The following is a 288,358-nucleotide window of genomic DNA, read 5'->3' on the forward strand; positions in this document are numbered from 1 at the left end:
TTATATAAATTTCTATAAATGTTTTAATAGTAATTAATTGGTAATTAAATAATATTAATTAGTTAATTGGAAAATAAATCATATTAATTAGTTAATTAATTAATATAATTGGTAATACAATTTTATGTAGTAATTAATTGGTAATTAATTATTATTAATTAGTTAATTGGAAATTAAATAATATTATTTATTTAATTAATTAATATAATTGGTAATAAAATTTTATGTAGTAATTAATTGGTAATTATTTATTATTAATTAGTTAATTGGAAAATAAATAATATAAATTAGTTTATTAATTAATATAATTTGGTATAAATTTTGTATTAGTAATTAATTGGTAAATAATTAATATTAATTAGTTAATTACATTATTTAGAGTAATTGTTATATATATAATATTTTGTTATAGTTCATTAAATAATTGGGGAAAAATTTAAGAATAATTACATGAAAATAATTACAGCTAATGTGCTAAAATATTTTCATTTTTGTTATTGGTATAAATTGTAGTTAATGTTTAGGAGCGGGATGTTGGGTTAATAGGGGATAAGGGTGGGGAGTAATTAAAAAGAAATAATTAATTATGATATGTTTGTGAGAAAATTAAATTATCAATTAATTGGTAAATAATAAATAATAAATTGTTAATTAATTCATATAATTTGGTACATATTTATCATTAGTGAATAAATAGTAATTAATTAATATTAATTAGTTGATTTAATTATTAAAAAAATAATTTTATTTTTCATATATTGTTATTATTAAATATTTGTTTGGGAATAAATATTATAAATAATTATATTTAATTAATTACAGCTATTTTGCTAATATATTAACTTATTAATTATAGTTAATTAATCATTAATAGTTAATTAAATAATATTAATTAAATTTGGGTACAGAAGGAATTTTAGTGTTCAGGGTCAGTTTTCTCTCTTTAGGTAAAGGGGTATTTTTATGTTTCAAGGTCAGTTTTCAGTTTTAGGGTAAAGGGGTATTTTTAGAATTCAGGGTCAGTTTTCAGTTTGTGGGTAAAGGGGTATATTTAAGGTTCAGGGTCAGTTTTCAGTTTTTGGGTAAAGGGGTATATTTAGGGTTCAGGGTCAGTTTTTAGTTTGTGGGTAAAGGGGTATATTTAAGGTTCAGGGTCACTTTTCAGTTTTTGGGGAAAGGGGTATAATTAATGTTCAGGGTCAGTTTTCAGTTTTTGGGTAAAGGCGTATTTTTAGGGTTCAGGGTCAGTTTTCTGTTTGTGGGTAAAGGGGTATATTTAAGGTTCAGGGTCAGTTTTTAGTTTTTGGGTAAAGGGGTTTATTTAAGCTTCAGGGTCAGTTTTAAGTTTGTGGGTAAAGGGGTATATTTTTAGGTTCAGGGTCAGTTTTAAGTTTTTGGGTAAAGGGGTATATTTAATGGGTAAGGGTCAGTTTTCAGTTTTTGGGTAAAGGGGTATATTTAAGGTTCAGGGTCAGTTTTCAGTTTTTGGGGAAAGGGGTATAATTAATGTTCAGGGTCAGTTTTCAGTTTTTGGGTAAAGGCGTATTTTTAGGGTTCAGGGTCAGTTTTCTGTTTGTGGGTAAAGGGGTATATTTAAGGTTCAGGGTCAGTTTTTAGTTTTTGGGTAAAGGGGTTTATTTAAGCTTCAGGGTCAGTTTTAAGTTTGTGGGTAAAGGGGTATATTTTTAGGTTCAGGGTCAGTTTTAAGTTTTTGGGTAAAGGGGTATATTTAATGGGTAAGGGTCAGTTTTCAGTTTTTGGGTAAAGGGGTATATTTAAGGTTCAGGGTCACTTTTCAGTTTTTGGGGAAAGGGGTATAATTAATGTTCAGGGTCAGTTTTCAGTTTTTGGGTAAAGGCGTATTTTTAGGGTTCAGGGTCAGTTTTCTGTTTGTGGGTAAAGGGGTATATTTAAGGTTCAGGGTCAGTTTTTAGTTTTTGGGTAAAGGGGTTTATTTAAGCTTCAGGGTCAGTTTTAAGTTTGTGGGTAAAGGGGTATATTTAATGGGTAAGGGTCAGTTTTCAGTTCTTGGGTAAAGGTGTATTTTTTGGGTTCAGGGTCAGTTTTTAGTTTTTGGGTAAAGGGGAATTTTTAGGGTTCAGGGTCAGTTTTGGGTTTTTGGATAAAGGGGTATTTTTTAGGGTTCAGGGTCAGTTTTCAATTTTTGGGTAAAGGAGAATTTTTTGGGTTCAGGGTCTGTTTTCAGTTTTTGGGTAAAGGGGTATTTTTTAGGGCTCAGGGTCAGATTTCAGTTTTTGGGTAAAGGGGAATTTTTTGGGTTCAGGGTCAGTTTTCAGTTTTAGGGTAAAGGGGTATTTTTAGAATTCTGGGTCAGTTTTCAGTTTGTGGGTAAAGGGGTATATTTAAGGTTCAGGGTCAGTTTTCTGTTTTTGGGTAAAGGGGTATATTTAAGGTTCAGGGTCAGTTTTCAGTTTTTGGGTAAAGGGGTTTATTTAAGCTTCAGGGTCAGTTGTAATTTTGTGGGTAAAGGGGTATATTTTTAGGTTCAGGGTCAGTTTTAAGTTTTTGGGTAAAGGGGTATATTTAATGGGTAAGGGTCAGTTTTCAGTTTTTGGGTAAAGGGGTATATTTTTGGGTTCAGGGTCAGTTTTCAGTTCTTGGGTAAAGGTGTATTTTTTGGGTTCAGGGTCAGTTTTTAGTTTTTGGGTAAAGGGGAATTTTTAGGGTTCAGGGTCAGTTTTGGGTTTTTGGATAAAGGGGTATTTTTTAGGGTTCAGGGTCAGTTTTCAATTTTTGGGTAAAGGAGAATTTTTTGGGTTCAGGGTCTGTTTTCAGTTTTTGGGTAAAGGGGTATTTTTTAGGGCTCAGGGTCAGTTTTCTGTTTTTGGGTAAAGGGGAATTTTTTGGGTTCAGGGTCAGTTTTCAGTTTTAGGGTAAAGGGGTATTTTTAGAATTCTGGGTCAGTTTTCAGTTTGTGGGTAAAGGGGTATATTTAAGGTTCAGGGTCAGTTTTCTGTTTTTGGGTAAAGGGGTATATTTAAGGTTCAGGGTCAGTTTTCAGTTTTTGGGTAAAGGGGTTTATTTAAGCTTCAGGGTCAGTTGTAATTTTGTGGGTAAAGGGGTATATTTTTAGGTTCAGGGTCAGTTTTAAGTTTTTGGGTAAAGGGGTATATTTAATGGGTAAGGGTCAGTTTTCAGTTTTTGGGTAAAGGGGTATATTTTTGGGTTCAGGGTCAGTTTTCAGTTCTTGGGTAAAGGTGTATTTTTTGGGTTCAGGGTCAGTTTTTAGTTTTTGGGTAAAGGGGAATTTTTAGGGTTCAGGGTCAGTTTTGGGTTTTTGGATAAAGGGGTATTTTTTAGGGTTCAGGGTCAGTTTTCAATTTTTGGGTAAAGGAGAATTTTTTGGGTTCAGGGTCTGTTTTCAGTTTTTGGGTAAAGGGGTATTTTTTAGGGCTCAGGGTCAGTTTTCAGTTTTTGGGTAAAGGGGAATTTTTTGGGTTCAGGGTCAGTTTTCAGTTTTAGGGTAAAGGGGTATTTTTAGAATTCTGGGTCAGTTTTCAGTTTGTGGGTAAAGGGGTATATTTAAGGTTCAGGGTCAGTTTTCTGTTTTTGGGTAAAGGGGTATATTTAAGGTTCAGGGTCAGTTTTCAGTTTTTGGGTAAAGGGGTTTATTTAAGCTTCAGGGTCAGTTGTAATTTTGTGGGTAAAGGGGTATATTTTTAGGTTCAGGGTCAGTTTTAAGTTTTTGGGTAAAGGGGTATATTTAATGGGTAAGGGTCAGTTTTCAATTTTTGGATAAAGGGGAATTTTTAGGGTTCGGGGTCAGTTTTTAGTTTTTGGGTAAAGGGGAATTTTTAGGGTTCAGGGTCAGTTTTCAGTTTTTGGGTTAAGGAGAATTTTTTGGGTTCAGGGTCAGTTTTCAGTTTTTGGGTAAAGGGGTATTTTTAGGGTTCAGGGTCAGTTTCCAGTTCTTGGGTAAAGGAGTATATTTTTGAGTTCATGGACACTTTTCAGTTTTAGGGTAAAGGGGTATTTTTAGGGTTCAGGGTCTGTTTTGTGTATATAAAGTGTGAGAATTTTTTTATAAATATTACAAATAATTGAAAGATTTTTGTGAAAAAAAGTTGCTCATTTTTATGCTAATAATAATTTTTTGAACTACTCAGCAAAAAATATACTACTAATATATGTTAATAATATTTATAAAATATATATAAATATTTGACAAATTTTACACTATAACATTATACTAAAGTAGCTATTCTAATTTATACATGGTCAGTCTTCAGCACCTTTCCAGATATTACTTTCACTTGAGTAGGAATAGTAAATAATAATTGGTCAGCGTCCAGCAACTTCTCTGATAATACTTTGACTGGAGTAGGAATAGCAATTATTAATTGGTCAGTGTTCAGCACATTTGCATATAATTTTACATTAGTGTGTTATTATATTACAAGACAATGCAAAATGGATGTTTTCACAAAACTTTATTACAATTTTCCAATTTTTTCATGTGTAATACAATACAATCACTATCAAATATAACATAAACATTTTTGGAAATGTTGTATTTGCAGAATAACACATTATCATTTATGTACATGTTTTAATTTGTCACACAAAATTTTTTCACAACATTTTTTATGTCAAAACAAAATATTATTATCAATCACTTTCTGTAACAAGTATTTATATTGAATTAAATAAAATTCAAGTTATTTTTCTGTTTCTTCCATTTATATTTAATAATGTTAATATTATATATTAATATTATTAAATATTTAATTTTAATATATAAATTTTTATAAAGTAACATGACAATTATTATATTTGATCAAGATATGGAAATACTAATTAAGACATTTTTTTCACATATTTCTGACAATTTTGTTTTTAAATTATACATATAAATATATTATGTTGTTAACTTTATAACTGTAAAGGGGAATAATATGTTTTATAATAATATCTGGTATTGGTAAAAGATTATTTATGCAATTATATACTTTTATAATACTTAGACATTATTATAAAAAAAATTAAATTAATAAAAATAATAACAAATATATTTATTATTATTATTATTAATTAATAAACGTAAACATTTATCTTTTCTTTTCAGAAATACATACATTCAGAGAAATAAAAATACATTATTTAAGGGCATTATTTATATAGTAAATGGTTATAATTTTTATATTAATAATAATAAATAAGTTATATTATTTATTTACAAAACAATTAATAATGTTTAGTTATAAACAAACACAAACTTATTCCTATAAATGTACACAAAAATAAATTTTTTACATATATTATTTCAAGTGTTACATACTTATTTAATATTATTAATATATATTAATTACTATATATTAATTAATATTAAAGAAATTTTAATTTTTTTAACAGTTTAAATTATAATGAGTCTACTGTATTAATTTGTTACAATAACAATGTGTATGTATTATATTTTTATACTATAACATTGTATTTTCTATGATACCTTTTCAAAATTGGTTTAAGGGGACTACTTTTTTACCGCGTAAGGTTATTGCGCTTCATTCAAGACTGGAGAAGCTCGCGGTTGGGAGTTGCTTCGTGTGGAGAGAGGTAAGGTAAATTTTATATACAATTTATGACTGAGTGGTAATGTTTGAGGGTATAATCGAACTGTGTAGTGTTTTTGTGTGTATGTATGATTTGTTAATGTAGCGTTTAGGTGTAATGTCGTCGTTATAGATGCGTCGTGTATGTTTTAGTTCTAGTGTTATTTGAATTGTTAGGAAATGTCTTCTTACATGGTTAATGTTAATTGTGAGTGTATTTACAAATTTTATGGGCTATTTGTGGGTGGGTTTCGTTATGTATGTTTTTTTACAGGTTCCGGTTCCTCGCATGAAAACTACATGGAAGGAAGCGTGTTTTTTTTCGGAGATACTAATGTATGACTTATTTTTTATTTTATTTTTTTTTTTTTTTTTTAAAAACCTTTATTGAAAGACACGTAGAATACAAGCGCTGGCCTACAACCACAGGGGCCGGCCGCAAAGTCAGGAGAATCAAAATAACAAAGCAATGTATACGATAGGGTAAATACAGGATGGATGCAAATAAAGTCGTTACATCGCCAGCGCCAGGATAAAGGAGGTTTCATTTTACATTATATAAAGGAGGCAGCAACCATATCTACCCGCGCGTCATGCAACATATACAGAAAAGAAGGGGGGGGGGCGGGAGGGAAATAGCCCCCCACGCAAGCAGACGACCACAGTAGGGCAAAGCCCAAAGACCTCACACGCCCATACCAGGTGCAGAATAGAGGAAGAATACCAGCAAACAAATAAAGTGGACGCCACACGTACAGCCCACCCGCCCCGAAAAAGGAGAAAGTGCAGACGCTAGCGAAACAGAGGAGTAAACACCAAGGGACATAGCCCACCCCCTGGAAAAGGCAAAAAAGGGACCATAGAATAAAACAAACTAAAATAACAAACACCCCCCCCACCCTACATCACTGTAATGGCTACGGCCTACCCCACTAAACAGCGTGCCTGTCGCCCAGAGTCACCCGAAATATAGAAAAAGAGAAAGGGAATTATAACAAAGAAAGAGAGGGGAATAAGAAAAAGAAGGAGAGGAAAAGGGAAGAAAGCGAGAGGAGAGGAGCCAGCGATCGAGACATAAAACACTACCCCCCCGCAACAATAATTCACTAATCGAGGTCGAAAAGGAGAGTCAAGAAAAGCCTACACCAGGATGTAAACAGTAACCATCCAGAATAACGAGGCCCGGAGATGCCATGTAAAAAGGGTCCCACAGTCATCCGGGCACGATCACCCCTGTCCACTTTTATGAAGAGTCGAGCTTCCCAACCCCGCCACAGCCAAAAAACAGCAGAACACAGTGGGTCCATACCAGTCAGGAAAAGCCGGTGGGATCTCCGCAAAACAACGTCCCGGCAAACTAGAAGCAACCAGGAGAACTCGGCAACAGTCAGAATGCAAAAGTTCCTCAAAGATCCACGTGGTCAAGCACAGTATCTGGGCCGTCCAGCACGAAGCAAAGAAAACAGGATGTAGAAAGCACTGCAGCATCGGCACCGGGTCCGCTAGATCCCATAGAATCGAGCACCCAGCCGGAGATCCCAGCACAGCCGCCGGCGAAGTTTCAGGCAGTACAATTCGGGGAGACGACACTTCGTCACAAAATGGCGGAGCCACCATGGCAGCTATCCGCAACTCCAAGGCTCGACATTTCAAGGACAGGTCGATCCGCAGAGCAGACAGGGCAAACCAGATAGCACTCCGAGTAGGGGCCGCCCAAACCAAACGAGGGCTGGAGAAAGCAAATGCGGCAACCTCCCTGTCTCCAGGAGAAAGACACCCCGAGGGGCCATCCGCCATCTTAAGTACAGCACCCTCCGCCATCGCCGCAGGTTCTTCCAAGTCCATCAGGAGCACCGGCGGCCCCAGGGCTCACCGCCAAACCGCGGCGGATGGCGCTCGGCGGAGAAAGGAGAGTCACCAGAAGAACGGGCGTGCTCCCCACAGCACTCGGGGGGAGCCCAGCACCGGATCCCGGGCGGGACTAACAACAGGAGTGGGCTTCTCACTCGAGGGGTGCCGGACAGTGCGGCTTCTCTTCTTCGGGCCGGTAGGCGAACGGACATGCGGGGTGGCCCACCAGCGGGGGCGGGTCTGCCCCGGGGGTCCCGGCCCGCGGCTCTCAGGCTCCCACCATCGGGTCTCGCCACCGGTTCCGGACCGCCGGCACTCCGATCATCTCCGGGCAGGCACAGCACTCGAGGCCCCGGCGTCAGGGCCGGGAAGGCCAACAATGTGACCAGGGCAGAACGCCGGAATCACTGCACGCCAGAGCCCCGGAAAAGGATGGTAAGTGACGGCTCTTCCTCAGTGACCAAATTCGGAACACCCCGAGCAGGATAAAATACAGGATAGGTGGCGGGGAGGAAGAGATCACGGAGCGAGGCGGTTATGCGACCGTTCCGATCGCCATCTTGGCTCCTCCCCCATGTATGACTTATTATGGTTATATTTTTATGTGTATCTCCTATTTTTCGTGTTTGCCAGGAGCGGATTTTATTAATTTTAACCTTTTTTCGGGATTTTTGAGGGTTTCGTATTGGATTGATACATTGGTATGCGTCACCGTTTTTTTTAAAGTTGTGTGTATATCACTTTAAATACTAAAGTGTCCACACTACTGTTTTCGGGATTTCCTGGAGCGTTTATTTTATTTTTACATAATTTTCGGGTTTTTGATGGTTTCCCATATTGGATTTTTCGTACTTTGTAATGGATTGTATGGATTGTATTTTGCTTCATTACGTCTCTTTCATCTACAGAAATTGTAAGTATTTTTAGATTTCTATTTATTGGGTGGGAAATGTCGATCTTTATGTAATGTGTATGTGTGATGTAATTATAAATATTGCATATTTGTTCAGAAATAATGTGCAAAATTTTGATAAGTTTGTAAAACAAATATGTCTTATTTATAATTGTTTAGAAATGTTTATGATTGTTATATGTATCATTATTGTAAGAAGATATTAGTATATTTTGTCGACATTTTTATAGTAGGGTTTTAGCTATTATTGCCAGATATTCTAATCCTCTAGTTGTAGGGTATAGTGTGACTTGACTTTGCAGTAGTCGGAACATTTGTTTAGTTTGTTTACTTAGTTTTGGACCAATTTGGGTCACAGATTGTTCCATTCTTAGTTCTTGATAGCTTTGTTCTTTTATCAAAGCTTCTAGTAGGTTATGGAATGTGGGTCTTGTTCTGCTTGTGGTAGCTTGGAAAGCATTATGCCACCCTTCTACACTGTTGTTGGTTTTAGACTCTTGGTTTAAAGTACTAAGATAGACATTCCACCAAGGGATTTGGAATTTGGGTTGGCGTCGATGTCCAGATCTGTGCAACCTTCCCACCCAAGTATCTTCGAAATAATCCAGTAATGGGGTTAGTTTATCTTCATTCCTCTTGTAATATGTGCTGTCAATTAATAAATTATAGTGTTCCGCTACATCGGTAACAGGAACGTAGGCCAGTGCTATCAATTTTTTAATTTGATAGGCAAAGGTGCTATCTGTTGAGTACAAAATACTTAAAGTTGATTTTTGGAGATGTCTCCATATGCTCTGATTGAAATGATAGTAGCAACCCTGGATTGCTGTGTGGGGAAATATTTTCAAAATGCTATTAATCATAGCTAATTCGAAATCAATAATTATTTTTTCTGGAAAATAATTATTGATTTCATTTTTGAGAACATTTAATATTTCTGTGTAAGTGTTTTGCTGTTTGTTTGGTAGCAAACAGTAAATGAAAGGGATGTTATAGTTATGGTATAACCCGTGGATGGAATATAGTTGATAAAAAGGTTTTGGGCATGGTTTAAATGTTCCATCCATCATCCATTGGGGACACTGTTGGATTTTTCTTAAATTACTTGCAGTTAAAGTCCACATTTGAAAAGCGCACAATCACCCGTAAGGGTCTCTAGGCGCAGTTGCAAACATTATGATTCTGTTTGTACTGCTTTCATTGTCAAAAAGGATAAATTTGTCTTTATTGTGTGTGATGGACATTTCTGGTGAAATAATAATTTCCTCAAAAGTAGTAGGGTTGGGTGGGGTTGTGGAAGTGCGTCTTTTAGTGTATGCAATTGTGCGTTTTAGGGAGTCAATAGAGGGTAGTTGACCTGAAGCATGGGCTGGGACTTTTAACAGTTCCTCTTTAAGTATTTGTGTTGTTGGTCTATCACTTTGTGTGCTAGCAGTCTTTATACTTTCTAAAGCATCTCTTATTTCAATTTCTGTGACATTGGGGGGATGATTGTGTTCCCTGGTAAATAGAACATTAGTTTCCTCTGTAGTAGCCCTTCCATAACATTTGTTTGAGTAATATTTTGTACATTTCCAGAAAACGTTTCTACCACTTTGTCTTTCCTGGCTATAAACATAACCCATATAACATAACAGTAATTTATTTTTCTGTGACATAACAAATTCTGCACCTTCTGTCATTTTGTTTTACTTGTTCTAGGAAAGAGTAGAAAGAAACAAAATCAAATAACATATATTTCACTTAGTGGTGCTAACATAATTAATGTTGTATTTATACTTACGTTTACTAAAAGTAGTAATCACAAATGCAGAACTGTATTTTGAAGGACTTTCTTGTATGTCTTTCTTTATTTACTGTTGGTATGAAAATATAGAAATGCTAAGTTAATGTTTATACATAACAAACGTTTTTCCTAGGTAAAAGCAGTTTTTAAATTTGCTTAGTACTACATTTGATGTGAACATTACATATACTTACTTGTTTAAATAGTTGAGTTGTAGTATTTGGTGGAGTACATCAAGGTAGTAAAGTTTAGATATGTAGAGAAGATAGAATAAATACATGTCACATATGATAAAAATTATTTTGAAGCGTTGGGAAATTGGAAATATTTAAAAGTATACTAACTTCTAAATATGTACTTTTCTTTGCTGTAGGTAGAATAGATGTATGATGTATTCACAATATCTGTAGAGGAAATATAAAATACATAACATGGTGTTAAGAACATAGTTCTTGTTTTTATTGGAAGTTTTAGACAAATTGAAGTATACTTACATTTTTTACAAGGGTAGTCTTGTCTTTTGGTATAGTTGATGTAGGATGTTTTTATTGGATCTGTAGGGAAGATGTAATATGCAAGATATGTTGTTTAGAAAATAGCATTTTAAATATTGGTTGTTTACTAACAAAACATATATACTTACATGTTTAATTAGTGTAGTTCTATACATTTGTAGTGTTGAAATCGGAAAATCGCTGAATATCTGTGAATAAAATGTTTTAAATTAAGTATGAATCTTGTGAAATACTGTTTAAAAACAGCTGTTGTTGTATAACAGACCATTAATATATACTTACTATCTTATTTAGCAGGGGAAGAAATAGGAGCATGTATTAGGAATTTTTTTGTAGTAGTTTCTATCAGAAAAGTAGGAGGAGATAAAAATTAAATAAGTGGAAGAGTTAGGAGATATAAGTAAAATAATAGACTACTAATTTAGATTTTTAAATAATGGAATGTAACTTACTTGAATGATTAGCTAGTGAGCTGGATCTTTAAAGATGTTTGTTCAGGAACAAAATCTTCAGAGTGTTGGCATCTTCTTTCTATGGAGTTAGCAGCAGCAAATGGTAGAATGCATTTATCCCTTTTATAGTATGTGTATTTTGTGTGCTTAGATTTGATTGGTTGTAGGATGAAAGGAAGGATTGTATAGGCTAGTTTGAATTTGTTTATGTTAATTCGTGTGTTTGTTGATGTGAGAATGGGTGGTATGTGGTGCTTTCCGCATTAAAGCAGGTTAGTTGTTAAATAAAATAGATGTGTAAGTGTAAAAATATTATGAAAATTTTAGTTACATGTAAAGATTCTTTTTCAAATGATAGAACGCATTTAATATAATGTATAGCAAATGATGATAAATAGTAATGTTATAAAAGTAACAGGTATTATATGTAAAATGTTTTTTGTATAGAGCAATGACTTTTATAGACCATTAATATGGTATTTTAGACATGAAAGGGTACAAAAAATAACTCGATATTTGTTTAGAAACGATATTTTTGTACTCTATATTTTAGTAGTCGATATTTTTGTAGTGTTAGGTGTAATTTCATGAACAACGATATATTAGTAGTCGATATTTAATAAGACGATATTTATGTACTCGATATTCTAAATACTCGATATTTTTTAGTCGATATTTTTGTATTTTGTGTAATAAGTATACAAAGTCGATATTTTTGTAGTCGATAATTATTCAACGATATTATTGCTAGTCGATAATGTGACCGTCGATAATATTTCAGTGATCCGTTTCCGACACCACTCCAGACTTGTGTACCCGGCTCCTCTGGGATAGGTAACTTGGGTACTCTGATATCCACCGGTGGGGTGGCTCTCCAACCTCCTAAGTTCCAAAGGGTTTCCTCGAAGTCCACCGAGAAGGGTCCTTAAACTTTAAAATTGTAACCGCGACTTCCCCATAGAATTTTACGGCACCCACGGTCGTGTTAGCACACTGCACCCGTCCTCTGTGGGGTCTCTTTTTACTCACCTTGGGTTGTTCCTTGGGGTCCCAGCGATTCTACGTGTTCTAGATATTGTCTCGACTACAGTCATGGTTCTTATACCACTATTTTAGTATATAGTTTGGTCTTCCCCTGAAGCCCACTGTGTATTGTGCTACTTACATCTCTTTCTTTGCGAAAGTATTGTGTGCTTTGTATTGTACCCTCATGTAGAGGATACTAGAGAGTTATATAAATAAATACATATTTTTATAACTACTGTGTGGTTCTCCTTTTATTAGGTAATACTAAATGTGATATTCTGGTAAACCAAGCTGTTTACATTCCTTCAAGATTAAGCCTGAAGGCTTCTCTCGACAGCTACCACTAGGATAGCTTTCTAAAGGTTATCTTTGACCTCATATATCATAAGGGTCATTTGGACTGGTGTAAGGTGCCCACTTTAATTAGTGGACAGCATATACCAGGCCAACTTCTCACAAGGGTAATTCCTCAGATGATGAAGTCCTCCTAGACTTCAACTGAAAAATGGGCCCAAAAGGTGAGATGGAGATTCCAGAGGGGAGTAGGCATTTTCACCCCCTACTGGTGAATGGAATCTCAGCCACTGCCATAAGTGATACCTGTGCCAGTCTCACTGTGGTGCATGACAGGTTGGTACTCTCAACCCAGTATGTCCCAGGGGAGTCAAAAAGAGTAAGGGCTATCCAAGAGCAGGGCACTGTTAGGCTGTGGCTGTAGAGCCCCTGGAAGTTGCTTTGTCCCTTCGTTGGAGAAAGGTGGTAGTCAATAAAGACCCCCCCATGACTTTTTCCTTGAGAATGACCTCCCAGAGATTGGTCTGAGCCAAAATGAGGTACTGGTCCAGTGCCAATTCTCACCCAAGGGATATGGAGGGTGGATGAACCTGCAGCTAGTGCAGATCAGCCTCAAAAGAAAAAGGATAGGAAGTGTAGGAAACGTGGACAGCTGTTAGCCACAGTTACAGCGCACTAAGGAGATTCTACCCCAGTAGGGGAGAACTCTCAAGTTGGCACTGGCGAAATGGTACCTAACCCACAAAAAGACCTGACTACACAGGCAACTTTCCAGCCTGAGTTGGTGGCTCCTAAGTTGACAGAAGAAAGGGTGGAAGGAGAGTGTTTACTGCCAGTTGTAGTGACCCCCACTCTAATAAAACAGTAGACAGGTAACCAAAACCCAAAGAAGCCTGTAGGTTAGCTCCTTCACCTACCAGCGAAGGGCTAAAGGTATGGTTCTGGGCACTGACAGCGGTCAGAGGCCTCTGCTGGGTGTTAGCCTTTATGACTGCCCAGTCTTTGGCATGGTGGTCTAGCCTCATGTCAAATAGTAAGTTAGGCCCCCTGACCCTGTTGGTCATGGTGGGGCTACTCGAGCTGTGGGTAACGTCTGTGGGTAAGCTGGGTGTTGTCCTGGCTAAAATAGAATTTGCAGAGGTGGAAACTTCTGATCGCAGAGTAAAAAGATTGGGTAGAGATACTATAGAGTTAGAAAAGGGGCATTGGGAATTAGGTCCTGAAAATTTTGAGGTAGGCCAGCTCCCCAAACGGACTGACCTGGACAAAAGGATGTAAGTAGGCCTGCAACTTTCAAACCACTTCCTCTACTCTTCCTCACCTCAAAGACTAGGACGACTTCCCAGGTTTAGATAAGTCTCATGGCCTTTGGGCTGGAGGGTGTGGGTGGGGAGGGATTCCTATGTAGGAAAGTGGGTTTCGGTTGCAGTAACCGCCCCCACCCCCTTTGCCCCCTTGATGCACTTTGACTGCATGTGCCCTGTATCCCTGCCAATTGGGTTCCCAGGGCCTGTGTTCTTTCCCAGACCCGTACCATTGCTCCCACAATTGGCCCACTTCTGGCTCTCCTATAAGTCCCTTCTAAAAGGTACTAGTAGTACTACTGGCATTGTGACCAGAGAGGGTTCCTTTTGGGATGCAGCATGTATTGTGCAACCTTAAAGGCCCCCCTACCAAACATATACACACTGCCATTCCAGGCTATGTGTTCTGGTGTAGCTAAACTAGAAGAGTCAACATGGCACACATTCCTGGGTGCCATGCTTACACACCACTGCCTGTTGCATATGTTAGTCACCCCACTGACAGGCCTTACAGCCCTAAGGCAGGGTGCACTATTACACAGGTGAGGGCATAGCTGCACAAGCAATATGCCCCTACAGTGTCTGAGCCCATTCTTTTAGACTGTAAGTGCAGTGAAGCCATTTTGAGTACATAGACTGGGAGTTTGTCAACACGAACTTCACAGCTCCATGGTAGCTTTACTAAAGACTGAGAAGTTTGGTATTGAACTTTTCAGCATAATAAACTCACACTGATGCCAGTGTTGTATTTATTATAAAATGCACTCACAGGGCATCTTAGAGATGCCCCCCTGAAAAACAACCAGCTTCTAGTGTATTGGCTGACTGGACTCAGGCAGCCAGTCGGCTCCAGGCTGTTTTTTTTACCTCATAGGGTGAGAGCCTTTATACTCTCGGAGGTCAGACACAAAGCATGTTCTGGGTGGAGGTGCTTCACACCTCCTCATTGCAGGAACAGCAGCACTTGGCAGGGAGCTTCAACAGCACTTACCTGGTGTTATGCTGATTTAGGTAGCTCCAACTAGTGGAGATGCCCGCCCCCTCTGTCCTAGCCCCACTTTTTGGCGGCAGGACAGGTGGGGAAATTAGTGAGCAGAGTAGGAGTGTCCACCTTGGCTTGGCATACCCCTAGGATGGCCAGGAGCTGAGGTAAAGCCCTCTCTTCAGAATTCTCCATCTTGATTTGTAGGAATAGGACCAATAGGAATAGGGATGTGCCCCTCTACCTTAAAGGAGGGGGCACCATAGGGTGTAGTCACTCTAGGGGGCAGTAGCCATTGGTCCTGGGGGAACATCCTTTTCAACGCGGATGTTACCCCGCAGTGCTTTTACGACGCGTCCCTTACAACGCAAGTCGTAACCACGACTTGCGCTGGAGGGCGCTAAAGGATAAAGAATAGTATATTTACTATTCCAACACCTTCCCTACTATCCACGGGGACTGGTGTTAGAATAGTAAATTATACTATTCACTATCCGCGCCCAACAACGCAAGTCGTTGTAACGACTTGCGTTGTTAAAGACGCGTTGTAAAGGCACGCGTTGAAACGGTACGCGTTGTACCGTCATACATCCTTGGTCCTGCCCTCTAGCCGCATTACCTCCCTTAAATGTAATATTTAAGGGCTCCCCTGAACCATGTTCCTCAGATTCGGTGACCTACGAAGAAGAAGAATCGAATAGCTGTGCAGCAGTGGAGAAGATGACAACTGACTTGGCCCCGGGATGACCGGCTCGCAACTCTCAAGCAACTGCAGAGACCTGAGCTGCCTTCAATAAAGGCACTGTCTCCCGTGGACACTGGATTTGTCCAGCTAAAGCGACCTCCAACAAGGACAACAGTGCCTCTAGGAACAGCAAGTCCTCACCACTCTGCACCCGTCGCCCTCAGCCCAAGTCCAGGTGACCCAACGATCCAGTGACGTCTCCCCAGCAATCCTGACCTGGGATTTAATGTTGGATGACTTCTCTTGAGAAATTGCCATGTCTGGGCAGGAGTGGGTGTCTTTTTTGGTGGGGTCTACTCTGCATGTGCTAGGTAAGAAGAGGCGAGTAGATAAGAGTTCACTGCCAATGTAGACCTTACAGATAATGTCCAGCTCGAATATCTTCCAAGTTATTACAAAGTATTGCAGACAATTAGAACAAGCCCCAGGTGTAAGGCCCCTGGCCCTGATGGGGTCTCTTTGGACCAGTTCGTCATATGTTAGCAATCTATCTGGCAAAATGCCTTAGTGTGGCTACCTGGTGAGGCACTTAACTAATCGGTTATCAGATCTAACTGAAGGAGAGACTGGGACTGAAACATCAGTAACTGCTGTGCCTCTACACCGTTGATGCATATCTTGGACATTGGTGATGACACTTCCCGGTTTCCCACAACAATTAAAGCGCCAAAAAGATTAATGTAAGTGTTAGAGTGGAATGCAATGCAGGATGGTTTGGAATGGTGAGTTTGCAGTTACACGCAGACAAATTAAGACATGCAATAATAAGCTCCATGTATGGCGTAAAGAATTTTTGCTTTGTCTTATGGAACTCACACTTGTCTGCATTAAAAATCAAACCTGCTTCGGCAAATAAATGACATACTTGTATAAGAGCTTTATCCAGTTATTTTTGTGTAGCTCCGAAAATCAGTTTGTCATCGCTGTAATTGAATGCATTCATGACAATGTGTATGGTATGTCGAATGATATCTTGAAACAGTTCTGCAGCAGATGACACACCAAAAGTAATCTTTTGTGCCTTAACTGACTAACTCACACATGTAGAAAAGGTTGTAATGTACCTGCATTCTTCTTTGAGTTCCAACTGATGATAACCTATATTTAAATAAAGGCGAGAAAAGATCTTTGCACCATTCAGTTGCATTATCTAGTCAGCAATGTGTGAACCTGGATGTTGTTCTCCTTCAGTTGCCTTGTCTGCCTGACGCATGTGAATGCATATGGGTACAGCTTCTTCACTGTCATTGTTAGGCACTACTGCTATGGGAGAAACTTATGGCGTTGGACCAGTAGAATGCTCAATAATATCATGCTTAAGTAACGATTCAAGTTCTTTCACAAGAGCTTCTTGCAAATGAAAAGCAATTTGTCTATATCTTAGAACAAGCAACAGGGCAGACATCCTCATTAATTTGCGACTTTACTTTCATAGTCTCAAGCTTTCTCAAACCATGAAATAATGAAGGGAACTGACTCACTGTGTTGTGGTGAGCATTCATGTTATAATTCATGGAAATCAGCCTCATATCAGTGGCTGTGCTGAAACTGAGTTGACAGACACTCGACGCTGATGTTCTTCGCATCGTGATGCACTTACTTTTTCCTTCACTTTGCATACCATCGCAAAATGGTTCTCCTTCCCACTGCTTTTACGTATCTGTCCAAAAGGGGGACATTTACCTTCATGTGGAAACGAAAATCCACTTCTAAAACACAACTTATTTTTACTTGTAGACATGACATCCCTTTGTGTCTTTCAGTCTTGTTTTGGCTTGCTTTTCACACCCATTACGGATTCATTCTGGGCACCTCCGGTCTCCATGTCAGCAGCTTGTCTATCAGCACACTCTTCAGCTCTGACAGCCATTAACACTTGCTCCAGATTAAGAATTTCTCTCAGCATTCGTCTTCTAAAGGAATCTGAGAAGCATCTGTCAATAACTCTAAGACACATAGCTTTATTATTAAATTAATTGAATTTACAATATCTGATGACTGTGTTGAGTCTCTCCACAAATTCATCAATGTTTTCCCCAACTTTCTGGCATTCTTGGTTGAAGATGTATAGTTCGTAATCAACATTTGCCATTGGATTAAACTTGATATTCAACACTTTTTAAATCTGATGATATGTGACTTCGTCAGCCTGCAGCATTTTCTTTATGACTTCTTTTACAGCAGCCAGATTTTTTAGATACTTGATAATCGTGTTTTATATCAGTCTCTTCAAGTGCATCAATGAAATCATCAAATGTCTCTATCCAAGCAGTTTATCTGTCCCCAACATTCAGCTTTTTGGTGGGTTCGAATTGTGGGGTTGGTTTCAGGAAAGGAGCAGCATTGTAGTCATTTTTGGATGTGGCAGATGTTGAGAGTGGAGCTCTCTCCAGCAAGGTCTGCTGTCCACTAGGACCTACTTCACTCATACCAGCTCTAAGGCCCTGTGCTGTTCTGGCCTCTGGGTCATCTTTGATGACTTTGGGAAAACGGCCTCCATCGGAAATGCGACGTTTCACGATTCCAAAATATCTGTGACTGCCCTGATTGTCGCCCAATGCTATGTTTCTGTACTGACCACCTTTATGGCCCTTCAGTCGGCTTGACGTGACTCACCAACAATGTAAACACAACCCCTGTGCTCTGCCTGGGTTGTGGCATCTGGCGCTGAGGTCGTACCGGCTCACTTTACTCAGGTTCTAGTATGATAATAACTGTTTTATCCTTTGACATCTCTTTGCGCACTGTTTGTCTTTGCCATTTTATCATTGTAACCACTGCTTAACCATTGCAAGAGCAAGGAGGCCACTGCAGCTTGTACCACATATTCCCCCTGCCATGCTGACAGTGATAGTAACAAAACAAGTACTAACATTCACACTCCTACAAGTGTGACAGTACAGACTATTTCAAGCCCCCAAAGCTATACAATGGCTTGGACGGCCGGTATTAATAATTTTTAATGTATATTGAGTTAATAATTAATAATTGTGGTCTTCTCTAAATTAGCCAGACAGCTTGTATATAAATGAATTAAGTAATTCCTTGTGTAAATTAACAGGTGATATCCCCAATATTAATGGTAAATCACTTCCCGCACTCCTCTACGCGGACGATGCGGTTCTTATGGGCCGCACACCCAATGCACTGCGTATTTTAATAACAGGTCTTGTTTCATATATGGCTGACTTGGGGTTATGTACTAATTTTAATAAATCTTTTATAATGTCTTGTGGCCCCAAAAAGCATAACATTAGTCAAATTGTGTCAGGAAATAGTGTTTTAAAAAGCACCAGCACCTTTCCTTATTTAGGTTTGTTGTTCTCTGATTCCGGATCCTGGCAGCCCCATGTAGCCCAGGGAAGGAATAAAATGGGTAAAGCCATTAATTCTATAATTAGTCTTCGTCAACCCAAACGCGCCGAGGTAATAATGCCATTGCTACAAATATACAGAACTCAATGTTTGCCAACTGGAACCTATGGCGCAGAGGTTTGGGGATACTCAAATAGCACTAATATACAGATCGAAGAGAACAGATTTTGTAGGAAGGCTCTGGGGGCGGTTATCTCAGCCCCAACTTACATTTGCCATACGGAATTGAATCTTCAATATACAGAGGATTTCTTAAGATCCAGGCCCGCCCTATTTTGGCTGAAAATATGGCGGAACCTTGCGGCCTCTCTGACCCGAGACATCATCACGGACTGTTTAAAATGTGAGCGGGCTAACCATATACCCTGGCTTAGGGCAGTAGAGAGAAGTTTGGCAAGTGTGGAAAAGGGACATTTATTTTCTTTGCCCCTAACCATTGACTGTACCCACAAGAACTCAGTAAAAAGGGCTTTGTACGACCTATACCAAAAAGATAGAGAAAGGACTGAGCACCTTAAGCCATCTATTATAAAATATATGCCCCTACTGGAACCATGTGGCAGGCCGAATAACACGCTTCAGGGTTATCTCCGGAAAAAACTGGGCAGATGGAATAGGAGCCTGCTGTTTCGTTTTAGGGATGGAAGCATCAAACACCTACTTTGCTTTCCATTAGGCTTTAACAAAAACCTGGGGAATTTACACTGTCCTTGTAATTTAGGTTGTAAACAAAGCCTTTTACACTTTATGTTTTTTGTGGTTTTTATGTAAAATATACCAAACTTTATTTAATCCCGTATTTCAGAGAACACGCTCTGATGGACTTTAACTTAGCATTCAGAGATCTATTGATGCTAGGCTCTGATGATGTAATCCTTAGAGTAAGTTGTTTCCTTCAGTCTGCAATTCTCTCCCGTGTTTCAATGAACATGGTCTGATAAAGGGATTTACTGTTACATCTCTGCAGTTTGCACTATTGCTTAAAAGGTTACATATTGTACATTTGCACTTTCAATGAACATGGTCTGATAAAGGGATTTGCTGTTACATCTTTTGCAGTTTGCACTATTGCTTAAAAGTTTACATATTGTACATTTGCACTAGTAATCTTATTCCACTTTTTAAATAATTGTTTTACTGATGAATTGTTGTGATGTATATGTACTTTTATGGATGTTTTTTATATCCGAATAAAGATCCTTTGACTTGACTTGATTGGATTAAACTTGATATTGAACACTTTTTAAATCTGATGATATGTGACTTCGTCAGCCTGCAGCATTTTCTTTATGACTTCTTTTACAGCAGCCAGATTTTTTAGATACTTGAGAATCGTTTTTTTATCAGTCTCTTCAAGTGCATCAATGAAATGATCAAATGTCTCTATCCAAGCAGGTTATCTGTCCCCAACATTCAGTTTTTTGGTGGGATCGAATTGTGGGGGTGGTTTCAGGAAAGGAGCAGCATTGTAGTCATTTATGGATGTGGCAGATGTTGAGAGTGGAGCTCTCTCCAGCAAGGTCTGCTGTCCACTAGGACCTACTTCACTCATACCAGCTCTAAGGCCCTGTGCTGTTCTGGCCTCTGGGTCATCTTTGATGACTTTGGGAAAATGGCCTCCATCGGAAATGCGACGTTTCACGATTCCAAAATATCTGTGACTGTCCTGATTGTCGCCCAATGCTATGTTTCCGTACTGACCACCTTTATGGCCCTTCAGTCGGCTTGACACGACTCACCAACAATGTAAACACAACCCCTGTGCTCTGCCTGGGTTGTGGCATCTGGCGCTGAGGTCGTACCGGCTCACTTTACTCAGGTTCTGGTATGATAATAACTGTTTTATCCTTTGACATCTCTTTGCACGCTGTTTGTCTTTGCCATTTTATCATTGTAACCAGTGCTTAACCATTGCAAGAGCAAGGAGGCCACGGCAGCTTGTACCACATATTCCCCCTGCCATGCTGACAGTGATAGTAACAAAACAAGTACTAACATTCACACTCCTACAAGTGTGACAGTACAGACTATTTCAAGCCCCCAAAGCTATACAATGGCTTGGATGGCCGGTAATAATAATTTTTAATGTATATTGAGTTAATAATTAATAATTGTGGTCTTCTCTAAATTAGCCAGACAGCGACTGCCACAGGCCCCGGTGCTGCCAATTAAGTGCTGGTGCTGAGCACCGGAAACCACAGGATCAAATTAAGCACTGATTGTAATGTTATCTTGCAATTTGTGATTGCCATTAGCTGCTCTTTGAAAACCTGTTTGCATCTGCTGTTAGCGTTAACGTCCCAGATTATGTAGGACTGTGTCTTGCGTATCAGTGTAGTACCTTTAGTTACGGTCTGACCTGCATTTTCTCGGTCACCGATATGTAGATTTCTTTGCATTACTTCTGTTGTATTCAATTTCTTTACAGCAGCTGGAGTTTCGCTTTGACTCTACGTGCATTAAGTGTCGTTTCCACACTTCTAATGCAACACATGAGGCACGCACGAGCGGTTTGCTTGAACAACAGCAAACTCTCTGGGAGAACACTGTTGATCTTCGGGTTACTTATTGCCTAACTCGTTGCCAGTTTTAGCATTCTCCCAAGCCCGGGTACCCGCCAATGACTGCACCGCATACAGAGCTTACTAATACAAGTCTTTATTTGTCTGTGTCTAACTGGAAACTCATGAAATAGTGCACACATCAGAGGTGAGTGCATCCCTGCGTTGGGCACACCATTAGTTCTTCATAGAAGACTCCAAATAAGCATTTATAGTTGATGTTACTTTATTTTTCACTGATTTATAAACCTTGATTTCATTCGATGTTGTTTCTTCATATCAAAATTGTTTTTTTCAACAATTCATAACCCATAGATTTTATAGCCTCTCCAATGCATTTCGGGCTATTAAGCCCTTTGTCAAGGAGCTGTAGAAACGCAAATAGACCAAAATATGCATCATTACACGATTCACAAAACATGCACGATAAATTATGCATAACATTCACATGATCAACAAACTGAAATTCAACATTAAACGAAAGTGTAAGTGCCTAAGTGCTCTCAGGTGAATCATGCATCGCGCTAACTGTAAAAACTGCTTACGTGTGCCGATTTTGAGTTGGGTCACCGGCTGAAAGTTCAAATAAACGATAGCTTGAGGTTAACGACTGATGGCCTCTCGGGCTAGCGTTTTAGAAACATAATGTTGGTACCAAACAGAGTGTGCGGATTAACCGCCGACTTAGTTGCAGATAGTTATAGTTACGAAGTTAGTTCTGAACGGGGGTCAGAGGCTCGGCGTCCTTCATTGCGCGAGAGGTATATCGCACATTTCAACCGCGAGTGCTAAATAGTGGGCTAGTGAACCCGGAAGAGACATCGAGTGAAGGCTGGTAACACAAAAAACGGACTGTCAGCGCAGGTGTGCAATGTGGCGGCCATCTTAAGCAGTGTGTATAGCATGAAAGACACTTAAGTATACAGCGGTGCACTTAGCCTATTTCTTGATTAATTTTCTAACTGCAAACTCAACATTCTAAACCAGCCTTCATTGAATTTCGCTCTTTACATCACAGTTCTACAGAGTCCAATAGGTTCGATCCTTTCTGACTCAAAAGACACTACAACAGAGTTGAAGCTTCTGGTATTTGTTATATCGTTCTGTTGTGTGAGTTTACAGTTTTGGGCCATGATGTTGTAGCCTGCATATGATGCTGTTAATGTGGGCAATAATCCTGGTCAAGCTCTTTACTTTCACCTCGTGGAGTTAAAATCCATGATGAGCTGGCTTTATGGTGTTCCTCTAAGAACTATTTGGATATTTGTTAGTAGTAACTAGGTAGGCAGGAGAGCATAGCAGACCCTTGGTTAAGGTTTTGTCCTCTTTCCCTTCCTCTCAATTTGAATTTAAATATGCAACATTTTTATCTGGACGCCATGGAGTGGGGAATGGCAAGACACGATAGTGCTCTTTATTAATTGTTTTCAAATGCATTGTAATAATATTATTGGGAACATTTTTTATTTTAATGTATTGCTTTTTATTGTACTTTTATGGTCTATGTATTTAGATCAAATTAAGTTTATTCTGATTCTGACTACTTGTTTATTTTTTTATAACACCTCCCCGATATCAACCCTACCTACAAAACACCTAGAGCCATCGCTTTAAACCACTTGCTAACTAGTCATGCAATTCCATTTCATTTCAGGAGAATTTTATTGAGCAATTTTTCATAAACAAATGGGACAAAGGACAATCAGAGAACACAAGGGCCCAAATTAAGATATACAGTTCAGATGCGTAGAGTCCTGGAGGATTGATCTTGACCTGAGGGTCTAGATTACAGAGCAAAATCCAGGTCACAGTTGGCAGGTGAGAGCAAAATAACATATGGAGATTAGATAAACCACTAAGATTTATGATGTGGTGTAAAATTAAGTGACAGAAGTAAAGTAAAAGGAGTAAGATGAAGGGGAAAAGGAGGGGCACTAGTAGGTAAAGAGACAAGACACATGTGTCAGTGGGTAAAATCCAAGGAGATCTTAGAGCATGTAAGTGCAGGTGCATTCCAGATAGTATGCTCCACTCTATCCAAGAGTTCAGGCCAGGGTTTTGGAAGGTGGTGATATCAGTTCTAAATATTTCTCATATGTGTACCCATGTGAGAAGGGAAAGGTGTACATGTGTACAGGGGGTGAGAAATAGAGAATCATGGTGCTTTGGAGGTGGTGAAGTAGTTATCAAGGGAGTTCCAGATAGATGTTGTGAGAAGTTGGCCTGATATATGATGTTCACTAGTTCTAGTGATCACCTTGTATCAGTCCAAACAACCCTTATGGTGATTGGTTGTAAGTCAACCTTATAGACCAGCTATCCTAATGGTAGCATGGACAAAGCAGTCTTAGGCTAAACTCTTTTGGCATGTGAAGCCAGTTGTTTTACCACATACAACCCCTTGAATACCAGATGAAAGGACACCACACAGGTTGTTATGAAAATAAACAATATATTTATAAATAACAAACACCTCTGAACTCTTTATGAGATCAGAGGTCTAAGCACATGACAATCTCTTAGAAAAAATACGATACGTTGCACAAAATTACAATGGTGCCCTAGGGGCACGACAAACCATATACTAAGTAAATGGTTTAAGGAAATCGATAGAAGGAATGGAGCTGTCCGGAGGCTGTAGGATCGCTGGGACTACACTATTCTAACCTTAGGTAAGTAATAGGAGGCCCACGGGACGCGTGTGCAGAGTGTGAACTCACACGCGAGATGCGGAACAAAGTCAATGGATAGTACAATTTACGAAAAAGGTAAGTACGGACAGTCTACTATCTAGGACTAAAACGACTGGAAATCTGACACTAATCTACCCTTAAGCACCGAAATGCTCTTGTTACCTCACCCACGGGCTGCGGGTGCATAGGTGTCACAGGGTGTCGGGTTTCCGCATCGAAGTCAATGGAGCCTTGAAGAAAGATGCTGCAGGCGACCAGGAGGAAGATGTCCGGTTGGATCGAGGAAGAAGAGGACCTGAAAGCAGAGGGGACAGTGTTCAAAGTCACTAGCCAGTGACCGGAGTGGAACCAGGAGGGAACCAGATGCTGTCGTCGCGATCAGGTGAAGAGTGGACGCTTGTCTCTGCAGCCATGTGGACCAGGAGGTGTCTTCGACGACCAGGATGGAGGCACGAGCTGTCCACGCAGGCTCTCGCTGTCGGCGGTGTCGGATCCAGATTTGGAGTCAACAGGCCTTGGCAAAGGCAACCCACGCGGTGAGTGGAAACGGCGTCTGGAGTGGACCAGGAGGGCCCGGGGTGCTCCTCTTTTGGAAGGGAGCAAGGGCCAGTCTGGAGCAACCAGACCAGCAGTGTAGAATTCTTGGATCGTCGTCTAGGAGGCCACTAGCCAGCCGGCAAGTGACCAGACAACGCGTTGAGCAGCAACCAAGCAAAAGGGCCCCACGCAGATCTCGTGGATGCTGGAGGGCTGGTCTTCGGTGCCGGAGCTGCTCAGGGCTGGGGCTTCTCAATCCCCAAAGCACTTACTCGAGGATGCCTCAGAAGTCGTGCTGGAAGCGAAGTGCAGTCTCTTCAAGATGGCCGGTCCCACGTGTCTCGTCGCACCCACAGGTCTCAGCTGTGCTGCAGATGTGGGTAGAGGTCTGGGAGTCCGGGTCTCGTCGGGCTCTGAAGTCTGGATCCGGCAGGAAGGACGACAAAGTGGACCGCTAGGACGCTTGATGGTGCCTGCAGTTGCAGGGTGGACACTCCTTGCCCACAAGGGAGATTCTTCAGTCTTCTGTGGAGCAGAATGTCGAAGTCCAGAGTTTCTTCTTTATAGAGTTGTTCAGGATAATCTAATTTGGAATGGGACCAGCTCCTACCTTTATCCTGCTAAAGGGGGCTGTACTACGACTAGGTCCCTCCTATGGGTGGGACCAGGAAGGGGGGTGGTTACACCCCCTATCCTTTGTCCGGTTTCACGCCAGAGCTGGGGCTGGAGTGCCCCAGCAACTGGTTTGAACCGGTGTGTGCACAGGGACACCTTGTGTGCCCCAGGCATGTCTCATTCCTTTCAGGCCTCCCTACCTCAATACACATAATCCTGCCTGGGGTGGTGCTAGCACCTCCCAAGGCAGGAAACCCTTTGTCCAGGCCTCCCTCGCTGAAAGGACTCCCAGCAGCAGGAGGTCAGACTTGTGTCTGTGGTGGCAGCATCCATTTTGTGATGCTGAGGCTCGGGTTAACTTCAACCGGGGTTCACAGTTACATACATGTCGTGTCCCTCTAAAGGGTGGAATGCTACCCCCATCGCCAGAACTGGCGAGGGGGTAGTATTCCAATTCGTATGACACCTTACTCGACATGTTCTGATAATGCTATACCAAAGTTAGCAATAACCGCGAGGATTATAATGCACTTAAGAGTATATGGTATAGCGTTTTCATGGAACAGCTATAAGGACTTGGTTCCGCAAGCTGCAGTCAGGCTCAGCTCATGCTAGAGCACCATCTCACATAATTCCAAGCACTCTGCCTTCAGGATTGATAAGGCCTGCTATAGGAGTGACTGATAGGAGTATATGTGTCCATTTTGAGGTTAGATATAGGTATACTATATCTACAGCAAAGGGTGATTACACCACCTTGCCCCAGCTGTCTTACCAGCCAGTTGTGTCTGTTTAGATGGCCAGCCAGGGGTGGCATAATACATGCTTCAGCCCCTGGTAGGCCTTGGGTTCACCTATGCCCTGGGTACCTAAGGTACACTGTACAGGGGCTGATAAGGTGTCCCAATACCAATTGGTAAATGCACCTAAAGTACATGGATGTCAATTTAGAGAGAGAACAGCTAAGCTGTGGGTCTGATTAGCAGGCCCACAGCCAGGGAAAGTCGTAAACCAGTGAAGCAAAAAGCAAAAAATCTGGGGTGACCATAGGATTGCAGACCCTACTCTCCTACATAACCCCCCCAACTTAGGGACATTAAACTAACCTTGACCAGGTGAGTCTTCCTGTTCTAAGTGGAAATACCTGGAGAGACCATCTGCATTGCCATGGTCAGTCCCAGGTCTGTGCTCCACTGTAAAGTCCATCCCCTGTAGGGAAATGGACCACCTAAGAAGTTTGGGGTTTTCACCCTTCATTTGATTTAGCCACAAGAGGGGCTTATGGTCGGTCTGAATCTTGAAGTGATTTCCAAACAAGTATGGCCTCAACTTCTTCAGGGCCCAAACCACAGCAAAGGCCTCCCTCTCAATAGCTGACCAACGTTTCTCTCTAGGGGTCAGCCTTCTACTTATAAAAGCAATGGGCTGGTCATTACCATCAATATTCAGTTGAGATAGAACAGCTCCCACACCCAACTCAGATGCATCTGTTTGGACAATGAAGGTTTTGGAGTAGTCAGGACTCTTGAGAATAGGTGCAGTACACATGGCCTGCTTTAGGTCATCGAATGCCTTCTGACAGCTAACTGTCCACTGAACTTTCTTTGGCATTTTCTTGCTTGTCAAGTCATTAAGTGGTGTCACAATGGACCCATAATTTTTGACAAACTTCCTATAGTAACCGGACAGGCCCAAGAAAGCTCTGACCTGTGTCTGGGTGGTTGGAGGAGCCCAGTCCTTTATGGCCTGTATCTTGCTCTCCAAGGGTTGAACCTGGCCTCCACCTACAAGGTGGCCCAGGTACACAACCTGACTCTGCCCTATCTGGCACTTGATGGCCTTGATAGTGAGGCCTGCCTTCTGCAGGGCCTCCAAAACTTTCCTCAGGTGGATCAGGTGATCCTCCCAGGTGGAGCTGAAGACAGCAATGTCATCTAGATATGCTGCACAAAAGTCATCCAACCCAGTAAGGACTTGGTTCACCAACCTTTGAAAAGTGGCAGGTGCATTTTTCAAACCAAAGGGCATCACCACAAATTGGTAATGACCTCCTGGGGTAGAAAATGCTGTTTTGACCTTGGCATCCTCAGCTAACCTGATCTGCCAATAACCAGCTGTTAGGTCAAATGTACTCAAGAAGGTTGCAGAAGCCAACTTGTCTATGAGTTCATCTGCCCTAGGTATTGGATGGGCATCTGTTTTAGTGACAGCATTGAGACCCCTGTAGTCTACACAAAACCTCATCTCTCTCTTACCATCCTGGGTGTGAGGTTTTGGCACTAGAACTACAGGACTAGCACAAGGGTTTTCTGAGGGTTCAATGACTCCCAATTCCAACATCTTTTGTACTTCTTTCTTTATGCTGTCCCTGACGTGGTCAGGTTGCCTGTAGATTTTACTCTTGCAAGGTAGACTGTCACCAGTGTCCACCTCATGGGTGCACCAGTTTGTCTGACTGGGTGTCAGTGAGAACATTTGTCTAAGGGATTGAAGAACTTGTTTGCAATCCTCTTGTTGATGTTCAGAGAGACTGTCAGAAAAGACTACACCATCAACTGACCCATCATCAGGGTTCTGAGTGAGCAGGTCTGGGAGAGGGTCACTCTCTTCCTCCAGTCCCTCATCTGTTGCCATGAGCAAGCCCATGTTTTCCCTGTCGACAAATGCCTTGAGCCTGTTAACATGAAGCACCCTGTGGGGGCTCCTGGGAGTTCCAAGGTCCACCAGGTAGGTGACCTCTCCCTTTTGCTCAATAATGGTATGGGGGAGAGGAGCTTGGCGGGCATCCGAGATGGCCGCGTGAGCACAGCGCTCCCCGGGCACCCGCTGCTCCCGGCTTAATATCCTGATTTAATCCTGATTTTTGCGAGGATTCATATAGAGGACGTTGGGCTGATCTACCTGGACTTTTCATAAACGAATTTGGACATTGGGTGTCTGAATTATGTTCACTTGAACTTTTGGGCTCCACCCTCGAAGTGCGCCCGGGACTGGGTGAGGTTTGGTGGCCGTCTTGGAGTTGAACAACAACGGCAGGGGGATTGGACGTGTGAGACCCCCTCTTAAGTTTCGGTTTCGTTTCTGCCTCGGACTGGGACATTGGTGAGAGGGCTGGGCCAGAGCTGCGGCCGCTCTCCACGTAGGTTGTTTGGCCCTTGGCTGCACTGTTTCTGGAGTGGGCTGCATCTATCCTGGTGCTACATCTCTTGTAGTCCTTTGGTCCAGGGGCCTCCGTTTCTGGTGCTCGGCCTGTCGACCCTGGTGACATTGCTTGTGACGCATCTTCAAAATGGCGGGCAGAGGGGACCGAGAGACGCGCAAGACGAAGGCACCTCTGCGCGGGGGTCCGGTTCAATCTAATATCATGGATCGTTATACCCACTCGAAGGGGTCCCCCGGAGCTGCCCTGCCCGGTCCCACTGCGTCGGACCAAGTACTAGATGCGTCGCCGGAGCCCTCCTTGCAAGACATCATGGGCGCCATTTCTGGCATGAGGGAATCCATCGGCCACCAGTATGAAACTTTGGCCCACAAACTGGACACTGTGGCGATTGAGGTCAATTTGATTCGAGCCGATCTCTCCAAGACGAACGAAAAGGTGAAATCGTTGGATATCAAGTCTTCCAGCCTCACGACGGACGTCTCTGATATTCAGACGGAGATTGGCAACCTCCGCAGGGTGAACGATTTCGTGACCCGGCGCTTGGAGGATTTTGAGAACAGGGCGCGTCGCTGTAATGTTCGCGTGGTTGGTGTGCCGGAGAATCCAGAACCTCACTCGGTTGATCTCCTGGTTGAAGATCTTATCCAGAATCACCTTTCACCGTCTGGCCTTAGTAAATTTTTCGCAGTGGAGCGCGCACATCGTGTTCCGGGGGGCCAGGGCAAGCCTGGCGCCCCGCCGAGACCTATTGTTGCCAAGCTTTTCCACTACAGAGATCGGGACGCTATCCTGCAGGCCTCGCGGGTGAAGGGCCCAGTAGCCTTTGAAAATGCCACGGTGAACTTTTATCCGGACTTTTCCCAACAGGTCCAGAAGCAGCGGATGGGATTTCGTGGTGCCAAGAAACGTCTTAGGGACTTGGGGATGCGTTACGCAATGCTCTTTCCGACCAGGCTGCGGGTGGAACATAATGATCGAACTTTCTTTTTTGATCGGCCAGAGGCTGTGAATGACTGGCTGGACTCCCTGCCTAATCGACCTCCTGAGACTGAGTCCGAAGCCCACCCGGGCGGTGCTGAAGGTGGTGTTGAGAGCTAAACGTTTCGTTTTTGACTGATGCCTTGTTTTGTATGACTTTTCCAGGGATGTAAGCCTGTGTTCCTCTACCTCATAGGTGTTTTGATGTATGGTCTTATTCTCGTTATTTCTTGATCGGGGGGCGGGTGGGCCGGAGCCTTTCCTCCTCCGGGGTCTTCGTGTAGAATAGGGGTTCTTGGGCGACAGGCACACTGCAGGTTGGGGTGGCTTTTTAGCTTTTTGCAGGGGTGCAGGGTGGGGGGTGTTTTCCTGTTATTTGGGGGGTGGGTGGTTGGGAAGTTCATTGTTTGTATGTTCTGTGTTCAAGGCGACTTTATTCTGTATTTGAATTGCTTTTTGTGGTCATGCTCATTGATGGGGGGTTTGGGCTTTGTCGGGTGGGATGGGGGGTAGCGGGTTGAGATTTGTTTCGTGGAACGTTAATGGTCTGGGTGATCGTATCAAACGCAGTGTGGTGTTGAAATGTATACGACGTTTATCTCCTGACGTTGTTTTCCTGCAGGAGACTCATTTGATAGGCAATGTCTGTCATGCAATGAACAGGTGGGGCTATCGCCTCGTTGCACATTCGGGGTTCACCTCGGGTTCCAGGGGTGTGGGTATCCTCATTCGGGCTTCCCTCCCCCTGGCTATTGATGATGTTATACAGGATGACCGGGGGCGGTATGCTGTCCGTGTGGGTCGGTATGAAGGCCGTACCCTTTCCTTATTAACTGTTTATGTGCCCCCCGGCTTGCAGACTTCCACCTTTTCAGATTTGGGCCGTGTCTTGTTGGACCTTCCTGATAGTACTCTCTTTCTGGCTGGTGACTTCAATTCGGTAGTCTCTGGCATTCATGATCGCCACCCTCCTAGGGATACCCCGGTGGCTCAGCAGTGGTTGGGTGGCTTTTTGGATACCTTCGGCCTAGTGGACTGCTGGAGGCTTTTGCATCCTACGCAGCTGCAGTACACCTTTCACTCCGGGGCCCATGGGAGTTTGTCTCGGCTGGATTATTTCCTGATGCCTGCGGCTCAGTCCCCGGCTGTGCGTGAGATTGTGCACTTGCCCAGGGGTATCTCTGACCACTCTCCGCTCTGGCTTCGTTTTGAGGTTGGGGTGGAAGCAGCGGGCAGGGTGGCTCCCATTAATCCGTGGTATCTTACCTCCCCTGAGACCCGCACCCTTTTACTTAAGTCCCTTGACTCGTATTTTCTGGATAACGAGGGGTCGGTTTCATCTGCTGTGTCCCTGTGGGAGGCCTTTAAGACTGTGATTCGTGGGCAGGCCCTCTCCCTTATTGCTGAGGCTAAGAGAGCGAGGAATAGGGAAGTGGTTGATCTTGAGGGGGAAATTTCTGTACTGGAGGAGGGCTTGGAATCTGGTGTCACGCCTGAGAAGCTCCATGCCCTGGGTCTGAAACAATTTGATTATAAGTCCTTGGTCACGGATGCCGCCAAAGTGATGTTTCGGGAGCAACAGGGACGTTTGTATGATGTGGGTGATAAAGCGGGTAAATTGCTGGCGTGGCTGGATAAGAAGGAGAGAGCTAATCGTGTGGTACCCGTGATTCAGTCTGCCTGTGGTGTGAGTGTAACGGACCCGATTGGGGTAGTTGACCGGTTTGCCGAGTACTTCCGTGTGGTGTATACCCCTGTGTCTGTGAGAGATGTGGTTGACTCTCGCCTTCTGTTGCGTGATATAGCCCTGCCCATTGTTTCTGATTCGGACCGTGTGGCGTTGGACTCCCCCTTTACGGTTGATGAGATAGCTACTGCCATCCGTTCCCTCCGTTCTGGCAAAGCATTGGGCCCGAACGGGTTGCCAATCGAATTGTACAAATTGCGTCCGGATAGGCTTGCTCCGTATCTCCGCGCCATGTTTCTGGAGTCCCGGGAACGGGGTATTCTCCCTTATGATCAGAGACTAGCCACGATAGTTGTCATCCCCAAGGAGGGCAAACCACGTGATCTTTGTTCCTCCTATAGACCCATATCCCTACTAAATGTTGAACCCAAGGTGTTGGCGAAACTCCTGGCCACCCGTCTCTTGACGGTCATTAGTGACTTGGTCCATCCGGATCAATCTGGATTTATCCCACATCGCAACACGGCTCTGAACCTACGTCGTCTTCATGGCGCGATCGCGAGGGCGGGGCTTCTGACGGAGCCGGCCATTTTGGCATCGTTGGATGCATCCATGGCCTTCGACACGGTGGAGTGGCCCTATCTTTGGGCGGCTCTTGAGAAATTTGGTTTTGGGCCTGATTTTATTGGTTGGGTCAAGTTGCTGTACGCGGCACCTCTGGCGCAAGTGGTGGTGAATGGTAGGGTCTCGGCTCCTTTCACCCTCAGCAGGGGTACCCGTCAGGGATGCCCCTTGTCTCCATTACTGTTTGCTCTCGCCTTGGAACCGTTGGCTGCCTGGCTCCGGTGGGAACCGTCTCTCAAGGGGATTCGCTGGTCTCCGGACTTTGAGGACCGCGTTTCGCTTTACGCGGACGATATCCTTTTATACCTCACCTCCCCGCGTAAATCTCTGTCTGTTCTGTTTGATGTTCTTGCTTCTTTTGGGGCCAACTCGGGCCTCGTTATTAATTGGGCCAAGTCCTGTGTATATGTTCTTTCGGGGGTTTTGCCCCCCTTGCCGAGTAGACTTCCCATTCAAGTGGTCCATTCGGGCTTCAAGTACTTAGGGATTTTTATTACGTTGGACCCGGCGCTCCGCTTTGAGCATAATCTCCTCCCACCGTTGCTTAGACTGCGACTGGATGTGGCCCGTTGGCGCAAGCTTCCTTTATCACCGCTGGGCAGGGCGGCCCTGTTTAAAATGATGTCCTTGCCGCGATTCCTTTACGCGCTTCACAACTCTTATGACGCTATCCCTAAGACCTATTTCCAAGAGATTGAGAGTCTTCAACGGCAGTTGATATGGGATGGGCGACCCCGTATCGCACTCGCAAAGCTCACCATCCCCTGGTATGACGGGGGCATGGCGCTCCCCGATATCAAGCGATATTATTGGGCTTCCCAGTTGTCTACAAAACAGAAATTAGTAGTGGGAGAGGCACTCCAATATTATACACTAATATTTTCTTTTTAATACTACTTTTCTAAGCGTGCTGCAGGGGAGGACGCAATGCCCATGATGCGTCGTAAACAATAAACATGAAAGAATCAAGCTGATCAGCTTGCCCTCCGCGCACTGTAACTATGACCCAGGTGGGTTTCTAATCAAAACATACAGATCAATTTGAAAACAATGAACTCAACACAAGTTTTTGTTTCTGTTGACATAAATTATATTTTCAATGATTATTTTTAAATGAATTTATGACTTTCATTTCAGTTATGAATAAAAATTCATGGAAATCAGATGTTCAATCACATCTATATGTATTTTACATCTTACAATTTTATCGCAATAAGTTCTTGTGCCCAATGCATTTCGGGCCACACGGCCCTTCTTCGGGGGCAGTACCTGTGAAAAAAATATACATTTCGTTTGAAATATTGACAAAATACCGGTCTTACATCATACATTGGTACAGTTGGCCACACGAAAATGCAACCATATCAAGCTTGCAAGAAAGCTATGTAAGTGAATATCTGCGAAGCGTTTTATCTAAGTATACACAGAAAACCTAATCATGTTAGCACGTACTCATATTAACGAATGCAAACAACCCGTATGACCATTGCAAGCAAAAAATGTACAAAAACTAGTAAAACAAACTTATAAACACCGAGAAGTGTGAAAACTCACTTGTTTAGCACTAAAGTGTGAACTTCAAGGAATTCTACGATGTGGTGTGTTTAACACGTGGACCGTCAAAAACAGGGTGTTTCTCTCACAGCACTGAAAAAATATCAAGAAAGGCTGATTGAAAAACCATTCTTACACGGTGTTTTTTTCGCTAACTTAAACACCGAACTTAAAAGAACACTCACTGAGAACTAAATAAGAATATCCAAGACTCTACGAGGCTGTGTTCAGATGCTTGTTAACTTCGAAACCGGTTGCTGCACCCAAGCTGTAACGAACAAGAGTAAAACTCCTGAGAACATTTCCCCTTCAACTTCCGCATCATCAACTTAACTCCACATGTTTTTAAACGCATTCAAACGTATGCGCAATGTTTTACACGAAGAGATACCACAATATAACTGAGAAAGGTTAGAAAACTAACCTTTAAGAATAACACGAGATGACTGGGAGCTTGGACGGGACTTTATGCTTCTGCCAGTAATCTAAAACGTGGAGACCCACATGCTGTAAACATATGCTCAAAGCACTAACAAGTTACCGACTACATCAAACTACGCTCCTACGGGACACATACCTTGTCAATTCTGCGAAGAACTATTACCACGACAAACCGCTACCGCCATTGCGTTCATCTTACCAATACTGCTAGGCGCCATTAAATGACGCGATAGAAGTACTAAAAATAAACGACGGACCACGTTTTAAACCGAAAAAGCGCGATACCCAGTACATGGAGAAAAATAAAAATAGAAGAAACACCATATTGAAACAGGAAAATGTACATGTAGTGTGTCATGATAAATCAAGAACATTCATGATAATACAACATATAACAGAATGTTGCTAACCAAATACATAAATGATCATGTTCTGATTAGTTGATACGTTTATCTTGTTTTCTGTGTCCTTCAGCATGCAGTATTCGTGCAGTATCCTATAAAAAACAAGTTAGATCCACTCTATCATTAATCCCTTTAGGATCTTGCGTTTGTAATCTGCGAATCCAGTAGATTTCCCTCTGTAAGAGAGTCTTAGTGAGACTTTTACCCGGGATCGGGGTTGCCACTTCGAGGATCAGGAATTTGATTTGCGCTATTGAATGTCTGTGATTCTCCCAATGTACTGCCAGACTACTGTTGGGATTTTTGTTTCTAATGGTGCTTTTATGTTCCGAAATCCGGATTTTAATTTTTCTCTCTGTCTTGCCTATATACAAGAGTCCGCAGGGACACTTGATCGCATAAATGACATTCATTGAGTTGCAATCTGCATTGGTTCTAATCAAAATGGTTTCTCCTGTGTGTGGATGTTTAACACTGTCAGTCACCATGACATTATTGCAATGTACGCAATTTTGACATTTTTTCATCCCCTTATAAACTTGCTTCGGACTTGTAGGATGGCTCTTCAACATTTCTTTGAGATTTCGTGAACGTTTATAAGCAAAAATCGGCTTATCCAGAAACAAATCTTTGAAATCAGGCTCATTTCTAAGCAGTTCCCAATGTGTGTTTATACTCTTTTTGATCTCATAGGAGCTGGTGGAATATTTAGAAACAAATACCTGGCGGTGTTGCTGTTTTTTGATGTGAGGTTTGAGTAAAGATTCCCGAGGTAGTTTATTGGTTTTGTCCTTGGCTGTTTCTAACACATTTGGGGGATATCTCTTGGACACATACTTAGCTGTGATCATACTCAAATTGCTTTGAAGTGTTTCAGCCTGCGAACAAATTCTTTTTGCTCTTAGCATCATGGAGTACGGTAGATTGTTGATCAGATTCCTAGAATGGAAACTATTATACATCAAGGCAGTGTTTTTATCAGTCACTTTGTGGAATACTTCAGTATGTATGGTGCTATGCTCTATTTTCACCAAAACGTCCAGAAAAGCAATCTGTTCCCGCTGTATGTTGCTAGTGAATTGAATATTTTCATCATATGTATTCAATTGAGAAATCTTGTTTTGCAATTTGTCTTTGGTGCCTTTCCACATCACGAAGATGTCGTCGATATAACGACAATATAAAAGTATGTTCTCTGTCCATTCTGCATCATGCTTGAGAAAGCTGTCTTCATATCTTGCCATGTATGTATTGGCATATGCCGGTGCCCCGGAAAAACCCATAGAGGTACCCTTGTTCTGCAAGAAGAAATCACCATTCCACTTGAAATAACTGTGGTGTAAACAAAAATGCAAAAGTTCTAACAAAAAAATTTTTTCAGCCGGTATCTCCTCCTGTTTCAACAGGGCCCATTCTACTGCCTCTATGCCTTCAGAGTGCGGGATAGAGGTGTAGAGGGCCTTGACATCTAATGTGCAAATCCATACATCTGACGTTATCTGTATGTCCATGAGTTTTCTAAGGAAATGAGTAGTGTCCTTGATATAGGAGTACCAGCTTTGAACAAACGGTTGTAGGAACTGATCCAGATATTGTCCCAAAGGCTCGAAGATGGTGCCACACCCGGTAACTATAGGGCGAAACGGTGGATTTGAAAGATCTTTATGGACTTTAGGTAGCATGTAAATACCTGGTTGTTTTGGAGAAGTAACAGTCAAAAAGGAACGAGTTTTCTTGCTAATCCATTTCATTTCTTCTGCTGTTTCCAAGATACTCTGCAGCGTGATTTGTAATTCTTTAATAGGATCTTGATCCAGTCTTAAGTAAACATTAGTATCGGATACATGTTCTGTTACTTTTGCATCGTAAAATGTTTGATCCATTACGACGATAGCGCCGCCCTTATCTGCTTGTTGGATATGTATCCTGGAATCTTCCGTCAATTCTTTGAGAATCATTCTATCATGTTTAGAAAAATTGAACCGACAACTTCTCCTAGTATTGATGGTGTGTAAGTCTTTGATTACAAGGTTTTCAAATGCGTCTAGAATTTTGTGAGACGTTGGTGCTTGAAAAGTTGATTTTGCTTTGAATTCCATATATTCTGGTGGATCAATCTCTATGATCGGTTCTGGTAAGGTCAAGAAAAAATACTTAAGGCGCAATATCCTCATGAATTTAAAGAAATCCACTTCCATTTCTAACGAATTTGTTTGGTAGGTGGGTACAAAGTTGAAACCTTTATTGAGAACCCTAGTTTGTTGTGGAGTCAGTTCTTGTGAGGAAATATTGATCACTAAGTTTGTTTTGTGCTCCTCAAATTCGGTTTTACTACCTCCTTTGCCTCTCCTTGTTTTCCTTTTACCTTCCCTGGTGGTTGTGTGATATCCGCGTCCTGGGCGGAAAAAGACGTTTTTGATGAAGAAGCTGTTTCCATAGATGTTACATCCCTGCTGTCAGGGATCTTTTCAACTACCTTAGGTGGTGGTCTGTTGATATGCGTGTCTGCCTCTGAGGCCATGCTCTCTTGTGATGAGGAAGTAGTTGTGCGTTTGGTGAAGATTCGCCTTTGGGCGTACACCTCCGCCCAGGTGTATACTTCATTTAATTTATAATCCAGGGTATCTCGTTTGTACTTCCTGAGTTTCCCTTCCTGGATTTCTTTGGTATGTTTATCCATTCTTAAGTTCATTTCCTCCAAGAATTTTGACCAATCATCAGTGTCCATTCTGGTCTCAAGATCAGTTTCAATGAGTTTGATTTCTTCAGTAATTTCTTTAATAACTACAGATAATTGTTCCACCAACAATAAAATTAAATCCAATGAACACTTGTTCAGCACTGCGTACCAGCGGTCCATAAAGTCTTTATTCATGTGGAACCGAAATAACATGGGTTTTATGGGCATTCTCAGACCTCTTGGGATTCTTTTAGAACGGTGATACTGCACAAGCGTGGATGCATGGAGGCGTTGATTTAAGCGTCTTTTTGTCAGAAATTCAAGTTGTTTCAATTGCTGTGGCAAACTGCTCCCTTGCACAGTGAAAGACCGAATATCATCAATCAAAGAGTATATTTCAGAGGCCTGTTCATTGGTGAAGGCAAGAGTTTCAGCTCGGTTGTCAGTGAGACCTGTAATGTTGTCAACCTGCATATTTAAACGGGTGCACAATCCCTGTGGACAGGGAACAAAACAGAAATTAGTAGTGGGAGAGGCACTCCAATATTATACACTAATATTTTCTTTTTAATACTACTTTTCTAAGCGTGCTGCAGGGGAGGACGCAATGCCCATGATGCGTCGTAAACAATAAACATGAAAGAATCAAGCTGATCAGCTTGCCCTCCGCGCACTGTAACTATGACCCAGGTGGGTTTCTAATCAAAACATACAGATCAATTTGAAAACAATGAACTCAACACAAGTTTTTGTTTCTGTTGACATAAATTATATTTTCAATGATTATTTTTAAATGAATTTATGACTTTCATTTCAGTTATGAATAAAAATTCATGGAAATCAGATGTTCAATCACATCTATATGTATTTTACATCTTACAATTTTATCGCAATAAGTTCTTGTGCCCAATGCATTTCGGGCCACACGGCCCTTCTTCGGGGGCAGTACCTGTGAAAAAAATATACATTTCGTTTGAAATATTGACAAAATACCGGTCTTACATCATACATTGGTACAGTTGGCCACACGAAAATGCAACCATATCAAGCTTGCAAGAAAGCTATGTAAGTGAATATCTGCGAAGCGTTTTATCTAAGTATACACAGAAAACCTAATCATGTTAGCACGTACTCATATTAACGAATGCAAACAACCCATATGACCATTGCAAGCAAAAAATGTACAAAAACTAGTAAAACAAACTTATAAACACCGAGAAGTGTGAAAACTCACTTGTTTAGCACTAAAGTGTGAACTTCAAGGAATTCTACGATGTGGTGTGTTTAACACGTGGACCGTCAAAAACAGGGTGTTTCTCTCACAGCACTGAAAAAATATCAAGAAAGGCTGATTGAAAAACCATTCTTACACGGTGTTTTTTTCGCTAACTTAAACACCGAACTTAAAAGAACACTCACTGAGAACTAAATAAGAATATCCAAGACTCTACGAGGCTGTGTTCAGATGCTTGTTAACTTCGAAACCGGTTGCTGCACCCAAGCTGTAACGAACAAGAGTAAAACTCCTGAGAACATTTCCCCTTCAACTTCCGCATCATCAACTTAACTCCACATGTTTTTAAACGCATTCAAACGTATGCGCAATGTTTTACACGAAGTGATACCACGATATAACTGAGAAAGGTTAGAAAACTAACCTCTATGGGTTTTTCCGGGGCACCGGCATATGCCAATACATACATGGCAAGATATGAAGACAGCTTTCTCAAGCATGATGCAGAATGGACAGATAACATACTTTTATATTGTCGTTATATCGACGACATCTTCGTGATGTGGAAAGGCACCAAAGACAAATTGCAAAACAAGATTTCTCAATTGAATACATATGATGAAAATATTCAATTCACTAGCAACATACAGCGGGAACAGATTGCTTTTCTGGACGTTTTGGTGAAAATAGAGCATAGCACCATACATACTGAAGTATTCCACAAAGTGACTGATAAAAACACTGCCTTGATGTATAATAGTTTCCATTCTAGGAATCTGATCAACAATCTACCGTACTCCATGATGCTAAGAGCAAAAAGAATTTGTTCACAGGCTGAAACACTTCAAAGCAATTTGAGTATGATCACAGCTAAGTATGTGTCCAAGAGATATCCCCCAAATGTGTTAGAAACAGCCAAGGACAAAACCAATAAACTACCTAGGGAATCTTTACTCAAACCTCACATCAAAAAACAGCAACACCGCCAGGTATTTGTTTCTAAATATTCCACCAGCTCCTATGAGATCAAAAAGAGTATAAACACACATTGGGAACTGCTTAGAAATGAGCCTGATTTCAAAGATTTGTTTCTGGATAAGCCGATTTTTGCTTATAAACGTTCACGAAATCTCAAAGTAATGTTGAAGAGCCATCCTACAAGTCCGAAGCAAGTTTATAAGGGGATGAAAAAATGTCAAAATTGCGTACATTGCAATAATGTCATGGTGACTGACAGTGTTAAACATCCACACACAGGAGAAACCATTTTGATTAGAACCAATGCAGATTGCAACTCAATGAATGTCATTTATGCGATCAAGTGTCCCTGCGGACTCTTGTATATAGGCAAGACAGAGAGAAAAATTAAAATCCGGATTTCGGAACATAAAAGCACCATTAGAAACAAAAATCCCAACAGTAGTCTGGCAGTACATTGGGAGAATCACAGACATTCAATAGCGCAAATCAAATTCCTGATCCTCGAAGTGGCAACCCCGATCCCGGGTAAAAGTCTCACTAAGACTCTCTTACAGAGGGAAATCTACTGGATTCGCAGATTACAAACGCAAGATCCTAAAGGGATTAATGATAGAGTGGATCTAACTTGTTTTTTATAGGATACTGCACGAATACTGCATGCTGAAGGACACAGAAAACAAGATAAACGTATCAACTAATCAGAACATGATCATTTATGTATTTGGTTAGCAACATTCTGTTATATGTTGTATTATCATGAATGTTCTTGATTTATCATGACACACTACATGTACATTTTCCTGTTTCAATATGGTGTTTCTTCTATTTTTATTTTTCTCCATGTACTGGGTATCGCGCTTTTTCGGTTTAAAACGTGGTCCGTCGTTTATTTTTAGTACTTCTATCGCGTCATTTAATGGTGCCTAGCAGTATTGGTAAGATGAACGCAATGGCGGTAGCGGTTTGTCGTGGTAATAGTTCTTCGCAGAATTGACAAGGTATGTGTCCCGTAGGAGCGTAGTTTGATGTAGTCGGTAACTTGTTAGTGCTTTGAGCATATGTTTACAGCATGTGGGTCTCCACGTTTTAGATTACTGGCAGAAGCATAAAGTCCCGTCCAAGCTCCCAGTCATCTCGTGTTATTCTTAAAGGTTAGTTTTCTAACCTTTCTCAGTTATATCGTGGTATCACTTCGTGTAAAACATTGCGCATACGTTTGAATGCGTTTAAAAACATGTGGAGTTAAGTTGATGATGCGGAAGTTGAAGGGGAAATGTTCTCAGGAGTTTTACTCTTGTTCGTTACAGCTTGGGTGCAGCAACCGGTTTCGAAGTTAACAAGCATCTGAACACAGCCTCGTAGAGTCTTGGATATTCTTATTTAGTTCTCAGTGAGTGTTCTTTTAAGTTCGGTGTTTAAGTTAGCGAAAAAAACACCGTGTAAGAATGGTTTTTCAATCAGCCTTTCTTGATATTTTTTCAGTGCTGTGAGAGAAACACCCTGTTTTTGACGGTCCACGTGTTAAACACACCACATCGTAGAATTCCTTGAAGTTCACACTTTAGTGCTAAACAAGTGAGTTTTCACACTTCTCGGTGTTTATAAGTTTGTTTTACTAGTTTTTGTACATTTTTTGCTTGCAATGGTCATATGGGTTGTTTGCATTCGTTAATATGAGTACGTGCTAACATGATTAGGTTTTCTGTGTATACTTAGATAAAACGCTTCGCAGATATTCACTTACATAGCTTTCTTGCAAGCTTGATATGGTTGCATTTTCGTGTGGCCAACTGTACCAATGTATGATGTAAGACCGGTATTTTGTCAATATTTCAAACGAAATGTATATTTTTTTCACAGGTACTGCCCCCGAAGAAGGGCCGTGTGGCCCGAAATGCATTGGGCACAAGAACTTATTGCGATAAAATTGTAAGATGTAAAATACATATAGATGTGATTGAACATCTGATTTCCATGAATTTTTATTCATAACTGAAATGAAAGTCATAAATTCATTTAAAAATAATCATTGAAAATATAATTTATGTCAACAGAAACAAAAACTTGTGTTGAGTTCATTGTTTTCAAATTGATCTGTATGTTTTGATTAGAAACCCACCTGGGTCATAGTTACAGTGCGCGGAGGGCAAGCTGATCAGCTTGATTCTTTCATCTTCCCAGTTGTCTGCCATTAATCATGTGATGTTTTCCCCGGGTCGTAATCCTGCATTCGAGATGGACAGACTCCAGCTTCCAGGTGGGGACTTTACTAGAGCGCTTTATTCCCGATCGGCCGGGCGCCATCTTGTGGGCCCATCCAAGATTGCAGTAGCGGTGTGGCGGGCTGCGAGTGTGAGTTTGGGGTGGGAGGATCGATTGACGTTAGCGACACCGCTTTATGCATCCGAACGTTTGGGCGGACTCTGGTCTACCAAGGGTTTCGACCGCTGGGATGTGATTGGGATCTGTAGGGTGGGTGACGTGTACTCGAATGGTTGTGTGAAGTCGTTCCAGGCCCTCCAGGCGGAATATGGTTTGAGTGGTAGGGAATTTTTTCGCTACCTGCAGGTCCGACATGCCCTCGTCTCAGTCTTGGTTCCTGATGAGGCCTTGCCTGACTCTTCCCCCCTCGAGGACCGTATCCTTGATGGGCATCTTCCCGATAGCACTATTTCTTTGATTTACAAGAAGTTGATTAATAATCGGGTGGACTTACTGATCCGACTTCGGGAGGCTTGGGTTCGCGATGGGTTGGAACTGGACGACGAGGATTGGCAATCGGCGCTCTCTTCTCCCAAGGAGGTGGCCATTCCTGCCCGTCTCCGTTTGGTTCAGCTTAAGATTCTTCATCGAGTCTATGTCACTGGTCCGCGTCTGGTTACGATGGGCTTTTCTTCGGATGGGCTGTGCAAGCGTGGATGTGGCTTGAGTGCGACTTTTTTGCATATCCTTTGGGAGTGCCCGGTTATAGCTGCTTATTGGACTGCTGTGCTTGAGGTGATGACTGCTGTTACGGAGGTGGCCCTGCGACCGGAGCCTCGCAGATGTCTGTTGAATGTATGGGAACCCACTGACTACTCTGTGGCCCAGACCAGATGGGCTACCCTTGGTTACATGATTGCGAAGCGGGATGTCGCGCAACTCTGGGGCGCTTCCAGGCCCCCTGAGGTCTCGAGGTGGGAGGACAATATGGACTGGTCCATGTTTCGTGAAAAGACGGTTTATGTGGCCAGGGGCAGACCCAGGGCGTGGACGAAGGTTTGGGGCCAGTGGAATGATTATCGTGGGGATATTTGCACCCCTCCCCTTGACAACACTGCTGAGATTGTCCTTTCTCCCTAGACTAGAGTTCCCGGAACCTTTCCGTAAAGGTTTTTTATACTTCCGGTTCTCCCCGCTGCTCCCCTCCCCCCCCTCCCCGACTTGATTGGAGCCTCCGGGCTCTGGGTGTGTTCTCCTGATCGTGGAACCGTCCCCTCCGCTCTTTGGGCTGACCTTAATTATTGTCCATTCGCCTTTAGTGTTTATGTTGTCTTTTTGTAAAAATAAAAATACAAATTGTTCTGTGATATCTATAGAGTAACGCTCTGTACTTGAGCTGTACCTATCCACGGGTGTATATTTTCTTACATGCATTTTGTCTTGTTATTAGCGGCCAGCCCGTGTGGTTGTAGGCCCATTCTTGTACTTTTCTATGCTTACTCCAATAAAGGTTTTGAAAAAATAAATAAATAAATAAATAAATAAATAAATAATGGTATGGGGTCCTGACCATCTGTCTTGGAGAGCTGCTGGGGCCACTGGCTCCAACACCCCCATCTTCTGTCCTGCATGATAAACAGTTAGGACAGCCTTTTGGTCATGCCAAGCTTTTTGAAGTTCTTGGCTAGCCTCAAGGTTTTTGGATGCCTTCTCCATGTACTCTGCCATCCTGGAGCGGAGACCAAGTACATAGTCCACTATGTCAAGTTTAGGCTTTTTGAGAGGTAACTCCCATCCTTCCTTTACAAGACATAGGGGTCCTCTTACAGGATGCCCAAACAGAAGCTCAAAAGGGCTGTAGCCAACCCCCTTCTGTGGGACCTCTCTGTAAGCAAACAGGAGGCAGGGTAAAAGGATGTCCCATCTTCGCCTAAGCTTTTCAGGTAACCCTTTTATCATCCTTTTGAGGGTCTTGTTGAATCTCTCAACAAGCCCATTGCACTGTGGGTGATAGGGTGTGGTAAATTTGTAATTTACACCACACTCCTTCCACATTGCAGTCAAGTATCCTGACATGAAGTTTGCACCTCTGTCAGAGACAACCTCCTTAGGAAACCCCACTCTGGAGAAAACTCCAAGTAGGGCCCTGGCCACAACAGGAGCTGTAGTGGTCCTAAGGGGAATAGCTTCTGGATACCTGGTGGCATGATCCACTACCACCAGTATAAATCTGTGCCCAGATGCTGTTGGGGGGTCCATTGGTTCAACAATGTCTATCCCCACTCTCTCAAAGGGCACCCCCACCACAGGTAGTGGTATAAGGGTGGCCTTTGTTGTGCCACCTGATTTGCCACTGGCTTGACAGGTGACACATGAGCGACAAAACTCTTTGGTGTCTTCAGACATATGGGGCCAGTGAAAGTGAGGGGCAAGCCTGTCCCAAGTCTTATTCTGGCCTAAGTGACCTGCAAGGGGAATTTCATGGGCTAAGGTGAGAAGGAAACCTCTTAAGAGTCAAGGGGATGACCAGCCTCCTGGTAGCACCAGGCTTGGGGTCTCTTGCCTCAGAGTATAGGAGTCCTTCATCCCAGTATACCTTGTGGGCACCTGTAGCATTCCCTGCAGCCTCAGCAGCAGCCTGCTTTCTGAGGGGTTCAAGGGAGGAACAGTCTAACTGTGCCTGTCTCAAGTCTGCCCTGGAAGGTCCCCCTGTCCCAAGAAACTCAACCTGTTCAGGTTCAAGCTCTTCTAGGACAGTTGCTTCTGGGGTCTTTGGCACAGCCTCCTGAGAGGGCTGATCCTCAACCTGAGGCAGGGGGGAAGGCTCTGCCTTAACCCTACTGTTCTTCCTCTTGGGTAGTGTCTGGTCCATTTTTCCAGGATCCAGCACTTGTTCAGCTGGGCATTTCTTGGCCTGTGACCTGGTCACAGCAAGGACATGTGAGGAGAGACCTAACATTTCTACATGAGTCCTGTACTCCACATCTGACCACAGTGAGGATTCCAAATCATTGCCCAAGAGACAATCTACTGGGAGGTCTGAACTAACTATAACCCTTTTGAGGCCAGTTACCCCTCCCCAGGAGAAGTTAACAACTGCCATACTGTGATTGGTAGTGACGTTGCTAGCATTGGTCACTAGGTAGTCTGAACCTAGCATGATCTGATCAGGGTCCACAAATGTTGGTGTCACCATAGTGACACTGGCACATGTGTCCCTGTAGGCCTGAGCCATTTTTCTATTGATTAAAGGCGTTTGCCTGTATTTGCCCAGAGTACTAGGACTTACAGTAGCGGTCATATCCATGTCCCCAGTACAAACAAGAACAGCCTGAGTAGGTATTCTGACTAAGTCAGAACCCACCTCAGTTCCCAGGGTTAACCCTACTATAGCCTTGGGGGGTGCACTACCACTACTAACTGTACTAGGGGGTGCAGGTGTCTTAGGGGAATCTATGACAGAATTTCGACAGACAAAATATCGACCTACAGAAACATCGACGCTGGAATATCGAAGGCAAGTATATCGACATCCTATCTACAACATGGTAAGTACAAAAATATCGAAACCAAAATATCGATATTAAAAATATCGTAATTAAAAATATCGTTATATATCTGTTAAAATATAATGTGTAAAATAAAGTAAATAATACTTATAAATAAAATAAACATTGTTAAAAATATTTAGTAATGTTTAAAATTAATAAATAATAGATATATAATAATATAACACTAATTAAACACATATGTAAAATATATATTATATATTTACTTAATAATACATTTTAATAATTACTTTAATTACTTATAAATTGTTTAATAATAATATAAATTACAAATTGATCGCCACACATAAAATAATTACATAAAAAATTAATTAATTATTTTTTATAAATTAAAATAATTAAATAAACTTTCAATATTTTTTAAATTAATAACATAATACATTATCTAAAATCATTCTAAATAATAAATAAAACTACTATTTAAAGTCCAAAAAAACGACCGTATTAAAAAAATTGGATAGCGTAAAACGTAAAATTACTATTCCCAATCCAGAAAATACAAAATTAGGGAAAACATTGTATAGCATAAAAATAAAAATAACTATTACCACTCCAGAGAGTGAAACAGTAAAGAAAACATTGGATAGCGTAGGGGTAAAAATTACAATTCCAAATCCAAAGAGTGCAACAGTAGAGAAAGCGTTGGATAGCGTAGGGGTAAAAATTACTATTCCCACTCCAGAGAGTGCAACAGTAGGGAAACCGTTGGATAGCGTAGGGGTAAAAATTACTATTCCAACTCCAGAGAGTGAAACAGTAGGGAAAGCGCTGGATAGCGTAGGGGTAAAAATTACTATTCCCACTCCAGAGAGTGCAACAGTAGGGAAAGCGTTGGATAGCGTAGGGGTAAAAATTACTATTCCCACTCCAGAGAGTGCAACAGTAGGGAAAGCGTTGGATAGCGGGTGGGTAAAAATTACTATTCCCACTCCAGAGAGTGCAACAGTAGGGAAAGCGTTGGATAGCGTAAGGGTAAAAATTACTATTCCCACTCCAGAGAGTGCAACAGTAGGGAAAGCGTTGGATAGCGGGTGGGTAAAAATTACTATTCCAACTCCAGAGAGTGCAACAGTGGAGAAAGCGTTGGATAGCGTAGGGGTTAAAATTACTATTCCAACTCCAGAGAGTGAAACAGTAAGGAAAACGCTGGATAGCGTAGGGGTAAAAATTACTATTCCAACTCCAGAGAGTGAAACAGTAGGGAAAGCGCTGGATAGCATAAGGGGAAACATTACTATTCCCACTCCAGAGAGTGCAACAGTAGGGAAAGTGTTGGATAGCGGGTGGGTAAAAATTACTATTCCAACTCCGGAGAGTGCAACAGTAGGGAAAGCGTTGGATAGCGTAGGGGTTAAAATTACTATTCCAACTCCAGAGAGTGAAACAGTAAGGAAAGCGCTGGATAGCGTAGGGGTAAAAATTACTATTCCAACTCCAGAGAGTGCAACAGTAGGGAAAGCATTGGAGAGCGGGTGGGTAAAAATTACTAGTCCAACTCCAGTGAGTGCAACAGTAGAGAAAGCGTTGGATAGCGTAGGGATTAAAATTACTATTCCAACTCCAAAGAGTGAAACAGTAGGGAAAGCGCTGGATAGCGTAGGGGTAAAAATTACTATTCCAACTCCAGAGAGTGCAACAGTAGGGAAAGCATTGGATAGCGGATGGGTAAAAATTACTATTCCTACTCCACAGAGTGCAACAGTAGGGAAAACGTTGGATAGCGTAGGGGTAAAAATTACTATTCCAGCTCCAGAGAGTGCAACAGTAGGGAAAGCGTTGGAGAGCGGGTGGGTAAAAATTACTATTCCCACTCCAGAGAGTGCAACAGTAGGGAAAGCGTTGGATAGCGTAGGGGTAAAAATTACTATTCCAACTCCAGAGAGTGCAACAGTAGGGAATGCGTTGGATAGCGTAGAGGTAAAAAATACTATTCCCACTCCAGAGAGTACAACAGTAAGTAAAGAATTGGATACCATGTATATTAAATATAACATACTTAGAAATAATTTTTATATTTAAATGTATGAATATTTAAATTTTCAAATCACTAAACATCATTTCAAAATAACCATTAATATTACAAAAATATAGATTTGAATAAATAATTAACAATAAATTAACAACAAATATTAATTAAAACATAATAGTTACCAAATAAGAAATATTAAGCAATAAAATACTGTAAAAATCATAATTCTTTTTATTAATAATTGATTACCAATTAAAAAACATCAAACAATAAAATTATTTGTATACCAAAAATGACTTTTTCTAACACATTAATTACCAATTATTTACAAATAATTTCAATTAAAAAATGTTTTAATTACCAATTAAATAAATTAATTTCCAATTACAAAAATTAATTACAAATTAAATACATTAATTACTAATTAAACACATTAACTACCAATTACAAACATTAACTACCATTTACAAACATTAATTACCAATTAAATAAATTATTTGAAAAATTAATTACCAATGAAACAATTAACAATTAACATTATTAATTGCCAATTAATAATTAATTAAACATACATAATTTATCAATGCCAATAATTAAATATAATTCATTACTTAATTACAATTAAAATACTTCCCACCCTATTCCCCTATAAACCCACTACCCGCTACAGAACTTAAACACAAAAAATTATTAAAATTAATTTGTAATTCCTAAAAAATAATAATTAATGTAATATATTTAAATTACTTCCCACCCTATTCCCCTATAAACCCACAACCCGCTCCGGTACTAAAACATAACATTGACTTAAAAATAACATTATAAATATATAAAAATAGTTCACATATAACTTAAAACAAGTAAAATACTTAACAAAAAACATATAACACATACATATTAAATACATACTAAAATACATAACAATAGTACAAATATCGATATTAGTAACATCGAAATTACTAACATCGATATGTTTGATATCGATATTACTGACTTCGATATTACTTACATCGATATAAAAAAAATCGATATTACTTACCTTAGTGTCGATATTCTGTCCAACGATATTCTTGACATCGATATTCTTTACCTTCGATATTTCTAACTCGATATTTGTGTAGGTCGATATTTACAACTCGATATTTTGACTGTGTACCGTCTTAGGGACAGTAGTGGTAGGAGTTTGGCCTTTCTTGGTGCACTCACTAAACCATTGAGTTTTACTTTTACAGTATTGGCACCATGGTTTCTTTGGACCTTCAGTCTTCTTCTTTTGGGAATTCAGGGACCCACCCTCCTTGGATTGTTGGGGCCCTGTTGAAGACTTCTGGTCATTTTGTGGATTCTGATTACTACCCTTTTGGTCTGCTTTCTTTTGGCCACCACCCTGGTTCTGGTTCTGCTGCTTGACCCTGGTTCTGACCCATCTGTCTGCCTTCTTTCCCAATTCTTGGGGAGAGGTCAGATCTGAGTCAATCAGGTGCTGATGCAACAACTGGTTCTGACAATTATTTAAAATTTGTTCTCTCATAATAAGATTGTACAATCCTGTGTAATCAGTAACTTTACTACCCAGTAACCAGCCTTCCAAAGCCTTAGTGGCACAATCAACAAAGTCAGTCCAATCTTGAGCCTGAGTTTTCTGGGTGTCTCTGAACATCAACCTGTACTGTTCAGTTGTTAAGCCAAACCCATCAATCAGTGCAGTTTTCAAGACTTGGTAATCATTAGCATCCTCATCTCTAACAGTGAGGAGCTTATCTCTACCTTTACCTTCAAAGGAGAGCCACAATATTGCTGCCCACTGACTCTGGGGTACCTGCTGTACTTTGCAGGCTCTCTCCAGAGCAGTTATCCACTTGTGGATATCATCTCCTGTTTTATAGGAGGGCACTATTTTACTCAGGTGTCTATTATCAAAACTCCTGTCTTTATCCTTAGGGATATTGCTGCCACCAGTGGGTGCTACCCCACTCAACTGTTGCTCTCTAGCAAAGGCAAGTTTTTCCTTGGCAAGGGCAAGTTCTTCCCTTTGAATCCTCAGATTAACTTCCTTCATCTTTGCCTCATGCTCTCTCCTCTGAGGGGAAGTCATTCTCCTCTGAGCAGATGCATGAGAGGCATGGGAGTGAAGAGATCTATTCGAGTCCCTAGAATGAGACCTATCTCGTCTAGTCCCAAAGTTAGGCCTGCTAGTGGATGGCACTGGGGCTCCCCCAGTTCCTTCCCTATGTAGGTCTAAGTTGGCCCTTGTAAGTCTGCTGACTAAAGGTTGGCCATTGTCTGCCTCATCCTCAGAGAAGTCCCCTTCTTCCCTACCATCTACATTCTCTGTTTCAGGGAGGTTAGAGTCTGGATCACCTTTTTCACCTTCTAAGGGGGGCATGCTCCCATCTGGATTAGAGGGTCCTGTGTTAGAAGCCCTTCTAGCATCATATGTCTCTAAGAGACCTAACAGAAAAGGAGTGGTAGGGTTAGAACCCTGTTTCAGTTTCCTGGAGGTACACAATTGTCTCATCTCCTGGAAGCTGAGGGCTGCATATCTGGAAAGGACCTGTTGAGGGTCACTAACCACAAGGGGAGTCACTGAGGTCTCTCCTGTGGTAGACATGCTTTCTAGTGAGGTGTAAGTGGTGCACTTACCTACACTATAGGTTTTCCTACTGATCCCTTGCTAAGAGTTGTAGTCAGGGTGTGCTAGGCCCTTTCTACTACAACAGCTGGTTCAGTAGAACTCAGAGTATTTCTAAGCTTGTTATATGTACCTATGGTACCTTATGTGATCTTTCAAATGATATTTCAAGAATATATTTGGTAAAAACAACAGCAAGCTCAAATCCCAACCGCTGCACACCAATGTGAGAAGTTGGCCTGATATATGGCCTAACAGGCCTTGGCAAAGGCAACCCACGCGGTGAGTGGAAACGGCGTCTGGAGTGGACCAGGAGGGCCCGGGTGCTCCTCTTTTGGAAGGGAGCAAGGACCAGTCTGGAGCAACCAGACCAGCAGTGTAGATTTCTTGGATCGTCGTCTAGGAGGCCACTAGCCAGCCGGGAAACCCTTTGTCCAGGCCTCCCTCGCTGGAAGGACTCCCAGCAGCAGGAGGTCAGACTTGTGTCTGTGGTGGCAGCATCCATTTTGTGATGCTGAGGCTCGGGTTAACTTTAACCGGGGTTCACAGTTACATACATGTTGTGTCCCTCTAAAAGGGTGGAATGCTACCCCCGTCGCCAGAACTGGCGAGGGGGTAGTATTCCAATTCGTATGACACCTTACTCGACATGCTTTGATAATGCTATACCAAAGTTAGCAATAACCGCGAGGATTATAATGCACTTAAGAGTATATGGTATAGCGTTATCATGGAACAGCTATAAGGACTTGGTTCCGCAAGCTGCAGACAGGCTCAGCTCATGCTAGAGCACCATCTCACATAATTCCAAGCACTCTGCCTTCAGGATTGATAAGGCCTGCCATAGGAGTGACTGATAGGAGTATATGTGTCCGTTTTGGGGTTAGATATAGGTATACTATATCTACAGCAAAGGGTGATTACACCACCTTGCCCCAGCTGTCCCACCTAAGGTACACTGTACAGGGGCTGATGAGGTGTCCCAATACCAATTGGTAAATGCACCTAAAGTACATGGATGTCAATTTAGAGAGAGAACAGCTAGGCTGTGGGTCTGATTAGCAGGCCCATAGCCAGGGAAAGTCGTAAACCAGTGAAGCAAAAAGCAAAAAATCTGGGGTGACCATAGGATTGCAGACCCTACTCTCCTACAGATGTATTGCGCATACTCCAAGGGGAGTTTTGTAGTGAGCTGTTATCTGCCACTCTCAGAAAGGAGATCCAGTTTAGCCAGGGGCGGAAGTAGTTGGCTACTGTGTTCTTCCAGTTATTTAAAATAGATTTGCATGCAGCAATAAGAAGGCTATAAATTAATAGATTGGCGTTACGGGATCTGATGTTCAGATCTAAAAATTCCTTGAGTAGCATTAAAAAAGATCGTTCTAGAAGGACTCCATAGATAGAGGGAATAAAGCTATATACTGAATCCCAAAATGGACCGACCACTCTACAGTAAAAGAGAAGGTGGGAGAGATCTCCCATAAGGTCGTTACAGTTCCAGCAACCTGGAGTCTCTCTTAGGGATAGTTTTTGGAGGTATGCCAGAGTCCAGAAGGTCCTGTGTAATAACCAGACTTTTGTCTGTACAAGGGAGGGGGATAGTTTATGAGGCCACTGATCTCCATATCTATTGCCAAGATTGTGACATAATCGTTTCATTGGGATCCCATTTAGTTAGGAGTCTTGAGAATGTGGTGGAGGACTTTGGTTGTAAAAGATGGTAGAGCTTGGAGGCCTGGTGGCCGGATTTATTAAAGGATAAGATGATCCTGATGAGGGAAGGGTCATTGTTTGAAAGCTTTGGTTTAGATAGAGCAACCTTAAGTTTAAAAAAAATCATAATTACCATGTGTTGCAATTTGAAGCACCTTTTCAATTCTCTAAAGTATAGCGGGTTTTTGGAGAGTCCTAGGTCTTTCAAGAATTGAATGCCCTTAGAAGCCCAGTGAGACCAGCAGACTGGGGAGCCTTGGATTCTGATTTTAGAGTTGTTCCAAAGGGAGGTCATATTCGAGTTAGAGATCAGGATTTCTAGGTGTGAGAAAGTGCCATCTTTCTTGCATTGGTATGCCCCCACTTTTTGCTGAACTGCTGATGTGCTTTGACTGAGTGTGCCCTGGACTCCTGCCAACCAGGAGCCCAGGGCTTGTGTTCCTTCCCTAAAACTGTGTTAAAACCAAGACCCAATTGGCATCTCTGGCCACCTGTCAGCCCCTAGTAAATGGTACCCTAAGTATCCAGGGAATGGTGACCAGAGAAGACCCCTAAGGGCTGCAGCACTTATTGTGCCACCCTTAGGGGCCCTGTGCCCTGACACCCACACACTGTCTTTGCAGGCTGAGTTTCTAAGTGCAGAACTAAACAGAGAGTCGACATGGCACACATCCCTGTGTGCCATGCCCACAACACCCACTGCCCTCACATACCTCAGTCACCCCTCTAGCTGGGTGCCCTATGCCAGCAGTGTGGGCACAGGTGCATGAGCGGATCACTGACTAAATATCGAGGGACAAAATATCGACTACCTAAAATATAGATTCCAAAATATCGACAGACAAAATATCGAATTCCTATCTACAAACAGGTAAGTACCAAAATATCAACCCCAAAATATCGTTTATATATATATATATTATAAAAATATCGAATTTCTTAAAATTAATGTAAAATTAAAACAATATTAAAAATAAATAGCTAAAATATACTTAGAAATACTTAAATTACCTTAAAATTATTAAATAACTAATTTAACTTATATAAAAAAAATACAATCATATCTGTTAAAACATATATATATATATATATATATATATATATATATATATATATATATATTAACATAATATTAATAAAAAATACACAATATTATTACCGTAGGATAACGGAGGTGTAAAAATTACTATTCCCACTCCTGGAAGTGCAACAGTAGGGAAAGCGTTGGATAGCGTAGGGGTAAAAAGTACTATTCCCACTCCAAAGAGTGCAACAGTAGGGAAAGCGTTGGATAGCATAGGGGTAAAAATTACTATTCCCACTCCAGAGAGTGCAACAGTAGGGAAAGCGTTGGATAGCGTAGGGGTAAAAATTACTATTCCCACTCCAGAGAGTGCAACAGTAGGGAAAGCGTTGGATAGCGTAGGGGTAAAAATTACTCTTCCCACTCCAGAGAGTGCAACAGTAGGGAAAGGGTTGGATAGCGTAGGGGTAAAAATTACTATTCCCACTCCAGAGAGTGCAACAGTAGGGAAAGCGTTGGATAGCGTAGGGGTAAAAATTACTATTCCCACTCCAGAGAGTGCAACAGTAGGGAAAGCGTTGGATAGCGTAGGGGTAAAAATTACTATTCCCACTCCAGAGAGTGCAATAGTAGGGAAAACGTTGGATAGTGTAGGGGTAAAGTTTACTATTCCCACTCCAGAGAGTGCAACAGTAGGGAAAGCGTTGGATAGCGTACTGGTAAAAATTACTATTCCTACTCCAGAGAGTGCAACAGTAGGGAAAGCGTTGGATAGCATAGGGGTAAATTTTACTATTCCCACTCCAGTGAAAATAAATTAATATAATTCTTATGATTATCAATTAATCAATTAATGAAAATTAATTATCAATTAAGAATTAATTGATTATCAATTAAAAAATTATTTAACAATTTGTTCAAAATAAATACCAATAAATTATATAACATATTTCATTATTTATAATTAAATTCCTTCCCACCCTATTCCCCTATAAACCTACAACTCGCTACAGAAAATAAATTAATATTATTCACATAATTATCAATTAATCAATTAATAAACAATAATCATTTAACAATTTGTCATGTATTCCTATAGGTTCTGAATCGATCCCCCTATTCCTGACCCTATTCTGGTTAAACTAACTATCAAGTTAACTAACAGTCAGCCCATGAGGCAAGAACAGCCCCCATGATGCAGATACCGTTATCTGACGCAGTCACACTACGGCACAGGAACGTGTTATCTGATTAGGTCATAACGCTTGAGATCTAATTAGACAAGCGACATTCCTCCAGCCCCTGATAAGGCATACGACGTTCTCATAACAAATCAAACCTATGACAACCTGGAAAATCCGTGCGGCCATTGTTTTGATTTCACAGAGAACTTTAGTAAAGAATGTGCTAATGAGCAAGTCGTATGACATCTTTATTGACGTATCTATGTCCATCCTTACGTCAATCTCGGCACCTTTAAGGTATAAATATTGCCGATCTTGCCCTATGCAAACACACGCGTGGTGACAAGACGGAGCAGCCACACTTGCCGAAGCCGAGAGCAGAAGCAGACCCCGCTGGCAGCAGCCCCGCCTTCCTGACGCGCTGAGAGACGCGCTGCTATCTCACGCCGAGAGACCCAGCACCGGCGTTTCTGGGCAGCCCTCGCAGGCAGCCTGGAATATCGAGAGCAGAGAAAGAGATACCATTCCTCATTCATCCTAACTTCCAGGTACAGAACTGAATAACCCCTCACAGAGAATTCTTTAGTTATTCACTTGGCAAAAACAAACTTAACTTAAACTGTAACTTTCTATTCCCGCCCACGCATTAGACTTAGGTCAGGTACACGGGGTAGGCGTATTTAGAAACACCAGTTGAGTACGTTTAGTCAAATGTATATGTGTATGTAAATATATTTTAATCATTTTAAACATCATATGGCTCAGAAACCATATCAATGTTTTTACAGTATTATTTTATACTATTGCTTTTAATGTATGCACTTTACTTAACTATAAGTATTGCAATAATATCGATCCATTTCTCATGTATGAGAAAAGAGACTGATCAATAAATAACACCTTTTTATTGAAAACGCCCGTCTCTTCCTTTTCTCTACAATCTGATGAGACTAAGAATGCACGTACTGACTGAGTAAAATAATTGCCTTGTGCTCACACGACTCTCGAGATTGACTCTTGATTAGGGGAGAGCAAAGTTGTCATGTTCTATGGTTGTCAGAAACTAAATCCCTTCTTGTCTAATCAGGGAAGTTAATTCCTCCTTGAACATTCGAGAAAGTTTCTAGCGAACTCTGAGCTACGCTGGCAAACCCAAAAATTAAGTCTAGTATCGACAGTAGTAGACCTAGTTAACGTCTGGTCTAGGCCTTTACTGCTGTAGGTATTATTCCAATGCGCAGAGCCTATTGGGAAAATAGGAGCTACACTACATGGCGCCCAACGTGTTTGGAAAGGGCGATAAAACTAACGTAAGACATTTAGAGTAACTCAGTCGTGCTTTCTCACTCAGACCCCTTTTCCCATTATACTCCAAAGACGTCTGGAGTGGTTGAAAGGTAATATCCTCCAAAACCTCGCAGGAGGGAACTCCTATGTATGGTTCTTGGTATAGTCAACGTTGAAGGATAAAAACAGTCCCAAAATATTGTGCATCTAATCTCTGTTTCCATAAAGAAACCTGATCTGCAAACAAACATAATACCATCCTATCTGTAAAATGGCAGAGAGTGATGATGAAAGAGAGGCAGTTAGATTAGCAACTGAACTCGCAGATGCTGATGCTACCATGCAAGCAGCAGACCCGAATATAACACTCATTCCGGTCATTAAAAGGAGATCTATAACCTTAAAACTTATAGAAAATGGACTGACACCTAGAGGTGGCACAGTCATATTCGTAATCGAGGCACACGAATATCGGCAGACAGAGGTATACTATTCATGGATACATTTTCCAGCAGCAAATGCTGTAACAAAGTACTTCCACTATTACAAAGTAGAGGAACCTCCTGAAACGTACACTCCTTTCGAGGAGGTGGAAGTACCACTCAAATTCCAAGAGCATTTGCTCTTATTTGATGGCGCCCTAATACATAACAATCACATTACAAGGCTCGGTCCTTTAGGAAGACCAGGAGCAACGTGGCCGGTCTTAGCCGGATACACACCACATCCAGACATCGAAAGAATGCCTGCAGCAGAGCTGTTAATACAGCTAAAACAACTACTAAAAATTCATAGACAATTAGTTCAGTATGTAATGCGGACTTCAACAATTCAGCCAGCGATTAAACTTCCACAGCTGACCCCTCACCAGGGGAACACAAATAAAATTACACCACAGAACATCCAATCCTGCCTAGGTAAAGTTCCAGCTAAACGGGAACAGATACCATTCTGGTTAGCACAGAAAATCACCCAAATAGAGGCGGTGTTTCCTGACACCACCCCATTAGAAAAACACAGGATTCTGACTATATGTCTCCCAATGGGAATCGCACCACACATTGAGGACTGTGACACTTGGGGTACAGTCTTTGCTTCCATCTACACAAAAACGCACGGTGTTCCATCCATTTCGGTAATACCAGATGTGCTAAAACAAATTCAAGATGCATACGGTCCAGAACCTGCTTTAACCCTTGGTATGAAATTACTAAAAGACTTCAAGCAGGTCTCGGCTATATTATTAGCCAACATAAAAGGTGAGGCAGCAAACGTGGCGATCCGCCAGAGGTTAAAAGAGACAGATATAGCAGACCAACCAGCTGAAATTGCCAGAATCATAGAAAAATCCTATGAAGAACTAGGCAGAGATAGTCTAGGTGGAATACCAGTAAAACCGCAACTGACTACAAGTCCAGAAAAAATATTTTTTAATAATAATTCACCAAAAAAGAACTGGGATGGAAACAAACAATCCAATCCTAAAGAAAAGAAATTCCAGTCCCGAGGGAGGTCTCCCAGGCGAAGAGAGAAATCTCCAAACCAAAGACAGAGGTCACCGCAGAGTGACCCCTCTGGGAATAGATATAACCTTAGAAATAGGGATAATATTAAAAAACCTGATAGATATCAAGACATTGATACACGTCCCTCTCAATCTTTTCAGACTTCCTCGCAGAAATCGGAAAGAAGAGGACGATCAGAAGAGCACGCTAAGTCCAAAGACAAGGAACCTGCTCAGCTAAAAAAGAAATTACAATTTCCAAAAAAGAAGGTAGCCAGTATCAAGGTAGTTAAAAATGCCGAGAATACTGAGGACACAACTGAAAAACGGAGAATGGGCTCAGACAATGCTAGACAGCGCAGCAGAGGTGAGCATAGCTCGCAAAGTCCTTATGAATCATCTGGAGACAGTGGACACGAATGAATACCTTCAAGTGGAAACTGCAGACACCAGAGTTAGCAAGCCCCACAAGATATACGAGATAACATTACGTATAGAGGGAGATAAGACTAGGAAAATAAGGGGACTATTTTGGGATAACCTCTCAAAGGGTTATGACATCCTTCTAGCTGAAAAAGACTGGCCACCAGAGTTTGTCAGGGAGTGCCCTCATGGTGAAGAAGTAATTATGCCTGCCTTCTCGAATCAAATCCCGATTCATAAAAAATACACACTTGCTAGAAAGTGGGCAGTGGCCTTAGCACCTGCTTTATATAAAAATCATGTAGGATGGGATGAGGACTCCCCTCCTCACAAAATCCAGTTAAAATCACAACCTACTGCACAAAGGCAGTACCCAATTAAGCAAGAAGCTAAAAAACAGGTAAATGAAATACTAGATCAGCTAGAATACCAGGGGGTGATTGAAACTTGCACCTCACAAATGAACAATCCTTTGTTTCCGGTCTCCAAACCAGACAATTCATATCGTCTAGTTTTGGATTACCGACACCTTAACACATGTTGCAAAACCTTTGCAGTGCAAAACTCACACAGTGCTGCACTAATGAATAACATAGTGCGCAAAAAATACAAAACAACCTTGGACATCTCCAATGGATTCTTTTGTCAAAACATAGCACCAGAGAGCAGATATTTAACTGCATTCTCAGTAAATGGCACTCAAAAGCAATTCTGTCGGTTAGCCCAGGGGTACAAGAACAGCCCGGGGGTATTCTCAGCGAGAGTAACAGAATTACTACAACTATATGATGATGAAGCATTATCTTATGTCGATGACATTTACTTAACAGATGATGACTTGGAGACTCACTTGAAAAGGATGAACACCATAATACTTGGGTTCGCTGCAGAGGGTTACAAATTCAACTTTAAAAAGTCCAGAATTGCCCATCTGACGGTCCTGTTCTTAGGATATGAGTTATCAAGTGAAGGCAAAAGCTTGGCTGACAATTTCCTAGAGAAATCTGCCGTAATCCAAGCTCCTAAAACACTAAAAAACCTACAGTCAATTCTAGGTTTCCTAAATTTCGGAAGAACATACATTGCAAATTACGCAGAAAGGGTCAAACCCCTTTATGATCTAATTAAACCAGACTTTAAAAGATCCAATTGGACTCAAACACACACAGAAATTTTGAGATCCTTACAAACAGACATGCTAATTAAAACAAAATTAGAAACACGTGATAAAACACGCAATCTTGTGATTCGAGTCATCCCAGGGAGATGCGGATTCACATACCTGACTTCTAATGAAGGAGAAAAGGTACCAATTGCATTCAAATCACACTTGTACACAGAAGCTGAACAGAAATTCAGTAATACAGAAAAAATCATTCGTGCAGTTCAAACCGCAATAGCTAGAGAAAAATACATAGCTGACGGTAGACATATCACAGTCAGAACAGCAGAATCAGCCTTTGAAGCATTAACAACACCGTGTAATTTACCAACAACAACATTGAATCCGGAATGGATACAATGGGTGAATTCAATCACAACGGACAAAGTATACTACTACTTTGATCCAGAACTAGAGGAATTAAAAAATCTAAAATATGAAAAGACGTATCCTCTGCCAATCGACATTCTTCCTCTACGACATTACGCCTGTGTAATCTATACAGACGGACATGCTCAACCCTCCGTTTGGGGAGAACATGCATACAACCCCACATGTGAGATTACAAAAGAAGTGTGGCGCGGAGGTAAACTAAGACCTCTATTAACAAAATCACACTCAGTAGAAACTAATTCAGAACTACAAACTGAAATAATAGCTTTGAAAATGGCGCTAGATAATGCGGATCGCGAATTCCCGACGCTTATAGTGTCAGATTCATATTACTGCGTCAAAGCATATAACAAGGATTTGCAGACATGGATTCAGAACGGTTACAAAGATGACACAGATGCACCAATAAAGCAGAAACTGCTCTGGGAACAAGTAGCTCTTTTACAAAAAGAACTACCAAAGACTCACGTGACACACTCACTGAGTCATCAGCGTGATGGCGTTCACGTTGTGGGGAATTCATTGGCTGAAGCAGCCGCAGCGGCAGCCACTAAACCGGCTCCCGTAGATCGAAAAAAGCGTACATTAAAATACATTGACGGTGAAACAATGCTGGCGGTGAAAACGTCATCAAAAGGCGACTGCTCAGCGTTACCGATCAACTATCCACTCAATTATACATACATAATCGATGCGAACTCCGTCCCTTTTGCTCGAATCCCTGGAGTGGGGGATAGAGTGATTCCAAACATGGACAGGAGAAGCTTGTTAATCGCAGACGCACACATGGGCGAGGGTCTCAGACACCTCAAACTGAAAGATTCTCTGGAAGAATTACACTCACGGTACTGGTGGCCAGGCATGAGCCTGCACTACACCATGTTTGTAAAAAACTGCCCAAACTGCAACAGAGATCGCAGTGGGGAGAGAAACAGTTTAATACCTCGTCGTATCAAGGCAGATAATATTACCAGCAAAAAGAATGGCTTGCGATTAACATATACAGGCTAGTTTCCACTTATAATGTAGATCACCAGCACTCGGCTGACGTCCGGACTATTATACAAGATTTGCGAGTCTAAATGGCATATACGCTAAGAGCATGTTACGTTCGACCATTGTTTTCACTCTGGCACACCAGCCTGGGGGGAAACATGGCCAAATGAGCACAGCCCAGCGGGAATCTTCTCACTTCCTTCCTGAGGGTACTGGATGGTGTAAAGAAAAAACCAAGGCAGAAAGCAATCTATAATGGAAAGGATATTAGGTTCGGGAGCTGGGTGGGTCAAACATCTAATAAGTGTCCAACGTAGTCTAAATAACTTGCCAAGAAATTCTCTGAAGGGATTCAGTCCGTACGAATTATTATTTGGAACTAGGATGTTGATCTCTGACCTTGATAGTCAGACTTCAGTGGTTAAAGAAAAAAGCTTTGATGTCAAAGACCGTTTGGCTATTTTGCAGGACTTAAACAAAACAAGAAAAGACCTGAGCAACATACAGTTGAAACAACAGCCAACGACCACTGAAGAATCACCACCTGTCCCAGCAAGACCTGTCTGGATTCCAAAAGTCGGGGATCTAGTCAGGGAAAAGATCGCGGTAAAGAAGGAATTTGGGCCTTCCTACAGAAAAGCAGTTCCTGTCTTGTCTGTCAACGGGACAAGATCAGTTGTACTACCGCCACTTGCTGGTAAAAAGGAGAACCGAGTTGTATCCATCGACCTGGTAAAACCACAACATGTGGCCGATAACAAACAGTAGGCCAAGTGGACTCCCAATAAGTAGCAGAACACCAAGGTTTGCTACCAGCACAGAGGTCCTAACAAAAAGGCTCATCACATTCGAAACGCCTAAAGAAGAACAAGAAGGACTATGCAACAATGCAATAGAACTCAGACCTCTTAAAACCCAAATAAAGACATTTAGCAGAGACACACCAATCTATACTGAAGTACCAAGTGAAAATGCAAAAAACAGAAATCCTGAACCAATTGGAACAATTGACAGAACTGCATCCGGTTACTTCATCAACTTCGATGATTCCTCTGACGGCTTCAGTGAATCAAAGGCACAGCCATCATCAAAATCCTTTAAAGACAAAGCTAAGGAACTTTTGAAACATCTGAAAGAAACATATCTGGTTTCTCCATGGATTGAATTTTGGGTGGGTTTTGGTGCATTTATCCTCATACTTTGGCTCATCATGGTATTTACTTTGGGACGCTTCATTGAGGGAAAATATGCTAAAATGGACACAGCAAGTCAGAACATCAACTTGGTCCTCAAACCACACACATCTTCACACGTCGAGAAAAGAGAACTTTCTTCAGCCAACTTCACAGCCAATCCTATACCTGGTGGGGTAGCCTGGGACAACACTGACTATGAAATTTATGGTCCGGTCGAGATCCTGAAATATCCACACCAAATCAAGATCTCCTTGAGTGACTTTGCAAAACCAAACTCATTTGCTGATGATTGGGACTTCGAAAGTATTAACAACATGATGTCTGACTTAGTAATGTCTGCTAAATTTACAAGAAACCTAGAAATGTTTTGAATTACAATCAATGGGAACATTGTGCTACACCTCCAAAAGGGAGCTCAAGAACCGTTTACGACATATATTCATATTTTTCAGGTTTTAACATAAGTAATGCTGAAACATTTTATTTTAAATTGTCAAACAAGACAGGGATGAAAACCATGATAACCAACACAAAATTGATATATTCAGATTCATTCTTTGAAAAAATGAATACATTTGGATTTGATTATTGGGACAAAAATGTTGATTTGAAAAGTGTTTGGGGTACAAAAGAATGGCAAGTACAGGGTATAGAAGCTTTGTTTAGAGCCTGCATGATCCCAGAACAAATGATATTTTTAAATGACACTGTTCAACAAACCACCTGTCTTGGCTTAGCCAAAATCAAAGATTTAATTAAACCGTCTATTCCAAAGCCAACAATGTTTAGCAATAACTCTGATACAGATGAAGAGATAGACGTAAACCATATACTAAACCAAAACAGAACACATCCTGATTGGAAACAATGGTTGATCTGGCCCACAGATACAAATAACTGTCAAGATAGATTCCTGAATAAAACACAGGGTTTCAAAATGACCAGGCCAGACCCTAGGTATCCCCAAAGACATCACCCAGGGATAATAACAACCTACAGTGTGGGCAAATTATGCCTTCAATGGCTACAAACTTCCACACTGCCTGAAATTAAGCAACACCTAACTTTACTTACTGATGGTGCTGACTTGCGTGATTTCATAATGGGACCACGCAAACAGCGTCAAAAGCGTTTCATAGCAGCCTCTGTATATGCAGCATACAATGAGGCCTGGAAGGTTACTCAAATTGAGACAGCAGAAAGAATACGGGAAATTGACCGTATTAATTTGGAAAAATCACTATCTGTAGTGGACAATGGGTTAATGACTCTGTCCTCCAGAATTTTTTCATTGGACAGCATTGTGTCTTCAGCAATCGATATATTATCGCAAGACTTACTGTTATTACAACATGGTCAGTCACAATTGCGTTCCATTGTACAGCTTGGCTGGACGTTACAAAATCTGCGTTCAGGCTATGTGCCTTGGCGTTTAATCAACACAACGTCACTATTCCAAATCTTTAACCTTACTGATAGACAAATCGGTATGGCGCAAAAGGGTGCTGATTATACAATCTTGAGCATTGAAAAACTAGAAAGATTACCAATGACAATGTCAGAACGACCTGTCAGTGAATGGATAATCCACGGAATCATAAATATTCCAATCTCAGGTTTCAATACTGCCAAAAATATATACAGGCTGGCATGTACGAGAAATTGGGAAAGGGGTACCTTAAAACAACTTGGAACCTGCCCTATTCACATGCATGTGTCAGTAATAAAGGACAGAAAGTGTTTCTTAGTGGCAACAATTGTGCTATGTCACTAAGCGGCACGCTTCTGTGTAACGGTATTAGTTTGCACGGAGCCTGTGAAGGGAATTCATACAACCTTTCATGTCACCAGCAAGGCGCACCTGCAACTGAAATAGAACCATTCTTTCAAAGACTCTATAATGGGAGTTACATTCTTATTGTAGACCGCAGATGTTGTAGTCTTATGCCCGGGACTCCTTATCTAGTCACTACGACGGCGAAGGTCAAGTGCTGTGGACGTTCTTTATTCCCCAGCTCCTTTCCAGACAGGGAGGCAAGGGCATGGCCCAGTTTGAAAATTACTTCTATTCGAATAGATACTTTAAGCAGAATGAAAACAGTGCTTCTTCAGACGCCTACAAGGCTCACGTCATCAAAAGAAACGTATGATCTACAAGTCGCAAGGACGACTGCAGAGATACATACATTATTATCAACTAATTCCCCCGTACATTTCGCGGAAATCCTGAGCGAAATCTTAAATATTTCTGATACCAATGGGATCTCAGGGGTATTTAAGACAGTATTTTCGATGGCATTAACACCATTCAAAGCCATACTGGGTATTTTTCCAGATTTCGTCCATTCGATTTTTGGCGGACTTCCCCTGATCCTGGGACTAATTGCAGGAATCCTATTCTTAGTCCTTATTTTTCGTTATGGCAACCCATGTCACAGATCAAACTCTCGCGACAATGGAAGACACGATCCTAGCCATTGGATACCGGGACCGGATATCAAAAATCCTGGGACTCTCCCGGCTTAGAGACCTAAACATGACTTGGTTTCTATCATTTCGACCAATGTGGCAAAGGTGTGTTTTACCTGTACTAAGGTGTCTGCTATGCGGAGAAGAATGCGTGTTAGACACCTGTCTGACGCTACAATCGGATGCGCCAGTGGATGCAGATACACTGTTGGTTCCTACCAAGGTTCACGCTTTGTGCTGCCCTCAAAGGCTGCCAATCCTGATGACGGCATTCCTGGAATCTTCACCACTGCGATTGAAGAGTAGTGAAGTTCAAGATGAAAGCAGCATCGAACAGGTACGACCTTCTGTCAGCAATGCGAATCAGAATGTCAATGCAGACAATCATGCGCACGAATGCATGGTTACCCCTATTTCCGACTTAGTGGAACTTTCCCATGAAGCTGTTGACAGTTTTTTCGAAAGCCTTAATGATATGATGTTCTCTCCAGAACAGAAATAGAGACTTTTGAGCAAGCTCGCACACGGCGTTCCCTGAATTCGGCCTTCAACTTTAAAAATAAAGTCACATGAACAATTCTTCCCACCAGTTCACGGACAACAATTTTTAGCAGCCCCAATTATTTTTCACAAATTTTTCGGGACACTTATCTTCTGCTTAAAGTAAGAAACTATTCCTAGAGAACTAAGATTTCTATTTTTAGATACTTTATAAAACTTTAGTTGCCCGCTGGGATGTTCACAAATATTTTATTATGTGATGAGATGGTCTCGAACTTCCTTTCTGTATAGCCATATTAAGAGCCATTTCATGTGTATTTCTCATATACCAAATAAGCAATAATGCATACAAATGCGTGTTTACTTTTGCATTTAATTCATAGCTTAAGTGCATACAATATATATGACTGCAATTTTTCAGTATATTTGAAAATTTCGAAATGCATTTATGTATTTTGGGGTGGTAAGGTATACACTATACTCTATAGTATGTTGTACTATGTTATACTATGCATAGATTAGTAAATATGTCCATAGTTAGCGTGGAGTGGGTGTCATGTATTCCTATAGGTTCTGAATCGATCCCCCTATTCCTGACCCTATTCTGGTTAAACTAACTATCAAGTTAACTAACAGTCAGCCCATGAGGCAAGAACAGCCCCCATGATGCAGATACCGTTATCGGACGCAGTCACACTACGGCACAGGAACGTGTTATCTGATTAGGTCATAACGCTTGAGATCTAATTAGACAAGCGACATTCCTCCAGCCCCTGATAAGGCATACGACGTTCTCATAACAAATCAAACCTATGACAACCTGGAAAATCCGTGCGGCCATTGTTTTGATTTCACAGAGAACTTTAGTAAAGAATGTGCTAACGAGCAAGTCGTATGACATCTTTATTGACGTATCTATGTCCATCCTTACGTCAATCTCGGCACCTTTAAGGTATAAATATTGCCGATCTTGCCCTATGCAAACACACGCGTGGTGACAAGACGGAGCAGCCACACTTGCCGAAGCCGAGAGCAGAAGCAGACCCCGCTGGCAGCAGCCCCGCCTTCCTGACGCGCTGAGAGACGCGCTGCTATCTCAAGCCGAGAGACCCAGCACCGGCGTTTCTGGGCAGCCCTTGCAGGCAGCCTGGAATATCGAGAGCAGAGAAAGAGATACCATTCCTCATTCATCCTAACTTCCAGGTACAGAACTGAATAACCCCTCACAGAGAATTCTTTAGTTATTCACTTGGCAAAAACAAACTTAACTTAAACTGTAACTTTCTATTCCCGCCCACGCATTAGACTTAGGTCAGGTACACGGGGTAGGCGTATTTAGAAACACCAGTTGAGTACGTTTAGTCAAATGTATATGTGTATGTAAATATATTTTAATCATTTTAAACATCATATGGCTCAGAAACCATATCAATGTTTTTACAGTATTATTTTATACTATTGCTTTTAATGTATGCACTATACTTAACTATAAGTATTGCAATAATATCGATCCATTTCTCATGTATGAGAAAAGAGACTGATCAATAAATAACACCTTTTTATTGAACACGCCCGTCTCTTCCTTTTCTCTACAATCTGATGAGACTAAGAATGCACGTACTGACTGAGTAAAATAATTGCCTTGTGCTCACACGACTCTCGAGATTGACTCTTGATTAGGGGAGAGCAAAGTTGTCATGTTCTATGGTTGTCAGAAACTAAATCCCTTCTTGTCTAATCAGGGAAGTTAATTCCTCCTTGAACATTCGAGAAAGTTTCTAGCGAACTCTGAGCTACGCTGGCAAACCCAAAAATTAAGTCTAGTATCGACAGTAGTAGACCTAGTTAACGTCTGGTCTAGGCCTTTACTGCTGTAGGTATTATTCCAATGCGCAGAGCCTATTGGGAAAATAGGAGCTACACTACATATTAATTAATTACCAATTAAAAATTAATTAACAATTTAATCAAAATAAATACCAATTAATTAATTAACATATTTAATTAATTATAATTAAATTACTTCCCACCCTATTCCCCTATAAACCCACAACCCGCTACAGAAAATAAATTAATTTAATTCACATAATTATCAATTAATAAAAAATAATTATCAATTAAGAATTAATTAATTACCAATTAAAAATTATTTAACAATTTATTCTAAATAAATACCAATTAATTAATTAACATATTTAATTAATTATAATTAAATTACTTCCCACCCTATTCCCCTATAAACCCACATCCCGCTACAGAATTAAATTACACAATACTTAAATGACATAAAATTAATTACTTAAAATAAATTACAAAAATATATACACTTTACACACATATACTAACATAAAAAACACTTTTAAAAAATCGATATTAATAAAAATTCGATATTTTTAATAAACTATATTATATACTTCGATATTTTGACTGTCTATATTTTTAAAATCAATATTACATTACTTACCTTCAAAACGATATTTTTGATGTCTATATTCTGTCCATTCGATATTTTGTCCATTCTATATTTTGGACTCGATGTTTTGATTTGTCTATATTTTGGAATCGATATTGTGACCCTTTACCGCATGATCACTGTGCCCCTACAGTACCCAGGCCATTCCTGGGCACTGTAATTGCAGTGATGCCATTTAGAGTATATGGTGCAGGGAGGTTGTCATTACGAGCTCCACAGCACCATAATGGCTACACTGAAGACTGACAAGTTTGATATCAAACTTCGCAGCACATTAAACCAACACTGATGCCAGTGTGGGATTTTATGTAAAATGCACCAGAGGGCATCTTAGAGATGCCCCCATAAAACCTAACCTACTATCCACCTCTGGACTGAGAGGCTGCCTAGGCTGCCACACAGCAGACATTTTGCTGGACCCCTGGGTGGAGAGCCCCCCGCTCTCCTGGGCCTGCAACAATACACATCCTGGGTGAGGTGCTAGGTCTCCTCCCCCAGGATGGGCAGGGGGAAGCTTCAATGGTCTGCCGCCCTTGTGAGCTTCTCCAGACCATTTGCTGTACCCAGCAACTGGCCCCCACCAGTTCTGACCCCCACTCTGGCGGGAAACCCTACGTCAGGAAGGGGGCTGTGCCAGCCTGTGCCAACCCCACCCCTCAGGTGGAAGAGGCGAGGTGAAGCACCACGCCGCACTCCGGCCATCTTGGAGATGAGGAGCCCTGCCCAATCACAGCTAGGCTCCTGGCCCCCTCCCACAGGAGAGGAGCAGGCTAGGGGTGTACCCACCCCAGGACAGGGACCTATTGGTCCCTGCCCTTGCCCTACCTGTAACGCCCCTAAATTCAGTATTTAGCGGCACCCTGAACCTTCATTCCTCAGATCCTGATAAGAAAAGAAGAAAGAAGAACAAGAAAAGGAGACCCGTTGTGCAGCTGCTAACAACTAGAACACACCAACTGACTATGCCCAGAACCTTAACCTCACCAGTCGAGTACTCACCTGAAAGCCGATAACTCACTTTTCTTCCATAGGCTAGCATTGACTGAAATTTCTTCCAAGTGTCGAGTTTTGCAACTTTAAAATATTCCTCTAAAATCAGCCGAATAACGATTTCCGAAATACTCACCTGGCATCAGGAGAGAAGCCAGTGCTGTACTTTCTAGACCAGTGCTGAACTGCAAACGTAATCTTAACTGTACTTACCAGTTACCTGCATTTTCTTCCATAGGAAACCATTGACTGTTTTTCTCTGAAATTTCTTCTATGTGTCGATTTTTGCAAACTACAAATATTCCTTAAAAATCGTACCAACTGCTGAAACGTAAATACTTACTTGTCTTAGGTAGAGATCCCAGTGCTGGATCTAGGAGTCCAGTACTAGACTACAAAATACTTGAATTTCTTCCAAAGGATAACATTGCTAGTTTTTCACTGAACAGTTTCTAAGTGTCAACTTTCAAAATACCTTTATATTCTTTAAAAATCATTGCAATAACCAAAACGTTTTTACTAAACTGTTTTCAGCTTAGACCCCAGGACTGAATCTAGGATCCATTCCTGGAGTTACAAAAGTAATCTATAAAGTAATCAACTGTATTCATGTAGAAAAACCCATTGAGCTCAATGATGAACCGTCTTTAGAATTGTGTTGCCTACTGCAACCACTGTACCTATTGTGTTTACAAAGTTTATCACCTTACTGCAAAGTAATTATCTGAGATCACTCATATTGAGAAAAGTATATTTTGGTACCTGCTGGTTCTAAAAATAAAACAACTATTTATTTTGATATAAAAACAAGTGGCCTGGAGTTCAGTACTTGAGTGTGTGAAACCTTTTGCTGACTGAGTGGGTACAACAAATGCTTTGCACTGTCCTATGGTACTGCCTTACTGCTCGACCAAGCTACCACTTTTGAGTGTAAGGTCAGCCCTGACTTTAACCTCTGTTATACATCTGGGGGTTGTGGTCTCTATGCACACTGTACCTTACTTTGGTCCAGGAGATATAGAGCCACTTTCTCACACTAGGTGTCTATCAATTTTCAAGAGTGCCATTTTGGTGTTGTAGAAAATATATTTACCCAAGGATGGGGGTTTGGGATTGCTGGATAGAAGAGAGATCAGGTGGAACTCGCCTAGAAGCTTCTTTTATGCCACTAGCCATGTTGGAGTGTATAGTCATTAGATTGAGTGAAACAAAGTGAGCTCTGTCTGGCCAGGAAGGCGGTTTGATAGTTCTTGAAATTCGCTAGATTGACACCACCGAGGTGAACTGGGAGGCATAGTTTTTTAATCGAGATTCTTGGTCTTTTGCTTTGTCAAAGAAATTGTTTTAATAGTTTATCAATCTCTTGTAGAAATTCCTCTGATAGAGTTAACGGAAGCATATTTGCAAGGTAATTGACTATGGGGGTGATCACCCTTTTGATGGTCTCAACTCAGCCCCACCACATCAGGAATTTAGGGTTCCAGCCCTTGAGGAGGGAGTCTACCTTTCTTAATGTAAGTGCCTCATTATGTTTCAGGGATTCTGATAAATCAGAGTTGAACTCCAAACCCAAATATTTTGCAAATTTCGGTTGCCAGGTAAGACCTGTGATGGCGAACAGGGCCCTGGAACAGAGACTATTCAGTGCAAGGACTTCAGATTAGTCTTTCTTAAGTTTGTAGTTAGAGACTTGGGCGTATTCTTCTATGTTTTGGAATAGGGCAGAGATAGATTGGGTTGCCATTTCAGACATTATTAAGATATCGTCAGCATATGCAGCGACTTTCAATTTGAGATTATTGAAGGCGATACCATGAGTGAGGGGATTGGATCTGATCGTGTGTAGTAAGGGTTCAAGGCTTAGGATAAATAATGAGGGGGAGAGGGGACAGCCTTGCCTAGTGCCTCTTTGTAGATTAAATGTAGAGGAAAGTGACCTTAGCTGATAGACCACTATACAGGTCCATGATCATTTTGGTGAAGGTATCTCCTAAATTAAATTTCTTAAGAGCTTCACAGGAAAAAGTCCATGAGACCCTATTGAATGCTTTTTCAGCATCTAGGGTAACCGCTACCATTTCAGAGGGGGCCAATTTAGCCTTTTTAATGATATGGCAAAGGAGCTGGGTGTTATCATTGGATAGTCTATATTTCATGAAGCCCACTTGTGAATTCCCAATTAGTCAAGGAATAAGAGGCTCAAGTCTTTTACAGAGAATCTTAGTGTAAATCTTTGCATCCAGATTAATTAGGGAGATTGGTGTGTATTTTTGACTTGTGTCGGGTCTTTCCCATCTTTGGGAATTCCAACAGTAGTGGCTTCCCTGGTGGTGCCGGATATGGTGCCAGAGTCGGCAAAGTGTTGAAAAAAGGCCAAGAGAGTTGGTTTAAGTATATGAGCAAAGGTTTTTAAAAAATTGGCCGTATTGCCATTTGGGCGGGGGCTTTGTACATTTTTAACAAGCAAATTGCTAAGTCTATCTCTTCAGGAGAAAAAGGAGAGGTTAGGCTAGCTTTTTCTTGATCCGAGATGGGCGGAAGTGGTATGTCTCTAAGATATTCTGCACAGGCGGAAACGTTTATCTCAGATTCATCTGGGTATAAAGACTGGTATAAATCTTATAGTATTTCTAATATTTTCTGGGGTCTGGTGTGAGTGATGTTAGATTTATCCGTGAGGGAATCAATTCCACCTCACTAATTCTAACCTTCACATTCAGCGATTGATTCGTGATCGGGCTGAAAGAGAACTTAGACGCGGTAAGCAGAAGTACTGCTCAAGGACTGATTCACACTGTGAAGCACCCGGAGACGAATGCTGCTTAACTCAGCGGTGTCTTAGCGGTGATTAATCATCAAATCCCGGTTTTGGAATCCTGGAAGCCTGCCGGTAGTTGAGCGTGGAGGCGCGGGGAGCCGTGGCGTTCGAGGTGTTGGCAACCTTGCGGAGGAGAGCGGGGGGAACAGACTGCAGACCCCGGAGGTTAACAGGGCGTGGCACGTCAGTTGCTGAACGCCGGCCGGACTCACCTGCGGTCGTTTCGGGCTGCTTGGGCTCGATTTTGTGTTCGTGTGGAGCTGGCGCCGGCGGAGCGCTTCACTTGTATACAGTAAGGCCTGTGAAAAGCGCTTACTAATAAAATACAAGACGTGTGCTGCTTGACAATGCAATTTTAGCAGTCTGGGCAACGTGGATGTGGAACTGTTCGGTAAAAACTATTGCCAGATACCGATGCATATTAACTCTAGCGCTATTGTATTTCAGCATAATTATGGTTTAAAAGCGCCCTTTCCTTTTTTTGGACACACTTGTGGAAAGAAGGACCATACTTGGCAATATACTAATATTACTGGACTGGCGGTTTCCCTTTAGCTGCTGCCAGTGCCGGAAGTGAGAGGAGGAGTCACGTATTGTTGCCGCTGTTGCCGCGCTGTGAGTGCTGTGAGCACCTGTGAACACCTGCGAACGGCTGAGAACGGCAGAGCCCGCTGAAACCGCGGTGAGCCACAGCGAGCCGTAGAGGCACAAGAGCTGTGGGAGCCACTACTCATGCATGTTGCATGTTGACCGGGTGAAAGAAGCCGCTGAGACGTGGATAACTGCTGAAAAGCCAGAAGCCGCGGCGAGCCGTAAGACCAGCAAGGGCTGCTACCCGTGCAGGGTGTCGAGTGCAAGAAGCCTAGAGCAGCGTGCACAAGGGCGCTACGAGCAATTCAGTAGGCTGGCAGGCCGGCAGGCCGGTAGGCTGGTCTGTAATCGGGGGGCACGACCTCAGCAGCAGCAATTAGGGCTGTTGCCTCCTGCGAGTCTGCGGTGAGTTTCGAACTGGGGGACATAACTGGACATAACTGGATATAACTGAATATAACTGTGGGGGGGTTCCTGTTGGTGTTGGTGAGCCGTGGGGGAGCTGCATTATGGTACATTAAGGTGGCAGCTGCAGTTACTGTGTGCACACAGAGTCGTTAGGAGGGGAGTCTTGCACCCTCCGACTGGTGTAATAATTTATTACTGATCATCATTGGTGTCACTTGGGGGTCGATTCCGATTCGGGAAAAAAAACGTCCGTACGATTTGTATCCGGAGCCCTCTCCGAACGAATCGTACCCGTCCGTCCGAGTCGCGAAGTACGATCCGTATTCTGTGAATCCGTCCGAATCGTCGCGATCCGTACGTATTGCAAGGCTGAAACCGTGAACCGTACGACTCGTACACATACCGTACGACACGTACACATGCCGTACGACCCGACGAGTACGATCCGGACCGGGGTATGAGGACGCGATTCGTACGGTCCATGTCAGGTAAGGGCGAGTCGTACGGAAAAGCACACAAACACATACACACCGTACGGTCCGTACCCCCCATAATCGCAGGCGTATGCACCGTACCCCTGTGATCATGGGGTGTACGAGCCGTACCCCCATTGTACGATCGGTGTACGAGCCGTACCCCCATTGTACAATCGGTGTACGAGCCGTACCCCCATTGTACGATCGGTGTACGAGCCGTACCTCCATTGTACGATGGGTGTATGAGCCGTACCCCATGTACGATCGGTGTACGAGCCGTACCCCATGTACGATCGGTGTACGAGCCGTACCCCATGTACGATCGGTGTACGAGCCGTACCCCATGTACGATCGGTGTACGAGCTGTACACCCATCGTACAATGGGGGTACGGCTCGTACACCGATCGTACAGGGGGGTACGGCTCGTACACCGATCGTACAATGGGGGTACGGCTCGTACACCCCATGATCGCAGGGGTACGGTGCGTACCCCTGCGATCGTGGGGGGTACGCACCGTACCCGGGGGGGCCGTTCCGTACCTGTTTCGGCGCGAACTCTGCTTTTATGGCTGTTTTCAGCTCCCGTAGAAAAAGGGTCGTACGGTGCGTACCCGACACGTATCGTACTTGCTGGGTCGTAAAAACCAGCCACGAACCATACAGATGTCGCGTACAGCGGGTTCCGAGGGAGAATCGTACGGAGATTAGAGTCGTACGGTGTCTTGTACGACTCGTACGGAGTACGGCTCCTGGTACGAATCGTACTTCGTCGTACGTACGGGACGTTTACAGGTACGATTCGTACGGGGAAAAAACGCTCCGTACAACGATTTGGAGCGCTTTTTACCGGATCGGAATCGACCCCCTGGTGTCTAGAGAGTTGCCAGCTGTCTCCTGCAGGAAACGTCAGGATCACTAGAACGCCGATCCGGACGGGTGGCTACTGCAGTGGTTGCCCCAATAGTGAGCGGGAGTGAGCAGGAATAAGTAGGAACAAGCAAGAAACAGGAACCTGCTCCGGCGGCTGCTGCGGGTTGTGGCCTCAGTGAGGCTACACCGCCGTTCCCCCCCCCGCCACATCCCCGGCTGTGGCGGAATTAGGATTTGAAAAACAGGAACTTCTGGAGTAGTGTACCGTGTACGGCTTAGTCCCGGGGTGCCAGACGGGGGTCGGCATGCTGCCGAATCGCCCAGGTGCCGGGAGTAGCGGTGACGGTGTACGGGCTCCAAGAGGTACTCTGACCCCCGTCGCTTGATCAGTGAGGACTATTGAGGAAAATTTTTGTGGAGTGTGTAGTGGTAGTTGTGCACTCTGTGGGATTGTCTATTTGGAAGCTGTTTCGCCCTCCCTGTAATTGGTGGTGAATTTCCCAAAACCTGCACGAATTCAAGATCTTGTGCATACGAACTCAAGAGAGTGAAGGAGGAGGAGGTCTATTGTGCGAAGTGGACTTTGTGTGTCTAACAACGATGATGAGGTCCGGTCGCCAGCGTGGGGGTCCACAAAACTCTATACAAAACTCTAAGCAAACTCAAAAACCAGAGGAGATAAGAGAGTCAACAGAAGCTCCTACGGAAGTGTCAACCCGACTGAGCAGGGATAAGGATAACGGAGAACAGGAGGGAAACATGCTAATTAATAAAAGAAGTGCCTGTACAGAGGAGAATCTGTGCATCCCAGTCAAGGAAATAGCCTCTTCTGCCTTTCTTAGTAAAGACTCTTGTCATATGAGGTCCCCATGTGTGGCGCAGTCATCTATAAAGAGCTACTTCTTTAAGTACCATCAAACTCAGTTAGATAATCACAAGGACAATCACAAAAGGAAATCTTCTGAAAAGGAAGATCCCAGTGGGGGGGTTAGTGAATGCTCATTGTCCTCTCCTTTGCCTTCCCCGTTATGTAAAAAAGAGAAAATAAGTAGCTCAGTTAGTGACCTGGCCCAACCGATGTTGCCTGAAAACTTGGATGTTGCAGTGGTTAATCAGGTTAGGAGGACAATGAGCGAAGAAGCCGTAACAGGTAAAGTATTGGCACCTAGCCCCGCACCCCCAACCCAACCTTTAATTATAGCAGGACTATTACAGGCTCAAGCGCAAATTCATGTCTGTGACCCTGTATCTCAGGTGGCGATTCGGTTGGCCGATGAACTAGAAATTAGCAGTAAAGAGTCGGACTATAAGGGGGGGTCTAGGGTGTGTGATTTGTCTCCTTGTATGTCTAGGAACGAAAATAAGCATGATAATTTGTATGATCTAGGAGCTGAGGTTAGTACCGAAGTTGGAAAGTTAACTCTTAAGGCCGGACCCAGTGATCCAATTATTGTTACAAAGGACATTCTACCTAGCCCAATTAGTTGTTCAGTTAAAGGTGACAATGTTCGTTTTTTTAACCCGGATCAGTCAAGTATAATAATGGAAAATAGCCTTAATATCAATATATCATCATTCGATCAAGGTGATGGCAGTTTTGATAAGATTACTAATACATATAAACAACGTAGCTTAGACCATATTGGGCAGTCTAAATCAGTGAATATATTGTCATTATCTAAAACAGAGGCTGACCCCCAGATATCCCCGGGTCACTCAAAAAGGAGTGAGCTTAGCACGGAGCAGGGTTTATGGGATTGCCTTTTACACACCATGGGCTCAATTACTAATGCGCTTAATTTCCATTCAGACAAATTGGATGTTCAGGTGGATATTTTGAACACACTAGCATCCCATGTGGCGGGTATTGATACCAAACTCTTGTATCTGACTAACTTGATTATGAAGGTGCAAGCAGATAAGGATAGTCCACTTATAACCTGTACCTGTGCACAGTTGATTGATAAGATCTCTGATTTGCCCTCAATAGTAAGTTCCATGGTGCAAGAAGTTAAACTGCTGTCGGATAGAAATGCGCAAGCTAGTAATGAAATTGTTGAATCATCAAATAATTTAAGCAGATTTATTAACGTCGATAAATTGTCACATGTAAAAGATGATAGCAACACACAAGTAACTGAGATCACTCATCCGAAAACCGAATGTGACAAAATTAATGATAGCTTGATAATGGAAGGTGTGACTAGTGATTTTTCAAGGTCAATCGATGATTCAAGTAGTACGAAATCGCCATGCTTAAAACAACGCCAAGATTCAAGTGGTCCATTGAAACCAACAAACCTTTCAAAAAGGGCTAGGAAAAGGTTAAGGAAAGCTCACAATAAGAAAGCACATGAATTAAAATCAGTGTATGGGAAAGTGAGTGATGATCCTAAATTTTTGAAAGTAAGGGAATCTAAAATGAAACCATATTTCCCGATTTTTGGGCCCAATAAGAGCTCTGGATTTAAGGTAAAGGTAAAACAAATAATGGAGTGTGGCGTTGAAAAACTAGGGGGCGTAGATCCCAAATTCAGTTCCGGCCTCATAGCCAAAGTTCCAATAATAATAAAAGAAAAAGCATCTGACCAATCGCTAAGTGCGGAAGTTAATAGTGTGCAATATAGTCATATTGAGAAACCAGTGGACTCTAATGGTCAAGTGGGTAGTATGAGCAATGAATTGGGGTCTGAATTAAGCTGGAAACCAAGCAGGGAAGTATGGGTAGATCAAGGTGCACAAAATAATATTGTTAATCAGAATTTAGTGAATCACATTTATCAGCAAGATGTTAATAGAGTCGATCAAGTGGTCCTCTGTGAGACACAAGAGAGATCAATAAAGGAAGTTCAAGAGGTCAATCTGCTGACAGAAAGGGTTCCGGTGATTGTTAAGGATAATTCACGCCCGGCAGTTATAATTGTGAAAGATAATATTGAGCATTTAAATTTGTCGACCGATATGTTGAAAGTAGCCTTCTGTCCCCAATACACTTCTAGAGGCCCACATGATATTTTAAATCGCGGCAACATCCTGAAACTATTACATGCTATTATAGATCTTAAAGATGTGGTAACAAGTGACCTAGAAGTTGTGGAGTTTAAGAAAGAAAGTGAAAATTGCGACAGGGAAATAACAGTTACAACATGGTTAAATGGGGAAATTGTTGATAAAATAATGGCGAACAGTAGCGTATTTGAGAAATGGGGCATTAAAATTTGGCGAGCCCAAGCTTCCTGCTACCCGATGTTGCTAATTCCAAATGAACCAACAGGGGATGATAAAAAATCTGCTACGGCTACAAACAAATCTGATGATAAAAGAAGAACCATAGTAGAACAGGCTAGAGTTTTAAAAAATGCGTCAGGGGCATCTAAGGAATTGAACTTAGCGTATGGCATCAAGATAATGAGCAGCCAACCTGGTCTGCGAACTTGTGAGGAATTGAAGAAAGTCCCAGAGTTGGTAGATGATTGGAGTTGGCTCCCAGGAATTTTAACAAAACATAACTTTGAAACAAAGGATTGATGTATTCTAAATCCTTTGTCTCTTTGTTCCTGTAACACCAATGGCCTAAAATCATTAATTGGAGATCAATACGTAATTGATTTTTTGAAGGCTTTTAGTATATTAATGTTTCAGGAAACTTGGACTACGTCAAAAGAACCTTTTATAGGTTATGTTGAATATTGTAATGTTGCAATACGAGAAGCCAATTCAGGCAGTCCATGTGGTGGTCTTTCTATGTATATATCAACAAAACTAAAAGCCTCTCACTTTGAAATCGACCTTCATGTAAAATGGCTACAGTGTGTTAAACTAATAGTAAGTCACTCGATTATTCTAATTAATGTGTATTTAAGTTGCAAAAAGAAGGTTAGATCCACCCAAATTACACAGCTGTGGGGGATGGTAAAAACTTTATATTATGAGCACTTGGATTCAGTATTTATTATTTCAGGTGATTTTAATATGCACTTTGTTGCATCTAAAAAGCAGACTTTTGACTTAAAATGGTTAGCTCAATGGACAGATTATGAATTTAAAAAATATGATTTAAAGATCATGCATGACCTTGATAATATCCCGACTTTTACCAAAGCAGATAGCTCCTCTGTGATAGACTATACCATAATGTCTGAGAAATTATATAAGTTAGTTAAAAGCTATGAGATTGCCCCAAGGATCGAAAGTGATCACAATCCACAAGTGATCAATTTTGATATTGATTTAGACTATTTACCAGAAACTAAAATTATGGTAAAAGCTCCAACATCCTTTAATATTAAAAGGTTAATATGGAATGGAAAAAATGAGGATAAAATGTTGAGAATGCTTGACTGTTTAATCAAGGATGCCCACGATGCTTATGATAAAGGTAAATCTATGGTTGACCTATGGACACATTTGTGTGACGATCTGATATCTAAATCCGCTAGAAATGAGCCCACCAACGGCATATTGCTAAAACCAAAGAAACCTGGATGGTATTCTTCCCACCTATTATATCAAAAAAGAAAGCTTAATAAAGAAATAAGATCACTGCACCGGAATAAAAACAGGCTGCCGCTTCAAATTGTATCGCTTAAAATTAGAAAGTTAAAACAGAGATACAAAAGGGAAATTTGGAGAGCTAAGCAAGCATTTTTTGAAACAACATGGGCAAAAGTCCATCCTGCTTGTAAATCCAAGGATTTACGGTTATTCTGGAGCATTATTAATGACATTGATAACGGCAATAATAGAAGCAATAGTGCTAATGTTGATGAAGTGAGTTGGGTGAGCTTTTTCAATAAAAAAATAGATACCCATTGTCTAGATAATGATAAATGTTTTAATAAAAGTCTACTTGATATGTATAAAGTAATAGATAGAGAGACTGAGGGTTGTACCCCCCCTCCTCAATGTAGAGTGGATTTGGGGCCCTGGCCGCTCGATAAAGTAAAAAAAGCAATAAATAAGATTAGATCCAATGGAGCACCAGGTCCAAATGGTATCCCAAATGCAATATTTAAAGCTGATATAAGTAACTGGCCAGAGTTGCTAATGCTTCTGTTTAATGAAGTTCTTAAAACAGGTCTTATTCCGCTATCTTGGCATGGGAGTGTTATTCAACCTATATATAAGAGTGGCCCACAGGATAATCCGGCTAACTATCGTTTAATTACGCTTACTGATGTAGAGGCAAAATTGTTTGCTAGTTGCCTATTGGAAGAGTTAGAGGCTTGGGCCACAAAGGAAGATCTTATCCCTAATTTTCAAACTGGGTTTAGAAAGGGAGAATCTACCCATACCAATTTGATTTTATTAACATTATTAGGTGAGAGAGCTAAAACCAGGATGCAAAGATTATATGTATGTTTTATTGATCTAAAAGCCGCTTTTGACTCTGTGCCGCGAAATACTCTCTGGGGTAAGTTAAGGAATTGGGGTTTTTCGGAATCTTTATTAAAGATGATCATACTTTTATACACAAATACCTGGGTGCAGATCAAAATTGGCGATGGAAAGCATATGACCCGTCGATTGGATACGAATGTGGGATTGAAACAAGGCTGTGTGTTGGCTCCTTGCCTTTTTAATCCTTTTATGGCCGACTTGCCTGCCCATTTTAAAAATAGTAACTCACATTCGCCTTTTATTCAAGGTCAAGAAATCAAATACCTGCAATATGCAGATAATACCATTTTATTGAGCCAAACAGAAATAGGGTTAAAAAGGTTAATTGACTCATTTAATGGCTATGTCACTCAAAATGGACTAACAATTAATACAAAAAAGACAAAAATAATGACTATGGGAAAAGGGAAACAGAGGATGAAGCAGTGGAATATCAATGGCCTGGTAATTGAAAATGTGAAATCTTATAAATATCTAGGGATCACGTTTGATGACGGTTTGATATTTAGACAACATTTTAATAACCTTGAAGCCAGGGGCTGCTCTCTTGCATTTGCTTTCAGGAAATTAAGAGACAAATTATTATGCCCTAATTATGAACATCTGATGAAGGTGATGAGAGCAAAGTTAATTCCATCATTGGACTATTGCTCAGTCATCTTTCGGGGCAAAGACGCGAAAGTGCTCGATGACATAGAAATTCGAACTTATAAAGCTGTTTTTAAAATCCCTAAATATATAAGTCGAGCAAACATAAGATTGGAATTTGGATTGAAAAACCAAATTGTGGCGCGTCAATCAGCATTTCTGAAGTCCTTAATATCATTAGCCCGCTCGGAGGAAGGATCTTTAGCAAAGCTAAGTTGGCTTGAAATTTCAGGAGGGGAATACTCAAAAAACTGGCAGCTGTACTTAACTGAATGTTTAGGTAACTTTGATTGTCCTAACTTAGAAGATGAAATGAGGAGTAAAGTAGTTTTTAAAAAAGAAATGAATCAAATGGCCGCACTACTAACGATCATAGCTGACAAAGATGAATTAAGGAAAAGAAATCATTTCTGGACAATTGCTAATTCCTTTGGTAAGCTGACGCCCCAACCCTATTTAGCATATCATTTAAAACCAAGGTTTAAGAATACATTTATGCACTTGAGGTTGGGAAGATATCCGACTAAGGATGGCATACCGAAATGGGAGAACCAATGGTCATCGAGTATTTGCAGGCTTTGTGGGCAAAGTGATGAATTATTAATTCATATAGTAACTTTATGCCCAGCTTTGGCAGACGCTCGGAAGACCGTTCTAAAACCGATCTTTAATGAATTAGGAATTAGAACATGTAGACAAGCACTTACTACCTGTTTGAGTGGAGCGAATATTAAACTTACTTATCTTTTTGTTAAGTTTATCATCATTGCAGAGAATAAACTTAAAGGCTTAGAACGGGTAAACAATTATATTGCGATATAAAATACCTAAGGAACATAATTTAACGAACATTATATGAATGCAAAGTGTTAAGCTAGCTTAAGGTTCTGGGAGTATATTTTAATGTAATTAGGCACATTGCACTTTATTATCGCTTGCACATGGAACACAGCTAAAATTTGTTTTTTTAACTACAACTGCCAACTTAAGTCACTTTATGTAAACGCTGCTACAATAGTTCTTGGTGCAATTCTAAGGCATTTTAGTAAGTTTTATTTATTTATTTATTGCATAATATATTACTGTTGTACTTTACGCTCGCCTGTACATGAAATACTGCAAAAAAATTGTATTTGTAATTGCATCTGTTAACACAAGTCATTTTAAAGTAAATGCTGCTATAATAGTTTTTGGGGCAAATCATAAGGCATTATAGTTGGTTTTAAGGATTTTAATTATTGTGCATTGTATGAACGTTTTGATGGAATGGTCAACTATCTACGTATTATTGGAGTATCACTTTATGATGCTAATAGCACTGTGTATAGTATATGCTTGTTTAATCCGGTTGTTTTATCTTTCCTTGTTTGTAATGATTTTAATTAATCAACAAATAAATACTTTACTTACTTACTTACAATTCCCTTGCGGTTTTGCTTATGTTTTAGGTAGGAGGGGCAGCATTTTCCCTGCTGTATTTGCATTGCACAGACTTAAGCTTTTGTATTTGTTGACCCATATGCCCGCTCTATCACTTAGGGTGCTATTGAACTCATATTTCTTGTTGGTGAGTTTAGAGATGGTTTGAGGATCCATGTCAGACCTGTGGGTAGCCTCCAAAGATTAAATGTCTTGTTCTAGGGTTAGGAGATCTTTGTTATGTTCTTTGTTGATCTTTGTATATTAATAAGGGTGGCTCTTTCCGTGTCTTTTAGGGCATCCCAGTGGGTAGAGGGGAGGTATCAGAGCTGATATTGTGTTCCAGGTAGTTTAAAATGGTTTGCTTGATCCTCCCCGGGGGTTTGGATATCATTAGGTAGTCAATTCCGGAGTAGGATTTATGGGGGCTAGAAATAAGGTGTAATCTCTAGTGTCCGGGTGCGGGAGCCTCCAGGAGTTGTGTACACTAAATCTTGTGCAGAGTTTGTGTAGTGATCTGTGTTCCCTAGAGGGGTTAATAATAGATCTGGATAGTCTATCTAGTGTTACATCCATGGGGAGGTTAAAATCGCCTCCTAGGATAATGATGTAATTGCTGAGGATTTTACTCAGGGGTAAGGATAAAGAATCCCAGATATTAGGGTCGTCCGTATTTGGGATATATACATTAAGAATATGGAAGTGCCCTGTGGTTTTAGTGAGTTTAGATAGGACCCATCTTCCGCTCTTGTCAGCCAAATATGATTCGGCGGAGAAACCTGCACTCTTGGAGATTTAAGTGGCAACCCCGCCTTTCTTGACTTCATTGGGCAAACTAACAATGTCAGCGATCTAGCTCTTGCCAAAGTTCTCTAGCCCTCCTTGGGACATCTTTGTTTCCTGTAACAGGATTACATCTGGGTTCAATTTAAAAAGGTAGTTTTCGATTTTTTTCTGTTTGATCAGGTGGTTAAGGCCCTTCACGTTTAGAGATAGAATTTTTAAGTTACTAGTCAATAGGGAATTGTTCATGCAACAGTGGGCGAATATGGCTAAATGAGTGTGAGGCTAACCTGTGGGTTGAATTAAGAGAGAACCTCTGGGAAGCATTAGGGAAGAGATGTTAGAGTGGTATATAGGCCCTGAACCCAGTGTCAGTGAGAACAGTTGATACCGAGTGAGAGAAATTATACATTTCAGGGGTAACTTCGGATATAGAGTAACACATGCGGTGATGGTATACCTACCGTGGTTAGAGAATAGAATAAAAAAGGAAGGAAAGAAAAATGAGAAAAAACAAGAATAAAAGTAGACCCAAACTCCCAACCCCCCTCAACCCCAAAAAACCCCACCCACCCAAAACCTTGTGAGAGAGGGAGACAACAGCGGGCGAGTACCGCCATCACTGGCAACAACAAACAGCAAGCGATTAACAATAACATGTAAACTTGCAAACGGATAATGAAAACAAGCCATGTAGGCTTTTTGAGGATGATACGTAGGTGGGCCATGGGCCAAAAGACTTCTAAAAAAACATCAGTAATAGGCTTGGTGCACCTAAAAGTACAGCATCTACGTAAAGTATAGGGGAGCAGCCTAGTGGATTTCTGGGTTATGTGGTCTTGTTAAGTAGATTTGATGTGGTGTGGAAGTTATATGGTATCATGATGCAGTATGATATGATGTGGTGTGATATGATGTGATGTGATGTAGTGATATTCTGAACCAAGAAGGAGTGGTGAAACGATATGATGGGATGCGTTGTGGTGTGGTGTAATGTGACGTTATACGGTGAGATACGTGCTGGGTTATGCTGTGTGATAAGCGTTATGAGAAATGTTCTGATATGATATGGTGCATGGTAAGGTATGAAATGAAGTGAGGTAATATCAGAGTAAAGAGCTGTTCTGAGGTTCTCCTTGTAAGTCTGAGATTCTATAGATCAGGAAGGAATTGTTAGTGGTTCTTTGATGGGAAGAGGCTTCATAAATTGGGTCAGTTTATCATAAGGTACATCAATAATGGCACAAAAATACAATCATGCAATAGTACACATTCTCGGAAGTCAGTACGGAGTACATTAAATTGGGACCCATTAAATGTCGGATATGGAATTAGAAAAGGCTTTAGAATGAGGCACTCTGTAGTTGATGGTTTTGCGAAGGAAGCTCAAGCAGATGCAGGAGCAGGTCCTGTGTCCTTTGATGTAGAGCTTTTGTCATCTAGAAAAATCCGTAGGTCATTTGGATTGGTGAAGATATGGTTTTTGCCATCGTTAATAACTTTAAATTTCGCCAGACTGATAAACGAGGATTGTAGATTTAAATACTTGAGACTGGTTCTGTGAGCTAGGAAGCCCTTCCTAGTCTCTAAAGTAGGTCTAGAGTAGTCCTGGGAAACGTAGATTTTCTGACCTTGCCATAGGATGTGATTTTTTTTGCGTACATAATTGAGAATCATTTCTGCATGTTGGAATCTCAGAGGGCAGAATACGATTTGTCTGGTGATAGTCCTGTTTGTGGGTCTAAATATTGGTACTCGGTGTGCCCTTTCCAGTTCAAAGTCTTTTTTGAAGCAGAGACCTGTAATTTGGGGAAGCCATTTTTCTAGGAAGTCCAGGCACGAGGTGGATGTGTCCTCTGAACCTTCTGGCAGACCAAAGATGTATAGGTTCCCCCTTCCGGTTACGATCTTCCAGTTCGGGAGCGTCTTTTTTCAGAGTCTCTGTAGTGATTTGTCGTTTTTGGGTGTCTTTTGTTGAAGCATGGGATTTGTTCTCCAATGTGCTGATGAGGCCTTCCACCTCTGATAGAAAGTTATTGATGGAGCCGAGTTCGGCTTTGATAGAGCATGGTCCCTGCTACATGACATCAGTGTTAAACTTGGTAGATTTCGCTAGGTCGTGGACTGTTTCTAGTTTTTTGAGTATCATGTCCATTGGGCTGGTACCTTAGCCTTTGTTCTTAATTGGGATAGTGGGGATTCCGCTTTGGTACATTTGTTCCCTGTTTTAGTCTCTTTATCAGCCATGGTTTTCCCTGAAGCAAGCCGTGGATGGACGAGCGTCAGTGTGTATCATTTTTTTCTTTTTCTATTATGCAGATATGATGTCCAGAAAAAGTGCGTTGAGATCAGGTGTTGGTGAACACAGGGGCACATAGGTGTCTGATGTTTGTTGCTGTGTCTTAACAAAAAGGAAACCAAAGACCCAGTATTCAGATTACCACTGACAGAAATGACAGAGATAATGGCCGTTATTCCAGTTAGTCCAGGAGCCCTGAGGAATGCTGAAGGATTTTTGGTTATGGTCAGCTGTAAGGGATTTGTCAGTTAAGGTGAAATAAGAGAGGCCTTAAGCGTTAGGGCTCACTATCTGCAAACGGAGTGGTAATCTAGATCACAGATCTTCTATAGTGAGATTAATCCTCATGGGTGGCGGCCATCTTAGGGTCAGGCGTAATGGATCTTGGAATATCCGTTCTTTATGGTGGACTCCTGGTCAAAGCTAGAAGGACATCTTCCTGGGTAGAGGGACTATGAAATAGATGACTCATTTGTCTCCAGCAAGTGTTCGGCAAGGGGCCGGGCAGGTCAAGTCTGTGACGAGGTTCATGGCGGCAGCCATGACAGGGTCAAGCAACACGTAGTTCGAGCTATCAAACTGCCCCCTAAAGTAACCCCATAATCGTCCTGGAACCCGTGAATCACTAAGCGAGGGCCAGCATCTCGGGGACCTATGGAGCAGAGGCCTCACCTGATGTGGTGGAGAACCGGGATCGGTTAGAGCCGCGTTGCGCCAGCCGCCATCTTGTCAGCCTGGAGCAGCAATCCGATCGCACAGCTCACTCTTAGGAGATAACCAGTATTTCATTCTCCTTCGGGGAGATTACTCGCTCAAAGGATGCCCTCCAACATTCGCATTCCGGATCCGTGGAGCAGGATGTCATCCGTAATGTTGGGGTGATAATAAGCTGCTTATCGGTCAGCAACGGCGGGAGCAGCACAGTTAAGCCGCCATTCGCCACGCCGTCCAAGCCCCATGCAATTCCATTTCATCCTGCAGACCTTTTGCCACAACACATTTCTCTGCATCACTCCACTGAGACAGGATAGCCACTAATCCGGACGACTTTTGCTTCAAACACAGAGTTTTAATTATTTAAAAGAAATAGCGTCTAAGTCACAAAGAAGATAATGTACTGGAACCAAAGTGTCAACACAAAAAAGTATGATATATCCGACATAGGCAACTTCAGAGATTACAAATTGACTTGTCCAGTTGTCCCATGTGTAGAGTCCTAGCATGAACACGGTCTAGTGTTCAAGAGTGTTTGTATTACACTTTACACCCACCCACCACAGACGTCATGGTGTCACATGACGCTGGCAATAAAAGGGGCCGAGCGCACGTGCTCGCGGCCATTCCCACTACCCCTAACTGGTGTCTGTGTGCATGTCTTTGCTGCCGTCCACCATGCGGGCCTAGGGCCCTCCCCAACACTACACCATGTTTGGTGTGAATTATTGACACGGTCATTTATACTTCAATTGCATTATGTGACTCGTAGTTTTGATGTTTCCTTATGCTTATAAAACTTTTGCCCCCAACTGTAAAAAAAAAAAAATGCAGGACTAGAGATTTGAATATTGCAGCAATTTTTCTCTGTCTGAAAAAGTATCACACGTGAGAAATGCTAACGTCACACATAGGCATATGTCCAATTATAGAATCTTGCACATAAAGTAAAGTTGATAGGTGCACCAGATATGTCTTTTTCGACATCAAATGTTCCAGGGTGCGGGCAGTGTCTACTTCCTTTAGCCAGCAGAGAGCGCCCAACGCACACGATACGTCGATGCCATTAGTCTTGAAGGCGTGCTCTGCAGATGGCGCTGTAGATACAACAGTTCCTGGTCTAGTCTCTATGCCCATCGCTGACCCGGCCTGTTTGCGACCACGCCTCCGCGGGTGACGCTCTTGCTGTTCTGCCCGTCTCGCTGCTCCGTCTATAACCTCTGTGAGCTCCTTGGAAACTGCGTCTCTCTTCTCTCCGCTTAGCACCGACAACAGCAACATGGCAGCAGCACTGCGAGCGTGCAGCCGGGGGCTGGGGCACAGCCAGTTCTGCGTCGCCATGCGGGCAAGGTGAGTCCAGAGGCCCTAGAGAGTGCTCGAGGACAGTGGCACAGTAACTGTGCCTTCGGCTTATGCCGGTGGGCAGTTGGGTGAGTTCTGGTGATAGTGGGCGTGGGTAGAGAACTTGAACGAGGAGAATAATTAGGTGAGAGGGTTAGAGCTACATTAGCAAGCAGTCCATAGAGTTGCCCTTGGTGGCTGAGGGAGGTATGAGGCCTCAGCGGGGGAGGGCATTAAAGTGGCTGCAGGGAGTGAGTATACGGGTGAGTATACCTTGAGTGGGAGCAGTGCCAATGATTAAGGGATGTGGAAGGATTCTTTTTCTTTTATATCCCAACCAAATACACCTGCTTCTCGCCAGTTCCAAGTGCTTTAGTCTGCACATTCCTGCAACAAATAGGCGCTGCCATTGGACGTTTATAAGTGTCAGTGATCGCTCTAGAAAGGATGGTTAAGGCCCCCGGAGGGGTTGCTCAGAGCAAGCACTATTTTATGATCTTTACGTCAGTACATGTGTACTTCAAAGTTAGGGACGATCGTTTTACTGCACGAACCCTCGCAGCTGTCAGACAAGAGACGTCCTTGGTCTCTCCTCGACCTGTCACTTTCACACTGGCGTTGATGTGCGTGCATACGTTGCGTGTACAGACTTTTCAAGATGCATCCCTGCGCCGCCTACTAAAACCTGGCAGGGCTATAGCCAAGTTCTGTACCTGCCTGGGCTTGTAGTCTCACTGGAACAGCACATCTCGTGACATCCGGCTCCGAAATGACTCTTCTTTATTACCTTAGCTATCGGCACGCTGTGCGATCTTGCTGCTGAAACCATTGCCACTTCAAAGACTGGCCGTACGACCCAGAGTCAGGATCATCATGGTCGTGCCTCGGTAGTCGTCCTGGAACAAAAAGATTTAGGCGTCCAAGAAATGCAACACAGGAATCCCTTGGCTCGCCCTCCCCTTCAGCTTCTTACATTTTTATTTTTGTAAAAAAAAAAAATGTACACCTTGGTTCGCAGGTAATCAAACTTTGTGTTTTATTAAGCGTGATCTACTTTTTGAATTGTTCGCCCAATGTTCATTTTCATAATGTTATTAACCCCTTGTACTGGATAGAGCAAGGGTGTAGTCAAACAATTACACCCCCCCCCACTTGAAACATACCTCTAATAACACCGTGTTAAGCGAGCAAATGTAATCCCCTTTAGAATAGCTCCAATGACTCGCCTCACGCTCCTACCTTCCATCCATCTACCCTTTCATCCACTCCTCCATCTGTCCATTCTTAACATTTCTATCTATCCAACCATGGCCCCATTCTTCCGTCCATCCATCTATTCCCCCAACAATATGTTCAAGTGTCTATCTGTCTTTTGACCATCCGCTCTTCCCCCATCTATCCTTCCATCAATTCGCACTTTTACCAGCCAATCCTTTTACTCATCCATCTCACCTTTCACCATTCCAACTATTAACCCTTTCACACATCCATCCAGTCATTCTTTCACGCTTGCTTCTGTCCATCCTTCTACTTTACTACCTTCTACTTTCCTATCTACCTGTCACCTTTCCATTCTCCTCAATTCTTTTTACCCTTTTTATCTACCCACCTTTTTTAGGTCGAGCTCGACGTAAGCAATGCGAAGCATTGCTGACGTCAGCGAAGACATCTATTGTGATCCGTTTCTGGGAATGTGGACAGGAAAGGGTGCACGAGCGCAGATCTGCTCAGTTTTTACCTCGTGAGCGCGCACGGTGCCGTGCCCCTCTCCTGCCTCATTCCCTTGTTGTGTACGCGCTTTTGCTAGTGGCTGTTAAGTTTCGTTTTGACTAGTGTGAAATCAGTTTCGTTTACACCTGTTTTTTATGGAACACGCACGGCAATTTCCAATACAACAGGCACACACATATATACATAGAGAACGCCCCCCCCCACACATGCACGCACATCCCCTCCTTCTACACGCATGCATACATACATAGAGAACACCCCCCCGCCGCCCACACACATGCACACACATCCCCTCCTTCTACCCCCACTCACCGGGCTAATTTTCCATGTCCCTCTCCCTCCAGCGGGTCACTCTCGGCGACAGCAGGCTCTGATTCAGGGTCGGAGCTCGGCGTGTCTTCTCCGCGATCCACATCCACAGCTTGCGCCGAGAGCCCGAGACAGCCGATGTGCACGCTCACGGCGGGCGACGGCGTCTCGTGCGCTCCCACCGCGGTTTCGCGCCCAGAGATCGTCTTCCTGAAGGAGAGGTGGTGCACTAGCTTTGAAATAATTTTGGGCACTTTACTTATTAAATATTTTTCGCCCTTGTTTTTTATTGTTAGGTGCCCGCTGAGGTGCTCCGGGGCCCGGGCTGAGGCGGGACGCTGCGAACTAGTTGTACTCCCCTCGCTGGCTGCCGGGTGCCGCGTCACTCCTGACTGTGTCATGGCCGCTGCCAGCGCCCCGCAGGGTCAGGGGTAGGTGCGGGAGGAGGCGCAGGGTGTGTCCAGTCGCTGCTATTAGAGGCCCCTGGGTCGGGCTGCACTGTCCGCGCTGCCCCCGGAGGAGGAGCAGCGGCTGAGGAGGTAGCGCTGCGAGCGGCAGGGCCGGGAGCAGAAGAACGCGCAGTACCGGCAGGCACTCTCTCTCCGGGCCTCGGGTGAGTGCGGAGCGAGAGGGAGGCGGGCCGGGAGCCGGGGCAGGTAATGGCGGGGGCGGCCGTTGCTCCCGAAGAGAAGGGAGCCGAGGGCTGAGCACGTAATCCGTGTGGAGCGGGCGGAGGGTCGCCGGCCGTTTCCTGTGGGAGTGGGGTTATCGGCAGTCCCCGCTCTCCAGAGGCTGCGCCCTCCGATATCCTACGGTGTTTACAACCAGCCCCAACAAGTTAGGCTGCTTAAAGTCCTGAGCCTGGTACCCGGGGCCCCGTCGAGGTGACCCCAGTACCCTCAGCAAGCCCCCGGCCTCTCGCGCAGCTCTTCTGTGAGATGCCACACGCCCCGGGCAGCAAATGGGGGGGTCGGTTCGAGGCCACCTTTAGGCACCAGAACATTGGCGGTTGCTGCAGGGGGCTGTGGGGGTCACGCCGCTGTCACACAACCGCCTCTTTACCCGACACCTCACCGCCTATCAGGGACCAGGGTGAGGGTCCCCTTAGAGTCCATGTCACAGAACAACCCCGTCATCGTTACTGCCCCCCCACCCCACACTAGAGTGCCCCTCTGTGGCGTGCCTCCCGCCCCCACCATGACTCTTTTAGTGTGACCTAAATAAGCTCTGGTAGTTCCTCAGCAACGTAGAGCTAGGCATTATACCCCCCCCCGCCCCCTCCCTCCAATCACCATGCCTTGCCTTTGCTGACTTTGTAGACGAAGGTAGTACCCCCGCCCCCAATTTCAATCATGAGCATTACGTCCGTAGGTCCTGTCCGATCTTGGTCCCTGATAGTGCCCGCCTATGCCCATATATTATTCGAATGCACTTTATACTGGACACAAGCAATGCTTCACACGAGGGCTGACCCTGCAGTTGCCTTCTCCTCCGTAGAACCTAGCGCTGCCTTCTGACATAGCCTGGCAGTGGGCTCCTGTGCTACGTTCAACCAGTAAATATGCTTTCTCTTCTATAGGTCTTGTCCGATCTTGAACCCAGGCAGTGCCTGCCTATGCCCATATACCGCTTGAATAGACTTACTGCCAGACACTAGCAATGCTTTATGCTTCACACAAGAGCGCTCACCCTGCCGCTTCATACCCTTCTTAGACATTGGCACTGTCTTCTCGTGATATAGCCTGACTGTGGTCTCCTGTACTACATTCGTATAGTATTGGCAAAATAGGTAATGTTCTTTCTCCCGAGGCGTCAATGTCACCTTTCTTAAATATGTCTTATTCAGCAGTCATAACTTGTGTGTGTGACTTCAACTTCTTCACATTAATGCAATATTTGTGCTACCGCGAAACGTACCTGCGGAGTTTTCTAGTAACACCCGCCGGCAGCGCGGTCTCTCACCCTCCTGCACAGCTCGGGGACAAAGAGGCAGCCTCTCACCTGCTCCTAATCGTACTTCTCGTCATCGGTGTTCGTGTGCCTGAGTGTCTAGCACCTTTTGCAGTATTATACCTCAAATGATACTTTGTTTTCGTAACTTGTCACTTTTTCCTCCTGTGCACCTTTTACTACCTCATGTATTTTTGGTTGCTCACAATTTTTACTACCTCATGTATTCTGTTTGCTCACAATTGTCATTATTACCTTTACTACCTCATGTATTTTTGGTTGCTCACAATTTTTACTACCTCATGTATATTGTTTGATCACAAATATCGCTATTACTTTATGTAACGTAACTTATGCTTTTGTATTTTTTCTCATTATGTTCCATTTCTGTTCCTTTTGTGAAGCGCTCTGACACCTTCGGGTAAAGTCCGCGCTATATAAAAATGCATAAATAAATAAATAAATCGGCGCTGACAGACATGGCCATCGCCCGGCGGAGCCTCCTTCCCGGAGAGGCGGCAGGCCTCTCCCACCGAGGACTGCCTCATGAATAACATGCACCCGCGCGTACCAGGAAGAGGTTGAGCTCGGCTCTTAACCAATGGCAGCCGGCCCAGCTCACCGCGGCTCCACGCAAAGGCCTGCCGCCCACCGGCGCCCCGGCACAGGCAGCGATGACACGGGGCGCGTGCGGCGCTGTTTACACCGGGGGCTCCACCCGGCACGGAGCGGAAACGGAATGCTCAGCGCGCTCGTGCCAGCTGTCACACCCTCCCTTCATGCGGAAACCTTTTATACACACACATATCGAGTTCATTGTTATATGTGGTGCCGGTCCCACGCACCGTGTTGAGGGCGAATTTCTCTTTGCGAACTCCCCCCCCCCCCCCCCCCCCCCCCCCCCCCCTCCCCCTCCCCCTCTAGATATGATATTCCACCCCTGGGGGCGAGTAGGCTCATGTGTGGATTCATAAAGCATTTCCAAGGCGTTTAACCGGGGTAAGCACTCGTAGCTGCACCTTTGTACAACGCATTTCATGACTGGGACGGCGCGAGCGCTCTGTGGTGCATGTTCCTAGCAGGAAGCGCGAGCGCTGTGTGCAGGAGCCAAGTTGAGTTCACGTCGGGTGCATTTCATTCGAGTGCGCATGGAGGTTCCTGGCATGAATACTGATCCGAGCCCTGCCAACCGTTTCCTATTCTTTCCATTCCGTGGCTTTCTGCTTCCACTACACCTGACAAAAACGGCGCTTCCTTTTTTCTTTTTATTCAGGCATATATTTAATTATAGAGTCTCATAGAGCTTTCTACCACTCCAGGTTGTGTAATTATTGCCTTCTAGTCTCCATCGAGCGTAATCTTTTTCCGGCGCACTCCTCAAAAATCTTTATTTACGACACACTCTCGTGGTATGCCACTGTCGGTTTCTTTCCACAATTCTTTTCTCACTCTTATACTTTCAAGTCGAGTATACAGTCGTCGCACATGCGCTGCGAATCACACTGTATTCAGTATAATTTTGGCCACGCCCACCACTATTAATTGGTTCCTTCCTATGCCTTTCCAAATGCTTTTTTTGGTGTGGTGAAGGGTGCCATATGTCCCTCCTTTGGGCGTGTTTGTCACGCCCATAGCAACAGACCCTCTTACTTGGCTCATTTCACCTCTGGCTAGGTCAGAGTTTCCATAGTAAAGTCATTTATAGTTTTCTTAATAAGTTTGGCGCCATTCAACAAAACTCCACCAAAACGTTTTTTAAAAACTTTTTTAAGTTCCTCACTTTGGGTTATTCTTGGCAAGTTTCGTACTTAACTGTTAAGTAGTGGCAAAAAATACACTGAACATAATCTTCACAAAAGTTATTTACAAAAGTTTAAGCTATTGCCATTATAAATTACAATAACTTTTAATTAAGTATTAATTATTACAAAAAATGAAAAGCCATTGTTATTTGTAAGTCACGTAAATACTACACATATTGCATTATAAATGCTATAGGTGTCACATTTTCAAAAGTTGTAACTATTGGCATTGTAAATGACAAAGCTATTAATTTAGCTATTTTCAAAACCAACACATAAATACAAAATTTGTCATTTCCAATACCAATAGCTCAAACTTTCCTAATGCGAGACCTATTGCATTGCAAATGCTTGTTCTATAATGCATACTTTTCTTTCATATCTTTCTCACATGATCATTGTTTCCAAATGTCGTCCTCTTTTTGCATTCCTGTGCAAGCCCCCAACAGTCTCTCATAGTATCTCCTAGTAGTGTGATTTATAAAAAAAATTGTCTGCAGACATCAGAGGTACATAAACAGCTGATTAATGTTTATGTGAACCTGGTTCGCCAGCTTATCAGGCTTAGTTGCAGCCCCCCCTTAAGCTGCTAAAGCGGGAATTCCCTACACCACTGTATTAGAGGCTTTTTGTGCGCCTATTTTCAGGCAAGTAAAGATAATTTGAGCCTCTCCAACGAGGCAGGTTTCTTTAAAATTATAGAACGCTGTGGTGTTAATCCTGTAAAATCAGTTTATTGTACTATTTTTGGAGCCACACTGCCAAAAGACCATAGACCTACCAAAGCTTACACTTAAGGTGGATTAGACTCTGCTGCTCTCATGGGATTTATTCTTCAGTGTCAGGTTAGGGTTAGGATTTGAGGATTTCAGAAATACCAGTTAGTTCAGTGTTGATTTATCTTCAGGAGTAGTTATTTATAGAATTGGGATTTGAAGGCAGAATATTACACTGCAGCAGAGTGATGCAATTGGCTCAAATACATTGTTTAGCTTTTCTGTATTGTCTGTTAATCCATAACCAGACTGGACTATGATACCTCCATATTACAACAAGCATGACCTCTGCTAAGTCTATTTCTGCTGTGCAGAGTATTACATATTTTGTTATAAAAGGCTTTAAATCACCCCATGCATCTTGGCTTATAAAGGTACTCCCTGCCTCTGAGGTGCTTACTCTGTGCAAAGTTTCTCTCTTCCAGCTTACACAAGGACGGTTAACTTTTCTGGCATGATGGGGCTCAAACGTTAAAAGTAAACTTTTTATATAGGACACAAAGGGCCTCAGTACAGTGAATGGTGATGTTGAGCATGTTGGGAGTCTTTAGTCCACTGAGTTGAACACTGTGTACCTGGCTGCTACCTTAGTGGCCATCTGACAAGAAAAGAGTGTTATGGTATCTTTTCTCACCTCTATCTAGTTAAGTGCACTGGAAGCCATCTTAAGGCGATTACACAACCTACCGATAAACAGATAATCTTTGCTATCCTTAGCTGGAATGTTGGTGGAAACTTCTCTGCCCTCCAAATGATCTCATGCTTGCCGATGTTAACCAGGAATGCAGTAAGCACATTACAAATTGGTCTCAATGTGCCATCCGTTAACGAAAGTTTTTTTTTTCTTTGCACTACACGAAGCTTGAGTTTGTGATATTACAAAGATGTTTCATCCATTGGAAAAAAACAAATAATGGGGAAGCCTTTTGTTAAAGTTTAGGGGTAGTCCCTGAGCACTGTATGTATACTGGTGTATACCACTGGTGTTCAAAGACTACCTTTACATTTGGACTCCAGTAAGGGAAACAAACATATTATTCCTTTGGGTATCTGGCTTTCCAGGGGTATCAAAGTTCAGAAGTCAAGGCTTTAAGAAGGCGATAGTGGCTAGAATCTCTTTCTATGACAGTAAATATTGCAATAAACTGACTGTCCAGTCAGTGCTATATCTTTAAAGAAGAAAATTATTTTTACATGCTTGTAAAAAGAGAAGTTTAAAATGATTCACAAATAAAACTAGAAGGTGGTAGCACCCTCTGGACAGAGATAAGAAAATAAAAGTTGTTTCAATACAAAACCACATCCCATGGTGCCCTAAAGCCTGTCACAACAGATAGGCAAACAATCGAGCTGGTTCACTGCTTTGTTAGCCTCGAACTAGAGATTTTGGGATGAAGATAGCTCTGGTTCTAAGGATTTTATTACCGTGTTAGAAAATGTTTAATGAATGGACAGAGGTTCTAAAAAGAAACAAGTATTCCAGTTACACGTGGTATCCCAATAATGTGTGCTACAGAGCATCTGATCTTAGGTGTCAAAGAGAACAAAGTTCATTGTGAGATCAGTTACGTAGTCCATATCTTGCCGTGATTTTCAATTGAGAACCAGAGTTGTAGTGCATCGGTACCCAAAGAGGCACTCCACAGAGTGCCAGACTTTAGGCCACCATATCTCAATGGCAAGGTAAGGTTTGCAGTTGTTGGAGGCACCCACCGGATCTAGAGGCTCCACCAGCCCCACATGGAAACGGGGACTTCAGATTTGGGTCCAAAAGTTCATTTAAGTGTTAGCTAGACAAGTTCAATTAAGTAAAAGTTACTGTCTTAAGGAAGTGCAGTATTTGTTACTTTGCAGACCTTTCTGCAAGCGGTAGCCAACCAAAGGACCGATTTGTTTTGAGATTCAAAATCTTTATTCTATCAGGAGTAAGTTCAGCTTTTGCCTGTCGTGAGCTTGGTAGCCTTTTCCGGGCAGGTAATGAAGGTTATGCTGGCCAGGTCCAGTGGTGGCAGCTTGTGGATTAGAATCAGACCGGTGAAGCCATAGGTCTCAGGTTGCCAGGAAATGGCCTGGACAACACTGATAGAACTGATGGGGTCCTTTTCCAGAGAGAAAGACCAAAACTTGTCCTTCACAGAAGGGGTGAGGATTCCCCTCCAGCCTATCCAATTCCTCTCCCCAGTATCTGGAAAAGGAATCCTTAACCAAAGGGCTTGGAGGCTGCCTTGCCCCGTGGAGGAAGGCAACCAGCAGAGATCCCACTAACTTTGAAGAGCCATGAACACCGTGTCCCAAATGGATGCCCTACAATCTGTAGAACCTCTTGGTCAAATGCACATTGTTGTAAATGGCCCTTTCTGCAGAGTCATCCCCAAACATTTTGTGCGTTGGTCTCACTTTTTGCTCAATTAGTTTTTGTTGGATTTAGGACCTTGGGCATTTTACCAGTGCTAAAGTGCATGTGCTCCTTCCGTAAAACATGGTAACATTGGCTTAACCACAGTTTGCCTATTTAATTTACTTATACGTCCCTAGTAAAGTGGACTACATTTGCCCAGGACCTGAAAATTAAATGCCACAAGTGGGTATGCAGAAACAATTGATTGACAGAATGTTGCACAATGGCAAAACATTCACCCCCAGTCACAGATCTGGGTTTAATCCATTGTTATTTTGTTCACCACACCACCCCAGTTCAGACATGGCAATATGCAAATCAGTCTTGACCCTGTGCCTCATGGGAACAGTCCAGCCCGAACTGCCAAGCCATGTCTTGCCTGGACCGGACTCAAGCATCCTAGGACCGGTTTCTGGCTATCAGCCTTCATCAGACAGGATAGCTTGATTCCAGTGGCATGGAGAGCACAGGACTCACTAGTGGGTCTGCAGCACTGTTTATACCACCCACTGAAGTAGCCCTTTTTAAAAATGTCTCAGGCCGGCCACTGCAGAGCCTGTGTGTGCAGTCTTACTGCCATGTCGACTTGGCATCTAAAATCCCTTGCCAATCTTTTAACTCCCCTTTTATTACACACGTCGCCCCTAAGGTATGCCCTAGATAGCTAGTAGCACTAAGTGAGAGGGGTCCCAGTATACACACACAATCTTATTTACAAACTGCAACAGGTGGTTCAAATAAATAAACAGAAGAATCAATCAGCTAGCATTGTTTTAATTCCAATGAAGCAAAACCACAAAATTGGATAACATTTGATAATGCAAAGATAAAAACTTCTTGGTTACCGTGCCCTGGGGAGGGGAAGGGGGAATGTGCAATGAGTATAGGGAAGGGTAAGTGACATAGAAAAAAGGGGGCCAAGTGGCCACACAATATTATATTAGATAACAAAATACTCCAACTTAGATATAGATGACATGGGGTTCAAATATAACCTAAAAAACAATAACAGGCTTCATGGGTTTAATGAATAACATAAATATTGGAATGAAGCTGGACACAAAGGAAAATAGTCGACGTTTCGACCCCTTTACAGAAGCAGGCTTGAATGGATCCCTTGCAGTGGGGTCTTCATCAGGACAGAAGACAGGGACACAGACCTATTTATTACATGAATTAATACATTAGGTTCAACTCCCCGAATAATGATTAATAGAACAGCTAAGCACATCAAAAATAAACGAAAACAAGACATACCAAAGATGCTAATTTTCAAAAGGCGGAAAAGGAACTGCCACTCATACAAGGCGTAGGGATTGGACAATTAAACCAGCCACTAGTTTCTCAACTGATTACAGTGGGTGGTCAATCAATGATATAGAGGAATGGCGTCATTCTAGAAAAGGAAAGGAAAATAAAATAAGCCATTGTCTGACAGGTGCTATAGCTAAACCAGAATAGGAGTCGGTGAACTTACACTGTACGCCATGGTGCAATTCCAATTAAAATGACCGATGTTCTGGGGGCACACGCGTTGTAGTACTTTCAAGATGAAAACCAGCACATCATTTTGTGAATGGTAACGGATAATACGATAACAAGAGGTATCTGTAATGAAAAACCGACCATCACCACTTGCACTAGCGTGGGAGACACGTAGTTAATCAAACATTACAACACAGAGACAACAAGGGAACGCGCCTACCAGTAGCCAGAGGAGTCAGGACCCAAGGTACTCGTCAGATGACAGGTAAATTAAATTGCGCAATCCAGCAACTGCATGGAGTACAAGAGAAACAAAATTTCTATGACTATCTCATAAAGGCAAGACTCGCCCGTATCAATGTAGGAGACCCCGGATTAAGAACATACCTAATGCACCTGGTGATCGTTTTCATAGCGAGGAGGCTCCGATTGATTCTACTACGCTGTTCCGGCTTGGACTCGGCTACGCTGTTTCGGCTGCAATCTCTGACATAATTCCATGCTTTAGGTATGTTCTTAATCCGGGGTCTCCTACATTGATACGGGCGAGTCTTGCCTTTATGAGATCGTCATAGAAATTTTGTTTCTCTTGTACTCCATGCAGTTGCTGGATTGCGCAATTTAATTTACCTGTCATCTGACGAGTACCTTGGGTCCTGACTCCTCTGGCTACTGGTAGGCGCGTTCCCTTGTTGTCTCTGTGTTGTAATGTTTGATTAACTACGTGTCTCCCACGCTAGTGCAAGTGGTGATGGTCGGTTTTTCATTACAGATACCTCTTGTTATCGTATTATCCGTTACCATTCACAAAATGATGTGCTGGTTTTCATCTTGAAAGTACTACAACGCGTGTGCCCCCAGAACATCGGTCATTTTAATTGGAATTGCACCATGGCGTACAGTGTAAGTTCACCGACTCCTATTCTGGTTTAGCTATAGCACCTGTCAGACAATGGCTTATTTTATTTTCCTTTCCTTTTCTAGAATGACGCCATTCCTCTATATCATTGATTGACCACCCACTGTAATCAGTTGAGAAACTAGTGGCTGGTTTAATTGTCCAATCCCTACGCCTTGTATGAGTGGCAGTTCCTTTTCCGCCTTTTGAAAATTAGCATCTTTGGTATGTCTTGTTTTCGTTTATTTTTGATGTGCTTAGCTGTTCTAATCATCATTCGGGGAGTTGAACCTAATGTATTAATTCATGTATTAAATAGGTCTGTGTCCCTGTCTTCTGTCCTGATGAAGACCCCACTGCAAGGGATCCATTCAAGCCTGCTTCTGTAAAGGGGTCGAAACGTCGACTATTTTCCTTTGTGTCCAGCTTCATTCCAATATTTATGTTATTCATTAAACCCATGAAGCCTGTTGTTTTTTAGGTTATATTTGATCGCCTGGTCATCTATATCTAAGTTGGAGTATTTTGTTATCTAATATAATATTGTGTGGCCACTTGGCCCCCTTTTTTCTATGTCACTTACCCTTCCCTATACTCACTGCACATTCCCCCTTCCCCTCCCCAGGGCACGGTAACCAAGAAGTTTTTATCTTTGCATTATCAAATGTTATCCAATTTTGTGGTTTTGCTTCATTGGAATTAAAACAATGCTAGCTGATTGATTCTTCTGTTTATTTATTTGAACCACCTGTTGCAGTTTGTAAATAAGATTGTGTGTGTATACTGGGACCCCTCTCACTTAGTGCTTTACCTACCCAGGTCCCAGTGACTTTATTGGGTGAACCCCCCTTTTGCAACCTAGATAGCTAGTAGGGCAGGGTGCTGTGTAAGTAAAAGGCAGGACATATACTTGTAAGCTTTATATGTTTTGGTAGTGAAAAACTTCCAATTCGTTTTTCACTACTGTGAGGCCTACCCCTCCCATAGGTTAACATTGGGGACTCCTTGTTGCATCTAATCAGTGTAATTCCCAATTGGAAGGAGGTGAAACTGTCCTGTTTAGGACCAATATAATTGTAATAATAAATCTTCTTTAATGGTAGAGTCTAATTTATCATTACAATTTTTAAAAAATGCCACTTTTAGAACGTTGACATATTTTTGCTCTTAGCCCTGTGTGCCTGCTGCCTGCCTCCATTACAATTCTGGATGACAGCTGGACCTTGTGCATTCCCTCTAGACACCCCCAACAATGGGAGCTTAGATGTGACCTGATGGGCATTAATGGGCATTTACTGGCTTGATGGCGGGTGGGGTGCTGCTGAGCACTGCCTCACTTACACCTGAATAGGCTGTGTTCTCTCCATATACAAAGGGCTACATACCTACCGGTTGTGAAGTCACTCCCACTTACGAAGCACCACTAAGTATAAGTGCTGGACCTTTGACACAGCCAACTCATTACAATTCTGGACAACTAGATACTCTGCCAGGAAGGATGACTGCTGTGCAGCTGAAGGACTGACTTTCTGCTGGACCCCTGCTCTGAAAGAACTGCTTTTCTGCTGTGTTGACCTGCCTGCTACCCTCCTTTCCTGGTTCAGAAGGACTGGATCTTCAGCACTTGAACCCAGAGTGACTCCTAGGACTGGTCTGCTTTCCTCCTCTTGGAAGTCTCAGGGACAGAAAATACTTCTATCCACTACACAACCAGCACATGGACTCTACCATCTGTGAGTCTTGCCCTGCCAAGCGGTGCCAGTCAAGTCCAGGACCCATGGAAAGGGCCTAAAGTGCTGCATCTGCCTGAACTCGTGCATCAATGGCTTTGTGCCGATTGGAACCGGCGCATCTCCCATGTTCCAGTAGATCGCTTGCTGACTGCACGGTGCAGCACTTTCTGCTGAAAGCTCAATGACCATGCATCGCCCCTTTGCCACTTGCTTCTCGGATCTGTCGACAACACAACAAGGTACTTTGTGGCGGACCAAGGCTGTTCCCTATATCCGTCCCACTCTCCATTGCGTTCAGCTTGAACCTTTGACTTTGACCTGGTCAAGCGTGACCAGATAGTTCCGGTTGGTGCTTTATGCTTTAATCATTTATATTTCAAGATATTCATAAACCCATTCGCTGCTAGGCCTCCACACCATTGCCAAGCTTTTTTTTTCTTTTTTTGGCTATTTGGGGTAGTTCGTGCTCAGGCCACAAACTTTTTGTCCACGTAACCTATCTATTTTTTTCCAGCATCCTGGAGAGCCTAAATGTATCCAGGGTGTATGGATTCCCTTGGAGGGAACTCATAAATTGAGCCAAAATATGACTAGGTTTATTTTTTTATTTTTGGGGGGTGAAAAATGGGGGGGGGGTGGAGTGCTGGCGAAGAAAGTCCTTTTCTTTTATTTTTTCTTCACTACAAATTGCATCAGCAAAGGTTTGTGGTGCTTTCATGAACACTCAGACTTGAATTGGTAAACCAAACTTTTTGGGGAATTGTACTGGGAAATGCCAATTTTTCATATATATATTTTTTTCATGCGCTTTCAACTTCTTTCCACTTTGTGGTGGAAACGGATGTGAAACCCAAGGTGGATCTCGGAAAGCTATACATTTCTGAAAACGACACATAAATCTGAAATCCGGAAGGGGTCATTTGTGTTGATCCTTAATCCTAACGGGTTAAAAGTTTTCCTATAAAAAGAAACAGTTGAAATAAAAAGACAGTATTGAAATATATTTTCTGCTGTAACTTCTTACTATGGCAGATTTTCGAAAGTAATATACAGTTACATCCACTGGATTCTTCTGGTCGCAGGATGTATAGGGCTTGTAGGTTCTCCAAGAACACAAGGTACCCAGAGTCAACAACCAAACTTCACCTTACAATAGTTTTTCATTGTGTACCAACTATACAGCAATTTTGTTTTATGGAAAATTATAATGAATGGAAAAGGGGTATGAAGGGAAACTCAATGTATTTCTGAAATGTTCACCGGATACTGAGTGATGCGGCAGTGATTGTTTGAACATATTTGAATTTATGAATACCCATAGTGGCGTGTGTTTCAGTGGGCATTTTGTAAAATGTCTTCTGTGTTACACACTTGTTTATGTTTGAAAGGAACACAGAGATATTCATGTGGTACTAACAAATGTACTATTCTGTATTCCCACATGTCTCCTGTTATGTTAAAATAAATTTGTAAAGCGCACATACACCAGGGAGATTTCTTGGCGCTACTATGCTTAGAACCCAAGTCCAGATGCGCAATTAGAAGGCCTGACGGAATAGCCAGGTTTTAAGACCACCTCTTAAACTGAGGAGAGTTGTGCAGAGGCGTATTTTGGGGGAAGAGAGTTCCAAAGCATGGGGGCCAGAATGGCAAACCTGGCACTACCAGTACGCTTTAATCTGAAGGAGGGGGTGGACAGAAGTAGCCTGTGTGCTGAGTGAAGATTTCACGTAGGAACGTGCTTGTGGATCAAAGTGTTCACAAATTTGGGACTTTTCCTATTGAGAGACTTAAAAATGAGGCACCCAACCTTGATGGCGCAACGCTGGATTACTGGAAGCCAATGGAGTTGCTTCAGGAGGGGAGTGACATGAAGGTGTCTGGGTTGATGAACAAGCAGACGAGCCGCCTGGTTTTGAACCAGTTGTAAACGTTTTGAAAGATAGTGGGGAATACCGAAGTAAAGTGAATTGGCGTAGTCAATGTGAGACATTAACCATAGCAAGGATCATCTGAATCCGAGCTTCGTAGGTGAGCAACCTACAGATCTTTGTTTATTTTCCTGAGTTGGAAGAAACCGGTAGGAATCACTGACACTATCTGAGGCTTCATCGTGAGGTCCTGGCTGATGATTACCCCCAGGCTATTGGCCGAATTCGATGGCGAGGGAGGTTGGCCTAATTCCCTAGGCCAGAAGTGAGGTCCCCAGGGATTCTTAGTAATGCTGCCAGTAAGAACTAACTCCGTCTTGTCCGGATTGAGCTTAAGGTGATTGCTGTTCATCCACTGATTAATGAACAGCATGGTGGACTGAAAGGTGTGAACTGACTCCGGGGAGTTACTGATAGGGTAGATGAGTTGAAAGTTGTCAGCGTAGTTGAATGTGCAGACTTTGCGTTCTTTCAGGGCTCGGACAAGAGGGAAAAGGTACAAATTAAATAACAGGGGGGAGAGTGAAGAGCCCTAAGGGACTCCGCAGGAGATGCTTATTCTGGGAGCTTTGAAGGGTGCTGTACTAACTGCCTGCGACCGGTTTTCCAAAAAAGAGATGATCCAGCCAAGGGCAGGTCCCGTGATTCCCCCGTCTCTGACACGATCGACCAGAAGATTGTGGTCAACCGTGTCAAAGGCCGCGGAGAGATCAAGCAGGACAAGAGCCTGCGGAGAGCCACCATCGACCTTGTCACGGAGAGTGTCTAATACTGTGAGGATCACTGCCTCTGTGGAGTGAGCCGGGTGGAACCCTGCTTGATTAGAATCAAGAAATTCAGATTCCTCCAAGAATTCCACTATGTCATTCAGTGTTGGGTTCTTCAAATTCCAATTATGTCAGTTACTGTGTGTGCCTTGGTGCCAGGGACGGCTCTTTTTCTCTCCCAATAAACTACTGAAGACTACAATCAGCAAGTGTGGTGTACATCATTACATTGGCGACTGAGGACGGGATAAGAATTTACCTTGCTATGTTCATCGGATCAAAGGTATTCCAATTTTATACCCTAAGTGATACCTCAGCGTGGTGCTTCAACCAACGGACCAATAGGGAGTATTTTTTTTTTTCTTCTTCAAAAGTACAAGGCACACTCTTGGGAGATAAATTAGTGCAGAGAGCTGTGCCCTATAATGCGCGCAGACAGACTCAGAATTGTAGGAAGCTCCTCTTTCTCATTCCATCACGCACCTAGACGTTTTCCCCGTCAAAGTTATTTCAGCGCGAGCGTTCGGACATTGATTTTAACGCTATAAGACGCTTTATGACTTTACTTACTGTTCAGTGAATTTCTTGTCGGTGTGACATTGGAGTGTGTCGCTTCCTTCATTTGTTCGTTTCAGCGCTGCAGCGATCCGTTCATGGTCATGATACCTCATCGTCTGACGTTGTAGAACATTCTCAAGTGTTAGCGAAGGAGCTTCGTGCAGCTTGTTCTACGGTGCGCGTTACGTTTACAGCGGAAACAACGTGCTGTGCGTCACTCGCCTTTGCTTGCTTATCTTGTTGCTTAGCAACCCAGTAAAGCAATTCCAACGAGATTTACAGATTCATTTATATTCAATGTGTGCCGATGCGCACAGCATTTGTTAATGAAAGTATATATATTTTTTACACTGTTTTCAAGGAACGCAGACATTATCAATCTGTATTTAACGTGCGCTGATGCATTTATGAAAGCATACTTATTTACACTGATTGTTTCCACTCTGCGCTGATACGCACAGCTGTGGCGTGTCAAATCATCCATTTTATTTTACGCTGACGCGCACAGCATTTACATATGAAAGTATATTTATTTACATGGACTGTTTCCACTCTGCGCTGATATGCACAGCTTTGGTGTGTCAAATTATTTATTTCATTTAACGCTGACGCGCACAGCATTTGAAGAGTCCATTCCATTCCGCACTGTTCTGCGCTGACACGCACAGCATTATCATATCGACAACTTGCAATTCTTACAATTTAACCACAATTTTATTTCTTTTACTAGTTTACACAATATTATTTAAGTTAATACATTACTGCCATCCTGTGGTACAATTATTAGTGCATCACTAAAATTTGTGAAGTTTGTTAGTACTTTTATTTTATAGTTCAAGATGCAGAGTGTTACACCCCCTGCACCCTTTTTACAAGAACCTGGAGATACCCCACTTGAATGGAAATTGTGGATAAGATCTTTTAAAGCATATTTGGGTGCTATTGACGGTCAACGTTTCAGGCCTGAAAGAAAAATCTAATGTATTATCACTTAGGTGTTGAGGGTCCAAAATATTTTTGACCATCTACCTCATTTTGATCCTCCGGAAGGTGAAGATCCTGATGAGTTTGATTTAGCAGTAATGCAATTAGATAAGTACTTCGCTAAAACAAAAAATATTGTGGTACACAGAACTTTTTCACTAGAGCTCAAAAAACCCAATGAAAGTTTGAATATGTTTATTACTGCATTAAAAGTCCTTGCTGTGAAATGTGAATTTGAAAATATTACATCTCAACTGATAAGGGATCAACTTGTTGCACGTTGTTATTGTAAAACAAGTTCAAAGGGAATTGCTCACTTGTAAAGATCTAGTCTGGATGAAGCTGTAGACATTGCTGAAAGCATAGAAAGATCTATGGACGATGCAAAGCAACTGGAATCTGCTTTAGCAAATTCTTCTATTTCCGATGCTGTTAGCCGTTCTTCTATTTCTGGTGCTGTTAGTACTAAACCAGCTACTTCGTCTTCTTCATTCACCAATGTTTCTAGGAGTTCTACTTCATTCAGAGGTGAAGAAATTTCAAAACAGAGGCGGAAGAACATTCACTCCAACAGACATTTGAATTATAAAATAAGTTGCTACAGATATGGATCATCCATGTGTCTTCTTTCAAAAATTGTCCTGCAATTAATCAACAGTGTAGTAAATGTAAACAAATAGGCCATTTTGCTAATGTTTGCTTGGGAGGTACAAGGGGAACTGTCAGATGTGTTCTCAATGATTTTGATGATCAATGTAGTGACGTAGTTACCAATCAGGAATACGTTGTTGTAGTTAAAAATTGTATAGGTAACTTCTACACAACAAATTCCAGATGTAGAAGTCTTGATTGATAATAGTCCGATTCGACTTCTTGTTGACACAGGTGCCCGTATTACTATTGTATCCCAAGACAAACATACGAAGTTCTGGTGTAACAAAACATTACTACCTCCCGATATATTGACCGTAGCCTTTGAAGGTAGTAGAATTGAACTATTGGGCTATTTTGGGGCTAAAATTTGTGTTTTTGATGCGACTATTAAGGTTTATGTAGCGAAAAGAGGTATCAATCTCCTTAATCTTATTCATCAAGCAGAATTTGGTCTTCCTATCAAACCGGGTCTACCTAATCCTGTTTTTATTGATCGACCATTCAATTCAAGAGATTCTGGCTGTATTCAAAATAGCAATTAAATGTCAAACAACCTGCAAGACACTCCTTGGGGGAAAAAAAGTACGCCAAAGTATTTGAAGGTCGTCTGGGTAAAATTTCTGATTTTCAACATTTCATCAAAGTTTAAAGAAGGTTTCACACCAGTTAAGCATAAACTTCGCAATGTTCCTTTGAGTATTAGAAATGATCACTCTAAACATCTACAAAGTTTATGTGAACATGGTATAATTGAAAAAGTTGAATCCACTTTGTGGCTTTCACCCATTGTTTTGGCTAAAAAGGGATCTGGGGACCTGAGGATGTGTGTTGATTTGAGGAGTCTTAACAAAGCCATCTGGATCAATGGTTTTCCTCTGCCACGCATCGAAGATCTAATTGCCAAAGTTAGTTCTTCGTCTTGGTTTACAAAACTTGATCTTAAGGCTGCTTATCATCAAGTTGAACTACATCCTCAGTCCCGACATCTCACAGCCTTTGTCACTCCAGATGGTGTCTTTCAGTTTTGTAGACCTCCTATTGGCCTTGCAGCGGCTGTTTTTCATAGGCTAATGACAGAAATGTTTCAACATAACCCAAACGTAGTTGTTTTTCAGGTCGACATTCTCATTTTTACACAGTCTGAAACAGAGCATGATGCAGCCATTGATCAAGTATTTAATGTATTAGCAAATAGAGGTGTTACTTTGCAGAGAAGTAAATGCCTTTTTAAGGTAAGAGAAATTGAATATTTGGGCCATATTATTTCTGAGCAAGGTATCAAACCTAGACCGGGCCTTATTGAAAGCATAGTAGATGCACCTCCACCTCAGAACAAGGAACGGCTCATGTCATTTCTTGGTCTTTGTGAATTCTACTCGAAATTCATGAAAGACTCTACTAAAAGAAAAAGTGCAGACTATATGGTCTGATGAATGTCAGAAAGGATTTCAAACCATCAAAGAGCATATAATTCAAGCTCCTGCCTTGCAAGCATTCTCTTTCTTTCACATTTCACATTTCTCATTCTCTTTCTTGCAAGCATTGCAAGAAATACTCTCTGGAAAAAATACAAAACGCACGTATAGCACGATTGTCCACAAAACTTTTTTAATATGGTTTTACTGTGGAATACATTCCCGGTGGGAAAAATTGTAGGGCAGACTGTATGTCAATACTTCCTATATCCGACACTAGTGAACAGGACAGTGAGACTGAAGTAGAAGAGTGCTTTGTGGCACTCATTAGTCAAGAAAATGTATAATTTGCAGAAAATGACTGGATTATTGAGATTGAGACCCCATTCTCAAGGAGGTCGCTTCCTTAATAAAGAAAGGTTGGCCTAAAGAGAAATGTTTGTCACCTGAACTTCAGATGTTCTGAAAAGTGAATACTGAACTTTAAGTAGAAAGTGAGAAAATAGTTAGAGGAGATAAACTTATTCCTCCTATCTATCGTGAAAAGATTATTTTAGCTGCACATTCTGGACATCTAGGAGCAACTATCACGAAGAGAAAAATTAGAAATGATTATTGGTGGCCCAGAATGGATGTCCAAACTGATGACATGGTCAAGCATTGTTCACGTTGTAACAATAGTGACAGTTTTGGTACTTGAAGGAACTGTTGAGTCTCGTATTGTTCCTCCGAGTAGGTCCTGGCAAAAAATTGGTATGGATTTCCTAGGACCATTTCACGTTCTACCATCAAATTCAAAATATTTTTTGGTTTTAGTTGACCACCTTTCTAGATGGGTTGAAGTTGAACCTAAATCCATACCTAATTCAAAAAGTGTCATTGATTGTTTAAATACTATTTTTCACAGAGCAGGATTTCCAGAGGAAATTCTTACTGACAATGGCGTGCAATTTGTATCGCATGAAATTATTTCATTTTTAAGTTGATGTGGGATTAAACTTACCAGAACTCCACTCTACCACCCACCAGTGCTTAATTTGTGCCGGTGCTATCCGGTGCTTAGCACCAGCACTTAAATGTCAGGGCCGGGTCTATGAATCTGCACACACCCACACTGATGATCATGTAAATAACCTTCTTTATTGACTGATTGTACTCTCTCTGTTGTACTCTCTCTCTCACACACACTCTGTGCAGCGGGCTTAGCACCAGCACTTAAATGTCAGGGCCGGGTCTATGAATCTGCACACACCCACACTGATGATCATGTAAATAACCTTCTTTATTGACTGATTGTACTCTCTCTGTTGTACTCTCTCTCTCACACACACTCTGTGCAGCGGCAGCCAGCCACACAGGCCCACCCGGCCCCTGCAGCATGCATGCGTGTGCACAGTCAGACTGTCAGAGATGTCAAGTTGTTAACACTCACCGGCGTGGCCGCGGCGTCGGTCTTCTTCATACTGACTGCACTCTTGTACTGTGCGCTGCCTGCCTGCGCCGGTGCTCCCGCTAGTTGCTCGTCTGTCTGGTCGTGTCTAAGTCTAACTGACTACATTATTATACCCAGGCTGTCCCACACGGAGTCAGTGACGCCATTTAATGCTCACTGCTGCACAGAGAGTCTCAGTCAGTCACCGCTGCATAATGCGCACGCAGTGCAACATTTAACGACTGACGCGACTTAGAAATAGAATCAATTACCGCTGAGCCTGAAACATATTTCGACCGATCGTTCCACCAAAATTGTACTCCTACAATGAGAGAATATTTATTGCCCTGATTAAGTTTAAGTTCACTCCACAACATCATCGGTAATGCTGGAAATATGACCTCGAAGTGCCCTAAAATTAATGATAAATATACCAACAAATAAAATTGAATATTAAATGCAATATATATATATATATAATTAAATAATGTGTGAAGTTTCGTATTTTAATCATTATGGAGTTGTTGCTAGTTTCTGTTTGACTTTGCCATTGACTCGGTGGGCGCGCCCCGGAAGTTCAGTTGGTGGGACCCGGGCCGGGATGGAGCCTGGAGGTTCTGATGTGGGTAGGGGCTGTGCACGCGGTAGCGCGTGCATATTTTTTTTTTTCACATTGGCTCTGCCTGCTCTCAGCCACGCCCCAGCATAACCGCGCTGCGCAGTTACGGTGGCAGCTCCCCACGCACGCCACGGCGAGTCCACTCGAGTAGTCACTGACTGTCCACATTAAGTTAGCCCGGCCCGACCAATGTAACGACCAAGGTCACAAAGCCGAAGGGGCGAGGGCAGACCTGGGCTGTGTGCACTGCTGCTGCCTGCTGTGCAACTGGCGTGACGGGGTCTGGTGCAGTGGTGCCTGAGTGGTGGCGTGACGTCGCGTCGTGGCACTGAGTGCACTGCGGCCAGTACTGTGTGTGCACTGCAGACTGCGGCCTGGCCCTGGTAGCAAGCTGCAGCAGGCAGGCAGCAAAGTTACAACAACTGAGCAGCATGCAGTGCAGTGTGAAGCTGTGCCGACCGGTCCCACCACGACGAATAAAGGTAAGAAGTCTAGAAGAAGCTACAAATTAAGTTAAGCAAAGCACCACAGAAGCACTTAAAGTTTTAAGTTAAGCTGACCCGGTCGGTCAGCTGACTGAGCTGCTCCCACACTTACTTTGTTTTATTCCGGTGGACGAAGGAAGGGGAGGGGGGGAGGAGCGAGGTGGGGTGCCGATTCCGAATATATGTTTCATTTTAATGATAAGGGGGCATGCTGGGCAGCTTTCTAATCATACGCTATTACGCTCCAATTTCAAGCTCTGAAGCAGTAATTACCTAAAGATGGGGGCGGGGGGGGGGCTGGGGAGGAAGGATTCAAAATGTAGGTAACTTATTGGACGTGTCGGTTGGTCAGAAAGTGGACACATTGATTTCATATTATAAACGTTGAGGCCAAATTGTATTTTTAGCTGTATGATGAATACTTTTGTTATTGTAAACACGTGTGTGTGCGTGGTGCCTTTTGTAAAGCAACATAGGCAGCAATAAAACAGGCAGATGGACGACGATAGCCAGGCATGATGCTCGCTCGGTGTGTTCAGTATCTTATCTGGTTGATATAAACTAAGGAGTCCCACTAGAGAAATTAAAGATTAGTGAGAGTGTACAGGATTGTCAGCTTGCAAAATATTCAATGTCACGTCAGGGATGTAAAGTACAAGTACACCCCCGCAGCCCACACAGTAGAGGAGTGGGGTGCGAGCCTTGTAATCCTGAAGGTGCCCCTTCGGGTTGTGTTAGTTGCTGCATGTCTGTGTTTCACTGTCTATTTAACTGACAGTGCTGTATGCAATAAACGTGTGCGAAGCTGCTGAAAGTAAAAAACAAAAAAGCATATTGAACGAAATGGGAGGATGCCCATTCGGCGACTGAATATGACCTTCCAGTCACTGTGCACTAATTAAGAGGTACGAGAATGGTCAGTGGCAGAGGTAACACCCATCATTTACTGTAACCAGCGCCCTGGGGACCTTCTGTAACCCACCATCACCCCGAGGCGCTGCAAAGGGCCATTTTCCTTGTTTGACCAGGGCTACTGGAATCCATGCTCTAACTCTGGATCACTGCTTACTTAGAGCTGGTGGTTGCAGGTGGGGCTACCAGAACTTAGTGTTGGGCACTTCCTCTTATTTTTCCTCATCACACTTTAACCCAGAACAAAAATCGAAAAACTCAAAAGGGGAGGACGATGAAAAAGATGGAACAGTGACAAAGGGAGGAAGCAGAGAGGACAACACATGTCAGGAATGAGAAGGAGGGGCAGGGAGTGTCTGGTGGTGGGTTAAAGATATACCATGGTCGCTCAAGCCTGCGTCGCTTCGGTATTCAGTGCCACAACATTCTGCAGCTCTGGTGACGGCGGCTTCCAAGCAAAACTTTGAGCCCCGGCACTTAATATTTTACAAATTAAGCGCTGCCACCCACAGAGTAATGGTAAAACTGAACGGTTTAACAGAGTTGTGGTAGAATGCGTACAAGCAGCATTTAGATCCAAATCTTGTGTTTTTAATGCAGTCAAAGATCTGGTTTGGTCTTATCGTACCTCACCCAATGTTGCAACTAATTTTGCTCCATTTGAAATTGAGAGGCAGAAAAGCTTCTTGTCAGGTGTACCCTTTTTGGATGGTAAAATCTTTTCATCAGGGTAGTGACATGAAACATATATGGAAATCTGCAAATGAAACTTGGAGTGAAATTTGTTCAAAATTCAATCAAAGTTCTAACACTAAAGAATCTCACAATCTCTGTATTGGTGACTGGGTCAGAGTGAAAAATCCAGTTTCAGTAAAAAAGGGGTTTTCGAAATTCCTTGAGTCGCAACAAATTATTGATATAAGCAAAAATGCTGATAAATTGTCAAATGGAAACTGGTGGAGTACTTCTCGTATTGCAAAAGATCCTTCTGTTTCTTCAAATGTCGAAAGTTAATGTTTCAGAGGGGGATGGTGTGAGGAGAAGCAGTAGATTAAGGATTAGACCACAAAATTTACGTGACTGTTTAATTATTTTTAACCACTTTTCAGCAATTTTTTTCCATTTCATGTTTCTTTGTCATTTCCATATTTATATTAATTCTTTGTTATTTCAAGATTTATTTTATTTAATGGAGGGAAGTGTGGTGATGTAATCTATGGGAATTCCACTATGCCATTCAGAGTGTTGGGTTCTTGGAATTCCAATTATGTCAGTTACTGTGTGTGCCTTGGTTGTGCCAGGGGCGGCTCTCTTTCTCTCCCAATAAACTACTGAAGACTACAATCAGCAAGTGTTGGTGTACATCATTACAGACATCTCGTGACATAGGCTTCTAGGACCTTTGCAAGGTGGGGAAGAAGAGAGATTGGGCGATAATTTGTTAACAATTGAGGATCTGCCCCCAGCTTCTTCAAGAGGGGAATGACAATGGCCTCCTTGAAGGTAGCGGGGACAGTGCCCTGGGATAATGACTGATTCAGGAGATTAAGTGCAGGGCTGGGAAGGGTAGTACAAATTTCTTTCAAAATGCTAGGAGGGCAACCGCCCGCTTTAATCTTAGAGAGCAAGTCCGCAAAAGTAGGCTTGTTCATTCTTGGGAATTGCATACAGGTGCTATGATTTTGGGTGGAGGTCAGGCTGAACGGCAGGTTATTACAGGCTGGAATGCTGGAGTTTATTTTTGCAATTTTATCGATGAAGAAGGAGTTTAAAGAATGACAGAAGTTTGGGGAAGGATCAGATTTGATAGAGATTCTGTCGGGATTGGACAGCTCATTTACTATGGAGAAAATCTCTTTTGTACGATTGGTTGTAGACAGAATGTTTGAGGAGAAGTATGCTGCCTTGGCGGTCAAGATGGATTTTTTTTGTAAGTTTTCATGGTATTTATATAGAGACATTTGTCTTCGGGTAAATAGTTGCGTCTCCATGTTCTTTCCGGTTGCCGTAAGGCTAATTTCTGTTTTTTCAGCTCGTCAGAGAACCACTTATGGGCATCGTGATGGCGGGGGGCATGTGCTTTCTTGAGAGGCGCAAATTTGTTGCTAGCGGCCAACAACCAGCTAGTTAATTGTTCATCAGCCTGGTTGATGGAAGAGTTGAGAGGGGGGGGGGAGAGTTAGCAAGTGAATCGAGAAATAATGTTTTCTCACATTTATTCCAATTTCTGCGGGTACCTCCTCCTTGGCAAGGAGGTTTAATAGGATAATAGTCAAGAATACTAAATTTAATTATATGGTGGTCGGACCAGGTGCACGGCGATACTGATCCGGGGGACATAGATATCCTTGGTCAGATCTGGACAATCAATATATGTCCCTTGATGTGAGTGGCCATAGTAACTTGTTGCACCAGGTTTAGTCCAGAGAGCAGCTTACTAAGTTCGGCTGATTGGGGACCACCAGATGCTTCGTTGACCCAATAATTACTCTCCAATCAGCATGACCTACCCGTGGGTAGTGACTAAGTGCGCAACCTGTTCATCTAAAGAATGAGGGAACAGGGGCATCCTTTGAGGATCCCTATAAAGCAGGACACACACCAGCCGGGTAGTGATCGGTTCGAGTTCAAATTTGAGCACCAGATTGTCCACTGAAGGTAGATCTTGAGAGGTAAGCGTAGAGTATTTACAATCGTCACGATAATGATAGCTACTCCTCCACCCACTTTCCCCTGGGGTTGGTTGGCTTGAATGATATGATAGTCATAAGGAAGAGCAGCTAATATGTCAGGGAAGGATTCCCGAGATAACCAGGTTTCCGTAAGCAAAAGGAAATCTGATTGCTCAAATTTAAGCAGCAAGAAGATATCCATTTGGTGCTTGACCAGTGAGCGGGTATTCAGGTAAATGACAGAAAGCTTTCGAGTGCCATTACACTCTAGAGTCTGGGTCTCCTGATAAAAATGGTACCCCACTTGTGTGACTGGGCCATGTGCCTGCGAGACTCACTTCAAAACGTGACCTAGGAGACATCATATTTCACCCAGCAGAATGCATGTATTTTTTAAAGAATTTTTTTTTGGGTGGCTAGCTCTGGATTTTGTGCCCCAGCTAAGAAATCTACCGGACCAACACCAGTGGAAGTGCAGGGTTTGGTGACTTGTGTGGCTCTTGCCAGGTTTTTTTTTTTTTTTTACCCAGAATCTCCTGCAATTTCAAACTTTACAAAAAAACAAATTCCCTTGCATTTATGTGAAGAAAAGTCCTGGAATCTGCAGCTGCCACAAATTTGTGGTGTTTGCCCCCCCCCCTTCTGTCTCTTGCGGAAAAATGGTGCTTAACTTGTTTGCGTAGTTCAAGTGCTTGTGACAGGGAAGGGCCCAATATGTATTGTGGAGACATGACAATGCTCTCACAAGACAACCTGACTTTGCAAAGGGAGCACATGTTTTTGGACCCAGGCTCGGCGGCAATCATGTGAAACCAGTAAAATCCAGACATTTCTGTTCTGAAAACTAGACATGGGGGAGTCCAGGGAAGTGTGGCTTTGGTAAATCTCCCAACGTTTTCTTGCACAGAATCTCCTGCAAACCTCACATTTAGCTAAAAAGTCTAATTTTCCTCACATTTCTTTGTGGGAAAGCTGTGGGATCACCGTGCCATCACAAATTTCCTACCATCCAGAGTTCCACCAGGTCCACCCTACAAAAATGCTACCTCACTTGTGTGGATGGGCCAAGTGCCCGTAACAGGGAAGAGTACAAAGCAGATAGTGGTTATAATAAGTATGGTTGGTGTATGACTTGGTTGTGGGGTCAGCAACCATGCAAGGAAACCTACTTAACCAGACACCTGGGGGGGGGGGGGGGGACAGGTATGTGTGACTTGCGTGGATTCCCCCAACATTTCCTTACAAAGAATACACTACAAAAGTGAAGCATCAAATAAAAACAAAAATGTTCTTGTATTTCTGTGATGTAAACGACAAGAATGTGCAGGAATTCACATCTACAACCCTGCTTTTCCCCACTTGTCGTGATATAAACGCTACCCCACATGTTTTACTGGGCCTAGTGCCTTAGTCAGTAATGGATCACAGGGTTCACAGCGTTGCACTGTGAATATCTTGATTAAATAGTTTTGAAAGTATCCCCGTATGAGCACAGTACATGTGTTCATCAGCGGACGCACAGAGACTATTCTTTCATTCGATAAAGGTGGTTATGCTTTTGAAACCTATTGACGTAAGCATTTTTCATATCATAGTTGTTCAAATCAACAATATCACACACAGTGATGTCACGGCATGTGCATGATCCAGCAGGACTTTCACATTCACAGTTAAAAAGAAAAGCATGAGGACAAAAGTTATCATGTGAGGAATGCAGAGATGGTACATTGCAATGTCTCGCGTTGTAATATTGTTTGCATATGAGCACCAGAACCAAAGGGGATTGCACAATGAGCTCCATTTAATAGGTTCACTTCAAGTTTTGTCTTATTTTTTTCCGCCATTGCTTAAGTATTTAACGCCTTCGCTGCGGCCATTATTTCGGTGTAGTGCTGGGCGTTCCAAAGAGTGGGCGGGGCGGTATCGGCCGTTGAACAGCCAGGTAGTGCTCCGAACGTTCAGCGGCCAACGGCAGCAGCTATGAGGTTATGATTTTTCGGGGTGCTTACATATACATATTTGTTAATGTTTACTTGCTGAGAGACCTGAAGAAGTACTTTCATCATGTATGATAGTCGGCATGTAGACCTCTCTCCTCTCTTGTCTGAACATTTCACAGCTAGAAGTTAATCACTATGCAAGGCACTGCACTGTCCCCTCAAAATTATTTATTTATTTATTTTTTAAGTTTCAAAAACCTTTATTCTCTCGCAAAATATTGTACATGACGTGTAGCCTACAACCCAGGGGCCGGCAGCTGAAGTTCAACAATTACATTCGATCGTACCAGGAACTTCTCACACAGCCAATTAGCCGACATCCTGGAGGCTCGGCGGCGTTCAGTTCGTGCGTGCCGTAAATAGTCTCCAAGTATGTCAACAGTGCCATGGCAGTAAAATCGTCGCACACCCCCTTCAACTGCACGTTCACTTGCATACAAGCAATTAGTACGCCAAGCCCAGCAGGTCGCAGGACCAACACTTCTTCCATATGTGAACGAAATTCCTAAGTCCTACCCCAACAACCCCCCCACCCACAACTTGCCAGCAGTTCGCTTGCCCACTCCACATCCCAGATAAGTAATTTCAAGTCACCCTTCTTTAAGTAGGGGAGTGAAGGACCAGCACCCCTCAAAGACTCTAGCCCTCCACCCTTTCCCACATAACCTCACACAACATCCCTCGTAGGTATCTCTTTGTTACTGTCAGAGAGCGCTGCATACTCCGCCCCCGGGCTCCTAGCTGCCTCATATCACCCCCGGCCTGACTCCAGCTTTACTCTGTGTCCTCCCCATTCCCAGGATCAGTTCCCGCAGCGTGTTCCTCTGGTGCAGCAAGCTCATCAGTGTTCCCCCCCCCCCCCTGTCTCCTCCTCTACCTCACTTGTGTGGACATATGACCTATACAGACTCCAGAAGTTCTTGGGACGACTCTTCGGCGGAAGCAATTCACTATATGTTTCAGATTGAGTACAGCAATACAGCATATCCCTAGCCCATCTCTTCTTTGTAGGCAACGGACCCCTCATCCAGCAAATAGCCACGACGCGCCTGGCCATTAGTAAAGCCATATCCGCCAGTCGTCTTAGCGCCACTGGCAGTGTTTTCGAGTATCCCAGCAGCGCCAGTGCCGGGTTGACTATTATCTCTACGTCTAATATCTGACTAAGTTCCGAGAAAACTTCCACCCAGAATTTGCTGATGCCAGGACAGTTCCAAGCCATGTGGATAAAATCAGCCACTTGTGCGTGACAGCGTTCACACTCCGCAGACCGCCGTAGCCCATACCTGTGGAGCCTCTCTGGGGTATAGTAGACACGATGCAGGTATTTGAAATGCACCAACCTGTGTCTCCCATTCAGCGACAGTCTCCTAGTGCTAGTGCAGCAATACTTCCACATCTCGTCATCTATCTGTATTTGGAGATCGCGTTCCCATTCCGTTCTAGCCTTGGAATATTGAAGCTGCTTATGCCGAACTCCCATTTTATTGAGGTTATTACCAGCTTGCAAGGGGATACCGTCTTTATCACATAGGTAAGTTCCGGTACCTCAGGTGGTTCCGCAAGGTCCGGGCCCAATAGGTCCTGCAGCGCGCTCCGGACTCTGTGATACTGGAAGCGCCTCAAAAGCGAAGCTTCTGTCTGCGGGGGGGAATTTGCTCCCAGGTTCTCACCACCCCGTCAACAAATAGGTCCTCTAACTTCGTGATTCCCAACTTGTTCAGCGCTCTCGTGACCCCTTTCTCTTTCAGTAGTGGGAGCCATACTGCCCATTCAATTTGCATTTGTGGGGAATATAGCAGTTCGCAGCCCTGTGGCCGCATCAACTCATGCCAAGCATGGTTCGTGGTCTTGATGGAATCCAATCTACCTACACTACGATCAACCGGGAAGCAGACCGTGGCCGGTAAGGGAAAAGGTTCCGCAAACAGACGTTCCAGTATTACGTGTGGGATGTGTGGTGTACCGTGTATCCATGTGTGCAGATGAGCCGCCTGCGCCACCCTGTAATCTCTCCACGTCCGGGGAACCTAGGCCCCCCATCTCGTATGGTAGAGTCAAAACCTTCCACTGGATTCTGGGTTGCTTACCCCCCCCATGCAAGTTTAATGAGTACTTGTGTCAGCTGTTTAAAAAATACCTTGGAGAGGACGACCGGGATATTCGAGAACAAAAACAAGAACCTTGGCAAGACCACCATTTTCATGATGGCAATCCTGCCTATTAATGACAAGGGAAGTTTGCACCACCTTTCAACGTCCTCTACCAGCTTGGAAAAAGTTACCCCATAATTCTCCCGAATCAGTATTTCTGGGTCCGTATGTAAATGTATCCCCAAGTACCGAACCGGATCAGTCGACCATTGCAGTGGATAGTCCCATCTCAAACGGCCCAGTGACTGGTGTCAGCGGCAACTCCACTGATTTGGTCCAATTAACTTTCAGCCCTGATAGGGCCCCAAATCGCACCACCTCTCTAAGTACCGATTTGAGATTTGTTTCCGGATCGCAGACATACAGCAGTGTGTCATCTGTGTACGTGGAGATACCTATTTTGTACGTCGGAAAGTTGATACCCTCTAGACCATGATATTCCCTAATCGCACATGCCAAGGGTTCTGCAACCAGCGCATATAATAGGGGTGAGAGGGGGCATCCCTGCCTGGTTCCCCTGCTTACTTCGAAAGCTTCAGTGACCGTGTCTCCTACTCGTAGCCTGGCTGTGGGTTTGTAATACAAGGCCCCCAGCATTTGCAGGAAGGGTTCACCCAACCCCAGCTTCCGCAATACTCTGAGCATGAATGGCCATTCCACAGAGTCGAATGCCTTCTCCATATCAAGGAAAATAGCTAGGGCTTTATTTTCTTGCCGTACGTGTTGCATGGTTCCCAGTACCGTACGGATATTATACGTGAGATTTCGATCTGGGACAAAGCCGCCCTGCTCTGGTGCCACAAGGTCCGGAGTTAGCAGAGCCAGCCGCGTGGCTAACACCTTAGCATACAGTTTGGCATCAAAGTTAATTAGGGATAGTGGCCTATAGGAACCGCAAGAGTTGGGAGGTTTCTTAGGTTTCAAAATTGTGATCAGCAGCGCCTCACTCATGGAGGCCGACATACTACCCTCTGCGCAGATATAATCAAATGGGGAAATCAAGTGTGGCATTGGTTTGTCTATAAACGCTTTGTAAAAGCTCACTGTGAGGCCATCCGCCCCGGGGCACTACCGGAACGCATCCCACCCAACGCCTTCCGTATCTCATCTTCCTGGATTGGTGTCATCAAAAACTCCGTCTGCGTATCAGACAAGAAGGGCATTTTTATGTAGCTGAGATAGTCATCGATTTCTTCCTCCATCTGGGAGGATTTCGATTTATAGAGATCCGCATAGTAACCTCTAAACTCATCAAGGATCTCCATCTTATCAGTAAGCACATCTCCCGTGGCTGTTAGTAACTCACCAATCACCAGGGGTCGCCTTTCCTGACGCATTATTCTGGCTAACACTGAACTGGGCCTCTCCCCTTCCCCATATGTCCGAGCTGTGGCATACTTGCCCATATGTTGCACTTCCCTATCCGCCTCCTCATTATAGTCAGCAAGTAATGTTTGCAGCTGTGCCGGGACTTCAGCAGTTGGGTTGCTCTGCTGCCTCGTCTCAAGTTCCTTCAGTTGAGTTTCAAGATGTTTCAACCTTTGTCTAATGGACTTAAGGACACTAGAATGCTTGGCCATAGCCATCCCCCTGATATAAACTTTTAATGCGTCCCATATAGTCTGGAAACTGTCGACAGATCCCAGATTAGCCTCAAAGAAGGTATCTATATCATTTGCCAATTCTCCTCTGAACACCTCATCCAATAGGGAATAAGGGGGAAATCGCCAAGTAAATGGAGGGATTCGCTTTATTGGCACTACCAGCGTCAAAAGTAGGGGGGAATGGTCTGAAAGCGTACGTGGTAGCAACACGCAGCTCCGAGCACAAAGAAGCATCGACTGAGAAGCCAGGAAATAATCAATTCTTGTGTGTACGTTGTGAAAGGCCGAATAGTGCGTGTACCCCACTGTGTGGGGTGCTTGGATCGCCAAACATCAGCAAGGTCAAATTTAACCAATTCCGCCTGCATGTGGATGGCTGCTGCAGATGGCCGGCGAGGCGGCCCCCTGGATCTGTCCAGGTCCGGATTGAACACAAAGTTGAAGTCTCCCCCCCCCCCCCCCCCCCCCCAAAGCATTTTAGAGGAAGCGTGTGATCTGCAGTGCCCGGCCAGTGCCGCGTAGAACTCAGGGCGGTCGTAATTGGGCCCATATATGTTAACTACTATAAGATCGTGTCCTTTACCAACGCATCTGGCAATCAGATAGCGACCTTCCGAGTCCGCCTCAATCAGTGTCCGCTTTAATTGGGATCGAGGATTGACCCACTTTACCACCCCCCTGGAGTGTGTAGTGAAGCCCGCGGCCAAACTGTTACCCCCGAATCCTTTAGCAGTAAGCATCTTACTCGTTGGAGGGAGGTGAGTCTCTTGTATTAGTGCGAGATCAATGTGATGCCTATGTAGATAGTTTAACACCTTCCTAAGTTTGCGGTAATCATTCAGCCCTCTCACATTCCATGTCAAAGCCTTCAGTGTGTCAGGACCTCTGTCTTCGGCCATCACATTCGTTTCTGCCATTCCAGTATCAGAAGGCGCCCTCCCAGCACTGCTAAACAGTCTCTGCGAGGCTATTTCGGTATCCGTGGTTCTCCTACATGTAAAATCGGGCAGCTCACTGCTTGGTTGGCTCAACTTTCAGTACCCCCTGTGCAAAACAACATCCCATCACCCCCCACCCACAGCAGACCACCCCCAACCTGGCCTGGCAGGACCCAATCCCACCCATCAACTTCCAACTTGAAATGTTTCCCTGAGTAGTCTCAGGTAAAGCCCTCATAGGGGCAACTAGTGACAAAAGCGCTAGGGCAGAGGTCGCCATAAGGATCGCACAAAAGTGCATCAGCATTGTACAGTGCAAAAAAGAGACCCCATCACCATCACCCTGGTTAATGTCCATCGACGGGAGGCCGAGCCTCGGCCTATCGAGTGTCGATACAGGGCGTCTCCCAATCGCGCCCCCTCTCACTCCCTCCTCTCCCTTCTAACATCAATGATCTATGGCAGTGTTAAGCAAGAGTCATGGTGGAACTTTTCTCCAAACTGTACCATGAAAGTCACATGAGTGTCATCTGGTGCGTATATAATGAAAAGATCTCACCAATCCGCCATGCGCAGTCCAATCTCAGGACGTGACAGTCTCTCGTCTGCAGCACTTCGGCACACCAAGGAGTCATGACAAAGCGGTGTCCCAAAGGCACGCCACTGCTCCGAGACGAGTATGTTCGGGAGCGGGCAGCGCATCAAATCGCCAGTGAGTTTATTCTTGTTCGTCCAGGTTGCTGCTTTCTACTTGTTCTCCGGCCTGTCTGTGCGGGCTGTTCCTCTGTTCCTTGGACCACTCCTTTAACGATTTCTGTAATTCCCTAGGGTCTGTAAAGAAGTGCGAGTGACCCGTCTGTTGTTCCTCAATTTTGCCGGATACAGCATTGCATAGTCCAGTCCAAGGTCTCGCAATTGTTTCTTGTACGGAGCAAAGTGCCATCTCTCCTCCTGGACCTTCGCTATGAAGTCAGGTTACAGGGACACCTCCATGCCCTCGTATTGTAGCTTCCCTTTGTATCTGGCCACTCTCAGCGCAGTGTCGCGGTCTCTATAATTCAGCAGTTTTGCTATTATCGGCCTCGGAGGCGCGCCAGAGCGCGGTCGCGGTCCCAGCGTGCGGTGAGCCCTCTCAACTATAAACATCGGGGAGAAGACATCGTCTCCTAGCAGGGTGACCAGTAGTTTCTCCACGAAGAGTTCCATCTTCCCCATTTGCGTCGTCTCCGCAATCCCCGTGATGCGTATGTTTGAGCGCCTCGAGCGAGCCTCCAAGACTTATCCTGGATAACCTGTAGTGGTCTGGAGAACTGTTTACGATCTTTATCCCACTCCGTCTGCGCCTCTTCGACCTCCGTGATACGCCTCTCTGACATGTCGAGTCTTTCCGCATGCTTGTCTACCCGCTCTGACATGCAATCCATACGGTAGGTGAGCGCGTCGATCTTCGTACCAATGGACGCCATGCTGTCTTGCAACCCTTTCTCCATAGATACAAGCATATCTTTTATGTCCGTGTACATTGTGCCTTCTGACCCTATGTTCCTTGGAGAGGAATCGGGCTCTGTGTCTTCCGGTGCCTTTGTCTTGCGTTGGTCAAACGCCAGCTTAGTCTGGGTCCTCTCGTTCTTGCCCATATTGCGCTGCTGTGTAGGGTCGGTGCCCTGTTTCACTGCACGAGCTCTGGGTTAACGGTTGCTATGATCAGTGGCACTGCACGAGCTCTGGGTTAACGGTTGCTACGATCAGTGGCGCTGGTATATCAGCGGCGCTCTCACCACGCGATGCAGACTCCGCCACTACCCACTGCACGCGATCGCTGGTTCCCGCCGATAGTGCGGCACAGTACTGTCAAAGTCGATTTCACCTCATAGCCGGTAGGGAGACCGTGCCCCCGGGATTCATTAATTGCAGGCGCTATCAGTTGTCTTTCCGTTGGGTTGTCAGCCGCGCACCCCTCGTTGCGCTGAGGTATAGAGGTCACAGTGTCAGCAGACTATATGTACTAGGGGAGTGTTGCTGGCAGTCCCTTAGTGTGGCCCACCCCACTGAGTCTCCTAGTGCAAAGTGGTCCTGCGCCAGGCACGGTACAACTCCAACACTTCAGTACCCTGCCGGCAAAGATCTTCGAATATGTGCGCTCTCCCGTTTAAGACCACTTTTCCGCTGGGCGATCAGCGCCCAATCACCACCATGAAGTGCCTGGGGGGGGGGGGGGGGTACAGCTGCCCCGTGACCCCACCGCACTAGGACCAGGAGCTGAATCCACTTCGGAGGGGGCCGCAGTCTGCCGCACACCTCGCTAGTCCAATCACCCCCTGTGTTCCTCCGGCCGATGCAGTCCCACAGTGCGGCTCCTCCGGGACACTACAGTCTGATTGTAGGGAGCGCTGGGGTATGGGGGGGTGGGGTGGGGGAGGACCCGGCGCAGCCGAGCAACCCACGGGCCGGACAGTATTGGCCTCAGCCTGCACCTCGGCACCAATGTTGAGGAAGCGCCAGCTCTGGGGTAGCGCCCAGGCAGCACAAACAATGTCCAATGGCCGCAAGGAGGGCCGCCGCCGAAGCGCCAAAATGGGCACAGTGCGCAGGAAAAAGTTTGCATCCAAATCCGGCGTGGTCCCGAGATCCTATGTATGGCCGCTGCAGTCCGAATCACAGAGCACTGGATCTCACCTCGGAACCCTTCGACGGTACTGTGTCTCGCTGCCCGCTTTGTCCTTCTCGGAGGTGTACCGAAGGTCCCCGAGTCTCAGCCTCCCCACCAGCCGCACGTCGGATCACGCACGCCGGCCTGGCGCACAGGAAAGTCTGCTGCTTTTGGGCCTGGGCAGCCAGTCGCTCGTGTGCTCTCCCACACCTCCGATTTCCGCCGGCGACACCACCGCTTGTACCGGCAACGTTCGAGAAGTGTATTCGCCCTCTGTAGGCTCTTAGAGTATGCCGAGGAAGGATAATTGGCAGGATTTTAACGGGTGATGGCGCGGAGCTCAGCGCTCACACGTCTTGCATCGACGCTGGCAAGCTCCGCCCCCCTTCAAAGTTATTTTTACAAACCATCTCTTTAGGGTAACCTTTACGGGTAGAGCAGATTGTGCCACATGCAACAGTGTCCACTTTGAACAATTCCGTTAACTTACACACTGGTGGGCAATTGTTATCTACATATAAATGGTGCCCTTTGTTATAGAGTCAGCTACCAAGTTCCCACACAATTTTCTCACTGTCTCCGAAGTGAACAGACCGCCAGGGGGGTTAGTAGTGGAATCCCTACCAGTATATGCTCTGAAATTCTATACCTATCCAGTAATAATCAGGCAGCATGTACATCTTAATTCCATAACATGCCCACTTGCTAGGAAAGTACTGTCTAATAAACACTCTGCCCTTGAACAGGACCAGAGGCTCGTCCACGGCCATTTCTTTCCCTGGAACATAGATCTCTTAAAAGCATTCATCAAAAATATCGAGGACAGGCCGAATCTTGAAGAGACCTTCACAATCAAGTTAATCCTGTGGTAATGCTGAAGCAGTATCATCAAAAAGCAGCCTCCAAAGCCGAAACCTATCATGACTCATGGTTGCAGGAAATATAGCAGTTGCCATTAAGGACCTTTTTTAGACCAATATGAAGCAACAACTTCCTTATCAATCCCATCAAAAAAGTGAAACCCCAGAACTTCTTCAACTCAACCAGATTTGTGGGAGTCAACCGGGTAGCTCTAGAGTGGGGCTTAAGTCTGGCGCTGTTCCTCAATTACTGTTCAGCTTACAAATTAGTATGGTCAACAATCTCATCCAAAAATACATTGTCCATAAACAAATGAAAGACATCTATGTGCAAAAGTTTTCTGTATGGATTCTACAGCCTGTGACGCCACTAAAGAAAGGCAACACAGGCTGCACCATTTTTGGGACAACCCAGAGAGAAACCTTCCAATGGGAAGCCTTTCAGCCCCAGGCTGGAATCCAGAGGTCTCTTGCTGCACTATCCATAACTCCAACCCCCCGGCCTCTGAAGTAGATCGGCTGAACTAGCCCCCAAAAAGGGCCGAAACACACACATCGTATTTGCCCCCAGGAGAGTGACCCTTGCCTAAGGGGTCGCTCCCCCAAAAACAGAAACCCATCCCTAGTAGTCCAGTGGATGGGATTTACTGCTCCACTATTGCGGCCCCACCTGCGACCGTGAAGAAGGAATCCACTCCAAACAAGCACAGGAGGGAAGGAAAACATTCCTTTCCGCCTGTGTCTGTTTTCAAACTAAAAGAACCCCCCCGCCCCCGAGCGAAATGCTTACCTTTCTCCTGACGTCCTGAAAGCAAATGGCTTCCAGCGCATCCTTTGCCTGCTCTGATAACGGTGTGTGGCATAGGTGCCAAAGTCATAAGATCACCAGGGCGCGTGGGGGGTTGCAGCAGAAACGCTTCCGTTGCCATCCTTGGTGGGGTGAGCCACAGGAGAAGCACTAGCACCAACTCTTCCCCCGACGGCGGCTCTAAGCTGTCCTCGCACACAATGGGTAAAAAAATTAATAACTCTCCTCCCCCTTATTGGATTTTTCTCATTTTGGGCTTGTTTGGTTCATTACATTTGAGCTCTATTTCTAACCAGGTTTATCTTTTTGTGTGGTGTTCTCATTGTTTAACTGTTTGGAGTGTTGCACAAAGGTTTCACACATTGCTTCTTAAGTTAAGCCTGACTGCTCTGTGCCAAGTTACCAGATGGTGAGCACAGGTTAATTTAGGTTGTTTACCTGACTTACCCAGACGAGGATTATGGTTCCTGCTTGAGAGGGTGCATACCCTGCCAACCAGAAACCCCATTTCTAATTTTGATGATGGGCATATTAAGAGTATTCTTACAAGAACTGCAGTGAACCTAAGTGGTTAATACTCTGGAAGGAGCGAGAGAAAAGATGATGATACAGCTGTTTGATAGAACCTGCCTAACTAAATCTATATAGCACTAAAAGGTATCCTACCATCTTGTCATTCTCTGACCTCTACAGTAGGGTCAGAAAATGATCATGATAAATCTCCACAGTTAATCAGGGTTTGTAAAGTGCAGCTACTCACTCTTGAGGGTCTCAAAGTGCTGTGGTGGGGATGTGCAGTGGATCAGATTACATGCTGAGTTCATCCGAAAAGCCAGGTCTTAAGCTCCTTCCTGAATTGCGTCAGCAAGGGTGATTTCCCTAGGTAGATAGGCAGGGTGTTCCATCTCTTGAAGGCGAGGTAGGAGAAGGACATTCCTCTGGTTCTTGTATTGATGTTTCGTAATACAGTAGCCAGGGTTAGCTAGGCAGAGCAGAGGTGTCTGTTGGGTAAGTGGAATGTGAGGCGGTGATTCATGTTTGCGGGTCCGGCCTTGTGACAGGCTTGTATGTCTGGGTGAGTAGTTGGAGTTTATTCTACTGTCGACTGGGAGCCAGTGGAGGTCACGGAGGTGTTGGGTGATGTGGCTGTGACAGAGAATGTTGAGGATTAGTCTTGCGGCAACGTTCTGGACATTCTGGAGTCTTAAGGAGCAGTTTCTGGGTGATGCTTGCGTAGTGTGCGTTGCCGTAGTCTGGTCTGCTGCTGAGGGCTTGGATTACTGTGTTCCCGGATTCGGTGGGGATCCATCTGAAGGTCTTACGGAGCAGGTGTAGTGTGTTAAAGCAGGCCGAGGATACAGTGTATATCTTTCAGTCCATTGTGAGCGAGGAGTCTGTACGATGCCGAGGTTTCGTGCATGGTTCATGGGGGTAGGATGACTTCCTAGAGCAGAGGGCCACCAGGAGTCATTCCAAGCGGAGGGGTAGGTCCCCAGGATGAGGACTTATGTCTTGTCTGAGTTGAGCATCAGGCAGCTGTTCTTCATCCAGGCGGCGACTGCCTTCATTCCTTTGTGGAAGTTGTTCCTGGCAACAGAGGGTTCTTTTGGGAGGGCGAGTATCAGCTGGGTGTTGTCAGCGTAGGAGACTAAGCCCTTGGTTCCTGACGATGGCGGTGAGGTGGGCAATATAGACATTGAAGAGGGTGGGGCTGAGGGAGGAGCTCTGCGGTACTCCGCAGCTAATCTGTCAGAGGTAGGTATGGAGTCTAACCCATTGTGTTCTGCCGGTGAGGAAGTAGCGGATCCAGTTGATCCCCTTGTTTCGCATACCAGTGTCGCGGAGTCTTGTGGCTAGGGTGTAGTGGGAGACTGTGTTGAAGCCTGCTGAGAGGGCCAGTAGGACAAGGGCTGTGGCTTGTCCTAGTAGAGGAGGGAGCGGATGTTGGCGGCGAGGAGGGTGTTCTCGGTGCTATGATAGCTTCGGAATCCGGATTGGGAGATGTCCAGGATTTGTGGTTTCAATAAAGTCCGAAAGCTGGGCGTTGATGGATCTTTTGATGACTGTGGCTGGGAATAGGAGCAGGGATATGGACCTGAAGTTCTTGAGGTCCGTCTGGTCCGGGTAGGGTTTTTTCATGAGGGGCTTGATCTTGTGCCAAATTGATATGTTAATTTACAATTGATGGAATACTCGACATTACCAGGCGAATGAGTTGTATAGAATGCTGCACCTACTGTGCTGTTAAAATACTAAATGCTAATCAACAGATTTGACAAAAAAAAATGAGGGGCTTGATCTTGGTGTGTTTCCAGTTGTCTGGAAAGGTGGCGGTCTCGAGGGAGCAGTTGATCGGCATAGCACTGGTGCGATGGCAGAGGCGGCTCAGTGAAAGATACGGTGTGGGCAGGGGTCTGGAGGTGCTCCAGAGTGGATGGATGCTTTTCATGGTCTTTATGGCGTTGTCCGTAGTGAGTGGAGACAAGCCATGCAGAGTCGTTCGGGGGTGGGGTGGCAGTGTTGGTTGTGGGTGGTCCTGGGTGTCGAAGTGACTCAAAACAACCAAATCTTAGTGCCTTTTGTTAGTGACCCTCACCCACTTTAGTAGAGGCATTCCCCATCATTGGGTTGCTTCCCGGTCCTTAACAGCCTGGATGGGCTCAACTGTATTCCAGGTAGCTTTTTAAAAGATTGTACCGAAATCTCCAATTAAAAAAAACTTTAAGCACCGAGGTATCCCTTTAATAAGAGTGTTTCAGATACGGGTAGAAACAGAATCTAGGGTGATGGAGGGGAATTACTGACCCTTCACCCTAACTCAGGTCGACTTTTTTCTGCTTCAGATGGTAAGTGACTAGATAAAGTACCCTGGAGCTATTACCTTTTCAACCATGGTCTGTGCCCTACTCAAGTCTGGTCGGACACAGACATTACACACAAGGCTGCTAGCCTTAAAGTTGAGTCAGTTTCTCCGTATTCCTTTGGGAGAAAAAAAAATAAAAATCATAATGATCCATGAGATATGTAACAATGAGTATGTACCAGCATAACATCCTTCCAGTTTTTGTCTGTGTGCTTATTTTAGCACCATACACTCCACCAAAGCATTACATGGAGATGTGTAGATACATCATTTAGGATGGGGACAGACAAACTGATGCATCTTTTTTGAGAGACTTTGAGCATCTGCGAGATATTAAAAATACATACATTTAAAAACACTTTAATTGGTGTTCGCTCGCTGTGGTTCACTCCATGCATTTCACTTCAATACAAAACGTGAATAAGTGAAACATAACGTCATCATTCCATGTCATCTTACCCAATTCGGGACAGTCTACTGCGTCATAGGAAGGTTGTGGGCATACCCCTGTAGTCACACACTACACATGGCAGTATTCGAATGCAGAAGAAAAACAAACTAATGTTAATTGCACTTAATTAAAATGATGAATAGTGCTCAGCCCTTTGCCGTAGGGAGGTTACTTATGTTGGCAAAGGTGCCATGCCGCTTTTCGATACCTGCAATGACCCCACCCTCCCCTCAGCCTGTTAGTCCATAGCCCCAAGAACCGTATTTCTGAGAGTGGGTCACAGTAGGCTCAGAGACTGTTTCTGTGTCACTGCAATGCTTATGACATTATTACTTCTTCCGACGCAATGTGGTGAGCATGATGGAAATGGTAGTTCGTATATTAAAAATCTCCATTTGAAAGACACTGGTGTAAACCTTTCTAGTTAATAAGCTGTTTATGGCAAATACTCAATGTCCGATATATAACATTAATTCAAGATGTTGTAATTGGATAATCATGGCCGGAGGTCACCAAGGTAGCATGGATGTTAATTGACACTGGGGATGAAATCCTGTAATTTTATCAAATAATTTTTTGTAGGTATGAAAGGCGTCTTATTCAGTTTTCATTCAAACATCCAGGTCTTGAGCTCATTACTGAATTGCTTAAGCGATGGGCGGTCGTGAGGTGCAGGGAAAGGTTGTTTCATGTGCTGTGCTTTGATTTGAGATGGGAGTATAGGATTTAGTGTCAAACAAGGCACCCAAGCTCCTAAATATAAGTGGCATTTGTAGGTGGGTGAAAGTGGCAGATTTTGACTAGCTGTTGTATTTGACATTTTTCGGAAAAAACTTAATTTATTTCCACCAAGCAAATTAAGTTCCTAGTGATGCTTGTTAAGGGAAAGGGATTCTGGTGTATGACCCACACATAAATTATGTTAGTTTTGGCGAGGTTAAAAAGATAGTCTGTTTATCTGGAGTCAGACTTCAAAATTGGAGGAAGCTGGATCTGTATATACTATACCAAAATGAGGTATAGTGTGCCCAGAGTCCAGTGGTACCCCAAAGGTAGGCAGAGGTAAAAGTAGATCGCACCTTACTCTGTGTGGTAGTGTGGGCGAGCAGTTAGGCTTTATCAGAGGGTAGTGTTAAGCATTTGTTGTACACACTCAATCAGCAAAATATGTCACACACTCAAAGACTGAACCCAGACCAATTTTGTTTATATAGAAATATTAAGTAATTTTATTTCTAGAACCAAACCTGGCACAGGTAAGAGAAATAAATGCTTTGAAAAATGTTATGAAATGTTTTACAATTGAATGCAGGTTCAAATGCACTTGATTGAAATGCAGGTACGTTAAAATTACTTTTCAGGTTACTTTTTATACTCCGTGTGATATGCCTAGATGTTACACTGGTTCATTTCATAGAGAAAAGTGAAGTAAAATCAGTTTTGCACAGTTGTGTAGTTTTTCAGGTTTTCATACAAATCAACTCCACACTTAGAACATTTTTCAAGAGAAAACTGACTATGTATTCCTATGGAGAGAAATTAAGTTATTGGTTAACCGGTAAATACTCTGTCTTTGGGGTTGTGTTTCTTGGGTTAGAATAAGGGTTCCCCCAGGCTCAAGGTTGCAATCTCAAAACACCCCCAGTGGCACTAGGGCGGCCGGGTGCAGAGTGCTGAGACCCAATGTTATCCAATGGGGGTTAGGAGGCTTCTGGTTGGTGGCTGCTCGCTAGCCGGCCCCAAGGTTGCGGGAGCAAAGCTCAGGGCAAAGGGGGGTCTGGATTAGCACACAAAGTGCACCCACTGGGGCGGCAGGGTGCTGTTTTGCCTTGGGGTGCCCTGTTTTCAATGGGGATTTTCGGTTTTGGTTTTTAGCTGCAGGCTCAGTCCAGGAAGGCTTCCGGGAGGAACCAACAGCTGGGCAGGAAAGTTGCTGTGCTTTGGGACGTAGGAGCACCTCTGGTTCTTTTCTCCAGGGCGGTTGGATGTTGGGGTGTCTTTTGAGTTCTGATTTCACTGTACCGGGCCACTCGCGGTTGGGGGGGTGGTGGGTGTCTTCGTGCAGAGGCTGCAGACAATATCAGGGAGTCCTGGAGGGGTCCACCCACTGTGGACTCGGACTCTGGATTGCTGAGGCACCTCGCTGGGACCAGTGGGCCACTCAAACTCTGGCCATAGGAGACTGGTGCAGTGGTGTTTCCAGGCATCTTGTTTCTTTGTCCTCAGCAGGCTCTGAGTCTTGCTTTGGAAATTCTTTTGAACAGAGCTGCTGTTCACAGGAGATCCGGTCTTTTTTGAAGGCAGTCAGTCCTCCCAGGGGTTCTGGAGGTTGCTTGCTGGAGGACAAGGCGACTTTTGGCGCAGGATTTAGGGAAACTGCAGACAGGCTGGTAGGGCTGGGGCTTAGTCAGTTCTTCTCTGCAGTCTCCTCTGCTGGGCGTCTTCTATCGTCCTTCTTCGTAGGTTGTGGGAATTTGTCTTCCTGGTTCAGGGCTACCCCCTAAATACTGTGTTTACGGGTCTCTAGGTCAGTAGTCATTGGGCTACTGACCTTAGGGTGACTACACCCATTGTGTGCTCACACCACGTGGGGAGTGGGCACAAATCCTAATCCTGATTGGAGAGTGCCTGCTATCTGCAAGATTGCGGGCACTGAAGAGTGGGCTTCACCTTGCCTCCTGAGCAATGGGGTTGGCAGAGGTGGGCATTCCTTCTGGGCTGTGCCAATTGTTCCCGATTGTCTTCCCGCCGAAAAGGAGAGGAGACAGGAAGGGGGCCTGTTCCTGACAGCAGGAGAAGCTGGGGGTCGCATTACAAAGGCGGCAAGGTCTTTGTAGCTCCCCTACCACATATGGCTCTTCCTGGCCTGGGGGAGGTGTGATCTCCGCCCAGGAAAGGCTTTGTTTCAGGGCTCAGGGAGCGAAGACTCCCAAACCAGGGGTCCAGAAACATGTCTCCTGGTGTCAGCCTGGTGTGTACCAGTCTGGGAACCCACCAGAGGCTGATTGTTTTTCAGGGGGCATCTCTAAGATGCCCTCAGTACATTTTTCATTAAATCCCACACTGGCATAATTTGTAGTGATCCCCCCTGAAGAAGGGCTACATTATAAGCCCGAAATGCATTGGGAACCAGCAGAATCACTAAAGATTTGTTTGAAAGTACAAGCATGCGACAGTAAGAAGTTTTTAACACAGCTGCCGTGTAGAAGCAGTGTCACTTTCTACGGTCTACCCTGTAACAAGCACAACTGAGGATACAATTTGAATACAAAATAAAAGGATTAAAATGTGAAATGATTGATTAACTTTTGATATACGCCGTTCCGGCAAATGCGGCGCGCTCGAACTTAAAGTTACCCGCTTCAATCTCACTTGCATAAGTGTGTGTTTAACATGCTGAGACATTTGATACCAAACTTCCCAGTTTTCAGCAAAGCTATTACGGTGCTGTGGCGTTCGTAATAATAAACTCGCAGCACCATATACTCTTAATGGCTTTACTGTACTTAGTGTCCAAGAATTGGTCTAGTCACTGTAGTGGCACAGGGCTCATGCATCTGAACCCTCACCACTGGTACCCACAGCTACCGTCCCACACCTCTCGGCACAAATCAGACTGGAATTCGGCATCTGCAAACAGTCAATGGGCCGAAGGACGACTTTTTTAATGACCTGTCACAAGCTGAGGGCGTCAAAGGAGGGCAGCCTGGCTCACCACTTATGGGCACAGCGGAATACAAAACAATGGCCAGCGGCATACCGCTATTTGTCCAGTGGGCTCAGCATCCTCTGCCTGAGTGCGCTCTGGGACTTTCACGTAAGCCAAAATGAATTCAAGAGGCTAGCAAAACTCTGCGTGAAAAGGCTTTCCTCAGTTGAAGATCGGGCCAGCCTCTCAGCTAGAAGTTATGGTTGGATGTCTCTCGGCATTTATGAACAGCTTAAACCTCAGAGTTACTTAACCCTCACTTTCAGCGCATGCACCAAGCTCCGCTTTTTAAAGTTGAGAATGGGGGTCATTGCCTTGATCTGCCATCTGCCCAAATGGGAAAGGGACTGTACCCTGGAAGCATGCCGACTTTGTGGCCAACATAGGGATGATCTACTGCATATACTGTGTCTGTGTCTAACCTCATGAAGGAAAGCAGGGCTATTTTACGAAGGGGATAGATCGACTAGGTCAGATCATGCAGAGGCGCAGTGTTGGCCTGTTTTGATCCCCGGAACACCATCCCAAATTGTGCACTGGTTAGGTTTATGGATTGTGCTGCAAAAAAAGTGGTGATGGGGAACTGTTTAACGCTACTCCAACCTGTGACTCAGAGCCCCGGCTTACTGTAATAGCTGCTGGACTCAGCAGCTATTACAAACATTTTAAACAAGGTCTAGAGTTTTTTTTTCTCTTCCAAGTGATTAACACTATAGGAACTATGGACCATGCACCCGTAACAGTTTTATAAATTGGGCTGTCGGATGCTTTTATCTACAGGAATCAGGGATTTTTTTTATCACATTGTAACATTTTATCTGCAGTGCTTGCCAGGGTTTTTAACAAATCATGCAATAAAGGTTTTTTATTTTGTATTTGATTTTTTTACTGGAAAAGTGCACCCAGCTAGAGGGGTGGCTGACCTATACAGCCTCTAAGGCTGGCACAATAAGAACTGCTTCCCTTAGAGGCCTTCCGCAGCCACAGTGCCCTTGATACCCACGGTACCTTTTACAAGGGACTGACATGTGGCCAGATAGGTTCCAATAGGGGGCAAAAGGTACATTTTTGGGAAAGAGCACAGTCCCTTGGCACCTGATTGGCCGGGACCCAGGGCACATCAAGTTAAAGTGCATCAGTAGTCTGGCAAAAAGTGGTGGTTACTGCAACAGAAACCCAGCTGCCTACTCCAATCCAGTGAGCAATCACAGCGACATTATATTTCCCAATCTCACTTACATCGTGGACCATACTCTTTTAGCAGGAGCCTATATCTTTTAGATGTTACCCATTAGATCACTAGTTTAAAACTTCTCCAAAATTGGTGGATAGTGAAATGTTTTGGGTATATTAACGGCATGTCACCTTTAAAGTGAGGATGCGGATTTTGTGATTGTGCAGAATTCAACAATTGCAAATCTTCTCAGTCCCTTGTTCTGGTTGCTTTATGGTGCGAAAGGCTTCTATTCCACACTTAGTACACAGTATCTGCTGGACCTGCAGCAGACCTTGATTGGATCCGGCTCAGTCCTATGTTTTTCTCTGAAGTATCTGTAGGCACTGCAGGCGTTTTTTGTTGGTCTTGCAGGTTGAACCTTTTGCATTGGTGGTCTTGGAGGCTGTGAAGAATTACATTTTCACTTTGAGCTTTACCTGCATACAGCATTAACTGACAAACCTCCGAGCACTTTCAGCCGTTTAGGTGTGTAAAATATATAAAATCGGGAAATGTATGAACAGTCTGTGGTTGCTCCATTTGCTTGGCAGATGTGTCCATGCTTGGCCACATGCTTTCCAGTTTCATCAGCAATGGTGATTAATGCTTGGTTAGGCATGCTCTCATTCAAATGAGGTGAGCTTTAGCCTCTCCTGATTCTGTTCTTTCAACAGTTCAAGTGACCCTGGCATTGGGAAACCCAAGATAACGGAGCTCCCATTTTTTTTTTTCTCAGCTATGGATTACAACAGTGTACATTTTGCAAGCACTACAGTTACTTGGGTGGTCTTAAACATTCATTTTAGGGCACCATACTCCCTGATTGCCTCCTATATGTCTGTGCAGGTGTTTTATGTCCTTAATTACGTGCAAGGTAAATTGTTCTGTTTTATTTATTTAATTACTTACCCTACTCCTGTCCTTCATATGACGGACTCCACTACCCCCCACCCTGCCCCTCCCCCGCCGGAGAGACTGCAGTAACGTTACTTACCAGGCCTCCAGGTGAACGCGTTTGTCACGCCCACAGCACACGGCCACAGCAGACGATCTTCTGATTAATGTACGACCCACATGGCATGAAGGGCGGAATGTAGCACACGCCCCCAGCATTTCTCACACCCCCAGCGTGCCCCTTGATGCGGCGCAATTGCGTTCACATGGCATGAAGGCCGGACACACGCCCCCAGCGTGCCCCTTGATGCTGCGCAGCAACGTAATTTGCGCTTGTATGTGCGAGTCACATGGCATGAAGGGCGGACACACGCCCCCAGCGTTTGTCACGCCCCCAGTGTTTGTCACGCCCCCAGTACACGATGTGATGGCCGTACCACACGTACCCCCAGCGTTAGTCATGCCCACGCCCACAGCACAACGCAGACACGCCCACAAGGGACTACTTTGCTGGCACGGTTCTTTTACCTTTTAAATGTATAGAGGAGTTGGCCTAACGGTTAAGGCGCTCCACCTCGGATCTGGGTTCGAGTCTTGGTGACGACGCCAAACATCCTGTGATTCTGGGCAAATCACTTAATCTCCCCGTGCCTAACAAAAATAAATGTGTGTCCTCATGTAACGTAACTGGTGCTATGTAAAGCGCTCTGATACCTGATTCAGTTCGGGTTAAGTTCGCGCTATATAAAACTCTGCCAAAAAAAAAATATATATATCTATATATCTATATATATCTATATATATATATATATCTATATATCGTCTGCATAGCCTATGTCCTTCTGCTGCAACTGCCCTTTCCAACGCTGTATTGGATGTTGTGATTGGTGCTGTGGTTACTGAGATTACCCACCTCAAAGGTTTGGGCTCTCTCTTTATAATATTAGTATGGTTATATATATATTGCACATTATATTAACTTGTGGACTGTTTTGGGAAACATCCTACTATTGATTTGTAAGCTAAAACTGCCAAGGAGGAACGTTGTTTAAATAACTTTGTAGGGATAGTTTTTTTTTTTTTTTTGTCCGCCCCGAATGTGACATAAAGTACTGAGGCCAAGTGCCACATTTAAAAAATATTTTGATTGTTTAAATCTACATAACAGCTGTTAACATGTGCTTAGGAAGAAGAATATAAATCCATCCGACCTGGGCTGAAGGAAAAGCCGAGTAAGTTTTACACAGTATACAGAATCTGTGCCCTGTGAACTCCAGTAGATGCGGTAACCATGCACATGAAGGGTATGAAGCAGAGATGGCTGGTGTATACTCCGTTGAAAGCGATGCAAGTCCCTGTTCAGTAAACCCTCTCGTTGCCATTTGATGCCTGTGAATCCATATCGCAGGCCTTCATTCCTTAGCCAAGCAAGAAATGTCATTGCATGGATTATAGTGTCTTGGATCCCTGCCTGCTCCAGCTGCCTGACTGTAAGCCCGGTTGTGTCCAATCAAGGTCTTGCATTCCGAGAGTAGTGATTGTTGGCAGGAAACCGTGATGACCGTTAAGCTCTGAGAAGCCCAACACAGGGACATCCGCCCCCGTAGCCATTGACTTATTGGGGAACCCAGGGTCCCCAGTCCATTCACAACGACTGAAGCAGGTAGTAACTGAAGAATCAGGACAGCCCACAGGCCAAGTCTCCATTCCCGCTGAAGCCTTGTGCATCCACGAAGTAAAAAGCTTTTTTTGGAAATAGGATTTTAAATGGATTTTGATTACAATGTGCTGTATAAATATGACTAGGTACTAATATCAACAGTTGGGCACAGAACTTTATATATATTCTTTTAACCATCAGGGACATGCTGTGTCATTGTGGATCACTGCCTATGTGCTCAACACTCAAGCGATGTGCAGATTATAAGATGTGTTATGGAGGCTATGCTTTGAAGTTTGACTGGTGGCTAGGCACACTATGCAATACTGTTGCGCAGAGCTGCTCTCCTTTTATAGACAATGGCTCCTAGGATGACTGACCATGTCAGAGAAACCATGATTAGTGTTAAAGTTGAGAATAACTGATTGGTGCACGCCTGACACTTAGAATTGTTAATAGCAGGGTTGGCAAAACACAGGTACTTTTCCACAGCAATCTGTTTATACAGCTTACTGTGTGTGCAGCAATCCACGTGATGTGCAAAGGTACAAAGAGCAGCACACCTCTTGCATGCATCCATGTTGGAGTGTGTAACGCTGGTGCCAGCCAAGTTCCAGTCCCAGCTGTTGTCCTTGACATTAAATGACCCCTCTGCTTGTCCATGCGGAGCGATGATGTTTCTGAACTGGAACAGGACGCTTGTCCCTTGGCAGCCTTCATATACAAGCCCTTTGCTTGCAGGTGAACTGGTCTGGATGTCCTCTTTGAACTGCAGTGACCCAACATGAGGTAGTGAGCCATGTACGTCACCCCAGCAAATTGGAGGTATTTGAGGTGGTCACCCCAATCCCTGCTTATTGAAAAATCAGCCTCCTCTTAACTCGTCCGTAAAGTTACAGAAGAGATTGAAAAAAAAACTTTCAAGCAAATTTGGATTTGCTGGACTTGCAAAAATACTCTTTCTTTTTTCGCTGGTTAAAAGTTATTAAATAATCCCAACTCAGTTTGGAAGTGGTAACCCCTCTGTTTGGATACATGTTGTATCCTGGTGCACGCTGGATGTGAGCAGAGGACAGACTTGCTTGGAATTTTAGGGCCCAGATTGCTGTTTAATCTGTCTATTGAAGACTGCCGTCTGACTCCCTGGTCGCTTTCGAGGTATACCTTGGATCAGCAGTAGGTATTTCACACGTTATGCCATCTCCGAGGAGCAAGATGCTTTTAGAAAGCAGCGTTGAGGGGTTCAGACGACTAGTGGCAGTCGCAATTACCGGTGAAGGAGATGGCAAGGCATTCCTGCTAACTAGTCAATTGTGGATTTTCTGAGAACAATATTGCTGGAATTTTCACTGGCATTATAGGGAGTTAAGCAGTGACTGTCAGGAGGCAATAACCCCTTTTCTAGGTGTTGCAATAAAGTGGACCTTGTGCTGACCACTATTGGGTTACAGATGTCTAGCTAGTTGCACTCCCTGTTGCAAATTCAGGTGCTTAACCCCTTGTGTGCATCTGTTGGCCGCCGCACTCACTACCTTCGTAGTGCTGCACACGTCTATTGACTGACGCGACCCCGCCCACTCCGCTAAACCGCCGCACCGCGGCGAAATTGCCGCTGCGGTTAAGTGGCTAAGAATTTGTCTTTGTGGTGGTTAGATTAGATATTTGTTCATATTTACCAGCAGAGTGAGCTGAACTAATGTGTGCTTCCTTTCTTCTTTCAGAGAATCCTTATTACCCTGCTCCTCTCCGCCCTTGGAAAGTTATGTTTTTGACTCGTAGGCAGCGTGTAATCCAAAGGGACCAAATCCACCCTTGCTTCTGGACTCTGTATACTTGAAATCTGCTTATTGTAGCCCTAGCTGGAGCACTAGAGCTGGTGCTGTCACCTCATTACAATCCTACACGCAGTGAGTGGCAAGATTAATTTCAGGTCCCGGAAATTGAGCCACGTTACCTAAAATGAACACTGAGTGAGTGCTGCAGATAACGCTTCCTCAGCACCATAAAAGGATTTTCTTTGGCAAATCTTGCTCTTTTATGTAATGTGTGGATTGCAGGGCAAAAAACAAAAGCAACTCTTAAGTCTGATCTTCATCTGTACCTCAGCAGTAATCTATTTTGCTGTACTTTACAGGCAAGCTGGGTGAATGGGGAGCAACACACACATTTGAGGGTTGAACCAATACATGCAGGAGTTCCAGAAAACATACGTCCTGTAATGGGGTGCTGAATAAAAAAAATAGTTTCTTAAAAGTGAGGAGTGGAAGGATACAAGTGAGACCTGGCTTGGCAGTTCGGGCTGCACTGTTCCCATGAGGCACAGGGTCAGACTCATATGCAGGTGGCCAATGTCGACAATGTATCTAAGAGCCACATAACCCCATATAACATTCTCTTATAAAATATTGGCATGTGTGCTTGAGGTTGGTGACTTCCCTTCTTGAGCACCAGGGTGAGCAAAGCACCCTTTCTAACAACTGGAATCCTCCCCAAATATATCCGTGTTTATCACAAATATGCCTGCCCACTACATTTGAGCCTTCAGATGATTGTATACCTAAATATCTGTACCCAAGGCATTAAATAACCATGTCATTAATGTCACCAAATGATTATATAGAACTATTAACTTATTACAACCCAGGTGCACAGTGTGCTTGGCTATCTAGTGTCTAACCTACTACACAGCCTCCCAGGACACCTTTATGTGCGCAGCATGTCACCAAATCCACCAGTTGGCCAAGTGCTGCAGACCGAAAAGCACTGTACTTGCATCTCTTCAACCTGCATCTTAGAACCATTCACAAAGTTAACGTAAGCATACATCACTAGTCTGTATACAACATTGCATTACAGCTATATACCTGGCTGTAGATTCTGTTGAGGAATCAATCTGCATCGTCTGGACTGCTGACCACCAACAACCCAGCTCCACGAAAGCCATCCAAGTCCATCGGCGGGTCCAGCCACAGACCTAACGCATTTTTAGCAGGAGCAAACCATTTTTACTTTCACAATAACTATTCCACACCATTACTAAACAGATATCTACTATTCTTACACAGTCGAACACCTTTGATGGATTGCAAACTTATAACTGTATTAAGACAGCAGTGTTGGTGCTAAGTGGCTCTGAACAAATGCCAATAACTTTACACATGACTATTAGTGGAGGGCTCATGAGATGTCGCTCCACTAATTGTCCTCACCTAAGTCGTTCATACAATGCAGAGTGCAAGCATAGGTGCATGTGTCCTGTGTGTGTGTGAATGGTCTTGTTCTTTGTCCAGTTAATAACCTGTCCTGCAGCAGCACATTTCTGGAATTACTCATCCTTGCTGGTTACAATCGATCTTTGTTCAGAAATTATTTTAATTCTGAAGTGCTTACATAACCTGTTTATTTTTTTCTTTAGGATAGGGGTCAAAAGCATTAATTTTCAATCTGTCCTTTAATCATTAATATAATGGTATTTTCTTACTGTAGCCTCCGTGTCTAACTACTCCAGCATCTAGAGATCTCACTGTATGGTTAGCGCATGATGGTCATCATTCATTCCACTGATGTACCTATTTGTCCTAAGTGGTAGTCCTGTTTCTAATGTCACCCACAGCGTCTGACCAATGATGTGCATTATTTTGGGTGGTGATTTATCCTTTCAAGACAGTTTGAAAAAGCGTCGGGGGTACGCAGATAGCCTCACTGAATAAACTCAGTGCCTAATGGAAAACTTCCAAATGTCAAGAATCATGAGTGCTCCTCCATACAGGACTGTTCCCATGAGGCACAGGGTCAGACCGATTTACATATGGCCATGTCTGAACTGGGGTGGCAGAGTGAGCTAAAGAACGGTGATGGATTAAACCCAGATCTGCTGACTGGGTGTGAGTGTTTGATTGATTCAGATGCTCCGTCCATCACCACCCCCTTTTGTACCACTTTGTTCGCCATAAGTTGGCAGGGTATGCTCAGACGTGAGTCCCTTGCTCACTTTGCCACTGAATTCAAGCAAGCCTGGCTGAAGACTGCTGAAATGCCAGAAACCGGTCCTATGAAGCTTGCTTCCGATCCAGGGAAGGCATGGCTTAGCAGTTTGGGCTGGACTGTTCCCATGAGGCACAGGGTCAGACTGATTTTGCATATGGGCATGTCTGCACTGGGGTGGTAGATTGGGCTAAAGAACTGTGATGGATTAAACCCAGATCTTTTGACTGGGTGTGAGTGTTTGTTTGATTGGTTCAAATGCTCCGTCCATCACCACCCCCTTTTATACCTCCATACAGGCCAGCAGACTTCTGCTTGGGGCTGCAGTGGCTTTTTTTTACGCTTTTTAAGTTTAGCATGGGCTGCTCTGCAAACCATGCTGTATTTGAGTATGGAATAGAAGCCCCGCTCCCTCCCCACCCATATTTGTCATTGACTTGTTATTGTGCTTCGTAAATGCTGGCTTCTGATTCTTTAATAGGCTTGTTAGTCTCTCCTTAGTACCGCCTTGTCTTCATTCCTAACCTCCCACGAGGACTGGCCTTTTTACTTCGGATGTTACACATTGAGTCTTTTTTTAGTCTGCAAGCACTATTTTCTTTGCATAGTGTCTCCTACTGCAGGCACAACACGCTTTCCTGCAACATTCACACTTTCTAAGCAGCCCGGGACATTGACGACTGCTTCTTTGCATAGGTCTCGTATTTCCGATAGTTTGAGCTATTGGCATTGTACATGATCATGTCTTTTATTTATGTTAATTATCAAAACATATCAATAAAAGGCATTGTCTTATACAATGCCAAAAGCTTAAACTCTCGCAAATGCAATATCTATTGCATTGCAAATGCTTGTTTTATCATGCACGGATGGCTGTATCCCTGAAACTGCCAAGGACTGTTTCATGAAGTACTATCCCTTTGCTTGGTAAGAATATAAAATGAGTTCCTAGACATGATGCGGATTCCCCTGTGTGAAACTGTTAGTTTGGAGATACTCATGCCCTTTTCAATTTTTTCTTCCTTAGCTCCTGTTGGGCCCATGTCGAGATGGGCCCCCCTGATGCCATCCTGGGGGTGACTGAGGCCTTCAAGCGTGACACCAGCGCTAAGAAAATGAATCTCGGTGTGGGGGCATACCGGGATGACAATGGCAAGCCATTTGTACTAAGCAGTGTTCGTAAGGTAAGGCCGGCAAGTGGATGCAGTGTAGGTAATGGGCAGATATCTAAACCCTCGTCTTCCTGTGCACCATCCCCTCCTTTAGGAAGAGCGGCAAATACTGCTAATTTTACTGTGATTACGATTCTGTATTTGTTGTTACTCTGGTTTCTGAATTTAAAAAGTTCCTAACCGCATTTAATTTTCATCTTCAACTTTGCAGGGTGTTAAGGCCTTGCCAGGACAGTCTACACCAACCACATAGCATACAGGTTACTGCAAATGTTAGTCTTTTTTATTTTTTTGCAACACATAATGTAGAGATCGCACTGTCATTACGGTCCCTCCCTTCAAGGATTTAAAAAATAGATGGGCTCTCTGTTTTCATTCGAGTCATACATTCATTCTAAAGATCATCACAGGCACATGTCTAACCCCACTAGTGTTTCCATTCCACCAATTTGTGTTTATTGTGCTGGTCAGTAATTAGTTTTTCCTGTACCCTAATCTGTTTTGTTGCAGTGACAGAATTTACTTTAAAGATGTCATTCGGTAAGTGGACCGGCCTGGGTTACACCTTTCTACCGCTCATAAGGCCAGCTTTTAGAGTTGACTGTCCTGACTGAGGGTGAGAGTCTGAAGTTGTTGAATTGGGGTTCAACACATAAGGAATGTTTTTCTGTGCTTTCAAAGTGCTTGTGAGGCTCTCCTATATGTGCTCATTCACTTTCAAGATTGGGAGGCAAAAGGGTCACTAGAGCAAACTGCCCCCACTTTGAATTTCCATTTTAAATGTGATTTTACGACCTAAAGGGTGTTTTCCCTGAGTTTCAGGGGAACAGGCTTATGATTCAGCTAGCCTGGGCCCCTTTTACCCTGCTCAGTATGATAACCCATTCTAAGACTGGGAAAATGAGCAATTTTATGTTTTTCCTCAAGTGACTTGCACATGTGGACCTACTAAGTAAACCGAGATCGGTGGATCCTTGATGGACAATTTGCTTTTAATTACTACCAGGTTTGATTGACTAAGAACGTGTGGGGCATGCCACTAAGTTCCATTCGGTCATGCTGCTTTCCATGTGCAGCACCTTGGGTGACTTAGATTCTTTTAATGTCTGCTTCTAACTGCCTTGAATTCAGGGCAGCTGAAGTTTTGGTTCTGAGTCAATGTGCTGTTCAACTGTCACTCGTTGGGAATAAGGTGGTAACCAGGTCTGTTTGTTCTCTCTTGCAGGCAGAGGCTATGATGACAGCAAAGAAGCTAGACAAGGAATATTTACCCATTGTCGGACTGGCAGACTTCAACAAGGCCTCTGTAGAGTTGGCACTAGGAGACGGAAGTGAGGTCGTCAACAGTGGCCGGGTATGGAAACTGAATACCCAATCGCAGCTTTTTGTTTCCTGAGAATTGAATTAGTGAGACTTGCTCTTTATGCTATGTTAACATTCTGTACATCATCATAAATCGAGGGCACACTTACTTGATTTGTAGTGAACATGTATTTAATTTCACTTTAAACGCAGTATATATTTCACAGATGTATTGTGGAAACCGTCCATACTATGTTTAGTTCACGTGGACACTCTTTCAAAGCTCCACTAATGGCACAATCGCACATTCCTGATGCTGTTTTTAAAGTACATTGTTTTGTTGGAAGGTGGTCCCTTGAATGTTACCCTTCTGGCAGAGTGCCTTGAGGCAATGAGGATTGAGCATCTTGCTCTTGTTGGCAACAAAGAATGATGGACGGAGTGCTCAAACTTTTCAAACATTCACCCCAGTCAGATCTGAGTTCGTGCCATCGTTGTTTTGCTCACCAGGCCTCCTCAGTTTAGACCCAGCCATATGCAAATCAGTCTAGACCCTGCTCCCCATGGGAACAGTCCAGCCCGAACTGCCAACCCAAACAATGATCAACGTTTCGTCCATCTTTTTGTATTGCATCTTGCTCCCATTACTGAGACTACAATTAATCTCTTGCTAAAATGTAGAGTATTTTGTTTTAGCCTATTCCATCTTCCATGATGAACGCTCTCTTTAAAAGTGTATGTTAGTTCACATGCGAGCCTTGCCCCTAGAGCTTTGTCATCCCCTCTTCTTCCAGCTGCATGTGTTGTTCCCACTCCTGTACTTGCCTCTACTAACGAATAAAGTATGCCCTTCCGACTGGGAGTTGTGGTAGTAAAGCAAGTGTTTCCGTTTCAGTGCCTGTCCCTTACACGAAACCGGCCCCTGCCCTAACACACAGAGGTTAATAACCTGTAGAGCCACAACTCAAATGTGTGCTTCAGTAGCATCACCAAGCTCTGGTTAATGGACGTAAAAAAACACAAGAGCTGGCCCTCGGGCACGTTCCTCTGTGGTTGTCTTTTTACAATTGAGGGGAATATGGATGCAGGTATCTCACTTTCACAGATTAGGCTGATGTGATTAGATTTCAGTTATGAATAGTTTAATTTGAAGTAGCCCGTCTTACGGTTTGGTTAACTGTTTTTATTTATTTATTTATTTTGTGGGACTTGTTTAAGTGATTTGACTTTCTTGAATTCAGCTAGTCAAGTTTTTACAAATATAAAGCGTAATAGCGTTCTACATTTAATTCTGAAACGTTCTGCATACCGAATCATGTCCAGGGTATCAAAATTCATTAATTTATCACCTATTGCTAAAAAAAATATTAACTTGTATACTTGTAGATATTCAGTGCTGCATCTTAACTTTAAGTCGTTCAACTTTTTAGAAAAACACATTTTATTGAGCTAAAAGATGAATGCCACTTATAGCAGAAGGTGGGAGTAAAATGTGCCTTGGTATTTTTTTGTATTAAATAAGATACATTTAAAACGTGCCCTGAATGTGTACGAGGAGGGGGTAGTTGAGGGGTGTGCTGGAAACCCCCAAGACCATTTTCAAATCACATGACGAAGGAAGTAGGCTCCCTAAGTGGCAACAGGCTCAAGTCCCATCTGAAATCTTTGAAACGCACACAGACCAGTCACATTCCTATATGTATGATCATATGCGAAAAGTGTTGAACTTGATGCCTGATTTAATGTGCTGCAAGCGATAGTGCAGTTCATTGTAAATCTACAACTGAAGTTGATTGTTGAGCCAAGACCTCAAATGAAGAAAAAATGTCGGATGGGTATTTTCTGGCAGATGGCTTCACAGCGTCTCTGATAGCAACCAAGACCACTTGCTGATAATTTTCATCTGACCTATACAAAATCTGCTTTTCAGTTTACCTTGACAAGTTGCCCCAATCCAAGTCCCTGAAGCTTGCCTAACATTAAAAGCGTGTTCTCTTTATGACAAACATTCTAAACGTGATGTCTGTGAAACCATGATGTCTGTGAAACCTGCCAGCACTCAGACCTGGTTGATGTTTTACTTTTACCCCTGTCGTCATTAACAGGTATGTTATTTTTGAGGTGTGCATGTAATGACTAGAAGGCCTGCCTGTGTTTTGATGGAAACTTTGTGCTACAGTTTCTAATGAATTTGAATTCATCCCTTCACAGTACATGACTGTGCAGACCATATCTGGAACAGGATCGTTGCGCATCGGAGCAAGTTTATTGGTGAGTGGCAATTGCATTTCTACGTGCAAGTGGTTTTGAAGTATTGGAGGAGAGAGGCAAACATGGAGTCCTATTTTGCTTTGATTTCTTCTGTTTTTATATATTTTAGATGTACCTAAAATGTGTTTTATTTCAGTGCACCACATCCCAGTATACCAATCCATACTACAACGTTCTGTGGCAGGTGAAACAATGGTGCAGAGACCTGGAGATACCTACACATTGCGCCTGTGTGGTTCGATCGATAGAAAACAATCCACATAGAGAAATATTCTGGTGTGGGCTGAGACAATGAGCCTTTAGGACCGGTCGTCATTGGAACTAAGGAAAGTGCAGGGCTTCAGACAGACATTAGGACTGAGGGATGCCAGGGCAGATGATGGTCAAGACACAGCTGGGGAAGCTCAGAGTGGCAGGACATCAGTAATAACACAATGTACTCCATACCAAAAACATTCACTACTGATTTGCAATCTCTGCGCAATAAATACTAACTGATGAAACGGCAAAGAAATAATTGCATACACAGAAGTTTGCTGCAGCCTTCTAGCTCTACAGATAACCTTTCTTTAGCTAAAAAAGTTAGGTGCAGAGACCACTGGAGGAAAACCGTATAAGAAACATAGCTCACAGTACTTAGCCTCCAAATGAAACCCGCTCCCCAATCGCCATTAACTGACAAACCCTCACCCCTTTATCACTTACTCGCTCTGGTGATGTTCTAGTGAACCACCCCACTCATGGACTTCAGTGGCAAATACCACCAATTGCAGACCTGAGTCTGCCATTTGTGAACCTGAACATGCCTAAATACTAATAAATTAAGCAATGTTACTTAACATTGCTCATCCAAGAATATATTGCACTTACTCCTGTTTTGGAGCTTTCATAGATTCACATGCTGGAATCATTCCCCGTCGGCATGATGGGAGTCCCCGGTACTTTAAATAGTAATAAAAGTAGACTGATGGGTATAGACCAGAAAAGGCCTAGGCCTCACGGTTTATTAACCTTTCATAGTCCTTATTAAAAAAAGAGACCAAAGTTTTGCCTTGGCCAATCCGCAACTACCTCCCTCTAGAACACCCCTGGGAGAAGTCAGAAACTCACATTTTCTACCGCACGTTGTGCTAGGGAATCTCCTCTGAGCTCTGCACTGCATTTCCCATCTTCAAGAACATTCTGGACTTCAACTTTCAGGGAAGTGACTTTATTTGATACATGGTCTCAATCAGATATATCTGCTCCTTATAACTGTGGTTTGCCACAAATCTGACTGTCATGTCAGAAAAGGCACAAAAGGCTCTTTAGAGAGTGTGCCACTTGCCTGAAGAAGAGACTGTATGTGGAAGACCCTCCCACAAAGTGCATTTATTGTTTATATCCTTCTCAGAAGGTGTCTGACTGCTAGATATGACGCACCTTTTCGAATAAGACTGAGACCATGAGGGAAGGCTTCTTACTTGGCTCCAAAAAATTAAGACCAAGTCTGATCCTGTGTCAGTCGGAGAGCGGGCAGCCTACCTCATCAAAGATTTCCCTCAAAAGAGAGAGGGGATTCATTGCACTCTGTCAAGGAACCCCACTCAAAATGCGACAAAATATCCTCTCAGGATGTCACCTCAGGGCACAGTAAAGGGTCTCAAGAGAGAACAGCCTTATAAGTCTCTATCGGAGCCGAAAACTCCACCTCCAGGCCTAAAACTGACTTTTAAAAACCTTCTTCAGAGCCATCTATATGTTCTGTCACTCGAGGATTTGCTGTCGACAACAAGGATATGCACCTCAGGTACGTCTACATCGTTCTCCACAGCCGTGTCAGCGACAACGACATCCCGGTCGTCTATTCAGGCCTCGATTTATTCAACTATGCCTCTGGCATCATCGACAATGGGTCTCCTCACGATCACTGAAATTGAAGCCGCTGACGTAGAAGTTGCCGTCGACCAGATAGTCCTCGTCGATGAAGACAGTATCGCTGACTAAGTCACTGTCGTCGGTGAAGATGTCGACGGAATCGTTGTCGACAAGGAAGAAGATGCTGCAGGAGGAGGGCACACTTTTGTCGAGCCCATCGCTGTCTGCTTCAATGCAGCTGTTGACACAGACTATCTTGTTAATGAAGGGTCTTAGATCATCAACATCAAGGCCAGGAGCTTAATCACTATCACCATTGACTACCGTCTTACTGAGGGAGATGGATATTACCCAGAACATCCGTCACCAAGTAAAATTACACCTCTTTTACCCACTCATCATTTGTAAGAAGAGGATTCGGAAGAGGAAGACCCTTTGGATCTGCATATAGTCCATCAGATTTGCATGTCCAGTATCGGCGAGATGAGGAGTAGGAGCAAGACTGCTATGGTGAAGTTTACTATGCACAACCTCATCTTGGCTGTCCGTACTATGGTGACCGTGCCTTCTGGCTTAATATCAGATTTTTAGTTCATGTTTGATGACTACCGCCGCCGTTTTCCACCATGAGTACCTGTTGCTGTCTCTCCATTTCCAGTGGGGTCACCAGTGCAGAAATCCACTCCTACCAGGTGGTCACTCCCAAATACTCCACAGTTGTTACTCTCCAGGAAACCGTTTCTTCGGACGGAGAACGTGAAGAGAGAGAACTTTGCAACCCAGGCGCAGAATGGGATAATTACTCAATCTCTCGGCCTGCTTCACCAACACCTCCTCCAGTAGACTCTCCACCAGAGGATATAGGAGATTTTCATAATCTTCTAGAACGTACAGCAAAAAGATTTGCTTTACCACTCCCTTCAAAGCGATGCGACTGTTTCCTTTACGATTTTAAGGAACTGTACCTTCAGTCAGTTAGAGCCATACCAATTATTAATTTCATCTGGGAAGAGGGTACGTGGATTATGAAGACCCCAGCATCTATTCCTGCGGAGCTACCATGCCTTGACAAAAAATACAAAGCCACAGACCATGCACTAGCGTGACTTACGAAGACTGATTCAGTTGTCATGCAGGCAGCTCAATGCCGCTCAAAAAAAATCCAGAAGCACCCCATTCGGCTCTACCTTTTAAAGATGGCAGGTGTCTAGATTCAATTGGAAAGCTGTTTTCATCAATGTTAGCATTGACCGTGAGAGCAGCAAATTCTCTGGCCACCTTAGTGCACTATGATCGCCAGATGTGGTCCGACGTTGCTCCCTACGTGGACCAACCCCCGGACGACGTTGAAGAGGCAAAAAAGTAATTAGATATTTTAAACCAATCAGATTACATGACCTCAGTGAACCTCCAAGACGCATATCTCTACATACCCATTCATCCAAAGCACAGGAAATATCTGAGGTTTTTGGTTGCCGGACGCCATTTTCTGTTCTGTAGTAGGGGATCTCTGTGTATAGTCATAATCTAGTGAATAGTCCCGCCCATGTGCGTGGACCCCGGAGCAATCAAAAATAATCTCTTAAAGTGTCGAAAAATGCAGAACTGCACAGACACTTAAGAGAGAATTAAATACAGATAATGCAGCCTATAAAACAGGCTACACTGTCCAGTACTTCAACTAGAAATTCCACCAAAAATATCCACAAAACAGCAAAGCCTGTACAGATTTCCCTTGCTTCAGCAGCAAAAACCTTCTGGAATGATAGAGAGGAGGACCTGGACAGACAAGCCCCATAGGCTGCCATTATGTGGCTCAAAACAGGATACTGTGCCTTTAAAAGAACCTTCCAGAACTTCACAGTATCCCAGAATGCACTGCAGGTCCCTTTTACTTTCAGTTCTTTTTTTCCGGCTCCTGCAAGCAGGACCCTGGAGCATTGAGCTCTCCCGTTTCAAGGGTTTATTGGTGATTTTTCACTATTGTTTTCAATGTAAGTGCTTCTAAGTACTTTAGTGCTTTTCTTCTTGGTGTTTGCTCCTTTTTGAGGTCAAATATGCCTGCATTATTTGACAAATGCCCGGAGTGCTCAAGAAAAAAGCCAAAATCAGATCCCCATGAGGTGTGTATCCTCTGCCTTCCTTCTTCCCATGTCCCAGAGGAGTGTGCGATTTGTCAAGGCTTCTCTGGCAGGACCCTGAAGGACAGAATGAAGATCAGGCTTCAGGGCCTCGAGGAAAGAAGACTGAAGGCGCAAGGTGGGTCTGGAGGGGCTTCTTCTGCCCGTGCTGAGGCCTCTGGGGGGCTCCCCAGGGGCAGGAAGACCAGCAAGCGTCCCCATTCTCCGTCTGGGTCGATTGCACCGACTACGACGTCGAGAGGGATGACTACAGTCTGTTCCCCGTCTGCCCAGGGCTCTGGGTCGAAGCGGCGTCGACGCTCGACGTCGTGGGATTTGAACAGACCGCCGTCGAAGTCTCCTGTGACGATCTCGTCATCATCCTCGGCGGACTCGACGTCGAATGATCGACGTCGAAGGGCCCGGCGTCGGCGCTCGCCGTCGAAGCGACACCTCCGTTCGCTGTCGGCGAAAAGGAGAAGAACGTAGTCTAGGGGATCCTCGTCGTCGGAGTGGACCGCCGTCGAGGCGGAAGAGGTCGCCGTCGAGGCGGAAGAGGTCGCCGTCGAGGCGGAAGAGTTCGCCGGCGAGGTGGAAGAGGTCGTCCTCAAAGCGGATGTGGTCGTCCTCAAAGCGGATGTGGTCGTCGTCGAGGCGGAAGAGGTCGCCGTCGAGGCGGAAGAGGTCGTCCTCAAAGCGGATGTGGTCGTCGTCGAGGCGGACTCGGCCGCCGTCGAGACACAAGAGATCGCCGTCGAGGCGTAGAAGAAGGTCGACTCCGAGGAAGAGACGCTTGACGTCGAGGGGGCGACGCTCGCCGTCTGGTCACCGTTCGTCGACGTCGAAGAGGCGGGAAAAGAGGCCTGATGCCATGGGTGGCTCGCCAACGTCCCTGGCTGGAAAGGAAGGCGGATCACCGGGCTCGGTGTACTCCGAGGTGTATACTCCGTCGCAGAGGCCAGTTACGCCTCTGCCTCCATTGCCGAGGGGTCTCCCTCCGAGGACTCCTACCCCTCCTCCTTTGCCTCCGCTTCCACAAACCGTACCTCGACCTCAGGTGCCAGAAAGGCCGCCCCCGGTTCCTCCGGGGTCGGTCTCATTGCCCAGGCTTCCGACCCCTCCCAAAGAGACTCCTCAGCCGCAGGTTCCGGCCAAACCTAAGACGCCCGCTCCGGTGGTACCGGCGGATCGTTCGAGGCCTAGGAAGTCACGATCACGCTCCGGACTGAGAGGAAGATCGAGGAGTCGACACAGATCTTCCACTAGATCTAGGCATCGCCATAGGAGGCGGGGATCCAGGTCCCGCACGGACTCATCCAGGATACGATCCTATTCGCCGACCATGTCAGATTCCCCGGGGACAAGGGTGTCTCCGGTGGACGACATCAGCACGTTCCAGGAGGTTCTCCTGAGGGGGGCTACAAAGTTGGGCATCACGGTGACGGCGCCTACACCTACGACGTCCGTGATATTTGAGACACTTCACAAGAAGCATTTGTCCCGCCCTCTGCTGCCATTAGTGCCGGGTTTGGTGGAACCTGCGGCGGAGCTGTTCCTTACGCCAGCGGTGGTAAAAGCCGCTCCCTCCCGACTTCTGAAGTACAGGGCCCCGGATTCGGACCCGGCTTTCCTGTACATGGATCCAGTACCCGACTCCGTTATAGTGACGGCGGCCAGGAAGTTACACTCTACCTCCCCGTCCTCCACCGTGCCGCCTGATAAGGAAAGCTGATGGATTGACTCGGCGGGAAGGAACGCTTGTGGGACTGCGTCCACGACTATGAAAGCTTCCAGCGATTCGGCGTTGCTGGGGCGGTACGACAGTGCCCTGTGGGACTCCCTGCAACAGTTCACGGACCTTCTGCCACGAGACAAGAGGGAGGACTTCCTGGAGATACTTAAGGAAGGGATGCTGGTTTCAAACCAGGTCATTAGCGCGGCTGCGGATATCTCTCTTTTGGCAGCCCATGGTTACTGTCATGGGATCAACCAGAGACGTCATGCTTGGCTCAGGCTCACGTCACTCAAGCCGGAGGCCCAGCAGCGGGTGGCCAATCTGCCTTTTTCCGGAGAAACACTGTTCGGAAAGCATGCCGATGATGAAATGGCCCGCATGAAGGCGGAGGCTGAGACCCTGACGGCTGTGGGCTTGGAGAAGCCCAAAGAAAAGAAGTCCTACCGCCCGTTCCAGAGACGGTTCGGTGCACAGGGAAGAGGACGAGGGCAGTCTTCGGGACAGCAGCAACAACAGCAGCAGTTCCGGAGACCCTTCCAGAAGCGCCAGAAGGGTAGAGGTGGACAACAGTCCTCTACCGCGAACAAAGGCCCGGCCGGGTCTCGACCCTGAGCGTTTACTTCCCCTTCAACCGTTGCCCGCTCCGTGGGGGGGGAAGTGTTCAATTTTTTCTGGCAGAGTGGAGAAAAATTACTCAGGACAAGTGGGTGCTGAATATTGTTTGCAATGGATACAGTCTTCGGTTCACCAGCCCGCCTCCATCGATTTCTCCGGTCAGCTCGCAGTATCAAGTGCGCGAGCTCCAGGCGGAGGCAGATATCCTGTTAAGGAAAAGGGCGATAGAAGACATACCTCTGTCTCAAAGAGGAAAAGGTCTGTACTCCCGGTTCTTTCTGGTTCGCAAGAAGGACAAGAACGAGTTCAGGCCCATTCTGGACTTGCGACAGGCAAACAAGTGGATTCGCAGAGAAAAGTTTCGCATGCTGTCGTTGCATCAGATTTATCCTCAGTTGCAACGGGGAGACTGGCTATGTGCAATAGACCTACAGGATGCGTACTTCCATGTGCCCATTGCACACAAACACAGGAAGTTCCTGCGATTTCAAGTCGGCACCAACCACTATCAGTACACAGTACTTCCCTTCGGGCTGAAGTCTGCGCCCAGAACTTTCTCGAAGTGCATGGCAGTGGTAGCAGCACACCTGAGGAAGAACAAGGTGTTTGTCTACCCGTACCTGGACGATTGGTTGATCAAGGCCTCCTCCTTCTCGGAAGCTCAAGCGCACTTCCAGAAGACGTGCGTTCTCTTGAACAAGCTGGGGTTGCACATCAACATGTCCAAGTCTGTCCCGACTCCGGTCCAGTGCATTCAGCACTTGGGGGCCACCATCAATACGCTAGCTGCAAGCGTGTCTCCTTCGTAGGAGCGACGGTTATCACTCCTTCGGAAGGCTCAGGCTCTTATGACCACTCCATCTACAACAGTGAGGACGGTGTCTTCTCTACTGGGATCGATGGCCTCTTGCATCTTCCTAACGCCACACGTGCGGCTGCACATGAGACCGCTGCAGGAGTGTTTGGAGGATCAATGGGATCAGAGGAGAGGCTCTTGGGACGACAAGATACGACTGTCTCTGCATGCTCTTCAGTCTCTGAAGTGGTGGTGTTCAGCGGCGAATCTCCTCAGAGGGGTTCCCTTCCACAAGGACATTCCCACTCAGACTATCGTGACGGATGCTTCTCTCCAGGGCTGGGGAGCGCACTCCGGAGACATACAGATTCAAGGGACGTGGTCCCCGACGGAGTCCACGTACCACATCAATTTCCTGGAACTCAGAGCTGTTCACTTGGCGCTGAAGGCCTTTCATCCGTCCTTCCAGACCAACTCTCTGCTTGTACAGACTGACAATACGACCACGATGTATTACCTCAACAAGCAGGGGGGCTCGAGATCACGCACTCTGTCGCAGGAGGCGCAGGCGATCTGGCATTGGCTTCTGGCCCGAGGACTGACGATAACGGCTACCCATCTGCCAGGCGTGCAGAATGTTCAGGCAGACGCGCTGAGCAGACTGATTCAGGAAAACCACGAATGGGTCATAAACGACGAAGTACTAGGAGAAGTCTTTGCAAGGTGGGGAACTCCAGAAGTAGATCTGTTCACCACCGCAGAAAACAGCAAATGCCGAGACTTCGCCTCCAGGTCCTACCAGCAGGGGACGCTGGGGAATGCGTTATGGATCAACTGGTCAAACAGCTTTCTGTACGCTTTTCCACCCATTCCCCTGATTCCGGCGGAGCTCATCAAGTTGTCCCAGTCCAGGGCGCGGATGATCCTGATTGCCCCGGAATGGCCCAGGCAGTGGTGGTTCACGGACCTGCTTCACCGGTCTCTCCTTCCTCACATGCGGCTGCCGTGCAGGCCGGACCTTCTCACGAAGTTCGGGGGGCAGATGTTGCATCCCAACCTCTCGTCTTTGAGTTTGGCGGCATGGCTCCTGAGATAGTGCAATATGGCCATCTGTATCTCCCAGAAGATTGTATGGACATACTGAAGGAGGCTAAGCGACCTTCCACTAGGACTTCTTATGCTTACAAGTGGAAGAGGTTTTGCATCTGGTGCAAGTCCAAGAACTATGACCCGACGACATGTAAGGAAGATGTCATCCTTCCATATCTTCTTCATCTGGCGCAGTCTGGCCTTAATGTCCACTCCATTAAGGTTCATCTGGCTGCATTGACTGCCTACAGGAAATGCCCTTCACAGACTTCCTTCTTCAAGATCCCTGTGATCAAAGATTTTTTGGAAGGCTTGAAGAAAGTATTCCCTCCTGTCAGGCTTCCTTCGCCTTCATGGGAATTGAATGTGGTGCTGTCCAGATTGATGAAGGAGCCTTTTGAACCTATTCATAAGGCTTCGTTGCAGCACCAGACCTGGAAGGCGGCGTTCCTCGTGGCCATTACATCGGCCCGCAGGGTGAGTGAAATTCAGGCGTTGTGTTGCCAAGAACCTTATACTGTATTTCATGCTGCTACGGTTGTTATGCATACTCACCCTAAATTTCTTCCCAAGGTTATTTCTGATTTTCATGTCAACCAGACTATAACTTTGCCTACGTTTTTTCAGAATCCTTCTTCTCCAGCATAAAGGTCTTTACATTCCCTGGATGTTAGGAGGGTATTGAAGTTTTATCTGGATAAAACCAAAGATATTCGTGGGTCGGACCAATTGTTTATCAATTATGGATCAGTCAGGACGGGTCTTGCTACCTCTAAACAGTCCATCTCGAGGTGGATTGTGTCCTGCATACAATTGTGTTACCAAAAGGCTAATAAGACCTTAGGGGGCAAACCTAAGGCTCATTCCATCAGGGGCAAAGCTGCAACAACAGCTTTGCTTCGTAATGTTCCCATTGCAGAAATTTGCAAGGCGGCCACTTGGAAGTCGGTCCATACCTTTGCTAAGCATTACTGCCTGGACACTGATGCCAGGGCAGACGCTCAGGTTGGCCAGGCTTCGCTGCGAAATCTGTTCGCACAGTAGTGGTGTTATTTCTCTTTTCTCCATCGCCGCTTTGGTGTGGGGATGGGCTTGCCATTCTATTCACTAGATTATGACTATACACAGAGATCCCCTACTACAGAAGGAGTAGTTTTTGTCCTGTAACTCCAGTTCTGTAGTAGGGGTATCTCTGTTATAGTCATAAGTGCCCTCCCGCCTCCCCGGTGGAGAGAGATATTCATGAAAGGAATGCTACAGGTCTGGCGTGTTACGCCTTCAAAAAGAACTGACCGTAAAAGGGACCTGCAGTGCATTCTGGGATAATGTGAAGTTCTGGAAGGTTCTCTTAAAGGCACAGTATCCTGTTCTGAGCCACATAATGGCAGCCTATGGGGCTTGTCTGTCCAGGTCCTCCTCTCTATCATTCCAGAAGGTTTTTGCTGCTGAAGCAAGGGAAATCTGTACAGGCTTTGCTGTTTTGTGGATATTTTTGGTGGAATTTCTAGTTGAAGTACTGGACAGTGTAGCCTGTTTTATAGGCTGCATTATCTGTCTTTAATTCTCTCTTAAGTGTCTGTGCAGTTCTGCATTTTTCGACACTTTAAGAGATTATTTTTGATTGCTCCGGGGTCCACGCACATGGGCGGGACTATTCACTAGATTATGACTATAACAGAGATACCCCTACTACATAACTGGAGTTACAGGACAGAAACTACTCCTTCTAAGTGCTCCCGTTAGGTCTCAAATCAGCACCCAGGATTTTCACAAAGTGTTTTGCACCAGTCGCAGCATTCCTCAGGCAAAGCCAACATCAGGTTTTCCTGTATTTGGATGACTGGCTGATAAATGCACCTTCCGAATCAGCAGCGTGAGCATCAACACAAGCCTGCACATATCTTTTCTGTTGACTGAGTCTCTCACTCTCATTCTGGAAAAGTTCAAACAGAACACATTGCAAAAGATTGTTTTTCTAGGAGCAAAGCTATACATGAGGTTCTTAAAAGCATATCCTGCTGAGCAACGGTGACTCCTCATGCTAGCGACCTCCATAAGAAGAAAGTCTCTTTCAGTCCGATTATACAAGTCACTCTTGGGAATGATGTCTTCATACATGCCTCTGATCCCATTTTGTCACCTCAAAATGCGACCATCCAAGAGGAGCTGGACAAACAGTGGACACAATCCAAAGGCTCGTTCGACATGGTCAAGGTAACTCTACGAATGCTAAAGGCCTTGGAGTGATGGGTAGACTAGAGCCATCTGTCAGTACGGCTGTCTCTCAAGCACACGCTGGCACCCTTTGGAATCGCCATGGATGCGTCCCCGAAGGGCTGGGGAGCTTACCTCCAAGACTTTAAGTAAGCAGCAAGTGGCATCGGATTTAGCCAATCATACATGAATATGCTGGAATTAAAAGCGGTCCATTTAGCCCTTCTTTCCCGAATGCAAGGTTTGTCGGTGCTTCTCTACACAGACAATACCACAACGATACATTACATAAACCGGGCGGCACACAATCTTGCCAACTTTCCAGAACGGCACAGAGGTTATAGGAATGGGCTATAACTAAGAAAATCTGCCTCCGAATAGAACATGTCCGGGAACACAAAACACGATTGTGGATATACTTAGCAGGCTCACTACATTGTGCTACGAGTGAAAACTACACCAACATCTTGTGCCACTGGGGCACCCATCCGTAACCGCAAATGCTGGTACTGTGTAAGCTGACATCCCCAACGGGGGTCATGGGGGAATGCTTTTTCAAATGCATGGTCCGGCATCTTTGCCTACTCTTTTCCTCCCAGTCTTCTTCTCCCAAGAGTCAGCAGGAAGATGAAGAACGAGCCCTGCAAGCTGATTCTAATTGCTCCAGCGTGACCACGACAACACTGGTACACAGAACTGCTTCTCCTCCCTCAGGTTCCGCACATGCGACTACCAGTATTCTCCATCCTCCTCGCGATGAACCAGGGAGAGATCCTACATCTGGATCCCCGACACCTCCACTTATCGGCATGGCTCCGGAGTTCAATGAGTTCCAGCATTTGAACATTTCCGACAAATGTAGAGCTATCTCGGCCAGAGCGGATAGTACCAACAAAACTTATAGCCTCAAGTGGAAGCATTTCTGTATCTGGTGCTGCCAAGTAGGAATACATCTGTTTTCCTCCTCTCCTGAACAAACTCTTGCCATACTTCTTTCAATTGGCGCAATCCGGCTTGGCACTTATTTCTATAATGGTCCATCTAGCAGCCATTTCCCTGCTACAGAGGACAATTTCCTCTCCTCCCCCCCCCCCTTGGTGTCTTCCAGGATTATCAAGGAATTCCTCAAAGGTTTGTTTCGTGCCTATCCTCCTGTAAGGCCTCCTCCTCCACCATGGCAGCTAAATACGGTTCTTTCACAATTGATGAAGCCTCCTTTCAAGCCTATTCACAGAGCGGAGATCAACGGCCACATGCATCATTGCACCCGTTTGCGATTCCTAAATTGCGAAAATTAAGGAATCGCAATTTAGAAATCGCAAACCGCAATGCATGAACAATTCGCATTTATTTTTGCGATTCTGTATTTTTCCTTAATTGCGATTCACCATTTGCGAATCGCAATGAAGGAAAACCCTTCCCATTGATTCCATGAATGGGAAGGCATTCACATTTTGCGAATTTCAAATTGCGATTCGCTAAATGTGAATGGAATTTCAAGGGTGCAGGGGGGGTCCAAAGAACCCCTCCCTGCACCCCTGAAATGTAACTTTAAATGCAATTTACACACACACATGCCCCAAGGGCGTGTGTGTGTAAATTAAAACTTTCGGTACAAACGGGGGTGGTAATGGACGGAGCATCTGAACCAATCAAACACTCACACCCAGTCAAAAGATCTGGGTTTAATCCATCACCGTTCTTTAGCTCACTCTGCCACCCCAGTTCAGACATGGCTATATGCAAATCAGTCTGACCCTGTGCCTCATGTGAACAGTCCAGCCCGAACTGCCAAGCCATGCCCTCCCCGGACCGGAAACAAGCCTCCGAGGACCGGTTTCTGTATTTTTCCTTAATTGCGATTCACAATTTGCGAATCGCAATTGAGGAAAACCCTTCCCATTCATTCCTATGGGCCAAAAGGCCCATAGGAATGAATGGGAAGGCATTCACATTTTGCGAATTTCAAATTGCGATTCGCAAAATGTGAATGCAATTTCAAGGGTTCAGGGGGGGTCCAAAGAACCCCTCCCTGCACCCCTGAAATGTAACTTTAAATGCAATTTACACACACACATGCCCCAAGGGCATGTGTGTGTGTGTGTAAATTAAAACTTTCAAAAATGCAATTTGTGCATATTTGAAAGTTTTCGGTAAATTAGCAAGAAGTTCAACTTCATGCTAATTTACCACTTCCAAATTGCGAATTCGCAGTTAAAAAATGATCATGCATTGCATTTAAGAAATCTGAAATTGCGATTTCTTAAATGCAATCGCAATTTTAGAAATCGCAACATGGTTGCGATTCCTAAACTGCGAAATGCATGATGCATTCCAAATTAGTCAATTGCATTCACAAACGGCCGAAAATTGCGATTCGCACCGTTTGCGAATGCAATTGCCTTTGATGCATGTGGGCACAAGTTCCTATCGTGGAAGTTAGCTTTACTTCTTGCCCTGACGTCCTCCAGAAAAGTAAGTGAAATGCAGGCATTTGTTATATAAGAACCATTTTTACAATTCAAGTCTGTCTTCTCCTCCGTACAAATCCAACACTTATACCAAAGGTTCCTTTGGACTTCCATTTGAATGAACTGGTGGTACTAAAGACTTTCTTCTTGAATCCATCAACTTCTGCGGAGTGAGCCCTTCATTCGCTAGACTTCAGGCGTTGCCTTAAGTTCTACCTGCACAAAATAAAACCGTTTTGCAAGATTTCTCAATTATTTGTTTTATACAGCGCTTCAGGAAAGGTTTCCCGCTTTCTAAGCAGCGTATTTCTACAAGGTTATCCAGTGCCATACTATTTGCCATTGCAGAGCTGGCAGACCACTATCCTGAAAAGCCCGGGCGTTACTCGACGAGGGCTGTGTCTACGTCTACAGCATTATTTGTAGGAGTGTCACTTGAAATTTGCAGTTCAGCAACGTTGAAGAACAGACACATGTTTACAAGGCATTACTGATTGGATTCAACAGACCTAAATGACACAGCGGTGGGACAAGCATTGCTTTGCAATCTATTTCCTTAAGGTTAGCCATCCCTGTATATCCTCCTGCCTTTCATTGCTGTATCACAATTTTTGTATCGTAGAGTATTTTCTCTGTTTAATGGTTAAAGGAATTTAGTTCCTAATTGTTATACCTATGATTAACATTCTGCTTGATGTTACTTAAAGAGTTGCTATCGCTTTGTCCTGTTAAGTTGTTCAAGGACAATATAAATGTGCTACTTAACTGCTAACTACTCTTATTCAAGCATGTGAATCTATGAAAACTCCAATACTGGAGTAAGAAATAAGTTACTTCCCTGTAACTGTAGTTTTCCAGTATTTGAAGCTTTCATAGGTTCACATGCGACCCACCCTCCTCCCTGCGGGGACAGCTCACCTTCCTCTATTTCTCTATATGAGCGCTAGCACTAGTGCTCAAAAACCTGAGGTTCTTAGCTTCTGCCAGGTGTTCTAGAGGGTAGCCCATGCTGATTGGCTAAGGCAAACTTTTAGTCTCTTTTTTTTTTTTTTTTTTTTTAACAGATTTTATAAAGTACCAGATGAGCAAAGCCCGGCAAGCATTATGCATGTAAAAGGCATATTGTAGAAGTTCTTGGCACCAAATATCATCCACAATGAGGGTCTGCAAACATCAGACCAAAATCCCCCTCCCCAAACCACGCACCACACACTTAAATCTCTTTTTTTTAATAATGACTGATGATATAAACTGAGTCCTAGGCCTTTTCTAGTCTATACCGATCAGTCTACTTGTATTACTATTTAAAGTACCAGGGACTCCCATCATGACTGGGAATGATTGAAGCATGTTTATCTATGAAGGCTTCCAATACTGGAGAACTACAGTTATAGGTAAGTACCTTCTTTCTTCCCTACATGTTAGGCAACATTCCATTGTAAACTGCAGTATTATTCCCCCAGAGCTAATAGACTCTTACTTTACTAACTGGGTGTAGGATATGATTTTTCATATAGAGCTGGAACAATACTTAACATTATAAAAAAAGACCCAACAGAGTGCTTGCTAAAGGCTATTTATGAAGAAACAAATATATGTAGGGCATAACTCCCACTTGCTTACAACTGAAGTTATTAATGAAAAAATTACCTAACATAATGAGGTTGGCACTACTTTGAGTGTATGTTTGGGGCAGCAGAGACCGGCTTTGATAAGTTAATTCCTGGTAAATGAAAGTGCCTCTCCAACAGAAGATGTTTTATGTTGCCCCACCCTCTTCAACACCTTTGACACCTCTAGCCGACATTGTCAGAACGATGATATTTAGCTCATCCTTTCGCTCTCAGCAGACCCCACCACCACGAAGACCAGTGTCAATAACTGCATGAAGAATGTCACCGACTGGATGAAAGCCAGCTGTCTGAAGCTAAGCTGATCTTTGGCAACACCTCCCCTCTGGTACGACATCTGGTGGCCTGCTCAACTTGGATCCTATACCACACCAATAGACCACATCCACAACGTCGCCATTGTCCTGGAACAGCAAACTCGCCATGAAACGACAGGTCAATGCGTTCGCCTCCAGCTGCTTCCACCCCTCCACATGCTCTGAAAAATCTTCAAATGGCTCCCCACCAGCACAAGAAAAACAGTCCCTCAGGCCCTAATCACCAGCTGACTGGACTACTGCAACACACTGTACGCAGGAACCAACACCGAACTCATGAGAAGTTTTCAGACAATACAGAACTCAGTGGCAAGACTCATTCTCAACCTGCCCAAACAGACCCACATCACCCCACACCTCTGGAACCTCCACCAGGCTCCCCATTCAGAAAAAATGCCAATTCAAGATATGGATGCACACCTTCAAAGCCCTCCAAAACCAAGAACCAGCATGCATGAACCACTGCCTGAATTTCCACCAACCATCCGGAGACCTTCGCTCCACCTCTTTTTTTCTCTCTCCACGCATCCACCCAAACCACAGCAGCAGCCGTTCCTTCTTTTACACTGCCACCAAGTTCTGAAACGCTCTCCTCCACCTCCGGACGTCCCACTCAGTGGTGGACTTTAGGAATTTCGACTGAGCCCAGCAACCTAGCACCTGGATACCTTCTCGGATGATTAGCAGCTCCTTAGAAATTCTGATTGATATGCCGCAGAAACCATTGTGGGCAATCAAGTCGTAAGGATGGCTGCTCTGTACTAGGTTTTCCCCTCCTGAATTGTACACCTTACCATCACAGAAACTGAACTTGTGTGGATAGTGGTGCAGTTTAATCTATTTCAGCGAAAGGTTTGGTGCGGAGGTAGGGGGGTTGATGTTTCCGTTGATACCATATACCAGTATGGTTTGTTTATAACCAGTGCAGTATTTCTTCTGACATTGTTGGTATCGTAACATACCTAGCATGTTTACTCTGTCCTGGGGTAAACAAAATGGTCCATGACAATCAACACCACTTACAAGAGCGAAACAAAACACATTGCTTCTGTGGTTTAGGAGAAAACAAAATGGGGCGTATCAGGCTAGGAAAGTGGAGGTGTGCCTTTGTAAGAGACAGTGAGGTGTCCTGCTATCCAGAAACTGAACAGGGAGTGCCCCCACAGCATGACCAGACATGGCAGGGGAATAGGTAGGGATATAGAATCTAGGGAAGGCCAGTCCATACAGGGCTGCACAGCAGAGATGAGTTGTCTTAAGTACATGAGATTCACTGGGGTTTGCTGAGGCACTTTGTTCCCTGTCCTGATTTCACAAGGAAAAAACACATCGGAGGACATTGAAATGTAGTGGAGATGAGGCCTTATGTTGAACTAGGGTATTTGTTTTCTGAAACAACTTATTTGTTGGGGTTCAATTCTAAAATTCTGTTAGTCAATTTGGTGTCTGTGGATCTCTGGACGGGTGGATAAACTGTACAGCACTTTATTAAAACAGTCTACATTTTAATTTCTCTCTGCATCATGGAGGGCAGTGTTTTGCTGAGTTTATGCGCTCTGCTGACAAATGCAGGTTTTTATTTTATTTTACTGTAATAAAACCAGATTTAAGTGTAAATTGCAGATTGGGACGTCATGATTTTGTGGATAAACTTGCCTTGCTATAGAGTGGCAGTCTTAAGCGTGCTGATAATTCGGAGCCTAATAAATCTCTAATGCCCCTTTTATTTTAGAACATACATTGACTGTTGTTGAACGGGTGTAAAAGGAATTAATGTATCATAATGCTTTGGGTGACCCCTGACCTTTGGCTATAAGAGAAACCATAAACGATAATCTGTCTTTTACCAAGCAGTTTATATCCAGCAACGTAAATGAACAGGATTGCCTCATTTGCTTAGAAAACAGTCTGATCCCTGCAAACTATTTTCCATTTGTTGGTGCCCAATTCCGAGTAAACTTCATTGAGAGAATTTTACACATCACAGAACACTAGCCACATGGAATTTTATAAAGTATTAAAAAGAACAGCACATGGTCTGTTTTAAAGCCAGACAAGACAGTGACTGCTTACTGATTAGGCTGGGGTGTCTGTTTGAAGTGGTGGGTAAAGGTGAAGCAGCTCTACTGGTGCTGCCGATCTCTAAACACAGTCTCGTTATTGTCCGGCTCCAATTTTGAAAATGTATTGTATTTAAACCGGATTTGACATCTTTACTCAACCTAAGTGATTAAGTTAATTTACCTTGAGTAGTGTCTTTTGAACATCTTTAAATTCTGTAGCCATGGTACCTTTTGGGAACCACTTGTCAGTGACCTGATTCTGATCTCTTCTGTGTGTTTATTTACCATCTGCTGAATTGAATCATTCCAGGGAAACTAAATGCTTAATATATTTAGCTTGTTGTAGTAATTCATGCTTTTACTTGGTCAATACTTATCTGACCAGTACTACTAATAACTTAATTTTGAATTTTATTGCATGTATGACTGTCTCTCCCTAACCGAACTTTGAAAGGGTGGTAGGGTTAGGGAGGCTCCATGTCCAGTGTGATGCCCATTGCTAGCTTTTGGCTTCTGAGCCTTGGGAACGCAGAACACGTGGGGTGAAAAATTACAGGCCCCAGAAGGCAGAATGTTGCTGGCTAAAAGGTCTGTCCTGGCTGAAGGTCACATGCCATTGGAAAACTTGGCAGCACCACAGTCTCATGTCTGGATTATCCCTGGACGGAGGGACGACTACAAGTAAAGTTGGTTACATGCCAGCGTTAACTTTGGCAGACACGCAAGAGTGAGGAATGGTCGGTCACATGTGAGGATCGCTTCAATGAGTAAATCAGGCTGGGTAACCGTCACATGTCAGGCTTGCATTTGGACGACTGGTGGGCTGAGACACTCTACTTCTTTAATCTGAAAGAGCGTGATCGAAGGGTACAGTTGGTCACATTCCAATTACCCTCCTGCATCTGACTCCATCCCAGCACTATTGCTTCAGATGACCGTTAAATATAAAACATTTAAAAAGGGAATTTTTATAGTGTTCTCCTGAGTCATCACTTGCTGCTGTTTACAGGTTGCTAAGCTCAATTGTATTCTTTTTTTATCAACATCGGGTGGGGGATAATTCCAGCCTTGGCACCATTGAAAGGCTTGGCAGATATGTGAACACTGAGCGTTTGCTGTTTTTGTTGTACTATTTGCTGATATACAGTTCAATGTATCTACGAAAATGATCAATAAAAAGATATTTTAAAGAAAGTATTAGGTTTTATATTTTTTCAAAGTGATAATTGGGAAAATTATTTATAAGGTTCTATATATTAAAAAAATATATATATATGGACTTAAAACAAATAAATGGTTGTAAATATGCTGTAGTACCCTATTTTACAAATAGTGTAGTCACATGTCAGGTTTACAAATAGTGTAGTACAGTATATTCAATTTCTTTACATATTTAATTCGTTACAAAACCTAGTATTGCGGTAATACCTAAAAATTAAATGTAAAAACACAGTTCTCTGTAAAGTCCTCTAAAAATATGTAGAAAAATATAAATAAATGTTCGAGGCATGTGTGGCTGTAGATACACATGCTTTACATACTCTTGCCTTCTAGTGTTGGGTCTGGATGTGTGGCAGTTGTTTTTCTTCAAAAAAGTCGTTCAAGTCGCAAGGTAGAGTGACTCCTCTTGGTGAGAATGAGCATGGGCATTGACTACATTGTTAGATTGTTTTCTTTCCGCTGTCTGGTTCGGTTGTGTATGCTTGTTCTTCAAGTCTTCAGTCTTGGTGTTCTTATTGATTCACTCGCAACCTTCCCCTTAGTCTGTATTATTTTGCGATTGTGTTTCCAGTTTCCCTTGCGTATTGTTGTGTATACTTTCAATCAAACTAAACTGGTCTCAACCATTGCTCCTTTGGGGCCTCCTTAGTCTCCATCTCGTCTCTCAGGAATGCCTTGCTGGTAATGGAAGGGACGCTCTTCTGTTAATATACTTTCTAATACTCAAAAAGGGCGGCTCCTAACCTCCGGTCCCTCAACAAATACATCCTATCAGAGCACTTTCACATGGTAACCCTGAAGGAAGTTATCCTGTTTCTCCAACAAGGTAACTTTATGGCTACAGTAGACATAAAAGACGCCCGTTTCCACATACCAGTACACCCAGCACATAACCGATATCCCAAGTTTGTGATAGGTGGCAAACATTACCAGTTCAAGGTCCTCCCTTTCGGGGTCACTACTGCACCTCGATTTATTCACCAAGTGCCTTGCAGTGGTAGCCGCACACTTACGCAGACAAGGAGTCCACATATTCCTATATCTGGGCGATTGGCTTATCAAAGCTGCCACCCACCAATTGTGTGAACACCACACTCTGGCAACATAGATCTGCTTCATCTCTTAAGGTTCACCATCAATTCCACCAAGTTCCACCTCCAACTCCTACAAATCCAAGCTTACCTGGAGGTATCCTATACACAGAATTAGGCCTAGCCTATTCCACTTCAGCAAGTATACAGTCCTTTCCAGAGTTAATACCTCTGTTTCAACTACATTAACAGCTTACAGGCGGGATAGTTATGCGCCTCCTAGGCTTGGTGGTCTCCTGCATTGCCATAGTACGTCATGCAAGCCTGCACATGCATCCGTTGCAGGAACGTTTGACTCAACCGGGGTCTCAGAGGGTCACTGGGACGATCTAGTGTTGATCGGCCTCCGCACTCATCACTTTCTGCAGTGGTCAAACATCAACAACCTGTTACGGGGCGGCCTTTCCTTAACCCTGTTCCGCACATCATTATCATAACCTATGCATCGCTCACAATGTGGAGTTCAGTTACATGATCTAACAGTACAGGCCCTGTGGGAGACCAAATATCTGGGACTCCACATCAACTACCTAGAGCTTCTATCTGTTCACCTAGCATTGAAAGCATTTCTACCTCACCTTATCGGCAAAGTTGTCCTAGTTCGCACAGACAATATGACAGGGGGCACATTCACCACAGGTATCTCGCCTATCTCAGACCATTCGGTGCTGGGCTCTCAGTCACAACATCCACCTGTTAGTGGAGTGCCTTCTAGGGACAGACAGCGATTTTGCCGATCTCCTCAGCAGGATGCAGCAGCAAGTCCACGAGCGGGCACTCAGCCCCTATGGCCCCCTAAGTCCTCCTCCTCCTTCAATACTTTGTCGGTGGTGGTTTTTATAGGGAATTGGTGCTCTTGGGAATATCCACAAGCTAATAAGCCCTGTCTCAATATCCAAAGCGGTGCTGAAAGGTAGGAAGAACCACTTTGCTCCCTCAGGTGTGGCCTAGGCCTCCAGAAACTAACAAAAATAAGGTCCCAGAACACGCAGAAATGGTAGTTCACATGTATGTAAGAGCCCAAGTACACAATAAATCAATCCTCTTTGGTTTCTCTTTTCTTTCTTTCTTTTTTTTTTTAAGTAGTTCTGCTGGATACTTAGCGAACACATATTTCGTCGCCTGGTGGGCACACTGTCCTGTGACTATTTCAAGGATCAAACTTTTGTATGTATCACTACTCCTTTGGCAATAATTCCGTCCCAAGCGATATTCATATGCAAATAACTTCCATGTCTTGTAACTCCATCCTTACGTTCTCTGCTGGTCATCCTTAAGTGTCAACCTCTGCCCAGTCTACGAGTAGTAAACCAAAGTCTCCAGGGTCAAAACCCAAATGATAGTCTATCGTGACCGCAGTAAGAAGTTATAATATTTTCTTCTTATGGACCCTCTGTCGTTAAGCTGTGGCCCAGCGCAGCCCCCGTTTAAGGGGAACTAAGTCAGTCCCGTTTCGGTGAGTGGGGAAACTATCAGTCCCTCTCTGTTTCTATCCGAATGTCTTTCTACGTTTTGTAAAGACAGCCATTAGCAATCAGATACTGCATTCTCATCCGCATGCACCGTGATATACCGCAAACGTACCATGGTATACTCCGGCACAATATAGAACTATGTATTTTAACACTTATAACTTTAACATTGCTTACACCTATCAAACATTACTGGGGGGGGGGGGGAGCACACTGCCTCTCATCCCAGCACACAGTTCACCCCATTGCATCCTGGTAAATGCAGTACACTTTCCATGTTTCTGTAGATGAAAATCGTTTTTTGATCTCTACTGTTTAAAAAGCATCCCTTGAGCCACTGACCTAACGAGCCAGTGGAGATGCGCCTGTGAGAGGTACTGAGACCTGCAGGAGTTTTGGCAGCCTGCTCAACAACCCCAGATGAAAATGGTTTCTTGATCGCTACTGATGACTGATAAAATTCAGAAACACGTGCGTCTAGAGATGACCGCACTAATCTGCACCAACTTTGGTGGAACACTCCAGCAAAATACCAAGTAAGCATGCACTGCAAACTGCATTTACCATAATGCTAAGGGGCGAACTGTGCGGGGAGGTCAGCAGTTTGCTTCCACCCCTTCCTACCAAAAATTACCATTTACACCTCAATTGATATTTCTGACACATCTACATCCGTTCACCCACTTTCACGTTACGTCAGTTTCAAGTACTACATTCACGCTATTCCACTCCACGCTATGCAACTATACTGTACACCACTCCACTGTAAGCCTATGCACTGCCTCTCCACTCTATGCGTGCCACTCCACTCAATGCCCCTCGAGTCTACTCAACAAAACACTTAACCAAATTCCAGTCCATGCTGTTTCACTGTGCAACACTCTGCTCCAGCTTATGTCACTATACAACACTGTAGTCCACTGTATGCCTCTCTACCACACTCCAATAAACAAAGTGGAATCCACTGAGGAGTTAATGTGGTCCCCACTGTGGTGGGGAGCACACAGTGTTGTTTTTATACCCCTCACACACCAAAAGGACCCTTGGTGTCATTCTACCATCATTGGGGTCTTCGCACCCCTCTACGGAGTGCGGCGTGCTGCGACCTAAGAGTACGCGGGAGCACTTAAAGTGTGGACTATGTGTGGTAGTGTGTGGGGTATAGAACGTGAGTGGTGGAGTGGTGAGAGTGATAATTAAAAAATACCTGGCACGTGGGGAAAAAAGGACTTTCATTACGCCCCCGGCTGGTATTGTTAAAAAGGGGATGCTCTGCGAGGCTACTACTGTAAAATTATGTACAGCCACCACAGAGGTGGCTGTACATAGAGGATTCTCCATGGGCTGTGTCCAAAGATATAGCTTACACTGTGTAGTGCCTGTGTTGGTGGTAGCGTTAGCATCTTCTATCTTTGTTTGCTAGACCCTTCCTCTCAGCCAACCACAAACTGACCCTTTAATATCTGTGTTTCAGTTCATAGAGCTGACTTTGTACATGTACAGTAAGACCAAGATGACTTTCAACTCCCTCCTCTACTAATGGCTCTGTCATCGTAGATGTGTCTCAGTTCAATGGGCTGGAACTTGTAGCTGTGTCCACAAAATCTCAGCAAGTGTGTACTTGTCAGTGGTTCTTAGAGGTTTGATAGGCTATTTTGCTGTGGGTAAGCACGCAGTAGAATGGTTATTTGTCCAATATAACTTCAGATTATGTCTTTATTTTTTCTTTTACTCCAGGAACGATTTTATAATCTAAGCCGTGATGTGTACCTGCCTAAGCCATCCTGGGGGAACCACACTCCTATTTTCCGGGATGCTGGCCTGCAGCTAAAGGCGTACCGCTACTATGATCCCAAGACCTGTGGCTTTGATTTCACTGGGGCTCTTGATGACATTTCTGTGAGTGTCCGTTTGTCCACCTTTCTCTGCCCTCTGTATGTAATACTATGGTGAACAGGTGCACTGTTCAATAAATGCACACAGTATCCACTTGGAAAGCCTGCTCATCTAGTAGCTGGAACTCCAGAACCTTTATAAGTTGCTAATGCAATGTTCTCGTTGTCATTGGCAGAAAATTCCCGAACAAAGCATTATCCTCTTCCATGCTTGTGCTCACAACCCCACTGGCGTGGACCCCCGTCCAGAGCAATGGAAGGAGCTGGCAGCCTTGGTGAAGGTGAGTACTTCAGAATGATTTTGTCTGGATGAAGATGGTTAGAATGACAAATGACTGTCTAACTCTACATGTTAGATTTGACGAACGTGGTCAGTTCTCAAGTGTCTATTATATTGGTTTGAAGATCCATATCCCCTTTGCCGCGGGGCTAATTCCCGTGCTGGGTGGGGGGGGGAGGCTCGTGACGAGTTCGGCTCGTCACGCAGCACAGTGGCGCTGTGCTCCTGACGAGCCGAGCTTGTCATGACCATGCCTGTTTTAATAGAATGGTCTGCACAGCAGGGGAATTACCCCTGCGTGGGTGCGTCGCGGCGGTCATGACGAGCTGTGCCTCATGACGAGCTGAGCACCGAAGGTGTTAAGCCTCTGTTTGATGTTAGAGAGCTTGCATTTTTTCAATGAATACTTGTCCTGTGCGATACTGGCCAGCAATCGCAGAGGCATTATTGTGGCACCACCAAAGCGGTGAAGGGATTGCCACATTTTTTATGTTATGTTATGTTATGTATTTATGGTATCATTATGCCCAGGCACTCTAGTTTCCAACTTTAGCTCTGTTGCCACCCAGTGACATGGCAGGAATCTGCTTCTCAAAAGCCCTTATTCCCACTAGATGTAATATTTCTGTTTCCAACGAGATTTATTGTTGAAAAGACTGTACAGGGTGGAGTTTAGCCGTTTGCTCCTGCACATGACTGGAGCAATGTTTCACAAGGAGTCTGTTACTTTGCCACCTCTGAAATAGAATCCAAGCTGATTGACAGGAATAGGGTTTAGTACTTTCAGCTTTGCCATTCAGTCATGAACCTCAAATAATGTATTTCCTCTCAATCGGAGAGTAAAGCTCTTTGGTTAAGAATAGAAATTCCCAAAGTGTTATGCCTACCTTTGTCAGGTCCATGCGAAACCCCTGCTTTCTGCAGTCTCGGCTAGTCCACTTCTCTAGTATTCCGAAGTGGTTAACATAATATTGCTATATAATAGGACAACCCAACCCCTTGAGTGTGGGCCATCAGCATCTCCATGGCAACTCCAAGCTTTTTCTCTCCAGACTTATTTAAGAAGGCGGTAGACATGTTAACTGCCTGAACAAGGGGAAAAATGTTCATTTTGACTGTTTGTCGTGCCCAGCTAGGATACGAACAACCTTCCAGCACCCCATATCACACTGAATCTCCTACCTAGTGGGGCCAGTGTGCTCTGAGGATGGTATCCACATATCTTGGGTCTCATCAGTGCCCGTAGACAAATTAAGGATCTCTGATTTACTGTGATTTATTTTAAAAACCTATGCCTCTCAACATCTTCAAGCTCAGTCCCCATGGCTCTCAAATACTTCTCTGATTCATCCCATGACTGAAGATGTGAAAATAAATTGATTTTGTACAGTCTTCAAAGAGTATTCCAACAGCATTGCTGTGTAGTTGCACCCTCACTGTGATTAACTCCATCACCAAAACAAATTGGAGAAGTGATGGTAGCATCCTGGGGAGCTACACCAGTGTAACGAAAAGGGAGTTGAGCAGCCACAATAAAGTAATATCCTGGATGTAGGATCTGTGTTAATGACCTGAAGCCAAATAACAAGACTACCACACCAATCCCACTCTGAAAAACACTTAATAGAGAGAGGCCCAGCTAACGCATTCATGCACCTTATCTGCATCTAAAGCTAAAAGAATTGTGGACATTCCTAAACCATTAACATTTTCTACAAGATTTCCGGTCTTAAGATAATCATGTGTTATCTGCCTGGGATAAAGCCGGATTGATTTACTCCCATGTGCAAAAAGAACATGTTTAAAATGTTAACCAGGTTTTGCATGTTAATCAATGGAAACGGGCAGTAAGGAGCACTCAGCCGAGGGGTCCTTATGTGGTTTAGGAACTGGGATTGGCATTTCTGTCAAGGGGTGTGACAGTCTTCTGCAGGGAACGTATTCAAACCGTTTATTAGTACTGCAGCACAGTCCCTAAAAGTCGCATAAATGCTCATGTAATAGCCATTTGGGTATGGGAACTTAGTGGAACTCGTTCCTTAAATTGGCCTTAAGGACTTTTTCCTCCGTCATTAGGTTGTCCATTTCCTTGTGCAAGTTTCATGTTAGCTTCAATAACTGGCTGTGTGTATATGTAGGATCCAGTCTTTTCTAGGGATTCATAAAAGTTCTGGAAGGCTAATATTGTTTGTCTCACGATAAATGACTACCCCTTTAATATTCCTTACCCCTTAAATAAATCTTTTTGTTGTTTTAGATTTGATTCTATTTGCTGTTTTTCAGCTTTGTTTCCACTTTTATACAGAAATTGCCAAGTGTCAAAGGAAAGGCTTCTCGGCCTTGTCTGTCAGTAAAACTTGAAGCTGGCTCTCGGTCCTGTTTGTAGAATGTAGTAGTTTTCGAAAATTGTGTTGGGACTAAAGCATCAAGCTCCCGTTTTAGTTTTACTTCCTTAAAACTATGCTCTCTGTATGAATCCCTTAAGTGCATCTCACTTTGTGGCTTGTGATGTGTGGCCCATACCATTAATTTCCAAACAGGAATATATTGCCTGATTAATTTCAGTTTAATGTACTGTGTCCCTGAAAATTCATTCGGGCACCCCTTTACGCAGTTCCAGAGTTATTCACCGATTTGCCAGTTGAAGCTTACTTAACATGATCCAAGAAAGAAGTTCTACCTGCGTATTTCGAAAACTTCTCCCTGTGCCATCTGAGAAAGGAAAAATCAGTCAATGCCTGCGGGTGAAGAACTTAAAATCAAGTTGCACTCAGTGTGGTGCCCTCCAAACATCAACCAATCCCATTTCCCAAGCAACATAACGCAGGTGCGTTCTCTGCACTCTGGACATAGCAAGACCACTACTTGATCTGTTCAGGTAGCCATTATATACCATATTGAAGTCCCTTCTGAGAGGTACAACCCTTCTATGTCGGTTCATGTTTCTAAAAGACATTTGGGATTCCTGCCCAGCATTTGGAACGTATGTGTTCACCATTATGCATGTTCTACACCCTCCAAACCTCCGTCCACCTCCCCAATGAATCTAATAAAACTGCGTAGGATCTCTGTTCTCTTGTATCAACGTGTGGAAAACGTTTGTTAAACTGAAATGCTACCCCCGCTACCTTGGATGGGGTGATGTGTGGTTTTGTATATGGGAACCTTTGTGGTGTAAATGAAACTGATGCCTCCAGAGCAGCTGTTTCCTTGACGATTTCCAGTCAATCCTAGGGACCTATGGTGATGCCAGAAGCTGGTGGGTGTGATGGGGGAATGCAGGCCTATCTCACATTTAAGGAAGTAAAGTACAGCATTATGAACAAACGTTCTTATTGCTCAAACCATCCCACATGCTGTCTTTGTCTTCTTCCTCCCCATCCTGTAAATGAATGAAACCACAACAATAAGCAACATATTCATATTAATGGAACTAAACTAAGCTAGTTCCGCTGATTACTCCCTTTTAGCCAGTCTATTAGGGGACTTAGGCTGACACCAACATGTTTGCTTTTCAATAGTGTTGTGTAGTTCCCACTAATCCATAGAATCTGCGTGTTTGTTGGACATCTGTAGGAAGCTGGGCTTCTGTTGCAGTAAACCCATCCCCCCCCCCCCCTCCCCTGTAGAAAATAGAAACCTTCTCAGGAGCCCCACTGATACTTCTTCCTTTTAAACCAACAAAGAAGAAATTGGCACAGAAGCTGAAATATAAAAGTAACATCTTTATTAATATTAAATGAGTGAGTCTACGTCACACAGAAGCCTTAGCAACTGAATGAGGCAGTCTGAGGAGTACAGAAAACAGAGGCCTTATATATGCTTAGGGTTACATAGTCATCATAAGACCAAGGGGCAGTCCTGGCACATGTAAGCATGCAAAAATGACTAAGATGGGCACGAGATCTGCTTGCTCATCAAAGTGGGGGGAGAGTTACTTCTCCATACAGCAGCAAAAATAGCCTGACAGTTATACCAGAGAAGCAGGTGCATTCTACTAGCTAGGCCCTTCTGGGCATGTGCGAAGAAGGGCCTAGCCCAACCACAATTATTCCTTTCTGATTTGTGTCCCCGTCTTTCGCCCAAGACAGTGGCAGGGGTACACACTTAACATCCCGGGGCTTCCGCCTTCACTGAGGTCCTAGTTGCCAGCAATGCCTGGGCTGGTTACCTTCACTTTGGCTTCAAGCTGGACTGGTGCTGACGCTGACTCCCCAAGCTGAATCTGATGTCCGGGCCCCTCTGGCAATGGTTGTAAGGCAGAAAATATCTATTGGTGGACAGAACAAAAGGTCTTTAGACCAGGTACAGAAACAGTCTATCAACAGAGAGGATAGTCTTAGAATACTTCCTAGTCTTGGGATGCCCCTTATATTAGCAAGGCACCCAAGAACCACTTTCATCTATCTACGAGAGAGAAAAAAAAACAGCCTGGACCTATTGGCAAGTGTAAAAGGAACTCTTTGGTGAACTGACGAGAACAATAATCGTCACCCAATCCCAAGCAGCCAAGGAAGTCTGTATTCATTTACTAAATTCAGAGGAAAAGGAGAAAAACAACACAGACCTACTCTAAATCCTTACATTGGTGTATTCCTGTGTACTAATCTGTAAACCTTCAAAAAAGGAAGTTTCTACACTTTTGCTCATAAACTTTGCATTACTTCTACAGGACTGCAGACAGTTCTAAAATGATTCTTCTGATTTATTTATTTATTTATTTATTTGTTTATTTTAGTGTCTTATGGAGCGCAAACTTGACCCGTGAGGGTATCGGAGCGCTTTACAGGGTATACAAGGTATACAAACCAACATAAAATGCAGAGAAATACTAACCCATCTTACCCTTACTCCTACATGTAAATGATTACAATCATAGTTTCAGTGCTCAGAACGGAGATAGGTGTGACAGATTTGTGGGCTATACCTACATTGTACGCTTAGGGCCATGCTCTCATGTTATAGGAGCAGCAGGAAAATCTAAAACTGCTAATTTAACAGGGTTATCTATAAAACATTTCCTTCTAAACATGTTTTGCTAAGGATCACATGGGCATCTTCCCTGCGTTCTACTTTTCACGATCCAGACTATGCAACATCCGCTCTAATAAGGACTGTCCGTTTATTTACACAGACTAGCTAATAGCTATAGCAATGCCCTTGCAAAACTATGTAGCATGGAATAACTTACAATAATGGTGTTTATCACCTAAGAATTTTAGAACAAAAACTATCCACATCTAGCTCCCTTTAAAGGTCAAAATAAGGGAACCACAATCTAGACTACTGAACCTGTCATAATTTCATCAAACAGGATGGCAGTAACATAACATATATTTATTCATTTTTATTAATGCTAACAAGGTTTAAAACAGTATTACTGAATAGCCAATTTAATGTCTCATTGCTATTTTTAATAGACAATTCAGACAGGCTAAAAAACAATTTGAGAAAAGGAGAGAGCAACATACAGATTACCTAGCCTTAATTTGTAGAGGAGTTAGCCTCCCCCCCATTTTGACAGTAGGAAACCTGAACAGGTTTCACTTCTGTCAACACTATCAACCCCAATTTGTAGCAACTGGGCATAAACAAAGTTATAGGAGGTACATAGCACTTTTGAGGAGGTAAAGAATATGAATACCCAAACCCCAATCCTTTTAGCAAATGTACAAATGTAACATGAGGGCGAATGAATTCAAACTAAATCCCATTGGCTCAGCCCTAGTAAGCACCAAACTAAAGTCATTAGTGCTGTATATATGGCCAAGCTCACATATACAATTGAATTGTGGTATATTCATATGAGTGCATAAAACTTGCTTTTGCCACAAAAAAAAGCACAACTCCTCCTTCTTTCCCTGCACTGCCAACTTGTCTTTCAAAAAGTTTCAAATGTCAAAGCAGAACTTGCTCTGGTAGCTCTGCCAGGCTTCTAAATATAGAACGGACTTTTTTAACTCTTCCCAGCTGTTCTATTCTGTGTGCAAATTTTCCATGCAGCTTTCCCTATTCGGTCACCCTGAAAACAGAAAGCTGACCCATTCCCCTGTTTGTCAGTTTAATAACTTCTGCTGGTTTTTTATACATATTTTCAATTATAAGCCGTGTGCAATATACTTGTCTATCAATATAGAAGTCAGCTATTTGTATTGTACCTAAATGTATTCATTTACTGAAGCCTAAGGCACTTCAAAAGCTGCTCTGAATGAAAAAAATGCTGTTTAAACAGTACATTTTGCCCAATTTCGAGTTTGATATTTGGGGCACTTAAAAATGAATATCCTATAATTTATTTGCATAATAGTCATCCTCAAAATATTCTTTAGATAGCCCAGGAGTGAGAAATCCGAAATAATGATATATACAGTTATCGTTTTTTACGCCTGCGCAGAGTGAAATTCCATATGTAAATATCCTCATTATGTGGTACAACACAACTTAAATTTAATTTTAATGCTAGGAGGTCACAGTATGAGTATTAAGCTTTATAAATATTTTAAAACTAATTTAAAAGCACTCCTTTTTTTAAAATAATTTTTCATATTTTTTTTAATAAAACCAATTATTTTTGATAATTCCACATGAAAAGCAAGCTGCATCCCTTGCCTATCATATTTAGACGCAGTCATTCACAAGCCTAACTTGAAACATGAAACATTTTGCGCCACTTTTTAAAAGGACAATTATTTAACATCAGAACCACAAATATGCTTATAAAAAAAGGCTTTAAGAAAAGAAATCCTTACGTTAAATGTTTTCCTGTTATTCAAAATAATGAACCTGATTTTTATAACTTTTTAAAACTGCAGTCTGAAATGCAGGATTTTACCCAGTGTTTAACTGATAAAATCCTGGCTGAGTCAACATTCCTGTCTCTCCGTGGCCCACAATCAAAACAGCTGCTGCTCAGCAGTTAAAACACAGCTTAGGAAAGCTTTTTTCAGTGTTGAAACGTAAGCACGGTGGCAGTCTATTTAAAACTGAGGCATTTCAATGCATGTTCTATAATATGTGTTTAGTTCAGCAAAATCCAATTTATTCAGATGATGTGTTTGCCTGTTAATATCTAACACAATGTATCTAAGGAAAATGCTTTATAATTGTTTAATTATTACAAAACACACAATTTCGTTTTTGAGGCCTATTTTATTCCTATTGAATGTGAATTCTAATTTTATCTTTTAAGCATTAGCAGTTTGTACATGTGCATAGTTGCTTACTCTATAATTTAAATGGTAACATAATTATTTAGCATATCATATGGTTAATTTCTGGATTTTTATTTAATATTAATTAAATGACATTTTGCATAACCGACTGATGACAGCAAGAAAACACAAACACACATTGAGCTCATTCCAGACAAACACAGAAGGGGTCACACACTCAGAAGTAGCGCAATCGCTATTTACTCACAGAAGTTGCAATGTAAAACCACGAACCACACAGACATCCAAACACATGATTGACCCACAGATGAACACTTAGGACAAAAACAAAGGACAGCCCACAGACTGTACTTAAACCAAAACATTTGTAAATACTAGTTGTAAGTCCTATTTACAAGAAGCGCTTCTCAATAGTATTCCAAAAGACTGCAAAAAAAAAAACAGCTCAACAAACTGTTTTATTTCCAAGAAGCCAAAATACACTCAATTCACTTGCTTTGTCTGGCAGAACACCAAAACATCGCTCTGCATATCTCCTTTTTATAACCGTGCGCAGAATTATGTCCATACTTGAATTCCATGGGATACAGAATCACCAAGGAAGGAATATGTTTTTATATCTAAACCTATCTAGCTATTCCCTCAAGGGAGCCGGCTAATTTAATTCACATCTCACTATGGTACCTCCAAAAAGCAACACATTCTTCGATGTGTGCTTGAAACGGGCATGCCAAAAATATTGCAGAATATGCAAATATTATAATCAAAGTAGCGCTTAAGGTACTCTTCGTAGGTTGCGCCGTTCAAACAAAGTCAAACAGAGAAAAATCTCCTCATTACCTGCCTACACAAATTGCAATTCGTATATCTATCCCATACGAATCCAAAGTTGGCCAACACAAATTCCAAAGCCACAGTAAGCGTTACTAAACTACCGTACCAATCCAAGGCATCAAACCAACAGCAAGTGCCGCAGAACGACTTACCAAACAAATGGTTGTCCAAATTCGAACTGCCAAGTTCTGAATGACCTAACGGTCTTTTTAGAATACTCACGCCAAAAAGGTTCTCAGTCAGGAGTGACATCATATGGAGGATCGAAATCAGGAAGACCAGAAATATACTGGGCTGCAGAGACAGAGAATCCCCAGAATCTCCGTGCACAGAGTACCTCCTTAGTAGAATCCTGTCCTCTTCTCCTCAGTACATTTCTGTCTCCTGACAAGATCACTCCCTTGGATAGCCACTTCTCTAATGAGCCCCACGTTGGCGCCATTTGTAGAAAATAGAAACCTTCTCAGGGGTCCCACTGATACTTGGTCCTTTTTAACCAACAAAGAAGACATTGGCACAGAAGCTGAAATATAAAAGTAACCTCTTTATTAATATTAAATGAGTGAGACTACGTCACACAGAAGCCTTAGCAACTGAATGAGGCAGTCTGAGGAGTACAGAAAACAGAGGCCTTATATATGCTTAGGGTTACATAGTCTTCATAAGACCAAGGGGCAGTCCTGGCACATGTAAGCATGCAAAAATGACTAAGATGGGCACGAGATCTGCTTGCTCAACAAAGTGGGAGGAGAGTTACTTCTCCATACAGCAGCAAAAATAGCCTGACCGTTATACTAGAGAAGCAGGTGCATTCTACTAGCTAGGCCCTTCTGGGCATGTGCGAAGGTGGAAGATGCTAAATATAGTTCGTTTCTAGGCAGATTACAAGAGCAGTCCACACTAAGGGAGGGCAGAGCACATGGCGAGCACGTGGCAGCACACGGCAAACAAAATGGCTGCCAGAAATACAAAATGGCTTTCAGCTCATGCTAACAAATCCCTGCAATATTTAACACCCCCTCCCATTTTTACCAGACTACTGATTCACTTTGACTTGATGTGCCATGGGTTCCTGCCAATCAGGTTCCCAGGGCCTGTGTTCTTTTGCAAAACTGTACCTTGTACTCCCAATTGGCACCCCTCTGGCCACATGTCCATCCCTTGTAAAAGGTACCAAGGGCATGGGCCAGGGAAGGCCTCTAAGGGCTTCAGTACTTATTGTGCCACCGTTAGAGACCCTGTACCTTATCACAAATGTACATACACACTGCCATTACAGGCTGCGTGTTTTGCAGGAGAACAAAGTGAAGAGTCAACATGGCACACATCCCTATGGGCCATGCCTACAACCCACTTTCCTGGCATAGGTCAGCCACCCCTCTAGCTGGGTGCGTGCACTGTACCAGTGGTGAGGGTACAGGTGCATGAGCCCAGTACCCCTACAGTGTTTAGACCAATTCCTTGACATTGTAAGTGCAGTAATGCCATGAAGAGTATATGGTGCTGGGAGTTTGTCATTAGGAACTCCACAGCACCATAATGGCTTTACTGAAAACTGAGAAGTTTGGTATCAAACTTCTGAGGACATAAAACCAACCATGATGCCAGTGTGGGATTTAGTGAAAAACGCACTCTGAAGTCATCTTTCAGATTCTCCCTGAAAAACGACCAGCCTCTGGTGGGTTCCCTGACTGGTACACACCAGCCTGCCACCACGAGATTTTTCTGAACCCCTGGGGTGGAAGCCTTTGCTCCCTGAATCCAAAAACAAATCCTTTCCTGGGCAGAGGTGGTCACAACTCCCCCAGGCCAGGAAGAGGTATCTGTGGACAAAGTGAAGAGTTGTTATGGCACACATCCCTGTGTGCCATACCTACAACCCACTGCCCTGGCAAAGGTCAGTCACCTCTCTAGCTGGGTGCCCTATGCCAGTGGTGAGTGTACAGGTGCAGGAGCCCTGTACCCCTACAGTGTCTAAGTCCATTCTTAGACATTGTAAGTGCAGTGCTGCCATTAAGAGTATATGGTGCTGGGAGCCTGTCATTACGAACTCCACAGCCCCATAATGGCTACACTGAAAACTGGGAAGTTTGGTATCAAACGTCTCAGCACATTAAACCCACCCTGATGTCGGTGTGGGATTTAATGAAAAATGCTCTCGGAGGGCTTCTTAGAGATTTTCCCTGAAAAACGACCAGCCTCTGGAGGATTCCCTGACTGGTACACACCAGCCTGCCACCACAAGACATGTTTCTGGACCCCTAGGTTGGGAGCCTTCTCTCCCCATGCCCAGAAAAAAATGCCTTTCCTGGGAGGAGGTGGTCACACCTCCCCCAGGCAAGGAAGAGCCACCTGTGGCAGGGGAGCTTCAGAGGCCTTGCCACCTTTGTAACGGGACCCCCCCCCCCCCCAGCTTCTCCTGCCATCAGAAGCAGGCCCCCTTCCTGTCTCACCTCCTTTTCGGGAAAAATTAGCACAGCCTAGAAGGTGTGCCGACCTCTGCCATCCCCGACCCCTCAGGTGAGGGAGGCGCGGTGAAGCCCACTCTTCAGTGCTCGCCATCTTGCAGAAGGCAGGCACTCTCCAGTCCGGATTTGGGATTGTGCCCACTCTCCCACGTGGGGTGAGCATGCCAAAGGTATAGTCACCCTAGTGTCAGTAGCCCATTGGCTACTGACCTTGAGACTGCTAAAACGCCCCTAAATACAGTATTTAGTAGGCAGCCCTGAACCAAGAAGACCGATTCCCGCAACCTAAGAAGAAAAAGGACATAAGAAGACGCCCAGAAGAGGAGACTGCAGAGAAGAACTGACTTTTCCCCAGCCCTACCGGCCTTTCTGCAGTATCAATCGAGCCCGCGCCAAAAGTCGCCTTGTCCTGCGGCCAGCGACCTCCAGAACCCCTGGGAGAACTAACTACCTTCAACCAAGACCGGATCTCCTGCGAACAGCATCTCTGTTCAAAATAAACTCCCAAGACAAACTCTGAGCCTGCTGAGGACCAAGAAACTCAACGCCTGGAACCACCACTACACCAGACTCCTACGGCCCGAATCCAGGTGGCCCACCAGTCCCAGCGAGGTGCTCCAGAGTCAGTCTACTGTGGGTTGACCCCCTCCAGGACTCCCCAACGTCACCTGCTGCCTCTGCACGGAGACACCCCCCACCCCTACCGTGAGTGGCCCGGTAAGGTGAATTCCAACCTCAAAAGACACCCCTGCATCCAGTCGCCCTGGAGAAGAGACCCAGAGGTGCACCTACGTCCCCGCGCCCTCCAATTTACCTGCTTAGCTGTTGGTTCCTCCTGGAAGTCTTCCTGGACTGAGCCTGCAGCCAAAATCCAAAACCGGCAACTCTCATTGAAAACCGGGCACCTTGTGTGCTAACTCTGATCCCCCTTTGCCCTGAGCCTAACACCAGGAGCTTTGCTCCCACAACCTTGTGGCCTGCTCGTGAGCAGCCACCAAGTGGAGGCCCCCCTATACCCCAATAGATAACATTCCTAATAACTGAGGATGTTCTGAGAGTGCATCCTCGTCCCTGGGGGAACCCTGGTTCTAACCCCAGAATACCAACTCCCACAAATAAGTACTTACCTGCAAACTGTTAACTTCATTTCCTTCCACGGGATTGCATTGCCTGCTTTTCCTTAAACTTTTTTAAGTGTGGAGTTGATTTGTATTAAACATTGAAAAACTGCAAATGTACCAACATTTTATTGCATACCTTTTTGTCTAGGAAATATTTGTGAGGTATCTAGGCATATCACACCTATTAGCAAAAGTAACTTGAAAAGTAATCCAAAAAGTAATGTGCACAGAAATCTGTTAACTAAAAACGAATTTTGAACTGTTGAGTTAAATTTAATTCACTAGTTAGGGGATAGCCCTCTGGGCACAGCTCTTGATCCGCTGTGTAGCGTTTAAATCTTAAGCGAAATAATCAAGAAAAACTTTTTCTTGATCATTTCGCTTAAGATTTAAACGCTACACAGCGGATCAAGAGCTGTGCCCAGAGGGCTATCCCCTAACTAGTGGATACTTCTATATACTTGAACTCAACACTCTAAGAGGTAGAGAGTGATACCTCGGGAGCACGCCACAAATACTCAACATTTGGCACTCTAAGCCTGTGCGCCAACCCTATAACTTTAGTGATTTTCATTCTAACCTCAAACGAGCAGCACGGCGAAACAAACCAAATCAACAAACATAATGTCAACATATGAAGATATTACCAGATTAACGGATACACGAGCAGAAACCTTTGCATATATAGAGGATGATGCATCAAAGATTTATGCTCTCATTAATGAGGATACCACACCTTCAATCAACAAAAGAAATAGAGAAAATAACCTCAAACAACTATTATACTTAACAAAGCGTGAAATTAATCAGAGACTGCATGCGAGCACCCTGATTAAATATCATAGAGCACAGAGAATTCCAAGAGGCCTACGAGTACCATTGGAACCATTATTGTGCAGAAACAACCCGAGGTTTGTAGAGCGTTGGTACGCAATTTTAAATAAATGTTCTTTAGATTTGAGCCTCTTGATAATAGAAGAACTTTCTAGAGTACTTGAAGATCTACAAAAAGACATATAACTGTAATAAAAACAGAACTACAAGAAATGACAACAAAAGAAGTTTGGCAAAAAATACTGGACGATACACAGGTACAACTCAATAAATACACAGAAGAAATTAACGAACGGAAAATAAGGAAATATAGGAGAGACACCATAGACTATAAAATGGGCGAAGTCTACTCATGGGCCGAAATTTATGCCAAAAGACGACAAAACAAACCTCCGCAATCTAACACAGAAACGTCTTCATCGGATGATGAACAAAGAAATTCACAACAAAAACCCACTGAACAAGCTTCAACTTCTAGAGCACCCACAACCAACACAACGGTGCCTTTTTTAGAATCAGGCTCTAGGGCAAACCTAGACCCAGGAGGGGAAAAAGACATGGAAGACACGACTCCACCAATCAAACAGACCATTCAACTGAACAGACGCAACAAACGGAATAAACAAAACAACTAGTTATTAATATGTCGGATTACCGTCTTAACAAAATTGAACTAAACAGTCTACAAAATGGTTCATCTTTTGTACCAACTTACCATACAAACAAACTAGAATTGGATGTGAGCCTATTTAAGTTGATGGAAACCTACGTTTGAAACATTATTTTGAGAATGTTATATCATTACCTCAAAAAACAACCGATGACCAATTTAAGGATTTAAAAATCAAAAGCACTTTTCAACCACCAGTGAGCCACAAGACTTTAGACAATTTTGAGAAAATGGTTCAAAATGACATAGACAAATTGAATTTTAACAAGAAAAGTCAAATGCAAAACATGTCAAAGAAAGAGTTGAATACTTTACGAAACCTTGGCAAAAATCCTAACATCATATGCCAACGGGCAGACAAGGGAAGGGCTCTAGTTGTGATGAACTCTACATTTTACAATTCTCAAGTACAACTACATGTACAAGATGAAGACACCTATATGGCATTGGGCCATGATCCAACATTAAAATTTCAGGACCAGTTACAACAAATTCTACAGAAAGCCCATGAAGAAGGAACGATAACGGGCAAAACCAAAAAATACCTAACGCAAGACAACCCCAAAACACCAATCCTCTATATGCTTCCCAAGATGGATAAACATCCCACCAAACCACCCTTTCGACCTATTGTCTCGACGAAAGGGAGTATACACGAGCCAATCGGAAAATTTCTGGATACACATCTGCAAAAATTTGTTACCAAGAAGAAAACATACATTAAAGACACAACAGACTTCATCAATAAAATATCAACCATTCGTCTACAGGAAGAACAAGAAATCTGGATGTGTACCATTGACGTTAAGTCCCTCTACACCTCGATACCGCACAATCTTGGATTGGAAGCAATAGAGGAAATCCTCTTGTCTTCGGACCTCGATCAAATATTCCTGATGGAATTACTGACATTTACTTTGTATCAGAGTTATTTTACATGGGAGAACGAGCATTATTTGCAACTTACGGGAACATCCATGGGCAATTGTGCCGCCCCAGTATACGCGCACAACTTTATGAACATTTTCGAGAACAAGTACATTTTAAGTCAAGAATCCTGGCAGAGAAATGCAGCATTATTTTTGAGATTCATTGATGACATTTTTGTATTATGGCAGGGTACCTTGCAAGATTTAAACACAGCACTCAACCAACTAAACTCAATCAATGACCAAATTCAATTCACCTACACCATTAACAACGAATCCATTGCATATTTGGATGTTCTACTCATGCGCAAAGGCGACAGGATAGAAACTACCTTGTACAAAAAACTGTCAGACCTGAATAATTTACTGCATTATAGAAGTTTCCACCAAACACCTTAAAAACAATCTTCCAACATCCCAGTTTTACAGAGTTAAGAGAATAGTTTCTGAAGAACAAGAACTACCGATTCAAATGCAAAACATGACATCGAGATTCGAAAACAGAGGATACCCCAAAGTGATTTTAGATAAAGCTCTGCAGAAATGCACGTCTAAAACCAGAACAGATCTTCTGAAACAATCAGAAAAAATCAAATCACTCAAGACTGTGATTGTATCCAAATTCTCCACTCATAGTCGCCAATTCAAGAAGATTATCAAAAATCATTGGCCACTCCTCACGAACGAACCAGATTTTCAAACAATTGTAGCTAAACAACCTACATTTGGTTATACACGCAGCAAAAATATACAGGACAGGGGGAGGAGCTACGCTACGAATCAAGATGGCCGCGTAAGCTCCCGGCTCCGTTGACCTCCGCCAGCAGCTCGATTATCCTGTCTTTAATCCTGACCTTACACCTGATTTCCTTGTTTATGAAGGTCTACTGCTTCTAAAGGTGCAATCCCGAGATTTCTACCTCATCGGCTGACGAAGATACGCTGTGTTTCCATTCTCGGCCTAACACCGTGTGGAAGCCGGGGCCTCGATTTCTAGATTATCCGGGTCAGAGTTGAACAACATCGGCCGTGAGACCTGGACTGAGCCCGGTCTCCCGAAGAGTGCCTGAATTGACTTTTTGTGACGATCCTACACCGAGGACACACCAGCGTGCCACGCCGGCTGCTGTGGTGGGGGTCTGGTGCCTGGAGACCTTGCTGCCCCCCGGGGTCGACTGGCTGGGGCCCTCTCTGACGGCGAAGGTGTGTTCTGTAAGATGAGGAGCGCCCACTATTTGATATCAGATTTGCGTGGCCTGCGACTCCGGAGCAGCCGGCCTCCGGGGTTCGAGTCCGGCTCTGTCGCCTATTGAGAGGGGATGGAGCGGACGGAAGGCGCACCATCGCTGCATGCCGTTGTGGCCGCCATTGAGGCGCTCCATTCGCATACAGTCGCTGTGTTCCGGACACTGATGGTGAAAGTGGACGGTATCCTGTAACCTGAGGAAGACACCTCGATTGGTTTCCAGCTAGAGATGGTACCAACGGTGCATTGCACATCAGAGGTCGAGGTCCCCGTGCATAACCCGGAGTTCGTGAACCTTGACGGTCCCCTATTACCAGCAAGCCAGCCCGTGCTTCTCGTTAGCGTCTCTTGCCTGCTCCTGCTGCCGCCTAACGCATCTATAGACGGTCTTCCATGTGGCTGCGAGTTCTTTGGTGATGGTTTGGGATACCCGCTGTTTTTGGACACCTTTCCTCGTTCGAGCCGTGAACTTTTATCCTGTATTCGATCCTTCTGTGCTAACAAAAACTTTTGTGGACGCTTTGCCTTTTCATTCAACATGGCGGCTCGAGTGGCAATGACTCTTATGACGGACCGTACTGGCCAGGGCTGAACTTTATCGCTGGGTTCCGATAAAATAGTTTTTAGCGATGCCGGGGTTGTGCCTATATTGTGACGAGAATTGGTTGGTTGTGGTTGTTGTTTATCCTTCCCTGACTGGTTTGTATAATTGCTAAATATTGCTTTTACCATGTCTCGGGGTGGTCGCTGTTGGCGGGGGGGGTACGGGAGGCTGGGAGTGTTTGCTTTCTCCTCCTCCGCTTTCTCTTTTCCCTTCCTTTAGGGTAGTTCTTGGGCGACAGGCACGCTGCTAGTGGGGTTAGGCTGTAGCCATTGCAGGGGTGCAGGGTGGGGGGTTAGGGGTGGGGTTTTTTATTTTGCCTTTCTTTTGTTCTATGGCCCCCTTTTCTCTTCTTTTTCCTTCTACGAGCGATGGGCTGTTTATTTTTCACGAATCCTTTATTGTCTGGGTGTTTTCGCTGGCTTAATTATCCTGTAACGTTGTGGACGAGGTCACGCGGGGGGATTGCTTTGATTGCTTAATAGATTGCTTATTTCCTATTTCCGTTATGTGTACCCGTGCTGGGCCTTTTACTTCTTACAGTGATTGTTTGTATATTTCCCCCGCCTGGCCCTGTTCTGTATTTTACTGCGAAACACCTGATATCTGTACTGCCTGCTCTTGTCTTACTGTTTAAATGAAAAATATATTAAAAAATATATATATATATATACAGGACATATTGAGGAACACCCGTGATACAGGAACAGAGAATCACAAAGGCACTATACCGTGCCACAACTGCAGTTGTTGTAACAATATTATCAAGGGTAATACCATGCAACACCCAATGAAAGGAACAACCATAAAACTAAAAACCTCAGCCACTTGTGATTCACATAATGTGATATATTATTTGAAATGTCCATGCGGACTGATATATGTGGGTAAAACTATTCGAAAAATCAAGACTCGCATACAAGAACACAAGAGTAACATCAGACTGAATAATCCACGGTCTACAGTTGCGACACACTTTAACGAAAGACACCACAACATCAGTCGATTGAAATTTGCAGTTCTTGAAATCATAATGAAAACACCAGGAAGAGACACAAACAAGACTCTTTTACAAAGAGAGAATCATTGGATTTATTTTCTCAATTCATTGAAACCGAATGGACTCAATGACCGATTGGAATTTGCGTGCTATCTGTAATAACTTCTGCATTGCAGTTTCACATAACGTTTATTGCATAATCATTTTAAGAAGATTTATGATGATTTTTGTTTATTGACTTTGACACTATTGATTTCCAATCTGATATTAGTACACTTCTTTGTGTTTACATTCAATCATTACCAACCCCTGTCGCTCTATTCACCTTTCCAAGATGGCCCCAATACTAACCCCTAGAGACACCTCACGTCCTATTTCGATTTCCAAACACTTTAAACGGAATGAAAACCGGATCGTATCCGATCCCGGCATGACCGCTGATGATGCAGCCACACCTAATAAGTCACCCGCATGACGGCAGGTAAGAGGGTCTCTCCTCTACATTTGAATAAGTATCAAATTCACGATGATGATTATGTTTATAGCGCGCACTCTTATATGTATATGCTCACTTTCACAGCCCAGATTATGTTTCTGATTTTTAAAACCTGTCTCACCCCTGAATCTATCACGCCAGTTAAATCGCATAGCTTACACTTCAAACTAATCTCACTCGTTCACTTTGGCTTTAAAACACCGATTTTTATTTTGCTTGTTGCACTCTTACAACGTATAGACTCTTCTTCGGATTATTTAATAACAGCCACCAACGATTCAGAACCACCTGGTCACGCATTACCTTTGAGCATTTTTCACCATTGACATAGTAATGGACTCTATCTCACTTTAACCATTAACAATGTCACCTTTTAATTTCATATACCTACTATTGAGTAGGATGGTATCCTCAAATTGAGTTCATTTTTCTTTACGTTTAGATTTCCCCTGATGAAGTGCATTTAATGCACGAAATGCATTGGGAACGCTTTTTTTCGAAAAAGGAAAATTGAAAAATTAAAGATGTAAAGCTTTATCAAACATACAAGCAATTAATATCGAAGAAGTCCATGAATACAATTTTCTTCTGAATAACCACAAGCAAGCATCATAAAACTTTTTCTTGATTATTTCGCTTAAGATTTAAACGCTACACAGCGGATCAAGAGCTGTGCCCAGAGGGCTATCCTCTAACTAGTGGATACTTCTATATACTTGAACTCAACACTCTAAAGAGGTAGAGAGTGATACCTCGGGAGCACGCCACAAATACTCAACATTTTGCACTCTAAGCCTGTGCGCCAACCCTATAACTTTAGTTAAATTTAATTCAACCAACTGCATTTCAACCTGCATTCGACTGCAAATCATTGCATAAGATTTTGCAAAGTATTATTTCACTTAGCTGCGCCAGACTTGGCTTGGTTCTAGAATCTGCTTTTACCTCTGCCTATCTTTGGGGTTCCATTGGACTCTGTGCACACTATACCTCACTTTGTTATGGTATATACAGAGCCAGCTTCCTTCAACAACAAACTTTGGGCGTGGTGTCTAGACTGATTCCAGGCACCCCTCCGGGATATGTTGCTTAGAGACAAGCTAGCTCACATTGCCACCATAAGCACCCACAAAATTTAGCAGGGAGCGAATGGTTTCTGGCAACCACTGAACGGGTCAACCCTGACACTTCCAGGATTGTGGAAACAGATCAGAACCTTTCGCTTAGTTACACTTGCTTCCTTGTAATCTGAGACATATATACAGAATACACAGTGGGACGTTTTCAATATATTTATTGAACCAACGTTTTTCTGGTATAGAATGCATGTGCTGCGATAATCATTTGACAGAAGCAGATGAAAGTGATTACAAGCAGCAAAAGTGTAAATAGTAGATACAGTTCTACCATGGTGCTGAAACAGTGTATATATGCAGGCTTATAAACAAGGCAGTAATCTGGTGTACTCCTACTATGTAAACCCTACTCTAAGTGTACCTAGAGTATGTGTAGGTGTAGAGCCAAGAATCTTGGAGAGAATCAAGGGCACTGTCTTGGTCACAAACTGGACACCCCTTGCAAGATTTCAGACCGCAGCGTCGTTAAGTCTCCGCATGCAGGGACACTCGGTGTCAGCTGAAGTGTCTCTTCTGCCAATCTATTGGAATGCTCATTATTTATAATCGAAAGCAGCCTTGCGATGTGCGTTGTAGAGTAGCGATGTTATGGATATGTAGATAGCTCTGTCGCCCAGTGGATGAAGATAGAACTACATTTGTACATGATGTTTGAGGCATCGTGATAATGTTGTGCAAAGCTAGATCTGTAAACAAAGAACTAATCCGACATTTTTGTGCATGTAAATATGTGCAAAAGTTCATGGCAGAAATGTTATTGTGAAAAAGACAATGTAACAAATTGGCAGCTTTGCTACAAGGGCCTAACTCAGGAACATGAATGAATGACATTTTTTTGTAGCATCTAATGTAGTAAATTGAGAAGGGCAACTGGAAAACCTTCACCCTCCGGGAATCCATCACTCCTTCCAATTTATTAAGATGTGAAGCATCTTCCGGGGGCTTTATTCTCCATGTCCCTGCCTGAAGATGGATTGGCAGAGTTCTCAGAAGGAAAGGAAGCTACCCTCACTTCTTCCCATCAACCTTAACTTTCACAGACCCGGTGAGGTCATCTGTATTCCTCAGATCCACTTTCAGGCAAGTTTTTAGCACTGCCTCCCTCTAGCCGACTGTTTTGCTTTCGGCTAATTTCATCATTCCCTATTGAGTTTCATATTTCATCCTGTGATGCATATCTGTTGTCTTGGTTAGTCGGTCCCAGAAGTTTGCCTTTTTGTTCCAAGATAGACCACCACCTCCCTCCTCTTGTGAGTTAAAAGCTTGTCTGAGAGGTCCAATACAGCATCAGGCGCCCATAGCAAACCAATCTGGGTGATCAGGTTGTAATAAAGGCTGCAGCCTCGGGCCAGGAAGCAGGATGACAAACCCACTGCTGCCCAGTTAAGTAGAGATGCTAAGGGATGTAGGGGCACAGTCTGTCCAGCTCCCTAAGGCCCAGGGGCTTCAGGTGCAGGGCTGTCCTTTGGTGTCTTGAATCAGCTTACCGGGCGGGTCATAGTCCGAGAAACTTTGTGTTGAGGCTGCAGGCGTCGAGGTGCAGTATGCTAGTCATCGGCCAGCAATGGACTCTGGCTGGTGGCGGGAAACCTTTGCAGGACCTGTGGGCCCCTTGACCTCGGGCAATGTGCGTCTGGTGCAGAGGTGGGTCCAAAGGTAGTTCTCAATTCCTCAGGGCAGAGTTCTTTGTTTTTGGAGTTGGTTCCTTCTGGACTGGTTTGCTGTTCACAGGAGTTTTCAGTCTTTGTTGAAGTCAGGCAGTCCTCCAAGGGCTCTGGAGGTCGCTGGTCTGCAGAAGGAGTTGCTGTTCTTCAGTAGGGTCTTTGAGGGCTGCAGACAGGCCAGTAGGTCTGGGGTTAATTCAGTTGGTGTCTTCAGGCTTCGCTGCTGCATGGCTCTTCTTTGTATGCCACCCTCCTGTGTGTAGGGGGAGGGGGGGCTTAGCCCTTGCCCTAAGTCCCATCATCTTCAAAATAGTGGGCACTGAAAAGTGTGCAGAACTTCACCTCCAGCACCTGGGTGGTGGATTTTGGGGAAGGTAGGCACACCTCCTACTCTAGTTTTTTTTCCCCGCTGGTTCTCCTGCCAAAAGTGGGGGTTTGAACCGGTGAAGGCCATCTTTTGCTAGCAGCAGAGGCTGGGGTTGCATTACAAAGGCGGCAGGCCTTGGAAACCTCCCCTTCGAGCACTGGCCCATCCTGGAGTAGGTGGTGTGACACCTCTGACCAGGATGTGCATTGTTTGTTCCAAAAGAGCAGAGGCTCTCCACCCAGGGGTCCAGAAACATGTCTGCGTGACAAGCTGCCTAAAGCCAGTCTGTGTCCACACCAAGGTTGGTAGGTTTTCAAGGGCACCTCTGAGGTGCCCTCTAAGTACATGTTACCATAAATCCCACCCTAAATCCCACCCTGGCATCATTGTGGGTTTATTGTGAGGATTAGTTTGATACCAAACCCTCTTGTGTTGAGTGAAGCCATCATGGTGTTGTGGAACTCGTTGGTGTGCCATGTCGACTTTGTCATTTTATCTGCACCAGGCCATGCATGCTGCAGTAGCAGTCTGCATGATTTAGGTGAAGGGTTCCTAGGGGACCCTCTTCAGTCCGAATGCCCTTGGTACCAAGTTAACTTTTACTAGAGACTAACAGGGGACCAGAAGGGCCAATTGGGGAATAGTTTAGGGAAGTACTGGCACAGGGGACCTGATTGGCTGGGACCCTGTGCACTACAATCGAAACCACATTCATACCAGGCAAAAAGTGGGGGCTAACCTTGTCAAGAGGCACTTTCTCACAGCAATGTCATGTAAAATGCAAACTTGTGAATCCCTAGTTGATTTGCTGCACAAAAATCTCCTTAATTGACCAATGATTAGTGCGTGTCCTCTTGAAACCACCAAAGCAAATCAGGCATTTATCCAACTCATGCAAAACCTTTTTTTGCTGCATAATGTACCTGTGTTAATGGAGATGGGAATTGTCTTAATCCTCAAATGAGACCATACACTGGGGGTTCTTTTGCAGAAGACTCGCAGCCAGATGGTTTATAACCATGTTGCTCTACCAGTGTTGTGCACAAACAGTTGCAGCAGAGATATTGTGAGTCAAAGGTTCTCTGCTGAATGAGTACTTTCCTCGTTGCCACTATTCAGTGCGGTACTGTAGTGAGTTGCAGGTAGTCTATCCCTCAGAATGATCCACCATTTTCATTGTGACTAGTTGGACTTAGTGTTTTTTCCCAGTTCTTTCCTTTAGGTGTTAACAAATGTCCACCTAAACAAGGAAACCTTTCTTCCCTCAGGTGGGACTGCTTCGCAATCTAGTTGTCAATTCTGTCACAAAGTGGTACTGTAACCCATTGGTTTGGAATGGAAGGGTGCGTTAGGCTAAGATGAACAGTCACTTAGTTAACTTTTTTTTTTTGCTAAATCTTTTAATACTATGCTTTGCTCTTAGAATATCTGTGCAAAGCGTAAGTTAAAATGTACCATATGATTTGCTAGAAGGATTCCCTTTGGATTGGTTGGTGAATATGTAATTGGATAGGTAGCTTGCTGGTTTGAATTGTGGTCTTTAAGGATATACTTCTAGGATAGATGAAGCTCTAGAGCAGTAAATGAAGAAAGGAAAGTCTGTGGAGTTGGGCATTTGGATATTAAGTCTTGTGATTCCTCTCCCACAGAAACGCCAGCTTTTCCCGTTCTTTGACATGGCATATCAGGGCTTTGCCAGTGGTGACACAAATCGAGATGCTTGGGCTGTGCGGTACTTCATCGAGCAAGGAATCAATATGGTGCTGTCACAGTCTTATGCGAAGAACATGGGCTTGTATGGTGAGTAAGGCTCTTCAACCTTTGTTCTTTATGGTATCTGAATTAATTAATTTTATTTTTTTAGTTTTATATAGCGTGAAAATTACCCTTTCGGGTATCAGAGCGCTGTACATCAGGAAGCAAAAAGGTAAAAGGACAGGAATTTACAATCGAAAGAGCAACAAAGTCAATATAAGAACGCAAGTTGGCATTCGTAGGGTCTGGATTCCAAGTGGTCATTTAAATAATGTGTGGGTTACCATCATAGAAAAAGTAACAATGGATATGTGGTAGTACCAGATAGTCTTGGGGAAGGGCAGGCTTGGTGGTTAAAGTCTGGGAAGGATGCATCTTCATTGGGGAAGGAATCTGTTCATTAGTAGTTGCTTTGCATTTTGTTTTTAAAAGGGCAATTGGGTGGTAGCATTCGGTCTCGGGAGCAATGGAGTTTCATATTTTGGGGGCGATTCCAGAGCAGCAATGCTTATAGGTTTTCTTTATTTGGTATGGGGGTTTTGTAGGGGTTCCATAGAAGTGAAGCATGTACTTTGTAAAGTTCTGTTCTTGCCTGGTGAGACGAGTTTCTTGGCAAGGTAAGCTGGAGAGTTATGGTGAAGAGCTTTGAGTCAGGCAGGCAATTCTTAGATAGATCATTGTCTCATAGGGTAGCCGGTTCTGTGCTTTGGGGTCTGGGGAGATGGGATAGCTTTTTTAGCCTGTTAGGAGTCGAGCCGCTGCTTTAAAGGTATTCTTCGGAGGTGCCGGTTTTACTTTTGATAGTCCCACGAGGGTGGTGCAGCCATATTTTAGTTTGGAGATCACTAGCTCTTGAGATCTGCAGTCCGAATGAAATGCTTTAATTTCCTTAGTGCGTGCATTAGGTAGCTGGCTTCCCTGGTGGCAGTGCTGATATGATCCTGCATAGAAAGGTGAATTTGATTATTTGTGTGGCTGTAGATGCACATGCTCTGCGTACTCCTGTCATCTAGTGTTTGGTCCAGAGTTGTGCAAGCTGTGAAGAAGTCTTTCAAGTCCCAATGCCGAGTGACTCTTTTTGGTGGTAATGTGCATGGCCATCAATTCAGTCAGGTTCGGACGTGTGTGCCTCCGCTCCGTGCTTAGATTCTCCTGTTCTTTTCTCGATCTTCGACCGTATTGTTATAGTTCGTGCTTCTCCATCTACAACTCTTACAAAAACTCCGCCACTTCAACTCCGTTCGACTGAGGCCCCTTTGGGGCCTACCTTTCCCATTGTTACCAGTCTTTGCAAAAGCGCTCCACTGGTAATAGAATGCACAACATTTCTCATCTTCCCACGTTGCCATACAAAGTATCCTCACACAGATCAACACTCAGTGTGGAACTTTTGTTTGTTCCCCCCAATCACAACGAAGCGGTCGGTGCTGCATGCAAGTCATTCTAGTCCAAAAAGACCCTTCAGGTTCATAGAGCTCGTTGCCTCGATGTCCTACAGAGCCACCAACTACAACACAGACATATTCACAGAGGAGCAGGCCTAGGAGCAGCCATCGGTGGAGGAGGGGGCCTTCTCTGACTATGGAAGTTCCGGCCCCGAGCTTGAGGGTGACTTTGAAATAGAGGTAATTACACCAGCTCAGCAACCTTGGAGTACAGCTCCCCCTGCTCATGTCCAGCAACCCAATCCTGCCAAAACACATTCAGCACTTCTGGTCTCAGAATCCCAGGTCCCTGGGCCACCACTGCTGTCTAGCCATGGTCTGCATCGAAAAAACGCTATGGATGCCCCTGCCTTTAGGCTCGGCACCAAGCTGAAATCTACTTCTGCTTCCTTGTAATGAGACCACCAATAGGCATTAAGTTTAGCTACAGTGTCCAGGCAACATCATCCACCTCTGCACGGAGTGCTCAGTCCACCTTCAATCCAAAAGCTTTGGCGTCCAAGCTGACCTACAGGCTTAGTCCTGAAACACAGGTGGAACCAATCAGGCATAAGTTACAGGAGAAATTGGGGTCATGCCAGAAGAGAATTCATATCCATGCTCGTACTGGAGGCATCCAGGCCACAGCTTTCTCTCCTCAACCACCTATAAGGAAGCTTACCTTTTTGTAGAGGCTTTGGACATGCCAGTCCTTCTTATGAGGAAGTCTATCGACTAGGCTACCTGCCCTCCATCCCTTCCAACTCCGCCTTAGCTTCCACCTCCCCCACTGCCACGCTCGCCTGCATCACTATTTCCTACAGGGTAGCCACTGGATGACACACCACAAGGGTCTCCACAGTACGACATTGGTGGTTATGGAGAGCCACAGGGAGATGATCACTGGGACACTTAAGACACCGATCCCCTGCTCACACAGATCCAGATTTTTATCCTGTGTGCCCTTCTCATTAAGATGCTACCTGTTCTCCGTGCCACTCTAAGTACTCTCGCACTGACCTACACCAAGACTAACTTGTTCCTCTCACCGGAGCACAAGGAAGAACACAGTGAAGCTTGTTGGTCGTTTCGATCGAAAAAGACCCTTCAGGATTGTCTGGCTAGACCACGAGAAATGATGCTCCAAAGCAGTCCACATATTCCAGATTTCTTCGCAGAAGAATCAGAACAGGAAGAAGTGACTGCTGCGGAAGAGGGGGCCTTCTCGGTCCCAGAATCTTACTCCGACTTAAAAATCGGATTGGAGTCTGTGGACGTCCCGGCGGGACAGGGTGCTGTGAGCACTAAAGCCCTCTTACCCCATAAACTCTCTTCAATAAACCTAAGGCTTCGGCACCACGTCTGCCTTCGGGCCTTAGTCCGCACCGAGACGACGTTTTTGAAGCCCCTCCCTAGGGCCCGGCACCAAAACAAATAGTCAAGCCTCCGGCTCAGGTTCGAATCAAGACAGATAGTCTTCGGATCTGAAACATTCCACCCCTAAAGACCAATCTGGTTCGGAGCTGAAATCTTATGCTTTGAAACACAAGTCCGGTTTGGCACAGAAATATTTGGCGCCGAAATCAAAAGAATCATCTCGCATATCCTGGAACCGATCTTGATGGACAGATGGGACCCGAAACAGACAAGCATTGGAAATGCAATAGGTCTCGCAGCATTAGAGTTAGTGCTTTTAGAATTGTTTATGGGTTTTTTTGTAAATCTTTAGCATTTTTGTTTCCTGTAGCCAATGCTAAAGAATAAAAAAAAAAAGCCATAAACATTTCTAAAAGCTCTAACTCAAATGCTCCGAGACCTATTGCACTGTGTGAGGGTGAGGGGTTGAGGTTGAGGGTGAGTGAGGGTGAGTGAGGGTGAGTGAGGGTGAGTGAGGGTGAGTGAGGGTGAGTGTGAGTTAGGGTGAGGGGTTGAGGGTGGGTGAGGGTGAGGGGTTGAGGGTGAGTGAGGGTGAGTGAGGGTGAGGGGTTGAGGGTGAGTGAGGGTGGGTGAGGGTGAGTGAGGGTGAGGGGTTGAGGGTGAGGTGTTGAGGGTGAGTGAGGGTGAGGGCGAGTGAGGTGTTGAGGGTGAGGGTGAGGGGTTGAGGGTGAGGGTGAGGGTAGGTGAGGGGTTGAGGGTGAGTGAGGGTGAGGGTGAGTGAGGGTGATGCTGAGGGGTTGAGGGTGAGTGAGGGTGAGTGAGAGTGAGGGTGAGTGAGGGGTTGAGGGTGAAGGGTTGAGGGTAAGTGAGGGTGAGTGAGGGTGAGGGGTTGAGGGTGAGTGAGGGGTTGAGGGTGAGGCGTTGAGGGTGAGTGTGGGTGAGGGTGAGTGAGGGTGAGGGGTTGAGGGTGAGTGAGGGTGAGTGAGGGTGAGTGTGGGTGAGCGGATCTAAATAACCAATTACACCACATCAAATTAGACAGATGCAAAAACGCTGAGCAAATCCCCCACCGGCCAGAGCTGGGAGCGTTTATCGTGCCTATAAATTAAATTATTGATACCAGATTGCAGACGATGCGATTGGACGGAGGGAGGCGGCGAGTCTATCTGGTCCCTGCCCCTCCTCCCGCCACGCTCCGGGGCAGCTGTGGGGGATAATCTCCTTCGAGCCGAAGGCGGGCAAGATGCGCGGTGCTGTCAGAGAAGAATGCGAGCAGCGGGACACGGCGCTGCTGTTTTCGGGGGGTCTAGGGTGAGTGCCACAAACTAGTGATGCTGGGACGTGTCCGACAGTTAGGGTAGTGACGGGACTGTATGTGTGTGTGCTTCGGTACTGGGACATAAGGGGGCGCTGCAGGTCAGGTTGCAAGGCTGGACAACTGCTTGGTGTCCTGGTAATGAAAAAGTAGGGAGTTGTGCAAGTAGGGATTAAGAAGATGCACTGCTTGATCTCAGTGTGAGTACGAGTACAGCGGCAGTACGGCTGCTGCAAGTCTGGATTGGGCTGCACTGGGTGCTTGCACTGTGAGTACAGGTACAGGACAGTAGGGCTGCTGCAAATGGGGGGGTGGGGGTTAAGTGCAGCGAAAGCGATTACCTGCGGGGATAAAGAATAGGAAAACCTAACATCAGAATGTCTCAGGTAGCTCATAATGCAGTTGGTCGGCCATATGTGCCACTCGTTGAAAACAATAAACATGCAGAATAAGCGTCATTATAGTAGGCGCGGGCGGAGTTCTTTTTACCTAGCGTGATTCAGGAAGTGTCTAAAGAGAGGACCAACGGTAATTGTTATCCTCATAAACATTGGGTGCAATCAGTTAAACAAACCGTGAGCTGTTAATACGGGTCTTTCGTGGACTTGTGCCGGTAAGGTGTCTTGTTTAAAATGGTGATTTCTGCCGTCTAGCGAGAGCAAAAGTGGGGCAGACTTACTTTCGAGCAGAGCTGCAAGGGTCTATCTCCTTCTTGATGTGGCTGGTGATGCGTGAAGTGCCGCGTGTGAGGTCCTGTTTAAATACTGCGTGGCGTGGCCAACGTGCTAGCATGCACGTTCTAACCTGTGTATGGCGCTGAGTTTAAAACCTGGAACTGGAGGTTTTCTCGAGCATACCTGTTGAAATTAACTTGTAGTCCAGAGAATTGCGTGTTATAGCTTAGGGATTAACTAATTTGTCAGCAGGATGTGTTTTGCGCAATACAGTACATGTTATGTACATTGTCAATTGCAAGCAGGAGAACAGTTTGTGAACTTTAACATCCTAAAGAATCGATGACCACATACAAAGTTAACATGAACTAATGTCGGATCTGTGTGAGACAGGGAGCGTTGCGAGTGGCATACAAGACGGAGGGAAGAGAGGGGAGGGGGGAAGAGAAATGCGACACGGCGGGAAGGGGAGGGGGCGGAGCGGGTACAATAAACAAGACGGAGGGAAGAGAGGGGAGGGGGGAGGAGAAGTGCGACAGGGGAAATGCGAGACGGCGGGAAGGGGAGGGGGCGGAGCGGGTAAACAAAGACGGACGTGCACGCGCTTTTAAGCTCAATGCGCATGCGCATTGAGCTTAAAAGTCACGGGCACTGCAAGGAATCGCCACGATTCCTTGCAGTGTGGATAAAGAGCGGATAAGTCCCAATACTCTCACCTTGCTCGATGCGCATGCGCATCGACAGGCGAGACCTAAAAAAGCTAAAACTCCTTCAAAAAGGAAAGTTAGTTCAGAGGACCCTGGGTATAAGATTCCTCTTGAGGACATTGCTCAGGCGGGCTGTACGGGTCCAGGAACGACAAACTGTTCCTCAACACGAAGCTGGAAGCTTTCCAACCCACCGAGCTTCGCGAAGTGGTGCAGGGGGGTGGACTGGTGTGCAGCGCAGTAGAAACCCATAGCACCACAGGGGTCTACTCGTACACAGCCTGATTTAGGATATGATGAGGATGACCATGTTCCTTTTCCAACAGATCTATGGGATGCTTATAATATTGATCCACCCATGGATAATGATCCAGATTTATACCCTGAAAAACAATCACCTTCAGATGATATTGTATCCTATCGAGCTGATTTCAAGGATAGCAGCTTATCATGGTGTTACACTGCACAAAGAGGCTTTGGAGGACGGCTTTTTATTTGAGACACTAGGATCTTCACATAGGACTAGTCAGTCTCCCTATGTTGAAAGGCATGCAGGTGAGCTTCTTTTAAGGACCCCATTTGCGCCCGTATTTTAATACCTAGGGTTGACCAGAAATGCAAACCATCACCATCTGATCCTATTTTTATTAAAGGACAGTTAAAGCTCGTAAAAGAGCAAACTCATAGATCTCTGGAGATACACCTCCCCTGGGAAAAGAGTAAAAATTAATTGACGCATCTGGTAAAAAACAAAGTGGCTGCTCGAGCCACCACCGTATTGCCAACACGCAGGGCCTGCTAGCTAGGTATGACAGGGCACACTGGGACGAGATGGAAGGCCTACTTCAATACTTACCAGAAGAGTTCAAGAAAAAGACACACAAACTAGTCCAAGAGGGAAAACTTGTATCTAATTCTTCTACTAGATGTGCTCTAGATGCTGCGGATACTGCAGCAAGAGAAGTTAACACCAGCATTCTTTTACTTCGACATGCCTGGCTTAGGATTTTAGTTTTTAAACCAGAAGTCCAGCAATCTATTCTAAATACCCCCTTTGACGAGCAACGTCTTTTCGGATCTCAAGTTGATGAGGCTTTAGAAAAGATGAAAAAAGACCCGGACACGGCGAAATTCATGGGAGCGCTTCAGTCTCCCATCAAGCAGAGGCTTCTTTCGCAGCTCATTTTATAGGGGAGGGTCAGACTACATCCTCAGCCCCTAACGCTTCCTTATAATTCCAACACGCAACCATCTTCCTCTAGAGGCTTCTACAGAGGAGGGTACAGAGTAAACCATTTCAAAGGTAAGGGGCAGGAGCACGCCAACGTGCAACTCCCCTTCCCCCAATAAACAGTAACTTGCCTGCACTTCCCCCAATGAGCAGTAACTTGCCTACACTTCCCCTGATCATTTAATACCTGTTGGGGAAGACTTTAACAATTTCTCCCCATCGGAAATCCATCACATCAGACAAATGGGCCTAGACATTATCATACATGGTTGTTGCCTGGAATTCACCAGCAATCCTCCCAAGATTCCCCCTCGCACTCACAAACTCTCTTCAGAGCACCTGGTGCTTCGCAAACAAGAGGTACAAGCTCTTTTAGCAAATGGAGCCACAGAACCGGTTATGTTACAGTACCACTGTTCATTGGTTTACTCTCTGTACTTTCTGATCCCCAGAAAGGACTTCTCCTTAAGACCAATTTTGGATCTAAGGATGGTGAATCTGTACATACTAACAGAACATTTCCACATGGTCACACTTCAACAAGTCCTTCCACTTCAGCAAGGCAATTTTATGTCCACACTGGACTTAAAAGAGGCATACTTTCACATTCTGGTTCACCTAGCACATCACAAATATCTCAGACTTGTGATAGCAGGAAAACACTATCTATCAGTGCGAAGTACTCCCAATTTGGAGTAACTACTGCTGCCAGAATATTCACAAAATGTCTAGCAGTAGTGGCAGCACTTCTCCGAAGACCAGATTCATGTCTTCCCATACCTAGACGACTGGCACATCAAAGTTAGTACACACCAGAAGTGTTTACAACCCACTCAGACTACATTAAACCTACTCCACCAATTGGGTGTCATGGTCACTGCACACAAGTCTCATCCTCAGTCTTCACAAATGCAGGCCTATCTGGGAGCGACTCTTTAACACTTGCACAGCTCTAGCCTCTCCCAATGTAGCCAGAATTCTAAATATTCAAATCTGCTACTACAGTTTCAGACCAATCAATACTTAAGTCATGACTTTCATGCAACTGTTAGGAATGATGGCATCATGCATTGCAATAGTGCCTCATGCAAGGTTAGACATGCGGCCCTTACAGGTCTGTTTAGCACTTCAGTGGAATCAGTCTCTGGGTCAATTAACGGATCTAGTGTAGGTAGACAGCCGCACCCATCGCTCTCTGCAACACACAACTTTCTCTGCTACGGTGGAACACTCAAAACTTTCTTTGCAACTGTCACGCCTCTCTCAGACCATTAGGCCATTCATCAGTGTTCATCTTCTGGCAGGGCACCTCCCAGGAGTGAACAATCAAATTGCCGACCACCTCAGCAGAAGGCGGCAACAAATACTCGAGTGGAAACTTCCTCCCCAAGTTCTGCTTCCGTACTTTCAACAAAGGGGATTCCTACAAATAGATTTGTTCGCCTCATTGGACAACTCAAAATGCCCACATTTTGCCTCCAGGTTCCCCCACCCTCTATCCAAAGGCAATGCCCTATGGATGAATTGGTCAGGAATATTTGCCTACACTTTTCCACCTCTCCCTCTCCTTCCATTTCTGGTTCGGAGGCTCAGGCAAACATCCCTCATATTGATTCTAGTGTCTCCCACTTGGGCCCGTCAATCGTGGTTCATCACACTCTTGAAACTATCAGTCGTTTCACATCAAAAGCTGCATCTCAATTCCAGTCTTCTCGTGCAGTACCATGGAAAAGTCAGACACCCAAACCCCAAGGAACTCCATCTTACAATTTGGTTTGGTTATCTCACTAAACTTGCCACAATAGTGTATGACCACTATTAGGAAGCAAGAGCCTACTACCAGAGCATGTTATGCAGTGCAATGGAAAAGATTTGTTATATATGGTACCAATATCTATATTAATCCACTAGATGCCTTTATTCAAAATATCATTCGTTACCTTTTGCATCTAGAGTGTGCTGGTCTAGCCTACACTTCCATTCGATTGCATCTCGGAGCAGTAGCTGCATATTTGCAAAACAGGCAACATCTATATTTGTTAAAAGTTCCAGTAATAAAAGCTTTTATGAAGGGCCTTCAGAGTATTACCACCCAGGGTACCTTCTGCACCTTTTTGGAATCTAAACTTTATGCTTGCATGGCTCATGGGTCCACCTTTTGAACCATTGTACAGCTACAGTTTCTTTCATGGAAAGTTGCCTTCCTCATTGCGATCACTTCATTAAGGAGAGTTAGTGAGCTACAAGCATTAACCTTAGAAGAACCATTCTGTTCGAGGCAAGTAGGCTGCTGAATTCATATCTTAGCATAGATCGCCGCCTAGTGTTGGGTCCGGATGTTTACACCTTGTTGTCCTGGAAGAGTCTTCGAAGTATTACAAGGTAGGTGACTCCTCCCTTGGCCACAGTGCGCATGGGCATCTTCTCCATCCTCATTGTTTTTTTCCGCCATTGGGTTCGGATGCTATTCCTCAACTCCAACTTCGGAACCAAAACTTTTCAACTTTCTAAGGCCAAAAGGCCTTCTACCTCGACGGTATTGTTCTCATTCAGTACACCTTGACTCGATAAAACTTTCCATCCCGATCCAGTCGTCGACGCGGGCCCACAATGTCACTCCAAATTCCCACATACTGATAAACATACAGTATTCAACAAGTGCCTCTCTCCCGAGCACAACGAGGAACATTGCCCAGCTTGTGCTCAGTTCCGGTCGAAGAAAACTATCTGGAACCGAAGGGCCGCTAGACAAGAGATGCAGCGACAGGCACCAGAACCGGAGAACATCTTCGAAGACGAACATGACCTCCCAGATGCGGCGGACTCCGACCTACAAAATGTCACCGTAGAAGACCAGTCGGACTCCGATGACCAGATCACACCGGGGCAAACTGCGAGTACCACGCCCCCAACCCCGCTTGCATCTCAAGACAAGGCTTTGGTCGAAGCATCACCTATAGGCCTTAGCCGAGATCGACAAACTCCTCCAGAGGCCCCACCTTCCGACTCGGCTCTGAAGAACAAACCCAACCCTTCAGATACCCCGGGAACAAGCGGCACTCTTCCCAAAAAGGCCGCCGAACCAATGAAGGTTCTCGAGCCGAAGAAACTGGTTGATGCAAAAAAAGGGCACCGAAACAAAAAAGGTAGTCGATCCCAAAACAATAGTCGACCCGACAACGGCCGCTGAGCCGAAAAAGGGTGTCGACTGACAAAAAACAGGTCACAATAAAAATCCAGTCGACCCGAAGAAAGCGGTCGATTCGACTAAAGTCGATCCGAAAAAGGTTATCGACCCGAAAAAAGCTCCACAGCCTAAGACTCACCACAAACAAGCCACTAAGCCAAAAACGTCGGCGCCAAAACCACGGACAGTTGAGGAAGAACTTTTCCATCCTGATCCAGTGAGTGAAGAACAGCCTAAACTGTATATTGACCCGGAAACAGCAAGGTTAACAGTTTACCACAGGAAGAAGAGACCTTTGGACACTGACACTTCTTCCCCCTGTTCCTCCAAAGAAGAAAGACTTTTCAACATCCCCTTCAAGGCCTTTCACTCCTCCTCCTTTCTTTCCTAACATGCCTTTTGTGCCTTACTCTCCTGCATCACGTTATGAGACAGAAAACATAGAGGAAGATCCTGAATTTAATTTTGTAGAACCTGAGGATCAGGATATACAAGATAACACATGGGATGACCAGAATGATCCTTATGATACATACAAGCCACAACCCATCCCGACACCTCTACATATCCTACAAAGCCATCGCCTACTGACGACACCATTGTCTTTAACCAACTAGTGGAAAGGGCAGCTAAATATCATAATGTAGACATGCACACTGACCCAATAGAGGAGGGTTTCCTATTTGACCCTTTTCCAACTTCAGAAAAAAGTGTACGTACACTTCCTATGTTAAAAGGGGTACTAAAGCACGCACCAGACATATTATTTAAAGACCCGGAATTAAGAAAAAGTATAAAGCATCCCCTACAGACCCTGCTTATATTAAGTCACAATTGCCTTTAGACTCATTAGTTGTAGCAAACGCTTGAAAGCGAGCTAATTCACAAACAGGAGATGCTCCCCCTCCTAACAAGGAGTCAAAGATATTGGAAGAATCAGGCAAAAGAGAGGCATCCCAAGCAGCAAATACTTGGAGAATTGCAAACACACAGGCTCTATTAGCACGATACGATAGAGCACATTATGATCAGCTGGAGGATTTACTACAACACCTGCCAGAACCTTTTAAAGCTAAAGCTGACGACCTTATACAAGAAGGCAAATTTAACACAAATGCTTCCATTAAATGTGCACTTGACACAGCAGCCAGATCCATCAACACTAGCGTATTACTACGCCGGCATGCGTGGCTACGCATTTCCGGATTTAAGAATGAAGTGCAATCAACCAGCCACCAGTTAACCAAGAACTTTTGTGGCCCTGCAGTAGATCCCATCTTAGAAAAGATGAAAAAAGATACTGATACTGCTAAGTCTATGGGCGCACTTCAGTTTCAGCAATCTAGAAGTGCCTTTCGCCGCTCCTCCTTTCGAGGCTCAGGTAGAGGCAACACATCCCAAACTTTCTCTACATTCAAGAGTAATACCCAGAGCACTTTTAATAAAGGCTCCAACAGAGGAGGTTATAGAGGCAATAATAACAAGGGCAGAGGAAGTGGTGGCAACAACACCAGAGCCTCCACCGCCACCAAACAGTGACTTGCTCACACTTCCTCCAGACCACTCAACACTGGTCGGAGGCAGACTAACACAATTCCTACCAGTCTGGAACACCATTACCACAGGCAGGGGGGTGAGACAAATTATCCAGTATGGTTATTGCCTGGAACTCACTTCTACTCCACCCAACATACCACCCAAACACCGTCCAATGTCCAAAGAACACATCACATGCTAGAAAAGGGAGCCATAGAGCCAGTCCCTTTTCAACACCAGGGGACAGGAGTATACTCCCTATACTTTCTCATTCCCAAAAAAGACGGGTCCCTCAGACCAATATTGTACCTCATACCTCTGAACCAATACATACACTCAGAGCATTTCCATATGATCACTCTACAACAAGTACTCCTGTTACTCCAGCAAGGCGACTTCCTCGCTACATTAGACCTCAAAGATGCATATTTTCACATACCTATACATCCAGCTCACAGGAAATACCTCAGGTTCACAATAGAAGGGCACCACTATCAATTCAAAGTTCTCCCCTTCGGGGTCACTACAGCACCAAGGGTTTTCACAAAATGCCTAGCAGTAGTAGCAGCACACTTTAGAAGGCAGCACATCCATGTGTTCCCCTACCTGGACGATTGGCTCATAAAAGCCAACTCATACGCACAGTGTGCAGACCATACGTCTCCGACAATCCAGCAGCTACACAGTCTGGGATTTTCAATAAATTACCCAACATCACATCTGCAGCCCTCCCACATACAACAATATCTAGGAGCAACAATAGATACCTCTGTGGCAAAGGCATATCCAAATCCAACCAGGATAGCCACCATGCAGTCTTCGATTCAAAGATTTCACCCACAACACTCATTGCCTGCTCGAGTGTTCATGCCGCTTATAGGCATGATGGTCTCCTGCATATTCATTGTCCCTCATACCCGACTTCAAATGCGACCATTGCAGGAATGCCTAGCACGGCAGTGGAACCAAGCTCAAGGGCAACTAAAAGACCTAGTGTTGGTAGACAGTCGCACTTGCAACTCTCTGCAGTGGTGGAACCCACAAAACCTTTCCAAGGAGCGACTGTTCCCAGAGTCTGTTCCACAGGTACTACTAACAGCGGACGCATCACTGACCGGTTGGGGAGCCCACCTACTTCAATACACAGCCCAAGGGCTCTGGACAGTCAAGCATAAGACACTGCATATAAACCACTTAGAGTTGCTAGCAGTATTTCTAGCAATGAAAGCCTTCCAGAAATACTTGTACAACAAGGCTGTGTTAATCCGGATGGACAACATGACAGCCATGTACTACGTCCAGAAACAGGGAGGGGCACACTCTCCTCAGCTGTCTCACCTAGCACAGCGCATATGGAGGTGGGCAATTCCAAAAAAACATCTTTCTCCTAGCAGAACACATCTCCCAGGAATAGACAAACAGATGGCAGATCTACTACGCAGAGACAGCCATCAGATACACGAATGGGAAATTCACCCTCAAGTCCTCCAACCATTCTTCCGAAAGTGGGGGCATCCAGAGATGGATCTGTTTACCACAAAAGAAAACTCAAAATGCCAGTCCTTTGCCGCCAGGTTCCCACACCCATTGTCACAAGGCAATGCGATATGGATGAACTGGTCAGGCAGATTTGCGTATGCTTTTCCGCCAACCCCACTGATTCCATTAGTGGCACGCAAACTAATGCAACAGTCACTCACAATGATCCTGGTTGCTCCCACATGGGCAAGACAGCCATGGTACACGACGCTCCTAGAACTCTCAGTAGTTCCCCCACCAAAGACTGCGCCTCTCACCACAGCTATTAACTCCGAACCATGGAGAAATCAGGCACCCAGATCCCAATCAGATGAACCTAGCGATCTGGCTCCTGAAGTCTTTGAATTCGGATATCTTAACTTGCCTCCAGACTGTATGAACATTATCAAGGAAGCAAGACGGCCAACTACTAGAGCATGTTATGCAGCTAAATGGAAAAGATTTGTAATTTACTGCAATAACCAAATCAATCCATTAGATGCCGCCATCCAAAACATAATCTGTTACTCGTTACATCTGCAAAGATGCAATCTAGCATACTCTTCTATAAGGCTACACCTTGCTGCTATAGCAGCATATCTCCAAAACAGGCAACGCATGTCCTTGTTTAGAATACCACCTATCAAAGCTTTTATGGAAGGACCTAAAAGAATTATCCCTCCAAGACATCCACCTTCACCAGTCTGGAACTTAAATGTAGTACTTACCAGACTTATGGGGCCACTTTTCGAACCACTCCATTCGTGCGAATTACAATTCTTAACATGGAAGGTGGCATTTTTAGTTGCCATTACCTCCCTCAGGCGAGTAAGTGAGCTACAGGCACTAACCATTCAAGAACATTTCATGCAAATACATCACAATAAGGTAGTGCTCCGTACTAACCCTAAGTTCATGCCAAGAGTTATATCAACGTTCCATATCAATCAGTCAATAGATTTGCCAGTTTTCTTCCAAAACCCGCAGTCAGTGGCTGAAAGAGCCCTACACACACTAGACGTAAAAAGAGCTCTGTTATATTACGTTGACAGAACTAAAGCTTTCAGAAAGACAAAACAACTCTTTGTTGCTTTTGCTCCACAACATAAGGGTATCCCTATTTTAAAAGCAGGAATAGCCAGATGGATAGTTAAGTGCATTCAAATATGCTATCAAACGGTTAAGCGCACTCTTAACAGTTCCCCCCAAAAGCCCACTCAACGTGCAAAATGGAGGCATTCATGGCTTTCCTAGGAAATATTCCATTAGAAGACATATGTAGGGCAGCTACATGGTCTACCATACACACTTTCACTAAACACTACTGTGTGGACGTGCAAGCTAAGCAGCAAGCTGCTGTAGGCCAGGCTGTCCTCAAAACTCTTTTTCAAACTGCTGCAGCTGGTACAGGTGACCACCGCTAGAGGAGATACTGCTATACAGTCTATGCTAAGACATGAATTCAGCAGCCCACATGCCTCGAATGGAAAATGCTACTTACCAGTATGCATCTGTTCTTTGCATGTAGGGCTGCTGACATTCATATCGCCCACCATCCTCCCCGGTGCCTGTCACAGCTGCAGTAAGTTTTTTTTTCTACATACATTTACATGGTCATCTCTTACTTTTCTATACTCCATCTTTGCCACAATGGCGAAAAACAATCTAAGGATGGAGAAGATGCCCATGCGCACTGTAGTCTAGGGGAGGAGTCACCTACCTCGTGATACTTCGAAGACTCTTCCAGGACATCAAGGTGCAAACATCCTGACCCAACACTAGGCGGCGATCTATGCTAAGATATGAATGTCAGCCGCCCTACATGCCAAGAACAAATGCATACTGGTAAGTAGTATTTTCCTTCAACTTCATGAAGATCATGTAGTTCTTCACACCAACGCAAAATTCCTTATCGAAGTGCTTTCTACTTTTCATATCAACCAGTCAGTTGAGTTACCTGTGTTCTTTCCTCAACTTGATTGGGTGACAGAAAGAGCTCTTCACACTCTTGATGTGAGAAGAGCGTTATTGTATTATATTGAAAGGACAAAGGATTTTCGTAAGTCAAAACAACTGTTACATTTGCTACACCTCACAAAGGCAATCCTATCTCTAAATCTGGTATTGCAAGATGGATTGTTAAATTCATTCACGTCTTCTACGCTAAAGCTAAACAAACTTTATCTATACCTCCTAGAGCACATTCCACATAGGAGCGTCTATGGCCTTTTTAGGTAACATCTCTGTAGCTGACATTTGTAAAGCAGCAACATGGTCCACACCATACACATTTACCAAATGCTACTGTGTGGATGTGTTAGCACGTCAACAAGCCAATGTATGGCAAGCAGTGCTAAAGACACTTTTTCAAACCACTGCAAAATCTACTGTTTAGCCCCTACTTTAGGAGTATACTGCTATATAGTCTATGCAAAGCATGTGTATCTACAGTACACATGCCTCAAACTAATTACTTACCCTGTAAGCATCTGTTCTTGGCATATAGAGCTGTAGATTCACATGCGCCCCCCCTCATCCCCGGACACCTGTGGTAGTTGCAGTTCTTATTATTTACACTACATACATATGGACATCTCTGTACTACACTAGGCTCACTTACTCCATTCTCAGTCTTGCGGTTAAACAATCTAATAATGGAGTTGATGCCCATGCGCACTATCACTGAATGGAGGAGTCACTTTACCTGGTGACTGGGAAAGACTTCTTAATAGAAAAACAACTTGCAAGCATCCGGACCCAACACTAAATGGCAGGATTATGCAAAGTATGTGAATCTACAGCTCTACATGCCAAGAACAGATGTTAACTGGGTAAGTAACATAATCCTTGCCAGTCATCTTGGGTGTGATTTATGAGAGGTATTGAGGCTCTGAAAGTAGACCGATTTGTCTTTGACTGTTCCATGACTTGCAAATTGTCAGTGGTTTTATTCTTAGTCTGTATTCCATTTTTGGAGAAGCATATATGCATACTTGGAGAGTTTTCCAGAAAATTGCCCGTAGAACTGGGCAGCATGGCTTCACCAAGCCATGTCAAGGGCATTTGTCCCTGCGGTAGGTATAAGTGGGTATGTGCCCATGAAGTGAAAAATGTAATCTCGCATCCAGGTCGCTACTAAGTGTTTCCATTATTGTGCAACATGTTATTTCTTTGGGTTTGGACTTGTTGTTCAGCCATGAGTGCACAGTTTGAAAGTTAAGTATTGCTTTCCCTAGGTAGCACATAGTGACTTACTGTAATTCCTCCTGCTTTCTTATTCATCAGGAGAGCGCGTGGGTGCTTTCACTGCCATCTGCCAGGATGCGGACGAGGCCAAACGGGTGGAGTCCCAAGTGAAGATTCTGATTAGGCCCATGTATTCTAATCCGCCCATTAACGGAGCAAGAATCGCAGCAACCATCTTGACCAATGCAGAGCTACGCAAGGAATGGTGAGCAGACTTGCAGCTTATATCCTCTAAACTTCTCATGCTATGTTCATTCAGTCTGCAAACGAAGGTTCACGAAGACATGTTTACGGTTTGCACAATTAAATGTACCTGCGTATACCACCACTGATAATTGTAACAGCATCATCAGTCTTAGTTTATGTGCTGCTGTCACATTGCGCATGTGACCTAAAAAGATTTGTGCTGTCAAGTTCCATCCTCAGTTGAGCCTCCTCAAATCTAGCCCCTCACATAAATTCCCCAACCTTTCAGTTTTTTATGCTCCAATGTTATTAACTTAAAAATTCAAAGGTGATGTGAGGAATGCTTGAATTAAACTCAACCACTGAGTTGCTTGTGTTCCTGTTCAGAGGATGTTTGGCAGTTCAGGTTGGAGGGCTCCTTGGATAGCAGGTGGAGGACCAAGCCTGATTTGCACATAGACTTTAAAATGGCATGGTGGATGAAAAATAATGAACTGGAGTTAGGCCTGAGAGATTGCCAGTGGCTGGGACTTTTAGCGATCATTACACATCAGTCCAATATGAGTTTCCTCGGTGCAACGCACTAAGTGAGATGGGTATACTAACATGTGGGTCCATGGTGTCGCACAAGATCAGCTTTTCCATTTTATTAACATTCGCCCTATGAGCGGAGCATTTGAATTACCTATTCTGTTTCACTGAACCATTTCGTTTGCAATCAAACTCCCCTTCCCAATTAGTGAAAAGCAGTATTTGCACTGTCTGTTTGGAGCATTAATGTGGTGGAAGAGTGGTGGGGTGAAGGGATTGCATTGAGGTATTTCCTTGTAATGGGACGTAATGATCTAGGAAAGCTAATATGATTGATAAATACAGCACAACCTGCTTTTGTTTACCTTTTGATTTAAAAGCTTAAAGCAGGCAATTCCAATGGGGAATATTCAAAGGGTATTTTATAGCCATTTAATGTAAGTTTACACCAGGGGTATAGCAAATTCAGATACAGTTGGCATGTTAACATTAATAAAAGCGTCCTTCTAATCAGTTCTTGTCAAGTACACCCGCCTGGTACTTAAAGCATCTTAACATGACCAAATATATATATATATATATATATATATATATATATATATATATATATATATATATATATATATATATATATAATAGGTGAAAACAGTTTGTGTGGGATTTTTTTTGTTTTATACAGGAGAATAAACTGTGACGGGCATTAGTTTTCTACTGTCAAATGTTATTGATCATAGTAAAATTCAAGTGTTCTGGGCTCTGCAAAACAGCCATAGGTTCTGAAAGTACCTAACCTGCTTACTTGTCCATTGCTCTTATTCTTTATGCCCGTCTCAGGCTGGAGGAAGTAAAGGGGATGGCTAACCGCATCATCAGTATGAGGGAGCAGCTGGTTTCCAATCTGAAGAAGGAGGGCTCTATCCACAACTGGCAGCACATCACCGATCAGATTGGCATGTTTTGCTTCACAGGCTTGAAGCCAGAGCAGGTGAGTGCATGTTGCCTTTTTTACTTTTTTCAGGCATATTACAGATACAAAACTCCTGGCTTAATTTAATTATTTTTAAATTAGCACTGCAATTCCATGCCTGTGGGCGGTCCAAAGTAGCAAAAGTAAAGCCCAACTGGTTAAATCCAAGGAGTAGGTTAAAATATTATTTGTACTTGCAGTTGCATCGCGAAGATGGTATACATCTTTTGCCAGGAGTAAACCACGGTCGGTCAAGTCTTCGGCAACACATTTGCAAATGTGTACATCAGGCATACCATGGAAGGATGTAAATTTGGCAATCTAATTGGGTGATCAGATTTGGGATTTGAATATTCCAAGAAAAACATACCCGAGTAACAGATGTTCCTCTTGTGTGGTGTATATATATTCCCATCCATGGGATAATAAATCAAATTTCAGGTTTCTATTGATCACTATGGTAACTTGTTTCTTGCAAATATTCAGAGTTGTATACTCTGAATAGTTGCCCTACAGCTAAGATTCAGAAATATGTTTGCAGAACAGTTTACAAGGCTGTGTAGCAGGTTTCCATTGAAAGTATACATTTCACTAAGTTTGCTTCTACTGCCTTTGTTTAGTTGGCACATTGTCACTGCAGTTTTCATATAGAACTTACTACCTCCGTATGGTGCGCTGAAGCCCTTGCCTATGCGGGTAGTACACTACACCATGTAGTATGTGTGGTTGGAAGTGTGTTGCCTTTGTTTTGGTCATACATGGGTAGTGTTAACAGGTCATCTGTGATGACAACCGAAGTGTGAATATTGTGTTATGGGAAATGGAGCATAGCAGTGTGATTGCTAAAGAAGTATGGGGGAGAGAAGTGTCCAATTTGTTTTCAGTAACCTGGCAGCTTTGAGCAGGTCTGCAGGTCAATTTACGGAATTCATTATGATCATAGTCCACTTAGTTACTGCAGTGGGATGTACATTTTGAGATATTTTGTTTAAAGATATTGTGCAGGGATCTGCTGGTGATGAGCTTTAATATCTTTCCATATCTGGTAGCCATTGTGCGATGTCGAGAAGTGATCACAGTATGTTTTTTATTTGCAGTGAGGGACTAGATTATAGCATTCTGATTGGCCAGCAGTGTGTGACAGATCATTTCAGCAAATCCATGCCTGTTTACGTGGTGATGGCTGGTTTAAAGCATGTAGAGCACTGGGTGATGGGCAAAACCTGAAGCAGATCTGTTTTATGTGAGTGTCAGTAAAAATAGATTGATTATGCAGCCTGTATGAACTTTATTATACAGCTTAACTGCTGAATGTTAAGGTATTGGTGTGGGCCAGCAGGGTTATGTATTGTATTGTGATTGCATTTATGTAGCACTTATTGCGCTTGATGAGGCATTGAAGCACTTAATGCCAGGCAGCATACTGCTCCGGAATCTCTGGTTATTGTTTTTTCACTGGTTATTGTTGGTTATTGAGATTAGTCTTGTACTCTCAAAGAAACCATTCTGTTCATTTAATCTAGTTTCTGTGTGGTAGATTAAATTAATAGGAGGTACGTGGCATCTTTAATCGAGGCAAGTGTACACATGCATGCAAATGGTTAGAAAAACTTCAAAATGATACGGATATGGCTAAGGGGCTCTCCAAACAACTAGTCCAGGGAGTTCTTGGCAGGTAGCAATACTGTGCAGGCTCTCATACCACTAACCCAGATGCGGGCTCTCAACAAAAGCAGCAACTTCAGCCTTACACCTTGAGAGGTTACACAAGAAGGGTTTTAGGGGTGACCATAACAAATGAAGAGCCAAAGGAGGTCCCTGTAAGGGAGCCTCTGCCACTACAAAATATTGACTTCTTACAACTCCCACCCAACCGCATAACGTCTGTTGGGTGGAGAATCGGAGATTTCCTGGCAGAATGGTGAGAGCTCACCTCAGATCAGATAAATAGGTACTATACATAGTTCAACAAGGTTACTGTCTACAGTTTCACATATACCCCAACCCCTGAACATACCATCTCGCTCCTCAGTGAGGACCACACACTTTGAGGAAGACGTACAAACCTTCCTACAAAAAGCTGCTATCAAATCAGTCCCCACACAACACCAAAGGAAAAGGGTTTGTTTTCCCAATGTACTTCCTTATCCCCCAAAAAGGCTGGGTCTCAAACCAATTCACAAACTCAGATCCCTCAGCTGTTATAGTGTCGAAACACTTATACATGGTAACCTTCAGGACGTCATACTTATGCTGCAGCAGAGACTTCATGGCAGCATTGGCCCTGAAGGAGACATATTTTCACTTCACGTCCTCCTAGCCCACTGACGCAACCTGTGGTTCTTGGTAAGTGGCAATCATTACCTGTTGAGTCTAACCGTTCCATGTAACCACCGCTCCAAGGGTCTTTTCCAATTGCTTAACTGTGGTTGCAGCACATTTAAGACGACTATGACGAGGCCTTCATGTTTCCCCCTATTTGTACGATTGATGGGTCAGGAACACAAGCGAACAATAGTGCCTTGCCCATACACAAACCGTTCTCTGTACTACACATCTTAGGCTTTACCATCATCATCACATAGTCCCATTTTCATCTATACAGATTCAAACTATTCTAGGGTCGGGTCTCAATTGGGTAACTGGCAAAGCCTACCCCAGTCAACAAAGAGTCATGGCTTTCCATTAGCTTGGCCCTCTTTTTCTGCCAAATGGTCTTTCTTTTAGAACAGTTATGCAACTCCTTGGCATGATGGCCTCTGGTATCACCATAGTTCTCCATGCCAGACTGCTTATGCGTCCGCTTCAACAGTGCCTTGTAGCACAATGGCCCCAAGCGGAGGGTAATGTGGGGGAATATAGTGATGGTAAATGCCAGTGTGTATTGCTCTCTGCAGTGGTGAAACAGCAACAACATTTAGCAGGGCAGGATTTTTAAAGACCCTCTACCGCAGATCACCATTTCCATAGACTTGGCACAAGCGGAATGGGATGCACAGCTCCATCTCGCAGCAGTGCAAGCTTTGTGGACTCCACAACTGTAGGGCTACCACTTCAATTATCGTGAACTCCGTGATTCAGCCAGTCCTCAAAACCTTACCCTCTCCTATACAAGGCAGGGTAATGCTAGCCTGAACGGACAACATGACAGCGATGTACTACCTACAAAAGCAAGGTGACATTCACTCTTTCTGCCTTGCGGGTCTAGTTCAAACAGTCTAGATTTGGGTCCTTCAGCATCACTTCCATTTGGTAGCCAAGTACCTTCTGGGAGTGAACACTGACCTTCTCGGCAAGAGGTTCATGAATGGGAACTTGTTCCCCAAGTACTAAACAACTACTTAAAACGCTGGGGAACTACACAGATATTAAATAAAAAGGATCCACCACAGAGGTATGACTGTCTTCAGGTAAGTGTTACTCATCCTGGTGTGGATGCACACAGTGTTTGCTTAAATACCCCTCACACACCAAAAGGGCCCTTGGTGTCCTTCATCTTAGGGGTCTTCCCACCCTACTGGTGGAGGGGGCGTGCTACGACTACGTGGGAGCACTTATTGTAACAATACTATGTGTAGTGATCGGGTAGTGAGAGGAGAGGTCAGGGGTGAGTATGGGTAAGTGATTTAAAAAGGACCTGGCCTCATGGACTTAAACTTTAATAGGTCGGCAAGGCTGGACCTGTTAAAGTGATGCGGAGATGTCCTGCCTATAATGTGCAGATACTCCTATAAAGTCCACCTGTTTCCAAGCAAAGGCTTCTTCATCAGGACTGATAGATCCCTTCTGTACTCGCTATATTAGTTTTCCCTAATGGGTGTGTTGTATACAAAAGTGAAAAATGTAAAGATGCATGAAATGTTATGCACTTCATACGATACCCAATAGTACCATCTATGTGTTAATCTGGAAGAGAAAGTACAATTAATAGCGCTTTCCCATGCACAAACACTCAATCTGCGAAAGGAGAATAGAAAAAAAAATGAAAACAACCACATGGTGACAATATTGTGATCTTAGTTTTATCGATATCGTGGTCTATCATTGTGAAGACCTGTGGAAGAAAAAAGGAACACACAAGACACATACATGGAACAGAAAACACACACTCTATTTACGTGACTAGAGTAATTGTGGTGAACTTTGTAATTACTCGGTTAACAGCCCTATAATAATACATACTATGTAATGTATGAGTTAATACCCCATGAGCCTCTTGTAACAGGTGGGGAAGGGAATCGCCGAACGTAGTTCTGTTAGGTATAAACGGGAGGGAAAAATACGGTGATTGTTAAGTCTAAGGCCTCACATATTCTCCAAAAGTTATGCCGTACATTGCTGGTGGTTTTTCATTGCCTGCAAACACAAATGCTTCTCCCAACGGCTATGTCGTACTTACGGTCTGGTCGATTCAGCCTCGCTGCAAAATGACGCCTACCCGCGGCTCCGTGATGGGAAAAGAACTGCTGGGAGGGTCCATTTTATATTACCAGTAATTGGACTCCACTGTCTACACCTGCATGGGGAGGACTCCCTCGCGCCTCCGGAAGTAAACATTATTGCCAGTATCCTGAGGTGTCCAATACGTCAGGCAGTGTTGTCATAGTGATGTTTGTATATTCAGCGGAAACCAAATGTTTCCCACACCACAGCTAGAGCGTAGAATAGCTGAGTTCTTAGCGGTCGGGCTAATATTTTTACATTTTTTATACCAGAGCCAGAGTTTGGGATCTGAGCGCCATCACGTGTGAGGTCAATGTACTCTTATAGATGTTCAGCAGACATGAGGGAAGGAAAAAAGGCAAATGGTTGTTAACACTCGCTCTAGCTGCGATATTGGTATCTGATCTCTTTTCAATCCTCTAGGTGGGAGGAGAGGGATCGAAAATTTAGGTTAGACCGGGGCCAGAGTTGTAATCTGCGCTCCGTCATGTACGAGGGCGATGTCACCGGATATAAAGGGTATACGTGAGATAGTAAAGGTATAGCCCCATACAGCTGTTAAAAGTAAACTATGTGGGAATGACCCACAATGCCAAAGTACATAAAAAATAATTAAACAAACGGAGAAACACGAGTACTTCTTGTCAGAACACTGCTCACAAGTACTCTTAATTCGGCCCAGACAGGATGTCCGAGGATGCTCCTTGAATTTTCCTACCCAGAGAAAATGCTGAAGTGGATTCTCTGCGGTGTGTTTAAAGGTAGGTGCCATAGGTAATGTTTGGGGTGTCTCACATACCTCACGGACCCGGCAGTGTGGGTAGGTCACCGAGCGCCACACAGGACTTCTAAACCTCTACTTTCATGGGAGTGCAAGCCTGATGTGTAGACTGCAGGGTACTGTTGATGCCTGGATTCTATAACCATTAGGCAGATCCAGCCCATTACAGGTACATTGACACTTTAAAATGTTTTCATTATGTCTCTGATGAACCAACAAGCTAACATACATATATAGAAAACTAAATGTAGATACTTTTTCTCTTTTGGTCCTGAAGAATCGCGAGTCTATTTACGTACACATGAGAAACATGTCGACCGTTATCAATAAGTCTGTTTTTTAACAAGTCTTAACAACTGACACATTAAAAGGGGACAGTAAGCCCCAATAAGTGCCAGTTACACTGCTTTTAATTGAGGCAGGAGACCCCCAGAATAAAGTTTTTTCAGGTACTCACAGCCCCATTTTTAACTCACTATCACGTCTACACCGTTCTGGCCCCATACCCGCACTTCACTAAACGGCTGTTGGATAAAAGATCTCGGATAAAGTGCCCCTCTTAGAGGTGAACCCGTTGGGTATTGCACCGCCGACCCGACGAGGAGCAGCCTAGATGATGAAACATGACACCTGTAAGGGTGTTTGAGGGCATTAAAATCCAACAAATGGATTACCCCAGTGGATCCCAGTGAGACACAGTGGGTCCCAGTTCTCGAGTGACTGTCACAACCCCTCCCAGAGGAACAGCACTTCAATCCTTTTTTGACGTCTCACATACAGATCATGGAGATTGAAAAGCAAGGCATGCTCAGCTGTTGCTGTTCAAGAGGTTCTATCAAGATAGTTGGGGCCATGGTATGTCATCATTCAGGCCAGTGCGGTTAGTCCCCAAACGGAACACCCATCTCTGTTCTTTTTCCAGTAAATCTCTCTCATTTTGGATTTCTTCAATGATGGTCCGTTTCAAATCGTCCACTGTGTGGGTTATGGTCTTGTTTTTCTTCCTTCTATCTTTCCACAGTCTTCCATGCTATCTTCACTTTCTTACCTATATATTTCTGTACAAGAAGTTACACTTGACCCGAACAAGACTGAGAAGCGGTAGACACTAGGACATGCACGGGTCAGACACCTGCACTACACCAGGAAATAGGGCCTAACAGGAGGGGGCTGTACGCAACAAACAAGAGCTGGGGGCGCAGAATAGAGTTACCAGCGCTCCCCCATCATAGCCAATGACACCCACCAACAAGCTTAACCTGGCATCTGACCTAAAGATAGTCTTCCTCAATGTTAAGGGGCACAACCACCAAGTCGAGAGAAAAAAGATATTCGACTACCTGGCTAAGAGTAAGGGGGATGTGGTCTTGTTACAAGAAACCAAACTATCCCTGGATGATGTCAAACTAGTGAAAGCCAACTGGATATCCCAGGTGGCTTGCTCACTGGCAGAAGGGAAGAAGCGGGGAATAATTACACTGATCACGAACAACTACAATCTAGCAATAGAAGTATATCGGCATGACGAGGCAGGAAGAGTCCTGGTAACACACTTGAGAAGGGGGAGGAGATCATTCATGTTGCCAACATATACGGCCCGAACACGAACGACCCTGCGTTCTGGGAGGGGGTATCTCACAGACTAGATGGCCTTTCACAGAACAACCTTACAGTGGTGGCGGGGGACTTCAACATTGCTCTGGACCACATACTTGACAGACAATCACTCTGCCACTCCTAGCCCTCAAGCGCACACTCCATACTAAAGAACATCTGTGCCAGAGTCAACCTCAAAGACCCATGGCGGCTTCAACACGCGGACATTAGAGATTACACCTTCTACTCCAACCCGCACAACTCGTACAGCATGAAAGATTACATACTAATCACAGGCACACACACACCTGATAAAGCATACTGAGATAGTGCCCAGGTTAGTCTCAGACCACTTGTGCATCAGCCTAAAGTTGAGCAGGTGTCCTAACGAAGACCTCCCCCGAAGATGGCGTTTTAACACCGACGTCTTGACTGACCCAGTAAACAAAGCAAAGATAGAGGAGGCCATAAAAGAATACCTTAGACGTAACGACGCACATTAGATTGACCCCACTACCATATGGGATGCACTCGAAGACAATCGGGGGCACAATCGATATCCAGTCCAAAATCAACAAAAACGCAAACAAACAACTGGCCCAACTCGAGCAGGACATCAAAAGACTAGAAAATGCTCACGCCAGAGCCATACATGACACTAGCACCCTAACAGACGTCACCAGGAAAAAAGTAGGCGTACAACAAAATCCTGAGCGAGAGGGCCGGACTACGGGTCAACAAATACAAGGCCATCAACCTTTGCGAGGCTAATAGAGCGGGGAAAGTCCTAGCTGCCTACCTAAAGCACAAACAAAGCCAATTTACCATCTCATCCATCACCGACTCACACAATACCCACACAAGACACAAAGAAATCCTATGAACCTTCCAAGAGTTTTATCAGAAACTCAAAAAAAACGAATAGACCTTAAACCTGGGAGTGTGTATAAAATACTTTGACAGACTCTGCCTTCCCAAACTAACGAATGAAGAAGCACAGTCGGGGGCAAGAAATCAGTACAGCCAAGATTGAAATGGCAGTCAAGTCTTTGAAGGACAACAAAGCACCAGGCCTAGACTCCATTTTTTACAAATCCTTTCTTGACCACTTGAAACCCACCATGAAAAGGGTGTTCAACCACTGTGCAGAGAATGGGCCTGTATCACAATCCATGTCTGAGGCCAACCTAATCGTAAATCCCAAAGGAAGGCAAGGACGCACTGTTACCCAAGAACTTCAGACCCATATTCTTCATTAATGTGGACTACAAAATATACGCAAAAATCCTGGCTGCAAGGCTAAACCCTGTCCTGCCCAGACTAATAAGCAACTCACAGGTAGGCTGCCAAAAGACCCCTATGTCAAACGACAATACCAGAGTCCTATGCCACATACTAGAACACACCACCAAACTAGCAGAACCAGCGATGGCTATCACCCTAGATGCCGGGAAGGCTTTCGATAGAGTTTCATGGGCCTTCCTGGAGCAATGCGTGCACACATTCAATCTTGTGGAAGCATACATACGGAAGGTACTGGCACTGTACGGAGACCCCAGAGCGTGCATTGTCATTAATGGATCACTCTCTGATCCTTTCACATTACAACGCGAAACGGGATAGGGCTGACTTTTGTCCCCCTCGCTATTCCTGCTGGCCTTGGAACCCCTGATCCGGGATATCAAGACTAACGAGGAAGTAAAAGGGATCAATATGAACGACGTGGAAATTAAACTAGCCGCCTATGCAGACGACATACTCATTGTGACGGAGCAACCTAGGCCCTCTATTGAGGCCCGGATAGAAACTATAGAAATATACTTAAATCATTCAGGATATAAACTTGACAGGGACAAATCAGAATGTAAACCCCTCAACATACACACCACTAGGGCCTGACCTGGTTCATCAAATACCTAGGGATCCACTTCGGCAACGTCCTTAGGTACGCACTAGACTACAATGAGAAGCTATTGTTAGAGAAAACAAAGACTCTCCTGGAGTCCTGGTCTCCCAAATTTATAACCTGGTGGGGCAGAATAGAAACTATCAAGATGATCACCCCAATGATTAATTACCTGCTGAGCATGCTACCACTTCTCCTTACTGGCGACTTCCATCGCACAGTGGATAACCTGATTAGTAAATTCCTATGGAGAGGCAAAAAAGCACGAATAAGTATTACAAAACTAAGGCTAGACAAAAAACTGGGAGGACTAAACCTAGCAGACTATAGAACCTTCCAAACTGCTTTCCTAGCAAAACAGGGGGCCTTCTGGATGTCACCCCCTCAAGGGTGCTGGTATGGCTATTAATCGAGCATGCCATTCTAAACCACCTCCACTGGTACTACTAACTGCTAATAAACACACACTCACGCTTCCAGCCCAATATTCAAAAAACACAAAAATTGCCCTACTCAAAATAGACAAGGAAATGGAGAACAGTGAAAGGAACTTAAAATGGGAGTCTCTTTGGGCCAACAGCAAGATCAAACATAAACACATGGGAGGTGAAAGGCATCTCCTACCCAGCCCAACTGGAGGAGGGCCATCCCATCACTTTGGCCACACTAAAAGATAGACCTAGGCTCCCAGACATAGAGTTCTACAATTTCCTAAAAATCAGAACGGCACTAACAAAAGCCAAACTAGCGCAACACAGCTCATCAATTATGCAGTATATGGCGAAACTCAACAGAATAGGCCATCTGGTATCGCACCTTTACAAACTTCTACGCCCAAGCGCCACCAAATTTAACGATAAACCATCTAATTACTGGGTAAAACAACTTCACACCCCATTAAGTGAATAAGAGCTGGCTCTACTTTGGGCCTCCCCCTCATGTGACCAAATCTCCCCAGTACTATCCCAAACAAAATGTTGGCTACTCCACAAGACCTAGAATAGAAGTGGAATTTATAAAGCGCATGGCTACCCATGACATCCCAGCGCTGAAAGTAAAAAGAGGCATATGAAGCTTATCTGGGGAAATCAGATGATTAGTTTCTTTCTGTTGCTGGAGAGGAAGAGAATTCCAAAGCTTGGCGGAGTTATAGGAAAAAAGCCGGCCTCTGCTTCTGGCTCTCCTAATCCTTGGTACAGAGGCCAAGTGCAGTTCATCCGATCTTAGGGGCCGGTTGGCTTGTCTAGCTGCGCTAGGCCTCAGAGAAAACGACATATGCTGGAACTGTGGCAACGAAAAGGGGGACCTAGCACACCTCATCTTCTACTGCCTCAAAACCAAAACATTCTGGGGAAAAATCTTTGTCTTCATAAAAAAAAAGGCGCCGGGATGCACACTAAAACCAGAATTCTCTACCCTCCCTACCGCATTTATGACCGCAGGACTTGCCTCACAGTGTGACAGGGATCTGCTAGACCTCCTACTGACTGTGGCAGTGAAAATGGTCCTGTCCAACTTGAAGGATACAGCTAAGACGTCAAACAAAGGCTGGTTCAATTGGGTGACATACCTCAGGGGCGCAGATAGCACCGCACTGCAAAACTCACCCTACTACTAGGGGGATGTGGAAATCTCTTGACACGTATCTGGACTCCTATGAACCGCCGTGAGATCACTTGTGGGGACAGCTGTCCACAAAACAAAGCGCTACAAACCCAGACTAGGCTCATTGCTAAAGTACTCTTCTTGTAACCTATCTCCACCCTTTCTTTTCTATTCTCTTTTTTTCATCTGTCCTTAATCTCCTAGCAAGACATTGTAAAGGGGTGCAACCAAACATTTGTACCAACTACCTGTAACCATGACAACACCAACCAAGCTTGGCTAGTACCCCGTAATGGTAAAGCGAATTTAACTGTCTGTAAAATTTAATAAAATACTTTGAAATGAAAATAAAACAAGTTGCAAACATCTGAGCCGAAAACTAGAGAATGTAGAGCATGTATATCTTTAGGACTACATGCCATGAACAGATGCTTCCTGGGTAAGTAAAATGTTTCTTGTAGTAACATAGTTTTTTTTAGAACATATTTTTGCTCCTGAAAAAGGTGTTCTGTGATTCTGCAGGTGAGCGGAGATATTGAATATTCATGACTATCCGCAAATATCCCTTCGACAGAGTACCAGTATTATAAGTATTGGGGAGAGGGGTTGGCCTAACGGCTAAGGCGCTCGACCTCGGACCTGGGGATCTGGGTTCGAGTCTCGGCAACGACGCCAAAAACCTCCTGTGATTCTGGGCAAATCACTTAATCTCCCCGTGCCTAAAATGAAAGTGTGTCCTCATGTAACGTAACTGGTGCTATGTAAAGCGCTCTGATAACTGATTCGGTTCGGTTCTAGTTCGCGCTATATAAAACTCTAAAAAAAATTAAAAAAAATAAGTAAACTTTCTCCCTTTCCCAGTCCACTGCTACTTGTCAACTAACACTCAAATCCATTTCATAGCAAGCACACAGATTCATCACAACCTAGCTTCTTTCTTTAACAAGTTGGTTCTTTAGATAGTGTTCTTTATTTGCACAGAAAGGAGCATTTTGACAATAAATGCTGTGCTGAAAAGCACAGTAGATAGGACATTTTGCCCTTGATGTTACATATGGAGTTTTGGTTGTAGCTAGGAATTTTTTGATTGCGGAGTGTAGGTTACGAATAGTTACCTATTCACTCTGGATTATTGAGGTAGTTTGGAAGGAGCCTATTGCAGCTTTGAAGTTTAGAGCCAGTAGCTTATATAGTGTCTGGTTTTTAGATGACATTCAGCCAACGTAGTGGCAGTTAATCTGAGGTAGATGTGTGTTTGGGGAGATTGAGGAGTTTTTGTACCAAATTTCAGAATGTTATGTAGTGGGATAAAGTAAAAGAATACATTAGTCACATTGGTGAATGACAACAGGAGATGAGTGCCTTGGCTGTGTTAAAGGAACTGTTGTAGTAATTGTTTCTTTATATTGGGTAGTTGGAATCTGGCTGCTGTTGCCGTGTCTATTTTGAATGTTTCCATTCTCCTTGAAGGGTTGATATGCACTCCTTTTCCTTCTGCGGTTGGTGTACTCCTACATTTTCCATTAAATATGGTGGGGGTGTCGGGGAAATGCATATGTTGGAGGCATGTGTGCGCTAGATACACATGCTTTTGCATACTCCTGTGGGGTCCGGATGTTTGCAAGTTGTTTTTATTCAAAGAAGTCTTTCCAGTCACGAGGTAAAGTGACGCCTCCTTTCGGTGATAGTGCGCATGGGCATCGACTCCATTATTATATTGTTTTCTTTACACCATCGGGTTCGGACATGTATTGCTGCGCTCCGGTTCAAAACCGTCCTTCGGGTTCCCCTCGGTGTGCAATCCACAGTAGCCTTGACGGTATTGTTATTGTACGCGTTTCCCCCTCTCCGCGTATTGATTCGATCTGGTAACTTTAAATCTTCGGTTTAAGACATTGTGGGTGGTCTTTGGACCTAGCCAAATCAGTCCAGCCTTCTGCCGATAGAAGGACTCCGTTTCAATTCTGTCCTTGGTGCCCCTCGAAGTACCCTCACACGACCTACACCAAGACTGTAACTTGTGCCTCTCACCAGAGCACAAGGAAGAAGGTGAGGCTTGTCGGTCGTTCTAATCGAAATCTGAATCGTCTGGCTCGACGGTGAGATATGCAGCGCCAAAGCACTCCACATACTCTGGATATCTTCTGAGAAGAATCCGAACACGAAGAAGCGACTATTGCAGAAGAGGAGGGGACCTTCTCTGTCCCCCAAATCTGATTCAGACTTGGAAATCTAATTGGAGTCATCCAATTGGAGTCAGAGCATGTTCCAGCGTGACAGGGTGCTGGGAGTACTAAAGCCTCCTTACCCCTTAAACTTTCTTCCACTAAGCATAAGGCTTCAGCACCACCTCTGCATTTGGGCCTTAGCCGGCACCAAAACAAATAGTCAATCATTCCTGCTCGGAAATGAGTCGAGACAGATCCAAAACATTCCACTCTGAAAGACCAATCTGGTTTGGAGCAGAAATCTTCCGCTTGGGAACAAGTCCGGTTCGGAGCCAAACCCTTCCGCTTCGAAGGATAAAAGGGGCCAGTTTGGTTCGACACCGATACCTTTGGTGCCAAAATCAAAAGCTCTCCCAGATACCCCGGAACTGATCTTAGATGTCACCAAGGACAGATTAGATCCGAAACACAAAAAACTATACATAAACCCAGGTACAGGACCTATTTTTAGCGAAAACTCCTTCAAACAGGAAAGTTAGTTCAGAGGACACTAGGTAAAGGACATTGCTACAAGTCCTATCCACCCTACTTAGCCATCTTCACAATTACAACAACTGTCTGCCTCCGATCCACTACACAGCCCCACAGGGGTCTCCTCATACACAGCCTGATTTTGGACTTTGAGGATGACAATATTCCTTTACCAACAGATCCATGGGATGACTATAATATTGATCAACCCATGGATAATGGTCTTGCAGGGTATAACTCTGGATCATCATCTCCAGTTGATAATGTATCTTATAAGAGCTGACTTAAGCTGCTGCCCTTTATCATGGAGTTACTCTGCACGGAGGCTTTGGAAGACTATGTATTTGGGACACTAGGGTCTCAGCTTAGGACTAGTCAGTCTCCCTATGTTGAAAGGAATGATGAGGCATGCAGATGAGATTTTTAAGGACCCTGTTTGTGCCCATATTTTAACACCGAGGGTAGACGAAAAATTCAAACTATCCCCATCTGATCGTGTTTTTATTAAAGGACAGCTACCCTTAGACACACTGGTAGTTTCTAATGCTCTTAAAAGATCAAACTCGCAGACCTCTAGAAATGCTCCTCCCCCCAGATAGAGAGTCCGAACTAATTGATGCATCTGGGAAAAGAGTGGCTGCTCAAGCCTCTAACCGCTGGCGCATTGCCAACACGCAGGGCCTGCTAGCTAGGTATGACGGGGCACACTGGGACGAGATAGAAGGCCTACTTCAATACCTCCCAGAAGAGCACACGAAAAAGGCACAAGAGCTTGTCCGAGAAGGAAAACTTATATCTATTTTTCTATTAGATGTGCTCTAGATGCTTCTGACACTGCAGCAAGAGAAGTTAACACCAGCATTCTTTTACATCGACATGCCTGGCTTAGGATTTAAGGTTTTAAAACCGAAGTCCATCAATCTATTTTAAGTACCCCCTTTGACAAGCAACATCTTTTCAGACCTCGAGTTGATGAGGATTTAGAAAAGATTTTTAAAAAGACATATGTTTGAAATCCATGTGAGCGCTTCAGTCTCCATCAAGCAGAGGATCCTTTTGCTGCTCATTTTATAGGGGAGGGTCCAAAACTACATCCTCTGACCCACTTCCTCATACAAGTCCAAACACGGAACCCACTTCTTAAGAGGCTTCTACAGAGAAGGGAACCACAGGAAGCGGTTTCAAAGGTAGGGGTAAGAGCACGCCAATGCGTAACTCCCTTTCCCCCCAATAAACAGTGACTTGCCTACACTTCCACCCCCAATCATTTAACGCCTGTTGGAAGACTTCAACAATTTCTCCCCATTTGGAAATCCATAACATCAGACAAATGGGTGCTAGACATTATCCAACATGGTTATTGCCTGGAGCTCCCCAGCAATCCTCTCAACACTCCATCCTCACACTCACAAACTCATCAGAGCACCTGCAGCTCATCAAACAAGAGGTACAAGCTGTTGTAGCAAAAGGAACAGAACCAGTTCCGTTACAGTACCAAGGTTCCGGGGTTTACTCTCTACTTTCTAATCCGCAAAGACGCCTGCTCCTAAAGACACATTTTTTTATCTAAGGATGTTAAATCTGTACATACTATTGGAACATTTCCACATTGTCTTGCTTGAGCAAGTAATTTCACTTCTACAGCAAGGCTTTCTCGTTCCGGTTCTCCTAGCACATCACAAATTTGTGATAGCAGGAAAACACTATCCTTTCAAAGTACTCCCATTCAGAGTAACTACTGCTCCCAGAGTATTCACAAACTGTCTAGCAGTAGTAGCAGCACATCTCAGAAGACAACGGATTCATGTCTTTCCATACCTAGACAACTGGCTCATCAAAGCCAGCGCACACCAAAAGTGTTTACAACACACTCGGACTACATTGGATCTACTCCACCAATTGGTTTTCACAGTCCATGCACAGAAGTCTCATCCTCAGTCTTTACAAATGCAGGCCTATGTGGGAGCGACTCTTAACACTTGCACAGCTCTAGCCTCTCCAAATGCAGCCAGAATTCGAAATATTCTAACTTTAACTAGTTTCTCACCAATACTTAACAGTCAGGACTTTCATACAACTGTTAGGAATGATGGTATCATGCAGTGAAATAGTGCCTCATGCAAGGTTACACATGAGTCCTCTGCAAGAGTGTTTAGCAAGTCAGTGAATCAGTCTCTGGGTCCATTAACAGATCTAGTGTTGGTAGACTGCCGCACCCACCACTCTCTGCAATGGTGGAACACACAACTTTTCAAAAGGGCGGCCCTTCATCCATCCTGTTCCACAGATCATGCTCACAGCAGACTCTGCTCTCACAGTTTGCTGTGCTCATCTTCACAATTTGACAATTCAAGGTCTAAGGGACAACAAGTGCAAATGTCTTCACATCAACTATCTAGAGCTTCTAGCTGTGTATCTGGCACTGAAAGCTTTTCAGTCTAACCTCCTAGGGAAAATTGTCCTAGTCCCCACAGACAATTTCACAGCTATGTACAAAAACAGGGGGAGGGGGGCCCACACGTTCTCTGCAACAGTGATGCCTATCTTAGACCATTTGGCGTTGGGCAATTAATCAGTTTATCTTCTGGCAGAACACCTCCCAGGAGTGAACAATCAAATTGCCGACCTCCTCAGCACAAGGTGGCAACAAATACATGAGTTGAAACTTCATCCCCAAGTTCTCCTTCCTTACTTTCAACAATGAGGATTCCCACAAATAGATCTGTTCGCCATAGTGGAAGACTCAAAATCCCTAAACTTCGCCTCCAGGTTCCCACACCCTCTAGCCAAAGGAAATGCCCTATGGATGAATTGGTCAGGGATATTTGCCTACGCTTTTCCGTCTCTCCCTCCATTTCTGGTACAGAGGCTCAGGCACACATCTCACACTGATTCTAGTGGCTCCCACTTGGCCCGTCTACTGTGGTACACCACACTATCAGTGGTTCCACATCAAAAGCTGCATCTCAATTCCAGTCTTCTCACGCCGAACCATGGAGAATTCAGACACCCAAATCCAAAGGAGCTCAATCTAGCAATTTGGCTCCTGAAGTCATAGTTTGGTTATCTAAACTTGCGTGCGTGATTATTCTTAAGGAAGCAAGAAAGACTTCTACCAGAGCATGTTATGCAGCAAAATGGAAAAGATTTGTTATATATTATAACAATATTGATCCACTAGATGCCTCTATTCAAAATATAATTTGTTACCTTTTGTATCTACAGCGTGCTGGTCTAGCCTACACTTCCATTTGATTGCATCGTGCGGCAGTAGCCGCATATTTGCAAAACCGGCATTATCCATATTTGTTCAGTGTTCCAATAATTAAAGCTTTTATGGACACTACTCACACACCGGCGGTGTCGCCCCTAAGGACTCTGGTCAATGTAGTAAAGTGTTCGCGATGCATCATCTTTCGATCTTCTGCTATCTTCGCTGTCTTCGCCATCCCTGGACACGTGTTTCGGGGTATTACCCCTCATCAGCAGGGCCAGAGTCCTTAGGGGCGACACCGCCGGTGTGTGAGTAGTGTGCGACCCCACCCCCATTTGTAACTTTAAAGCTCCCTTGAGCAGCGGGCTGACGAGCCTGGGATCCCGCACCTACGCGCCTGAGTGGTACTATACCTGGCAGATATTGGCAGCCATCGGCAACCCCAGTACACTGCCTATCCCTGCTGATTCGGGGTAATACCCCGAAACACGTGTCCAGGGATGGCGAAGACCGCGAAGATAGCAGAAGATGATGCATCGCAAACACTTTACTACATTGACCAGAGTCCTTAGGGGCGACACCGCCGGTGTGTGAGTAGTGTGCGACCCCACCCCCATTTGCAACTATTTGTTGCATTTGCTACACCTCACAAAGGCAATCGTATCTCTAAATCTGGTATTTCAAGATGGTTTGTTAAATGCATTCAAACTTGCTATGCTAAAGCTAAAAGAACTTTATCTATACCTCCTAGAACCATTCCAGTCGTAAAATAGGAGCATCTATGGCCTTTTTAGGTGACATTCCTATAAGCTGACATTTCTGAGGGCAGCAACCTGGTCCACACCACACACATTTACCAAACACTGTTGTGTGGATGTCTTAGCACGTCAACAAGCCAATGTAGGGCCAGCAGTGAGTATAGACACTTATTCAAACCACTGCAACACCTACTGGTTAGCCACCGCTTTGGGAGAATACTGCTATATAGTCTATGCAAAGCATGTGTATCTACAGCACACTTTCCTTGAACTGATTCTGTTACTTACCCAGGTAGCATCAGTACTTTGCATGTAGAGCTGCGGATTCACATGTGCCCTCCCACCTCCCTGGGCAACTGAGTTGGCAGTTCACATTATTTACATTTAATATGCATGGACAGCTCTGTACTACACTCACGTACTCTATTCTAACCCTCTTGCAGGTAAACAATCGAACAATGGAGTAATACCCATGCGCAATATCACTGTGTAGTGTAGTCCCTATATTCCCAATAGGCTCTGTGCATTGGAAAAATATATCCTATAGAATTGACGTTGGACTTGGGTCTACTAGGTCTCTATCGAATATATTAGACTTAATTGTGAGAGCCAGCTAGCTCAGAGGTCACTAGAAAACTTTCTCGAATAAACAAGAAGGGATTTGTTTCTGAAAACCGCATAAACATGACAACTTTGTTTCCTCAAGATAAAATTGATCTTCAGAGTCGTGGAAACAATAGATGGATATTTTACTCATTCAATCGTGCATGCTTCGTTTCATCAGAGGTGCAGAGAAATAGAGAGACGGGCGTTTTCAATAAAAAGTATTTATTGAACAGTCTTCTATCTTTTGCACGTAAAGTGAACTGCTACAATCGTAATAATGGTTGCAAAGTATAATGCGTACAGCATTAAGAGTATTATAAAATAATACTGTAAAAGCATGGTATGGTTTCTAAGCCATAAAATACATACATTAATAAATAAAGACTTAAAGTACTCAACTGGTGCTTCTAAAATACGCCTACCCCAATGTACCCAACCTAAATCTAGTACGAGGGAAGAAGTAAGTGTGGTGTAGCATAAGTTTAGTATTCTTTGCCAAGAATCTATCCAAGATTTCTCTTTGGGTCTAATCAGCTCCGTACCTTGGTTTAGAATGAAGGAGGTCTGGTATCTCTCTGTCTCAAGACTCGATTTCCCAACAACCCGCAAGGGTAGCTTGGAAACACTGGAGCTGTATTTCTCTGCAAGAGAAAAGACAGCGTCTCTCTCAGTGCGTCTGCTGGAGGCTTGGCTTCCTTCGGCACTTGCTGCAGCGAGATGCGTCGGGCAAGTAGATAGTCGAACTGCTCCAAACCACCATGTGTTTGCTAGGGCAAATGTGGGCATCTTTATACCTTGAAGGTGCAGAGTTTGACGTACAGTTGGACATAACGTCATCAAAGAGTCTCAGTTCTTTAAAAAAAAAACAATGAGTTTGTCGACAAATCCATGTTCAAGCAAGGGGAAGTCCCTAACTGCTGAAGCAGAGTTTTCCAAGAAATCGTTGTAGATTTTCGGAACTAGTGGAAGTAGCCATGCCGTATTTGGACTGCATGAGCTATGTCTAAATATGGTTATGATTTCTATGCCTATATAAGGATATGGTGATTTATAGCTATATGAGGGCATGAATCGGGAAAATTACACCAGGGTCCTAAAATGCTATACAACAACTGAAGGGAGGAGTCCCCATACCTCATGACTGGAAAAGACTTCTTAGAAGAAAAACAACTTTCAAACATCCGGACCCAACACTAGATGGCAGGCGTATGCAAAGCATATGAATCTACAGCTCAACATGCCTGGGTAAGTAACATAATCCATTCGTAGCATGTTTTGGCTGCAGATACACATGTTATGCATACTCCTGCCATCTAGTGTGGGCCCAGACTTTGCAAGTTTTTCTCGAGGAAGCTTTGATTGGTGTCATGCGTCGATTCGCTTCCCCCTCAAGGCATTGCACATGTCAGACATTGTTCCTCAGTTTTTTCCCGCCATAAGGCTCAGATTGATTACATCTAAGCTGTTCACGATTCAATGCCACACGACCTTTGGAGAAAAAAGATGTAATCACCAGAATAATTCTACACTGGGGAAGGACTTCCCTGATTTCAAATATAGTTGATCCAGTGCAAGGCCAATACCTGATCAGGGTTTAATATTCGATAATATCACAGAACAATGGCCCATTCACATTTACCCAAATCCCTAATGCGCTGGGGTCAATGTATATACGTTCAATTCTTTTCCTCCTAAAATCCATGTGTGACATCACAAAATAAACTTTTATTTCCATTTAAATGCTCAATGCATACGGTCACAAATCCAAACCTTGAAATCCACAAAGAGAGCGAAATCGTTGGCAACTTCAAATGGATACAAACTCCTCATACACATGACATTGTGCATGAAGGAGTGGATAGGTTAAGAGATCTCCGTTTCAGCAAAATGAAATGCGAAACAAAATACATCTAACGGAAGGGATAGATGAAGAGACAATAGTTTAATCTAAAAAAATACCGGTCAATGTACCTATGACGGCGTGGATAGGTGAAGAGACAAAAGTTTCAGAGACAAAATAAATTTACAAATAATTTTTCAAGAACGAGTGCGAATAATACAAACCCAAAGGATCTTGCAGAAAACTCCCCCTCTGGCCAAAGTATTTCAGGGGACCCCCACCATCAAAATCAGGGAACAAAGATGATAGGGACAGGACAGGAGCAGCTAGGCCGCTCTGCAAACCAACGGACAGTGACGCATCTCCCTTCTCACTCTCTCTCTCTGTAGCCAGCCTAACTTAACCACCCCAAAGGCACCCCAGTTATACCCTAAAACCTACATGTCCGTCCCACATCAGTTGAAACATTTCACGTAACCTAACAGTTCATTGGTGGATTTGGGAGGTTGTGTCACACCACTGACTTCATCCAAACTTTGGGCATATTCATTATTCTACACCCATTCCTATCATTTCATAATTTTTCCGTTCACATGATTTAATACATGTTACAGAAGGAGTCTTTTTGTCTACCAGTCAGTCACATCCCTTGGCAGGCGATCATCACATTGGCCTTCAACTTTTATTCTTTCATTGCACCACTCAGCACTTTTGGCTGCTCTGCCATGACATTATTATTTCAGCCCCTCCTTTATCCGGCTAAGTTAAGGAAAATATGGCTTCCCATCCAGCTCACTTTGGCAAATGGAACATGAACATTCATTATATGATAATGCACTTTTCACTGTTTACCACCCACATTTGCTATATTCCCTTTTAACGTTACATAGCATAAGCTTTAAGCAAAAGCAGCATTGTTTTATTTCAAAGGAAGATGCAACATGCATACTATGAAATGCACATGCAGCCTAGTCATGCATTATATCTCGTTTCTTTCAAAGCTCACTGTAAATACGTTTTTTAGTTCTTTCATAGATTATTTCATATTAACACATACATGTGCAATGCAATTTCCCTCGTGTTTATGTAAGGTGCATGTTCGTTTTCTACTACTAACTGTTAGTACGTATTATGGAGGTATTCATTCCAGCAGGTTTCTTTTTGTGAAATCCTGCTCCATCAGTCAACCGTTGAGAATGATCGTCTATATTAATGGAGATTGTTAGATTTGGGGGTCTCTGGTTGGCACAGGTAGGTACTTGTGACAAGCAGGGACCCTCTCCTCTAGTCAGGACAACGGAGATTACAATCCTGAAATAACCCAGGCTCACCCTCTAGGTAGCGTGGCGCGAGTGGTCAAGGCTTATTTCAGAGGAGTTGTAAGTTAAGCAGTTGTGACCACATACAGTATCCCAGTGACAACACTACAAATGGATACCACACAAGTTTTATATAAAAAAGTAGACTTTATATAGAGTTACCACAAGACCATAAACAAAAAATACACATTAGGATTACTTTAAGATGGTAGATTTAAGCTTAGTTCAATTCAGTTCTTAGATGTGACACTCTGCGTCAATGTACCTTAGGTTGCGTTGCGCTTCCACGACCAGCAATGTTGCTGCGATGGGAAATGCGGCAAAGTTCAGATACAAAGAAATAAAGACGTGAAGATCTTCCAGATGTGGCTTGCTTCTCGGGGATGCGAGAAGTTCTCAGTTTGATGCGTGGATTACAGCGGCGACATCCAAGATGTAAATGTATTTGAGCTTGTAAAGCGCACTGCTACCCGTCCGTAGGTCTCCTGGCGCTGTATAACTCTGGGGAATCCGTCCTGGCTTTCCCTGTGGGATGGTTCCTGCTAGGAGTCCTCAAGGTGGAGCCAGGCATCCCCGGAGTTGATGGGGCCGTTGTGGAGATTAGGCAAGCTAATGCCCAGAGTTGCCGAGTGGAACCCCTGATTAGAGTAAGCACCGAAACGAGAATTATAGAGTCCGCTGACCCAAGTCCACGACCCTGCCGTGTTGGGAATTGAACCCTGGTCCTGGGCCGACTTCTGCTCCCGGGTTTGCCGCCTCTAACCAGTGAGCCACACTACTCCACATTCAATGCGACGGCAGCAGCTCCAGCGGCGACGCTCTTCTCCAACGATGCATGAAGCTTCTGCTCGATGCGACCACTACAGCGGCGACATCCAAGATGCGACTGCAGCAGCTCCGACGGCGGCACGTTTCACGGGGATGCAAGGTGCTCTTGGTTCGATGCAGTGCAATGCGACAGTTCCAGCGGCGACACCCTCCTTCGGAGTTGCGACGGCAGGCACAGTGATGGTGACACGCTCAGACCTCGTTGCGAGATTCTTCTCCTGATGCGGTGCAGTGCGACCGCTCCAGCAGCGATACCCTCCTTCGGAGTTGCGATACGCTTCCTCTTCGTTGCGGCACGCTTCTCTCCGATGCGGTTCAGTGCGACAGTTCCAGCGGCGACACCCTCCTTTCTCCGGAGTTGCGACAGCGACACGCTTCTTCTCGTTGAGTCACGCTTCCAGCTCCTTGCAACACGCAGTTCCTCAGAAGGCCCAAAAGCAGCAGCAGGCACTTCCACAAGAACTCTAGGGAACTTTGGGGTTGAAGTCTGTTGTCCCTGAGACTTCAGCAGGAGGCAATCTCTTTTCCAAGCCCTTGGAGGTCCTTCACAAGTTGAAAGCAAAGTCCACAAAGTTCCTTTCTCCTTCCTTTGGCAGTAAGGCAACCACTGCAGGCCAATCCCCCAAACAGCACTTCAGCTTGAGAATAGCCTCTTCTCAGTTTCTTGAGGTTCCTCTCCTCAGTAAAGGTTTCTTCTTGTAGTCCGGAGTGATCTAATTTCTTGGAAGCAGGGTCCCAATACTTATAACCCAAAATCCTTTGTTCTCTGAAGGGAGAGGTGCCTTTGCCCAGTCCAAACCAGTTCTGAAGCACTCTGTTTACCAGACCTCTCCTTTCACAGTGCAGAGCAGAAACATCAGACGCCTCACAGGAGGTGGAGCCAGGATTGTGGAAGGCAAATACAGTCCTGGAGCACTTTGTTGACAGGACTCCTTCTCTTCTTTCAGTGTGCAGGGCAGAGACATCAGCCGCTTTCCAGGGGGTGGAGCAGCATTGTGGAAGGCAGGCACAGCCCTATTCAGAGTTCAGGTGCACGCCTCCCTCCCATCTAGATGCAGATCTCTCTATTCACCACTGGGTGACTCATCCTGTCTCCTGGAATTCCCCAACCCTGTCACTCACAGAAACCAGACATAGGAATACACCACCTAGCCAAAGTTATTATTATTATTCAAATACAGTATAAATTGCATTTCCATCGTGTGACTGGTACCTGAGCCATCCCTAATCGCAGGTATTTTGTTTTTGGGCCCATTACATTTCGAATGGGCAGTAAGCAGTTTACCTGCTTTATTAAGCACGCCGAATTTGAGCACTTTGTTTGTGACAATCAGATGAGCCATTGAGCTCCACATCTTATTGTATTTTAAGGTATTAAGTGCAAGAAGGACCTTTTCCTACTCGTGTATCAAATTAGTCTTCAGTTCAGAAATTTCTTTCTCAATTTCTAATATTACCTTTTAAAATGCATGTCAACAAGAGTTCTACTTATTCGGAAACTCCAGATATTTATTTTTCAATAATTTGAATCAAAGAAGGATCTTGTCTTAGATAAATTGATTCCCCACAATTTGCTTTTTGTGTTAAAGCGATATGGTATTGACATGCCTGCATGCCGGAAATTAGTATATGTGGAAGTATAAGTGCTCGAATCTATGGGCTTCATCCAGCAGAATGTAATCAGTCCAGGAGAATGCTTGGTGTGAGCTGGAATACCCAAATAGATCACCACATAAAAGTATAGTGCTTAGATGAAGGAATTCAAGATCAGGGCTAGTCAAAAGCATTTCTCGATTCAAAATAAAAGAATACAAAGTTTTCGTCATGCAAGAGAAGCATTTAGCCTTTGTGTATTATCTTAAACCGTGCTAGACCAGAGACACATGGCCTGTAAGTTTTCCAATTCGTTAGAAAAGCCTTTCATAGTTGCCTTGTGTCTTTCGATTACACAACAATCTTTCGTAGTCCTTGTAGTCTTTCGATCTACAACAAAGCAGTTATCGAAACCCTAGACCTCCTGGCCCCGCTTAAGCACAAAAACCAAAGAACCGTTCCTTCCAAATCATGGTTTAATACGGAGCTTAACAATGAAAGACGCTCATTGAGACAGACGGAAATAACATGGAGACTGCACCCTTCCCCCTTGCACCTAGCTCGCCTCAGACTTGCAAGATCCTCCTACAAAAAACACATCTTTAAACTAAAAGCATCCTTTTTCAGAACACAACTTGACTAAGCCAAAAACAGACCCAGAGAACTGTTTAACATTGTTCGCAATCAAACCTCAGCCGCTCCACCTGTACTTATGGCCTCGACGACCAGATGCGAAGAAATAGCCCTCTTTTTCTCTGAAAAAATTGCGAAAATAGAGCAATCCTTCCTGCCGACTCTGACCCCTACCTCCATACTACACATCCCCCCTACTGCACCTGCTTCCTGCCCACTCCCCCCCACCCCCTCCACGACCCTCCATAATACTGATCTCACTCCCTCCTCCTTTCCCGCCACCCTCCAAGATTCTAATCCCCCTAACACTCGCCCTAAAAATAACGCAGCTTGGCATAATTTCCAGCCAGTCACTGAAAGAGATGTCTTTGACATCATTGCAAAACTTAAACCCTCCTCCCACACTAAAGACCCCCTCCCTTCTAAACTCGTCCAAAACCTGAAACATATCATCACACCTGCCTGGACCTCTATCATTAACACCTCCCTAGCCACCGGCTGTGTCCCCACCTCCCTTCAACTGGGACAAATCACCCCCATTCTTAAAAACCCTACGGCTGACCCTAATGACCTCAACAACCTCCGCCCTATCTCCAACTTGCCCCTCCTCTCGAAAGCCCTTGAAAAATGTGTCCTTCAGCTTGACACACATTGAACTTTTTAACTTACTTGACCCCCTCCAATCAGGCTTCAGGAAAGGCTGCAGCACCGAAACCGCCATGCTTAACATTATAGATGACATCCACCACTCCCTCGACGATGGCGAATCTAGCCTATTGATCCTCCTCGATCTCTCCGCAGCGTTTGATACCGTTAACCACTCTGTTCTTCTCAAAGTCCTTAAAGAACAATTCGGCCTTAATGGCATGACTCATAATTGGTTTGTCTCATACCTGCAACACCGCGCTCAGCAAATTAAAATCCACAATTGCCTTTCTAACCCCGCCCCCATCTCTCTAGGAGTTCCACAAGGATCCATACTATCTCCCTCTCTCTTTAACCTCTTCATGGAACCTCTCACCTCATTCTCAAACAAGCAGGGATTAACTATCACCTCTACGCTGACGATACACAACTCTACCATAAGATAAAAACCCATGCTGACATCCTCCACCTCAACAACACCCTCATCTAAATTCAAGCCTGGTTCCACTCGAACCATCTCAAACTTAACCCCAAAAAAACTGAAATTATTCTTTTCTCCCCAAAAAACAACCAGCTCCCCATCCAAAAGTGGATCACAGACCTTAACGTCCTCAACTGCTCCTTGTCCCTAGCCACCTCAGTCAAATCCTTGGGCATCTCCCTTGACAACCGCCTAACTATCAACGTACACATCAACAACTCTGCCAAAGGAGCCCTCTTTACCCTCCGTAACCTTAAGAAAATTAAGCCCTTCATCCCAATCGATGACTTTAAACTGGCAGTCCAACCGCTTGCTCTATCGCGCATTGATTACGGCAATGCCATCCTCACCGGAATTCCCAAAACCCACCTGGCACCTCTTAAATCTGTGCTCAACCTCGCAGCTAGGCTTATCACGGACTGCAAACGATTTGACCACATCTCTCCCACCCTTAAATCCCTTAAATGGCTCCCCATTGAAGGTAGATCCACATATAAAACAGCCTGCATTACACACAAAATCCTCCACCAAAACACACCGACATAACTCTCCAACAAACTGACCAAAGCAGGCTGCACGCGATCACTGAGAAGCTCCAACAACCTCCTTCTTATCCCCCCCCTACAGAAAAAGAATTCCACTCAGTCACTCTCCTTTTCAGGCAATGCCCCACTTATTTGGAATGCCCTCCCAAAAGACCTCCGCTGTAACCAGTCCTACCCCAGCTTCAAAAAAGAACTCAAACTTCTTCTCCTTAATAAATACTGGGGTTTCTAATCACTCCCTGGTAGCCTCGCCCCTCTGCATCACCCCGCCTAGCTGCTCCGCATATGACTTGTGACCACCCGCCTGGCCAACTCCTTTTCCGTCTATCTGATCACCTTTACTCCCCTCCTCATGACCCTCATTTCTCTTGCCTGGTTTTTTTTTTTTTTTTACTTAAGTGAGGCTTCCTGCCAAACTGTGACCGCTATTTTGTATTAATCAGAGTTTCTAGCAATTTGTTTTTACTCTTATCTAGATGTCATGTATCCTATGTGGACTTGCTCTTTTATTATTCCATTGGCTGTGCTTATACACACTGTACCTGTTGGAAACACGTTGTAAAGCGCTCTGATACTCCTGGGTCCAGCCAGCGCTATATAAAACCTCTTAAATAAATAAATAAAATAAGTTGTAGTAATGTTGAATATAGCAAATTATGAATGCTTTCCAAATAACATTGTTTTTTTTGTCTTGCGTGCGATGATTCTCTCGTTAACTTCTCTATTACTTGAATTGATACCAGAAGCAATGTTAATACATCAGAGCTCTGTGCATGTATACTATACAAACTTTAAATGCAAAATATTGTACTCCTCTTCACATACAAGGAGAAATTTTAATATCTCGGAATACATGTTCTTGTTGTAGTGAGATTTGTGCATATTTACCTTTGAAACTCAATAAAAACTCTTGAAATAATTTAATTGGGCGTAAAATGATTTTAAATAGCAAATGGCTGTTAATGATATAAATTCAAAAAGGTCTTAATAAGGAATTCGGCTAACTCAATCTTGGGCTGGTGAGTAAGGCTGCAAATCCATGCTCTGGTTTCATCATGTTACTAAGTGTCCTAGAGACACGTATTATTCATGTTCTGCGCAAGTTAGGCAGCATGCCGCAAGGTGCGTCTACTGAATTTAGAGACTGTGATAGTAGGAGATGGCCTAACTACCTGTGACTGCGCAAGATTCCATGTAAACGAATCATTGTTTAATCTCAGCACCATTCCCTTGCTGTTTTGAATAAAAATGTTTCATTGCTGTTTTTTTTTTTTTAGGTTGAACGTCTGAACAAGGAATTTTCTATCTATCTGACAAAAGATGGCCGCATTTCTGTTGCTGGTATTACCTCTGCCAATGTGGGATATCTCGCCCATGCCATCCATCAAGTCTCCAAATAAAAAGGAACATGAATGTCCAAAGCGAGCAAGGCATAACGAGTCAGGAACGTCTCCATGTTTGCCTTCGCAGCTTTCTTGATGGTGTTTAAATGTCAAGAGAAACAAAAAAAAGCACTTATTTTTCAACCACAGCACTTTCTGCTATGCCGACTGAAATGTTTATTGCTCAGTCAGACAAGGACGTTTCTGGGGGACCGGTTTGGTTCCATGGAAAATGCCAGCATTTCCCCTCATATACTGAGACTCTTCACTAGGTTTACAGACTGGCTAGGTCATTGTGATTCAATGTTTGGAGAACTGCTCTGAGCCTCCCTTCTGTGTTCTAACTTGCTCTTTCAATTCTGTGTACATTTCTGGTTGTTTGGGGTCCCAGTAATGCGACGTTTTATTGGATGGTACAATTTAACCGGAGGGTTCGGGTTCACCTGCTCAATGGGATATTTTTATTCTGGTGGATATAGCAGATGTTTGTATCAGAGATTAGTGCTCATTCTGAGAAACTGAGCTGCAGTTATTTGCAAGCTTTTGGCTTCTTCAATACACTTATTTTCCTACATTTTCAATGTCCAAGTTCCTCGCCTTTCTGTTAAAGGCGGGATATTTCTCAGGGGCCGATCAGAAGTTCTCCCACCCCTCTCACTCAACTGGTTTTATTGCAGCTGGTTCTGAATTGGGAGGAGCCAGCTTAAGATTTTGAGGCCTGCACCACTTATGACCTAATTTATGAGGTTTTTTGGGGTGTGGAAGTGCCTCGCTGGTGTGCTCAGAATTTGGAATAGTAATTCAATCACAGCAATAAATTTGGTTTGTAGTCTAGCCTACCTAGTCCAGTCACCACCTATATTATGTGCAATATACTCGTGTCTCCCTGCTGGATAAGAGTGCTTGGTGTGTAGAGTTAAGTATTTGGAGCTGTGGTTCGTAAATTATCGTGCTGTTAGTGCGGTGTGAGAAGAGACCGCCCGAATCATGTAGGCCATTTTATTCCATCTGTTCCTGCTCAAATAAAACTAGACTGAACTATCCGTGTTTTGAGTACTGCATTTAATTGTTAACATTTACCTTTGTTGCTGAAGTATCCTCCATTTGACGAAAAACCCTCCGAGTTGCCATTCGACCTGTCTTTAGTGATTATTTTTGTGACATGTCCGCTTTCAAATTCAACGATTGTTCGTCACTGTTTGCTCCGCAAGAAAACCTGTTTTTGATCTTGCACCGGTTTTCCTCCTTGGCTGAGGATTTGAGTCTGTCAGGTGTTCACTGGCTTTTATTAAGTAATTCTGGAAGTTGTGGAAACTAATGGCTGCTAGCACTTGCTGTCCGCACTCCGCAGCCCTGGTGGAGGATGTGAGCCTCTGCATTATTAAAGATCAGTCACACCATATTTGCCACATTCATTCATGTCTCTTTTACTCTCCAGTACTCATGGCATCAAGAAAGTAGGCATTGGCAAAGTCAGTAGTTCTCAGCAATGTGAGAGCTACTGGCGTTGTCAGTGTGAGAGCTACTGGCGTTGTCAATGTGAAATGTCTTTTAGCCATGTTGTTTTGTAGTACATCTGCTGTTCAGTATGGCTGAAAGTCACGGAAAAAAGCGCTATGAAGCGGCCAGTGGTGGCTGTGTCATAGTGCCTTTGTGTGGCAGGAGGGACAGTAGAAGGAACACCACAGGGGGGGTGAAGAGACAGGACATGTGCTGTGTAGCCGAGACCTAAAATTCATGCGCCTTTGTGTAATGTAACCGTTTCACTCTAATACCACTGGTTACCTTTGTGCTACAGAAAAATGCAACAAAAAAGAAATGTGGATATCCTCACTGTGCCTCCTGTGCATGGCCGCAGACCACGCAGAAGGGGCCAAGAGCAGAAAGACAGACGGAGGGAAAAAACCAAACACAAATGAGGACATGGGGAGGTAGTGTTGGTTGGTAAAGATGAAAGGGGCAGGGGTTGTGAGAGGAAAGAAGCAGCAAGGATGGGGGTGGGTGTAAGGAGAAAAGAAGCAACTCAAATGGGGTGCAGGTGGTAGAGGAAAGTTGCATTTGAAAACACAAGCACTCATATGGAGTGCTTAAACAAAAAGTAGCTCCGAAAACGGGAGCAGTGGGTGGACACACATACTTGGTCCGTGCTGTAGTTGAACGCCAGACACAACAAGCATTGGCAATGCAATAGGTCTCGCATTTGCGAGAGTTTATGCTATTGTCATTGTAAATAACAATGCCTTTTATGTATGTTTTGATAATTAACACATAAATAAAAGGCATTGCCATTTACAATGCCAATAGCTCAAACTCATGTAAATGCAAGACCGATTTCACTTCAAAGAAGTGCCCGCCATTGTCCAGGGCTGCTTGGAAAGGGAAAGCGTGCATGGCGCACTGAATGTTGCAGGAAAGCATGGCGTACCTGCAGTAGGAAAACTCAAAGAAAATAGTTCCTACAGACTAAATAATACATACCGTGTAACAGAAGTAAAAGGGCCAGGTCTCATGGGAAGTTACAAATAAAGACAAGGCAGTACTATGGAGGGACTAACAAGCCTATTAACTAATCAGAAGCCAGCATTTACAAAGGACAATGACACAAGCCAATGAAAAATAGGGGCTGAGAGTGGGCGGAGATTTAAGTCCATGTGCTGCCCAGGCTCGACCTAAAAAGTGGTACGAGGATTCATGCTATGGCAAACGGGAATGAAGGAATGATATGAAAGCGACATTGAAGCTAGCAAATGGTAAGACTATGGGCAGGCTGTAGAGCACGAACTGTAAACAAAATGTCTCTAGGAGACCGCACATGCGTAGTCTAGCCGAGACCTAAAATACATAGCCCCATCTCGCACTTTACCTTGTTTATGTACTGCACGCTATTGCTTGCTCCTCTAACCCTCAAATACCCTAAACTCTCTTAAGACCCTTGTTGGGAAAAAATTAAATAACGGTACTCTTAAGTGCAGGCTTGGCATAGACCTGCTTTCCTGGTCTTATTAATTGCCCTCCCTCGATACATACACCAATACACGATCATCAGAAAGGACACTAGGCTTGTATTTTACATCACTTCCCAAAAATGCTTAAAGCCCCAATCTCTCTTCTGTGGACTGCTGCAGTGCTCAGTGCCGGTCTCTCCTAACCCCTGAATGAGTCATGGGGAGCAAGCAGCCGCTTCAGCTGTGTGTGGATTTGGGTCTGTTGTTTCTGCTAGAAGTGGGGGGGAAACTAGATTTGGACCTGGTATTCCAGAGTACGTGCGATATTCACCATTTCGAGGAAAACTACTTGGTAGTGCAGGGGTATATGGCCAGTGTGGTGTTGCGCTCTTTTATCTGGATGCGTCAGTACTTTAACTAAGTCCTCCGTGCTCTAGAGATCTGTATGTTCCTTTTCCTTCTGACCATGTACAGTGCTTGTTGATTCCCTTGGGGCCTGGAGACATTGGGGCCTTCCCATGCATGGTCTTAGTTAACGTCCTTGACAAGACACATTAAATATCGCAGCTCTCAATCCTCAGTGATCATGCAGTCGAAGCTGGAGTGTGGGGATTTGAAGCACAGAAACAGGAAACGGTCCTTAAATAAAATGGCTAATAATGCATCATTTCCATTCAGTTTATAATCCCCTCCACACCGTATAAACATCTAACTCGATGTACTATGCAGTTTAGTTGGCTATCAAGAGGCTGCCATCAGTATTACCAAAAACATTCCACACAAACCTCTTGCAGCCTTATAGATCGAACACTGCACTTTAAATTGGCTACATAGTTATGAAAGCTTTGGGCCCCGTTTTCTGTGACACAGATGTACACGGGCAACCTCAAACTGCAACCACACTATTCAATTAGAGCACTGCTGATCCTTTACATATTTAAAGTGTGGATATTTCTGATTGAGTATGCTACATTTCGACGTTGCTCTTTATTGTAAATCTGGGGGTGGATAATCAGAAGGTGTTTGTCACTCAGAGTGGTACCGAGCGGCTTGCAAGAAATAGAACGTAAAATAGTGAGCACGAAGCCGTCTTTACTCGTATGAGGCCTATTGAGTGCGGACATTGTAATTTCCAAGGTTTTAAAAGAGCACCAACTCTCATTATCTCGCTCCGGAGAGTTCTAGCAAAGATTTTGAGGTGGGGAACTAACAACTGATACCCTTTCAGAGGGTCTGGTCTCTCTGTGAAATTGGCGCATTATTCAAATTGGCCACTTTTTGTGACCTTGGGCTGCGCTGCCTGACTGAGCTGCGGAGCAAGTTGCCTTTCAGGTTTTTTTTTAATTTTAGAATATGGATGGTGCATAATAGAGGTCAAATTTGAGCTCGAAATGATCCTAATTTTGGGGTTCGCAAAAGCAAACTGGAATTTTGTGCCAATGCACGGGCCCAATCCTCATTTTATAGGGAAATGTTTCAACCTGCCCTTTTCATGAACAAAAAAACTTTTAGACCCTTCAGCACCAAGAGTTTGGTAAATGACACCGTGGATCAGCAATGCAAATGAGGGAGACTTTGAGGAAGTGGCATTTTATGGATTACACAATTCTGCAGAGCGGTTTCATCATTTAGAAGATTACAAGTCCCTCGGTCAGCTATACAGTGAGCCCCTCCAAAATATGAAATAAATTGCAAAGTTGCAGGTACAGAAATCAAGTGATAAAAGTGGCACTTTTTGCTGTCCGCTTAGAAAGAAATACAGTTGCAAACTTAATTGCAAAGCATGAACACCTTGTTAATGCCGATGGGTTCTTAAAAAGGCAGTCTGAGAAGGACCCAGTAACGAACATGGTGATACTATATAAGAAGTGTTGTCTCAAATATTTAATGGATGCAGTAATTGGTTTGTTTAAGAAAAAAATGAAATTTTTACCCAGCCCCTTTTCCCGGCAAAATCACTGTTTTATGTACGAGGAAAGGGTTTGAGATGGCCTTACCTATTCTGTAGTTTTATATTTTTTTGTTTGTTTAAAAGAAAAACTACCAGAAATAAAGCCAATTATGGTGGAACAGTGTCAACGTAAGTTATGAAGGTATTTACATTTTTTTTCTGTTTCTTAATTTTAATCCCAATGATTTTGTCATAATGGTTTGCCCTTGGAATGTGCCTTTTTATTATTGAAAGACTTATATCACTGCTGCTTGAGTTTTTGTTTTTGAAACAAACCTGAATAAAGTTAGATTCACACCTTCATCACCAACCCTTTCCAAAAAAGAGCACAAAAATCTTAAAGCCTGGTGCATCAGAGCTCCTCTGCATAAGGAATAATTACAGTACAAAGGGGTGTACACGATTACAAAAGTGTTAGTTTCTAAATAAGCAGAACTGTGGGGGGCACATGTAGGTACGTAATACGCATATCTTTTTCCTCATGGTTTTGTTAGTGCACAGAATTTAAAGGTTGTGTATGACACCGATTCGTAGCATTCTGTATCTGATATGGTTGCGCGTGCACGGTGGCGTTAATAGAAGTGGTTTTGTGTCTGGACAATAAGCAGGGTGTAGAAAAGTGATGTATGGGGCAGATAAAACATACAGAAGTGGTTTCTTTTGTAGCCCAATTAAAGGATGGTCTCTTATACAATGTAGTTGTGCCCCGGGGGCAGGCGCAGGCCCCATATCTTCACGGCTGCGCAGCTCTTAGTGCCAGCTGCAACGTTTAGGTTTGCGCAAGTGCGCATCCTTGACTTTCGCAGCATTCTGGATACAGGGCATTTGAGCCCCCCTCTCTGAGATGGCTAGTTGGCCAGGGAGCTTGGGAGGTTTGTTGGGCGCCACTCCCTATTGTGATTATGTGGTGCTAGGAAATGTTTTTCATGTAGTATGATTTACGCACCCTATTCGGAGTACCTCTAAAGGTGGTTTTTATGATTATGAGGTTGTCTTGCATATTTTGGTTTATGCTAGTGAGATTTTGTTCCACCTTGTGCTTTATACCCCTAATGTTAGTGATTCTCAGGAGGTTAGGGTCCAATATTTGTTTGTCTGTTGAGATTATGGGCGTACAATGAGTTTGGTGCCGAATGTGGTTTGTTACAGGCTGATGCGAAGTACAGTGATCACCAGTGGTTACTGGTTGTTCGTTTATGATCTGTTTTACTTTTACGAAGCTTGCTTTGTGATGGTTCTGACAGTGGTCCAGTTGGCCCTGTTATATGTAAACAATTCCCTTGTAAATATGGTCTAGTACCAGGTGGCACCATGTATATTATGTGATCACCTAGATGAAGGGCCCAACAAATACCAGAGGAATCGTAGAGACTCCCAAGCAGTAAAGCTTTCTCGACTACTGGAATCTGTGCCCCCATCTTCTTCTGCTCTGAAGTAACAACCTGTTCCAAATCGCCTCACTTCCCAGACTGCACATTAGTTCAGATATCTTCACCCGACGTCTGTAATATGTGCCCCCTATATGTCCTTATACTTCTCCTCACCATGTTTTCCTAGTAACACCCTTCTCATATCCCCTCCACCCTCCTCCTGCTCATTTTCCCAACATGGCCACCACTCTAGTTAAGTCTGGAATTAATTGCTACAAATAATTTATCCTCCCAACCAGACTAAAGCTTCCGCAAAACGATTCAAGCATAACACTATTGAATGTTTCCCTGATTCCCTTTTTGTTGATCAATTTTACAATGGTTGTTATGGGAGGCTCAAAAACGATCTCATTTTTTTCACTCACGACACCCCCTCTTGGTCCACCAGCTTATATAATTCCCTTAACCTCACCTCCTCCTCCTCTATCCCTCATGGGAAACAGCTAAAAATGTCCCCCTCTGCGTGTTTCAACTGCTCCCTCACTATCTCACTGTATAAGAATGGTACTGTCATGATCCAAGGCAAAGACACCTGTCTCTCTCTCTTTGACCACCTCTTCCCTTCCCTATTCCCCAGCGACCATGTTATCCCTTGACTCTTCATCTAGCTCCACCCATTACTCCCTTTATCCTCCCCTGACCCCCCTACACTCCAATAGGTTGCACCCTCGAGAAGCACAGGTCGGCCCTCCTCCGTCCCCCTCCCCTGTGCCCTCCTCTCTCATTCTTACCCCTCACATTATGCCCACCCCCCATCACTTCAGCCTTACCTCTAGCTAATACGCTCCTCGTCCAATCTGCACCGTCCCGGTACACCAATCTCATCTCTTTCCCCCCCCCCCCCCCCCCCCCATTCCTACCTGCCACCTCCCTTTTTAGTCCACCTCTCCTCCAACCTTCTCCCGAGGGGTCGAGGGATCCGTTCGTCTCGAGGAAGGCTGCAAGCTGTCTGACGGTCTTCTCGATGACTTTGGCAGGAAAAGGGAGGAGCGAGATGGGGCGGAAGTTCTTGAGATCGGTGGGGTCCGCTGTTGTTTCTTCAGTAGCGCGTTGAGCTCGGCATGCTTCCAGCTCTCCGGGAAGGTGGCGGTGTTGAAGGAGGTGTTGATGATGTCTCGGAGTTGGGGTGCGATGATGGAGTCGGCCTTGTTGAAGATGTGGTGGGGGCAGGGGTGGGTTGGAGATCCGGAGTGGATGGTGTTCATCGTGCGGGCCGTGTCTTTGGTGGTCACCGTGGTCCAGGTGCGGAGGGTGGCGGTGGGGGGCGTTGGTTCGACGGTGGGGTGCGTGGATGGTGCGCCGAAGCTGTTGTGGATGTCGGCGATCTTGCGGTGGAAGAAAGAGGCGAGAGAGTCGCAGAGGTCTTGAGAAGGAGTGATGTCGTTGTTGCCCGTGCTGGGGTTGGAGAACTCCTTGACGATGCTGAAGAGTTCCTTGCTGTCGTGGGCGTTGTTGTCCAGTCGTTCCTTCAGTGATTTCTTCTTGGTGGTGCGGATGAGCTGGTGGTGTTTGCGGGTGGCTTGTTTGAGGGCGGTCATGTTATCTGTGGTCTGGTCGAGGAGCCAGGCTTTCTTCTTGGAGTCCTTGAGTTCTTCGGTGAACCAGGAGGCTTTCTTGCTTCTTGGTCTGCTGGGAGGGTTCTTGAGTGGAGCGAGGTCGTCTGCGCAGGCGGTTAGCCACTGTGTGAGGTTGCGGGCTGCTTCGTTGGGGGTCCGTTGTGCTGGCGGGCGGGTTCTGGCTGAGGGAGGTGGTGAGCTGCTCGGCGGTGATCTTGCTCCAGCTCCTGTGAGGAACTGGATGCGGGTGGCGGTGGGTCGTGGTTTTTCTGAAGCTGAAGTGGACGCAGCTGTGGTCGGTCCAGTGAAGTCCGGTGGAGTGGCTGAAGGTGATGTGCTTGCTGGATGAGAAGACGGGATCAAGCGTGTGGCCGGCGTAGTGGGTGGGGGTGTTGACCAGTTGCTTGAGTCAGAGGTTGGCGAGGTTGTCCAGCAGGGCGGCGGTGTTGTTGTTCTTGTTCTCTAGGTGGAAGTTGAGGTCCCCTAGGAGGGCGTGCGGGCTGCTGAAGTCCGTGATATCTTCGCTGAATTGTGTGCGTGGTCCAGGGGGTCTGTAGACGAGGGTGCCTCTGCGGGTCGTCTTTGGGTCGGTGTGTATCTGGAAGTGGAGAGACTCGAGGGTGTCGTTGGAGTCGGTCGTGATGCGGATGGTGTTCTTGTGTACGATGGCGATGCCTCCCCCAGTCTGGTTGACGCGGTCTCTCCGGATGATCTTGTATCCGTCTGGGATGGCGATGGCGATGTCGGGCGCTGAGGAGGCGTTCATCCAGGTTTCTGTGAGGAAGGCGACGTCTGGTGCTGTTGTGTCGAGCAGGTTCCAAAGTTCGATGGCGTGTCTGTGGATGGAGCGGGTGTTGAGTAGGATGCACTTGAGGTGGTTGTTGCTGGTGCTCGGCTTGGTAGTTGTGGTGCAGGTCCGGAGGCAGGTGAACTTGCAGGCTTGACAGGTGAAGGGTCCGTGGGTGCGTCTCTGGGTGGCTCGTGGCAGGCTCTTGTTCGGTCGGGTTTGAGTGTGACGAGGGTGGCGGCGTCGTAGGTCCATCAGGGTCCAGGGGTCCTGGCGCTGGGCGCGGTCTAGGCGCAGACGGGCTTGCCTTTGGCGCACAATCGGCGCGCCCGCTGCGCGTGCGTGGGGGCGTCATAAGAATGGAGCCGGTAGGGAGGGTCCGCTGGGTGGCGGTGGGGGGGACGGCTGGCAAGGGGGGGGTGGGGCCGCCGGGAGGCAGTGGCGGGAAGACGAGTGTGGGCGGCTCAGCGGCGGCTGGGTCGCCTGCAGCGGTGATAGGACTCCGAACAGGAAGTGGCGGCAGAATCTGTGGCAGCAAGCGGGAGGAGCGTGGGGGCGACCCGGCCTAGGTAAGGCACAGTGGTACTCCCCTCTCCCTCTGCCCCACCGCCTTGATCCGCACCATCTCCCCCCTAATTATGTCCTTAATTCCTATCCTTCTTGCAACGCCAACAAAGACAACTCTCCCTTCACCTCTGATGCACCAACGCCTGCTCTCAACCACCACCTTTCCCCACCTATGAACCCTATACCCCAACTTTCCTCCTGTCCCCCACCTCTCCCTGCCTTCCACCACCAATTGCACCCCCTCCTGTTTCCATCGAGCCACGCAACCTTCCGTGCTCTGCCCTACTCTCTCTGGAAAATAGGCTAGGCTCTCTTATCGCCTTCATCTCCCAGCTTGTAGCTACCATTTCACTTTTAAGCTCCAGATTTCCACTTTTCCATACACCTAAATTCCTTTGGAAAACACCCACCTTCCCACGAGATGCACCTCACCCCATTATAGCCTAGCCTAACCTGTTTCAATTACAACTCACAAAAGTCCTCGAACGCCACCCTTCTTCAACTTTCATCTCCAAGTAACCCTACTATCTACACTATTCCGACCATCTCCTCTGTCAGAACAACGCATCCACCTAAACCCTCCAGAGCACCCTCCTATAAGTACAATATCCCTATCACTCTTCATAGCCCAAGTGCCTCGTCACCAAAACAGTCTCGACAGAGCTGCGCTGTCTGCTCCACAACTGCAGATCTGCAATAAAACACAAACTTTAAATCTCTGATACCACTACCCTTCATAATATTGGCATGCTCTTCCTCAGAGATCTGGTTCAACTATACCTCTCGCTCTGTTTGATCTCCTATTACCCACTGGCTATTCTATATTTCGAAATGACCGAATTGGCAAAGTTGGGGGAGGTGTTGCAGTCATCTTTAGAAACTCCCTTCAACTTAAGGCTTTTCCTAACAGCTCCTTCTGCACTTTTGAATGCCTATCTCTTGAGCTTCAATTACACCATCGCTCACCCCTCAGATTCCATGCCATTTCCCGTCCGCCTTGTAGTGGCTCTTCGTTTATGGAGGAACTCACTGACTTCATCAGCGACCAATACTCGCAAAGCGACAATCAGACCGTCGTGGGTGACTTCAATCTCCACTGGGGCTCGCCGCAAGACTCTTCTGCGAATTTGCTGGCTACCTTCCTCTCTGCAAACGATCTTAACCAACACTGCACAGAAACAACACGCTCTAAGGGCTCAATCCTGGACCTTGTTATTTCTAAAGCAGGCATGCTTACTATAGCTACCCCTTTTCATGTAGATCCGTCTGACCACCTCCTCATCTCATTCTCTCTTCACCTGTCACATCTATAACTCTTGGCCAACCTAAGAGGGCCACCTCCTGGTTCCCTGACACTAAAAATATTGACGTTGGTTCCCTTTGTGAATCAGCTTCGCTATCGCTTCCAAGGCTAGACCCGAACCTAGATGTTAACAAACTCACCTCCCAATGCCTAACAGTCCTTGCAGTCGAAATCAATTAAGTCGCTCCTCTCCAAAGCAAAAAGAAAAGGCCTACTCCCTCAGCACCTTGGTTCAACAAATCCCTCTATGAAGAAAGGTAGTACCTAAGATTCCTGGAGAAACAATGGAGGCAAGCGCCCTCCACCGATAATTTGGCCACGCTTCGTTCAGCTAGATCTAAGTACCCCAAGCACATCTTCCTTGGAAAAGCGTTGCACTTCAGAAACCTCCTTTACTCAGGCAAAAATAGACCCAAAAAACGATTCGATCTCATCAAGAATCCTAACTGCTCTCCCCCAACCTCCAAGTTGGAGGATTCTACAAAGAAAGCAGCGGAAGTTGCTATATTCTTTGACGAAAAAGGGAAATCACTTGTGGATCAGGTCACTCATCCTACCCCTCCAGAGGAGCGCAAATCCTTAGCCATTTGGCAGAACTTTGACCCCCATCTCTGAAGATGCCCTCCTCAAATGCATCCTCGAAACAAAGCCCTCCAACCATTCTCTTGACCCCATCCCTAGTGCCATTGACTTCTATACCCATTCTCTTTCCTATTGGACCACTCTGGTTAACTTCTCCCTCTGTCAAGGCTCCCTTCCTGTTTCCTTCAAAACTGGGCAGGTCACCCCTCTGCTTGAAAAACTCACTGCTGATGCCAATGACCTGAACAACTTCCGTCCCATCACTAACCTACCCTTTCTTGCGAAGATCACAGAAAGATGTGTAGTGAAACAACTCTCATCAAATCAAGGACAATGATCTTCTTGACAATTTCCAGTCCGGATTCATTCAAAACTGCAGTACTGAAACAGCCCTGCTGCACGTGATTGATGACTCATTGCGGATTCTCGATTCGGGGTGTCTTGTCTTCTAATTTTCCTTGACCTTTCTGCAGCCTTTGACACTGTCAATAACAACACTCTCCTCAACACTCCAACAGATAATGGGCATGGAGGGCACTGTGCTTAAATGTTTTGCTTCCTTCCTCTCTGATAGAGCCCAAATGATCAAAATAGCGAACAGTCTCATCTCCTTTGGTGGTAGGTCAAGGTGTTCCTCAAGGCTCTATACTTGCACCCACATTGTTCAATCTCTATTCAGAACCATTGGGAAATCTCCTAAGTAAATCCGGGATCCGCTATCATCTCTATGCAGACGACACTCAAATCTACCTCAAGGTTGCCTCCACTCATGATCGCTCCATCCATAGCTCTACTCTCAACTCCATTTAAAACTGGATGTTAACTCATCAACTGATTCTGAATCCCTCCAAAACTGAATTCCTCCTCCTCTCCTCCTCACTTTCTCCGTCCCCTGTTCAATCATGGATGGATGGATCAGATAAATGGGGGCGTGGCTAGCCAGCCGACATGGTCGACGTGTTCGTGTAGAGCTCTGTTCCCAAAACCCCTAATTATCCTTTATTTACCCTTTCAGAGGTGCCCCCAGAGTCTGTGCTGCGAGGTGCCGGTGTGGGGACGCAGCGGGGAGCTCTCAGAGCCGGCTGGAGTTACATTGGGGCGGCGAACAGTGGGGGAGCGGCCTGCAGTGAAGCGCCGCACGGAGTGACTGGCGGCCATTACAGCGAGAGACTCTGGACCGCCGGGCGCTGCCCCGGGCCCTCGGGGGGGACCGTGAGTCCCGTGGCGGAATCGGTGCTGCCTGGTGGAGCGTAAGGCAGGGTGACTGGCTGGAGCGGCGGGGGCCGCGCACCGAGTGTACGGGGTGCATGGCGGCGCCCGAGGCCGGCGTGGATTGAGGCCTGGCACCTTCCTGAGGCCTGGAACTGGAGACGGGCCTGCTGCACTTCCCCTGAAGCCCCCCCCCGTGTTGGTGCTGCTGGAGCGGCGGCCGGCAGAGCCCCCACAAGCGGTGAGGACCGGGACCTGGGGTAAACCGGGGGCGGCCCCGTGGAGGTGCCGAGACTAGGCGGCTGGTGCCATCTTTGGCGGTCTGGGAGGCGGACGTGGTGCTTGGCGGCCCTTGTGCAGGGATTGCCAGCACTTGAGACGAGGGGAGAGAGCCGCGAACTGCGCGCCCGCCAAGAAACGTGGCGCCTTGTGAGCAGTGCTGTTTCTGAACTGGAGGTGTGGAGAGGGGCCCGTGCTTGCGGTCCGAGCAGCCCACATTGGAAGAGACTGTTGCGTGGGACGGGGCTACCCCTGGGAGCTATGCCGGCATAGACTGAGAGGAGAGGCCGCTGGGGGACACAGGAGGACCGGCGGCGGTTGGCGGTGTTTGCCCCGGGTCTGGTGGGCCCCCAGGGCTCAAGCGACTCCACCCTGTGCAGACCCCCGGGCTGGCTGGCGTCTGTGGCAGGCTGGATGCCCATGATTCGTGACACCCGGGCAGCCCCATCAGACTGAGTTTCGCGCACTCAGGCCGCTGCCCTGAGCGCTGGGCACCATTTTGGAGGTGATGTGGGAGCCATTTTAGTCACCCTGCACCTGGAGCATATTCAGCACCCTGCGGGAAAGGGCATCAGGTGTCCGGGGCCCCGTGGAGTGTGTTGCCTACACTGGTTGTACTGCTGGGGCCTCCGCTGCTGGGACTATTGAGGCGCTGCTGTTGCAATCACTTGTGCGCGGCGGCACCTGTGCAGGGGCCACCTGGGACTACGCAAGCGCGCCATCTCTGTGGGCCGTGGTGTATGTCGGGCCACTGCTGGAGGCGCATACAGGGCTGGCGGGGGCTGAGACTTGGCAGACATTGATGCCCCGTCTGGATAGAAACTGCCCCCGCATGGATAGTGGTGCTGGCACGAACTGAAGTGTTGGGTGCTAACCGAGGTTGACTGGGTGGCCACTCTTACTATCCCCAGGCCGTGCCTGCTGAGACAAGACTGTACTGTACTGTACGCCTGTAGCCTGGCGCGGCGAGACCTGGGCGCCATTTTCGCTGTTTCTGGTGTCATCTCGCCTGGTATTCCTGGGACGGCTGCCCCTGATCCGTGCTCGGCGCCGTGCCCGGGAAAGGCATTGAGAACTCAGGTCTACGTGAAGCACGCTGGATCTCACCGCTGTGACACTGTGCCCTATGCTGCCGGGAGCTGCTGAGGGGGCATAGCGGTAACCTGTTGGCGCGGGACTGCTGGTGCAGGGCCACTGGAGGATCGGAGAGGGAGCATCCCCGCCAGAACGTGCAGAGCCGGTTGGTCCACTGCCAGAGGCAGCAGCGGGGCGAGTGCGGACTGTTGGGCGCTGGGGCCTAGCCTGTGTTGGCGCTTGGACTGGATCGGCAACCCCTCTGGCGGTGACTGTTGGCACTGGACTAGAGGGGTGCCATCTCCATAGAGACCTTGGTGGGGGCCTGGCGCTGGAGGATGGGCAGCTGTCAGCAGGTGTGGATGCCATCTGCGCAACAGCTTGCGATGGGCAGGCTCAGGGATAAAACCCTGCAGAAGCAGCAGGCCGCAGATGGACCGGGCCAACCGCATGGCTCACAGGGTGACAATCTGGGCCCGGCGGCGGCCCTTGCAGCCAAGATGGATTCTGTACTGGTGGTGGTAGAGCGCATTGACACCACGCTGGAGCAGACGAAGAAATCTCTTGAGACCCGAATCGACAAGGTAACGTCAGATTTTACATTACTTCACGCCGACCATCGCAAATTGGTGGACACAGTTGCCGAGCAGCCCCAGTCGCTCCAGGAGTTGCAGCCGGTGGTGCATCAACATACCTCGACGCTCCAAGACATCCTTGACAGGGTACATGTGCTGGAGGATCGTATGGAAGACGCGGAAGGGCGCTCCCGGCGCAATAATGTTCGAGTGGTCGGGCTTCCGGAAGGCGAAGAAGGGAAAGACCCGGAGCGGTACACAGAGTCCTGGCTGAGAGACCTCCCGCCCGCGGAGTTGTTGTCCCCGCACTTTGTTGTGGAAAGAGTGCATAGGGTGCTGGCACAGAAGCCTCGACCTGGCGCCCGACCTCGCCCGTTTCCCTTCAAGCTGCTCAATTATCGTGATCGGGATGTGGTGCTGCGTGAAACAAGGAAGCTGGACACTCTGACGGTGGGAAACAGCCGTGTGATGTTTTTCCCTGACTACACGGCAACAGTGCAGAGACGGAGGAGCACATACCTAGCAGTGGAATGGAATGGAATTGGATTTGTAGAGCGCGTGGCTACCCGTGGGCGTCCCAGCGCTATGAGTATAGACTTTAGCAGAAGAACGGAGGCCTAGGGAAAAAGGAAGGTTTTTAGGAGTTTGCGGAATTTCAGGCGGTTGTCTTCTTTCCGAATATTGAGGGGGAGGGAATTCCAGAGCTTTGCGGCGTTGAGAGAGAAGAGACGTCCGCCTGTTCGTGCTTTCTTTATTCTGGGAGTGTTTGCTAGATAGAGGTGGTCAGATCTTAATGCTCTGTTTGCTTTGTAGGGGGTGATAAGGTCTCTCAGGATGGGGGGGGGGGGGCCTTGCCCTGGAGTGATCTGTGCATTATGCACAGGGACTTAAATTTGATTCTTTACCGTATTGGGAGCCAGTGAAGGGATCTAAGGGCGGGTTTAGCTGAGTTTTTTGTTGTTCCTGTCAGCAGTCTGACTGCCGAGTTCTGGATTAGTTGGAGTTTATGGTAGTCTCTGGGGCACCTAGGTATAGGGTGTTGCTATAATCCAGCCTAGAGAGGATGAGGCCCTGAATGAGGAGTTTTCTGTAGTCGGGAGGTAAGAGAGGGAGGATTTTCTGTGCGGTCGGAGTAGACCAAAGCGCACGCCAGCGGTTTTCTTGGCTTGGGTTTGAAAGGAGAGGTCTTGGTCGAGCCAGACGCCAAGGCTTTTAATTTCACTTTTTGGGAGGGGAGTTGATCCCATGTATGTAGGCCGTAGGCCACATGGCATTAAGGATGGATGTGGTTTTGTGGCCCAACAACAGTAGCTCTGTTTTATCTCCGTTGAGTTTAAGGAGGGATTTATTCATCCAGCTAAAGATTTCTGAGAGACCGGATCGTAGGTTCCCAGAGGAGTGGTCTGACTGAGTGAGTGAGACGACCAATTGTGTGTCGTCTGCGTATGTGACCAGTTTGATCCCGAAAGGGGCGACAATGTCCTCCAGTGGGGACATGTATGCGTTAAAAAGTGTCAGGCTCAGGGACGAGCCCTGTGGCACGCCGCACTGGAGAGGGATTGCCTTGGAACCCACACTGCCTTCGGAGACCTGGAAGGTTCTGTTCTCTATGAAGGATTTTAGCCATGCAAGGGCTGAGCCAGAGACTCCCAAGCTGCCGAGACGTTGGATAAGAATATGGTGATCAACCGTATCGAAGGCTGCGCTTAGGTCCAGGAGGATCACAGCTGCTGAGCCTCCTGAGTCCAAAATCTGCCTTGCCTCCTCAACCACCGCTATCAGGGCCGTGTCCATTCCTTGGCCAGGGCGGAAGCCTGTCTGGGAGCAGCGAAGAAGTTCACCTGCTTCCAGGAAGGCGGACAGTTGTTGATTGGAAAAGAAATTCGCGACCTTGCTGATCCCTGGTAGTAGAGAGATGGGTCGGTAGTTGGACATCTCTAAGGGGTCTACCTGGGGCTTTTTTAGTAGGGCTCTTACTATGGCTCTTTTCCAGCTTTGCGGGACAGTGCCTTGGGAGAGAGAGGAGTTGATTAAGTTAGTATCCAGTGGGGTGATGGTTGAAGTCACTAATTTTAGGATGTTGAGTGGTGTGGGATCGATAGGGGAGCCACTTTTTGATTCAAGAATTGTGAGGAATCCCTCCCTGGTGATGGGGGAGAAGGAGTCCAGGTGCGGCGAGACATTTGGGGCAATGGGAGAACTAGGTTCTGGTGGCTGGTCTGTGGTTGGGAGGCTTTTTAGAATATTTTGAATTTTCGTTAAGAAAAATTCTGCAAGTTGGTTGCATCTGAGGCCTTAGGTGCCAGGGTGGGGAGCAGGTCTGGAACTTTGAGGAGTTCCTTAACAATACGGAAGGTCTCTCTGGATGAGTTTGTGGAGGCTCGAATTTTCTCATCGAAAAAGGCAGCATGGGTAGCTTTAAGGGAGGCTTTGTAGGACCTGATGGCTGCTCTATATTCAGATTTCTTGTTATTGGCCCAGTCTTCCCTCCAGGAATGCTCTAACTTTTTGCATAGCGTTTTTTGGTCCCTGAGTTCAGAAGTGAACCAGGGGGATTTGAAGGGTCTGCTTTTTTTCCCTAATATTTTCCTGGGTAGAACTTGGTCAAGTGAGTTTTCTATCCAGAGTGAGAAATTTGTGTCCGCCACTAGGAGGTCCGGATCGTGTGTGGGGGCTGAGAGCTCTAGTAAGCTTTTCCACTCATCCAGGGGGAGTTTGGACCAGGGTCTTTCTCGATTGCGTGTCGGCGGGGCTTGTGGAGTTTCAGTGATGATTTGCCAGGTGAACGGGATTAGGAAATGGTCAGACCATGGGATGGGTAATGGTTCCCTGGGTTTTAGAGCAGTAATGTTAGAAAATATTGGGTCTAGGAGATGCCCTTTTACATGTGTGGCGTGGGGGCTTTTAATGAGAAGCTCGTAGGACTTAAGGTTGAGTGTTAGCTCGCTTGCCACTTTGTCTAAGGGGTCGTCGAAGTGTAGATTTAGATCTCCCAGCAGTGTGAACTTGGAGGAAGTACTGGATTGGGAGATGACGGTCTCTAGTAGCGGTGAAGAAGTAGTTGCGGGAACTGGGACTGCCTTATTCCTTGCTCTTCCCCTCTCGACTCCGTGATCACCAAGGATGGGGCCCGCTTCTTCGACGCGCTGTCGGATGTATGGGACTGGCTGGAGGAAACGGGGCAATGGAAGGGTGCGTGACCTGAGACCACGGAGGGGGATGGTGAATGGCAGGCGCAGAAGTCGAGAAGACGCAGGAAACGAGGCGCCCGTCGCTGTCGGAGCATCGGCCCAGCAGCACCTAGCATGGAGAAAAAGCGGCTTGAGCGGCAGAAAGCTCTCGAAGCGGTTGTGAATCTGGGAGTAATGCACAGCGCGGGCCGACAGAACTCGCAGACACGCAGTGAGCCAGGCACGAGCACCCCGTCATCCCATCAACTGTACTCTCCGACGACGTGGCTATGCCAGTGGTGACACCACAGACAGCTGACCTCCTTATGTGAAGTGACTTGGGGTGAATGTAACAGGGGCCTTGCTGTTAGCTTGATATTTGCTAGTGATGCTTCTTTGCCTCATATCGCTGCTGAGCGCGCGGAAGAGATACTGTTGAGACGCGCTTGCTTCCTCCATGTATATTTGCATGGCTGCGGAAACTTGTCGGGATGCGGGCGGAGGGTGTAGCTCCTGGGCTGAGTCTAGCAAGCGCTGACAGTTTAATCGCCTAGAGGGCTCCCCTGCAGGTGCCACACACCGCCAAGGCGCGGATATAGGTATCAGGCATTCAGAGGCACCTCCCGTGATCCCAGGTGATATATGTTAGGGGTGTAGAGCAATGGGATTGTTGGCAGCACACACACCCAACCAGCAGACACGCTGCGTTAAACCAACTATGGTGAGGTGGATCTTGTTACCGTTTGGACGTATGCCCCACTGGGGACTCGCCCTTCTTGTTATATCGTTTGTGACCGTTCACATGTTTCCAATGCACCACACTGGCCTTCCTTCCCACACTGGCGCTCCTAGACCCCTCGTGAGGCGCTCCCTTGACCCTAAGCGCGTGCGAACAGACCTGCCACATGACACACACTAACATAGTGTCCTAGAACATCCGCGGTATGCACACACCCTCTCGTCGTTATTCAGTGTTTTCCTACCTACAACGTCGTGGGGTGGGGATAGCCTCCAGGAGACACATATAACCCTGGTCAAGATAAAAAAGCTGCACAGGCGTTGGAGGAGACAGATATTTGGTACAACCTTCTCTGCATACGCGCGCGGCACTCTGATCTGGATAAGGGCGGTGTCCCATTCAACTGTACAAACCCGCTGGTGGATCCTGCGGGCAGGTAAACACTGGCGCGGTAGCGACTGAATGGTCAGGAAATCCTGCTAGGCTCCCTCTATGCCCCGAATACAGAGCAGCCTTCCTACTTGGAGAGTCTGAACCACATCCTTCACCCATACGCTGGACTCCCCTGGCTGCTTGGGGGGGACTTCAACATGGTACTGGACACGCACTTAGACAGGTTCTTCCCTCCCCTTCGAGCCGCGACAGTGACGTCTACCGCGCAAGCATTTAGGGATTGGCTTGTACATTGGGGGGGCTATGTGACCTTTGGCGCATGCAGCACCCCACAGATAGAATCTATTCCTTCTATTCCCCGGTCCATGACCTAAACGTCCGCCTGGATAGAATAATAGTCACCCAGTCATTGCTCCCGCTCCTCGCCAAGACAGAATACATAGGAAGAACGCACTCAGATCACAACCCCCTATGGTTCAGGATCAGCTGGGAGGCAGACCGTCCGCCTGTACCCACGTGGCGGCTGCAGCCTGCTGCGCTTGAAGACGCCGAGTTCCGATCCGCACTGGGCACGGCCATCTTAGCTTACTTCGAGGCCAATGAAGGGACGGCGAGCAGCGCACTGGTGGAGTGGGAGGCACATAAAGCAGCTATTCGCGGGCATTGCACGGGGGCCACATGGAACATACGGAAAAAGTTATCGGCTTCCCTGACGAACCTGGAGTTAGAGCTCCTCCGATACGAAAGGGAGGGCGAGGGGACGGGTGAGCACTCGTGCCGCTCAGCAATCTATGCACGCGTTGCTTATGGAGCAGTTGCGCTGTCATAACTACGTGGCACACACGGCTAGGAAACACGCCAAGGCGGACAGAGCTGGCCGGTTGTTGGCCTGGTTGGTGTAAAGTATAGGTGCACTGCGCACTGCGGAGGGGGAGATGGTATACACTCAGAGAGAAATTCACTGTGCTTTGACCGATCATTATAAGCAACTATACCAGTCTCGAGGCACAGGCCCCCGGCACGTGCTGGATGCGTTCCTGGACGCTCTTGCCTTACCTGTGGCATCTGAGGATCATTGGGGCGCGCTTAACGCTCCACTTACTCTGGAAGAAGTGGGAGATGCAATTGGGGACATGGCGGCTGGCAAAACCCCTGGGCCCGATGGCCTGCCCGCGGAATATTACAAGGCGAACAGGGACATTTTGGCGCCCCTACTCCTTCAGCTGTTTAACCCTGCCATAGGCGAAGGCTCGTCTCCCCCCGTCCCCCCGCGCCCTTTCTGTCCATGCGGGAAGCGTTTCTAGTCTCCTTACCTAAACCGGACAGGGACCACACTGCTTTAGGCTCGTACAGGCCGCTGGCAATGCTCAATGCGGACTATAAAATTGTCGCGAAAATCCTCGCGGAGCGGCTCGCGGCAGTGGTCCTTCAACTAGTGCACCCCGATCAGAATGGGTTTGTGCCGGCGAGATCCACATCCCTGAACCTCAGGAGGTTCTTTACTGTGGCAACGGAGGTAACAACGGAATGGCCCAGGGCGGGGTGCCTGATAATTGACTTGGAAAAGGCCTTTGACTGCCTGGAGTGGAGGTACCTAACTGCGGTGCTCTTGCGCTACGATCTAGGCGAGGGTTTCCTGCAGGCGGTTCAGCTCCTCTATACGAACCCTGAGGTTCCGGTGCGGCTGGGCCCATATATTTCCGAGTCGGTGGCACTTGGTCGGGGCACCCGTCAGGGTTGTCCCCTGTCCCTGCTGCTGTTTGCGCTAGTGGTGGAGCTGTTGGCGGTGGTATTGCGGCAGACGCTGGGAGCGGGGATTCCGCTGGGGGATGCGACTTACCAGGTCTCGCTTTATGCGGACGACCTGCTTGTGTTCGTAAAAGATGTGGCGCACGTGCCGGAGAGGCTGGCCCAGGTGCTGGAGCAGTTTGCGGTTGTCTCGGGGCTTAAAGTAAACACGGGCAAGTCATGTCTTTATGCCTTCAATGCGGAGAGAGAAGACCCAGGGTACTGTCTTGGTGATACGAGGGTCCGATGGAAGGCCGACACCTTCACTTATCTAGGGGTACAGGTCTATAGGCAGCCAGCTAACCTGTTCGACGGCAACCTGGGTAGAGCGGTGACAGCGCTTAGATCCCAGATGCGTTTTTGGACTACCCTTCCGCTGACCACGACGGGTAGGGTGGCCCTGGCCAAAATGATTATGCTCCCCAGACTACTGATTTACTTTGTCAACCTGCCTCTCTATGTGCCACCCTCCTTCTTTTCGGCGCTCAACGTGACGGTACGGGACTTCATTTGGGGCACGTCCTGACACCGGTTGGCGCTTGCGAAGTTGTTCCTGCCAACGATAGTGGCGGGCTGGCCACTCCCTGTTTTGAACATTATTACTTAGCGGCGCAGCTCCAGTGGATCGCCCGCTGGCTGGCAGACAGAGGTAGGAAAGACACCGCCACAGTGGAGCCACCGTATTCGCTAGAGCGAACCACTAAGCTTTTCCACTCACTGGTGGCACCTGTGAGACCCGCCCCGCTACTGCTGGCGGTATCATACAAGTGCTTCCGCAGAGCCCTCTTTCTTACCCGTAGAGTAATTACATACGTGCCTGCGGTGCCTCTGGAGGCTTTTCTGGGAGGCGACTGAGTCCTAACTCGGCCCATGCTGGACCACTGGAAAGAGGCGGACATACAGACACTGGGAGACCTCTTCCGAGACGGCGCGCTGGTGCCATATGAGACACTGGTTTTGGAAGATGGGCTTCCCCCTGGGGGTTCCTGCTGCACAGATCCATAGTGGCAAAGATGACGGCCAAATGGGGAGACATGGCATCGGAGCCTGCTCCACATTTAACCATACAATATCTGCACGTCATGGGGAGGGGTAGGCACCTGGTATGTTGGTTTGCGGGGCCGTTAAGGGTACACACAGGGACTAGCTTGACCTCACTCGGGGATAAATGGGGTCGTTAAGGATACACACAGGGACTAGCTTGACCCCACTCAGGGATAAATGGGAGCAGGACATGGGCAGGCCACTGTCTGACAAGGAATGGGACAGAATACTCAAAAGCCCAGTGCGCATCCCAAGAAACCTGCGCTTCCGCCATATACAACTTTATGTTGTTCACATGGCCTACCTCACGCCTGCGCTTATAAATGGATATTTCCATCGTGCGGAAGCGTCCTGCCCCAGGTGCGGGGAACTAGACGCGGGGCTCCTCCACCTCTTATGGAGCTGTCCCAGGTTGGGCTCCAACTGGAGTGCAATCGGCGAGCTGCTCCGCAGATGCACTGGACGTACTATACCCCTGGAGTGGCTGGAATACATATTGCATCAATTTAGGAGACCACCTAAAGACAAGGCGTCCTCTCGCTTCTTAGACCTGGGGTTGGTGGTGGCTACGCGCCTCCTTATGAGGCGCTGGAAGGCGAGCGGCCCACCAAGTGTGCGGGCGTGGACCTCCTCCCTTCAGGCGTGGGCCCGGGCAGAGTGGACGGCCATACGTAGGGAGGAACCAATGGCAGAGCGCTGGGAATGCATGTTTGGCGTCTTACAGCAGGATGGGGGGCTGGGGGCGCAGGAGAAGCGGAGGACTGAGTGGTGCCCTTGAGGGTTGGGGTGTGCGGTGGGATGATCTCCAGTTCGATTCTTCATTTGGATACTGCCCATGATTACTGGGATGCATGGGCTCCAGGTGTTTAGTTTAGTTGTGACTAGAGAATGAGCGCGTGCAGGGGGGGCTGTCCGGGAGGGGGGAGGGGGGAAAGGGGGACCAATAGGCACCAGTGTTTTTCCTTCAGCTGCAATGGTTTCTTTCTGTTTTCTTTCACTGTTTGGTTTCAACTGTAAACCTGGTGCTGGGAAGATCCATCCCCAACTAAGCTAATACACGAAGACTTAGCGTGTGGACAGTCATGGACTCACTTTGAGGCGGTTGCCCTGACAACATGTGTATCGCCAGTACTGGGTGGGTATTCCTCCTTCTGAATCCACATATGGTCTTGTACCCCATGATTACCAGCTGCAAGGCCTACCAAAGAGTGTCCGGCATACCCAATTACTGTGCTGCAACTGTGAAAATGTCCAATGCACTGTGATATTCTTCTCTGTAATGTTTCTAAAAAACTGCTAATAAACAGATTTGACAAAAAAAAATGGATGGATACGATAAATCTAATTAACACTAAACCCATCATTGTCGACAGCGCAAAATCCCTTGGTGTCATACTCTACAAAAAACTCAATCTAATCTCCCACATCAATTCCATTGCAGTCTGCTCGATACCAACTGCACCTCCTTTGGGGGATTCGTTGCTTCTTCCCAGAGCAAGACCTTAAAACCCTGGTCCAATCGCTGGTCCTCTCCAGACTGGACAACTGCAATTCTTTTCTTACTGGCCTCCCCAAATCCCACCTGTCCCCCCTTAAATCTGTTCTCCATTCAGCAGCTCGTTTCATATATGGGGCCAAAAGAAGTGACCGCATCACACCCATTTTATCCACCCTCCGCTGGCTTCCCATCGAGGCAAGATCTATCTACAAGACTGCCTGTATCACCCACAAAGCCTTGCACTCCTCTCCTTGCTACCTGGCGAATAAACAAACACTCTGGAGGCTGTAGACCATCATGTAATGCAGAAAATTTACTGCTTAAACCCTCCACTTTCAAAAAGGAAACATTGATGGCTCAATTTTTTTTCAGGCAACGCGTTGAGAATCTGGAACTCACTTCCGCCACAGCTCCGGGCCACCAACTCTTCCCAGGCCTTCAAAACTGACCTCAAAGTTCTCCTCCTTCAAAGACACTTCCAAATTTAATTCACTCCCTCTCTATTATTTGAAGGAAGCCCTTCCATTATAGGAAATTCTATTCTCCATGACTATGGAAGTGCCTTCCCAGTGTGTTCTTGTGGTTTGAGTGTCTTCCATTTATTGCAGTATTATCCTAATACGTGTATTTTGTACTATTTTGTAATATGCACACGTCGCTTATCTCTTGTAACGTATTGTTTGCTACCTCTTGCATTTTGTTTGCTTTTGATACTTGCACAAGTGCCAACATTGACTTCATAACGTTTGGTCTTGCGTTGAGTGTCTGACATTTATTGCAGTATTATAACTCTACTTGTACTTTGTACGCTTTTGTAACTTGCACACATGTCACTTTTTTCTCCTGTAATGTACCGTTTGCTACCTCTTGTATTTTGTTTGCTCACAATTGTCACTATTGCCTCATGTAACGTAACGTTTGCTTTTGTAATTTTCTCCTCATGTATCATTACTGTTCCTATTGTGAAGCGCTGACACCTTTGGGTAAAGGCTGCGCTATATAAAAACACATAAAATAAATCAAATAAAATGTCGAGCATTGGTGTTGCCCCATTCAACAGTTGGCACATCAAAGCGTCCCAGTTCTTTGTGGATGAAACATTGGCTGACCCCCTGCTTCTAGTGATGTTGTGGTTTGTGCCCTCAGTCCTTTCGCTGCCAGGTCCCAGCTGGCAATATGCCTATCGATTTGGCTGCCTTTATTTTCCGTTCATGGGGAGAGGGAACAGGGGCAGTAAGGCCCATCCTAGGGGCTTCACAAAGTTGCACTGTGCCGCAAAGCCTCCAGAGCACTAGCACTGTAGTGTTTCTTGGGAAGGTCCCAGGTGTTAATGTGTGTGTATATATATATATATATATATATATATAATCAGTTGTCGATTTGCACGTGTGATGGCGCTATCAGCCAGCACTGGTTTTTTCCGTGCCTAAAGCAGGTTGCAATCTGTAGTTCCAATTTTAACATTGAAAAGTATGGGTCACAAATGCGATGAAGTGATTATGCTTTGTTACGAAATGCAGGCATGTTGTTTTTCTCTGTACATAAAATATTGTCTTTCTCACGTGTAACTGTAACCAAACTTGCTTTGCATGTCTTCCTTCTCTGGTGGTAATAATGCGGGGCGTTTTGTTCATCAGAAACATAATCACAGGGGTCACTAACAAGTTCCAAAGTATGTAATGTGTTGTGGTGATTACTGTCATCTGGGGATGTCGTGCTAAAAATACATGTGAGCGAATCTACGTTGCAGCATACATGCCAATAGACCCGATTCAGGGGGGAGACTACCGATTTTTCAAGCCAAAAATGGCTTTTTCAGCTGTCTCCCGCCTGAAATTGCATTTTCTGCAATAGAAGTCAATGGGGAATTTTCATTCACCCGATTTTCTACTTTAAAACGCCCACGCCACGTCCCTGTCCTAAAATGTAGGCAGCATGGTTGCAGTAATGTGCGATAATGTGCTGCATTGCCAAATACTTAGAAGGTCCCAAAGGCGAGACCGATTGCATTGAAAATGCTTGTTGCTCTGCTGCTCACTGACTTTCAAAGACACTGTGGCGCTGCCTGGAGAGACCGCTAGGACAGTTCGACTAGTTGTGTGCTGGCCGCCCTGCCAACTTCTGCCTGGCTTTCTCTCCCTCCCCCTCCCCCCCCCATCCCCCCCAACACATCCACCCCATCCCCCCCAACACATCCACCCCATCCCCCCAACACATCCACCCCATCCCCCCAACACATCCACCCCAACACAACAACCCCATCCCCAACACAACAACCCCATCCCCAACACAACACCCCATCCCTCCCTCAATCATCCCGTGTTTTCCCAGAAAGCCCACTGGATGCTGCTGGTTGCGCCGCAGGTCTTTGAGAGTATTGCGCGTGGCGCGTGTTGAGCACGTTATCTCATTCCTGCGTGCCGTGCGTGCCCCTGCTCGCGCTGAGCGCTTCCGTTTTAGTCCCCGCCCACACTGCTCCCCGAGACGCGGGCTCCTCTTTTGTTCTCCCTCGCGAGCTCAAGACTTGGTTCAGTTCCCGCGTCGGTCTGCCAGGGGCGGGGACAATCCAAAACGGACGGCGTGGGGTGCGAATACTGAGCATGCTTTTAAATTGAGCATTGAGCGAACACCCGCCGGAGGTCCGGAGCCTCCCAGTAGGAGGCGCGCTCACCCTGTGACACACTCAGTAGAAGCGCACCTCCGCGTGAGGGAGATTTATATTCGGGTGTGCAAATAAGAACTGCTTTGTTATTTCGGGCCGCGGTAGTGAACCCTTAGTTATCTCCATCTGGACCCGAGCGGTCCCCACGGCGCACCTCGCCGTTTGGGAGACGTACGGAGGCCTTGCATTTTTCGCATTAAACTGGGAGAGATCACGGGAGGTCTGGTCTCCAACGCTGCGTGCGCGCTCGCGGGCAGCTGCACGTGGCGAACTTGCATATCGAGGATTTTCAGTGTGTGCTTCTCCCACTCCTCCTGTGCATATTTATATAGGAAAGGTTGGGTTGGCTTGGCTTGAGATAAAAAATCGGCACGCTAACAAAAAATGCTCCACATTTGCATATTGCCTTTTCGCAAAACTGCTTAGGCGAAGTATTTTATAAAAAAAAAAGAGGGGGGGGAGGGTCTCTGACAGATTGTTTTCTTAACTTTACTTGGATTTTTTTTAAAAAATGCTCAGATTAGTTCACATTGAAAACAAGTGAGGCCACTTCTGCTCAGGCCCCCTGCCCCTGCTCAATATGCATACATTAATGGACCAACCCTGCGAGAGAAAGGGAGCGACACCTCTGCCTGTTGATAAAAGGGAGGTAATGGACGCCCATCTGCCTCCAGAAAGGCCATTCATGGCACCCACTGGGCTGCTGGCTGCATCCAAACAACACAGACACCGCCCAAATGGGCCCCTAGGCTGCCCAAAAAAGCAGCCCACAGCTGGACACTGATTCCGGCCCCATGGCCATTGCGCCCACTTAAGCAATCCGACCCGGTCTATAGGCCGTACCTTGAGGCACTAGGACTTGTGGATATATGAAGGCAAGTCCTCTACGCGGCCACCCCGTCAATTTCGGGAAACTAACTACTATAGTCCATGTGGTAGGTGTCCAGAGGCATCTGGACTATACATGGTGTAGTGGGTACCGCAAAGGGCATAATAGAAGCACAAGAACGCTGTGGCCTCTGTTTTCATGGTGATATTGTATTGTAATTGCATTTATATAGCACTTACTACCTCTGATGAGGCGTCAAAGCGCTTTTTCGGCGAGTAGCCCGCTACTCCGGGACCCATTGAGGATTAGTGTTGAATTAGTATAGTGAAACATGCAAGTACATTTTAAGTGGTGGATAGGTTAGTCGGTTATTTGGATTTGGAATGATAGCAGAAGGCTAGAGGAGGAAAAAAGGTTTGTATTTATATAGCGCTTGTTACCCCTGATGGGGTGTTGAAGCACGCTATTCAGGAAGCCCATAAAGGATTAGTGGTGACTTAATATGGTGAAATATGAAAGTAATTTCAGTGGTGGATATTAGTCAGTTATTTGGAGTTAGAAGGATAGCGGAGAGATAAAAGGGGAAGAAAGGTTTGCATTCATATAGCACTGGTTACCCTTGATGGATGTTGAAGCGCTTTTCTGGCGAGTAGCTTGCCACTCCGGAACCCATAAAGGATTAGTGTTGAAAATTAGTATAGTAAAATATGAAGTAATTTGCGTAGTGGATAGGTTATTCAGTTATTTGTGTAGAGAAGGGTAGGTGGCGGGATAGAAGAGGGAAAGAGGTTTGTATTTATAAAGCGCTTGCTACTTTGAAGCGCAAGTAGCACGCTACTCTGGAACCCATAAGGATTAGTGTTGAATTAGTATGGTAAAACATGAAAGTAGTTTTAGTGGTGGATATGTTAGTTATTTGGATTGAGAAGGGTTGGGGAGGGGTAGAAAAGGTTTGCATTTATATGGCGCTTGTAACACTGATGGGGGTGTTGAGTCGCTTTATTGGCGAGTAGCACGCTAGTCTGTAACCCATAAAGGATTAGTGGGGAATTAGTATATTTGAATATGGAATTTGAGAAGTGAACATGTTAGTCTGTTAACATGTTAATTTTGATTGAATAGGATAGTTGAGGGATGAAAGAGTGAAGGGTGATTATTTTTTTAATGTCTTAGAAGTAGGAGGAGGCTTTTGGATGAGTAAAAAGGAATTTTGGAGGGGAGGAGTCAGAGGGAAGAGTTTAGAAAGGTTTGTTTTAGGGGATCAGTATAGTAAAAAAAGGTGTCAGATGATGCAGTGCATTATGATTCTAGTTTTCTTACTCCCTAAACTGCTGCATTGCATACCTCGATACTATGATGCATATCATTTTGATTCTTATTTATTCAGGGTAATGAGTACCATTTCCGGACCTGCATGATATGCACTGTACAAATGATACATAGTGATTCACATTTTTTCTTCTATAACCCAACTATTGCATTTTATGCCCTGATGTTATAGTGTATGTCGTTCTGATTCTTATTTGGTCAGTATAAAAAGTTCTACCTCCATATTTGCCTAATTTGCGCAGCATTTTCATGTCTACGTTGTATGTACAATACATGGTTTCTTTTTATTGAACCTTGTGTGGTCTCTCTTGTGGTGCATTTATAGTGTTACTGGTGTGTGTTGTGCAAACACTTTACACATTGCCTCTGGGGATAGGCCTGACTTCTCTGTGCCATGCTACCTGGGTGAGCACATGTTATCTCTTGTGTGTAACGTACTTTCCCTGATTAGAGTGATGGATTCTGCCTGTCCGAAGTGCATACCCTAGCCAACCAGAAACCCATTTTTTTTAGATTTGTCCAGCTTAGGCACATTCCACAGAAGAAGCACAAACTGGCAGGACTTTGGAGGTAAGGTAACTTATGAACAAACGTTCTTTTGATCTGAGAAGAAGTTCTGGTTTGCCTAGCAGGGTAGCCGCCACAAATCCTCCTCAGGCCGCCAATAAATTCTCCAATGGAGTAAACCGGCAGAGGTCTCAAGAAAGACCCCCAGTACGGAGGCTGATCATCTACTGGATGCATCAGTGCCTGGGACGGCTCTCACGCACTGGGAGGAAGATGTAGGTGGAGCCGGTATTGGTGCCAAAGGGACAATAGGAGAGGCTTCAGATGAGGAAGGGCCTGTTTGGGGTCCACAAAAGCTAATGAGCTTTGACATTTTGGCATCCATCTTACCTAGTCTATCAAACAAAAGTGCCAAACAAGTTTTCAGGGTACCTGTAAAAAAGGGTCAGTAGAGGCTCCCAGGTAGTCAGATCCTACGAATCACCAATTGAAACCATGGAATGGCATGGCTCAGGGCAATTCACCTCAGCCGCTCTATTGATGTACACCTTTTTAATCTTCCACTTGTGTTTGAGAGCGGGCTGTGAACCAAAAGATACTCAAACGCAGCTGGAGCCCAAACTGAGTCTGTTGAATATGGAACAACTGTATCCATGGACACTGGTAGAGCTGTGCACTTGGCAGTAGGTGAATTAGATGCAACATCCAAAATAGAGTTTGGGAGGTCTGGCTGATCCAAGGATAGGCGTCTCTCCGCCAAGTCCATTTCTTTAGTAATGACCCCCACAGCCCTAGCCAGAAAACTGTTGATAGTTGTGCAGTTTGTTGCCCCTGCTGATTGTGTGGTTTTCCTAGTACCCATTGTTCAATGCAAAAGCACAGCTCAGCCTCACACACTTGTTTGGCAAAACTGAGAGAACAGGGAAAAATCAAAATAAGCTGTTATGAGGCAGCTACTGGCGCTTCCCCAAAGTACACCGCTTCTTCCGCTAAGGTTAGATCTGGGATCGAGTTTTATACAGAATGAGCTGGTACTAAAACCCCTTAGGTTCTGGCGCAGGCTCTGGACAACGCCAGAACTGCTGAACTACAGGCTAGAACTGAAGGAAATATTAAATTGTAAAAGTGCAGCAAAAATTCCTTGGCTCGTCTTTGTTAAACAGGAATTTGGTAAATTGGGCCTGCCAGCTCTGTGGCATGATCCGGAAAGGGCGTGCCGTGAGGTTTCAGGCAAGTCCCTCACGAGGTCTTTTATGGATAACAAACTTAACACTACACTGTATGATTCTCACGCTGGCGCCTTGACTAAATTATTTTTAACATTTAAAATATACTGCTTTGAGGATTTCATGGACGTTATCTATCCCATTGGATCAAGGAAACTCTATTTACAATGGAGATATGGTACATTACCTTTAAGGGCTTTTACAAGCAAATGGTCTGCCTCTACGACCAAATCTTGTCCTGGGTGTAGCTGTAGCTTAGAGGATGAACTTCATGTACTTCTTTTTTGCCCAGCCTACAGTAAAGCCAGGAAGTACTGGCTAGTACCGCTATGTAAAAACATGGGTTTCGTCCAATGTTTGCATGCTTTGAGAATCCTTAAGACAGATACGTCCGGACACATTGTATTTGCAATTTCAAAGTACTTGTCAGCTATGTGGTCCAAGAGACGATTTTTAATTGCTAATGAATGCCAGGGTTGATTTTAACTATCTTTATGGCTGTATGAATTGTACTATTTTATATGTGTTGTGGAAAAATGTGTTTAAATTGTACTCTTTTATCGCAAAAAATTCAGAAAGAAAGATTTTAAAGAAAGAAAGAAAATAAGCTCAACTTACTATAAGTTCTCTAGTTTGCCTCTCCTTGAAACTCAAAGTGAGGGGGCCCAGCCACAGGGTGCAGATGAGAGCTTAATGCGCATTGCGGTCCCTCCTTGCAGAACAAACACCAGCAGTGTAGGAAGGTAGATCCCTGACTATGGTTGCCCCCAACTTTTTTGCCTGGTGTTTTGCTGGTTTTCTGACTTAGTTGACCTGGGGCCCTGCTATTCAGGGCCCCAGGCCTACTGCTCTCTCTGTAAAATGGATTCCATGTACCTTAGGTACATATCTAATTGGATACTGAGTCACCTTATCAGTCCCTGTACAGTGTACCTTAGGTACCCAGGGCCTTCCAGGGGCTGCAGCATGTATTATGCCACCCCTGGCTGGCCATCCAAATCTGACACAACTGGCTGCACGACAGCTGGGGCAAGGTGGTGTAATCACCCTTTGCTTTAGATATAGTATACCTATATCTAACCCTAAAATGGACACATATATTCCTATCAGTCACTCCTATGGCAGGCCTTATCAATCCTGAAGGCAGAGTGCTTGGAATAATGTGAAATGGTGCTCTGGCATGAGCTGAGCCCATTTGCAGCTTGCGGAACCAAGTCCTAATAGCTGTTCCATGATAACGCTATACCATATACTCTTAAGTGCATTATGTACCTCGCGGTCAAATGCTAACTTTGGTATAACATCAAAACATGTCGAGTAAGGTGTCATACGAATTGGAATACTAACCCCTTGCCAATTCTGGCGACGGGGTTAGCATTCCACCCTTCTAGAGGGACACGACATGTATGTAACTGTGAACCCCGGTTAAAGTTAACTCAACCTCAGCTCCACAAAATGGATGCTGCCACCGAGACACAAGTCTGCCCTCCTGCTGCTGGGAGTCCTTCCAGCAATGGAGGCCTGGACAAAGGGTTTCCTGTCAGGGGCGATGCCAGCACCATCCCAGACAAGATTTTGTGTATCCCAGGTAGGCAGGGCTTTAGAGGAAGGTGACTGCAAGTGGCACCCCGGTGCTCACTATGCATAGGCCGGCTTGAACCAGTTCCAGGGGCACACCAGCCCCTGCGCTGGGGAAAGTCCGGCATGGGAGAGGGGTGTAACCACCCCCCTTCCTGGTCCCACCCATGGGCAGGACTTAGTCGCGTGCCAGCCCCTTTTCTCAGGATAAAGGTAGGAGCAAGCCCCCTTCCAAATTAGATCATCTTTGAATCCTGAAACTACTTTCTACGAAAGGAACTCAAGACTTCTTCCCAAGATTTCTCCCTTGTGACTAAGGAGTAGTCACCCTGCACCCGCAGGCACCATCCAAGCATCGCGGTTTGCTGTAAGTCTCTCCTCCGGATCAAGACTGCCCAGCTCGACGAGAACCGGCTTCCCTGGCACCTCTGACCTCTACCTGCATCATCAGCCCAGCTGAGATTCGTGGGTGTGACGAGACCTTGAGGGACCGGCCATCTTCAAGACTGCACAACGCTTGCCCAGCACGACCGCCGAGGGATCCTCGAGTGAGTGCTTTGGGGTTTGAGAAGCCCCGACCCTGAGCAGCTCCAGCACCGAAGTCCAGCCCCCTTGCATCCACGAGATCTGCGTGGGGCCCTTCTGCTCTTTGCTGCTCACCGCGTTGTCCAGGTCACTTGCCCGTTGGCTAGTGGCCCTTCTGACGACGAACCACGACGACAACACCGCTGGTCTGGTTGCTCCAGACTGGCCCTTGCTCCCCTCCAACAGAGGAGCACCCCGGACCCTCCTGGTCCACTCCAGACGCCATTTTAAGTCCACCGCGTGGGCTTGCATTTGCCAAGAGTTGTTGCCCCAATCCTGGGTCCAGCGACGTCGACAGCAGACACCTTCGTGGGACAGCTCGCACCTCCATCCTGGTCGCCGACAACGCCTCCTGGTCCGAGAGACTGCAGAGCCCAGCGTCGCCCACTCACCTGGTCGAGGTGACTTCACCCGGTGCCATCCTGGTGCCCACCTAATCACTGGCTAGTGATTCAGGACTTGGTCCCCTCTGCTTACAGGTATCCATCTTCATCGATCCAGGCTTGGATTACATCGAACTTCATCCCTGGTCGCCTGCCAGCAACTTCTTCTTTCAGGCTCCATAGACTGCAACGAGGATTCCCGACGTCTTTTCAGACCTATGCAGCCGCAGCCCCTGGGCTAGGTAACCTGAGCATTTCGGTGCTCCAGCATAGCTTAACTATCTAAGTGTCCAGATCCTTTTTCGTTTCAGCTCTACCTAGTCGGATTCGTCCGATAACACTAACTTTGCATTTACTAGCCTCCATAGACTTTGTTCCGCATCCCGCGTGAGAGTGCACACTCTGCACCTGATCTCCCTAGGCCTCCTGCTCCTAACCTTAGGGTTCAGTAGTGTAGTCCTAGCGATTCCAAAGCCTCTGAGAATAGTTACTTACCTGCTAGTAATTCGCATTCCACTTTTGTAGTATATGGTTTTTTGTGCCCCTCGGGCATTTGTGTAAATTGTGCGACTTTAAGTATTTCTTCAAGAGTTTTGTGTTGTGCTTAGCTCCCTGACTCATAAAGAGTTCAGGGTAGTCTTGTTATAAATAAATATACTTTTATTTGCATAACAACTTGTGTGGTGTCCTTTCACTTGGTGTTCAAAGGGTAAATGTGATGGTAAAACAGCTGGCTTAACACGCCCTCTAGAGTTTAGCCTAAAGACTGCTCTTGTCCATGCTACTAGGATAGCTGGTCTATCAGGTTGACTTACAACCAATCATCAATAAGGGTCGTTTGGACTGATACATAGTGATCACTAGAATAGTGAGCACTGCATATCAAGCCAACTTCTCACAAGCAGCACCCTGGGACGCTGAGTCCAGACTTGAAATGCAGCCAGTCTCCAGCGGGGTGTGGGTAAGTGCTTTATTTATTTTATTTTAAGAGTTTTATATAGTGCTGGCTAGACCCGGAGGTATCAGAGCGCTTTACATAAGGTTCCACATGGTTGCCAAATTACATCAGTCACAAATTACAAAAACCATAACATTAAAAACATTTAAAGAACATAAAGGGTAAGTAAAATGGACTGAAAAAAGGGAAAGGGGGTACGGTATGGATACGACGGAGAGATGAAGGGAAAGTCTGCCCCAGGTCCGGCTGGGTATTGTGTGTGTAGGGCCCCTCCTAGCAGCAGGAACACCAGCAGCACTCTGGGAGCAGGAGCGGTTCCTGCCACTCATAATTTGGCCTCCTTTTATGTGTTCATATAATTTTACTTTTATTTTATTTTTTAAACTCTCTCCACCTACACATTAGGGTCTGGGGATTGATCAAAGCCGCAACCCCGTCTCCTAATGAGCCGTGAGTTTGCCTGCTCAAGCCAATCTTGGCACTACTCATACTGTATAATAGCAAGGGAACAGGGTATGGATTGACTGGCAGCTGTGGTTGCTAGGCCTACTCTAGGCCTCTCTAGTGAAGACCGCATGGCACCTGAGGGTGGGAGACTTTGACCAATCACTGTAGTGACTTATTGTGAAATGCTGTCGCTGGGCAGGGCTGCTCAGCCTGTGTCTCGCCCACCTATTAGTGCACATAAGGTTGCAAGAGAGAGACCATACAGAGCAGACCACCCACACCTTTTGACCTCTGACCTGACTGCTTGAGCCTTGTGTGACTGATCATTGAATAAAGCACAGATTATCTACTCGTCTCAGGTGAGCTGGGTAGGTGCGGTGCCTGATATGAATGTACCGTGACTGCTCAACATCTTGTGATTCTGTGCAAATCTCCCAGTGCCTCCCAAAAATGAATGTCCTGTGTAATGTAACGGGTGCTCTTATAAAGCAATCCCATACCTTTGGATCTACTTTGCGCTGTATAAAATTACAAATAACATTTTTTACATGAAAACACACACAGCTCAAATACACCCTTATGGCCGTTTTCAACATCTATCAGCAGTCTGTCCTTTCTCAGCTGTGTGAGCGTTCATCATAGAATTAGAATTTTTCTCACAACACTTTGACTTTCCGACAGAGCAGGTTGGCGTTCCATGTGGCAGTTTGTTCTTCAGCTTCATAAGTTTTAGCTGTGTCCTTGAATAGCTTCCTCCAATTGTGCAGAGGAGAGCCTCAACTGTCACAAACTAATGTGGAAAACGCTTGGTGACTGAGAGCAACGGTAAAATAATACTTCTCGTTCACTTCAACACATTCAGGCCTGCTAACTCAGCATCCCCAACCAAAGGAGGACTGCGCCGATGGTGACTGTAGAATGCATGCATTGTTCCTCTCTGTGATGTCTGTTTTCAGCAATGGAACATTTTCACAGTGTGAAACAAAATGCTATAAAGGCACAACAGTCTATATTAATCTACTAGCACAAACAACGCACAGAAGATTCATTAGTCTCAGGTGAGCTGGGTGGGTGCGGTGCCTGATATATGAATGTACTGTGACTTTGCTCAACATCCTGTATGTCTGAGCCACCTTCACCACCCCCTCAAGTGCGGCATTCCTTCAACAAACCTTCAGTTCTACCTGCTGACATACCGCTGATAAGATACTCACTGTTGACGAGACCATTGTCGTCGACAAATAAATCCACAGTGGAGCCGACAGCAACTGCCACTGGCTCTGTATCCACGCTGTCTCTACCCTCAGCTGGTTCCTCAATTACATCCTCATCGATGACCCATCTGCCTAAACTGTCGACACTTAAGGTGACTACGGCCTCGTCATCAAAGACCATATCTCCATTGACGATGGCACTTCTGCGGACTATAAGAAAATGGCTCTATATATATATACTGGATCATAGTAAGGTACAGTGTGTATAGAGTCCCCAGTCTCCAGAGGTATGGCAGAGGTTAAAGTTAGATACAACCTTACTCTCCAAAGTGGTAGCTTGGTTGAGCAGTAAGGCAGTACCAGAGAACAGTGTAAAGCATTTGTTGTACACACTCAGTCAGCAAATGGTCTCACACACTCAAGAACTGAACTCTAGGCCAACTGTTTTATATCAAAATATATAATTGTTTTATTTTTGAACCAACGGGTATCAAAATATACTTTTCTCAACATGAGTGACTTTAGGTATTTACTTTGCAAAAAGGCAATAGACTTTGCAAGTACAATTGCTACAGGGGTTGCAATAGGCAACACAATTTCAACACAATTTAACATTGAGCTCAATGGGTTTTGCTAGATAAAGGCAGTTGATTACTTTATGGATTACTTTTCTAACCCCAGGACTGGAACCTAGATTCAGTCCAGGGACATGCACTGTAAACGGTTAAGCAAAAGCGTTTTTGTTACAGTAGTGATTTTTAAAGAATATAAATGTATTTTCAAAGTGAAAACCAAGCAATGTTATCCTATGGGAGGAAATTCAAGTCACAGGTAAAGTATGTTCTTGTTACTTTTGTAATCCAGGACTGGACTCCTAAATTCAGCACTGGGATCTCTACCTAACACAGGTAAGTAATTACGTTTTAGTAGTTGGTACGATTTTTAAGGAGTATTTGTAGTTTGCAAAAATCGACACTTGAAAGAAATTTAAAAGAAAAACAGTCAATGGTTTCCTATGGAAGAAAATTCAGGTTACTGGTAATTACAGTTATGGTTACTTTTGCGGTTCAGTACTGGGCTAAAAGGTACAGTACTAGCTTCTCCCCTGATCACAGGTGAGTAATTTGGAATTCGTTATTCGGCTGTTTTTAGATTAATATTTTAAAGTTTCAAAAGTCCACACTTGTAAGAAATTTCAAGGGAAAACCAGTCCGTGTTAACCTATGGAAGGAAAGTGAGTTATCGGCTTTTAGGTAAGTACTCGACTGGTAGAGTTACTGTTCTGGGCATAGACTCAGGGGCTCCCAGGGTCGGAAAGGTACAGTTGTTACACCCTCAGCTGCACAGGAGCATACATATACATAAAACCTGAAACTAAAAGGCATAGTTAGATAAAGTTAGATATACATGGAACACCTCACCATAATCTTTGGCATCTTTTCATCTGAAGAAGGATCCGTCTCTCTTTTCCTCTCTGGTTGGGTCAGGACTCTCTGTTCCACAAACACGTCTGCACCGTGATGTATCATCAGACCGCCAAAACCACCAGACCAGCATCTCACTCTCACTCTCGGACCCCCTTTCTCTAATATAGAATGCAGCTCTCCATCGAAGTTTCTAGCAAACTCCGCCTACAGTTCTCACTGGATTCCTGTACCACCTCGTACCAAGAGAGCACAACAAGCAGCTGGCCAAGTGTTTTGCTATGACTCCGGCATCGAGTGAGCACATTCCTCCGATTAGAACCGGTCCTCTCTGGTTCACTGCTGGTGAACAACACATGGAAACTAAAACATAGCCTCTCACCTAAAGAGGCTCAGAAGATGGCTGTAGTTTAGAATATGGAGTTGCTCAAGCATAGGCCTCTACTCCTGCAAAGAGTCAAAATTAGTATGCAAGAAGGCATAAGATCATGCCAAAGCCAATAGGCAAGCCCTGCCATTAAGCAAGATAAAGTCAGAAACAGAAAGAGACATAATCAAACCCTTCTTTGTAGCTTCAGGTCTACACATGACTATGTCTATGTGATGATATGAATTTGCAAAGCAGGATAACATGAAAGCATGTCAAAGGCAATAGTCAGCACAGCCATAAAAGAAGGTAAAGTCAGACACAGACCTAAATATCTCTATATTAGACTAAAATATGCTGAGATGGTGGTGGGCAACTGTCATAACCGACCCAATCATTGAAAATACCTCGGTCACTACATTCCACCCATGACCATTGTCCAACACCATCGAAGCTTCAAACAATATGCAGACCATTACTGAAATAATAAGAAACACAACTGACAGAATGAACAAAAGCAGTTCTAAGGCAAAACATATTCAAAAGACTACTAATAGATACACCACCCAAGATAAAATAAAGCATCAGGTAACCACCCAATGAGCTAATCCCACAGTCCTTTTTCAAGGGTCTATTGAACTGCAGATGACAATCATGCAAAGCAGTGATATGAGACTAGATGGATTTAGAATGATCAGAAAAACCAAAACAACATTTCAATAGCAGGAAATCAATAACAATCCCATGCTGCAAAATAGCTTGTCTAGCACCACGCATATCAAGCAGGCAATCAGATAAAGCTATCAAGGTGTGGTTAACAGGCTTAACCATAAGACAAGCCAGTCTACTAATAGCCCTAACATTATACATTGTCAGTCCAGGAAACCTTACAACTGAAGCAGCTAAACTAATAGATTCAGACTTGGAAAATAGAATGATATTAGACCACGTCAAAGCCAATAGGCTAAAGTAATAATTCACCTAACTCAAATAACATTATGCACTTAATCCCTCAGTATCCACCATGGAGCACATGTGTGCACCATCACCAACAACACTGCACCTCGACATCCCATACCTTCTATTCTTTGGCAAGATTATTCTACTGAAAAACAGCAAGAGTATAGAACAGAAGAGAAATAGGCATATGCAAGACCATCCTACATTAAGGCTAAGGTAACATAGTACACTAAAGTCAGTACACAATGGTGGCGATTGAGGGTCATCACAGGGCATCAGACCACTAAAGTGGCTCATTCACTACAAAGTAGAGTAGGGTAGAAGTTGCTCTTCCAGCGGCACTCGGACGGCTGGGTGCAGGGTGCTTTTGAACTGTCGGGCGCTCAATGTAATCCAATGGGAAAAGTAAAAAGTGAACAAAGGCTGCAGACTCGGGGACGGAGATTCTTCAGGTGCAACCACCACTTCGAGAGGTAAGTTGAGATCTTGGAGAAGAGGTAGGTACCCCAAAGGAAGGTACAGGGGGACATGGGGTGCCGGCTGCAGGGGTGTCTTTTGGCGTTGGGAAATCTTACCCTCAGCTGGTCGTGGTTGGAGGGGTCCCTGGTTCTGAGGCTGCAGGCGTCATCTGGGTAGTCGAGGAGGGTCTTTGGGCACTGGACTCTGGGTCACAGTCACCGGGAGGACGTCCTCGTGGTCTTGGATCACTCAGGCACAGGCCGGACTCGCGGTTGCAGAGTGGGCTGGATTCACGGTTCCTGGCTGGCACCAGGGGTATTGCTGTTGAGCAGAACCTTTTGGAAGGTTCAAGGCAGGCAGGTCCTCCGGAGTTTTCGAGGTTGCTGTCTACAGGAGACGCCAGAGCTTTACAGGAGCAGGTTCAAGGATCAACAGGCCTGTAGGGTTCTGGGGCCAAGTCAGTGGGCGTCATCCTTTTTTTAGCAGCTGCACGGCATGTCTTCTTGTTTCTTGTTCTTCTTGTTGCAATCGGGATCTGAGGAAGGAAGGTTCAGGTTGACCCTAAATACTAAATTTAGGGGCGTTACAGGTAGGGCAAGGGCAGGGACCAAGGGTCCCTGTCCTGGGGTGGGTACAGCCCCTAGCCTGCTCCTCTCCTGTGGGAGGGGGCAGGAGCCTAGCTGTGATTGGGCAGGGCTGCCCAGCTTCAAGATGGCCGGAGTTGTGCTTCACCTCGCCTCCCCCACCTGAGGATTGGGGTTGGCAAAGGCTGACACACCCCCTTTTCCTCACTTAGATTTTCCAGCCGTTCTTTCCTGCCAGAGTGGGGGTCAGAACCAGTGGGGGCCAGTTGCTGAATACAACAAGTGGCCTGGAGAAGCTCACAAACGCGGTATGCCTTTGAAGCTTCCCCTGCCCATCCTGGGGGAGGAGGCTTGGCCCCTCGTCCCAGGATGTGCATTGTTTCAATCCCCCGAGAGCGGCAGGCTCTCGACCCAGGGGTCCAGAAACATGTCTGGTGGTGGCAGCCTCAGTAGCCACACAGTCAGGACACTGGGACTTGGTTAGGTTTCAGGGGGCATCTCTAAGATGCCCTCTGTTGTGCATTTTACAGTACACCCCACACTGGCATCAGTGCGGGTTTAATGTGCTGAGAAGTTTGATATCAAACTGCTCAGTCTTCAGTGAAGCCATCATGGTGCTGTGGAGTTCGTAATGACAACCTCCCAGCACCATATACTCTTAATGGCAGCACTGCACTTACAGAGCACAGGAATGGCCCTGGGTACTGTAGGGTCACAGGGCTCATGCACCTGTGCCCACACCACTGGCATAGGGCACCCAGCTAGAGGGGTGACTGATGGATGCCAGGGCAGTGGGCTTGTGGGCATGGCACGGATGTGTGCCATGTCGACTCTCTGTTTAGTTATGTACTTAGACAGTCAACCTGCCAAAGCAGTGTGTGGGTGTCAGGGTACAGGCCCCCTAAGGGTGGCACAAAAAGTGCTGCAGCCCTTAGGGGTCTTCTCTTGTCACCATGCCCTGGGTTCCTAGGGTACCATTTACTAGAGGCTGACAGGTGGCTTATACATCTTCCTCACAACAATTTAACTTCCAGTACTCCCTACATTAACCACCACCAGCGGCTTACAATCGACCTGCACCAAGAGGTAGACCGGGCGTTTAGGCAAGTACACAGCCCGTCACCAATGACTACCTACAGGCTCCGGCTATTCATTCTTTATCATCAATCAAGTTAGGGGACAACTTTCTGCTTATCTCCATCGCTGGCAGGATACAACTAAAGACCAATGGGTGCTGAACCTTATCTAATTGGCCATACTCTGGACTTTTTAAAAAACCCCTTCACCTCAACCCTTTGTTCAAAAGCATCTACATCTTCTCAAGTTAGAGGTCATTACAATGCTCAAGCAAGGATCAATAAAACCAGGTCCTGCATTACAACGAGGGAGGCGATTCAGTTCCATTCTATTCCAGTTTCTTTTTGGTCTGCAAAAGTTCAAACAATGGCGACCATTTTTAGATCTGACAACTCTTAACACCTATCTCCAGAAGCAGTCTTTTCTCCTTGTGACTTTACAGGACTTTCTGATGCTCTTAAATCAAGGGGATTATATTGCAATCCTTGACTTTCAGAATGCATATTTTCACATACCCATCCCACAAAGTTCCTACGATTTACAATAGCTAGTACCCATTACCAGTTCAGAGTCCTTCCTTTTGGCCTACAATCTGTCCCCCGGATATTTGCAAAGCGCTTGGCACTGGTAACAGCTTTCCTAGGAAAACAAAGACACCAAGTTTTCCTGTATTTGGATAATTGGTTAGCAAAGGCGCCATCCATTTGCCCAGCACATACATCAACGGCGGCCTGTAGAACACTGATAGCGCTACACCACGTTAATAATCTGACTGGTCTGGGAAGACACTTATTTAAAGAATACAAAATGACACGTAGGATCCCCTGGGTAGGGAATTCTGTCAAAACCAGTAGAGGAGACTGTGTGATCTTGAATTTTGCCTCACCGCAGATTGTGAAATTGATTTTGGAGAGGGCTGGATCTAGGCTCTGTTCAGAGGATGGTATTGGTGTTGCACCCTTATGTTTTTTTTTTATAGAGACTCCACTGTAATGATGAACGAAAGGGTAGAACGCAGGCAATTTCCACAGGCCCGAGGTCCTCGTGACTTCTTTGTATCTACCCATAACAGATTCGATGTACTTTCTAACCTGGAAGAGATCGACTGACTAGTGTCCCCAGGAACACCAAATAATGCAGTTCGGTTGAATGGGGTGAAGGAACCATTGGCAGCATGTATCTCCTCTATTGAGACGGTGGGTCTTAATGAAACCACTGAGGGTACCAAAATATTAATCTGGAATATCGCAGGCCTAAGAAACAAATTAGATGATGCACTATGGAGAAATTCTCTATGTGGGGCAGATATCATTGGGTTGCAAGAAACATGGGACACTGAGAATTCGCTATGCTTAGACGGTTATACATCCCACTTCTCCCCAGCTATTGCCTCCAGTATGGGGAGGGCGAAGGGCGGGTTAGTGACTCTGATTTCTGCATCTATTACAGGCACTCACATTAAATTGGATACAGGTTTACCATACTGTCTGGCAGTACAAATTGCTTCCACTTATGTGGGCACTTATTGATTATTAATTTCTATAACTCATTTGATAGAGTTACTGCCACAGAACACCTTGTCAGCCTGAATTGTTTCCTTGATACATATAGAGAAGATAACATAGACCCTTACTCGGTAATTGTTTTAGGAGATTTTAATGTGCACGGCTGCCCTGAGAACTGTCAGGTTATGGATAGTCTAGGCCCACCAGACCAGGGGGACACCCACTTTGAGCATTCCCCGCAAGGAGAAATTTTGGAATCACTGATGGCTGAAAATGGATTAATATATACTCGTAAATCGTAAGGGGCTGCACCTACTTTTAAAGGCAATGGGACACCATCAACTATTGATTATATTTTCATCAGCTCCCGGTTGGGTGCTAAGGTATGCCATTATACTGCATTTTGGTTCACATTCAGCGACCATAATCCAGTGGTTTTGACCATGGTGGATGTGGTCAAGAAAAACGCCCCATTTAATAGGAAGTTAGATAAATTAGACATCCGGCCCACAGACCAGGCTTGCAGAATTAGGTGGTGCCGAGTAGTTCCCGAGGATTTTAAAACCAACCTATTAATTAAAGTTGGAGATTAAATGTCCACTTGCTTGAATGAACATGCAGGGGGTAAGGAGGTCTTAGAAGCTTATACCAAAATCTGTACACAGGTTGCTAGTGATCTTAAACATCCGGGTAGGGCGCAAGACATAGCCGGGGAGGGATGGTTTGATCATAACTGTTCGTTAGCTCACCGGAAATTGCTGGTGGCTTTGAAGCAAAATCCGGCAGATAAATCGATCATATCATCCCTAAGGAAAGCCTATAAAGTGGCCCTGGAGAACAGAAGACGAGAAATCAGAGGAGATGCATGGGATGAGCTCACATCTATTGATGTTCTTAAAAATAGCTCTAAATTTTGGGCAGTAGTAAATAAACCTTTTTTCCAAGATTCCAGGAACAAGTTTGGTGTGCCCATTTTAAATCTGTATATGAAGAAGCAGACCCCGGCGGGGCGGCTAAATCCTTTTCCATGCATGACTCTTATACTTTATCAATTACTGAGTCCGAGGTGGCAGAGGCCATCCGCCAGATGACATGTAACAAGGCTGCCGGACCAGATGGCGTCCCAGCCGATCTTTTGAAATCGGATGTCAAGATATGGTCAAAAGTTCTGTGTAATGTTTTTAATAAGACGTGCAAATCAGGTTTGCCGGATTCCTGGTCTGAATCGGTAATAGTACCTATTTTTAAAAAGGGTAATAGAGGGGATCCTAGTTGCTACCGACCCATTTACCTCATCGATTCTGCTGTAAAGGTGCTAGGTCAGGAGGTATTAAGCAAGCTCACAGGGTGTTTGGAAGAAACGAACACCCTTTTTTGGCTTGCAATTCGGTTTTAGGAAAGGTCGGAGCACAATAGATCAAGGTCTCAACCTACAATTATTAATTGGAAAGTACACAATTGCAAAAGAGGGCTCCCTATACTTAGCATTTATGGACCTTTCCTCTGCCTTTGACCGTGTGAATAGGTCCAAATTATGGGTAATGCTCCTTCACTTGGGCGTGGATAAAAATATTGTGTACTTCCTTGCTGACCTACACAGGGACTTATCTACTACAGTGAGATACGGTCGAAGGGGCAACTGTACAGGGAAGATATCCATTATTAATGGTGTGAGGCAGGGGTGCATTTTGGCCCCCCTGCTCTTTACACTGTACATCAATGATCTTGGTTCAGTTTTGTCCGAGGCCTGTAAAGATATATCCAGGGTAGGCAAACGATTAATCCCGGCATTGTTATAGGCGGATGATGCCGAGCTTTTAGCACTTACAGCGGTAGGGTTGCAAAGTCTTTTAACTTCGTTTTCTATTTTTATGAAATCTATTGATCTTAGCGTCAACTTTTCTAAATCACACGTTATGATGGTTGGCGCCAAAGTGAAAGGGGTAAAAACTTTGCATTGTGATGGAAACGTGCTGTCTAGGGTATCCACTTTTCCATATCTAGGCGTTATTTTTGATGATAAGGGTACTTGGTCTCCCCAATTAATAGCTAAACGAAATGTACTGGTTAGATCCATTTTAGCTGTTTTGGGCTTTGCCCGCAAATTGGGAGTTAAACCATTTCAAGCACTACTAAAGATATATGATGCTAAATGTGTTTCTGTAGCAATGTACGGGGCAGACCTTTAAGAATATGAAGGCCATTCAAGTGGTGGAGGATAAGTTCCTGAAAACTATTTTATCTGTTCCTCAATCCACATCTGGTTTCATAGTTCATCATGAGTGTGGAGTTGGTTTTTTGGAAGATCGCATAGCCATCGCTCCACTTATAAAATGGATCTCTATCTGGTTAAACCCTGAGCTAGTATTAAATCAGGAAATCCTCAGAGACTGCCTAGCACTTGATTTTGGCTACCATAATCCCCTGGCTGAGTTATGTCCATAAGTTAGCTGTTAAATTGAGTCGACCAGAACTGTTTAACTCGTCCGATAAGTTGCTGAAAGGGGATATCAGGTGGGTCAAGGACACTTTCAATTTAACGACCTGCTTAGCCAGAGAGGATAGAGAGTTGGTCAAACGGACGGTTAGGGCTCATCAGTTGATAAAAACATCACGGGCTACTGAACCTTACCTGAACATTGTAAATAATTCCAACCACCGCTTTTTATTAACTAGATTCAGGTTGAATCTATTCCATCTCCTCCTCGCTGGGTCATCGGGGTGGAAAAGAGATGAAGATCTGGGGATTTGCTCTTGTGATGGTTTCTCCACTAGAGACACAATGCACTTTATCTTCTTTTGTGAGCATTTTCTTCCAATTCGCAAGCGTTTTATTATCCCTCTTTTAAAAGACAAAGGTTTTATCCAAGTCAAACCAGCCCTCCATTACTTGCAGCTACTTTCTAATGTATGGGAGATTTTTTATATTGCTAATTTCCTTACTGTGGCTGTAAGATTACAGAAGAAAATTAAATGGGACTAGTCAAAGTGTTACATTTGATGAAATGAATTGTGGCTGAGGATATTTTTTTAAATGTTTATCTGGTTTTATATAATGTTTGTGTAAATGAACTGAATAGGTACTGTGTATATATATTTAGTTTTGCACTTCTGTATTGTATTTTTATTGTCTTTTGATAACAATTGTGGTTTTGACTTAAAATGCTTAGTATACTTTTATGGTTTTGCTTTAAAACGAATAAAGTGCTTTTGACTGACTGACACTGATAGTGACCTGGGCCTTATCCTGAATACAAAAAAGTAAATCTTGCATCCTTCAAAAACTATCACGTTCCTAGGAGCAACGCTCAACAAAGCATATCCTTCAGTGGGGAGACAAAACTAACGACCTAAGCAGAACTGATGCGAAAAAAAGTTCAGTTCCTCTTTACAAATCCCTATTGGGGATGATGTAATCGTGCATCCCCCTAGTTCTATTCTGCTGCCTAAGGATGAGTCCCCTTCAGGAGGAACTAAACAATCAGTGGCCGCAGGCAACGGGATCTTTTGAGGATCTACTCATCATCACGCCTTCCTGGAAGGATGGGGAGAGTACTTTCAGGAGCTGCAAGTCAGTGACAGGCGGCAAGAGCCTCATTTCCTTCATATCAATTTGTTGGAGCTCAAGACAGTCATCTTGCTTTGTAGGTTTTCCTTCCAAGAATAAGGAACTCTGCAATTCTCCTCCGGACAGACAATATGACCACAATGCACTACATCTACAAGCAAGCCGGCACAAGATTATATCTCCTCTCTCACAAAGCGCAGTGCATCTAGGAGTGGTCTATTTTCAACGTTTTTTTTTGTGTAGAGTTTTATATAGCGCGAACTTGACCCGAACCGAATCCGGTATCGGAGCGCTTTACATAGCACCAGTTACGTTTCACATGAGGACACACCAACTTTCATTTTTAGGCACGGGGAGATTAAGTGATTTGCCCAGAATCACAGGAGGTTTTTTGGCGTAGTTACCGAGACTGGAACCCAGATTCCGAGGTTGAGCGCCTTAGCTGTTAGGCCAGCTCCTCTCCCCAGCTCCTCTCTGTGTCCCTACGAGCGGAACATGTCCCTGGAAAGCAAAACACAATAGCCGACCTACTCAGAAGACTAAGTTCATCTTGTCACGAATGGGAACTGGATCAGGAAACTCAACAGCATCTTTCTCCAGTGGAGCAAGCCAAGTTTCGACCTTTTAACGACCCCCCCAGAACAAGAAATGCCAGTTCTTCGCAAGTTGGTGTCACCATCCGGGATCATGGGGTATCCATTTTCGATGGCATGGGCTGGTATCTTTGCCTACGCCTTGCCTCCCATTCCTCTCCTCTCAAGAGTCCTCATTAAGATGAAGGCCAAACCAAACAGGATGATCCTCAAAGCCTACTCCACGCCAGCACTGGTGTACGAAGCTTCTCTCGGAGAAAGATCACATCCAGTTGAAACAGCTACCATCTCTTTTGACAATGCATCTCTTTTGACAATGCCCTGGGGCCAAGTGTTGCATCCGGATCCCAAATCCCTCCATTTATCAGCCTGGATCCTGAGCACATTCAGTTTTCCCATCTGAACTGGTCTTCGGACTGCAGGGAAATACTATCCAGAGCCTGAGCAGAAAGTATTAACAAAACATATCGTCTCACTTGGAAAAGTTTTTGCATTTGATGCCAGCAAGCTAATGTGCATCCACTCTCTACTTTGCCTCAACAGATTCTCCTTTATCTCTTGCACTTAGCAAGATCAGGATTGACTCATTCATCCATCAAGGTCCACTAGGCAGCTATCTCCCGCTTTAGGAGATCATCTACCTTGCCTTCCTTATTTTGCCCTAGAATTGTTAAACAATTCCTCAAAGGGTTTACGGTTTTTCCACCAGTGAGACCTCTTCCACTGCTCTGGCAGCTCAATATTGTCCTCTAACAGCTTATGAAGCACCCATTCAAACACATTCACAGAGCTGATCAGAAATCATTTTTTGGAAAGTTACTCTCCTAGTAGCTTTAACGTCTGCCAGGTGAGTTAGCGAAATTCAGGCCCTCACCATTCAGGAACCTAACCTGCAAATTTGGGACAATAGAGTGGCTCTTCGTACTTAACCTAAGTTCATTCCTAAAGTCCTTTAAGACTTTAATTTAAATAAGCCTTTCATCCTCAGAACATTTTTGACAGCTCCTACAACACCAGATGAGAACCCTTCATTTAGACATCAAGAGATGTTTAAAATTCTGTTTACAAAGGACTAAAGATTTTAACAAGTCTAATCAATGCTTTGTCGCTTACAGCGTGCCACAGAATGGTTTTCCTCCGTCTAAGCAAAGCATTGCTTGATGGATATTCAGTGCCATTCGCTACTGCCATCAAGCAGCAGGTAAACCACTACAGACGTCCGTTCACCCTTACTTTACCAGAACTGTTTCTGTCTCAACTGCGCCATTTGCTGATGTGTCACTCAGGGCATCGCCGTGCAGCTACCTGATAAAATACACACACTTTTAGCAGGCATTACTGCTTGGACTCCGCTGTCTGCAGCGACACAGCAGTGGATCAAGAGGTGCTGCGACAGCTTTTCCAGTAACTGTGAGCCTTCCTTTTTTTCCCACCATCCTTTACTAGTTATACACATTTTTTTTTTTGCACTGTATTTTTGTTTATGTGTATATATATATATATATATATATATACAAGTTTTGTGGCCCAGGCAGGGACTGCCGAGCGCTCTCTTGCAGTGCGTTTTCGAGTGCAGCAGAGCCTCGCTGCTATTAATAAAGTCCGTTTTCTGCCAAGGCAGAATTTCTCGCGCACTCCCAGCTCAATAAAGAATGACCAGTAATCCGGAAAAGTTTCTGTTATTTATTCTCTTCATAACAGCTCATAACCAGCTACTATAATAATACTGCTCGACGCATTTCGCGGCCCACGCCGCTTTCTCACGAGGCTGTATTTTACAAATGTTTGTTTTTCATGCATGTTTAAATAAAATGTGAAGAAAAAAACTTTTTTTTTACAACAGGAAATCACCTGATCGTCGTGACTTCCTCTTTCACACCGCTGAGCATTGTGGTATATGTAGTGCGCAGATCGATCTTACTGCTTTTAAGTCAGTCTTGTGCCTAGTTTGTATTCACATTCAGTGTGTGATATGCAGCTGTATTACGCCATGAAATTCATGGGAGTGTATCCTCCACCCATCTTTATTATATCTCCTGCTTATCCCATCCAGTGCAGTACGTTGTACAATGTGGTCAAGGTAGCTGAAGCTTTAAAGAGAGAGTCTTACAAAAAATTAGGTGATGACGGTCAATCAGTTCATGAATAAAAAACAAGGGTCCCGAGCGATCACTCTCTCTGGTTCCAGAGAGTGTGATCGCTGAGCCTGCTCCAGGCGAGGTCACCCCCACCCACCGCTGCTCCTGCCCGCTGATTGCCGGTGCGCTGCCTGCTGCCTTCTGTGTGCCTCGCCTCTGACTGCGATTGCCTTCTGTGTTCTTCCCCCCCTCCTGCTGCCTCGGTTTTTTGCCGTCTGTATTCCCCTCCGTTTTGCCTTCTGTTCTCCCCTTTTGCCTGTTGTATTTTGCCTCCTGGACCCCCCTTCCCCTTTTGCCTTCTGTACCCCTATTTTCCCCCCTTCTGCTGTCCTCCCCATACCTGTTAGCTGTCCTTCTCCAGCCGCCGGACGACCCAGCCGCCGCTGAGCCGCCCTCGGCCCTCCTTCCGGCCACTGACCTCCAGGCGACTCCGCCCCCCCCTGCCCACTGGCCGCCCCGCTCCCGCCACCCAGCTGACCCGCCCTCCCGGCTCCTTACTTATGACGCCCCCTGAGCGACCGCGCAGCGGACGCGCGCAGCGGGAGCACCGATTGAGCGCCAAAGGTGCGCCAAAGGTAAGCCGGTCTGCGCCCATCCGCTCCTGGACCGCGCCCAGCGCCAGACCCCCTGGCCCTCGCAGACGCCAGTCCACCCGCCTGACCTACGACGCAGCCACCCTTAACGCACTCAACCCCGGCCGGATCCCCGGTTGCTACCGAGCCACACCGAGACGAACCCACGGACCCTTCAGCTGCCACTCCTGCAAGTTCACCTGCATCCGGACCTGCACGGCACCAGCACCCACCAAACCGAGCACCAGCAGCAACCACCTGAAGTGCATCCTGCTCAACACTCGCTCCGTCCACAGACACGCCGTCCAACTCTGGAACCTGATCGACACTACATCCCCAGACGTCGCCTTACTCGGGGAAACCTGGATGAACGCCTCCTCAGCGCCCGACATCGCCATCGCCATCCCGGACGGATACAAGATCACCCGGAGGGACCGCGTCAACCAGACCGGAGGAGGCATCGCCATCGTCCACAAGAACACCATCCGCATCACGACCAACACCGACGACACCCTCACAGCCGCCGAGCACCTACACTTCCAGATCCACACCGACCCCAAGACCACCCTCAGAGGCACCCTCATCTACAGACCCCCGGGACCGCGCACACAATTCAGCGAAGACATCGCCGACTTCATCAGCCCGCACGCCCTCCCCTCCGCTGACTACATCCTCCTCGGGGACCTCAACTTTCACCTGGAGAACAACAACGACCGCAACACCACCACCCTGCTGGACAACCTCGCCACCATCGGTCTCAAGCAGCTGGTGACCTCCCCCACCCACTACGCCGGACACACACTCGACCCCATCTTCTCATCCAGCAAGCACATCGCCTTCAGCCACGCCACCGGACTCCACTGGACGGACCACAGCTGCGTCCACTTCAGCTTCAATAAGAACACGATCCACCACCACCAGCAACAGGTCGCACGCAGAAACTGGAACAAGATCACTGCCGACCAGCTCGCCGCAGCCCTGAGCCAAGACCCCCCCGCCAGCTCCGCGAACTCCAGCCAGGCCGCCAACAACCTCACGAAGTGGATCAGCAACTGCGCAGACGTCCTCGCCCCACTGAGGACCCCGCCCAGCAGACCCGGCAGTAAGAAAGCACCTTGGTTCACCGACGAACTCAAGAGCTCCAAGAAGAACTGCCGTGCCCTCGAGCGAGCCTGGCGCAGAGACCCTACACCAGACAACATGACCACCCTCAAGCTCGCAACCCGAAAACACCACCAACTGATCCATACCACCAAGAAAAGCGCATTCAAGGACCGACTGGACAACAACGCACACAACAGCAAGGAACTCTTCAACATCGTCAAAGAGCTCTCCAATCCCAACGCCGGAAACAACGACATCACCCCATCACAAGACCTCTGCAACTCCCTCGCCTCCTACTTCCACAACAAGATCGCAGACATACACAACAGCTTCAGCACACAACCGACGCACCCTATGACCGCACCAACGACCCCCACCACCACCACCACCCTCCGCGCCTGGACCCCGATCACCACTGAAGACACCATCCGCACGATGAACTCCATCCACTCCGGATCCCCAACCGACCCCTGCCCTCACCACATCTTCAACAAGGCCGACGCTGTCATCGCACCCCACCTGCGAGACATTATCAACACCTCCTTCACCACCGCTACCTTCCCAGAGAGCTGGAAGCACGCCGAACTCAGCGCTCTACTGAAGAAACCATCAGCGGACCCCACCGAACTCAAAAACTACCGCCCCATCTCGCTCCTCCCGTTCCCGGCCAAAGTCATCGAGAAGACCGTCAACAAGCAGCTTGCCGCCTTTCTCGAGACAAATGGATCCCTCGACCCCTCGCAGTCCGGCTTCCGGGCCAACCACAGCACCGAGACCGCCCTCATCGCAGCCACCGATGACATCCGAGCCCTGCTCGACAGCGGAGAAACTGCGGCCCTCATCCTCCTGGACCTCTCCGCAGCATTCAACACTGTCTGCCACCACACCCTAGTGCAGCGCCTCTGCAACGTCGGAATCCAAGAGAAGGCACTAGATTGGATCATCACCTTCCTCGCCGGAAGGACACAGAGAGTCCGCCTCCCCCCGTTCAGATCAGAAGCCACTGAAGTCATCTGCGGCGTTCCTCAAGGCTCCTCGCTCAGCCCCACCCTCTTCAACGTCTACATGAGCCCCCTCGCGGCCATCGCACGCCAACACAACCTCAACATCATCTCTTACGCCGACGACACCCAGCTGATCCTCTCCCTCACCAGCGACCCCGCCACCGCCAGAGCCAACCTACGCAAAGGGATGACAGACGTAGCCGCTTGGATGATGAACAGCCGCCTGAAACTGAACTCAGACAAGATGGAAGTCCTCATCCTAGGCCCGTCACCCTCCGCCTGGGACGACTCATGGTGGCCCACCGCCCTGGGCAGCGCACCCAAACCCACAGACCACGCACGCAACCTGGGCTTCATCCTGGACTCCTCCCTCTCCATGACCAGACAAGTCAACGCCGTCTCCTCGTCATGCTTCAACATCCTGCGCATGCTACGTAAGATCTTCAGGTGGATCCCCACCGAGACCAGGAAGACGGTCACCCAGGCCCTCGTCACCAGCCGACTGGACTACGGCAACTCCCTCTACGCCGGAACCACCGCCAAACTCCAGAAGAGACTCCAGCGGATCCAGAACGCCTCAGCAAGACTCATCCTCGACATCCCCCGACACAGCCACATTTCCGGACACCTAAGAGACCTGCACTGGCTTCCGGTCAACAAGAGAATCACCTTCCGTCTCCTCACCCACGCACACAAAGCTCTCCACAACCAAGGCCCAAGATACCTCAACAGCCGCCTCAACTTCTACACTCCCACACGCCAGCTTCGATCGACCAACCACGCCCTTGCCGCCGTCCCCCGCATCCGAAGAGCCACCACAGGAGGAAGGTCCTTCTCCTACCTGGCCGCCAAGACCTGGAACACCCTCCCGACCCACCTCCGCCTGACCCAGGACCACCTCGCCTTCAGGAAGCAGCTCAAGACCTGGCTGTTCGAGCAGTAGCAGACCCCCCCTCCCCAAGCGCCTTGAGACCCTCCGGGTGAGTAGTGCGCTATACAAATGCTTGATTGATTGATTGATTGATCGCTCGGGACCCTCGTTTTTTGGAGCTACAGACCATTCAACTCATCAGATTTATTTCATTGGACAACAGGAGAATTGGACCCCTGTGTTGCAACGTAAATACTCCTAGAGCCCTGTGTGAGCCCTACGATGAAGTGAACGGTCCCCGTCTCTCCTCATGCCAAGTACCCCTTTTTTGTCCTGATGAAGACCCCGCTGTGAGGCCATCACTCACCTTCCTCGTCACTGGGGTCGTAACGTAGACCGTCGTACTTCCTCTTACATGCTCATAGGACTAAAATGTTATAAATTACAGGATACATATGAGCAATGTCTATTCATGAACTGATTGACCGTCATTTGGCTGTAAAGGTCTACTTGTAAATAGTGTGTATTGTATTATATGTCACAAACACCTTTACCCTGTCCCCCACCTGCCAACTCACTTTCAGTACTCTAGTACCTCTCCCTCTTCTCACATTCATGAGCACCATCAAAAAGTACTTGATAACCAATTAACTAATGCTTTGAATACTAATTGCATCCAATGTTACAAGTATTAGGAAATTAAATATTTCCCTTTTCAAAACGCTTGCTCAAATGTGTGGTGATCTTTCTCTTGTATTCTCTACCTAATTTTTTGTAAGACTCTCTCTTTAAAGCTTCAGCTACCTCGACCACATTGTACAACGTACTGCTTTATTGACCCAGGCCGGGTAGTTTTTATCTGGGCTATACCCCGTAAAAACTCAATATATATCCCCTCCAGTGGGTCTTTATATAAAGGCTTATTGCCACACCAGTAGCTGTATTTTCTGTCATTGTTTGAGCTGTCTCAAATATTGAATCGTGTCTCCCGCATGTTCCTTCCAGTGGGTCTTGGTGTTTCATACTTTCACCACAGAAAAATTAAGGCTGTATGTGTATGTAACATGGCTGGATACAGTATATGTTAATTTTGTTCTATGAATTTAATTTCACTTTCTAAATATGTGCATCTGGCTATTATGTTTCCTAGCGGTGTGATTTAAGTGAGGTGATAATGTGTGTGTGACATGCAAAAAAGGGGGGGGGGATGTTTAAAATTCATAATACATTTTAGAGGGAAAGAAATACATTAAAGTCCAAAAGACACATGTGGGATATTCCTGGAGGCGAATGTGGACTAGAGGTGGTAATGTAGTTCCTCATCCTAGTTCAGACCATGAGGGGTTGAAGTTCTGAAGTTTAGGATGTGCTTAGATTCCTTCTGTCGTAAGGTCTTTTCACGGTCCCCACCGCGTGGATGACATCCTACTGTTTCAGTTGCATAGAATTTCAGTTCCTTCCAATTGCTGTTGTGTACTTTTTCCATGTGTCTTGAAACAGCATTGCTTCGATCACAGTTCACTGTCGCCCTTACATGCTCGAGAATTCGTTTTTTAAGTTCGCACTTCGTGCTGCCCACGTATTTCAATGCGCATGGGCATTCTATTATGTAGACAGCTAATTGGCTCTTGCAGTTTATGAGTTGTTGTATCCTCCATGTTAGTTTATTTGCCATCTGAATTTCTTTTTTATTTGTGGCAATGGTGCAAACTTTGCATCCTGAGCATTTGAAAAATCCTTTCGGTTTTAGCCATGAGTCTGGTTTCTTAGGCAACTGAAAATGGCTATGGACCAATTTGTCCCGCAGATTTTTAGCTCTTTTGTAGGTCACCTGTGGATGATAACCTACAATTTTGGCTGCAGTGCTGTCCATCTGTAGGATGTGCCAGTTCTTTCTCAGAATGTGCATAACTTGTTTGTTACTTGTCGAGAAAGTTGTTATTAATCTTATTTTGGTTTCTTCCTCCGTTCTCAGGGTCTTTTCTCTTATTAGGTCAGTTCTATTTTTGGGTTCTGTTCTTTTTAGCGCTGTGTCGATTATGCCTTGGTTGTACATTCTTTTTTTGAATCTTGCTGCAGCTTTTTGTCGATGTTTTATCCATTCGTCATTACTTGAACACATCCTTTTGATTCGGAGGAATTCCCCTTAGGGGATGTTTTTAATCAGACTCGCCTGATGGAAGCTCTGTGCATGCAGCACCAAATTTGTTGCTGTAACCTTGCGGTGTAATGTCGTTTGTACCTCGTTGCTTTCAATATATATCAACAATCCTCTTCAAGAAACAAGTTTGGTTTGAACTGGCAGGGAGGATGGAAGACTCACAAGGCAGATATGTTATTGTAAGGGGAGGCTGGGCAGAGACTCAATCACAATTGCGAGTTGTTATGGCCCTAACACAGATAGCCCACATTTTTCACTGATCTGTGGGGCAAAATATTGACAGTTGGTTTCACTCACATAATATGGGGGTTGAGATTTTAATATCGCCCTGCAACCACACCAGGACAGATCTAATACAGCAGCACATCACTACACCAATGTACAGGAGGCATTGAAGGGCATAATTGAGGAGGGTGGACTGATTGATAGTTGAGGCACCCACACCCACAAGTGCGGGAAGGCACACACTTCACGTCGCACAGAGGGACGTGGGCGAGGATAGATTACTGTCTACTATCGAGAAGATTGGGGCCTGATATACGCAATGTACTGCACCTGGCCAGAAAGTTTTCGGATCATTGTCCGGTAAAGGTATCGCTTGTTCCACCAGGATATGACAGTCCCAGGCCGGGTTGGAGGTTGCAACCCACAGCTTTGTTGGATATAGTTTTCCAAGCGGAATTGGGTGAAGAAATCCAGCACTTTTTTGCTAGGAATAAGGGATCGGTCGATAGTGTGGGATTAATATGGGAGGCGTTTAAAGTTACAATAAGGGGATTCTGCATCTCAAAGAGTTGTGAAGTATTAACGGACATACGACACACATTACAAACCCTAGAACGAGACCTACGGGCATTGGAGAGACAAATGAGCAGCCGAGGGAAGGGACAGGTGCACAGCGACTTCCGACAGAAATTATCGGAATATAAAGAAGCAGCACAGAGAAAGTCGAATTTAGGGGACGCTACTGGGTAGCTCGCAAATATGAGGAGGGGGAGAGACCGGGCAAGGCACTAGCAGAAATGACACAACGCCCACGCTTCCATACTAATATATTAGAGATACAGGGACCCAGGGAAATACTACAACGAGATTCATTAGGCATATTGGATACATTTGTCGGGCACTACGGCAAATTATACACTTCCCAGAGGCATGACTCACTTGACTTGGACGAATTCATGCGGGAGATAGCGCTCAGATGGCTCAGTGATACGCAACGACAATTCCTTTGGCTCTCGTTTGAGTTAGATGAAATAAGGGAAGCAATCATGCAGCTGAAGAATGGAAAGGCGCCTGGGTCAGATGGCCTACCGGCCGAATTCCAACAAAGTTACATTGATATTATGGCACCAGTATTAAAAGAGGTGTATGAAGAATTCTTAGAGGTGGGTATACTTCCTCCCTCGATGAGAAAGGCCAGTGACATCCCTACTGAAGCCGGTTAAACCCCCTGAATCTTGTGACTCATATCGGCCACTGTCACTAATGAATTGTGACACGAAGATCTTAGCAAAAGTATTGGCTAATCGACTGTCCCTACTAATGGAAAAATACATACTGCCAGATCAATCAGTATTTGTTCCGGGTAGGGCCAGTTCGCATAACCTCAGAACCTTGTTCTCCCTGATCCAGACAGTAGCGCCTGAATTCCCACTTGCTGCGGTGCTCCTAGATGCCACAAAGGCGTTTGACTCCGTGGAATGGGATTATCTATTTGGGGTTTTACAGAGGATGGGGTTCCCGCTTTTATACACATCATGGCTCAAATTACTGTATCATCAGCCCACGGCTAGGATATTGATTAATGGTCATTTATCCCAGCAGCTTACAATATCCAGGGGCACCCGTCAGGGGTGTCCACTTTCCCCACTTCTAATCGCTATAGCTGTTGAGCCATTGGCCTCCAGACTACGTCAAGTGCATCAGGACAAAGCCTTCCGTTGTAGTTTACGTCAAATATTAATATCACTCTATACAGACGACATAACGTTCTATGTCGGGGATCCCCAAACCAACATAAATCCCCTGTTGTGAGAGTTTATAAGATTTGGTAGACTATCTGGAGTTAACATCAACTGGGGGAAATCCCAAGTTTTTCCTCTCACGCCAGCAGTATCTCCTTTTCCACTGGACTTCCCGCTAGAGTGGTGTCAAATGGACTTACGTATCTCGGGGTACAGATTACCAGAGATAGGGAAGAGACCATTAGAGCGAATTACGGCACAGCCATCACACAATTAGCTACCAATGTCACACAAAGGATAACGCTACCCCTCTCATTGGTGGGACGGGCAGCTCTCATAAAAATTATACTACCGCAATTCCTTTACCTTAATGTTCCCTATCATCCTGGACGATATTTTTCCAACATGTTACGTTCCAAACTCAGATTATTCTGGGGGGGAAACAACCGAGAATAAAATGGTCAATTCTGACCAGGCCATATGAACAGGGGGGCTTTGATGTTCCTGATTTTGAGGTATACTTTCTGTGTGCACAGGCACATTATGCCTACTACTGGATACACCCCCCTCGCTATATGCCACAAGTGGCGGTGGAAGACTGGCTTGCGGACCCAGTACCGCTGAATGGAATGATACATGGCCCCGCGCGCACACGTACAACACCACCCACTACCGTCACCGGTACGGTGGATGCATGTGTAGGAAGGTGGATACCTGACTATGGTTACCCCAGATTTTTTGCCTAGTGTTTAGCTGGTTTTCGACTTAGTTGGCCTGTGATCCTGCTAATCAGGGCCCCAGGCTACCTGCTCTCACTGTAAAATGGACTCTATGTACTTTAGGTACATACCTAATTGGATATTGGGTCACCTTATGAGCCCCTGTATAGTGTACCATAGGTACCCAGGGCATAGGTGCATCCAAGGCCACCAGGGGCTGCAGCATGAATTATGCCACCCCTGACTGACCATCCAAACGGACACAACTGGCTGATCACTCGGCTGGGGTAAGGTCGTGTAATCACCCCTTGCTTAGATATAGTATTCCTATATCTACCCTTATATCTAGACACATATACACCTATAAGTCACTCCTATGGCAGGCCTTAACAATCCTGGAGGCAGAGTGCTTGGTTTTATGTGAGATGAGGCTCTAGCGTGAGCTGAGCCTGTCTGCAGCTTTCGGAACCATGTCCTTATAGCTGTTCTAGGATATAGCCATACCATATACTCTTAAGTGCATTATGAACCCCGCGGTCATATGCTAACTTTAGTTTGGCTTTATCAAAACATGTCCTGTAAGGTGTCATACGCTTTGGAATACTACCCCCTCGCCAGTTCTAGAGGGAGAAGACATGTTACTTCCATTAATCCCAGTTAAAGTTAACCAGAGCCTCAGCATCACAAAATGGATGCTGCTGCCACAGACACAAGTCTGACCTCCGAGTGCTGCGTGGGGCCCTTTTGCATTTTCCTGCTCGACGCGTCTGTCCGGTCACTTGCCCGTTGGCTAGTGGCCTCTGTGACAACGAAATCCGAAATCCACACCGCTGGTCTGGTTGCTCCAGACTGGCCCCTGCTTCTCTGCGTAGGAGAAGCCCCTCAGTCCTTGCTGGCCTGAGTAAGAAGCCATCTTCGATTCCTGCGTGGGTTGCATTTGCCAAGGCCTGTTGACTCCGAATCGAGCACCGACACCGCCAACAGCGAGAGCCTTTGTTGGACAGTCCGTATCCAGCTCCTGGTTGTCGTCGACACCTCCTGGTCCACATGGCTGCAGAGACAAGCTTCATGACATCACCTGATTGCTTCCCAACATCGCCTGGTTCCTTCCTGGTCACTTCCTGGTCACTGGCTAGTGACCCAGACTCTGTCCCCTCTGCTTTCAGGTACTCTTCATCCTCGACCCGCCCTTGGATCCAACCGGACTCTTCTCTCCTGGTCGCCTGCAGCATCTTTTCTCCAAGGCTCCATAGAACTCCGCGACGAAACCCAACACACTTTGGGACCTATGCACCCACTTACTGTGGGTGAGGTAACGCGAGTACTGTGGTGCTCCTGTGCAGAGTAACTCTCCTAGTTTCAAGTGGTTAGCTTCTAGTCCAGTCGGAGGACTCCTAAATCTCTAACTTTCTAACTTTACGCACTCATTGACTTCTATGTGTGCACGCGTGTGCATTTAGACTCTGCACCCGCATCCCGTGGGCCTCCTGCTTCCTAACTGCTGTTAGTCCAGTGTAGCCTCAGCGATTCCCAAGGCCCTAGGCCTTTCCATTGTTCGTGACGTGGTTCTTATACCACTATTTTAGTATATGGTTTAGCGGGCCACCAGGGCCTATCCATATTTGTGCAACTTATTGTATGTTATATTAAGTTACTTGTTATGCGCTTGTGCTTCTGTTCTCATAAAGAGATCAGAGGATTGTTTTAAAAATAAATACATATATATTTTGAATATATAACCTGTGTGGTGTCCTTTCATTTGGTATTAAAGGGATTGCATATGGTAAAACAGCTGGCTTCACATGCCCTCTTGAGTTTACCCTAAGACTGCTTTTGTCCATGCTACCACTAGGATAGCTGGTCTATAAGGTTGACTTTACAACCATCACCATAAGTGTTGTTTGGACTGGTGCAAGGTGCTCACTAAAATAGTGAACATCATATACCAGGCCAACTTCTCACAGTCACCACCTTGGTTCTGTACCTTCTGCTTCACCCTGGTTCTGACCCATTTGTCTGCCTTCTTTCCCAATTATTGGGGAGAGGTCAGATCAGAGTCCACCAGGTGCTGATGCAACAGGTGATTTTGACAGTTATTAAGGATCTGCTCCCTCATGATCATATTATACAATCCTGTATAGTCACACACTTTACTGCCCAGTAACCAGCCCTCCAGAGCCTTAGTAGCACAATCTACAAAGTCAACCCAGTCCTGAGTCTGTGTCTTCTGGGTATCTCTGAACTGTATTCTTTACTGCTCAGTGGTTAAGCCAAACCC

At 44.9% G+C, this 288,358-nt stretch overlaps 1 protein-coding gene across 1 annotated transcript; it reads left to right on the top strand.

Annotated features, from left to right (window-relative positions):
• Positions 1-84,255: 84,255 nt before the first annotated feature.
• On the top strand, positions 84,256-231,442 carry GOT2 (glutamic-oxaloacetic transaminase 2). The gene is made up of 10 exons (XM_078669630.1): positions 84,256-84,429; positions 136,749-136,905; positions 138,119-138,247; positions 140,407-140,466; positions 162,896-163,057; positions 163,230-163,334; positions 185,521-185,671; positions 201,881-202,046; positions 203,393-203,543; positions 230,295-231,442. Exons 1-10 carry the CDS (start codon positions 84,359-84,361, stop codon positions 230,415-230,417), a joined length of 1,275 nt encoding a protein of 424 aa, XP_078525756.1. The 5' UTR covers positions 84,256-84,358; the 3' UTR covers positions 230,418-231,442.
• Positions 231,443-288,358: the final 56,916 nt, after the last annotated feature.

Source organism: Lissotriton helveticus, chromosome 12 (assembly GCF_964261635.1).
Source record: "Lissotriton helveticus chromosome 12, aLisHel1.1, whole genome shotgun sequence".
Taxonomy (NCBI): Eukaryota; Metazoa; Chordata; class Amphibia; order Caudata; family Salamandridae; genus Lissotriton; species Lissotriton helveticus.

Bases quoted from the DNA above. Each gene is read 5' to 3' on its own strand.
- GOT2 (XM_078669630.1), top strand. From the start codon at position 84,359: ATGGCAGCAGCACTGCGAGCGTGCAGCCGGGGGCTGGGGCACAGCCAG. The intron at 185,672-201,880 runs GTGAGTAAGGCT...CTTATTCATCAG, and splicing joins GAAGAACATGGGCTTGTATG to GAGAGCGCGTGGGTGCTTTC. The intron at 203,544-230,294 runs GTGAGTGCATGT...TTTTTTTTTTAG, and splicing joins CAGGCTTGAAGCCAGAGCAG to GTTGAACGTCTGAACAAGGA.